This window comes from Mirounga leonina, unplaced genomic scaffold (genome assembly GCF_011800145.1).
Source record: "Mirounga leonina isolate KUSES-001 unplaced genomic scaffold, KU_Mleo_1.0 Mir_154, whole genome shotgun sequence".
In the NCBI taxonomy this organism is placed as follows: domain Eukaryota; kingdom Metazoa; phylum Chordata; class Mammalia; order Carnivora; family Phocidae; genus Mirounga; species Mirounga leonina.
In genome coordinates, this window is record NW_023270389.1 from 39524103 (window position 1) to 39812460 (window position 288358).

The 288358-nt window shown below is 38.6% G+C and overlaps 2 protein-coding genes and 1 pseudogene across 3 annotated transcripts; all 3 read left to right on the forward strand.

Annotated features, from left to right (window-relative positions):
• The first annotated feature begins 5126 nt into the window (after positions 1-5126).
• On the forward strand, positions 5127-5535 carry LOC118013703 (annotated as a pseudogene).
• An 8618-nt stretch (positions 5536-14153) lies between these two features.
• On the forward strand, positions 14154-230297 carry KCNK2 (potassium two pore domain channel subfamily K member 2). Of its 2 annotated transcripts, none has more exons than XM_035010551.1 (7): positions 14154-14553; positions 87189-87499; positions 122142-122259; positions 159188-159348; positions 161661-161847; positions 181076-181215; positions 229872-230297. In XM_035010551.1, the coding sequence occupies exons 1-7, from the start codon at positions 14520-14522 to the stop codon at positions 230187-230189; spliced, it is 1269 nt and encodes a 422-aa protein (XP_034866442.1). In that variant the 5' UTR covers positions 14154-14519; the 3' UTR covers positions 230190-230297. The 2 variants fall into 2 exon arrangements, with proteins under 2 accessions (XP_034866442.1, XP_034866443.1); XM_035010552.1 differs by lacking the exon at positions 14154-14553 and adding an exon at positions 84172-84217 and having other exon boundaries at positions 229872-230189.
• A 50208-nt stretch (positions 230298-280505) lies between these two features.
• On the forward strand, positions 280506-280700 carry LOC118013705 (thymosin beta-10-like). Its single transcript, XM_035009547.1, has one exon. The coding sequence runs from the start codon at positions 280520-280522 to the stop codon at positions 280652-280654; it is 135 nt and encodes a 44-aa protein (XP_034865438.1). The 5' UTR covers positions 280506-280519; the 3' UTR covers positions 280655-280700.
• The last annotated feature ends 7658 nt before the right edge of the window (positions 280701-288358 follow it).

Here is a 288358-nt window from a genome sequence, read left to right on the forward strand (position 1 = left end):
CACAGAGAAAAGCCAAAGCTATCTCACTGGCCTACAAGCCTTTATGTGAGCCCTTGTCCCAGCCTTCCACATCGCCCCACTGGGATCCTCTGCTCCTCCCCCTTCTCTCCTGTCCACCCCGCTCCAGTGTGGACTGCCAGGCCTTGCTTTTCTTTAAACTTGCCAGGGATGCGCCAATCTTGGAGGCTTTTCACTTCCTGTCTGGAATACTCCTCCCCTAGTATCTCACTTCCCTACCTCCTTCATGTTCTTGCCGAAATATCCCTTGGTGAGAACTTCCCTCCCTACCCACCCTATTTTTCATTGCACCCCAGTCCCCCATTCCTGCTTTATTTTTGATCTTTGTAAAAGTTATCACCACCTGAATTACTACTTGTATTTATTTGTTCTTTGCCTCCTTCTCTTTGAACTGGGATGTGCCTTTCCAAAGGCCAGGGTCTTCTGTTCATTGCCATAATCCAAGTGCTACAATGGTGCCTGGTACTTAGTACGTGCTCAGTAAATATCTGTTGAATAAATGCACGAATAAATAAGTAGGTTCCAAGTCAAATGTTTTCAAGACAGATTGAATAGATTCAAAGGAAGAGATGAAACAGGTGAGGGGCTAAAAAATACTAGAAATATGATTAAGAAGGCATACATTTCTCCTCTCAACCTGTAATAATGTAATTATACCTACACTATTTGAAATGGACATTCTTATAAATAGTATAAAGGACCATGGAAAAATAGAATTGTATTTAATAATGAATTTGTAAACATTGTTTTAAAAAATCAATGAAATTTGGAATTAATTTCACACGGACTTTCAAATTTTAAAAGCCACTGAGCTGAAAGAGTCTCTTTTGTGAACGTTACTTTCACTTTCTTGGGCTAACTCGGTGGATCGGGTCTCCCAGGAAGAGCAGAGTCAGCATCACCTGGAACCTGTTAGAAATGCCAATTCTCAGACCCCAACCCAATCTGCCAAATCAGAAACTCCTCGGGTGGGGCTCTGAGATTTGTGGTAGAAGTCCTCCGGATGATCCCGATGTGTGCTAAGGTTTGCAAATGAAGGCTCTGACCCAGTCTGGCTCTCCGGAGGACAACGCTCCCTTGAAGCCTTCTCGAGTGGCTCCTGTTCTCCAGCTGCGTTCCTTGGACCACTGGCTTGGAGGAAGCGTGGACTGTTGTCCTCCTTATTCCTTTTTGTCTCTCATAGGCCACTTTTTCTCCCTCCTCTCACAACCCACAACACACACACACACACAGGTCATCAGACCAGACCTACTACCATTACACCTTCTTATACGACATTAACCTTTGTCTTCTGCCTCATGTACAAACAAGATAATATTTCCCTCATTTTAAAACATAAAACAAAAATTTAACAACCCATCCCTGAACTTCTTCTCCCTTCTAGTTATTGCCCCACCTCTTACCTTCCTTTTACAGCAAAAGTCAATATAATTCTCTAAAAATTCTCCTTTGTTTTCTTTTCGAACTCACTAAATCCAGCTTTTACCAACACTACTCCCCTAAAACTGCTCCCATCAAGGTCACTTTGCTTTGCTAACTGCAATGAGCAATGTTTAATCCTCACCTTATTGACCTGTCAGCAGCTTCTGAAGGTTCATCACACCTGCTTCCTCAGAATACTTTCTTCACTTGATGTCAAGCCACCACACTCTCTTGATTTTCTCCAGCTCAGTCTCCTTTGCTAGAACCTTCTCCCATACCTGAGTACTAGACTAATACCCTGAATTCTAGAGTTCAAACCTATATGCCAATGTCTACGCACCATATCCATTTTGTTGATTATTGGCATCTTCAAACGAGCATGTCCAACCCTGAGCTCCTAGATGTTCCCTCCAAGGTCTACTTCTTTACAGTCTTTACTTTTCCAGCTGATGATAACCCCGTTCTTTCAGTTGCGTAGACCAAAAACCTCGAGTTATCCCTGGCTCCTCTTTCTCTCTCATGCCACATCCAGGTCAGCAGCAAAACCTGTTGGTTCTTCTTTCAAAATACACCCAGAATTTGACTGCTTAAAGCCCCCTCCACTGCTGCCATCCTGCTCCAAGCCTCCATCGCATCTCACCTGGATTGCGTAGTGGACTCCTAACTGGTCCCATTTCCTCGCTTGTTTCCCACCAGTCCATCCTCAGCACAGCCCTGGACTGAGCCTGCTAAACCTAAGTCAGATCTCGTCACTCCTGTACTCAAATGCTTTAGTGATTTCCCATTTCACCGAGAGTGCAAAACAAAGTACTTATGATGATGTAAAAGGTCCTCCATGATCAGCCCTCCATTACCTTCTTGATTTAATTCCTGCTCACTCGCTCCTTGCCACACCATCCTCTTTACTATGTTCTTCAACACTTCAGCCATATTTCCACTTCAGGGTCCTGCCCTGCACTAACCACACTCTTTGTCTGGACTGTCTTCCTCCATGTATCTGCCTCCCTCCCCGCCCCCTTCCTCACTCCCCCCACCTCATTACTCAAAGGTCATGATTCCGGTGGTCCTTAGCTAACATTTCAATTTTCTTTCCATTCTCCCTCTCCTTTTCACATATTTTTTTTCTCTCTTTATAACTTAGCACCATAAAACATATAGTCTATTTTATTTATTTGTGTTATTCATTGTCTCTTTTCCACACACGAATATACACTCTATAAAAGTAGAAATTTGTGTCTCTTTTGCTCTGCCCTAGTTCCCAGAGCTGTGCCTGGAACATGGTAGGCAGTTCACACCTATCTGTTAAAAAATGAATGGCTGAAAACCTGAGCTCTTAATTTCAAAAATGTACTTACATTCAGCCACAGGCTTAATGGAGAATATAAAACTCTTGCATTTTTAACGGAAAGAATTTACATATTTTTGTGATAACCTTGTTAAGGTCTATCCTTCCTCCCACTTGATTGTTAGCCCCATGAGGACTGGGACTGAGTGTTTTGCTCACAACTCTCTGGGGCCAGGACCAGGTAAGGTAAGTGAGGCATGTGCTTTGGGCATAAAATTTAATTGAGGGAGGGTACATCAAGTAATCAAGAGAAATAATATTTTATCAGTAATCAAGATACTATTGTAATACAATAGTTTTTAAAGGTCAAAATTAGTACAAAAATCTGTGAGGAACAACACGTCAAAATTTTAAATAAAGATAAAATTCGTACTACTCACTTCCCTTAGCCTCAGTGACCAATATGACTCCACTTTGTTGATGATTTTAACTTTTGGTACCTGATAACCATTTGCTGAGAGAATGAATAAATGAAGGTCATCAAGGGGTCATAGAGTAAGAGGAATCTATCCCTTGGAGGCCTTTCTTTGTGCCTTGGCTTCAATAACTAAAGAAATGAACACTTACCATGTGCCAGGCACTAATTGAAGTGCTTTATAAATATATACATATAATAACTTACTTAAGCCTTCCCCAAAGCCCTATAAATAGTTACTACTATTATTATCCCCATTTTACAGAGGTGGAAATTGAGGTCTAGAGAGATCAAGTGACTTCTGTGAGTTCATACACTAGGAAGTGGCAGAGTTAGCTTGATAGTGACTGTGTGACATCTCCTTGGACAGGAAGCCTGATGGGTCAGCAAGGCACCAGGAGACATTCTAGGAAAAGGGAATCTAAGCAAATTCCTTTTACTGTTATAGAGCAAGTTCACATGGACACCAAAATAAATCATGAAAACAGAGGAAAAAAACAGATGTCACGATCCAAACACTAGGCTAGGGAAACTAATGTGGAATTATTTTATGAAGCATGTCAAACATATGGAACAAGTTACAAAGGAGGGCCATTATAGTTCTGGGTTTTTTTGTTGTTTTTTTTTTTAAGTACCATTGGTTTTGGAAACCAGAGTGTAAGTATAGAAGAAAAGAAAGCGAGGGAAAGAGAGAAATTATCCTATCCTCTGCAGTAGCAGACACAGTTGCCCCAATAGTTTTCTCATCATTACAGACCTTTAAAAAATGATCTTTTCCAATGAGAAGTAATTCATGGTATTCTCATGGGAGTGCAAGCAATCCAGTAAATTCTAAATGGTTTTGTATAGAAAGAATAGGCTCACAGGTGGGGATCACTTGCTAGAGATTATTTGCAAATCACTTGCTAGAGATTATTCACAGCAAATGCCATTGACGTTAGCCACACTAACTTGAAATCTTTGGTGCAAGGGTTCTGTTGAGGTTTATCCACAAAAAGAAGATTTGCCATTTAAAATGTGTAAGCAAGTTTTCAGAGAATAACGAACACATTTAATCGAGTATAATGTCTATATCCCTTATAGGAGCATGATCTTCCTTTACTTTGTGCAAAATAGTCAAGTTTTATTGCATGTTGTGAATGTTGGGAATAACATGTATACAAGTCTCTGGGAGAGATGTCAAGGGTGAACGAATGTGAGAGGGCTTTCATATTTGCAGTCTCTATCTTAAAACAAATCGTGTAATACTTAGGTAGTGACATAGATTTGAATTACAGCCTCTCAGATGACAACTTCTGGTTTCCCTCTCCTCTTCTCAAACCTTGCCAACAGAAGCAGACTCCACACAGACCCTGGAGCTGCAGGCTTTCTCTCTTGACCTCCTAAGCTATCCACCCTGGCAGCTCCACCGGTACATTTAGACTAGAAAACAATAAGAAAATAAATGTATCTCTCCTCAAGCTCCAAGGAGAAATTTATATTTCAATACAACTTCTTTTAAGATGTGTTGGGTAATAAGGTAAGATGTTTTTTTACTCTCCTTGTACTTTTACCTGAATTTCTGGGGCTCTTTGAAGTCTCAGAGGGGACTGACAGCCCTACATAGTTGTTTTTACAAGACCTTATGAGTGTTTGTCCACCTGCACCATTTTGTTCCATGTGTTCTTGAGAAGTGGAAACAGCTCTTGGTGCAGTTTGGTGTATCTGAGGAATGATTCTAAATCACTAAAAGCTCCAGTGGAAATAACAGAGGCATTTTAAGGTACTGATTTCCAATGGCAGGGGTGGGAGGGATGGGCACAAAATATCATTTATCAGTGTAAGATATAAACTAATTTGGTATCTCTCAACAGGAAAATAGGAGTCAAGGGATCCTCTTTCCTCAGAGCTGCCTATGGAGGTGGCAGCCGTCTCCTACTTGGCATCATGGCCACCCTCGGATCTCTGGTGAAGCCCAAGGTCATTAAAAAGAGGACCAAGAAATTCATCCGGCACCAGTCAGACAGATATGTCAAAATTAAGCGTGACTGGCAGAAACCCAGAAGCACTGGCAATAGGGAGCACAGAAGATTCAAGGGCCAGATCTTGACTCCTAACATTTGTTACGGGAGCAACCAGAAAACAAAGCACATGGTGCCCAGTGGCTTCCGGAAGTTCCTCGTTCACAGTGTCAAGGAGCTGGAAGTGCTGCTGACGTGCAACAACTCTCACTGTGCAGAGATTGCTCAGAGTGTCTCCTCCAAGAACCACAAAGCCGTTGTGGAAAGAGCAGCTCAGCTGGCCATCGAGAGTCACCAATTCCAATGCCAGGCTGTGCGGCGAAGAAAGAGAATAGACAGACAGCTTATGTGCACGTTGTATTTGTGTTAATAAAACCATAAAACTACAAAAAAAAAATAAAGAATCAGGGAATCCTGTGACCAGACTTCACTGATATTTCTTTAGTCATGCATATGGGTTTGAGAAAAAAATACTAGCTTTATAAGACTGCTTATAAATGTAATATGACAATGAATTTACAGTCTAAAATCACAAGAAGGCTGAGCGACAGGCATGGCAAACTTATTAAAACACTCTGCTATCAATTAACTGTGTGAACTTGGGCAAGACAATTCACTTTTATGGACCTTTGGTTTTTGTTTTTCTCTATAATTTTTTCTTGGGCATATGCAAGATGAAATTAATAAGTTTGCAGATATAATTTCATTCATTCATTGAACAAATGCATTGATCATCTACATTTGTACCAGGCTAATTACCAGATACCGATGATTCAGTACCAAGCAAGATACACTTGGTTGCTATCCTCTTTGAGTTTACATCCTAGTGGGAAGAGACATACATTAATCAAAAATCATAAAAAATAAAGAGAAAACTATAAATATAATGACTTTAAAGGGGAAAAATACCTTGAATTATGTAAGCATTTAAAAGGGGGAATTGAGGGCGCCTGGGTGGTTCAGTTGGTTAAGCGACTGCCTTCGGCTCAGGTCATGATCCTGGAGTCCCAGGATCGAGTCCCGCATCGGGCTCCCTGCTCGGCAGGGAGTCTGCTTCTCCCTCTGACCCTCCCCCCTCTCATGTGCTCTCTCTCATTCTCTCTCTCTCAAATAAATAAATAAAATCTTAAAATAAAATAAAATAAAATAAATAGAAGGGGGAATTGAGCTAGTCTACCATGGGCATTATATTCTGTGCAAGGGATAGTTCAGGAAAAATAAAATGTTTATGACCACACTTTTTTTTCAAAAATAGTTTTATGAGTCACATAGAGAAAATTTTATATTCTTATTTAATGAAATGGAGAAAAAAATTAGTGGCTTATATGAAGACTCTTTACAGGTACAAAACCAATTTTGTTAGGCAAAGGCAAGCTTCTAAGAACGAAGTACGGATGGACCTGTTTTGTGTGAGAGAGAAAATGGGCCTCATTTGTCAGCTGACTTCAAGGCATGGAATGGGAAGGGGTATGAGGAGTCTAGTGGGCGAGATAGCAGACCGCAAGGCAGTGTGACTGCGATCCTCTCCTGATGCCTGTAGTCTTAAATCTACTCAACTCACATAGTGCTTCAGTGGAAACTGGTGTAGAGGCTGGACTCTGCAATTCTAGGCAGTAGGCCAAGAAACAGAAATACTTACGAATATCAACTGTCAGGAATCTGCAGAAGGCAAGGCTGGGGGCCTTTGGGCTCACAAAGGTATAGCATTAGATTGAAGGTTCACTTCAGTAAGATTTCTGGGGGGAAAGTGTGTCCAGCAGGCATTGGAAGTAGACTACAATTTCAAGTATATGCTATATTAAATAGAAGAATGCCGAAGAGAAAACTGGCCCTGCTTTTTAACTACTGAAATGGTATCCGACGTCTCTGATGTCTGTGTGCCTATCCTCTCAGCCTCGCTTCCATGTGGGCGGATCTCATGACAACAGCATCTTCTCTTAAGTGCCCATTTCTTTCTACAGCCACTGGCGGAAGCCTGCTCTCATCAAACCCTTGTTCGTACCTACAAGCGAGGGGGTTGATGCCTCTGGGGGCATTGCCTTTACTTAGAATATGCATGCTTTTATTTAGAATTGAGCGATAAGAAGGATGAAAGCAAAATCATTTAAACAGGCTGTATTGTTTCGCTAAGCTGTGAAAATATAATACAAATGGTGTTACGAGTTTACTTTGTCATCCACCCAATGTGACATAAAATAGCACACATGTAAGAACTGCCAAGTGGACATTTATTTTAAAATATGCTGCTGCTATTAGCTGAGCAATTAAAGCAGAGCTTTGGTTTCAGGCCTCACCACATTTCAAGAAAAAACATTTTAAGGTGAAAGTCTTCAAGGTGCTCTTCTCATTTATATGTAATTTCGAGATTCTCAAACCCTATTTTCCTAAAGAATCAGTGTTGTTACTGATCATTTCCCAAAGTTTATGGCTGGCATCTTACAAAGTTCGTATTTATTACCCTTGTGTAAAGCTTTTTTCCACTAGCAAAAAGCAGAACAAAACCATAAAAGAACCTCTGGGATTCATAAATTCTTCATATTAATACTTTGTGTCGTAATGTCACTGTACAGTGCTTAAGGATTTTATGTGGTATGGCATTTTATGCAGAGTAGTAAAGGGAAATAAATGATTATATATATGATAAGTCATATATGTCTCTATATAATTATATATAACTATATATTTATATATAAACTATATTTGTAATAATATATATAATTATATATATACATACACAGATGTCCTTCCCTGGATTCCCTTGAAAATTAAGTTTGACACAAGGTTTAAGTGCCAATGCTTTATTGGGAAGAGAATCCCAGGGTAACTAGAGTGAGAAAAGAAGAAGTGTGGCAGAGAGCAGTGGGAAGCAAATGCAAGATGATGTGTTAGCATGCTGACCAGTACTTCACAAAGACCCACAAAGGGACAGCCATTCCATCAGCTGTGCACCTGCTTGACCATGTTTGGCATTGTTTGGACAGACAGCATGGCAAAATCCTGCATCTAAAAGCCCATCTGGGGAAAGAAGTGAGATGATATTTATCTGACAGCTCTCCTTCATCTTCTGCTTTCAGTTGGTCTCAGTTTGCTTCATGGGAGTTGACTCATCAATACTAAAGAAGTTCTATCACCTGGTCCCTTTGGCAGCTTTGGGGAAGCCAGATCCTACTCCATGTGATATGTGCTTTCATTTCTAAGTCTGGAAATAGTGGGAGGAACCAGGACTCCAGACATGTTGTTTGTTTGGCCTCAGATATAAAATCATGCTTCAGACTCCAAGATCTATCAGCAGTTGAGATGGAAGAAGTTGCTGAGGGTCTGGGAAAGAGAGCCAAGGTAGAGCCAAGAGAATATAGATAGGGGCATAAGATGTGTATAATGCAACTCAAATATATGTATCCAGACACAGCAATAGTATTAACATAATATACAGTATAATGCATTCTCAGATTTCTGCACTGAAGGAGGAAAAAGAGGTATGTATAAGTTTCTATGGAATAGAATTTAAAAATATGCTGAGCTTTGGAGTGGGTGTTTGTATTTGCTGAGATCCAAGTAAAAGTCTGAAAACAGAGTAATGAAGATGTCTTTAGGAGATTTGGCTTAGGAAGCCAAAGAAAACCACCTTTACCTGTTCAGCTCTCTTTTGCCCTTAGGATTTCACTTGCAGTAAAATCATGCTTATCTGGAAATAGACAAGATGGTGCTGCAAAAAATGCCAAGAATCAGAAGCCTTCCCAGGAAGAGAAGTCCTCCCAGAGCAAAAGAAATAGTTAGGTCTTGGGGTTTCAAATATCTTCCCTCCAGGCTGCCTACAGAAGTAAACGAAAAGAGGTAAGAAGCCTGAACAGCGCAAGTAAAGAAGTTGAATCAATAAACTTGAAATCCAGAAACCTGCAGTGTGGATAATAATCTTTCAGGTAAACAAGACTGAGAATTATAAGTGCTTAATTGTAAATATATTTTCTAGATGCTATAGGAAGAGATCTGTGTATGAAAAGTGCATTCTAGAAATCAACAATGTGAGGGATCAAAATAAAGTATACTTATAACAGAAAGTTATTATGTAATAAAGTCACAGGTTAGTTGATTTTAAAAATAAGGGGCAATTAACTTTGGAGTGAGATTATGGAAGTACCCACTAGACTTCCATATAGAGAATGGAAGAATACAAACTCCTTTTTTTTTTTTTTAAGATTTTATTTATTTATTTGAGAGAGAGAGAATGAGAGACAGAGAACATGAGAGGGAGGAGGATCAGAGGGAGAAGCAGGCTCCCCGCCGAGCAGGGAGCCCGATGTGGGACTCGATCCCGGGACTCCAGGATCATGACCTGAGCCGAAGGCAGTCGCTTAACCAACTGAGCCACCCAGGCGCCCAAGAATACAAACTCCTGAAACTCAAAAGCTTTCAGGAGATAAAAATATCTTTGGGAGCCCTTTAACTGTGGGTTTGGTACTCTAGAATGATTCAAGCATTTCTGCATTACTTATTTATATTCTAATTGCAAATCATTTGTTCTAGTTTGTTAATGTAGGCCCTGAATACATGAATGTGGAGAATCTGTTTAAGATAGATAGAGATTGCCCCATGGAAATGACACCTCTACATGTGGAATTGCAGACCAGTGGCCTGTGGGGGCAAATCATGCCTACAGATATTTTTCAAAGGGTTTTAAAAATCAGGAAATATTGGGTAACATTTTAATGTATGACCATACTAGATGTTCAGTCTTCTGAGGCTGAAAGTGTTGGTTGGAAGTGTCTATTGGCTAGAAGAGTCCTCACCTTGATGCAAGGGTACCTTTGATGCTGGTGCTCTCCCCTTTCCTCACTCCCATTATGTCCATGCCTATCATTCTTGTCTTCTGTAGGCAATTGTAACTGCTCTCCTACTCAAACAACCATCTTCAAGAAAATTAATCCAGAGAGATGTCACCCAAGTGTTCATCTTTTAACTTGTTGTTAGTGTTGGCTAACTTTGGTTTCACCGTGCTTGGTGGTTTTGTTGGGCTCTTATGTGCTCCTCATTGCTGTCTCTGGCCATACTCCAACTCTGCCTCTGCCACAGCTGCCATGTTGATGTGTTGCCTTTTCTTTCTTGGGACACTTTCCACCTACTCCAGTTGGAGTTTGGTTTCCCTCTTCTTGCTTGGTACCGAAAGTGAACTCTACAACTCTTATGTTTGAGTCACACTGATATCCATCGAAGTGATTCAGTATGACTGACTCTAATTTCAGTGGACCTGTGGTAGATAGCTTGCATGAGTGGCCCCAATTTTCCATGCTTCCCTGTATCCACATTCTTTGGTAGTAGATACCCCCCAAGACTGAGTCCAGGCTTGCTTTGTATCTTGCTTTGGCCCATGTGATCCTAACAAGTTGACCCAAACAGAGGCTTTAAAGTGCACTTGCACATTTCCACCTCCTCTCTGATTGCCTTGAACCCATACTCAAGCTGGCCTGAGAACTTACCTAGGCTAGCCTTTTAGAAGGACATGAGAGATATATACAAGTAAGAACACAAGACGAGCTCAGTGGTCCCAGCTGGGGCTTTCCCACATCACAGCCTGCAGTCAGCTGACCTTCAAACACATTGAAGAACCCAGACAAGATCACAGTGTCACTTACCTGACTTGCAGCTGATGCACAAATGAGTCCAGATGAGACCAGAATTGTCATGCTGACCTGTACGAAAATTAACAATAATAAATGCCTATTGTTTGAAGCCATTTGAGTTTTGGAGGAGGGGTGTTACACAGCAATGACTAACTGATATGGTGTCCCAGTAAGTGAGATTTTGGTTGAGTTTAGGATGTAGTCTTCTCATGAAAAATGAGTCTATGTGTGGGAAGAGCTTGCGTAGCTACACACTTAACAACATGCTAAGAAAAAAATATTCTTACATTTTGAAGTTGCTCAGAAACAACAAAACAAAGAAAATAGTTGAAGGGTCGCTTTGGGGTAGGTTGTTTTGATTTGGAAGAATGTAAACATGTCTCATCTAAAAATCGAACATGTTTGTGTTGTAAATGGCATTCCAAACCCATTTCCACATAGGTAGGGGACCTTGGGCAGACATACAGAAGCAATTTCCCAACAAACCATTGCCTTCACTGTAACTTTGGAGTCTCTGTGCAGAAATGTGAGTAGAAATAAGTGCATTAGGGACCTCAGAAGGTTTGGCAGTGCATTTTAGATGCTTATCGGAGCCACATGAGTTAGGAATCTGGGATGGAAAGCTCCTAAGAATAACCATTCTCACGAAATTTCCAATCCCTCTTGTTTTTGGCAGAATTTTCAATTCCGTGGAAATGGCTCATGTCGCAAGACTTCTGTGTGGTGCTGGCCAGCACCAGGAAGAAGAGCGGCCCAGGAAGGGAAAACCAAACCAATGTAGCTGCATGTTTTCACGCCTTTGAAAAGGTTCGGGTTTGGCTCAAACCAAGAAAAAGCACTTGGGGTTTTTATTTTCTGCCGGCTCCTTCAAATACCATTCACCTGACTCATGAAGCTTTGAACATCAGGAGGAAACAAGGGAGTGAATACATTTCCAATATTCCTCATGTTCAGACATACTTTGAATGAGGCTTCCTCTTAACTGGGAGAAGAAACAGAACACAGAATACCGCTGGAGCAAGACGGACTCCTACCGAACAGTCTTTGCTGAGGGGCAGAGTGAAATGCTATCTGTGAATCAGTCAATTCATTATGTGCCAGGAATTAGGTGATACCACAGTGCACCAGAATTCGTTCCTCCCCTTAGATGGCTCACATGGTCAAGTGTGGGGGGAGAAAGCTGGACCAAATTATCTTGCCCATTCTGAAATTTCACTGGAATTTTAAAACCCAGCAATGCCCCTCATTTGTGTTTTTGAGAATAATTTTGCTCTTTCACTATTGCATATGCTGATGCATGGTCTGGAATGTCCTACCACCTCTTGTCTGCCTAGCAAATTCCAATCGTCTCCCACATGCCGCTCAGACATCAACCTTTATCTTGCCAAACTTAATTAACCACTTCCTCATCTTTGCTATCTGTCTACGTTGTACAAATTTATATTGGTGCATTTAACATACAAAATTGTGTTCTTAGCACAGTGCCTGGGGGCATAGTAGATGTTTGATAAATGGAAGTGGATTGCATGATACACCACCGTACAAGCTTTCCTTTCCAAAATACACGAGGCTTCCGTCAACATTAGCCTCTTCCTTATCTCTTAACCCCATGCTAATCACCCACTCATTGTTCCCAACTTAACTTTCATCCCTGCAGGTTCCACGCACCCTCTCCATCCTCCAGGTCACTCTCTCAACCTCTTATGCAAACATAAAAGGTCAGCAAATGCTCATGATTAGTACTCTTCCACCAACTGGTCTAATTCTAAGGTGCTCATTTAAAGGGATCTTAACTCCTGGACTCCAGCAACATTTAAAGCACTGAATTATTAGACATCTAATAACATGGTAATATTTGGATTTATAATATAGAAGCTCTTTCTCATGAAAGTAAAACAGGATAAGGATAATCTGATGTCGTTTATTTATCAAGCTGCGAGGGGCTGGATGGGGACTTGATCAGATGATAGCATGAAATGGTACTAATGAAGCAAAGGTCAGGGTCCACATCTCTGTCTGGTCCGATTAGCATTATTGTTTTTCACATTTCCCTTCTCTTCCTCCCAATCTCAGCCAAGTCTCCTGCAATCTAGAGCAATTGTGCAAAGGGGTTCCTGAAAAGAGAGGACAGCAGGGGGTGGGGGCAAAAACCCACTCTTATTTCTGGAAAGTCAACTGACAGTTTATATGCTCTTGCGTTGTGTGTACATGTGTGTTTGTGCACGGGAGGGTCATTGTTGGTCTGTGCACAAGTGTAAGTGTCTGTCTACCTAATATCTCCCTTTCGAACGATTTGAAAAGCATTCATTGTTTGAGTCAGATGGAAGGATTATGTTACTTGAATACTGGTATTTAATGTACATTATCACATTTGTTATCATATCAAAACCAGATGTTTAAAATTTGGGCTAGAAATTCCGTAATACGGATTGTATTACCTCAGGGTCACCCTACCACCTAATGTTCACTGCTCAGCTGTATTTTGTTATGGCTTTAATAGAGCAATAATGTGTTTCCACAAGTCTTAGTCTGGTATTAGATGACATGTGGGCTAATTTTGGTGGGTTGAGCAGACTGGTAGGGGGTTATACAAACCAGAGCAATTTGCTTTCCCAACAATAAGAAAATACATGAGAATTGTTGCTAATAGTCAAGGCATCTCTCTCTCTCTTTCTCTCTCTGTCTCTCCCTCTTTCTCTCTCTCCCACCTTACTTCCTCTCTTCTGTCACCCTTTCATTATTTATCATTGTCTTTCATTCTTTATCGTTGGTTCCTTTATTTAAAAAAAATGTCATTTTTACTGTCTCCACATGTCCCTCAAACTTCTTCCAGACACAGAATCTACCTCCAATTACTTTCTTATCTCAGCCAAAGCTATTTGAAACCTTCCTCTTATTTGCCTTTCTCACATGGCTTCTGTACTGATAAAATTAAAACAAGCAAGCTCAGAAAACTGATAGCATTCTTGATTTAAAAAAAAATTATAATCAAGGCAATTTAGATAAGGTTTAAAAGAAAGAAAGAAAAGCCTCTGTGGAAGCAAGCCAGCGATTCATCTGTTTGCATTAATAGGTTCCAGCGATGGTAGTACAGGCACGGAAAGCCCATTCGCCACTGCGCTTAGCAAGCACATGAGCTTAAAAATAAACTTTGACAATGTAGATCTCTTTGTCCTTTCAGGAATGGAAAACATTATGTACTTCAAAGCATACTAAGCCTGATTTTAAAATATAGTTGGGATACTGTTACCGTGGCAATTGGGAGGGTCTTCAGGAAGCACACAGTATGTGGAGGCTTCGTGGGCAATAGTACTCAAGCCACAGACTAGTGAGAATAAATGACGCTGGCACATTTTAATAGGCTCTTTGATGAGGAAGAAACGTCTGTCTCTTAAGCTCCCTGGAGCAACCAGGATCTAATTCCTCGTTTCAATCAGGGAATTTCTTTCTGAACCAAACTGCTAAGACAGAGTATTTGAGTAGCACATTTCACTGGCGTACAGCAGTGTTGGTTCATTTTGGAGGGTTTTTGGACAGGAAATCGATCTACAGGGTAACTTTCACACAAGAAAGGAAACAGTATGGGACGATGGCTTGTTAGTACAAGGGACTCTGTTTTGGAAATTACGGACAAGAAACCTTGGTGGAAGAACGGCATTCAAGATCAAAAGCATGATGACTCCTGATGAAAACATCCCCAAATGATGAACCCACAAGCAAAAAGGAACTTCTACTGTAAGTATCTTAGCAAGAATCAAGTACCTCGTTTGTTTTCAAAATTTCTGGAGTACGTGGGGTAGATTTCCAAGCGAGTGTTTGATGTAGGGAGTCTTCATAGACAAGTCTGTAATTAAACTCATTGGGTGGTTCCAACAGAGGGTTAGTTACTGGAATTTTTTCCATGACCTTGCAACACTGAAATAAATTACACGTTCATGTGGGCATGTTTTATATAATAGACATGTTATATCAGGCTTTTATTGTGTGATGTATTGATTCTGGCAATGCAAAGATGATGAACCTAAGTATCTACACATTCCATTACGTTTGGACTCTGGTCATTTAAACTATCTTTGCTTTGGTTTATGTCTTGTAATCAATTTTTCCACATATAGATTGACACATGTTATTTGCAATTTACTCAGAATATTAGTTATATAGTTATTTCCTCAGTGAATCTTATTTGTTTACTAGGGAAGAGATAGCTCAGAATCTTGGAAATGGGGAAGAAAAGCTATGATAGTTTACACTAAAACTTGGGAACTGAGGCTTCTTTGTTCATTTCTATATTTATTTGGTTAGTAGTTTTGTTTGAAAAATTATTTAGATGTCTCTATGTAAGAGATTTTTTACTCCATAGGAATAGGATTATGATCTTGGAAATGTGAATCAAGTTCTTCAATAGCATAACTCTATGTAAATATTCAACATAGCTAAGTCCATCTTCAGTGCCTGGCAGAGTATATACTTAATAGATAGTTTTTGAATGTATATATGCTGGTGTTGGGTAATAGGACAAATGTCTTGAGTGTACAGTAATCATTTCATATCAGGATTCTACTTTATTAACTTATCCATGAATGTGATTGAATTCTGTTTAACAGGAACTGCATAATGAGGTTACATTGCATTACTACTTTCAATAAAGAATTTCTTTAAAAATCAAATTTCTCATCATTTTCTATTCTTGGTTGTTTTTCTTTTCAAATACAAGAGTTCAAAAACTCGTTGTTTATTTGAAGGGATATAAAGTTTTGGGAGCAATTCAGTATATAAAATGTCAGCTGATTTCCAATTAGGATGTAATTTCCAGGTGTTAATTTGTAGCACTGGATTTGTAATTAGCTATTTTGGAGTCCCCTCTGCTGAAGATTGGTGGGTAAGCCAAGACATTGGCCAAACCCTCAAATGGGGGAGATCATTTTTTAGGCGTAAGGAGCATGAAAACAAACCGAGAGGCAAGTAGATGAAGAGAATTTTGGAGTCAAACCAAGTGTTCCTGGAGTGACAGGAGAGAAGCAGAAAACACAGAGAAAGGCACTCAATGGAAGAGAGCTAGAGAGGTGAGGCAGATTTATTAGAGCTGCCATTTCTATCTTCTATGATGCCAGATAACACTGTTGTGGTTCTCTAATTTTGTTCTAGATCACTTGCCATGGATACTTGTTAAACTGAATACATGTCCTTCTGCTACTATAAGTAGCAAGAATGCTATACAGGTGATTTTATCACATCTTGTTAGAAGTGGTGGTAGGATCCTTTGGGTAGGAACTGACAGGAAGTGTAACTAAGCAACAATTATCATCAAGGTAAAATACTTTGGGGGTAATCATATATAAAATATCATATATAGCATTTGGATAAGCTTAAATTATCCCGCTAACAGGTCAGTTCTGTCTCCTAAAATATAGAGGTATATTTTACATATAATTTATACAGGCAGATCTGTCAGAATATAATTCTCATTAGAATAAGATATTCTATAGGAACTGTTTGGAAGCTCTCTTAAGAATTAGAAGGTTTGTTGATATCATCTGCACAAACACTTTTTCAGGGTAACATTATCTGGATTTATTATGTAGAATTCTGGGAACTCAATCAAGAAATGATGCAATATTAGAGAAGTCCTAAGGCATATGATTATTTAATGAAAGCCAGTCAGTGATATATGGTAGAATGATTAAGATTTTGAAGATTATCTTCAAAAGGAAGATGTCAGCTTAGAACCCCTCCGCCCTCCAGAATGATTGGGATGTAGTTACTGATGACAAATTATAACTTGAATTTTTATGGCGTGTTATAATTTTTTTCTAGTTAGTTGCTTGACATCAGAAAGATCTATAGCCAGAACTGTTCAAGATTTGCTGTACCAAGAGAAATGAGCTCCCTGCCACTGGTGATATGATATAGATAAGGAGATTCAAAATGGAGGGGAAAGCAAGTATTTGGAGTCAGACAAATATTTCTTGGAATTCCAGACCCCCTGCTTATAAACTATGTGACCTGGAGAAACTCTAAGTTTCTGATTCTTCATATGTAATATGGAGTTAACAATTCTTCCTCCTTAGAATTACTACTGTAAAGATTAAATGAGACAATTTGTGCCATGCTTGGCCTATAGTAAGAGTGCAATAGGATGGCTAAACTACATGAGCTCTAGGGGCCTTTCTGACTATGTGGTTCTAGTCATTCTAGCTGTTTAAAATAAACTAGATTCCTTAACACTACATCAAAAACTAATGATGTAATGTATGGTGATTAACATAACATAATAATAATAAAAAAAAATCTAAATTCCTTGGTTGTGCTAAATGCTACCCAAAGATGTGACACAATAGAAATATCTATTCTTCACTTAGTGGGCTCCTAATATATTGAAAATTGTTAAGCAAAACTTCTACAAGTGCAATGAAAGAATGAGTAAGGCAATCAGAATGTACAAATCGAAAATAATGATTTTTTTTAGATGATTTAGATGTGTTAGGTGGTAAAATCAATTTGACCGTCTACAGTCCTCAATGGTTAAGACAGTGGAAACACTGGATTGGCTATCACTAATTAATTTCCCTTCCGTCCTGTGTCTAATCATCTTAGGGAACCCACCGTAATCAGCATAATCATTCTCAGCAGATATGGTTTTTTTTGAGAGTTTAAGGACTGGAAATGTTCATCTTCAAGATATTTCCTATGACATCTTTCTATAGTGCCTGCAAAAACCAAAGTTTTATGTGGACAGTGTATTTTGATGATTTGATTTATTGTGTTCATTTGTTACAAGTGCAAAGCACTTGGCAGAACCATCATTCTTACACTACTGCTTAAACTGGCTTAAGCAATGTTTCCACATCACAGATATGAAATAACAATCTAGCTGTCAGATTTACTAAGTGGAAAGTCACTATGTATTTGGGAGAGTGTCAGCAGTGGCTATTAAAGAAAGTATTATCTTGCATCTATATAGTGCCATTTTCTTTTCAAAACATTTTCATATACATTATTTCACTTGTTCTCACCCTTAAAGCAGAGGGTGTTTACTTCTTCTGCTGTATAATATGAGTAATAAAGCAGAATGAAGCAGAATAGTCTAAGGAGAAGGTTGAATATAGAGAAATGAGACTTTGCATCTAGCATAATTTGTCTAATGGTTTTAGGATAATCTCTGATTTTTATCCAGAAATATAGAATTCATCTGCTTCTTTCATGCTTTAATGGGAGCCTTAAACTGAAGCAGTAATTAACACTTACCTTGCATTGTGCCTGCCCCAGAGACCCAACCAGGTACACACAGAGCAGACTTGGGCAACTAGGTCAACCTCAGTCGGGTGTGCAGAAAAACTTGAGTTTCTGCAATTCCCTGTCTTCTCCACTACCAATATATACCAGACACTTCAAGAGAGTAAGGATATTCATATTTACTCATTTATACTTTTTATTTTACAAAGGAGTCAAGGCTACAGTTGTGATCCTGGCAACCTTGCTTGGCTGAAATGATATGGATCTGGACAATTGGACTTTATACTTTTATATTATTTTATGTATATTATAGATATTATTATTTATATAATAATTATAATATAATATGATATAACTATATGTGTACCAATTAACAAGGTGACAACGTCAGGTAAAACTCTGCCCCATAGCTCCTCAGAGGCTGGTAAGCTACATCATACAGGCATAGATTTTGAGACTCAGGGCATAGTTCTATCTGTTGACTCGAATCTAGTAATCAGAAGCTTTCCTTGGTATGACTGAAGATTTTAGCCAGCAGGAACCACAATTGATAAGTGCAAGAGAAAAACAGAAAAAAAACTATATAGCAGCAGAATGCAACTATCTCACAGTTAACCACTAGGTGATTTTGAAATGCAACATGTTGATTTTTTTCATATTAGTAGCTTTGGGTGTGCAAGACTCTTTTAGCCCAGTTCCTCATTTTCTTTCCATTTCAAAGGTTAACATTGCCACATGTTCTGTGCAATAGTTTTGGTTGGTGGTATTTCATGAAAAATGTAGGCTTAAAGAAGAAATCGTGAAATAGAGGGCTTTGATGCATTTGAATGGAATAGAATGAAGCTTAGAGAAGCCCTTCCCTTGTTCTGCATGAGCATTGCTCACATAGTATTATCCTGATCATTCCTTCCTCCTGTGAGACAAATGGCATTTAAGTTAGACTAAGTGCAGCAGAGCTAATAGAGATGTGATTACCGGTCATCACATAGTATGATGCCAAAGTGTTTTGTTTTCCTCATGCTGTTTTCCCCCTTTTGAAACCTGAGGTGACAGGTCAAGATGAATCGAACAGTCATGTGCAAAAGCCACCAATTTCTTTTCATACCTTGACAGTTTAGAGTTCTGAGTAGTACAGTCCTGAAAAAGTTCTTGCTTCTTTGCCTTCATGTTTTTAAGATTTGTTTTATTTTGAGAAAGGTGTAGGATTCTCACTCCTTCAGGGTGAGATAATCTGCTCACTGAACACAGTTTTTTGTTTTGTATGTATTTTTTAAGTTATTTAAAAATCCACATGAAGTAAAATTCACTAATTTTTGTGTGCGTAGGTCTGTGAGTCTTGTTACCAGCACCATAATCAAGATAAAGAACAGTTCTTTCACCCCCAAAATATTCTCTCCTGCAGCCACTTTATCGTGGAAACTCCCTCATATCTAGGTCCTGGGACCACTTACCTGTTTTTTGTTTCTATAGTTTTGCCTCTTCCAGAATGTCCTGTAAGAGAAATCATAAGCTTGCAACCTTTTGAGTCTGTTTTCTTTTACTTAGCAGAATGCATCTGTGATTCATCCCTGTTGTCATGTCTATCAATACTTTGTTTCCCTCTATTGAGGAGGAGTATTTTATTGTACCAGAGTGTGTTGATTTATTCAACCAATGAAGAACACTCAGGCTGTGTCCAGTTTGCGGGGATTCTGAACAATGTTGCTCTACATAGAATTTGCTTTAAACACAGGTTTTTGTGTGAATATAAGTTTTCATTTCTCTAGCGTAAATGAATACCTAGGTGTGGGATTGCCAATCATATGGTAAATGTAAATTTCCAGAGTGACTTTACCATTTTGCATTCCTACCAGCAATGTATGAGATTTATAGTTACTTGGCCTTCCTGTCCGCACTTGGTATTGTCCATTTATTTTTTTGTTTGTTTTTTTTTCTTAACAATTCTAATAAGTGCATCTAATAAGATGCAATGGCATCTCATTGTGGTTTAAGACATTGAGCATCTTTTCTTTAAAAAAAAAAGTTTTATTTACTTATTTGAGAGAGAGAGAGCATGCAAGAGCAGGAGGAGGGGTAAAGGAAGAGGGAGATGCAGACTCCCCACTGTTCAGGGAGCCTGATGCGGGGCTCAATCCCAGGACCCTGAGATTATGACCTGAACCCAAGGCAGACACTTAACCAACTGAGCCACCCAGGCGCCCCGAGCATCTTTTCATCTGCTTGTTTGTGATCTGAATATCCTGTTTGGTGAAATGTGTTCAAATCTTTGTCCATTTTTTTACTGGATCTTTGTTTTCTTATTGTTGGTTTTGAGAGTTCTTTTAAAATTATGGGTATAAATTAACTTGTTGGATTTGTGATTTGAAGACATTTTCCACTCTCTGCTTTTCATTTTCTGAACCATATCTTATAGAGAAAAAGGTTTTAGTTATGATGAGGTACAACTGATCCATTTTTTTTTCTCTTCTGGATCTCTTATGGATCAAGCTCTTAGTGTTGTATCTAATGATGCTTTTTCTAACCCAACTCATGAGAATTTTCTCTTGTGTTTTCTTTTTTCAGAATATGGTAATTTTATGTTTTACATTTTAGGCCCGTGATCAACTTTAATATTTTTTATAAAGTAAGAGGTGTGGGTGGAGGCATATATCTTTTGCATGTGAATTTCCAGTTGTTTTAGCACCATTCATGGAAAAGACTATCTTTTATCCATAGAATTGCATTTGTAGTAGTATTAAAAGTCAGTTCACTATAATTTTGTAAGTTTACTTCTGGACTCTCTATTTTGTCCCATTAATTTATGTAGTATACTTTCACTGATACCATACTGTCTTGATTAGTATAGCTTCACAGTAGGTCAGGAAATCATGTAGTGTGAGTTCCTCTAAATTTGTTCTTCCTTGAAGTTGTTTTTTCTACATCGTTTAATTTTCTATATAAAATTTAAAATCAGCTGGACGGTATCTACAAAAATCCTGCTGGGATTTTGATTGGGATAAGTGTTAAATCTATAGATAAATTTGGGGAATGTTGACATCTTATTAATATTTGAGCCGTTTAATCCGTTTGTTTAGTTCCGCTTCATTTTTATCCTCTGTTTTATAGTTTTCCTCATATAGACTCTGCACATTTTTTGTTAGATTCATACTTGGGTATTTCATTTTTTGGAGCTCTTGTAAATGATACTTTTAAAGGTTTCTGTTTCTACTTTTCATTACTAGTATATAGATATGTGTTATCTCATGGACAAAGAGCTTGTATATGTATATACAGATATGTGTATAGAAAGCCTACAAACCAACATGAATATGCCTAACAATCAAGTAGAAAAAGACCAAACACACACACAGGAAAGCAAGTAAATACAAATGACTTTTAAAAATTAAGTTCAATTTCACACACAGGAAGAAAAGGGGAACACATCTGGGAAATCGTATGGGAAATATTTTGATATCTATGTTATCAAAGGTGTGGGAAAACAGATGCTTTTATAAATTACCAGTGACAGTTAGAATTGATGCCTTTATGGGAAACACTTTTGAATGTATATGAATATTACTGATGTACATAATCTCAGACCTAACAATTTTGCTTCTAGTTCATTCTACAGGTATGTAGATGGATGATGTCAGATGTCTAAGGGTATTTACTACAATGTTTCTTAATTGCGAAACATTGGAAATAATGTAAATGTCCATTATCGTGGATGTGGTGATAGAAATTATTGTGTGTGCACATTGTTGTATGGTTGTGGGAAAAAGAATAAAGCAATATAATATACACTCATAAAGAATGTCTCAACAAGACCATAATATAAATTCCTCATTAGAATATAACCTTCATAACTAAAGTGAATGCTCCACAGTGCAGATTTTTTGCCCTTTAATTCACTGTTGTACCTAGAATAATCTTGGTACATAGTGGGCTCAATAAATACTTATTAGATGATTTAAGTGGATATACAAAGAAGAAGAAAGCAAGATGCACGATATTTTGAGTTTGAGGTGTCAAAAGTCTAGGAGGTGGAAGATGCCCAGTGAGTCATTGGAAATATGACTCTTGAGTTGGAGAAAAAAATTCAGAATTGTTAGCTAAATCCTTGGGTGAAGCTGCGAAAGATGTGGAGAGGTAAATGTGTTGAGAAGGGGCTGGGCGTTTCTAAGTGTGTGGCATCAATTTATAATGGGCAAATGGAGAAAGAAGAGCCAGAAAGGAAGCTGAGACTGAGCCACACCAGAGGTGGGAATCTAGGGGAAATGGTATGTTGAGCCAAAAGAGGGACTTCTAAGAGAATGGTCAACTGTATCAAATGCCATAACCGATGTAAAGATAAAGGGCCAAAAAAAAGGCTAAAGTGTGTTCTTTGGATTTGGTAGTTAAGAGAGTAACTGCCATGGCGTGCTCACAGCCGGAAGGCTGGTTGAGGTACAGAGAAAGTGAGAAGTGGTAAGGCTACTGAGGCGGTGAAGTAAAAGGAAAGTGAAACACTAAATCACTAGTGTTTTAGGTGTTCGGCCATAGAAGAAAGGAAAGAGAGAGGGAGATGAAGTATCTAATAGGAAAGTTTATGTCTTAGTTGCCAGAAAATTTAGCTCAATTTTTATGTTCATAGTAGGGAGCCAGAAAGAGGGAGAGATCAATCTATGATGGATGGGTTGAGGTTCTGGATGTGCAGAGACAATACAGTCTAGCTTTCTGAAATAAATCCTTTGATAAAAGCATTGGCCAATGGTGAGCAGTAGAAACAAACCCATGGTAGAACAAGATTTTTATGTATATGAGGAGTGGTGTTCCAAGCCTGGGAATGATGTATACAAAGATAAAATGTGCACTTAGGACTCATGGGACATAGTTAAAATAGAAATTTGGTTTTTGTATTCTGCAGTCTTTTTAGAAATGTCCAGTGAGGCTAGTCCTCTTCTTGTTCTGCAGAGAACAAGAAGAGCCCTACTCCTTCTTAGGTAATAAATGTGCCTAGGATCCCAGGAAAGGAGGAAATAAATGGGTTGGCTATCACTATAGAGCTCTATCCTTTTGAGTAGATAGAACAAGAGGGAAAGACATTCCCGACAGGAAAAAGTTCAAGAAAAGCAAAATATTGAAAGTACTTGTTTCATAACATAATGTACTTTTCCTTTATAGCCCACATGATAGTTATATAAGTTTATTTATGGGATTATTCTTATTTATTTAATGTTTCTGTTGGGTATTGGGTACATATGGGATTTTTAAAAAGAGGTCTGTGGGGACGCCTTTGTGGCTCAGTTGGTTAATCAGCCTCCTCTTGATTTCGGCTCAGGTCATGATCTCAGGGTCATGGGATTGAGCCCCACATTGGGCTCCCCACCCAGCACAGAGTCTGTTTGTCCCTCTCTCTCTTCTCCTCCCCCCGCAACAATGTGCTCTCTATCTCCCTTTCCCTCTCTCTCTCTCATGCAAATAAATAAGTAAAATTATTGTTGTTGTTTTTTTAAAGGTCTGTGTGGGAAAAAGCAGAGAAAAGCAATAAGTCATCTGATGGTTCTGCAAACAGGAGAAACTCAAAATAGTTGACAATAATTACTGACAACATGGCAGGCCAATTTGAGAACATCAACTGAAACTTGTAGGGGTTTTGCCCAATCCAGTAGCAGTTAAGTGAAAAAAGCTCATGGTAAGATCTAAAGGGTGTAGAGCAGACGTCTAGACCCAGTGGTGAACTCTCAAAATCAATAAGCCTGGTCTCCCTTATAGAACTGATTGACTTGTAAGCTCACACTTTGAAACACTTCTTTTAAAAAATAAAGCACTTTATCTATTTGTTCAATGAATACCCGTGGAAAGCCTCAAATGTATTGTTACTTGTAGAATTGCAATTAAATAAGGATTGAAAATAAGAGAATATAATATGTAATGAGTATATGCTCTGATAATGTATGTATAGTATAATTATTAAAAATAGGTGGGGGCGTCTGGGTGGCAGAGTCGGTTGAGCATCCGCTCTCGGTCATGATCTCAGGGTCATGAGATCGAACCCTACGTCAGGCTCTAGGCACAGCACAGAGTCTGCGATTCTCTCTCCCTCTCCCTCTTCCCCTCTTGCCTGTGCTCTCTTTCTCTCTCTCTCTCAAATAAATAAATAAATCTTTAAAAAGATAGGTGGATATTGGGGATGGTATACGCTAAACAAAAATTTTCAATGTATTCACTAATCATATTATTGGTAATATTAGTATTGCTATTTTGAGATTTTCTGCATGCAACATGAATAAAACATATGAATAATTATAATATATTCTAATTCTATCATCCCCTGTGACATTGAGAACCAGGGTTCTTGATATGGAAAAAAATGAGATACAGATGAAATGTATAAGTTAAGTAAAACCTGTTAGTACTGAATTTGAACTGGAAATATCATTATTAACTCATAAGGTATTTAAAATACATACATCCATACAATACACACATATCATATATAAGTATATATGTGATTATGAACATATGTAATAGGGTAGGTATGTAATACATTATGTATGATGTAAGATATAGGTATATGTATATTCCCCAACATTTTTTCTGGAAAACCCAGAAAAAATTACCAAGCACCCAGTAGCAATGAGAATCTTTAGCACCAAAATTGTGGTTTTCCTATACCATTTCCCTACTAAAAGAAGTCAAGACATTTTTGAGAAATGTGTGACTCCAAGTGTGGGTCAAGAAATGTAGGAGATGAACATGGAACATCTTGTCATATCATATAGTGAAGAAGCTCTCAGGACTAACAAGGCTATGTCACTGGTTCATGACATAGACCCAATCTTAAAAAGCTACTAATTAAAAATGGGATGATTTGAGCAGGATAATAATTGCAATGAACTGAAATCCATCAAATGTTTAAATCCTTGAGGTCATAATGATAAGAAAATAACTAACTGGAGATTCAGGGAAGGCCTCTTTAAAAGTGATAGGTAAGCTGAAATTGAGGGCTAAGTAGGAAAGAGTTGATGAAGACAACAGGAAACGTATATGTGCACAGCTAGAAGATGGGAAGAACTCAGTCCTATGTGGCTGGAAGACAGTGAGTGAAAGAGAAAGAGGTTCAGCATGAGGTTGGAGAAATAGGGCTGATCATTCAGGAACATGTACTCAGGCTAAGGGCTAGATCTTTCCTTAGAAATGTGATAGAAGGTTCTTGAAAAGTTTTATGCAGGGAAGGGACATAATCGAAGTTGTTGCTATGGGACCCATGGATTGGAGGAGTCCAGAGCAAAATCAGAGAGAGAGGGAGAGTTAGGGGCTGCTGCAAGCAAAAGATGAAGCTGCTTAGCCATCAACACGAGAAAAGCAGTCTAAGAAAGACCTGTTGCTCTCTGGAGCAACTTTATAATCTTCTATGTGCTCAGGATCTGGTAAAACCAGCCCTTTTATCCCCATTCTGCTGTATCAGTAACAGGATGTAGCATACTTTTCTCCTACAGAACCTGGACTCCATGTAAGGTTTATATTTATAATAGAAAATTAGGAGGCCTGATTCTATCTAGTGGAGTGATACCACTTTGCTTTTAAAGTCTTCTGAATCAATAAAATTGCTTACTTTCAGTTTGTTCTTACCTTTTTTGAGACAAAGTATAGGCCTTCCAAAAGATGGGTTGCAACTAGAGACTGTTTCTTCTTTCTTCCTGAGTTCATATAAAGATAAACAAACAAGATTTCTATGTAAAAAGGAGCTATTTCTCCCCTTGAGAAACACCCATGAGCAGGGAGGATACTCGGTTGAGATGCCCAGTATGACCATGTCAATTGTTAATGGCTGGCGCTCATTTCTTGCTGCCTCTGTTCTGATTGGTCAGTGCTGACGCATTCATGTTTGTTAAATATTAAAAACTCACTCTGCTCATGGACAGTAAAATAATATTTCCAACTGTCACTTGGAACACTTCAATTCATCTTCTATATGGGATCAGAGGGTGAGGATAGGCAACATTCAGATATGCCACATACAATCAATCTTTTTGAGGAGCAGGAAAGGAAATTTTAAAGAGATTGATTTTAGAGATAACATGGGTCGTCTCTTCTCGTGTTCTCTATTTCTTGGTATGCTTGTATATTCTGCATGGAGAACACTCCAGCTAGTTTGCCCCTCTTATGCTTTTTCTTTTTGATACCACATTATTGTTTTGCTTTAAAAAGGAGGCCACAATGTCTTACCACACTTTATTAAGAAAAAAAATCCAGAATTTTGTTCAACACAAGTAATTATAGGTCTATTGGTCAAAGTTCCGAGTATTAACTGTCTTTTTCTCCCCTGTGGAATGAGTATGCATTTTCTACCATTTCTGCCTTTGGTAGTTCATTTGGTGCCCTTCAGAAGTGTGATGTTTGGCATCTTTTCAATGCAGGCATTCTTTAAAGATGGTTTTGTGCTACGAACTCTGTTAATAATGTTTGGGACCAAATTTATTGAAGAAGTGTATCAAACTTGAAATATTATTAATAATTAAAGATAAAGTATGACTTACAAAGTCTCTCAGGCTGCCATTCAGCTTGCAAATTGGTTAAAACCTAGTGACAACACTTATTTTCTTGTTGGGGCTCATATACTATCTCAGAAGCCAACTTCAGAGGAGGGCTTCCAAAACTATTTTCAGCATCAATACCTTTAGATCTCAGTGGTTTTCCAGTGTGATTATTTCAGGATGGTACTCATTTAGATGTGTGAATTCCAAAAAATTTGCTTTATACTTTATTCTTTGATCCCACCACATACACTCAGACAAATTATTGGGATTAAAGAATCTCCAATTAGGGACGCCTGGCTGGCTCCGTTGTAGAGCATGTTAATCTTGATCTTGGGGTTCTGAGTTTGAGACACATGTTGGGTGTAGGGCTTACCTAAAAAAAAAAAAAGAATCTCCAATTAAAATGTCATACATAGGATATTAACTCTTAATTTCCTTTTATAATTCTCCTGGTCTGCCAAACTCTAACTTTCCAGTATAAACGCATTTTGATAGTGATGAGAAGACTGAATCATTTTAATAGTTTTAAATGATCCAAGTGTTTTTAAATCACAGTATATATATTTTCATTGATAGATGATAGCTGGATATTGGATATTAAGAACATATTTTTTAACTTTACAGTAATGGCCAACTGTCTCTGAACAGTAAAAAAATTATGCTTGAGAGAGTCATATGAAGTGTGTATGATTTTCAGCCTATTCTCAACCTAAACGTTTAAGAAATATAATTTAATTTTCCTATAAAGTGAATTTAACTTTAGTTCCAAATTTTCCATTTTTACTTGATAGAAATTTAATCTTGGGTGAGTTTAGAGTTTCTTCCATTGTTTCAGTCAATTCTCATCTTTTCAGTCAATTCAGGACTTTCCCAAATCCCATGTTTGCTTCTAGGTTCTGGTGCTTTCAGAGGTCCTAGTCCTTGACGTGGATGCTTTGACGTCTGCGTTGGTAGCATTTGCTGTGCCGGGTTGTGTCTGCCTTGACCTAAACATCAGGCTTCATCAGGTCTGCTTGGCAATTTCCAAGCCCCTCTCAGGAGACGTGAGGAATGTGTGGCTCTTCCCTTGTACCACTCTGGGTCCACAGGGGATTCTGATGCTGTCTCAGGCCCCTTTTGGCTGGACACCTGATGCAGCCATTGCCACTCAAAGCCTACCATGATGAGTAGGGCAAAGTGCGTTTTAAAGACAACGTACAACCTGACCGAGGCCTGCTGAAACAGGTGCCCAGTCCCAGGCTCCTCTTGGACCCCCAAACCTATCTAGGGATGTCCTTCCTCCCGCGCCTGACTTGGCATAAGATCAAGGGAATGTACAGGGCCCCTTCCCAAGGACTCAGGGGTATTTAATCCCCCGTCTTCTCTCCGGATTTTTCTCTTTTTCCAGCCCAGATCATCTTTATGTTCTCTGAAATAGAAAAACAAAGCAAAAACCCATGCATTTCATAAATCACGAGTTTTCCAACTTTACTGTTTACATAAGGACTTTGGCTTCTGCAACTCAAATGTCAGTGATTGACTTCGTTGTTCTTTCCTTCCCAGAGGCCATAAATCTAGAAGTGGCTTCATCAATGGGGTAAAGTCGCATGAGTATAAAAGAATTACTAGGACTGAAGGAAAAGAGCCCAGTTATATAACATCCCAGTATGAACACTATTTTTGTGTACACATGGATTTCCACAGCCTACAGATTTTGAAACTGAAGGAAGTGACCCTAAAATGTGAGTAGTCCATTTTAATGGAGCTTTGACTTCTGTGAAACGGCTGTGTAAATCCCTTTCCCATTACCGATCTTGCATTCCAGGAGCTTTCTCTAAGGCTTAGTTTGTTTTTTGTTGTTGCATTTTTTTCCCCCTGTACAGTTAGATTAGGAAAGAAATTTATTCTTAGAAATGCATGGACTCTTTGGGCTCCAGCCAGCCCTTTATTACAAAGACATCTTTCTGTGCACCCCGATTTGACAAAGGAGAATTCCTGCCATATTACCCAGCTGTGCATAACTGAACATGTCAGTTCAGTGACCCTTAATGAATCACCTTTTAATATCTGCCCCCTGGCCATAAGTATGTCACTTCAATATTATTTTATAGTTTGAACTGAGTTACACTGAAGCATTTTTTTAATTTTTTTTTTTTTTTTTTTTACATTGAAGCATTTTGAGAATGGAAAGACAGGACGGTATTTTACTTTAAATGACTCCACAGCAATTGTGCTCAATAGTTGAGTGCCCTAGTTAGTGAGCCCGGGCATGTTATAAACAAATTTGGCGTCTAAGTATATATACATATATATATTACAGCTAAAGTCCATCGACCAGCAAATGTCTTTCATGAGCACCAAATGCCTAGATTTGTGTTGACATCTATTTTCCCTAACGATGGGAGAGGCACAAAAACCATTTCAAATTTCTAAAAACCATTTTTGGTCTGCAATTTTGATCCTGGGGATAAAATTTAGGTGAGAGAAGTTGCTCGAAGCTCGGTTGATCCGTTGAGGCAGTTATGCTTGATCCCAGAGAGTTCACCTTAAATTTTACCTGTTTTGTTTTGCTTTGTCTCCCACCCACTACACCCTCATGCCTCAGATGTTCTTGCCATTAAGACACTGAGGAGAAGCGCCAAATCTGCATCCCCAGGGCTAGGGATTTTCCTAGACTGTGCCAGCAAAATCCACCTGGGGGCAAGAAGTGAAGTTGTTGCCAAGAAGTGAGCTGGAGAAAGGAAAGGTGGCTCCTTTGGGGATCGCGAAATTTATTTGGCTTTTGGCAAAGTAGCAGTGACATGAGGTACCCAGGGAAGGTATAGGGACCCAATGGGGTGAGTGCCCCATCTGGATACCCAGTGCACTCTGTGGATCAGAGGGGACCGGTTGCATGGACTAAAACAATCCCTGGGCGGGGCCAGTATTTGGTCAAAGACTCCCTGGGGGCTGGAGCCAAGGCTGGTGCTGTGTCAGGTGTCCACACAGCATTCATGTCAGCTTCTCGCAGTGTCTGTTCATAATGTGAAGAGGCCCCATGTTGCAGGTGCCCAGCCCACTTGCACAGGGAATGATATGCTCCCAATCCTGGCATTCAAGGCTATATAAGCCTATGCAGTCTTCCAGGTTTATTAACACCATTTTCATACAAAAATTCTTGTGCTAGCTTAAGTTCCTGAAGCCATATATGTTTTAAAGATGACTTGTGGTTTGCTGCGCTAAGCTTTTTCTCGTGTTATTCCTCTGACCTCTCAAAAATCTTACCTATGTGCTAAATACCACCTCCTTCATAAAGCTTTTCGTGTCTGAAAACTCCCACTGAACAAATGTTACTTAAATATCAAAGAGCCCTAAATGAGAAAAAAAAGCCTCAGTGATTCATTAATTTTTTCCACTAAGAGACTGACTGCTTGTCCTATATGTTTCAGTGATAATGTAAAAGCAAAGTTAATTGCCCCACCATTGTCTTTGTATCCCTTCTCGCCCCCACCAGAGCTAATAAACTAAGAGCTTACAGATTAGACTCCTTCAACTTTCTTCTTGCTTAGACAAACAGGTATCTATAGGAGTTTATTCTTTACCAAAGTGAAATCATATGATACACATTACATTGCAATTGTATATTTAGCTTAATGATACGTCCTGGACATACAAGCCAATACGTCTAGTGGTTAAGAGCCAAGGCTTTAGGGTCACATTGCCGGAGTTCAAGTCCAAGGCCATGAGCTAAATAATCATGTCCCTTTGGGAAAATTATTTAATCTCTTAGTTTCCTCATTTGTTAAATGAGGATAATAATAATTTAAACCTCATGGGGTTGTTCTGAAGGTTAAATACATTAGTACGTATAAAGTGCTTAGAACAACACACACACAGTACATGGCCCGCATAGGTCAGAAAATATGCATATACACACGGACATAATTTTATGTAAATCAGATTATCATAATGCTTGCATTTCAGTATAATATTTCCTTTTTTGTTTCTTCTTTTGGTCCCTACTTCTCTTTCTCCTTCCTCTCATATTTGCCTCTCCTACTCCAACCACTTCAATTAATATAAACATTAGCCAGTACAGACCTACCCTTAACTAGTGTGGTCTTATACGTAGTCTTCTGTAATGGTCCTAATGGGTGTCAAACCTGATCTCACAAATATCCATGTATACCTATAATATACACATGTGTACATGTATACTCATGTGTGTGTATGCTTTTGTCATGGTTTACCCTACAAAAATGAAACCATATTATATACAGGGGGTTTTTTTTGGCCTCTTACTTTTCTCATGGAGTAATTGCTTCTGGAAATCCCTGTAGGTTAGCAGATATGAACAATAAGATTGTGTTTTCTGGATTACCATAATTTACCTCTTTGTGTACACATTTTTGCCACTCCAAAGAGTGCTACAATAAACATCTGGGCTCACATATCTTTACTTTTCGGTGGTTATATTTCTATGGGATATATACCCAGGAAAGAGATTGCTGGGTCAAAAGGTTTATGCATTTTTAATTTTAATAAATGTTCCCAGATTACTTTCTAATGGAGCTATACCCATTTACATTTCCACCAGCAGTGCAGAAAATACTTTTTCCACATATCCCCACTGACAATGTTACCACTATTTAAAATTTTTATCAGTCTGATAAGTTTAAAGTGGTGGTTTATTGTTAGCTCACTTTCCATTTCCCTATTAGCAAATTTTTTTTTAATTACATGTATTTGCTGGCCATTTGGATTTGCTCATCTGCGAATTGCCTATTTATATCTGTTCTCATTTTTCTTAGACTGTTGCCTGTTTATTGTCAATTTTTAAAGCTCTTTTCATATAATCGTAGCTTTTAAACCCTTATTTGGCATCTGCATTGCAAACATGTTTTCTAAATTTGTTTATTGTCTTTATTTGTAGTATCTTCTACCACACAATACTTCTTTATTAGCTTCTAAGTGTTCCCCAGAAGTCCTAATAAAATATTAAAATTATTTTTATATTTAAGACTTTATCTACTTTTTTGTATATGACATGAGATAGGATTATAAATATATATACACATATATATACATATATACACACACATACATACATATACACATTTTATATAAAGTATGATATATATGTATATACCTTAAAATATACATTAATTCATACTGATATTGATGATTATAATTCAGCATCATAGAGGTTTTGTTTTTTTTTAATGTATTTAATGTTTATGCCTCTTTCTCTTGCCCCTTAAGTTCAGTTTAGCATCCGACTGTCGAAGTGGACAATTTATGAGGATCTTGGGCAGGTAACTGCTTGAAACCTCCCTGCGGTTCTAGCCATGGCAGGCAATTCGTCCAAAAAGCTGTGGGGCTTTTAGGGTAAAATACTTTACTATTTTTCCCCTTCTGCTCATGCTTTTCCCAAAGGGCAACCAAGGGTAGTAGTTTGCCAAGAAAGTGCTGTGTGTGGTCCTGAATGAGACTGTCCTTACAACTTCAAGTCACTCTCTAAGAGAAAGGGAAGTGATGAATCCCCTTGTCCCCCATCCCCAAGTTTGGGCCTGAATCTCTCCAAGCCCAGTGACCATTCATGGAGTTTATTCTAATCTTCCCCCAACTTCCTGCTTATTTGTCACTCCTTTCTCTGACAGATAGAAACCTGGTTTCTGTTATCACAATTTATTTACTTATTTTTCCAACTTTTATTATACATTTAGTTTCAGAGTTGCTAACCTGTACCCTTGTGAGAAACAAATTTGCCAGCTTGAGTTAATATTTTCAGACAAATCATTTTGTCTTTGTACCTACAGTGTCTAGTAAAAACACTGTTTTCCAAAGTTAGGTCAACAGATTTTTTCCATACCCCCTTTAGTGATGTTATGTCATACATTTTTAATACAGTTAGACTCCTTTGTCATAGTCTACATTCCGTCCTGTCATCTCCTGACATCTGGTTGAGTTTTTAAATTTGCATATAGTTAAGTTACTTTTTGTACTGTATAGTTCAATAGGGTGATGCATAGATGCATAGAGTCATGAACCCATCACCCTAGTACCATACAGAAAAATTCGATCACCCTACAATTGCTTTATATAACTCCTTTGTTGTCAATTTCTTCTCAATTTCCCAACTCCTAGAAACCACTATTTGTCTTCCATTCCTATAGTCTTGCCCTTTTTCATAATGTCATATAATCGAAATCTTACATATTTAGACTTTTGGTCTGGCTTCTTTTACTTAGCAGAATGCATTTAAGATTCATCTATGTCATTGTATGCATCACCTGAGTAGTAATCCGTTATATAGATGTATCACAGTTTGTTTATCGATTCACCTGTTAAATGACATCTCAGTGGTTTCCAGTTTTTTAATGATAATGAACAAAGCTGCTATAAACATTGGTATATAGGTTTTTGTATGATTTCAGTTCACTTGGAGAAATACTTAGGAGTGGAATTGCTGGTTTCTGTGGTAAGTGTATGTTTAACTTTACCAGAAAATGTCAAACCACTTTTCAAAATGGCTTGTACACTTCACATTCTCGGAAGCAGTGAATGAGACTTCCTACTGCTCTGCATCCTTAGCATTTGGTATTGTCGGCATTTTGATGGGCTTATGGAAGTTCTTTATATATTCTGGACACTAGTTCTTGTCAGATACATGCAAAAGCAAATATAGTCTTTCCTACTCCACTGCTTGTCTATTCATTTTCTTAACAATATCTTTTGATAAGCAAATTTTAATTTTCATGAATTCCAATTTATTACATTTTTATGGTTAGTGCTCTCTGTGAACTGTGTAGGGAATCTTTACCTACTTCAAGTCTGTGAAGACTCTCTTGTGGGTTTTTTTTTGCCAGAAATTTTATAATTTTAGCTTGTACTTTTAAGTCTGTAATCCACCTCCAATTAATTTTTGCATATGGTGAGATAAACATCATGGTTCATTAATTTTCCATATGGATATCCAGTGCTTCCAGCTCCGTGTGTAGAAAAGACTTTCCTTTCCCCCATTGAAATGTTTTGGTACCTTTGTTGAAAACCAGTTCTCCACATATGTATGGATCTATATCTGGACTTCTATTCTGTTCCATTGATCTAGTTTGCTATGTCTACACCAATATCACATCTTAATAACAATAGCTTTTATAAAAAGTCTTGAAACATATAACTCCTCCAAAATTGTTCTTTTCAACTTTTTAAAACTATTTTGTATTTTCAAGTTTTTAGCTTTAGCTTGTCAATTGCTTCAAAATGCCTGTTTGGATTCTGAATTGGTTCATCTTGAATCTATACATGATTTGGTGGAGAATTTGCATGTCAGCAAAATTAAATCTTCTAATCCTTGAACATGCTATAAATCTCAGTTTTCTTGTTTTTAATTTATGTCAACAATATTTTGCAGTATTTAGTGTGTAGACCTTGCAAATCTTTCATTAAATTTATCCCTCAGTATGCCAGAGTTTTTTGCATGTTATTATATATGGTGGTGTTTCCTCAATTTTACTTTCCAACTGCTTGTTACTAATATGTAAGAACGCAACTGATTATGTTTATTGACCTTCTATTCTGCAACCTTGATAAATTCACTTATTTGTTCTAATATCTGCTTTGTAGAGGCCTTAAGACTCACTAAGCTGGTAATGATGTCATCTATGACTAGAGATTATTTCACTTCTTCCTTCAATTCCTTATGCCATTTCTTCTTCGTCTTGCCTTATTACACTTGATAGGACTCCAGTTCAATATTGAATGAAATGGTGAAAAAGGATATCCTTACCTTGTTCCTGATCTGAGGAGGGCAAAATGTTTCTTGCTTCATCTTTAAATATGCTATTAGCTGTAGGGTCTTTTTGTTTGTTTGTTTCATAGCCAATTTTAATCAGGTTGAGAGAGTTACCTTTTATTCCCAAGTTGCCAACAGCTTTTTCTTTTTATTATGTTACATGATTTTTTGATATCTACTGTGATGACGCTATGATTATTTTATCTTCTATTATTTTAATGTGGTGAATTATGCTGATAAATTTTCAGATTTAAACCAATCACAGGTTCCTAAGGTAAACTCCAATTATTTGTGATGGATTAACTATTTACATATTGCTGGGTTTAACTTGTTGATTTTGTTAGGGATTTCCAGTCTCACTTCATGAGGGATATTGTAGTTCTCACTTTGCTGTAATGTCATTGCCAAGTTTTGATATGAGTTTATACTGACCTTGTGAAATGTGTTAAAAATATTCTTCTCTCCACTATTTTTTCAAAGAATTGTGTAATGTTGTATTATTTCTCCTTTACATGTTTTATAGAATTCACCAGGGAAATTATCCATGCCTAGAGTTTTCTTTGTGTGAAGGTTTTTAGTTACTAGTTCAATTATTCAGGAGCTAACACTTAATATATAGATGTTGTTATTATGATAGTCTGTTTTTTCCTAAGTCAGGTTTGATAATTTGTGTCAAATTATCAGAGTATCTGTCAGTTTCATCTGTTATTAAATTTATTGGCATCGTAATTTTTAATATGCCTTTAAAGTCTTCTTAAGGTCTGTAGAATCTTTAGTGTTTGCTTTCATTTCTAATATTGGTCATTTGTATTTTCTCTTTCTTTTTCTTGAGAGTTCCCCAAGGTGGTAGAAAGAAACCAGCTATGTATGTTCAGTGATACAGCAACAGGTAGATTGTTCATCCTCTTCTAAGATATGAGAAGGTACCCAAGACATGCTAGCTGCCCAGTCTCCATGTGTTCGCATTTTGGGGATAGAAAAAATTCAATCCACCTGTTTATCTCTTCTTCAAGTCTTAGAGATTAGAGAGATCCTGCATCTCACTAGGGACATCACAGACCCACCACCCCTTTCAGAGTTCTAAGGATCTCTCAAAGGCAAACCTTCTCCAGGATCTACCTCCTTCAATTCCTTGTCCTAGGGTAATGTCCTCTGAGCTTAAATCAGGCCCGTGGAGCAGATTCACAACTCATTAATTCATATCCTCCAGGCATATTTTGCTTCTTGGTTGCTGGTACCTCAGGAGATGAATGATTGCTTAAGAGTGGAAAGTGTTGGAATTGGTATGTGTCAAGGTGATAACCCCCCTTCCATTTCAGAGTTCAAACTGTATTCTTTAAATTTAAGTTCGTGAGCATTGTCTAGAAAGATCTATGTGAAGATTCACCTAGCATTTCTAGTACCATAGACAAGCTCCAGAATCACTTCTTATTTTTATCTCCATATATCTCATTTTGTCCCCAAAGAATTTGCAAAAAGACATACACACTGAATCAATGGATTGTACTCCTGGAGCAGGGAACTCTCTTCCTTTGTTTCTCAGTAAATTTTAAAGAAATATTCCTTATTTACAATATCTAACCAAGGGTATGGTTATCTGACATTCTCTCTCAATATGACCCTTCTTTAACATCACTGAAACCACCAAAAATGTTTTATTCCAAACACTTCTGCTTTCTGAATGCCACTTTGTTTGCTTCTATTTCTCTTCCCTGTCTCCTGTTATGAGGTCATTTACATGAAAATGGTATCTTAAGATGGTTTATCAATATGTTATGATTATTTTCACCTGCAGCCGAGAATACTCTCACGTCTTTTGCCGTTGCCATGGAAACAATTATGCTATCAAAAGAAGAGAATTAAGATTTCAGTTAGGGTAGAAATTAGGTTGGACAGATAATGTTGAAGAAATGAAAAGGTGCCTAATGTTTGTACCTGAAGAAAAACAAGAGATAAATTAGATAAGAATCTGTCATTTTGTTTTAAGACTATCTGTAAGAATGTAAACTCAAGTTTGGAGCCATTTGCGTGAGTTTGGGAGGATCATTATGTGCCTTGATTGGTCTTTAATCGTTGTCAACTGCACTGAGTCACGCACAAAAATTACTGTCACCTGAATATACTCCTGTTTTAACAAGCTAACCCGTAACTTACACTGGCATTCTTCCAGCAAGGCAGAGACAGTTCTGTTCCGTGTTTACGAAACTTCTCACTTAAAAACAGAATTAACCTTGAAAGATAAAGAGTTGCTTAATCAGCCATTTACCACGGAAGCCACTGAGTTATACAGTATTTTCCTGAAAGTCTCCATTTGGGAGAACGTCTTCCCCCAGTTTTCCAATAAAACCATCCATGATTGTTTATTCTATGCCCTTCTAAACTAGAAATAAATAATTGTCAGATAATTTAGTATTGGATATCGAAAAGAAGTAGCTTGAAGATAAGCTATTTTGTAAATTGATAGAGGGACTTGATTTAAATGGAAAAGAAAATCACACCATTTAACTTGGAGTTGAGGCAGAGTAGGAAAAACTTATGACTTCAAGATATTTTTTAAAGGAATGTCAGAAACTAAGCACAATTTTATTTAATGGAATATTTTGGAATTTTTCTCTACAACTCCTTTTCTATAAGTGTTTTTCCCCTTTTAGACACTATGGATAGTTCAGTACTTGGATTATTGCCATCACATACAACTTGCTTTCTAATAATTTTTTATTTATCCTCTGGTGAACTCATCTACTCCGGGCCTCCTGTGATAGTAGTAAGTTTTGGACAGAGAAGGAATGAATGAAGGTTTTTTTCTGTTAATTGTTTATTGCCTCTCAGGAGAGTTGACTTGCTGCCATGCATTGTAATATAAACCAGGGACTGAGCAACCTGACTGTGCCACTTCGCAGAACATTGTGGAATGTCAATCTTTGGGCATTTTTAGAAATGGGGAAGGATAAGCGTGGTGTAAGAGAAGGAGCTCTGAGTTGAGTGTTTAATATATTCTGGTCCCTGTGTTATGTACCATACATTATATTACAGTAATATAGGAGTCATGTACTTTTGAGCCAGATAATCTGGGGTTGAATCTGAACTCCCCACACTTACTGTCATGGAATGTTGGGCAAGTTATTTAACCTATCTCTGCCTTTTGCTCTTATCTCTTAAAAAAATAGTACTCTATCCACCTTAAAACTTGTTGAAAGGCACAGAACCAGTGCTACATAATGTCTGCAATTACCTTTAACTCTTTTTTTTTTTTTAAAGATTTTATTTATTTATTTGACAGAGAAAGACACAGCGAGAGAGGAAACACAAGCAGGGGGAGTGGAAGAGGGAGAAGCAGACTCCCTGCCGAGCAGGGAGCCCGATGCAGGACTTGATCCAGGGACTCCAGGATCATGACCTGAGCCGAAGGCAGTCGCTCAACCAACTGAGCCACCCAGGCGCCCAATTACCTTTAACTCTTAAAAAATAAACCTAATAAGACAGTACTGTCATCACTTCCATTTTACGGATGACAAAGCAAATGGTCAGAGAGGTTACATGGCTCACTCAAGTTCACAATCCTCGTTCAATAACAAGATCAGCATCTGAGCCTAGACCTGATTCACTTTAAAGACATCATTCTTTATGATGATACAAGATGCAGCTCTGCTTCTAAGTAACTATGTGATATTGGGAGAGGTAGTTAACTCTTCAGAGTCTCCATTTGCATAACTGTTCAACTACTGCAGATCCTGGGGCATTACATAAACAGAAAGACTGACCCACTTCGTGGAGGTCTATGCTTATGAATTGAGGAAGTCACTGTCACTAGAAGTGAAGTGGAATGATGTAGCAGGAGGCTGTGTGGGATTTTGGGTGGTGTGGCTACTTGCTAGCTGTGAGGTCTTAGCCAAACCAGTTTGTTCATGTCCAACTGGGATTCAGCCAGCTATCAATTTTCAGTGCCCGCCAGCACTATACCAGGTGAGAACAATATCCACCAGACATGTCAGTTCTAACGGCCGTGGAAGGACCAAATAAAATATTTGCCATGAAACTGCATGACCAATGCCATGAAACAGCATTGGTGCCCCGCAGACAAGAACGGACTGTGTTCCGCGTGGACCGCTCCACGATCCTTCCCCGACTCAGAGCCAGCCAAGCAAACCAGGCCTGTGCAAGGCTGGGACCTCCGACCCAGGGCTTGCCTTCCGTTGTCAACGTTTATATTTTATGTTTCACGCTCCCCTCCTCATCTACCATCTTATTTCTAGCTGGATTAAAGAAAAAACATTCGATGTTCGGCATCAGTGGTCCATGCTTCAGGAACCAAATGCTCAGTGAGAAGATTATGCTTCATTCCATTTTTCCATTTTGTTATATTTTGGGAGCTCTTGTAAGTCGCTCTGCTACTCCTTAGGGATTTACTTTGAGTAAATTATTTTCCCCACAAAACCTCATTTTTCTTATCTGTAAATGGAGGATAATAAAAGCCACTTCCAAAAGTTAAATATGATAGTAGAATTAAATATGATAGTACATATACAGCGCCTAACAGAGTGCCTGGATTATAGTGTGTGCTACCTGGTCGTTAGCTGGTGAGAAGAGCTCAGAGAATATGAAATGAGGTGAAACTCAAATTTAAATTTTGTTTCTTGTGAGCAACTCTGATTCAGGGTGAGAAGAAAGGGCAACTTTTTTTTTCCCTAAAATGGAATTTGGAAATTTTCTGTGGTTCATGCTGTTCCTATCTACCATTAATATGGACACTCAAGAAAATCATATAAAGTCAAATTGTAATATATTATTTTACTGAAAATGTTGGGTGTTAAACTCAATTATTTGTTTTTAAAACTGTGTTCTGGTTAGTTCAGATGTGCCTGGGGAGATGGAGAGAATTAAAACATTCCCAATATTGGTGAATTTCAGATGAATCAAGGATTTTACAAGTCTATTCTGAGACATGTAATTTAATCAGGAAGGGGCATAACCTGTTAAACGTGGTTTTGTCTAGAGTATCAGGTTTGGGGCTTTACAGAAGCATGTTGAAAAAATGTTTTGTTTTTGTTTTTTTTTTTTTCTGTGGGAGTACAACAACATAAATATGACAGTATTTATGAATAAAGTAATGGAGAGGACATAAGGACAAAGGAACAAATACTGAAGAAATCATTTCATCGCATTTGTGGGCATGGCTTGTCCAAAGAGGCTGCTTTATAGCAGACGCTGGTTTAGGAAACAAAGGATAGGAAAAAAAAACTTGGGAAAACTCCTAGAGAAGCTAAAGTTTTGTAAGATGGGTCAGTGATGGGGACAAAAAGGCTGATGGTTTATGGACAGGAAGAAGAGCACATTCTTGTCCAAAACAGAACCCTGAGAAAGGGCATCTGCAGAAGTAGAATGGATGGACCAAGAGAGTCCTGAGCTGATTTGCCTAAGAATAAGAGCAGAACAGTAGAAAGTACAAACACATCGTCTTTACACTTAGTTTAAAATTTTTCATCAGCGGCCATGTTGCTTGACAATCACCCAAGGTGCTAAGCTTAGAGTCATCTTTTACCTTTTCTCTTTTATCAGATTCTGGCTCTTATTTTACAAACTCTCTTGGGTTGATTTTACTCTACTTCATTCTCTCATGAATTCATGACTGGTCTTGCCATTTCCTACTTGGACTCACCTCCAGAAAAATTTTTTCAAGACAAATACCCATTTTCACCTCATTCACTTCTGCTAAGTCCACGGTGGCTCCCACTGAACCAATGGACAAAATAAACTCATCTTTTGACTGTAGGCTTTCTCCTTGAATCTAATTTTATCTCTAACTATATAATAAATGTTTACTAAGCATCCAGTATTTACCTCATCCTCTGGTAGGTACCTATGATCATTTGGTAAACGAGTACATCGTCTTTGGGGGCTAACACAATCAGTATTTGAATCGGTCCTTAAAACACATGTCACTGCATGTGGCTATTATAAACAAACCAACAAAAAGAAAATAACAAGTGTCAGAGAGGATGTGGAAGAATTGGAAGCCTTGTGCACTGTTGGTAGAAAGGTCAATGTTGCAGCTGCTATGAAAAATAGCATGGCAGTTCCTCAAAAAGTAAACAAAGAATTACCACATGATCCTGCAATTCCACCTCTGGGTATGTACCCCAAAGAATTGAAGGCAGAGAATCAAACAGCTACTTGTACACCAATGTTCATAGCAGCATTATCCACAATAGCCCAAACGAAGGCAACAAGAATGTCCGTCAACAGATGCACGATAAACGAAATGTGGCATGTACAGACAAGGGGATATTATTCAGCCTTGAAAAGGACGAACATTTTGACACATGCTACAACATGGATGAACCCTGAAGGCATTATGCTAAGTGAAATAACCAGTCACAAAAGGACAAATACTCTATGATTCTAGTTATATGAGGTACCTAGATTAGTCAAATTTACAGAGACATAAAGTGGAAGGGTGGTTTCCAGGTGTGGGGTCAGGGGAGGAGACGGGAATGGAGAGTTAATATTTAATGGGTGCCCACTTTCAGTTTGGGAAAATGAGAAGGTCCTGGGGATGTACGGCAGTGTTGGTTGTATAACTTAACACCACAAAACTGCACACTTAAAAATGGTTAAAATGTAAATGTTACGTTATATATAGTTTACCACGATAAAAAATAAAATGAAATAGATATTGGGTAGTAAAGAGCAAGTTAGGTAGTCCCCCAATGTTGAGTTAACAAGGTAGATGAAAAATTCAAGAAATCCATACATGATGCCAAAAAATATTAACATTATGAAAAGGACAAGAGAAAAGTTAGATGTATAAGGATTCCCAAAATATGTAGAGAATAGGATGATAAGCCAAGATAATGAATAAGAAACGATAGAAGAAACTTTCATTAAGTTGAGGAAGAACACAAGTTTGCAAATTGTACAGGCTCTTTGAGTACAATAAATCAATGAATACAGAAAAACACACATATTTCAGTGTGTTCTTCCCAAAGTACGTTCAGGAAAATACAGTCTAAGTGTGGAAAGTTTGACTATATATTAATAAAGTTTGGAATTGGTATAAACATTATCCTTCTCTTAGTGATTTATAAACCTCATTAGCTCTGGGAATTGCTGGGAATTCTCTTGGTGAAGAAACTGTCAATTTTTATAAAACCCCAGCATTTCCTAGGTTTATTTGAACAAAACACCTATTAATATCCTAAAACACACTTTGGAAAGGATGGTATAGTTGAAAGTGGATGAGATTGTCTACCTGGGAGACCTGGGTTTGAAGGCCAGTTTTCTGAGTCCCAATTTTCTCAGTTAGGAAAGTCAGCATAATAATATCTATTTCATTAAGTAGAATACTAAAAGTTACAGTTGCTTGGCAAAGTAACCTATTAGTCAACTTACTTAATTGATAATCAAATACCACCTATTGTCATACCCACACAATAAAAAGTAGTATGCTGAAAAAGGACAACAAAAGAACACAATTGCATGGGGAGATATGACAATTGGGCCATAACTGGGGATCCTGATACCTGGGAGTTAGTGTGCATGTGTGTGTTAATAGTGAGTCGGCAAGAATTCTTAAAACATGAAGCATAAGGGGCGCCTGGGTTGCTCAATTGGTTAAGTGTCCAACTCTTGATCTCAGCTCAGGTCTTGATCTCAGGGTTGTGAATTCAAGCCCCATGCTGGGCTCCATGCCCAGTGTGGAACCTACTAAACTAAACTAAAAAACAACAACAACAAAAAAAAAAGGAGCACAAATTTGGGATTAGCTAAACTATGAGGTAGTAACTACTCCTACCAATAAAATAAACTTTAGTGGTCTCATATGAAACTCAATACTGGCTGGGTGGAGTAATTCGTCTGTGACTTTGTACCATTAATGATGTCCCTGTGTAAGCTGTTGGAGGGATATAATCTCTTTTCTAAATGTGACAATTTTTCTTTGCAAACTAAAATTCAAAGAGAACTGTAATCTTGCTTGTTGCTGTTCATCAAAGGATGACCTTGTGAGTAATACTTGAGATAAAAATGTTTAAGGATTATGCATATCATGTGTTTTTTCCTAAATTGCATATGAAATAACTCAAATATGCATATAACCTTGGCTTAATTTGATAGATAGCATCTGAAAATCTGTCTTTGAATTATTATCTGAAAGTCCTGTTCTTCCATCTATGTATAGTTTGGGCTTGAATAATTTTTTTAAAATAAAAAATGCCCTTGAGTAGTTTTCCAAGGTAGTCTGTGTGTTTTCAATAGGTTTTCCTGGGCACTCACCTATAAATAAAATTTTCCATTCTGTTGTTCCTCTTTTTGCTATGCTAGCAAATGTATGACTTCTGTAAGAGTGTTGATGTGTGTTCTCTGAATATGTCCCTTGATGCTAATATTGGTACAATTTGTAGTAATTGCTCTGTTGAAGGACTCACTATTGGCAAAACACACACATCCATTATGTTGTAAAAACAGCTCCAGAATGTAACAAGTGGATTCTACAGCTTTCTGTGTGATTGATTACACATATTAATAGTTCAAGTAATCATGGAAAACTTCAGTATAACAAGAACTAGTTACAATACGGGAGTGATTCGCAAATATTTAGATCTTAAGTTATACTCACACTGTAAATTCTAGGTCATAGCCAGGAAAATAGGGCCTAATGGATTCATCCCCTGGGGTGAATAGAAATCTCAGCTAAAAATGGTTTTGATTTGGAAAATACTGTTTGAGAAATACAACAGCTCTACATTTTATAGAGATGGCCCTTGGCATAAAAATATATATACACACACACACACACACACACACACATATATATGTATGTATATATATGTATCTAAGAAAAATCTTTAAAAGATTAAATATATAAATATTCATGCATTTTCATTTTCAATGTTATATCAATTTAATGGTTTCCAGGTGAACTATATTTGACTAAGGTCAAATTTGATCTTCTTATATAAGAATATGGAATTTAGGGAGACAGCATTTTCTGATACAGAATACGAATTCTCTATCTTTCAACTTTAAAAGATCATAGTCAAATAACTACATATAGCATAGTTAGGAGAAAGCTGACCTTAGAATAAACAAATACAGGTTTTGTTGAATTATTACCATATTCATAGGCTCGGATCAGTTTTCTCAGCCTTTTAAAATCTGTACTCTTTTATATAAACAAAATTTTATCTCCTTCTTTTTATATTATATGAAATCTAAAAATATATAAATAACATGACTTAAAAATTAAGGTAATGATAAAATAAATTTTATATCAAAAGATATATTTTTGTTGAACTTACCATGTGGTAAATATTTGAGTCTTGACCTTGCTTGATTGTCACAAGCTTTTCTATCTGAGGAAGTATAAAGTTGGAGCAGAGTGTAGGTCAATTTCAGTGTTTTGTAACAAAAGAGAAACTAATACCTCTCTTTATAGTGGTTTTCTAGCAATTATCTAAGATGAACAAGTCAAACTTGATTTCAAAATTTTTTAGCTAGAGCCTGGAAAAGATTGAAAATGACTAAAAATATGGTTCCTTATAAAATTCAAAATGAGAAATTTCGGCATCATGGTAGGAAATATTGCTTGGGTTCAATTTACAGAAAAATTAAATATAATTTAATGTTCTCCTTGAGAAGATTTTTTTTTCCACAGAACACAGGCAGATATATTAGCACCGATTCCCATGGTAATAGTTGGTTTGCTCTATAGTAATAAAAATAATACTTCATTGAATACCTATCATGTGGCCATTATGCTAAGCATTTTGCGTTAATCTTGAAAGAGAACTTTGGCTTCTTTGGATTTTCTGACTTAATTTTCAAAACAACTGAATGAAGTAGTTAGGATTATAACCTTTTATTTAGAAATGAGGTTTAGCAAGGTATAGGAACGGAGACTTTGAGAGATTAACTAACTTGCCCAAAATCACCCATCTAGCAAATGACAGAATCCAGATTTGACCCTAGAGCTCTTTGATTCCTGAGTCCCTGATCTTGATCCTAACTTCACAATACACATGATCAATACTATTAAGCAATGATATGGTGTTTGTTCTCTCTATTAATGCATTAAAACTTCAAATATCTCTGGAAAATTTGCCAATCTCTTTCAAAAATTACTTTTTACATTTTGGCTTACTTAAAATTTTCTCCTTGCTTTAACAACGCAGAAACTACAGGGTTTTTTGGTCACAGATCTGATCAAACCTATTTTCCTGTAACGATCACTCCACAGAATTAAATATCACAATACAGATATATTTTTTATCTATATTTACAGAAGAATTTTGTGAACAGTGGTCAGATCTGTATCAAGGAAGGCAAATGAACACTGTGGTTTGGAGGCCAGTGTTTGCAGATGAAAATGCAGGGAATTCCCCCAAAACATTACGTTTTCTTCATTCAATTTTACCAAGAATATTGATCACAAACCCAGAATTTTTAGAGTAATGACAGTGAACATTCCAATAATATCTTTTCCAATAAGTTTATTCACTTTAAATAATTTTGACAAACCTTCAAATATACTGCTGGGCTTTTCTAGTGATCTCCCTGGATTGTGAAAATATTACTTACTCTTCCATACCGAGAATGAACACAGAGCTCAGCACAATTATTCTTTAACAGACACATCACTACTAGTTGCAAAATGGGCGATTTTTTTTTTCTAAATCGTGAATTCCGTATTGACTCTAAGTCATCAGTTTAGCACTTCACCTAGAAATGAAGGAGAAATATTCTGAAAAATCTCTTGTGTTTCAGTTCCAAGCAAAGTGTGGATAGCATTTACACCACAGCCTTCATGAGAATCTCGGGTAGTAAGAGGTTTTGTTGTTGCCCTGTTGGACATGCTTAGTGATTCAAAGAGGAGTTTCACATGAAATTTCCATAGCCTTTGTGGTTTCCTGAATATATTTCTAACACTGGCTGATCTTATATGCTGCAGAGAATCCTGCTTTGCAACAAAACAAACAATAACAACAAATAAAACAAAAAGTCCCATCCATTCTTGGTTTTTAAAAAGGCTTGCATTATTTTAGATTCAAATTCTAGTCAACTCAAATGGCCCACTAGTGTTTTACCCAGAATATACTGTATTCCCTTCTTTGCTAGGGCTGTGACTTACCACTGAGCACTCAACCCAAGGGGATTGGGGAGATTGAAATCCATCTAGTTGGTCCCCCAAACTCCATGTGCCTTGGTCAAGCTGTGTCAGCCCGGAAGAATTCCTCCAGGCCTGGAGATACATCCAAGTTTTGTGTTTATCAATAGTTTTTACCTTTCTTTGCTGAGTAGTATTCTCATACACCAGGTATGACGGTTTGCACCATGCACCCATTTAGAGCATCAGGGTTGTTTCCACTGTTTGGCTATTATGAATAGGACTGCTATGAACATTATTATAGATTTTTGTGTGCACCTAGTTATTATTTCTCTGCTGCCGGAGAGAATAATTGCTGAGTCATATGATAATTACATGTTTTATTTCATAAGAAACTGCCAAACTGTTTTCCAGAGTGAAAGTAACATTTTATATTCCCATCAGCAATATATGAATGATCCAGTTTCTCTGCATCCTTGCCAGCATTTGATGTTGTCACTAAGTTTTATTTTAACTGCTCTGATATATATATAGTGATATCTCATTATATTATTGTGTTTTTAATTTGCCTTTTCCTAATGGATTTCCCAAATAACCTTTAACAAGGTTAATCTTATTTTCATGTACTTATTTGCCATCTGTATATCCTCTTCAGTGAAATGTCTCTTCATGTCTTTTGACCATTTTCTTTCTTTTCTTTTTTTTTTAAGAGAGAGAGAGAGAGCAGGGGGAGGGACAGAGGGAGAGGGAGAGAGAGAATCTTAAGCAGGCTCCACACTTAGCGCAGAGCCTGATGAGGGGCTTGGTCTCATGACCCTGAGATCATGACCTGAGCCAAAATCATGAGTCAGTCACTGAGCCACCCAGGAACCCCCTTGACCATTTTCACACTGGATTTTTTTGAACCGTGATTTTGAAGGAAGTTTATATATCAAGATAACAGTCCATTGTTGGATATGCAGTTTACAAATATTTTTTCCCACTCTGTGGCTTGTCTTTTCATCCCTTAAGGGGATCTTTCACAGAACAAACATTTCTGAGCATCTGAGTTATTAATTTTTCCATCTATGGGCTGTGCTTCATGATGTCAAGTCTAAGAACCGTTTGCACGGCCCAAGACCCCAAAGATTTTCTTTTATTTTTTTTCTAAAAGTTGTGCAGGTTTAGATTTTACTTGAAAGTCCAGTTTAATTTTGAGTTAATTTTGAATAAGGTGTGAGGTTAAATTTAAGTTCTTCCCCCCACCCTGGAAGTCCAATTGGTCTAGCCCCATTTGATGGAAAAGCTATCCTTCTTCCATTAAATTGCTTTTGACCTCTGTGTAAAATCAGTTGGGCATATTTACATGAGTTTGTTTCTTGATTCTCTATTCTGTTCAATGGACCTTCACTATTTTTATTACTATAACTTCACAGTAGGCCTGAAGATTAGAGTGATTCCTTCTATTTTATTCTTATGTGTCAAGATTGTTTTTGCTATTCCATTCCCTGTACCTTTCTACATAAATTTTAGAATAAGCTTGTTTATGTCTATAAAAGCCTTGCTGAGATTTTGATAGAAATTTTAATTAAGCCTATAGCTCAATCTGGGGAGAATTGACATCTTTACTACATTGAGTCTTCCAATTTATGAACTTCCAGTTTTTAAGTCTTCTTTGATTTCTTTCATCAGCATTTTGTAATTTTCATCATACAGATCCTGTACATATATTAAGTGTAAATCTAAGCTTTCATTGTCTTCAGAGTAAGCATAAATGGTACTATATTTTAATTTCAGTTTCTACATATTAGTATTTAGAAATGACTGAGTTTTGTGTGTTGGGATGATTTTTTAAATGTTCATAGTTCAAAGATCTATTGTAGTATTATAATTTTTCATTAGTGAATTCATTCAACAGATATTTACTGGGAGCGTCTGTATGCCAAGAACTGTTCTAGGTGATGGGGATAGAACAATAAAAAAATAGGTAAAGTTCTTGTACTATGGCACTTACATTTTAATAGGGGGCTAGGAAGAGAGAAAGAACATGAAAAATAAATGTATAATGTTCTGGATGATGATAAACACTATTGTGAAAAATTGCAGATTAAAGGCATGGTGACTATATAATTTACCTTCCAAACTGGAACACTTTTGAGAATGAAAGATGGCACTGACCTAATGGCACACATTAAACAAGAGGTTTTATAAACTTGGATTCTCCCAGCAAACTGGCTTATATGGTCATTTTACTTAAAGTCTTACAGAATGCTCTTTGAGGTTGGAGCTAGCTATTGTTGATGCCCTCTAGGCAAAATCCACCATGAAAACGCTTGTAGTTGGACAAATTTGGGTTTATTAACTCTTTGCAATGAGGGAATCACCACAGAGAACTGTGGAATGTCTCAATAAGAGGTTGTTAATTAAGAGGGGCTTATTACTGGATTTCAGCTTGTGTTAGGTGGTTTTGAGGAAGTTTCAAAGAAATGTGGTTTTGCTTTTGATTGACTACTGTCAGAAAGTCGATGCAATTCTGTGACTGCCTTAATAATCTTAATTTTATATATAAAGTAGAGGGAAAAAAGTGGCACGAAGGCTGAATAAATAGAGAGCAGTCCCTCGTGATTAACAAGAACAAGGAGAATGTTTGACAATGTTTCTTCTCTCTTTGCTCACAGACAATTACGGGGTAGTCTTGTTTATATCTTGATCTATCATATCCCAGAGTAGCCTTGTCTAATGTTGGTGTTCTATAAAATTGTTCATATTCAAAAGAGAATGCTTTTGCTAGAGCTAGGACAGCTCCCAGCTGATGGTAGACAAGACTGTGTTTTCTTCCTTATTCTTCTATATAAAGTAGTCAGAACCAGCCCCTCTAACAAGAGGACACTTCACCAAAACCCTGAAGGATGTGAGATGGTGAGTCCTAGGACATCTGGCATGCAGCATTCAGGCTGGTGAAGCAGTGGGTGCAAAGGTTCTGAAATGGGCATGTACTTGGTGTGTTTTAGCAACAGAAGGAATGTCAGCATATGGCTAAAGTGTTGAGACGCAAGTGTTAGGAAATCATGTTGGGAAGATAGTAGTGGTCCAGAGCCTGTGGGGTCTTGTAGGGCGTTGGAAGGGTTTTTGCCTTAACTCTGGGTGAGATAAGAAAACTTTGGATGGCTTTGAGTAGATTTTTTTTTTTTAAGATTTTATTTATTTATTTGAGACAGAGAGAATGAGAGAGAGAGCACATGAGAGGGGGGAGGGTCAGAGGGAGGAGCAGACTCCCTGCCGAGCAGGGAGCCCGATGCGGGACTCGATCCCGGGACTCCAGGATCATGACCTGAGCCGAAGGCAGTCGCTTAACCAACTGAGCCGAAGGCAGTCGCTTAACCACCCAGGCGCCCTGGCTTTGAGTAGATTTAGTCATATAAATATTACACATTATTTTAAAATAAAGAATATGTTCTCTTTAAATAGAAAACACTTATTATTTATGACATTCAGTTATGTATTCATTCAACAAATATTTCTTAAGTACCAATTACATTCCAGGTGACTGCTCTAGGCCACAGGTGATATAGCTGTAAACAAGAGGGACAAGATACCTCCTGTTTTGGAGCTTACATTATGGTAGATAAGACAAGTGAAAGATGAAAAGTTATATAATTTCAAATAGAGATGACAGATGTAACTGCGATGAAAAGTAATTCAAGGTAATGGCATACAGTATTTGGGGAAGAGGGCAATTATTTACATAGGATGGTCTGAGAAGAACTCACTAAAAATGATATTGGGGGCAGGGTACCTGAGTGGCTCAGTCAGTTAAGCGTCAGCCTTCAGCTCAGGTCATGATCCCAGGGTCCTGGGATTGAGCCCTGGGTCAGGCTCCCTACTCAGCAAGGGAGTCTGCTTCTCCCTCTACCTCTCCCCCTGCTGCTCCCCCTGCTTGTGCTCTCTCTCTCGCTCTGTCAAATAAATAAAATATTTTTTAAAAAGATACGAGAAAAAAACCTTGAGTATGACGAAAGAATCAGCATTCCAAGGAGAGTGTGTATAAATGTCCTGAGAGAGGAAACCTGGCAGTGTTCGAAAAATGGTATAAAGCCGGGGAAACAAGAGATCTGTGAATGAGGGGAGAGTGCTAGGAGATGATATGGAGAATAGTTCCAGTGTAGGGAGAAGCCACTGGATGGTTTTAAAAAGAGATATGATGGAGTCTGATTGAGGTTTTACACAGATCACACTGACTGTGGAGCAGAAAAGGGACTGAAGGAAATGCAGTAAAGAGTCATTGTGGTGGCGTAAGTGAGTGCTGAGGGCTGAGACCTGCGCCACATGTGGGTTTTGTGGGAGACATTTAGATTCAGGATAAATTTTGGAATGTCAGCTTTCAGGGCTTCCTGTTAGATTCAGCGGTTTTCAATTGGGAATGGTTTTCAACCCTCCAGGGGATATTTGAAAATGTCTGGAGATGTTTCTGGTTGCTGTGACTGGGAAGTGCTGCTAGTACCTAGAGGCCAGAAATGCTGCTAATCATCCTAGAGTGGACAGGGCAGCAACCCCCAAAACAGAAATTCTCCAACCCAAAATGTCAGTGGTGTCGAGGCTGACATTCCCTGGATCAGACGCTGTGGGAGAGGAATCCATGACAACGGATAGTGCCCCAGATTTTTGGCATCAGCAATGGGTGGTGTTTTGTGATGAAAAGGAGGGGGGGGGGGACAATTTTCCATCATGACTATCACATAGAATTAAGTAGCATACTATAGATGAGGATAATTGTAGGTAATTCTCTAAGTTTTTGCCATGGTGCTAGATTCTTCTCTTTCCTTTCTGCAAATGGTAGCTATGTTAAAGTCAGCTGGCTAGATGCAGGAGATAAGCAATAGGGTACTTGCTTCTCCCAAACCCAGAGGGATGTGAGCTTCCCACATCTTCACTTGCAGGATTTTTTGGTGTTGGTATTTCTGGGTTCAGCCATTTAGTGATGAACTTGAGGCTCTCATCATAAAATGGAAACAAGTTGAGCAAATCAGTGGAGAGACGTGGAAAACTAAACTCCTCTCAGGCAGGAGGATGCTACCTGTCTCCTGGAAATTCTCCTGGGATAGTAGTGACAGTGACTTGGTATCTTTCCTAGATATTCTGGGTGATGGTGCGGGAAGTATCAGAAATCAATTAATTGAGTGACAAATGTTTGAAGTCCTAAGTTTGTATGAGGGCATGAGTTTAGACATTGGAAAATGTGTTGAGTAAACAGTGAATAAATGGATAAACAAACAAGTAGGGGGAGAGAGATAAATAGCTTGTGGAAGATATTAAATGTATGTTGTTGGGTTTTTTTAATAGAAAATTCACCTGAAAAAGTTGTTTCCCCATGCTTGAACTCAAATCACAATTTTAACCAGGAAATTCTAGAAAATGGAAAAATAAGTGAATACTCTCTCTTTTCTGCACTGTGTTTCTAGCTTATGAAGGTAGAAAGAGTTAGAGAGAGATTTGTGAGCTACGTACAGCCCTGGCTATTGTGTTCTGCTTTCATATATTGTGACTATTTTTTATCAAGATTTTTCAAAGCTGCCTTAGCAAATCAAAATGGCCCTCCACCTTAAATAAATGATAGCATAAACACCACAAAGTCTGTAATCTTTGAGCTGCAGCTATATTTTTTGAGCTTTATTATTTCTGGTAGTATTAATTCCATTATTAAAGAAATCTATGGTTGCTGAGATTTCCCTTTATTCAGAGTTGTCAATGTCACATTCCTTGGTGGAAAGGAATTGGATAGTAAGAAACTGTGAAAAGGACTTCTGAGTCTTTCTCCTCCAAATCAGAAAGGCTCCTTTTAAATGTTAGCTCTGATGGCTGAAGCCCTTAGGCCAATTTGAAAAATTTTCCAGAGGTCTCAAAGGTTGCTTTGTTTTCAGCACCATCCTTCCACCACATAATCCAGACACATAATTCATCACATGAGTATAAATGGTACTGTATTCTGTTCAGTGTAACTTAGCTTCCCAGACATGGACCAAATGCATGCTTGAAATGGTTGATTCTCCTCTAGGTTGCATTGCACACCCTCTAGGGTTGAGATTTGCTGGGAACAACAATGCACTAACCATGAGTTAGTGCGCAAGAGAAAAAGTTGGCAAGTTCTGTGTCAAGGTCCCTGGTGTGTCTTTCTATAAATAGCAAGTGATAAAGCAAACCACAAAAAATACATGCAGACAAGGAAGCCATAACCTGACTGGGGATGTTTTTTGAGTTACAGGAGAGGGTTTTTTGGCCTTTTTCATGCAAACCAATCAAGGCTTGTTTAGAAAGACTATTCTCAGTGCATGTGTACTTTAGACCATTTTTCAATATTTCTAGTATGTTCTTTCCAGTAGGTATGATTTTACTTGTCTTTACCAAATACTAGGAATGCTTACGAAACCATATCTTTAAATCACTAATTTGACCAAACATTCAAAGAATTAATACTAATCCTTCTCAAACCCTTCCAAAAAATAAAAAGAGGGGTAACACTTCCAAACTCATTTCATAAGGCCAGAATTACCCTGATACCAAAACCAGACAAGGATACCACAAGAAAAAAAAGTTATAAGCCAATATCTTTGATGAACATGAATGCAAAAATCCTCAACAAAATATTAGCAAACAAACAAATTCAACATTACATTAAAAGGACCATACACCATGATCAAGTGGTATTCCACTGATGCAAGGAATGTTCAACATCCACAATCAATCAACATGATATACCACATCAAAAAAAAAATGAAGGATAAAAATCATGTAATCATCTCAATAGATGCAGAAAAAGCATTTGAGCATTTGACAAAATTCAACATTTATTTGTGATGAAACTCTCAACAAAGTGGGTACAGAGGGAATGTACCTCAACACAATAAAAGTCATCTATGTCAAACCCACAGTTAATATCATACTCAGTGATGAAAAGCTGAAAGTTTTTCCTATAAGGTCAGGAACAAGGAAAGGATTCTCACTCTTGCCACTATTATTCAACATAGTATTGGAAGTCCTAGCCAGAGCAATTAGGCAAGAAAAAGAAATAAAAGGCATCCAAATCAGAAAGAAAGAAGTAAAACTGTCACTATTTGCAGATTACGTACTATATATAGGAAACCCTAAAGATTCCACCAAAAACCTGTTAGAACTAGTGAATGAATTCAGTAAAGTTGCAGGATACAAAATCAATATACAGAAATCTCTTGCATTTCTATATACTGATAACAAACTAGCATAAGGAGAAATTAAGAAAACAATCCTATTTACAATTATATCAAAAAGAATAAAATACCTAGGAATAAATATAATCAAGTGAAAGACCTGTACACTAAAAATTATAAGACACTGATGAAAGAAGTTGCAAAAGACACAAATAAGGGCGCCTGGGTGGCTCAGTTGGTTAAGGGACTGCCTTCGGCTCAGGTCATGATCCCGGAGTCCCGGGATCGAGTCCCGCATCTGGCTCCCTGCTTGGCAGAGAGCCTGCTTCTCCCTCTGACCCTCCCCCTTCCCATGTGCTCTCTGTCTCTCTCATTCTCTCTGTCTCAAATAAATAAAATCTTTAAAAAAAAAAAGACACAAATAAATGGAAAGATATTCCACACTCACAGACTGGAAGACGTAATATTTTTAAAATGTCCATATTACCCAAAGCAATCGACAGATTCCATGCAGACCCAATCAAAATTCCAATGGCATTTTTTCACAGATCTAGAACAATCCTAAAATTTTTATGGAACCACAACAGACCCTGAAGAGCCAAAGCAATCTTGAGAAAGCAGGACAAAGTTGGAGGCATCATGCTCCCCGATTGCGATCTATACTACAGAAGTATAGTAATCAAAACTGTATGACACTGGTGTTAACCCAGACACATAGATCAATGGGACAGAATAGAAAGCCCAGAAATAAACCCACACATATATGGCCAATTAATTTACTTACAAAGGAACCAAGAACATACAGTGGAAAAAGGACAGTTGTTTTGTCTGCATTGAAAATTGGTTTTTTAGGGCGCCTGGGTGGCTCAGGCGTTAAGCATCTGCCTTTGGCTCAGGTCATGATCCCAGGGTCCTGGGATTGAGCCCCACATCGGGTTCCCTGTTCCGCGGGAAGGCTGCTTCTCCTTCTCCCACTCCCCCTGCTTGTGTTCCTGCTCTCGCTGTGTCTCTCTCTGTCAAATAAATACATAAAATCTTTAAAAAAATAAATAAAACAGGGGCGCCTGGGTGGCTCAGTCGTTAAGCGTCTGCCTTCGGCTCAGGTCATGATCCCAGGCTCCTGGGATGGAGCCCCGCATCGGGCTCCCTGCTCAGCGGGGAGCCTGCTTCTCCCTCTCCCACTCCCCCTGCTTGTGTTCCCTCTCTCGCTGTGTCTCTCGCTGTCAAATAAATAAATAAAATCTTTAAAAAAAAAAAAAAAAGAAAATTGGTTTTTTAAAGTGGCTACCTTTAGGAATTCTCTTAGTTAGATCTTCTGGATAACTTGCTGCAGCTTCTGTTCAGCATCTGCTGCTTCACCTTGCACTTTGAAGTTATGGAGACGGCTTCTCTCCTTAAACCTCATGAACCAACCTCTGCTAGCTTCAGACTTCTCTTCTCCAGCTTCCTCACATCTCTCAGCCTGCATAGAATTGATGAGTTAGAGCCTTGCTCTGAATGGGGCTTTGGCTTCAGGGAAGGTTGTGGCTGGTTGGATCTCCTATCCAGACCAGTCAAACTTTCTCCTTATCAGCAATAAGGCTGTTTCGTTTTCTTATCATTATGTGTTCACCAGAGTAGCACTTTTAACTTCCTTCAGGAACTTTTCCTTTGCATTCACAATTTGGCTAACTGTTGGGTGCAAGAGGCCTTGTTTTCAGCCTGTCTTGGCTTTCGACATGCCTTCCTCACTAAGCTTCATCATTTCTACCTTCCGATTTCACTTGAACACTTGGGGGCCATTGTAGGGTTATTCACTGGTCTAAATTAAATATTGTGGTGTCTCAGAGAATAGGGAGCTCTGGAGAGAGGGAGAGAGACGTGGGAACGGCCAGTCAGTGGAACAGTCAGAACACACACGATATTTATTAAGTTATATGGGCATGGTTCGTGGCATCCCAAAACAATTACAATAGTAACATCAAAGATCACCAATCACAGATCACCATAACAAAATAATGATAATGAAAAGTTTGAAATATTGAGAGAATTACCAGGATGTGACAGAAAGACATGAGGTGAGCAAATGCTGTTGGAAAAATGGTGCTGATAGACTTGCCTGATGCAGAGTTGCCACAAACCTTCAATTTGTAAAAAACACAGTTATCTGTGAAGTGCAAAAAGCAAAGTGCGGTAAGATGAGGCAGGCCTATCATTTGAAAAATATGAACATAGAATTAAAATTCTGCAATGATTGGATTGGATAAACTGTTTAGTTGTATTATGCGACTATCATAATTTATCATTAAATCCAAAATACAACAGAACTCTGAAAGTTTGACCTTGAATAATTAGTTAATATTATGCTAAGAAATGTCAATGGCACTTGGTCTCTTAAAGTATATTACCATTATTTCTGAGCAAACAGCAGAGCAATACTTAAGATCTATCAGTGTCTGGGTGTTTTTATACCACCTTCAGACAAGTGTTTTATATTCTGCAATCACTGTTTGTGATTAGAAATCCTCGCTACATGCTCAGAATGTCTTTACATTTCAGAGAGAATAAGACACTCAAGCTATTAACAAAGACTAACAAATGAATATTGCACTGCTCATTGGTTCTAAACCAGATACAATAAAGCATTCCTGAAGGGCTGCCTTTATAGTTACAGGTATATTCTCAGGAGCTTGGGTGGTTTGGCAGAGGAAAGGGACATGCTCTTCCAGCTACAATTAGAAGAATTTTGATTTTATTATGAGGAAGTAAAATGGGCTCCTGGAATGTCCTTTGCAGTTTCCTATCTTCTTTGGGGTTTCATTTTTCCCCACTTGATTAAAGAAAGACAGTATTTCTAGTCTTTCTTCTTTGCAGACTTCCTTCCCTTCCTCCATTCATTTAAACCTTTTACCTTCTGGCTGAATTTCTGTATCTGGTAGGAATGTTCATTGGGGTTATAGTGGGAATTCTTGTCACCTGCCATCGATCTTCTGATATACCTGAGAAATGGCTACAACTAATTCATGTGGAAATCTACATTCAGTGATAATACATTGCACTGTCCTTGAAGGATTCCTGTCTGGTGACATAGCAAATTGCTGGAAATTTCTCTTTTCTATATCATGGCTTACAGGTTACAAATCCCAAAGCCCACATAAAGCCTAAGGCCACCTCAAACATAAATTACTCCGTGCTTAATTTCTTAAAATGTATCATATTACCTGAGGGCATCACTTATACAAATACTAAAAAACATGGACAGCTAGGAGCCTAAGGATATCTAGAATAGCTTGTTTCATAGCAATGATGTCTATTACTAGTGTTTATTGAAAGTGCTAACTGATGAAGTTCTGACATAATGACTTTCTGAAAGTTTGTTTAGAAAAAGAGAAACAGGTTAAGACAATAATACCATAGTTGCCTAATGTTTTAAAGCATAAAACATTTATTCTAAAAAGTGGTATCCACACTATGTTTGTAAGACAGAATGTGCTTTAAAAGCTTACTCAGGGGCACCTGAGTGGCTCAGTCAGTTAAGCGTCTGCCTTCTGCTCAGGTCATGGTCCCAGGGTCCTGGGATCGTGACCCGCATTAGGCTCCCTGCTCAGTGGGGAACCTGCTTCTCCCTCTCCGTCTATTGCTCCCCCTGCTTGTGCTCTCTCTCTCTCTGTCAAATAAATAAATAAATAAAATCTTTTAAAAAATAAAAATAAAAAATAAATAAAAGCTTACTCGGGCCGTAGAGACAACAGAACCAGATCCAACTCCTGGAAACTTTGTTACTCTCCTGGAGACTCATCAGTAGAATAGGAATAATATTAGCAATTATCGAAAATGTTTGTTGTAAGAACAAAATGTAAATGGTTTATCGCTTACCTAGCTCAGAGCAAGTGATATGTAAATTTATTATCTATATTACCCCTTTTTAGATTTATATTCTGCTGCTCATTTCCTAACCTGCCCTTAGCCATTCTCCTGCTACCTGCATCATGTAGTTGTATTCCTGCATAGTCAGATGAAGACTGTACTTGGGACAGTAGCAAGCCAGAGGTACAAATACTCTTTTGGAATGAAGTTGAGTTTTGCATATTTAAGCATAGAAATATGATAGAATAATTGTGATTTTTTGGAACATTTTTGTTCTTTTTGCCTCAGTGTATTTTCATTTTGAGTTATACATGGTGGGTAATATGGGGAGAAGAAAAATGATCTTTTAAGAACTTAAAATCCTGGCTGGGCAGGTGACAAATGTCCCACAGGTGCAGAGGGCCTGGATGGGAGGCCAGGACAGAGAGTTGTCTCCACGAATGGCACAGCTCTGAGTGGGAGAGCCTATGCAGGATCCACACGGGTGACGATGCCAAAAGATGGCGCCTGCCTCTGTCTGTATTTATATGTTAGGAGCAACGATTGTGTGGAGTAGAAGCTCCATCAACCTGCCTTGAAGTCTTGGCTCTGCCACCTAAGTTCTTTCAGCTCTGAAAGTCTAGGACTTGTATTTTTTATTTGTAATAACACCAAATTTCAGATTCGTAATAGCAAGACAGAGGTGAGGGACCAGGCAGGGCAGTTGTATTAAAGCAGAAGAAGGAAAAAGGAGGAGAGAAGAAAGAAAGGGAAACAGGCCAGGGGAGGGGAGAGAGGGACAGAGAGAAGGAGGGAGGGACGGAGAGAGAGGGCAATGAGTTGGAGGAAGGAGAGAGAAGCCACAAAACAGAGCACAGGCTGAGGACACAAGTTTCAGAGTCAGACAAACCTGTTTTCACACTTGGCTCTGCCACTTCCTGGCCTGGTCACCTTGGGCAGGCTGCTTTATCTCACCAAGCCCAAGGGTACTTTTCAAGAAGGTTAATCATATTGTCCCCCAGGGAGATTGCAAGAAGTACTTCAGACCATAAATGTATGCATTTATTTATTTAATACTCAATAAATAATGGTGGCCATGATGGTGGGGATGATGATGATGATAATGATGATGATGAAGGGCAAAATTAACCAAGTTTAAGAAGAAAAATAAAGAGATGGAGAAGAAGCCTGGGGAATGGGAAAGTAGAATATGAGGAATAAAAAGGGAAAAAATGAACATGAAAGGGATTGATGTTTTCAAATGCCAAGAGGACCTAACTGAAGCTTTGCCCCCAACCCTCTTCAAGGAATACTATGTCCTTCTCTTACCCAATCCACAGTCATTGAGCCTCCACCACATATATACTTTTCATGTACCCATTCAGTGGCTGGCAGAGGTACTCACTGAGAGTTGCAATATTTGCTCCCTTCTTTCCCTTCTAGGAGGGACAGAATTGCACTTTACACTGTGCCTTTCAGTACCAAGACAGACAACTGGGGACAGAATCCAGGACCATTGGTTGTGCGTGGCTGGGAATGCATATATGCTCACCCTAACTCTATGTATCTTTTCAGAAAATGCCAAAGGCAAATGAATCATTCTCAATTCCTTTCTTTCACCCATCAATAAGTCCTGTTAATTTTACCTCCAAAACATGCATTAAAATCCATCGTCTTTATGCTACTACTCACGCCACTGTTGATGATCACCAAGATTTCTATCATAACCTTTGCTTCTGCTTTTACCTCCTTCAGTGTTTCTCCAAAGCTAAAATCATTCTCTCCATTAAAACCGTCCAATGGCTTCCCTTTGCACTATGTAGAAAATCTGAACCCTTTCTCCTTGTTTACAAAGCCCTACATAATTGCCCCCACTGCCCTTTCCAATTTCATTCTACTTTTCTCCTTGCCATTTACCCTCAAGCCACACTGGAGATGTTTTCCTCCCTGATTCTTGAGCTTGCCAAGTTTTGTTTGTTCCCCTCTAGGGCCTTTTGAATGGTTATTTCTTTCCTTTCTTATCTTCATATGCCAGACTCCTTCTTGTCATTCTGATTTTAGCTTAAAACTCACTCTCATAGCAGCTTCAGATTACCACTCCATGTAAAAGTTAACCAATTTCCTGGATCGCATTACTTTATTTTATTTCTTCAGCCAGGTATGTTCTCACTTCTGTCTTTCTGGTGTGCGTATGTGGGTGTATGTGTATATATATATATATTTGTCTCCTTGTCCCCAGAATTTAAGCTCAAAGAGAGCAGAGACCTTACCTGTCTTGTTCACAAATCTTTCCCCAGTACCAAGAATTGTGTCCAATTTATAATAGGAACTTAATAAATAATCTATCAAATTAATGATTCAACCTGTGAATACAGATACCTTGCCAGTTTTTCAAATTCCTCAAAGGTAATCAGCCTTCCATTCAAGCCATTAATTTAGAAAGCCCTTCCATCCCTTTCTTAATTTGGTAATGAGTAAAATTTGCTAAGTCAGCAGTGATTAAAATGACATGAAAGGCTATTTAGAAAAAAATTAATATGATTTTATTTTTTTTTAATTTCCAATATACAAACAGCTCAAGGCATCCACCTGCCTTGTGCTGAAGTGGGGATTAGGATGTTAGGGAAAGAAAAAATGTCATGTTATGACTTTCAAAGCAAAATCTCCCAGCATATCAGCAGCTTTAAAAGACACTGTTGAAAGAAAAAGGATTTTCTAAATAATAGTAGGTCCCATTTAATTGTTCAAAATGCCAGGCTCGGCCAACTAGATCCCAGAATTTTGGAAAAGGAGGAAGTAAAAGGAAAGTCCATCTAATCTAGCCCTGGAGAGGAGGAAGAAAGAAAGAAAGAGAGAGAGAGAGGGAGGGAGGGAGGGAGGGAGGAAGGAAGGAAGGAAGGAAGGAAGGAAGGAAGGAAGGAAGGAAGGAAGGAAGGAAGGATGGAAGATAGATGCAGGGGGGCAGAAATTCAGAGACATGCGTCCTTTTCTCTCCCTTTGGTCTCAATCCCAGGGCTACAGAAGCCTAGGGAACACCCATGGCAAAATTTCTCTGGTTCTGCTTCCTTTTTGTGATGGGATCCTCACCCAGGGAGATTCTGGAGTGACAGAGGGGTAGGCTCGGAGCTTCTAACACGATTGACAGGACAACAAGCAGGGTCAGCATGCCTTAGGATTTGCAATCCAGACACATACAGGATGCCTAGATTGCTCTATATAGCCCAGCTTCAGCTTCCTGTGGCATTTGTTCTGAGGTGAGGGCAGACAGGCCTGCCTGGGGGCCCCTAGACTTCACTAGGGTCTAGGGGGTCCAGAGGGTCTGCAGTGCCAGGCAGCAAGATAGAGTAAACAAGCAGGGCCTGAGCCCCAACTAAAGAAAGGAAAAGAATACTCCAGGTATATTGACCAGATAGGTTAAGAGTTGATACCAGCAGAATGCTCTGGGAGAGACCAGCCTGGTGATAACTTCAGGAGGTCAGTGAATCCACAATGAAGGAGTAGCACATCCTCAGTGGCCTCTTTTCTTCAAATACCAAGAGATGATGTGGACATTTTCCTGTGCCTGAGGCACCAGCTCTAAAAGGAGTAAGGAGACGAAAAGAATCTGAAGGACAGAACAAGTATTCTCAAAAGACCGGGTAACACCTAGATGCCTGGTATAAATTATTGGCTCAGATGGACTTTTAAACTGACTTGGATTCAATTTCGAACCCCTTCCTTCCCTCTTTCTCTCTCTCAATCTCTCGGTTTCCTTTCCTTCCTTTGTTTCTCCCTCCCTCCCTCTCTCTGTCTCTTTCTTTTACCTTTGCCATGTATCAGGGGACAGACTTGGGGAAAATCAGAGTAATTTTAGATAAAATTATGAATCTATATTTTCTCTACATACCTTAGTATAGTGTGAATGGACTTTTGTAACCCATTCTACAAGGTTGAACTGAAACTTCTTCCTCATGCTAACGCTTTGGGTGTTCACTGAATGCAATTACCCTCTCTAGAAAATATGACCAATAATATTAGCACAAAATCTGATCTCTTAAATTTACCACTATTTGTGTGGATAAAAAAATATAAAAGAATAAATTTAGGAAGAGATTTAGCTATTTAAGCTAACTACTCAGTTTAAGAATATATGATTATGCAACTAGTTGCATATATATACTAATTTATAAATATGTTTTCTGATTACAGAAGACATGAATATTAGAAAAATTTGGATCATACAATCATGTGTTCATAGAAATAGATCTAGTACAAAATTCTTAGCATGTTGTGTATTCTGTTTTTTACCTCTTTTTAAAATTTAGCATTATAGTAGGTAATTTGTATATCATGCTATGTACTATGCTCAATTTCCAAGCACTTTATTTTTTTAAAAATATTTATTTATTTATTTATTTTAGGGAGAGAGACACAGACAGACAAATAGAGAGAGACAGAGTGGAGGGGAGGGGCAGAGGGAGAGGATCTTCAAGTGGACTCCAGGGTGGAGTCCAACATGGGGCTTGATGTGGGGCTTAATCTCATGACCCCTGAGATCTTTACCTGAGCCAAAACCAAGAGTTGGATGCTTAACTGACTGAGCCACCCAGGTGCCCCAATTTCCAAGCACTTTAAATGTTCATTTGATCATATTGAGAACATTTTTTCATGCCATTGAAACATCTTCAAAAACAATTTTGAGGTGTATGTAATATTCAACAATGCATATGTATTATGATTTATTTAACCGTAGCTTTAATGATAGGCAATTAACTTAGAACATTTTTTTCTCTTGGAAATTTTCTGTTTATACATAAGGTTTTGTGTGTATTACGCAGTCAAAATATAGTAACATGTTAACTAACTTACATGAGACTCAAAGTTTAGTGCTAATGGATTCATCTGTTACCACCTATTGTTACCTTCAAACAATATGGCCTTTGCTTAGTCCCAAAATGTTTTGAAGCATCTGCTTTAAGCTTCCATGTAAAAGGAATGAGATTTCACATAATTTAAATTTCAAAATTAGTTATAAATGTGTCTCCAATATTTATATAATTTATGTTTCAAATTAAACTTCAATGTCCTTGTTAAAAATTTTTTTTCAGAAATATGACATCACATGCTTCTATGCTTAAAAGTTAAAACTCCAAAGAATGAGTTTTTCTCACTGTTTTATTGACATGGGATTTTTGTGATTCAAAAACTATTCATGCTGCTTAAAAAAAAAAAACTTATGATAGTCTGTCAAATATGTAAGTAGTCTTGTGGATTAAAAGTTAATCAATTCACTAGCACTAACTCTTGGGGCCTTCTCTAAAACTATTCTAAGAGTTAGTTTGGATAACTGAATGGGAAGTGAATTTCTTTAAAAATAGTCCAGAAGTACTATTTTCCTCTAACAAGAAATGATTGTCCTTATAATTAGTTTTACCTACTGAGGTTAAACCAGAGACATTGTGGCTCAGGCTGTTTCCTTGGGAAGAGATTATTTAGGAAATAGCTGAGGGCTAGGTTGGATCAAGAAGGAATTATTAGTATTTGTTTATTTTTAAAAGGAAATAATCTTGAAGTGTTAGAAGATTTCATTAAACATGGAATTTAAGCTCTAAAATTTATTGATAAATTATAAGACTGAAGTAATTTTACAGTGTAATAATAGAGGTTAACAATCTTCAACACACTATTATAATTTTCATGGTAACATTCTCCCTTTCTTACCATATGCTCTAGCCAATACATGGCTTTCATTAAATACCACACAGGTGTCTGACAGAGTTAATTGTGTAAGCCTATTCAAAAGGCCAGAAATTGCTCTCCGGGAATCAAAACATTATGCTGGAAACCAAAGACACAGATAAGAGTGTGGACTTTAAATTAAAGAGGGGAGGTGAGTCCCGGGCAATAAACAAAGGCAGTCAGTATTGGTTTGAATAGAATAGCTACCATTTTTTTTTTTTATAAGACAGTTGTTTTTTTTTTAAAGATTTTATTTATTTATTTGAGAGAGATAGAATGAGAGACAGAGAGCATGAGAGGGAGGAGGGTCAGAGGGAGAAGCAGACTCCCTGCTGAGCAGGGAGCCCGATGCGGGACTCGATCCCGGGACTCCAGGATCATGACCTGAGCCAAAAGCAGTCGCTTAACCAACTAGCCACTCAGGCGCCCCATTTTTTTTTTTTAAGTACCAGTTCAAATTAGTTTAAACCCCTTGAGATATAAACAAGACATGTGATCCACTCATGAGCCAAACTTGTTGAATCATGTGGCTAATACCTGAGCGATTCTACAACATTGGATGTTTACACATAGGTGGAACACACAGGAAAAATGAATATGGTGTCAAGCTTCAAAAAGGGCAATTCTAGGGAGGAAGGTAAGACATACATACAAGAATCTGCAAGAACCCTAAGCTAGAAATACATAATAAAATATTTAAGCTAATATTCACAGTTATTCATGGGATGGGCTAAAGTTTAATCAGAACTATCAAGTAATAATTGGTTAGGCAAGTGTGTAGATAAGACCACAGAAGACATGTTTAAACCAAAGGCCTGCTTTTAAAATCTTTTGGTATTTTTTAAGCAAGTTTTACTGATCCCAAACTCTTTATTTGCTCTTCAAACATTTATTACAGCATTTACTATGTGTTGGGCATTGGTCAAAAATTTGGGGATACAGGAAGTAAAAGATATAGGCTCTGATTTAAGAGAAGGATGAACGCATCAAAAAACCAATGAATACAGCACAGTGAGATAAGAACTATAAGAGGTATGCCAACAAATTGGACAACCTAGAAGAAATGGATAAATCCCCAGAAACATACAATGTACCAAGGCTGAATCATGAAGAAACAGAACATCTGAATGGACTGATGACTAGGAAGGAGACTGAATTAGTAATCAAAAACCTCCCAACAAAGAGATGAACTTGGCACTAGAAGGAGAAGTCCAACAAGGTTCTGTGAGAGAAGAAAAGGGAGAGAAAGTTATGCTAAATCTTAGGAGTCCTGAAAGATGAGTGGAAGTTAGCCAGATGGATTTGGATCAAGGACTGAAATTTTATGCAAATGAGTCCAAGCATTGGAGAGCTTGGCTTTTGGGGGGGAACATAGCAGTACTAAAGCTGGAAACTAGGGTGATAACACGTGGCAGCAAGGTAGAACATGAAACTGAAGAAATATGTGACTGTAGAGCCTTCTATTTCTTGCCAGTAGCTTGAATTTTATCCGGAGAGCCATGGGAAGCCACTGGAAAGCTTTCAGCAGGGTTTTATTTTGACCACGGCCGGGAGAAAAGACTAGAAAAAGGCTGGTGCAAGGACACCAACTCAGGGGCTATGGCAGTAATCCCAGTAAAAATGATGAGGTAACATGTCCATCTTGCTTAACCAGTACCTATCCACATCTCCACGCATGCTTGCATTTTGGATTCTCTATTCAACATTTCATGAGCACTTGAAAGCTACTTTTCCTGCCTCTTTGGAGAGTAACTATGCCGACAATAATAACTAATATCTATTGAGCTTTTACCATACGCCAGACACAATTCTAAGCCTTTACATGTCACAAATGATGTAATTCTCCTATACAGCCCTGTGAGGAAAGCATTATTATTATATTAATATTAATATATTAATATTATTTTATATTATATAATATATATTACTATATTAGTATTATTTTTTAAAGATTTTATTTATTTGACAGAGAGAGACACAGCGAGAGAGGGAACACAAGCAGAGGGAGTGGGAGAGGGAGAAGCAGGCTTCCCGCTGAGCAGGGAGCTCGATGCGGGGCTCGATCCCAGGACCCTGGGATCATGACCTGAGCCGAAGGCAGACGCTTAACGACTGAGCCACCCAGGCGCCCCTATATTAGTATTATTTTTGAGAAGAAAAAGAAAAGAACAAAGTTGTCACAAAGCAAATAAGTGACAGAAACTAGATTCAGAGTTTGTTTTTGACCAATTTGCCATATGTCTCTTTGCTTTCATCACTGTCTTCAATAACATAATTCTTTAGGAAATTACTTTCCTCTGTCCTGAATACCCTCCCCAACTTTATTTTGATTTTGTTTTAGTTCAATGAGCTTTCAGTGTCCCAGTTTCAGCCCCTGGACTTGGCCCTGTCAGGACCCTGGGTTGATCCTCCAGCTAGAGTTACCTGCCTCCAGTTAAGACTTGACAGCCTAAGTAGTGGGATAGAGAAGAAAGGAGTACTTTTTTTTTTTTTTTTTTTTTAACGAGGGGCAGTGGGAAGAGAGAAAGAGGGAGAGGGAGAGAGAATCCCAAGCAGGCTCCACATCTAGCACAGAGCCTGACCCGGGGCTTAATCTCACAGCCCTGAGATCATGACCTGAGCCAAAATCAAGAGTTGGATGCTTAACCGACTAAGCCACCCAGGCGCCCAAAAGGGGGACCTTTAAAACCACTTATAACTTAGAATTTGTGGGATTTGTTGACTATATGCATGTATTGGGTTAGGGAGAGAATAGGCACAAGTATGTTATACCACAATTATTGGCTAAGTTAGTATTCAATGTTTACATTATTATGATTAAAAAGTATTATTCACTGGGACCCATATAGGAAAATGCGAGTGTATTTCCTTTCTAGTACTACTTGTCTTTTCTCTGGAATTAGTAATTGTCTTTACTTTTTATTTGCTCAGTTTCCTAATGACCTATCACTATATTTTTCCTCAAGTCTCTGACAGAAGTATAAACCTTTTCTCAGGGTATCACCCACGAGGAAATCTGTCAAGTTCATTTTTTTACTTGTAGACATTTCTCCCACCTTCCTTAACTTGGCTCCAACGCAGATTATTTGCTCTTTAAACCTATCTGATGTCTGAAGCCCTGGGACTTCCCTTTACCATGTTTCTATGAATTACTTTTGCCTCACTTCTATACCCTGTACTTCATGTCTTCCAATTTCTTATTCTATTTCTTAGCTTTGTTGGAGCGTATCATCCCGCAACTGCCAAGAAAGAGTTCATGGAAACTGGGCAGAGTCCACATTATGCCCCACATGTTAACAATGGACATGCATTCTAATGTAGGTCTTCTGACCTAGTTGGAAGTGCCATGTCATGCTGGTTTTTAAGGTTTGAATGTCATCTCAGTATAGAAGGTAAATATTTTGAGGATTTTCATGTCTGAAAATAACTGTATTTTTTGTGTCTGAAAATAACCGTATTTTCTGGCATATGATTAGTTTGGCTAGGTATTAGAATTTTCATTTGGAAAATTTTCACTCAGGAATTTGAAGTTATTGCTAAATTGTCTTCAAATTCATAGTCCAGTATCACTCTGAATCCTGATTTGTGGTGTGTGATTTATTTTTTTCTTTTTTGAGGTTTTATGGGTCTTCTCTTTATCTCCAATGTTCTGGAAGGTTCTACCTTTTCATTTATTGAGCTGTACACTCTGTGAGCTGTTTCAGTTTTGGTGAATTTGGTCTTCAGTTCTGGAAGTTTTTCTTGTAGCATTTCTTTGATAATTTTCTCTGGTAAAATTTTATCTATTTTCTTTTTGTGGAACCTCAAACTAATCCTCTATCTTATATTTTCTTTCCTATTTTCTATTCTTCATGTTTTGTGTTATATTTGGGGGGACAATATCCTTAAATGTATCTGCTTAAATTTTTTTTGTTATTTAATTTCTGCTACCAAAATTTTTATTTCCAATTTTTTGTTCTCTGAATGTTCCTTTTTTATGCTCTGTTTTTATTTTGTGGATGAAAGATCTTTTTTTATTATTAATTAATTTTATTAGATAATCTCTTAAAACATAAGTTCACTTTTTTATTCTGGCTTTATTGAAATATTATTGACAAAAATTGTGTATATTCAAGGTATACAATGTGATGATTTTGTAAATATATACCACAATCAAGCTAATTGATATGTCCAATCTCATCTAGTTACTTCTCTTAGCTCTCAGAATAATAGCTATGGTTTCTCTGAAATTTTCTTTTGGTCTCTGGATTGTCTCTGTTTCTCTGAGATTTTTGCTTTTCTATTATTTTGATCTTTTTTTGTGTTAAAAATTTCCTCTTATATTTGATGATCCCTGGTGGCCCATTTATATTTATGAGAACCAATAACAGTGTGTGTAAGGTGGGGATATCTTGTGGAGTGCTAAGTTTCTCAGTGGCAGACTCGCCATAGGGATCAGGCAGACAGTGAGCAATAGACCTGTCTTCTTGAGCATGTCAGCTTCTCCATAAATTACCTAAGACTTGCCCTAGGGAGGTGATTTAAGCCTGCTGTCAGCATTCTGGAAGCCAAGAAAGGAAAGGGAGTATTTCTTTAAACTACCTTAAAAATAGGACTGACTTTTCTTTAATTTGATCCGTATATTTTCCCAATTTGTTGGAATTCGTGATACTTTTCTTCACAAACAATTACTAGGTATTTGAACAAGTCTTATAAACTATGATTGTCACTGTATACTTTAAGGTTGCCCAGACTCTAAAAATCATCTTTGCAGATAAACTATTTTATTAACCTGTTATGATGACTGAAATTTTTGCCATTAAACTCTGTGAAGGAATCTTCCTTTAAATGCACCAATACTGCCTAATAGAAGTGTCCATCATCCACTAGCAAGCCATATTAGCTAGTCAGCTCTTACTCAGCTTCCTCTGAAAAAATGGCATGCAGAGCAGGTTACTTCTGATTGAGAGGAGAATAGAAGAGGCATATAATGCATGATAGACTAGCCATCATTTCCCTAATGGGGTATCATAACAGAGGGTCCTGGGATGCATTAGGAACCTGGCAGATAGGATGCCAAGTGGAAATGGAAAAAAAAAAAAAACACACAAAGAAACATAGCCACTAGAAAAATTCTCCCTTCACAATATTTTGAAAGGAAAACCCAAATTAACAGCTGGTTAGATCTGTAAAGGTGAGAGCTTAAAGGTGAACAGAGTAGCAAGTAGCCTATAGAATGTATCTAGGAAGGTCTTATGGATCAATCCACTTGAATAGTTCCAAAATGTGAAAAGTAACATGATGTGGGGGAATGACATGACAGAGAAAAAATATATTGTTATCTATCTGATTATTAGCATGTTTATTGTAATCTAAGTAAACTATGCTGGTTCACATGTGCTCATGTAAAGAGAATTAGAGAAATGAGATCCTACATGAATCATTCAAGCTAATACCACCTTTACCTGAAATAACTGAAATGCCTTGATAATTAAGACAAAAGTGTATCAATTTTGCATTTATAAAAGCTTTTGTGCTATGGATAATTGCCTCAGTTGTGTGTGTGTGTCTGTGTGTCTCTCTGTGTGTGTGTAATATGGATCCAATCAAAGAAAAGAAATAACTGGATTGCACAGAGTTTAGAAAATTTAGAAACTGCCCCAATGTTACACACAGGACATTTGGCCGCATTGCCTTGGTGATGAGGCTGCAGAATCCAATGTCTAGAACAGTGTTTGCCTCCCTGGGTGATTCCAGCAGGCTTGGACTTGCTCAGTATTTTCTCGGGAATGCACCACTCTGATGCTGAGCTGCTCCATTAAGGGATGCAGGTAACGGGGAAAGCCTTGGCTTGTTATATGGAACCTGGGTCAGGGAAGAAGAGGACAAAACCACTGCTGAGTCTGGTTTTCCAGGAGCCAGGAAACAGAGGCCACTCTGTTTTTCTTAAACATCAAGGCCAAGCTTCATTAAGGGAAGAGTTGTTTAATACTCTAGTATTCAGGCTGAAGTCCTTCTCTGGTAATTGTATTACTTATACTTAAATTCCTTTGCAGTTTCAAATAGAAAAGGTCTATCTTCCTTGTCCTGCAAATGCTTTCCCCCTCATATACCTTCTTTAATTCTTGTGTTTGTGGGTTGTGCAGTATGGTGGAACAGTGTTTACATATTAGCTGTGTTTTAACAGATTAGGTTATTATTTGATTTGGGGAACCTCTGGAAATGAAAAGTGGTAAGGGTTTACAAATTTGCACGTATTGCATACCACTTATTTAAAGTAGTTTGAATTAGACATTATATTATCAAGGCTTTGCTTTCTTGCACATAGAGATGTATCTAGATTCTTTAAGCAAATCTTTGTAAAATGTTACATAAACAAAACTTTGAAAAGGGAAAAAGATTTTTTTAAATTATTTATTTATTTGAGAGAGAGCACACTCATGCATGGGGTTGAGGGGCAGAGGGAGAGAGAGAATTCCAAGCAGACTCCACATTGAGCGCAGAGCCCCATGTGAGGCTCAGTCTTACAAGGATGAGATCATGACCTGAGCCAAAATCAAGAGTCAGATGTTTAACCAACTGAGCCACCCAGGTGCCCCAGGGAACAAGATTTTTAGAGAAGCCCTAAGATAAAGCATACGAAGCCAGAACCTACTATCTATTTTATCTGTTTTCAAAGTTTGGATTTTGTACGTGGGTATCCTCAAGTACACATATCTGTGAACCAGAAGTTGCAGAGAAACTTACATATTCTTTAAATTTTTTCAAAAGATTTTTTTTATTGATCCTTAGTTGTAGCCAGATTTTCAGGGAAGAAAAAAGAATAAAAGATAAGAAATGGACTTTAGCATCAAATTCATGAATTGAGATAGATGAAATATATGTATTGGAACATTTAAGATCTCAGAAACAAAGGCCTTAGCAGCAGTCATCTGACAATGGACTAGAGGTAAATTATGACTTCTTAATCTTTCAGTTTCACATTGAATGAGAATTAGTTACCCAGGAGCCACATGATAAAAGGGACTTTGTCTAGGCAAATGCTTTTAGGAAATTGTGCATATAATTCACTAGCAAGCCTCCTTTTCTAAGCAACTGCTTTGTTTTCACAAATACTATACACATTCTTATTTGATGGGAATATTTGGATAACTTGCATTAGCAATCCATGCAGTGGGCCTGGCCATTAACAAGTCATATGTCTTTGGAAGAAAAGTTGAGATGCAGGGAAGGGAAGATGTCTCTTCTGAAATTTCAAAAGAGAAATTCTGAACTTCTTTCCCTGCCAGTGCTCTAAACTGGGTATGGATTTGGTGACTGCTAGACTGTTTGATGTGGATCTGTGGGCCAGTGTGCACAGTTCATGCCTTGCCCGTCCTTTCTAATCCCTGGCTCTTCATTCAGGAGTTTTTGCCTTGATACGGTAGTCAGTAGAGAGGGCTGGCCAAGGGAGTCTGACAGGATGGAAAAGGCATGGAAGAGACTCTTGGCTCCTTTCTCTTTGCCTCATATTCATAGGACCTTCTTTCATTATTATGTAAAGTAAGGCCAACTATTAGATTTTAGATGATAGAAATTTTTATTCTAAATTTGATCAGGGAAATTGGATCATTCTGAAAGACTCTGCATATCTCAATATGGATAAATCTTGACAACATAAATTCTGAATAAAAAAAAAAGCCAGTCGAAAAGAATTCATATGATATGATACAATTGAGGAAAAATTAAAATAGTTTATGTTTTTATGGTTACATACATACACTGGAAAGACATAATTACAGTCACAGGAAGGATGAATAACTCCAGAAGAGTGGCTATTTGGGAGAGGGAAAAAGAAGGAAGGAACACGGGGTGGGGGTGGGTGGCTAGAGTCCACTGGGACTCTGTCTGTAATCTATTTTTCCTCAAAAAAGAAAAAAAAAATACCTGAAGAAAATATGGCAAAATGTTAGTACTTTTAAAATCCAGGTTCATGGGCGCCTGGGTGGCTCAGATGGTTGAGCGTCTGCCTTCGGCTCAGGTCATGATCCCGGGGTCCTGGGATCGAGTCCTGCATCGGGCTTCCGGCTTGGCGGGGAGCCTGTTTCTCCCTCTGACCCTCTCCCCTCTCATGCTGTTTCTCTCTCGCTCACTCTCTAAAAAAAATAAATAAAATCTTTAAAAAATAAAAAATAAATAAATAAATAAAATCCAGGTTCATGCTATTTTCTGTTCTTCTGGAATATTTAATAATTAAAAATTTATAAAATTTATATAAATACAAGTCTCTGAGGGTGCTGAAATACTTGAGTTCATTTCAACAAAACTTTATTAAGAAGCTACTATGTATTAGGCATTAGGGACACAAACACGAGGGTCACACGTCACCGTCAAGAGAGGAAGAGAGATGTGCAAATACAATCGAATGCACTGATGACAATCATGTTATGCATCATGGTTCCTAACAGAAAGGTTGACTCTGTGATGACTTTACTAGGAAAATATTGGGGAAACCTAGACCAGATTAATGACAAAAAAATCATCATGAATTGAATTTAAAAATAACTTACTTTCATATTTAATATTTTAAACAAATTGCTAACAAAGTATTCTCAAAGAGAGGTCCTCAAAATATGACTGGAAATGCTCCCATCGTAATTTATTTAAATAAATGTTTATTAGGTACCTCAGCAGATGTTTCCTTTGTGATCCATTCCAAGTGCATCTTTATAATTCATTTTTTTTCATGGAAATGTTGTCTTCCCAGCTAGATAATCAAATCTTTACAAAGAGGGCTGTCCGGTTTTCATATTTTTATCACCTAGTCTTCAGAGTTTTAATATAGTCCTTTATAAACAATAATGTTGGTTTGATTTTTATGAACACATACTTTGGTATAGGATTACAGTAAAGGGGTACTTAACCCCAAACTCAGAACTCAGGGCCAAGGGCAGCAGGGAAGACACCTGAGCTTAAAATCTAGACTGCCCCAAATATGCAGATATAGTATATGAAGAATATAATGCCACATACAAAAATGATACAATGACATCCATCACTTTAGGCAAAGGAAACACTACAGTTAATTACCAAGAAGGCTGGCAAGGCATTTTGGAATCTGAACAAAGCACTATTGATTCCCCTTCTTGAGAAAACATTAACGGAAAGCACTAAAGTCTTCTTCCACCCAACTTTCTTCCAAAGAAATACTACCACAAAACTTAGCATTCCACTGTTGGGATAGATATCAAAGTAAAAAAAAAAAGGCAGTTTATTTTGTTCACAGCTGTATTTGATGGCCAACAGATTTTCATCAACAATTATTAAAAATACAACAGTAAATACTCACATCTTAGTTTTAATTAAACTGAGCATGATGTGATACATTAATATGTGTAAGTGTATATTAATATGTGAGCATAATGTGAGAGGAATAATAGAAATCCCTAATAAATCAGCAAAGAGGGAACAGGTACAATGTTTGAGTCACAGTAGTAAATACACATTACACCTGCTGGCCCAGTAGCAAACTCTGTTCCTGGGGCCTTTGTTGTGTTTGTAGGTTATTTGCATACATTGGTCCCCTGGGCAACCAACAACTTGGGGATATAAAAGTTTTACTTTAACCAAAAACCTGTTTGTGGGAAAGGAGAGTTTTATCTGCGTCCAGAAAACAACATCGATAATAATGAAAGGGCGGGGAGGGGAATCAAGCAAACCCAGAAGCATTTAAAGTAATCATGGTTGCTAAGGAGATATAAAGTAAAGTCAATACAATTAAAGGGACAGTTTCAGATAGCAGGAGTCCAAAATGTTGGGGCCAAAGCCAAAGGGAGATCTGGGTATGTACATGGTAAAGAAAGTGGTACCACCAGATCTATAATGGTTAGAATAGACTTTCAGGTCTGTTTCTGGGCTCCCAGAGTCGCCTCGTGAACCCACCTGCTGTCTCCCTTCTTCACTTAACTGGATCCCACTTCCCTGTCCTTTGTTGGCCACATCCTGGTAAGGACTCCACTCCCATCAGGTAGATGAGAAAGGCTCCCTACCCCAGGAAAGAGCTGTCTGAATTCTGCCTGGAACAGAAGGTCTGGAATCTGACTCTGTATTTTGCAGCCTGGATTACCTGATTCCTTCCTGAATCCCAATTGCTCATTTGGTTCCTAAAAGCCAGCTTCCAGGTGTTTGCTGGGTCAAGCCCCAGTTGATAACTGACCTCTTCTTTTTGGTTCCACTTCTTATTTCAGATCCATATATTTTTTCCTCTCTCCCTGGTTCAATGCTATCAGTGGAAGTAACAGTATTAATAGTGACTAATGTTTATTGAATTCTTACCATATTTCAGGCACTGTTCTAAACACTTTTCAAGTATCAGCTCATTTAGGTCTCATTAAAAAGTTGAGGTTGATATACTTTTCATCCCCACCTCACAGATGAAAAAACAAAGCACAGCTCATATGTGGCTGGGGCTGGACTTGAATCTAGGTAGCTCATAATCTGCACCAGTGGGCTATGCTGACTTTCATATGAATCTGTGTGTAATAGAATTACATGAAATAATGAAAGGCATGGAAGATATATAATGACTTTCAATGTACCAAAGATACCTTGATGTGAATTAAATGCTTTTTGATCATAAATGTCACAGTTACCATGAAATCCTTGTTCGAAGGTCATAAGAGCTGATGATTTTGTGTGCGTTGGGATAGGGGTGGTGTTCTGGTCACACCAATTCAACAAACATTTGAATACCTACTATGTGTTCTAAGATATTGAAAAGAATTCAGGGGAGATACCTGACCTCAGAGAGCTTTTAGTCAATTAGGGGAAGCCAGACATAAAGATAAATACACACAAGTGTAAAAGGTGCTATGAATGTATATCAGGACACACGGGCAATTGTGATCAAATTTACCACAAGTAAAGAACAGAGGAGATTTCTCAGAGGAGAAGAGTCAGACACATGATCAGACAACTGTCCTGCACAAATTAAATTAATTGTGTATTTACATTTTTTATCTTCTAATGTCTGAAGAAGGAGATTTCACAGGAACTTGGGGCCAAGTACAACTTTCCTCTTTATATCTTGTTTTCATTCAAAGTATAGTTATAGGAATTATGCAGTATTGAAGTTTCTATCCTGGTTCCAACTGTTTTCTCAATGGGTGCTTTGGCAGTTCATAAACATATTTACATAATTGGCTATGTTAGTCCTGGTGTGATGTTGACATGTCTTGTGACTCTCAGGATCTGAGAGAAGCTTGTAGAGATTGTGACAACTCTGAATTAATATTTGCCCTCAGTTATTACCTAATCATACCCATTAATTATCTCACAGAAGGGTTTGTGGTGATGATGGATGAGAAGGTCTGTATTCTGAGTGGCTGCTTGGGGAAGGTCAAAAGTGCTCTCTGTAATATCTAGCCTTAAAACACTTCAGATGTGATTTCCAAGCTGAAAGCTGAACCAACATAAGAGCATTCCAGGGTAACTAACCTGCATCTTCTGGGCTCCAGCAGCAACTCCTGTTGCAGGGCTAGAGTCAGATCCCCATTTGAAGCATCTAGCAGTGCCACAGAAGTAAGCAGGTACTAGGCTGAAGCCTGGGAGAAAAATATAATTAAGGCGATTCCATCAGAAGCAAGTACTACTATCCCTGAGAAGAAATGACAGCATTCAAGAGTCATTCTTTCAAAGGAGGAAGATGAACTGGAAAATCCACAGGAAGTATTAGTTCCTTCATCAGATTTGCAGTGCAATGCATGCTGGAGTGCAGAGTTTGGGGTAGGTAAGGGTTGCTTCTTCTGTAGTGTGGCACAGAACTTGGAGCTCCAGGACAGGGGAACATATGCAATAGAAGAGAGTTCCCATACGTGATCTAGCAGGAAGGGTGAGTATTGGTGAGAGAGAGCAGGGGCTAGGAGTAGGGTGAGGTGAGTAAGGCCAACTCATTCAAATGTGGGATTGGATCCAGTCTTTATTTAAAATTTTGAAATTTTGATCATCATGGATTTTTTTATACTACTATCGATTTTTCAATTACCATATTAAAATATTACTTATCTTGATTACTGTTTCTTTTTTTAAAAGATTTCATTTATTTATTTGAGAGAGAGAGCAGATCGAGAGAGGGCATGAGTAGGGGAGGAGGGACAGAGGGAGAAGGAGAAGCAGGATCCCTGCTTAGCAGGGAGCCCAAAGCGGGGCTCAATCTCAAGACCCCCAGATCATAACCTGAGCTGAAGGCAGACGCTTACCTGACTGAGCTACCCAGGTGCCCCTAATTTTGCACTGTTAATTTTGGAAATTGATCTAGTTTTGAAATTGAAAGGTTTTGTCCAAAACTACATAGATACCTGACTTTTCTTGAAAAATTAGAAGATCTAATGCACTGGATCTACGTTCTTTCATGGCAGTAATCAACTAAAGCCGACTAGAGTCTCTCCTCCATTTCACTTGATATGTGTAGGTTACTGCCTGGTGTTGGAGGCATTGAGATTCTGGGCCCTGATTAATTGCAGGATTCTTTCAATAATACCTCTTAAAATGAGCTTTTGTTCATTTAATAAATATTGATTTTTGTGCCTACTATGTGTAAGATATTGTGCTGAGGAACATGATGACAAGGTCCCTTCCCTCTTGGAACTTGTTTTAGTCTCACGGGCAATGTTATGGGTTGAATTGTAGCTTCCCCAAAAGGTTTATTAAAGTCCTAGCCCCAGTACCTCAGAATGTGACTTTATTGGGAAAGAGGGTCTTTCAAGAGGTAATCACGTTAAAATGAGGTCAGTAGGGTGGGCCCTAATCCAGTATGACAGGTGTCCTTTCAGAAGAGCGAAATTGGGACACGGAGATAGATACAGAGGGAAAGCAATGTGAAGACACACAAGAAGATGCCCATGGGACTGGAGTGATGCACATACATAGAAGTCAAGGAACACCAAGGATTGCCAGCAAATACCAGAAACTAGAAGCAGCAAGGAAGGATTCTCCTCTAGATCTGTCAGAGAGAGCAGGGCCCTGATGATATCTCGATTTCTGACTTCTAGCCTCCGGAAGAGATCAAGATTTCTGATGTTTCTAGTCACCCAAGTTTTTGGTACTTGGTTACAGGAGCCCAAGGACACTAATATAGGCAGTAACGAAGTAATGACTTAAACAAGTGGCTAATAACAACAGTGACCAGGATAATGAGGAGAGTGTACATGTGGAGGTGGGTTGATCTTCTTAGGAGCTTATGGGGCCTTTTTTGAGGAAGGTATGTTTTAGCTGAGGTCTGAGAGACAAGTAGAAATTATTTTCTAGTAGTGAGGGAAACAGGTACAGTCTGGGCTGGAAGGACTGATGTGTGTGAAGGCTTTAAGGAAAGGAAAGGTGGAGGGTATTCAAGAAACTGGAAACCCAGCTGGTGGCTGAACCAGGGAGAGGAAATTGCAGATCCTGGCAATGGACCCTATATAGTAGGGTGCATTGACTCACTAACTATATGACTTCGGGGAAGTTATTTTAATTTCTCCAGGGGTAATAAGAGTAGCTACTTCCTACAGTTAGTATGAGGATTAAATGAGATAATAAATGAAGAAGTCTTAAAACAATGGCTGGTACATGTGCCCTGATAGATATTACTTATTGTTACCATCCCTGCTGTTCTTGTTACCATTATTATTGACAGGACAAGGGTATTCAGGACACTGAGATTCCCTTAGCATATGGGTCTCTATCCTGAAAGCAATGGGAAGCTAGTGCATGCTTTTAATCAGGGCTTCACCTTCACCAGATTTTATTTTGATGAGACCTACCTGGCTGCAGCGTGTAGAGAATGGATGGGAGATGTGGAGATGAGGCCACTGGCAAAAGGTCCTGGGGATAGGGGTGGTATGGCGGCAGGCTTGCCAGGATCACTTTGTGGATTTGGAGAGATCAACACAACCACCTTAACAATTTTGTTTAAATTCTATCAAAAGCTACTTTCTTCTTTGTTTTACAGCTTTCTTATAGAATAAACACATCCTGGGTGATGCATGGGTTGTTAATCTCAATTCTGCCATAAACTTAGTAGACGGCCATGAGCAAGCCTTGTATGTGCTCATTTAATCACAGACACCAAAAGGTATAAAGGAAAGCTAAATTCTTAAAATCTCCATATGGTGAAATTAAGATCTTTTGTTATTGAACACATCAAAAAATATCTTCAGGAGATCCCAAATACTCACATTCTCTATTTGCTTTTTATTGCCTTTATGTCTTTGACTTCATTTTAGAAGAGAAATCGAGTTGATTTGTTCTTCACACACAAAAATTGATTTGTTCTTCATTGCTGTCAGAATTTGTGATCTCAGGTGAAGGCAAAATGCTGGGCTGGCAAATGTTCACAACTAATATAAGTTTTAAATAAAACACTGGGTATGCTGCAAATTCATTAGGTAATGAAAGCCATCAAGAAAAATTGAAAATGCTCTAGTTCTCTCTGGATTCATGGCTGATTTTAATAAAAAAAAGTATCACATTTGATGTAATTAGTTTGCCTAATATTGGCAGACTTAAAAAAAATTACCTAATGAATTCATTGTTGGTGGGAGATTTACCTGTGATGCCAGGGGTGGAGAGTGTTAAAGTCTAGATACATATCAGCTAAATATTCATTTCCAACTGATAGCTTGATACTCAGCTTTGCAAGGGGAAAGAAAATCTAGAGCAAAATTTCCTCTTTGTAAACTCAGTAAATTCTAATGTGTTCTGAATTTATTCTATGATAACAGAGTCCCATTTTATAAGGTTTTCTTTATTTAGCAATGCCCTTATTCAGTATCTTATTCCCAGTTGAGCAAAATTATATATCAGTATTAGCTTATATTTAATAATTAACACTGGTGAGGACACATGATTAAAGCAGCAATGTTTATATACAAAAGATGGGTGTATCGACTTACATGAATTTTCAAAACTAAAAGGAAGTCACACAGAACTAAGAATTACCATTATAAAAGAGATTCTTGTTTACATGAGAAAATCTTACCTTTCTTCCTATTTTTTGTGCACATGTGTTTATTTTAAAGTAAGCACATATACAAACCCACTAAAATATTGCTGAGTGTTATATATTTTAGAGTGACTTATTTCCTCAAAATGAACATCCTGATTTTGATGACTTTTGCAAAGTTTTAGGGGAAAAAATGACTTTTTTTTTTCACTTTTCAGAGTGAGGCACTTTAATCTGAAAGCCTCACAGCAACTCAATGATGTTTTGCTGAATAGACACGGACTTGGTTCCATGAGTATCATTCTTTCCTTATTTTAACTCCACAATTACAAAGATCTGGTGTATCTTCTTTGCTCCCATATATCCCCAAACGCTAGAACAATGCCCTCTGGCACACAGATGGTACTAAATAAATAAATAAATCATTGAATGAGTGAATAAGTGCATTTTTTGGTACCATTTCTTGTACCATAAATGGCATAAAACATATAGGTGGTATTGCAGAAGGAAAGAACTTTTAAACTGCACACCTTTGAGAATGGTGTGAATGGTGATATGCGCCCATGCTTGCCATGATTTGTCAACCAAATCATGAGCTGCCATCTAGCCCAGTTTCTCACCACTGCAGAGACGGCCTCTGTGACCGTGAGCTACCAGAGCAGAGTGAACCCAAATCCTGCTTTTTGCCCAGGACGCTCAACGTGTGCCCCAAGGACTAGCAGCTTCAACATCACCTGCAACTTGTTCTTCGTGCCAGTTCTCAGGCCCCACCCCAGATGTGATGCATCAAACACTCTGAGGGTGGGCTCAGCAACCTGTGTCTTCTAAGCACTCCAGGGGATCCCGATGCATGCTCAGGTTCAAGATCCGCTGCTCTAGAAATCCTTTGCTATTGTTCCAATGATGTACAATTTGCCTTCTAATTAACACATTCTAGTACTTCAGATGAATACATTTGACCTTTGAGGAATTGTCTTCTTAGTGTAATTTGCACAGCTCAGGTCTGACCGACACTTTATAAGCTCACTTCGAATTTAACTCTTAGGAATTATACTATTATCTGTTGCCGCATAGCAAGTCACCCCAAAACTTCGCAGCTGAAAATAGGAAACATTTAGGCTCTCCCAGCTTTTGTGGGTCAAGAATCTCAGAGGAACTTACTTGAGTGGTTCTGGCTCAGGGTCTTGTAAGAGGCTGTACCCAGGTGCTGTCTAGGACTACAGTCATCTCATGGCTTGACTGGGGAAGGACCTCTTCCAAGCTCACTTACTTAGCTGTTGGAAGACCTCAGGAGATGCACTTCCAGGCTCACATGGGTCTCTCCTCAGGGTTGCCTTATCACATGGCAGCTGGCTTCCACCAGAGGGAGAGATCCCAAGAGAGAATAAGAGGGAGTGCATGGTTTTTTATAACCTTATCTTGGAAGGAACATGTAATATATTCTGTTCATTAGCAGCCCACAGTCAAGAGGAGGGTAAAACAGGGGGGCATGAATACCAAGAGGCAGGAATCATTGGGGGTCAACTTAGAGACTTCCATATAGGTAAATTATTCCTCAATTTCTCCAATTCCTTGCACTGCAGTGTTTCAATTAGGACTCTTGATTTTTAGTGTCAAAAGTCTCAACACAAACTGGCTTATACAAAAAGAAAAAGTGTGTGCCTTATGGTGCAGTTTGGTATAGAGGATCCATCAATGTCACCTGGACCTGGTCATCTTGGTTTTGTTTGCTCTGTATTGGCTCTGATTCTCTGGTACCTTCTCCTCTCTTATTGGATTAATAAGCTGCAAGGCTTATGGGTTCAAGGTCAGTGGTATAGAGTGAAAGTCTCTTCTCTCAGAAACCATGGCATAAAATTCGTCGGCTGAGTGGATCACAGGCTCATGCCTGAATCAGCAGAAAGGCTGAGGAATCATGACTGTATTGGCTGAGACCCAGGATACACACTGTACCCACAAGTAGGATGAGCCCCACAGGAAACACAGCAGCTATGAGAGGGGGAGGTAAGTGCCCTCAGGAGGGACCACATCACACAGACATTGCACTCAAGTATGGTTTACATAGTTGTCTCCTCCGAGTTTCTAGTGAACTAGAACCTCTTGGAAAATGCCCACCCTCTCCCTCATCATCCACGCCCCACACCAGTGGATCATAGAGCCCTCTTGATCTACTGCCACCTCTCATCTTCTCCCTTCCCCTTCCAACCCATGAATCTCTCACCTGGGCTAAAGCAATAACATCTGAATTTGCTGCCCACATGCTTACATTTTTATTCGCCTTCTGTCTGTTCTCCATGTAGTCACCAGAGTGGTTTTTCTTTCTTCTTCTTCTTTTTATTTTTAATGCCACCTGATGAGGTTAGTGCTCTGGCGAAAATTTGTCAAAGTCCCATTAATGAAAATCCAAGTGCCATTTGACCTGGACTCTGCCTGCCTCTGTAGCTTGATCGCTGTCTACCACCAGTCCTCTCTCTCTGAGCTCTCCAAATTCTAATTGCCATGCTTCTGCCCACCCCAGTCTCTCTACATGCTCCTCCTTCTCCTGAGGAAGCTCTTCCTTTACACTGTGGCTCTCCCTCTCCACCCCTGCTCTCCACCCTCCCCATCTTCAGGGACCAACTATAATGTCACTTTTTTAGACAGGCCTTCCCTGACCCTCCAAAATTAGATACTCTCATAGTACCCCGTACCTTCTCTTTATTGCATTTACCAGAATTTTAATTTTATGCTTGTTTAGCATCTTCCCTCTCTAGAGCAGAAGCTTAATGACGGCAGCAACCTTGCTGTATCCACAGGGCTCCTGTTTGGCAGCTAGTAGGCATTCAATAAATATTTGATGGATTTGATTCATTCTTCCTTTTCTCAGATCTGTGCAATGATGTTATCCAGAAGATTAAATAAATGGCAGGAGTTACCATAGAGTTGAAATGTGTTGGTGGTCTGGCTTGGCCTGGTTCATGGGGTTAAGTCAGTCACAGGAGAGAATAAAATTCTCTTGAAGACTTAACAATGATAAAGCCATTTATGTGGTCTTACTTTAATTCTTAGGACAATCTCTTCTAAGTTCAGTGTATTCTCCCTATTTTGTAGATGAGGAAACTGATGGTCAGAGAGATAAAGGGACTCCCTCAAACTCACATGGTTCACAAATGGTAGAGTTAGGACACCCATGGAGGTCACTTGGACTCCAAAATTACAAGTGTTTGGAATTATGGGAAGGACAGTTGCATTTTTTTTTTTTTGTAACTATGAGTAGGCCAAGGTCAAAAAGCAAAATAAACATAAAAGTGAAGTCCTGTAGATTTCACGCTTCTAGTTGGAGCCAAACAACAACTTTCAAAGCACCGGAATGAAGAGAGTATAAAATTTGGGGGAACTCAATCTTTTTATTACATATTTCAAGGCTTCCTGTCCACTGAAGTAAAATTAAGGGGTGTTGAATAGTCCTGCGTCATGGAAGAAATCAAGTCCACCTAGTCTATTACACTTTTGATAGCATTTATATGTGTTAAGAAATGCAGGCATAAAATTAAACAGGATAAACCATCCCCTTATTTCTCCAGCTTCAATGATACACAAACTAGCCTACTTCCTTTTTTCCCTCTTACTTCAAACACAGCAAGTAAGCATGTGTTTGGCACAAGAAGGCTCTTAAAGTGGTAGGAGTATTTAACTGAGGGGGCTTTAGGGGCCGCAGTGGAAAGCAGGGCTCAAGTCAGTGTGGAGACTGGTTTCTTGGTTCTTTCAAGTTATTTGTGAGGCTGAGGCTGGCTTGTTGGAGCAATTCCTACCGATGTTACAGTTTGGAAGTTTTCTTTTGATCTTATTTTAACGTCTCTATAAAGTAAATCTGTGCTCCCCTCCCCCACATATGTATGTGCCTAATGAGAGAATAACGCAAGGGGGATGATGGAAGACAGCTAGTACAGACACACTGATGGAGAAAAGGAGGGAAAAAGACAATTCGGCATTTGGGATTGGCGGTGAGTCCTCCATCCCATGAGTCTGGGATAGGGGAACACTGCAGGGATTAACTCTGAGTTAATCCCCTACTGTAGTAAGCATGAGCCAGTCTGACAGAGGACCAGTGCCTGGCAAGGTGTGGTTAAATTTGCAAAAGACTGAGAAAGAACAAGAAAGAATCACCAAGTTGTTAAACAGAAGGAGAGAAGTTAAACAAGTGAAACTCAAAGTGTTCTGGACACTTAATGTGGCGAACAAAGCACCTGTGATAGGGTAGAAATGATTCTGAAGGTAGTGAGTTCATCTCATGTCCTACATACGCTGGATACCCTAGTTACAAATACCTGAAGAGAGGCCAGGTGAATGATGTCCACATCCACACTTTCATTCAGATGTTTAACACCTGTTTAGTACCAGGCACTGGTAATTGTGGATACTGTGGTGAACAGAGAGATATGGCTTATGCCCTCATGAGCTTACAGTGTAGTCAGAAGAAGCACAACACAATGTGACAGGTACAAAAATAAAAGCCCGAGTTGCCTGGGAGGAAAACAGCAAGACACCTGACTAGCTAGGATTCAGGAGAAACTTCCAGATTGCTGGAAGATCTGAAGGACAATATCTGTGATGATTAGTTTTAGGTGGCTTGGCTACAGTACCTAGTTATTTGGTTAAACACTTATCTAGGTGTTGCTGTGAAGGTATTTTGTACATGTGGTTGCAATCTATAATCAGTTGACTTGAAGGGAAGATTACCTTTGATGATGTGGGTAGGCCTCATATAATCAGGAAGGCCTTATGAGCAAAAACTGAGGTTTCCAGAAAAGAAGAAATTCAAGACAGAAGCATCAACTCTTGCCTGAGTTTCCAGCCTGCGGGGAACTGCCCTAGGAATTTCAGATGGACTTGCCAGCCCCCATGACAGGATGAGCCAATTCCTTAAAATAAATCTTTTGCACACACGTACATACATGCCCTATTGGTTCTGTTTCTCTAGAGAACCTTACTAATACAATGTCTTAGACATGTAAAGCTGGGGGAAGGTGTGTGAGGGAAGATGAATGTACCCAGAAAGGCCTGGAATGAAAAAGAGAAGCCAGATCAGGAAGCAAATTATATGTCACCTAGAGAGTTTGAAAAGGTTTTAAGTGAGAGGATCAGATTCACATTTCAGAAAGGACATCCGATTATATTGAGAGAAGTGGAGAAAAACATGTTTCTGTTCCAGCAGGAAGGAATTCCTAATAAGGAAGACATTTTTAATAGAAGAGGTGCTGAGTCTTTTTTGGAATTTAAAAAATAATTTGGCATTTTTAAGCATTGATGGCCACAATTCTGCAAAAGGCTTTTAACGTTCTTTTTGCCATCAAGAGTGTTTCTGCTCTGCCTGACCTCCTTAAGATCTATAGCTTTCAGTAGTTTCTCACATCTACAGTTTTCATCAGGAAGTTCTCTTTGTAGCTGGCAAAATACTTCAAGTTGGCCCAGCAGCCTTTCTGGAAGATAAACTCTCTAACACAGCGGTGGAGATGGGAGGGTGGAGGTCAGCGGGGTGTTCCCGCAGCGAAAGTGAGAAGGAAGGGAGAGTTAACACTGGGGCTGAAGTTCCGCTACATCACGTGTGTGGCGAGGGGACTAACCTATTTCAGCTGCAGCCTGGACTCGGCGCGCTCTCTTCCCCTCCTCTGCGGGTTCGGTGCCCGCACCCCTGCAGCCACGCGTCCAGCTGCCCCCGCGCGGCAGTCTACGAGTCTGGGCGGGGTCTGGCATCCGCCAAGCTGGGATCTTGACACGGAGGTGTGTCGGAGCGCCGGGTTCGAACTGATGTCCCAGGTCTCCCACTCCGCTGCTCGGCCGAGAACATCCGCAACCCCTGACCCAGCAAAGGGGTCTTGCCCTGAGAGCCTTCCGATTTTTCTTCCATTCCCTCTGCAACCCTAGATGTCTTCTGTACCTTAGCTCCCGGTGCGTTCCCCATCCTTTCTGGTTTGGAACCTTCTGTTGATCAGAGCTTGTTGCCCAGGTCAAGCACCCCAGGAGGTGGGATGTGGTGGGGGTTGCTGGTGACTCGACAACACTTCCCCAGGCGTAGACTGGAAGAAGCCAGCAGCCCCATTACCGACCCCACTCCGGGGGGTCTCAGGGCGCCAATGGGATTAGTTCTCTGTACAACCCTGGGTGGGTGGAGGGTGGGCAAGGGGAGCGGAAGATGCCCACGTGCAGGGGTCCTGGGACCCGCGCCCCAGAGCATAGTCCCGCACCCCGCCCTGGAAGGAGATAGGTTGGAGCTCTGTCTGTGCACCAGATAGTGAGAATGGGCTTGTGGGGAGGGGGCAGTGCTAGTGGAAGGGGCTGAGGGAGAAGAGGCAGCAGGTGAGCCCCAGGGCAGTGCCCCCAGGCGAGGAGGCAGGGGCGACGCCGGCGCGGGTTGGGCTAGGAGGGGGTGCGGAGAGGCGAGCCCAGGCGGGGAGACGGAGGGTGGGGGGGCGGAGGAGGCGAGGGGGAGGGAGTTCCGAAAGGAGGGAAAGGAGCAGGCTAGCGACGAGAGCAGCGAGCCTGGCAGGGAGAGCGGCCGAGCTGTGGGCAGCAGGGCGCCCGGCGCGCCGAGCCCGTGCCACACCCCCCGCCCCCCGGGGCCGGAGGGCTTTGCCGGGGGAGACACACAAAGACATGCGAAGAGGGGCAGAGCGAGGCTCGCGCACAAAGACGCCGGGGCGCACGGCCGCTCGGGCTGCAGCGACCGCCCCCGCGCCGCGCCGCGCCGGGAACCCGCCAGCGCGGAACCCGGGGCGGAGCGCGCGGCGGCGGCGGCTGCCGGCTGGCGCGGGACCCGGGTCGCCCGCGCTCTCCGGGTGACCCGGGCCCGGCTGCAGGCGTGTGCGGGGGTGGCGGCGCCCGCGCCCAACTTGGCCTCGGCCTGCCCTCTGCCCAGCCCGCCGGTGTCCCCTCCTTCCCGCGATTTCGTTTCTTCTCACGCTCCCCCACCCCCTCCCGCGTCCAGCCCCGCTCTCCCCACCTTGTAAAACAAAGCCGGGGAAAATGCCTGCCCGTGCAGCTCGGAGCGCGCAGCCCGACTCTGAATAAGAAGTGAGTACAATGGCGTGTTTGTAAAAGCTTCAAGTCCGTCTTTTTCAAAAAACATTTTGAATGCTGCATGCCTCATGCTTCCCAGCGCCTCGCGGGAGAGACCCGGCTATAGAGCAGGAGGTGAGACCCCCGGGTGACACCCCCCCCCCTGCCGCAAACCTCCCGCCCCGCGCTTTCCCGCCCCTGCCTGGACTGGGACGGCTGCAAATGCCCCGCTGGCAGCAAGCGGACGTCCTCCACCTTCGTTTCCCGTCCAAGGTGTTGGGTCATAATCTGGGCTTGGAGGCAGACCGATGCCTGGCTCCTCTGCTGGTTGCTGCTCCCGCCTCTCCCGCTGGTGCCTGGGGCTTTTGCATCTGCCTCGGGTGTGGGTTTGGGACACCTTGGGGGAGTTTCCGAAGGAGGAGGAGGGTCAGCCCTTGGGAGCAGCCGACAGGCAGGACGCATGGTGACCCTGGTCACACTTGTTGCCCATTGCGTGGTGGGACAGGCAGTGGTGCTGAAAAAAAGCTCGTTTCTCTTGCTATGGAGTCAGCTGCGGCCCGGAGCGTGGAAGGCATACCTGCGGGAGGCTGGGAGACTGGGATTAAGAGGAGACTGTGATGTGCTGGAGGTAGAGGAGGGAGGTAGTGATGGTGAGGACAGTGTGTGCAAGGGACGACTCTTTGATTCCTTGTTCTGAGGAGCATCTCTGCCTGATCATACATCAAACGACGTGGAGATGGAAACAGAGAAAAGGCTGTTTTTTATTTTGATATTTTACCAGTTGCTGTCCATTCTGTCTGCCAAATGTGCATACACACACACACACACACACATATACATTTCTTCTAATTAAAAAAATAAGGGAATAGCTTAAAAGAATTAAACTTCATCAGGAAATGTATTAGCTTAATACACACAAATACACACAGTCTTTTAAAAACATATCTGTCCCTTTTCCCCCAAAGCCTATAATTATAATGTGTTAGTGTGGCATTGGGATTTAGGATTGGGATTTGGATGCATCAAGGTGAACAGTCTTGGTGTTTTCCACTTCTACAGACTAGAAACCATTTGTGAAAAACCAGAAATATGAGAGCACAGAGAATTGGAAGGGAAAGGCTTGGAAAGCTTCCTTCAGAGAGAGAATGTGGATTTCCTGTTCTTTTTATTCCGAAGATGGATTAATTTTAGATTATGACCTTTATTTTTCACCCAAGACACACTAAGAAGCGTGGCGGTGGGGTGGCGTAGCTAACCAGCAGATGACAGTGATATCAGCTGTTATCAGCATGTCTATTAAAAAAAGTTTTTCTAATTAAAACAGTGAAACACATACCCAGTGCTAATTCTGAGCAAAGTTGCTGTTATAACTATGACATGACAAAGGTGTCTACTGGTTTGTGGCTTTATTCTGAGCAGGTGACTGTATCAGGAGGGCAACGGGTACATACCTGTACCCAGCAGGTTCAACCACTGGAAATTGCTGAAAGGAGCAATTCAGTCTGTATGTGGAATCTCCACTTGGAGCCTTGGGTACAATACTTCCTTGGTGCTCTGACTTCATCTCTTCAAAGTCAGAGCCATTCAGGGTTTTTGCTGGTTTGAGGAGCCCTCTGTTATCGGCTACCATTGTACAACACTACTTAGGCCTAGGGCTTCAAATAGCTTTGTTTGCAAAGCTTCTTTGTGATGGGCAACTGATGATTTGTTTTCTGAACTCAAGCTGCGGTAGTCCTACATTGAACTCACAGTGGTGGTCAGGAGGGCAGGGTTTCTAACCCTGTGAAAACTGACACTTTCCGTTCTCTTTTTATCCTCGAGTAATTTCAGGTTCCTGTAGGGTATTTGGGTGCAATTCCATAGGAATTTCTCAGATATTTACCTAAAAGTGTCTTTTAGGTTAGGTTATTACTATATCAAACCTCTATTATATATACCAGAGTAATTTTACTTATATCTATAACAATTGTGGACTCTAAATTCATTTTTCTGGTTGAGTTGGTGGTTTTTTTTAAAGTCCCCCTGGTTTGGGGTTGTTTTTTTTTTTTTTCGGGCTATTCTGTTAACCTTTTTGTTTCGGTGTTGCCTTTCCAATCATTCTGTAGTAGATGGCTTATTTTCCCCTTAGCAAGTTGAAGTCTAGTATCTTTGTGTTTTCTAAAAAGAAATCCATTAATGATATTTTTGAACAGTTGAGATAAATAATAAATGGATTTACAGTCACCTCAGAGTATATGGGAATTTGTAAGAGAACACATAAATCCACTCTAATGGAGCAATTAGTTTTGTACAGAGCGTGGAGGGTCTGAGGTGTAAGAGAAGGTTTTACTTTTTTTTCTTGATAATGTTCACTGTTGAAATGGAAGGAACTTGTCATGTCTTGGCTGCACCTAGGGTGGTGCCAGAAAAGGTAGCAATACTTTTGTTTTCTCAAGATGCCAGAGATTGTATAACAAGATAGAATGTTTAATCATGAACCGCTTTAGAGGGTAGGCAAAGAGAAATGATTGGGCAATTGAGTGGTTTACTTACCATAATGTTTTACCAGAAAATGACTAATGTTTTACTTTGAGCAGCAATGTTTGGATCCCAAATTCGCTTATAATGCAATCCCTTTATTACAATGAAATTTTCCATAGAAATAAAGAATATTCCTTATGTTGGTTGCTTGTGGTATAGAGGGTTAAGTTCTTGAGAACAGGAATCATCCATGAACCTTCTTCATGAGTATTCCTGAGTTAGTACTATCAACTCTTAGGAGTTCAGTCTTTGTTGAGTAGCACGGCGAATAGATGTAAAATTACAAATTAATTAGGAAGACCTCAGGCATTCTTTTATTATTATTATTTTTTAAGTTTCTTGGTCCACCTCCTGTTCTCTTCCTCCCATCTGGAACCCCAATAGCAGCAGAGAGCTGAGACCCAGCCCCTTTTCCCTGAACCTATGTATGCGGTCCTGGAAGCGATCTAGTGGGAGCACTCTGGTTGGTTCCAGACCGTCCACCAGGAGAGCAGTGGAGTTCAGTCCGCCTTTGCTCAGCCCCCAAAGAAAGCCAGCCGTTCCTCTACTCTTCTCCAACCTAACATTCATTCTCTGTTGTTGTCAGTGGCGGCACCTGACTTGCTGGATCCTAAATCTGCCGCTCAGAACTCCAAACCGAGGCTCTCGTTTTCCACGAAGCCCACAGTGCTCGCTTCCCGGGTGGAGAGTGACACGACCATTAATGTTATGAAATGGAAGACGGTCTCCACGATTTTCCTGGTGGTGGTTCTCTATCTGATCATCGGAGCCACCGTGTTCAAAGCCTTGGAACAGCCTCATGAGATTGCCCAGAGGACCACCATTGTGATCCAGAAGCAAACATTCATTTCCCAACACTCCTGTGTCAATTCGACTGAGCTGGACGAACTCATCCAGGTAATAATGGCACGGAGGAGTTGTTACCCTGCTTCCTCTCTGGGGAAAGAAAGTAATGGCAGGAAGAGGCTACCTGTAGCACAGTGGCCTGCCTATGGGGGCCCAATTCCACTTTCTCTTTAGCATCGACTCGTCTCCTTTCTGTACTTCTTCCCTCTTTTCTTACTTTGTCTCTCTTTTCTTCTCCTTCTCCTTCGTTTCTCCCTCCTTCTGTTCCTTCTTACCCTCTTCTGCTCCTTCTGTCCCATTGTCTCCCTGATTTGTCGTTCTTTGCCCTCTCTTAGAACTGCCAGTGGACACCCATGGACATGGGGTTGCCTTGCCGGAGGCTTTTGTGGTCAGATTACCATTGCCGACTGAGAAACATTGCTGTGGCAAGTGAGAGGAAGATCTAAGGCAGAAAAGTGCTTTAATCATGCCAGGGGCCATCGTAAGATAGAAGAGATGAGTTTGTGGTGTGACCCTCTTGAGATGGGTGCCCCTGCTGGTTAACAAGTTGTAGCTTACCTCTTTAACCTAGTCAGAGTATAACTCTGTTAACTGCCTTTTAGGCTCCTAGAGAAATGATGCATCCTTGCTTCTCTAAACACTAACTAAAAGCAATTTACTATTACACAGAAAAATGCAGTTTTTGAATTTTAAAAAATAATTTCCTTTTCTTGTACTCTATCATGGTGGAATGGTGTTCTTAAGGAAAGTACTTTGTTATAAAAGTTAATCACAAAATGATTTAAACGTTTCAGTTAGGCTCCTTGGAGATGGCTGTATTTTTATTGTAGATTTCTTTTACATAAAACAATTCAGTGGTCAAACCAAGAGTCTGGTCAGAAGGAAGCCCTAGAATAGTCTTTCCAGGAGAGATCTATCTGACTGGTTGTGGGAAATGTTTTAATTGTATAGATCCTCCTTTTCCTGTAGAACCTACTTTTCTTAACTGGTGTTAAGTTGGATTGGACTGAAAATGATCTGAGTCATCTGAACATGTTCTTCCTCATCTTATATTTGGTTTGACATCATTTGAATGAGTTGGAGTAGTAGACTGAGGGAGGCAATTCTTACCGGTTTTAATCCAGTCTCCTATTCAAAGACCTTTTCTCTCTCATTTCCCTTTTGCCATGGATACCCCACAGGCTACGTAGCCTCTGCCCTTCATGCCTCTCTCTATTTGTAGACTACACATACAAGTTCTCATTCAAGTTTTACTGAAAGCTGTCAAACATAGTAATCGCTCACCCTCATTTAGCTCCTACTATATTCAGACACTTCTGCGTCTCAACTATTTGACTTACATTTTGAAAATACTCCTCAGATACGTATATCCTGAATTCTCTATTATTTTTAGATGATGGCAATATTTTCAGTATTGACAGTGAACATGCCAGCAGATGTCGTTGTCCCAGCTACCGCATTGCCTGTTCCTACACAAGATCACTTTCACTTCACTCTTGTCTTTGTGCCACAGAGTTCTAAGAGGTACTAAAAAATCTTAAGCAATTCCCATTTCCCTAGGGTTTTAAAAGAAGAGCTCTAGGTTGTCTAGGAGGTAGCATCAGATAGGATGTGTTTTAAACTCCCGTTGAGCACTTTTCTAGAGGTGTCATCCTGAACAAGTATCTTGGCTCTCTAAGCCTTCAGTGATATCTCTGGAATGCAGAAAGAATATCTACCAAACAGGGTTGCTGTGAAGAGTAAAGAGATAATCCCTATAAAGCAGTTAGGATGTCACAGAGTTTGTTTGCTGTTGTTCGTATTCGCGCCCTTCCCCCCCACCCCCACCCCATCCCTTTATTGGGCTGAAGTATCTGATTCAGGCAGTTCCATTCTTTGCATCTGAAGCCGTGTGGTGGGTTTGGGGCAGGGGGGAAAATGCCTGGAATTTCAGGACAATGCTGGAGGAAACCCGGTGTGAATTTGAAAATGGTCTCACTGTTCTGTACTACCTTGATTTATTCATAACTGTGAAAATAACTTGAAGGTCATGGCAGGTAGAGACAATCTGGAGGTGGAGACTGATCATTTTTGCTCTGTTGTTTTTGGAATGGATACAGACAGAGCTCAGCAATGACCTAATCTTTTTCTTTCCACCCCACAGAGGAATCTCTTTTAGCTTTATTAATATTCACCGCTGATGAGAATCTTTGCTTTTTAAAAATCTCAAGTATTTTTGTGCTTATTCAGAAGTCTGTTATTTTCATATCACTCATCTTTAGAACCCCATGGCTTTAATAAATTATTTTATTCTCTTTGAATAATGTTTCTTCTGATAAAAGTTTATAATGGCATGGTTTCAAGGATCAAGATCAGTATTTAAATAGGGAGGAAGGCAAATGAGCCAGTAATCTTATATTAGAATTACATTTCATTCATGTGATTCTTGTAAATTTCCACGTGTTCTTCCCACATTTATTTGCCCATTTAATGATCCCTTAAAACTTCATGAGTAGGTATATTAGGCAGTAATATCACAGCATTAAGGATTAGGGAGCTGACACCCAGCAGTCCCAGTGACTTACGCCAGACAGCATTATGAGGATGAGAGTTCAGGTGTTCAGAACCTTGATCTGCTATTATTCCCAGGAGTCTTGGCTGGGTTTAGCATTTTTCAGTGCTAAGAGGGGAGTTAGAAGTTCAGTCCTAGTGTTGGTGGAGAAGGACTTCTGGATTCCTTTTATGAAGAGCAGGGAAGGAGGAAGAAATGTGTAGTCAGACTGTAAGGTCGGGTACAGTTAATCTAATTTGGCCTCAGGCCCCAGGTTATTAATTACACCTCTGGATGGGTTATGGTAACCTCATAACAAGCTGTGCTTGCATCACAGGGTGGGGTAAGCGAGGGAGGGGAGAGAAGAGAACAGAGCTTTGAGGCTCCTGGGAGCAGTTGCTTCTTGTACTACATGGTCCCAGCTGTTCTTTCCCTCTGAGTGCTGTCTTGACATCGGCCGTCCAAGGCAAGATAGAGGATTGAGGAGGGGGCAGAGCTATCAAGACAAAGGAACCTAAATGGCTAAAGTATTTTGAACACTTTGATTTTCAACATCCATTATATTTAAGGTAGTGTGATGTCAATACAGAAAAACATGGTAACACTGAAGTTTCAAAAGTCGTGAATACCATTAACCATAGTCAACATTTAATGAGCAGTGACTATGTACAAGGCACTGTTCTAAGCTTTTACGTGTATTGTCTCATTTAATTCTCAAGTAACCATAGGAGGTAAGTGCCTTATTAACTGCATTTAAGTTAGGTGCAGACTGAGGCAGAAGGAGCTTAATTTTCCAAGAGAACAAAGTGCTAGAGTGCACTGTTATTTAAACCTAAGTGGACAGACTCCAAAGCTTAGGCTCTTAGCTCCTGTGTTACTGCCTCTAAAAACATTAATAAACATGAAGTTTGCTGTAAAGCTTCCTGTTATTCCATGTATTAGAGTGGAATAAATATCAAATTACAGTCCTCTGTACATAGTGATGTATATTATATGACCTATCTCTTCCTCCATATAAGAATGGGGAATATATAACCTGAGGTGGGGTTTTTTTTTTTTAAGATTTTATTTATTTATTTGAGAGAGAGAATGAGAGAGAGCGAGCACATGAGAGGGGGGAGGGCCAGAGGGAGAAGCAGACTCCCTGCCAAGCAGGGAGCCCGATGCGGGACTCGATCCTGGGACTCCAGGATCATGACCTGAGCCGAAGGCAGTCGCTCAACCGACTGAGCCACCCAGGCGCCCGAGGTGGTTTTTTTTTTTTTTTTTTTTTTTTTTTTTTGAGAGAGAGTATGTGTGCATAGGCAAGGGTTGGGGAGAGGGATGGGAGTGGGAGAGTGAGAGAGAATCCCAGGGAGACTCCACACTCAGCACAGAGACCAATGCTGGGCTCAATCTCATAACCCCAAGGTTATGACCGGAGCTGAACTCGAGTCTGATGCTTAACCGACGGAGCCACCCAGGTGCCCCTATAACCTTGGTTTTAATATTCTTTCTGGAGAACACTTCCTGGTTTTCTCCTATTTGAATGTGGCAAACCAGTAGAGAGTCATGGTTACGTTGGATATGGCTGATTGTCAATCTAGTCACTTTCGTATTTGCTGAAGCAGTTCTGCGATTAAAAAGCTAGAGCAAAATCTATGATCTGTACATTGATAATTATTTTCTCACTTGAGCCCCACAACCCCTGAGGTAGGTAGGGAAGGTATTCTGTCTGTTTTTGGGTGAAAAAATGGACACATTTGCATGAGGTCATGTGGTCTCGGGCCTGGATTTTTGGAGTCCTCCTCCTGAGGAGATTATATTCTCTCTGTGCTGTTCCTTCTTCTCAGTTTGGTTTTTACTCCTTCGTTCAGTGGCGTTTGTTGAGCACGTTCAATGTGTTGACCTTCGTACTGGGTATTGGGGCAAGTAAAACGATCAGAAAAAACATCTTCAGGCACTCCCTCCTTCAAAGTCAGGTGGAGGAGACCACCGTAAACATAGCCACAGAGGCACCTGGGTGGCTCAGTCGGTTAAGCTTCTGCCTTCAGGTCAGGTCATGATCTCAGGGTCCTGGGATCGAGCCCTGCATCGGGCTCCCTGCGCCCCTCCCCCCGTTCATGCTTTCTCTCTCTCTTTCTCAAATAAATAAAATCTTAAAAAAAAAAAAATCACAGCTACTTGAAGTTCTTAGAGATTAGAGCTAGACTACTGAGGAGGAAATGAACCACTTAATGAGAGATAGGAAGACACAGAGAAGAGGTAAAAGAGAAACTGGATGTTAAGTGTGGAATCAGAGTATTTGGTAGAGGGAGGCAAGGGGATCAGCAGATTTGCTAGGCAGAAGGAGCATGATGTGCTCCAGTAACTGAATTATCTAGATTGAGGAGCAGGGGCATCAGCAAGTTTAACAAAGGAGAACAGGGTCTCCTGTACCATACCAGGGATGTGGGCTTTCTCCTGAGCCTGTTCTCCACTTGGGGTAGATATACCATTGGGGCATTTGGTTGTTTTCCAGGGGATACCTGGCCTTCCTAGAATGCCAGTGAAATTTCAGAACAAAACCAAAAACATTGTTTTGTATTAATTATATAATCATTCATTCATCCAAAAATATGTATTGAATTCCTGCTATGTGCATTGTCCCAGGCACAGAAATATGGTGGAGAATAAAACAGATGAAAGTTCTTGCCCTTGGGGAGGTTCCTTCCATCCTGCTGAGGGAAGACAGTATGTTAGATAGTGATAAGTCTCAGGAGAAAAAATAAAGCAGTAAAAAAGGATAGGAAATGTTGGGTGTATTGGTGATTAATTTTACATAAGGTCACTGGGGAAGCATCACTGATAAGGTGACCTTTTTTTTTCTAAATTTTATTTTATTGTGTTATGTTAGTCACCATAAATACATCATTGGTTTTTGATGTAGTGTTCCATGATTCATTGTTTTCATATAAAACCCAGTGCTCCATGCAGTACATACCCTCCTTAATACCCATCACTGGGCTAACCCATCCCCCCATGCCCCTCTCCTCTAAAACCCGCAGTTTGTTTCTCAGAGTCCATAGTCTCTCATGATTTATCTCTCCCTCCGATTTCCCCCCTTTCATTTTTCCCTTCCATCTCCTAATGTCCTCCATGCTATTCCTTATGTTCCACAAATAAGTGAAACCATATGATAATTGACTTCCTCTGCTTGACTTATTTCACTTAACATAGTCTCCTCCAGTCCCATCCATGTTGATATAAAAGTTGGGTATTCATCCTTTCTGATGGCTGAGTACTATTCCATTGTATATATGGACCACATCTTCTTTATCCATTCATCTGTTGAAGGGCATCTCGGCTCTTTCCACAGTTTGGCTATTGCAGACATTGCTGCTATGAACATTGGGGTGCATATGGCCCTTCTTTTCACTACATCTGTGTCTTTGGGGTAAATACCCAGGAGTGCAATTGCTGGGTCATAGGGTAGCTCTATATTTAACTTTTTGAGGCACCTCCACACTGTTTTCCAAAGTGGCTGTACCAACTTGCATTCCCACCAACAGTATAAGAGGGTTCCCCTTTCTCCACAACCTCTCCAACATTTGTTGTTTCTTTCCCTGTCCATTTTTGCCATTCTAACTGGTATAAGGTATTTCAATGTGGTTTTGATTTGAATTTCCCTGATGGCTAATGATGATGAACAAAAAACAAATAAGTCAAAAAATGTGTAGAAGACATGAACAGACACTTCTCTGAAGATGACATACAAATGGCTAACAGACACATGATAAGCGACTTTTGAGTATAAAGGGAGTAAGGAAAGTAGCCGGGTGGCTGTCTAGGGAACAACACTCAGACAGAGAGAGATCCACAGTAGAGAGGCCCTCCCTGAAGAGAGAGTGCCCCTGGCAGGGACGGGAACAGCAAGGATGCTAGGAGGGAGTGGTACAAGATGACATCAGGCAGGTAACGAGGGCCAAGTCCTGTAGGGCCTTGTAAGTTATAATATAGAGTCGGCTTTCTGGTGCAGATGAGTGTCCTGCGCTGGCTTGTTTCCCCAGGATCACTCTGGCTGCTGAGTTGAGGAGGGACTGCAGCTGGCCGCGGACAGAAACAGGGGGAACTGTTATTTGGCTGTTGTGATAATCCTGGTGATAGATGAGGGGGGCTTGAACCAAGGTGGTGGCAGTGGGAGCTTTGAAACATGGTCAGATTCTGGGTATATTTTAGAAGGAGAGCCAATGGGATTTACCAGTGGACAAGATTGCAGGGCAACGGTGAGGAGTCAAAGAAAAACACCAAAAAGTTTTGTCCTGGGCAACTAGAAGAGTACAGTTCCCACTTTCCTGACATGAGGAAGAGCAGAGGAGGCACTCGTGAGGGGAGGATGTCAGGCTCTTAGTGTTGGGCATTGCATTAAGAGTGGCAGTTAGACAGGGTTCAATTATTGAGCGAGATTCACAGGATCCAAAAGTAAGAAGAACTTCAGATCTCCATTGCAGGAAAATGATAGAACATACCAATAGCACCCAATAAAGATGTGCACCCAGGGCAAAGTTTGCATCAGAGCCAAGGCCTCCCTCTGCCAGGCCATGCCAGGACATACTTCTCTCTTTGATCAGAGCCACCCACATGTGCATGGGATACCTCAGAACCAGGGAGCCCGAGATGACCTCTTGGCTGGGATTTCTGCTACCCTGCTGGTCACAAAGGCATGTTCCTGCCAAGTAGCCAGCCTCAGTGGCAGAGCTTTCTGAGAGTCTCACCAAGACCAGGTGCAAATCATCCATCATGCTGTTATCGATAAACAGTGTGACAAGCTGGTCCTAACCTCGCAGACACTCAACCGGCCATAGTTATAAAACAACACTCTGGGTCAACATGTCTCACGATTTTACCAGGGGACAGTTCCGTGCAGGGACTTCAGCAAAACAGCCTTGGCAAATTCCAGCCAGCACAGCCATGTTAAATTTGAGATGCCAATAACTAGTCCAGAGAACTTCTAAAAGGGCTTTCTTTTCTTATCAGTGCCTTTACTCTTCTTATCCTCTGGATTAATCTCTGGAAAAAGCACTGCAGATAATAGAATGTGTAAACTTCTTGGATGTGTGACAACATAGTAGGTTGGATTATTTTAGCAGATTAATTAGGAGCCATTTAAAAGACCAGCTCTTTTATTTTATTTTAAATCTCTTTCAAAATGATGATTATTCAGGAATGCTGTCTTGAGAATTCAAGTCAAGAGGGACTTATGTATCAAGGGAGCTACAGAAGTCTTAAGAAAGCTTTGTCCATTTCTAGTTTCCCCAGGCCTCTCCCACATACTACTGTCCTAGTGAACAAACATGTTTGCCTCCCTTTCCTGTCCATATGTTCATGCTGTCTTGACTTGCAGAGTGTCGTATATAAGTACATCAAATAACAATTGAAATATTTTCATACACTGTTTCCTAACTATGCTTAGGTTTTTATAATAAAGCATTTAAGTAGTTTGTCAGGAGATGATTTTATCTCCAAAGTCTATATGAAGATTAACTAGTTAATATTGGTGAAAGTAAGAAAGAAAGAGAGAGAGAGAGAAGGAGAAGGAGAGGGAGAAAGAAAAAGAAAAGTGCTATGTGAGTATTGTATATTAATAAAATACTCCTCAAACTGATGTGATTAAAAAGCAATATTACTTAAAAACATCGGAGGGGGAGACGAACCATGAAAGACTGTGGACTCTGAGAAACAAACTGAGGGTTCTAGCTGGGGAGATGGGTTAGCCTGGTGATGGGTGTTAAAGAGGGCACTTATTGAATGGAGCACTGGGTGTTAGACACAATGAATCATGGAACACTACATCAAAAAATTAATTAAAGAAAACAATGGCTAGAACATTATTTGATGGCTGGAATGGTTATTTGAGAATGAGAGAAAGTACTATCCATATGCATTGGAAGACAGTGAAGAGTATTTTTTGACTGAGGATTTATTTAGTCTAAGCTAAAAACAGGACACAAATGTAAAGCTCAAATACTATTAGAAATTTGACCAGTGTAGATCTGTTAATAGCTATTAGGATGATGGCTTTAAAATTCTTAGAACATGTTTGTATTTAATCATAGATTTGTGCTCTTACACTTCAAGATATATTATTTAATTCCCACATCTCTTAGATATATATATTTTTTAGTTCACACTTGTAAAATGTTCAGCAAGAGACAAAATGGCACCTTGGTCAGATTCTTTCTTTTGACTCCATCTCCAGTGCCTTCCTCGTAGACAGGAATATGTGCAACACAATGTCTAATGGTAATAGCTAGCCAATAAATTTTTTAAAATTTTTTTTTAAAGATTTTATTTATTTGTTTGACAGAGAGCACAAGCAGGGTGAGTGGCAGGCAGAGGCAGAGGGAGAAGCAGGCTCCCCGCAGAGCAGGGAGCCCGATGCGGGACTCGATCCCAGGACCCTGGGACCATGACCTGAGCCGAAGGCAGTCTCTTAACCGACTGAGCCACCCAGGCACCCCTAGCCAATAAATTTTTAGTCCAAGTCTGCATCTTTCTAGAAGTACTGCCATATACATTCTCTCTCGTTTGGTCAGGAAGCAGGTTAGGCTTCATCCTCTCCCTTTTGCAGGTAAATAAACTGAGGGACAGAATGTTTAACCCAAATCCCTCTTAGCCTTTTTAGCTTGAGATGTTCCAAGTTGCACAGCAAGCATTAAGATAGCAGAGCTGCTGTTCAGGTGACTCTAGAGCTTGTTTCCCCTGTACCGAAAGACTTCTCTAGAAACTACATTATTTTGTTGTGTTTTCTCAACCTGGGCTCCTCTCGTATTCCTACCAAGCAAATCAGATTTCCAGCCCTTGCGCCTAGGATGCACTCTCTGCATTTTGAGTTGCTGGTGCATCTTCTTGCTCTGGGCTCCTACTAGCAAAGGTCAGCAGTGGAAGACCCAGCAGGTCTGTAGTTGTGAGTGCAAAGTATATAGTCGTGGAAAACTAGAGCCCAATAAGGAGGCCCCAAATGAGCAACTAAAATATTATGCTTAAACTCGTATGGCGGGGCGCTAGTCATGCCGAGGCATGAACAGGTGATGTAAATCAGGGAAGGCGATTTCAAGCTGGAGAATTCTTACCTGGAAGGAAGAGATGGATCGAGGAGAAGGAAGGAGGAGGAGCAAAGGGAAATAGTCGCAGGGACACAACAAGTTAACATTCTTCTTGTAGGATTACAAGAGTTTTTACCCCCTTCTTGCTTTCTGATGTTCACAAAGTAACAAAAGTGTCCTGTACAAAATCCAAGTAATATAAGAAGGTACAAAGAAAAGAGCAAATATCTGAAATCCCTCTACCTAGAGTTGGCCAAGACCTCTCATGTATGTGTGTGCGTGTGTGTGTGTTTACACACACATACAGACATACATATTTCCACACAGAATTTTATATGCGTGGGATCACGTATGCGTGTCATTTTACCACCTCCATTTTTTGCTTAGTGTTGTGTAGGGGATGCTTTGGGAATATTTCAAGTCTTGACTTTAGATATTGTTTAAATATCCACATAGTTTAGGTAATATCCTTATCAGTAAGAGAATTAGATGATATTTTTAAATCTCTTTCAGCTGTTTCTCTGCCCTTTATTTTTATGAACATTTGTATATCTTGGCTGGATCAAGAACAGTAAACAGGAGTTCATCTAGCTCAGTATTTCTGCCCTTAACTATGCTACCAAGGGACATTTGAAAACAGTACGAGAGTTCCCTTTATAAAACCAGCTTTAGAAGGGATGACTGTACCCTGAGCATCATGACATTATGAAAAATCTGGCATGGATCTAATATTCATAAACTTACTTCTCTGGACTGTTTGCATTTGACCACATTTCAGCATGTACCTTCTCTTGATATGTGTCATGCCTGCTTCTCAATAAAGTTTCTCTTTTCATTTGACCTTTCATAAAATTACATCCTTTTTAAAGTTTTAGGCCATTTGCCTGGTGAATTTTGTGAACTAAGTCACGTAATTCCCTTCTAAAGATAGCCACCTTACCTTTCTTATTTTTATCCCCTACCACATGTAGAATTCATTCTCAGTCAGCTCCTTAGGCATTGATAATCTACGATGATGTGTGTCTTGGGTCCCTGCTTTCTTAATAGTCTTGTTTTGTAATCTCTTCCTTAGCACTTAGAGTGGCCCCTTGATTATTTTACTTATCTTTTTTTGAACTGCTTTCTGCTCAGTTAAAACTTTGGTAAGTGTCGATTTGAGCTGTGGGCAGTATTCCAGAAGAGGAGGGATCATACTTTTGCACAAGAGTAGCTTCCTGTTTTAATTCTTTCTTTTTCCTTTTCTTCCCCCCTGTTTTATTTCTATTACCTCTCTGGTGATGTCTGGTGTTTTCTGTGTTGGCGTTGTTGGATAATGTCCTCAGGCAGAGTTCCAGGGACTCCAGAGGCTTCTTCTAGGTTATTGAAAACACTATTTGAAAAGGGGAGCCTGGTTTATTTTTCTCCCAAATCCATTAGTTTTCACTTAATGAGAATGAATCTCAACCCTCATTTGTACTTTGCATGCCTTTTCACCCAGGCTTGCGAGGTTTTAAAAATTTAATTGAACATTGGCATTTCACGATCTTCAGGATCATGATGATATTCCCACACTTTTTAGTGTTGAATTAAAATATTGCATAATAGATACCTAGATTTACATTGATCCCTTTAAATATGTATTTATTTAATATACATTTTTAAAAACCATTAAAACCTCTTATTTAAAGATTTTATTTATTTAGAGAGAGTATGTGCAAGCAGGGGGAGGGGCAAGGCAAGAGGGAGAGAAAAAAAAGACTCCAGAAGACTCCACGCTGAGCCTGGAGCCTGACACAGGGCTCGATCCTACAACCCTGAGATCATGTCCTGAGCTGAAAGCAAGGGTTGGACACTTAATCGACTGAGCCACCCAGGTGCCCCTGTAACCAAACATTTTTATATAATGGATCAATTTTTATCAGTCTTCAGTATATAATGTTTTTATGACTACTTAACATTTTGTGAATTCATTTTCTTATGTTCTTATGTACTCCCCATACAATACCTATTTGACTGGTAAAACATAGTTTCTCTATGTAGAATGGCTGTATTTTCCCCCTACGATCAGTTAGCTTGCATGTGTATTCAGAAGTATCCTTTATTGCTTTCATTTCATATTGCCTTTAGTTTTTCTCAGAAAACTCCAGTTTAATTAGAATTTATTATTATATGTGATAGAGCTCTAATTAGCTCTATAATAATGTTGAGTAAAAATGCCAGTATTTGAAGACTGTTATGTTGAAAAGTATATGTTCCTTTTAGGGGTATCTAAGGAATTTCCCAGATGCTTGTGAAGTATAATGTGTTCTCTGGTGCTGAAACAGTGAAGGGAGCTTTGAGAAATAAGCAAAGCAATGAACATCAGGACTGTGAAAAAGGAAAAGAATCTCCGTAGACACCATCACATGATCACATGGCTTACATTGATGCACATTGCAGGGAAAAGAGCCTTTAACTCTTAAATTTTCTATTTTTAGGGTCCCAGCATAGTTTCTTGACTATTGTAAAGTTCCTTTTTTACAGTTACACATCTGTTCTTATTTTGCTAAAACTCACTTAGAGGAATATGGGGATTCATCAGAAACTCATAATTGCTAAAACAGGACGTGTTCCTCTTGAACAAATGAAAAAGTCTCCCTTCCTGTCACTATTATTCATATATTATAGAGGTTGGTTAGAAAAGATTTGATCTAAGTGACAGATACAATGGATATGAAATGCTTTGGATATGAAATGCTTTCAGCACCAGGGTGATATTAATGGTACCAGGGAAGTGGATTCTGAAATTTATAGGTGAAAAGGCACTTGTTTCTGTCCATTTAGATATTTTGGTGTTAACCCTGAGAGCAGAGATACCTCACTTCTCCTCTAGATTCAAAGGGGAGTTCTCAGGGAGGTCTTCTGTTAACCCAAGAGTCATCATGCTGTGGATCTGTGGTGCTGTGTGTGTTCCCATCAGGATGACAGTGTGGTCAGGATTCACTAACAGATTTCCAAGCAGGGCAAGCCCATATAGACTAGAAAAGAGAAGCAGAGTCATTACATGGATTTAGAGTTCTTATATTTTATTTTGCATGGAGAATAAAGGGAAGGTCTTATTTTCTTTAAAATGGCCATGGAAATGCTTACAAACTAGGATCTTTAATGGGCAGCATATTTTCATACAGCAGCATCTCATATGATCAGGCCCTAGGTGTTTCTTAAGCAAAGAAGCTAGTGAATATGGCAAATGTCTTCTTACCCTTGACGTTAAAGCTTGCTTTGGAGATTGTGTTTCTTTTAGGTAAAACAAAATTTACACTGTTAATTGCATAACAGTCCATAAGAGAATTTAAATATTCCTGGGCGAATAAAATAAAATTTTGTATGACAAACGTACATTTAATCATGGGACAAAATAGCTTATCATTCATACAAGAAAAAAAGAGAATCGATCTATGACATAGTTTTCTGAATCTGATTTTTTTTTTTTTTTGGACATTTGGCCACACACTGAACATTCTGAGTTCTTTTTCTGAATCCTCCTCACTCAGAAATATTTTTGTGTTCACCTATCATGTTCAGATAACATATTAGTGCTTGTAGAGACCTGAGGTAAGACAGTTGGTGGGAAGGTCTATTCCTCTAAAGGAAGAAGTAGTTAAAATGCACATTCATTCATTCATTTATTTTGTATGTAATGTGTTTTGAAAGAAATTGTGCCAAGCAGGGGGTATAATCCACACAGATTATGACACAGCAGGACTGACAAGAGTCGTATTTTCATGAAGCTGCTATGCTAGAGTTAGTAACTACAAAGAAACGCCTGAACAACATAATTTCAGACAGTGCAGATGTTCTGAAGACTAAACATTGGCCTCATGAGACAGAATGATGAGGCGGGGCTCCTCTAGAATGGCTGTGTTCAGATGAGCTTTCCCTTGGAGAGGGGATATTCGGGATGAAGTCTGAATGAGGGAGAGTTAGTCATGTGAAGATCTTTAGGGGTGCGGGGAAGTGTTCCAGGAAGAGAAGGCAGCAAATGCAGAGGTGAGAGCATTCTTGGTGTGTTCTAGGGCCCATGCAAACACTGGTGTGGTTAGGACATCATTAGTGATGTGAGGGAAGCAGGCCAGACCTTGTAGGCTTGATAAGCAGTCTAGGATTTATGTGCAATGGGAGATCAACAAATAGAAAATTTTAGAAGGAAACAGTATGTCATATTTGTGCTAGGTCAATAGTCTGATGACTTGGTAGGGAGATGAGAGCAAATAAAAATAGAAAGATTAGTTGAAGACGTTTTAATGAAAGTTGATTTTTGGAAAGAATCTTAAAGAGTTAGTCTGAGAGGGGACAGACAGGGTTTGGGCTGGTAGGAGAAGACTCCTCTCTTCTCAGCTTTCAGGAAGAGGTGCTCAAGGGTGATGATCCAGGTAATGTGTGTACTTTTGGGGAAGATAAAGAGAGAAGGGAGGTGGCTGGTTGAGGGTTCTGAAGTTGATACTAGATGTTCAATTCAATATGTCTAAGATTCCTTGAGAAGAAGATAATTTTAATGAGCACAGATAATTGCTAGATGAATCTTTTGCATGGGCTCTGTGTTGCAGAAGCATTTATTTTAATTTTTTCAAAATAAATTCTCTTTTAGGATAAAAGATTTTTTATTTTACTATCTTTTAAAATTTGTTTTTTTAATTTAAACCCTTCCATAACCCGATTGATATTTTTGGGCATGTTACAGCTTACATGTGACTATAAATGATTGGGTAATTACTTTTCCCTTAATAAATATAGATTTTCCCTTTTATTCTCTGGTTAACAAGTTCCAAAGCTTCACACACAATGTTTTCATTTCTGGAAGATGTTTTATCAGATGATGACATTTGGCTCTTGCTTTGAGCTGGCCTGAAAATCTATTTCATGAGGCTAGTTTTAAATGATTTGGTTTAATTAAAATTGTCAATAATCTTATTTTATAATAATGATGTCATTCTTGAGGCATATTTTTCTTAGATGCTGTACTGTGCTGTTATGCAAAAAGTATTTTTTAATAGGACAGGAACTCCTGCCTTATTTTCCCATTACTCAGCACCTCACGACCTTATTATTTCTTGATCTGCAGAGAGCTTGTGTGTATGTTTGGGTGTTTGCATTTGTGTTTCATTCATGTGATTCTTTCCTGATGCAGGATTACATTGTTTCAGGTAGCCTTCTTGATAGGGACCTAAATGAGATTCCCTTCTTCTTGAGGGAGAAGAAAAAAAAAAAATAAGTTACTCTCATCTATAGGATGAGATATGAGTCTTAGAGTCTAAAAGAAAATGCGAAGAAGAAGCACAAGGGGTAAATGTATCTAAAAGGGAGGGAGTTATAGAAAGCATCAGCAAAACTTTATCATAATGCATTTTGAATTGTTTGCATAGAACATTTTAAGGAATACACTCATTGAATTTAGAACGTGGAATCTACAGTACCTATTGCTTCATCAAACTCTGTTATTTCAGAACTAAGAAAACAAACTATTAAATCATTTTCCTAAGACTGTACTACTAGTTAGTGAAAGAGCAACCACTGGGTCCATGACTTCTAGTTCACCAAACTTGTCCCTTCCTCCAGTTTCTCTTTTTTTCCCCTCACTCTTGTAAATATCAACATGTTGCTAAGATCAGGGCTGCTATTCTAACATTTTTTATTTTGCTGAAGTAAGTGATCAAGATATTTTATTCTTTGCCCTCTGGAGCTGCACTTTGCCTACAGTCTGTGGACCCACAGAGATATGACTCATGCTTCTGTATTTATCACCTCAGGTTTCCTGCTACCATTGCTTTGCTGCCTCTTAATGCATGAATGAAAATCTCAGAATTTTAAGATTAGGGAAATCCTGAATCTGGAGGAAAATGAAAGTGAGCAGTGTCCTCATGAAACTTCTGGCCACCAAAGTTGCCAGATGAAGTTATACATGGGTTTTTTCAAGATTAAGCCTTTCAATGAAAGGGTGATAAACCAAAATGCATTAGGAAAAGAGAAGCAAAACAACTTAGATTTTTTTTTTTAATTTTGTCTGATAAATGAATGGAAATTCCATGAATTCCACCCGTTAAATGAATATTTATTGAATTCTTACTGTTGCATACCTGGCCCTGTATTAGACTATGGGTTTTTTTTCCCCTCTCAAAATTATATTTTATAATACATATTTTATATCCTTGTTGTCTCACTTTGTCGTATGTGATATATATATCTCTTTAACTATAGATTTATGGAATCCCTTTTTAAAGGCTTTGTAGTAAGCCATTTTATAGATGTATTTAGTCTTTTAAAACTATTCTTCGACGTCAGGGATTTTATCTTTTATTTCATTCTTTTATTGTGGTAAATAACATTTGAGATCTACCCTGTTAACAAATTTTTAAGTGCATAGTAAAGTATTGTTAACTATAAGCACAATATTGTACAGCAGATTTCATCTTCCTTCACTGAAACTCTATACACGTCAAACAGCAGCTCCACATTTTCCCCTCCCCCCAGCCCCTGGCAGACATCATTCTACCTTCTGCTTCTTTTTTGTTTTGTTTTTTTATTATGTTATGTTAATCACCATACATTACATCATTAGTTTTTGATGTATTGTTCCATGATTCATTGTTTGCGTATAACATCCAGTGCTCTATTCAGTACGTGCCCTCTTTAATACCCATCATCAGTCTAACCCATCCTCCCACCCCCCTCCCCTGTAGAACCCTCAGTTTGTTTCTCAGAGTCCATAGTCTCTCCTACCTTCTGTTTCTATGACTTTGACTACTTTAGATACCTCATATAAATGGAATCATTAAGCGTTTGTCCTGTTGTGACTGGCTTATTTCACTTAGCATAATGTCCTCAAAGCTTCATCCATGTTGTAGGGTGTAACAGGATTTCCTTCTTTTTTAAGGCTGGATAATATTCCATTGTATGTATGTTCCATATTTTCTTTATCCATTGGTCCATTGATAGACATTTCAATTCTTTTTACCTCTTGACTATTGTGAAGAATACTATAATGAACATGCAAATATTTCTTTGAGATCCTCTTTTCAATTCTTTTGGATAAATATTTGGAAGTGGGATTATTGTACCAGAAGCTAGTTCTATTTTTAATTTTTGAGGAACATCCTTACTATTTTCTATAGCGGCTGCTCCATTTTAGATTCCTACCAATAGTGCTCAAGTGTTCCAGTTTCTCTAAGTCTTTGCTAGCTCTTGTTTTGTTCTGTTTTTTGTTTGTTTTGATAATGGCCATCCTACGAGATATAAGGTGATACCTTATTGTGGTTTTGATTTGCATTTCCCTGATGATGAGCGATGTTGAGCATTTTTTCATATTCCTGTTGACCATTTTTATATTATTTTCTGATAAATGTCTAATCAAGTCCTTTGCTCATTTCTTTTTATTCAAGTTATTTGGGGTTTTTTGCTATTGAGTTGTAGGAATTCCTTATATATTTTGGATATAATTAGCCTTTTTTCAGATATATGGCTTGCAAATATTTTCTCCCATTCTATAGGTTTACTTTTCACTCCATGGATTGTTTGCTTTGCTGGGAAGCTTTTTAATTTAATGAAGTCCCACTTGTCTATTTTTTCTTTGTTGCCTGCACTTTTGGCAACATTTCCAAGAAACAGTGCCAAGACCAGTGTTATGAAGCTTGTCTCCTATGTTTTATTCCAAGAGTTTTATAGTTTCAGGTCTTACACTTAAGTCTTTAATCCATTTTGAGTTGATGTTTGTATATGATGCAAGATAAAGGTCCAGTTTTATTCTCTTGTACATAGATGTTCAGTTTTCCCAGCACTATTTACTAAAGAAACTATCCTTTCCCCATTTATAATCTTGATAGTCTTGTTGAAGATCATTTGACCATATTTGACCATATATGTATGGATTTATTTCTGGGCTCTGTTCTGTAATGTTGGTCTATATGTGTCTTTGTGCCAGTACCATACTATTTTGATTAATGTAGCTTTGTAATATGTTTTGAAATCAGGAAGTATGAGGCCTTCGGCTTTGTTCTTTCTCAAGATTGTTTTAGCTATGTGGGGTCCTTTGTAGTTCCATATGATTTTTAGGATTTTTTTCCTGCAAAAACTGCCATTCAGATTTTGATGGGGATTGCATTGAATCTGTAGATCATTTGGGGCAATATGGACATTTTAACAATATAACGTCTTCTAATCCATGATCCTAGGATTCCTTTCTATTTGTCTTCTTTAATTTCTTTAAGCAAATGTAATATTTTATTATACAAATTATTCACTTCTTTGGTTACATTTACTCTTAAGTATTTTATTCCTTTTGATGCTATTGTAAATGGAAATGTTTTCTTAATTTCCTTTTGAATTGTTCACTATTAGTATAGAAACACACTGATTCTTCTGTTGATTTTGTATTCTGTAACTTTGCTGAATTAATTTCTTAACATATAAGATCATGTAATTTGAACAGAGATACTTTTACTTCTTCCTTTCCAATCTGAATGCCTTGTATTTCTTTTTCTTGCTTAGTTGCTCTAGCAAGGACTTCTAGTAGTATGTTGAATAGAAGTAGTCAGAGTGAGTTTTATGCTTTGTTCCTGATCTTAGAAGAAAACTTTGTTTTTCATTGTTGAGTATAGTATTAGGAGTGGACTTTTCATATGTGGCCTGTATTATGTTGAGGTAATCTTCTTCTACTTCTAGTTTGATGAGAATTTTTATCATAAAGGGTATTGAATTTTGTCAAATGCTTTTCCTCTAGAGATGATCATGTGATTTTTATCCTTTGTTCTGTCAATGCAGTGTATCATACTGATGAATTTTCATGTACTGAAACATCTTTGCATCACAGCAATAGATCCCAATTGGTCATGGTGTATGATCCTTTTAATGTGCTGTTGAATTCAATTTGCAAGTATTTTGTTGAAGATGTTTGCATCTATATTTATCAGGGATCTTGGCCTGTAGTTTTTGTTTTTGTTTTTGTTTTTGTAGTGTCTTTGTCTGGCTTTGATATCAGAGTAATGCTGCTTTTGTAAAATGAATTTGGAAAAGTTCCCTCTTTTTCAATTTTTTGAAAGAGTCTGAGAAGGATTTGTGTTAATTCTTTGTGGTAGAATTCATCAGTGAATCCTCTGGTCCTCAGCTTTTCTTTGTTGGGAGGTTTTGATTACTGATTCAATCTTCATACTAATTTAGGTATGTATGTATTTTGTTTTCTCATGATTTAGTGTTGGTAGATTGTTTCTAGGAATTTATTTCTTCTAAGTTGAGAATAATTTTTCATAGTAATCTCTTTTAATCCTTTGTATATCTGTGGCATTGGTTGTGATGTTTACTCTTTTATTTCTGATTTTATTTAATTTGAGATTTCTTACTTTTTTCTTCATCTAACAAGGTTTGTCCATTTCTTTTATCTTTTCAAAAAAAACTCTTATTTTTGTTATTTTAATTCTCTACTTCACTTATTTCTGCTCTAATCTTTATTATTTCCTTCTTTCTGGTAACTTTGAGTTTAGTTTGTTCTTTTTCTGGTTCTTTGAAGTGGAAAGTTAGGTTCTTTATTTGAGATCTTTCTTTTTTTAATATAGTTTACCACTGTAGACTTTCCTCTTAGTACTATTTTGCTACAGCTCATATGTTCTATTATGTTATGTTTTCTTTTTTTTTTTAAGATTTTATTTATTTGCTAGAGAGAGAGAGTGCAGCTGAGAGAGAATGAGCAAGAGTACAAGCAGGGGGAGCTGCAGGCAGAGGGAGAGCTGAGTAAGGAGCCCAATGCGGGACTTGATCCCAGGACCCTGGGATCATGACCTGAGCCGAAGGCAGCCGCTTAACCGAATGAGCCACCCAGGAGTCCCTTAGGCTTTGTTTTCATTTCCATTTGTCTCAGGACATTTTCTTTTCTTTTTTTTTTTTTTTCTTTAGATTTTATTTATTTATTTGACAGAGAGATAGATAGCAAGAGCAGGAACACAAGCAGGGGGAGTGGGAGAGGGAGAAGCAGGCTTCCTGCCGAGCAAGGAGCCTGATGCAGGGCTTTATCCCAGGACCCTGGGATCATGACCTGAGCTGAAGGCAAACACTTAACGATTGAGCCACCTAGGCACCCCTCAGGACATTTTCTAATTTCTCTTTTTGATTCTTCTTTGACCCATTGGTTGTCTAGGAGTGTGTTGTTTAATTTCCACATAATTGTGAATTTTCCAGCTTTCCTACTGCTGTTGATTTCTAGTTTCATTCAGAAAATAGAAAAGATCCTTGGTCAGAAAAGATACTTGGTAGGATTTCAGTCTTCTTGAATTTGTTAAGACTTTTTTTGCAACCTAACATGTGATCTGTTCTGGAGAAGGTTCCATGTGTGCTTGAGAAAAACATGTGTTTTTTGTTTTTTTGTACTTTCTGTTGAGTGATATGTTCTATATATGTCTGTTAGGCCCATTTGGGTTACATGTTGTTCATGTCCTCTGTTTCCTTATTGGTCTTTTGTCTGGGTATTCAATCCACTATTGAAAGTGGGGCATTGAAAACTCCTGCTATAACAGTGTTGCTGTCTATTTCTCTTTTCAGTCCTGTCAGTGGTTGTTTGATATATTTGGGCACTCTGATGTTGGGTGCATATATATTTATAATTCTTACATCTTCTTATGGAATTTTTATCATTTTATAATGCCCTTCTTTGTTGTTTGTGACAGTTTTTGAATTAAAATCTATATTGTCTGATAAAAGCATGACCACACATGCTGTCTTTTGGTTACCATTTGCATGGAAAATCTGTTTTCTACTTTTTCATTTTCAACCTAGGTACCACCTTAAATCTAAAGTAGCTTCTTATTAACAGAATGTTATTGTCGAATTTTTTTTAAAAAATCCATTCAGCCACTCTCTATCTTTTGACTATATCTTTGAATCCATCTACATTTAAGATAATTATTGATAGGAAAGAACTTACTATTAATATTTTGTTAATTGTATCCTGTTTGTCTTATAACTTTTTTGTTACTCTTTTCATCTTTTGCCGTCGTCTTTGTTTTGGCTGATTTTTTTTTTGGTAATGATATTTTTTTTTATTTCTTTCTCTTTCTTTTGAAAATCTTCTATAGGTATTTTCTTTGTGGTTTTCATGGTTTTTATATAAAATATCTTGTCATTACAAGACTAATTTAAGCTGATAACAACTTAATTTCAATTACGTACCAAACTCTTCCTTTTCTCCCACCCCCCAACCACTTGGTGTTATTGAGGTCACAAATTACATTTTTTATTTTGTATCCATGAATATATCTTTTAGTTATAGTTATTTTTTATACTCTTATGTTTTAACCTCTACATCAGAATTAAAAATGATTTATTCATCACCGTTACAGTTCAATAGTACTCACTATTTATCAACCTATTTACCTTTACCAGTTAAGTTTATACTTTTGTGTGCTTTCTTTCTTGTTCCTCTTTAACATCCTTTTACTTTAACTTGAAGGACTCCCTTTAACATCTCTCATAAGGCAGGTGAAGGGGTGATGTACTCCATAAGCTTTTGTTTATTTGGGAAAGTATGTTTCATTTTTGAAGTATAGTTTTACCAGGTATAGTACACTTGGGTGGCAATTTTTTCTTTCAGCACTTTGAATATATCATCCCATTCTTTTCTGCCCTGCAAGTCTTCTGCTGAGAAATATGCTAATATATAAAATAAATATTAAAATAAAATTATGGGGGCACGCTTGCATGTGTTGAGTCACTTTCCTCTTGCTGCTTTTAAAGTTCCCTCTTTGTCTTTGACTTTTGACAATTTGATCATATGTATCTTGGTGTGGACTTCTGTAATTCATTCTATTTGGAGTCTTTTGGTCTTCTTGAATCTGCATGTCCATTTTCTTCTTCAGATTTAGGAAGTTTTCAGCCATTATTTCTTCAAATAAGCTCTTTGCCTCTTTCTTTCTTCTACATCTGGGACTTTGGGTGTATATTGGTGTGCTTGATGGTAGTCCATAAATCCCTTAAACTTTCTTCACTCTTTTTCATCTCTCTCTCTCTCTCTCTTTTTTTTTTTTTTTTTTATTTGACTGGATAATTTCAAATGTCTTGCCTTGGAGTTCCCTGGTTCTGCTGCTCAATCATGTCTGCTGTTGAATTCTTCTAGAAATTTTCCAGTTGGGTTATTGTATTCTCCGGCTCCTAAGTTTCTGTTTGGTTCTTTTCTATATTTTCCATCTCTTTGTCTATTTTCTCATTGTTTTCTGAGCCCATTGAACATCTTTGCAATGGTTCTTTTCAATTCTTTGAGGTAATTCATATACCTTTGTTTCTGGACATTTATTTTGTTCCTTTGATTGAACCATGCTTCCCTGTTTCTTCATATGCCTTATAACTTTGTGTTGTGATCTACCCATTTGATAAAGCAGCCACCTCTCTCAATCTTTACAAACTGACTATGTATAGAGAAAAGCTTTCTCCAATCAGCCCAGCTTGAGATTCTGCAGGCCTCTTAGACTTTTTCTGTGGATGTGTTTCTCTGGACTTGTGCATGTAAATTCCCAATTACATGGATTTGCCAGTTTCTTTTTTCAGGAGCTTGTAATCTCTTGCTACCTCTGGTGTCTGTCTGCAGTATTGCAGTTTTTCCAGAGCTGCTGCAAGCCTCCCAGGTTTTTGTTATTCTCTGTGGTCCTGAGGTTTTCAGAGTAGGCTGCATCCCCATCAGTCTGTGCTTTGAGTTGGGCAAGACAAAAACCAATCCTTTGGGTAGCCTCTCCAAAAATCAGAGTGTTGAACATATGCTCCACTCTTTCCTTCTCCCCTGAGAGAGAGGTTGCCAAGCTCTATTGGCCTCTGCCTGCTACACCCTGGGTCCTCTGGAGCAGATGCAAGCTGCCCAGGTCACTTGTGTTCTCACTGTCCCCCAGGCATCTTAGAGTGTGCCAAGCCCCATCAGTGCTCTGACATAGGCAAGGCAAAAAACAATCCCCTTGGGCAGTGCCCCCAAACATTTGATGCATGTTCCAACTCTTGCCTCCCCAGGGAGAAGCTGGGGGCTGGGAGTTTTCTCCCTATTGGACCATGCTGAACTGTGGAAGGACTATTGTGAATAAGGGCCATGAATTTTTCTACCAGCTTTGATGTGACTGGTTTTGTGCTCATTTGGAGTTCAGGAGCCTCTTAACCGATTTCTGGATTTCTCATTAAGGGAATTGGTCTGTGCATTGTTGAACCAGTATCTCTGTTGGAGGAGGAGGATCTGGGGCTTCCTCTTTCACCATTTTGCTGATATCCCCTCCCTTGAGGTTATGGGTTTTATGAACAACTCAAGTAAGGTTCTTATAATTATAGAAACAAAAAAAATTAAACTAATAGACATATAAGGTAATTTCAAACAATTCTAAGTGTTTTGAAGAAGTAATATAGGTTACATGATAGAGAATTGCTGCCTTGGCTAATTAAATTAGGAAATGAAGGAATTCAGGTATTTTAGCACAACCTGAAAGATAGTCACCTGTGCATAGACGTGTGAATACCTGGGGGAAGGCATTCCAGGTAGAGAGGAGAGCAAGTACATGATCTGACTTATGACTTAAAGGGATCACTCTGGTTACCCTGTGAGGAATAGATGTAGGTGGGCAAAGTCAGAACCCTGGTGGAACCTGGTAGTCTAGATGAGGACAGAAGCAGTGGATGTGATGAGATGTGGTCAAGGGATATTTTGAAGGTAAATCTAATGGGATTTGATATGAGGTGTGAGAGAAAAAAGTGAAGAATGACTCATAGGTTTTGGGCCTTAAGAACTGGAAAAATAAAGTTGCCAGTTAATGACAAGAGTAAAATTCAGGTGAATCAGGCTTTAGGGAGGAGCTCAGGGTTCAATTTGGCATATGATTGCTTTGAATTGCCTTTCAGACATCCAGGTAGGGAAGTAGTCCCAAATGAATAATACATTTGGGGGTTATCACACATTGATGATATTTAGAGCCTTGAGTTCAAATGAAATCACTTAGGAGTGTGGACGGATGGAGGACAGAACCATAGGCTCAAAGGTGAGGGGGATGAAACATCATTCAGGGAGACTGGAGGAAAGCTAGAGAGTGTGGTGTTCTGTGGGTCAAGTGAAGACATGCTGTAAGGTGGAAGAGATTAGTTGTGTTAAGTGCTACTGCAGTGTCTTACTCTCTTCACCATGACCTGTAGTGTGTAGTTAGCGCTCTATCCTGTGTGTTCACAATAGTGATCATTTGCGTACTTAGAAATCAGTAAACACAAAATATGCCACGAACAATTCTTGAGCAGTTGGCATTACACTAGACACATACACCGTGTGTGACATACACACTGAAGACAAGACCTGATGACCGTTTGGGATACATTATACACATATGGATAAAATAAACAAGATGTTCACCCAGCTTCAAACTTATGAATGGATTCTTTTAAAAATTTTATTTATAAATGTATTTATTGCTTGGGAGTTTCCATATGTTTTCACATAAAAATAATACTATAAATGACAACTATGTCCAATGCTAGGCAACCAAAGCTCTAATACAACTAAACTGTATCACCAAGATGAGATAGTGGTTTGCCAGGTTAATTATTGTGTTTACTTATTTTGAACTTCAGCCTCTCTATGCCTCAGCTTTTGTGGAAGGTAAATAATATATATGTGATTCCTGTTAAGTGATACCATATTGATAATATTCACAGGGTTAATTTTATGAGATGGTGAAGCACCTCAGATCTTGCACAGCCGGTTTCAAATAGTTACTTAAGGAGACAAAGCTACCCTACAGGTCACCCAATAGGTGCACAGCAGGTGATTAAAAATAAAAAGTGAGTGACATTCAGATCTGTTCAGTCATCTCCTGATGCCAACACTCTGGACCCTTCAGAGACTACATGTTGCTTTAATGTGATTATGCATTTCTCTCTCTCCCTGCCCAATTTAAACCTATCATGCTCATTCCACCAGCATAAACACATGCTTGGTTGGAAAGAGTTTGGGAGCAGAAGTGAAGATCACTAAGGATGTTGGGCCAACTTGATACCTCTCCAGGCATTTGACCCATCCCCCACTAAATGGGGGCAATGGCATCTTCATACTCTCAGCCTCCGAGCAGAGAAGACCCTCCAGTCTTGTGCTTATCATGTGCATTTTGGAGTATCTTCTCTTTCATAGGTTGCTGTGCTCTGAAATGCTCTTGAGATTGATATCCTTGTGTGAATGAAGTTGAACAATATAGCATATGTGAATGACTAATGTAGAAAACATGAGGAAAGATGCCAGGCTCATTTTCAGTGCTGATGGTTGTGATGTAACACTCTTAAATCAGTCTGAGAAGTGCCCAAGGAAGGGGCTTAATTGCATTTTTGTGCAGTAACTACTGGACAGGTGTCAAAGGGTAGCTCTATCATTCCAGTTGGCTTAGAAAAATATAAGAAATTCTATCAGGTTCCTGTTTCTCAAGAAAATGGATTTCAACCAATTCAATATTTGCTATGACTGGTGAGTGTATGGGTGTGTAATTGAGAAATACGGGGAAAACTTGGAGGAAAGCTAAGGATGGGTATGAATCACTATGTTTGGGGAAGTTATTCATATACTATTTTTGCCGTCTTGATTTTGTGACATTGAGCCAAGAAATATAAACATATTAAGCAGTTTCGCCAGACTTCCTTTTCTCTGTGTAATGTTAGCAAGTCATTAGTAAACTTACTCTGCAGTGTATTAAGAAATTTTGCCTGGAACCTGAAAGCGTAGCAATTTCTTTTAGACTTACTAATGGCTATGAGTCAACTCAGTTGAAGTAAGAAATACATAAATTTTCGGGGGGGGGGGGGCCTGAAACAGAGGAACTGCCAATCAGAATGTTACTGAAATGTTTTAGTATTGTGATATTTTGCCTTTACTGATGGCTGATTTGGGTTATGGGAAGTTTGATTTATTCAAACACAAATTTGATTAGCTGGCCACGTTGTTGGTTGTGTGTGTGTGTGTGTGTGTGTGTGTGTACAGAGCCTGAGATTTTCAATCCTTGCTATGATCTTTTAGTTACAAATTCAGAAAGGGCAAGGGAAAAAATCATTTGTTTTTAAAACGTATAATAAAAAAAAGTTGCCTTTCTGTGGAAACTTGAATAATTTCCCCATTTCCCCTGTGATTTCTTTTATATAGGTATAAAGCACGTTTTAGTTTAAATTTGTATCTGTTATGGAAATATAGGCTTAAGTGTACTGGAAAATCAAATTAATAGAGATCAGTGGCATTTTACTGAAAAAGCCATCAGAATCTCTAAATTTGGGAATTCTGTGGATGCATGTAATTGACAGAGGAAAGCTCCCTTTGCTCCATTTTGGGATGTTTTTTTCTCATCAGTTTAGAACTTCAGGCCTTAAAACAGTGCATGAATAAATGCTGGTTAGTGTTGTATGCCCTAGGCAAAATGGTATAAAAATATTGTCTTACATGCTGTATCTTCTTGATCTCAGTTTTCTGCCTACTCAAATCCTATTTTAAGGACAACCTCTTTTAAAAGAGCTTCCTAGATAGAGTGACTATGACTTGAATTAAGTTCCTATCTGATTCTTTTAGAACTGTCTCTTCTTTGTTATCTAACTAACATTTATCTTTTCCTCTCTACTTGCTCTTTTGTTTCTTGTCGACTTCTTCTTCTACCTCCTTCTTTCTCCATATTTTCCTATTCTTCTTTAATCTCTTTTCCACTACCAATGCTGAGATGAGGTGGAAGGGGCCAAAAAGATAGACAGAGACTAATATTCTGATTGAATATTAATATACCATAGAATAATATGGAATCCAGGAAAACATGGAAAAATGCACATCTGGGGAAATGTTTGCTTCACATGTATGCTTGCTTCACATGTATTTTCCTGGCTCTCCAGAGTTACAAGGACTCAAGGGTCTTAAGCATATTTTATCCTTTCTACACCACAGTGGCATTTCACACCGGGCTCAAAGAAGAACGGAATTTTAGTGTTTCACATTCAGCCCTTGTCTGATGTATAAATCATCTCTATAAAAACTTTGCAAATGGTCATTTGACCTTGGATACAGTGATACAAATTTATTCATTAATAGAGGGTTGGTTATGTAAACTATTTTACATGTAACTACTCAGTGATGTATCGATGACTAAGAAGTAAGATATTAATGTCTTCAAAATGCTTGGAGCATGTTTATGTTATAGGGAAATAGTTGAAAGCACACTTAATGATTATAACTATTAACAGAACCAAAAATGGAATATATGCATTTTGCAAAAACTGTTTTAGGGCCTGTGAGTGATTTTTTTTTTATTCTTATGTTAATCCCCATACATTACATCATTAGTTTTAGATGTAGTGTTCCATGATTCATTGTTAGTGCATAACACCCAGTGCTCCATGCAGAATGTGCCCTCTTTAATACCCACCACCAGGCTAACCCATCCTCCCACCCCCCTCCCCTCTAGAACCCTCAGTTTGTTTTTCAGAGTCCATCGTCTCTCATGGTTCGTCTACCCCTCCGATTTCCCCCGCTTCATTCTTCCCCTCACGCTACCTTCTTCTTCTTCTTCTTTTTTTTTTTCTTAACATATATTGCATTATTTGTTTCAGAGGTACAGATCTGAGATTCAACAGTCTTGCACAATTCACAGCGCTCACCAGAGCACATACCCTCCCCAGTGTCTATCACCCAGTCACCCCATCCCTCCCACCCCACCCCCGACTCCAGCAACCCTCAGTTTGTTTCCTGCAATTAAGAATTCCTCATATCAGTGAGATCATATGATACATGTCTTTCTCTGTTTGACTTATTGTGAGTGATCTTTTTTATTCTTATTTTTCCAAATGTCCAGTAATTTGTATATTCATGTTAGGATTAAAAATATCTTCCAAAGTGGATATAGTCAGGGAAGACAACTCTAATAACCAAACAGTTTGCCTCTTGCTCTGGGCTCTGTGGGTGACATCCATCTTTAACTCTCTGTTCTTTCCTACTCTGGATTTTAAGCTTCTGTTTCTACTAATAGGAAATAAATTTACACTTTCAAAAGAGAAAAAAAAAAGAGGCTGTACCTTTCATTAGTGTGTATAAAAATAGCTTTGACATGCAATGGTATAATCCCTAAATATAAGGAAAGACATGGGAAGGTAAGCAAGATGTTTACTTTTAGAGCTGCTTTCTATAGTCTGGTGTGTGGAAACAGCTTCCCTTAGGAAATACTTTTTTAGATTATAAGAATTAAGTTTTTTGGGGTGCCTGCCTGGTTCAGTCGGTAGAGCGTGTGACTGTCGATCTTGGGGTTGTGAGTTCAAGCCCTATGTTGAGTGCAGAGCTTACTTAAAAAAAAAAAAGAATTAAGTTTTTTTTGTTTATAAAAGGATGCTTCTTTATAAAAAGTTTCTAATTAATGTGTGGTTAAATGTAGGTAATGGATTACTTGGAAGCAATTCAAGGATTTTGAAAAGCCTTTTAAAGAAAACATGAAATGTATTTTGATTCAAATTGTTTTCAACAAGAACAATAGATTAAAAACATCATTGTATATTACCTTTCTCACTTAAAAGATATACCCTGGAGAAACTGTGAAAACTTGCTTCTTTACCAGACTCTAAATATAGAATGATTTAATCACCTGTGTTCTGTATAAAATATGCAAATGTACTACTCCATCCTTTCTCCACAGAAATCAGAAATATATTTTTTAAAGGGAAAAAGATTATCAATGTTAGATTTTAAAAACCTAACCTTTGTCAATTCTTAAAACAGTTTATTTAATGTTGAATATAATTTTGGGTTTTCTTCTTCTTTTTAGAATTTATATAGATTCCTCTATTTTTCCTAGACAAAACATGTATCATCTCCATATAACTAGAATTTCTGAAAAACTAAGTTACATGTAATGTGTCTCAAGTTCACTTATCAAATTGGAGGCTAGAATGTATATTAGCCTCCTATCAATTTGATATCAAATGGTGAATATATATCACCATTTGGAAATTTGATATCAAATGGTGAATATATAAATTTACTTCTACAAAATAAACATCTTAAGTATTAGATAATATCCCTTGACTTTTCAGATATGTGCAAAAGTTGGACACTACTTGAATTTCCAATAGGAATTCAGTAGTTCCTCCATGTTTTCTCAGAATAGAATTCTCAGCCATATAGGGTTTTATTTAATCTGAGAAGTATATATTCTTCATGTGGAACTGTAAGCAAGATCATAATTGATTGATATTAAGTTTCCTGCTAATGGGAATTAGTCTTAATGATGAAAGTAATAGATGTCACACTGAAATGAGAGTTAGCATGTTATTACATACTATTCATGAAAACATAAGTGCCATTCTTCTGTATGCTAATATGAAGTTGTCATTTTGTAGGCCAGAAAGGGCTTAGATATTGGCAATTTTCTATGGTTCAACCTAGTACTATCATTAGCCGAGAGCTGCCACCAGAAAAGTCCTGTGGAGCAATGTGCTAATACAGTGTGGTTTTCAAGAAGTTGTTTGCTCCCTTGTTGGATTGTCAATGGTCCCAAGTGGTATTCTGACCGAAATATTATCTCATCCAAGAAAGCCAAGGTCATTACTTTAGTTTCCAGAATAGTGTGAAAGGACAAAAAAGTGAAGAAGATGGGTTTGGTCTCTGGGCATTTACCCCAGTGGTACAAAGGATGTACAATGGGCTGCCTTTGTATGTAAGTTTATAATAAAGCTCTATAATGCTACTTCTCTGTTGAACCTAATTTGTTATGTCACAGAAGCAGCCCCAGTGATTAAGACTACTACATGTTACTGACATTAGAGGAGAAGCTTCTTGTACAAATGATGTCTGTAAATAACATTTCAGACAGATATGGCCAATAAAGTTAAAACACTCAGGAAATGGATAAACAAACTCATTGATTCAGATACGCCAGTCAATGTTGCCTAGGTTCCACCAGGGCAGTATGTGAATTATGAGCCTGTAAGAGTAAAGGCCATTTCGAGATCATCTCTGGTTTTATGAGCAGGACCTTTCAAAGCAGTTCATATCATCCAACATTAGGTGATCATGGTGTTGACGTATAACCAGAAGGTTAAGAATGAGATGAATAACAATAACCTTTGGCAACAGTATTCATCTGTTACTACATATAATTGATGGATGATGATTATTTTTGTGGTATAACAATAAATAGTAATGATACCTACTATTATATCTTCTCACAAAGTTCTTTGGCAATGAGAACATCATTTATTATTTTGCTTTTCTCACTATTCATATATTTCTCATTCTTCAAGTATTTTAAAATAATCTTGCTTACATACTTCGAGTGTTCAGATGTGGCATTCTGAGTGTGTGATTTGATTCTTTCCCTAAAGACTAGCTTCCTCTCAGGATGAAACTTATTCCCCCACAAGGAAATAATGGCAAAAAAAAAAAAAAGGTGTATGATTGTTTCTTACAGAAATTTGGCAAGATAATACTTAACGTTCTTCTTTAAGCAAGTGTGTAATAATACAGATGTCAGTGTAATTATAACTGGACTTGGCCATTATATCAATTTATTGGAAATAGTGTTCTTTTCCAAATGAGAAAAAAATGAGATCAATCTTAAATACCAAGTTAAAGAAGTTGCCAGGGCACCTGGCTGGCTCAGTCAGAAGAGCATGCGCCTCTTGATCTCTGTGAGTTCCAGCCCCATGTTGGGTGTGGAGATTACTTAAATAAATAAATAAAATTTAAAAAGGAAGTTGTCATTGGACCAGTTATGCATACATCATTGGTGTAACTCAGATACTAATACCTGACAGCTGTAATTTAGAATTTTTACATCACTTAAAACCTTCAAATTATTAATGTGACTTTACTTTTAAGATTATAGGTATGAAAATATATTTTAATGAAAGCATGATTACAGTATGAACAGAGGAGGAATTTGTGGAAGGCATTCAGAACATTCTGTATTGTTTTGATGAATGTGAACATCTGAGCCTCTGAGTAAAGGGGAGAAAAAGCGAAATTAGAACTTCTGGTGTCACCTGTATTTTAAGATCCATGATATAACCTACTTTTAAAACAATATGTTCTTCAGGTCTTCCCTGGGGTTATTTAATTTTCAACACATTTTCCTTCAATGACATAATAGCTGGTCAAGTACTTTATAACACATGAAAAAGTTGTTCCTAGGCATTGGGCTCACGGAAACATTTTCATGATTGTCGATGATTGCCTTGCATTCCAAGGCTAGTCTCATACAATTACAAATAAGTGTGTCTTACCAGTGTTTGGTGTCAAAGCTGAATATAGTTCCAAAATGCCAAATGACACTGAGAATTCAAGAGTGCACAAAATCACAGTAGAACTCTGTGAACTTCTGCTCTAAAGACATCACTGTCATGGAAACTCAGATTATTCATCATTACTTTTATGAGTAATTACCTTTATCATCTCAATGAGTACAAAGCTCTTAGAGCTCTATTTCTGAAGTTTCAACTCATACTCCTGACTAGAACCATGTATTCAACTTCCTTTTCTTAATGCACATTCTATGATTGTCTATATACTAAAGATCAAAATTAAATGTGAATCCAAACAAGATTATCTTACACTCTTTCTATTGTAGATTTTAAGTTTGGAAGTCCTTCTTTAATCAGCACTTCAAGTAATTCTGTGTTAGGATTAGATGCATAGACCCAAATTTCCTTTATTCTAAACAATTCAACTTATTTGTAAGTTGTCAATGTGACTCGATTGTTTACAAAAGTTACCTTTCATGGAAAAATTAATTTTTATTATTGATGAAGTGATTGTTACTTTAGTCACATAATATGGCACATACAGAAACAGTTCTAAAGAAAGCATTTGTGAAGTGCTTTGATAGCCTGAATTAATGTTGAAATTCAAGACTCTTAGACCTATATCAGTATACTTGCCAAGGGCAACCATTTCCTGTGGATATTGACCAAAAGATCTTGTACAAAAATATAAAATAAATTCACAAGAATATTCCAAATAAAGAGCCTCATGGTAGACTCATTCTCATAGTGACTTGACATATTCCCAGTTCCATCTCAAGTCTCTGTTGCAATCATCACAGCTCTGTGATAACTATTTAAAACCCGCACATTATAAGACATTGCTGTTTCTAAGTCTACATTTACTTCTTTTGCATTTAAATAATTTGTGGATGTTATCCAAGTGTCTGGGTAATGTTGCATCTCATCATTGTCAACAAAAGAACTGGCTAAAATAATAGTGCTGACCATGTAGGCTGTTTTAGTCAATTGTTGAAGAAATTACCTTGCTTCTAATCAATAAAATAATTGTATTTAATGGGGTAGAGTCTAAAGACATGACTTATCTTTTCTCATTTATAACTATGTCACCCAGGACGCCTGGGGGGCTCAGTTGGTTAAGCATTTACCTTCGGCTCAGGTTATGATCCCAGGGTCCTGGGGTCAAGTCCTGCGTCAGGCTCCTTGCTCAGCGGGGAGCCTGCTTCTCCCTCTGCCTGCTACTCTCCCTGCTTGTGCTCTCTCTCTGACAAATAAATAAAATCTTAAATATATATATAACTGTCACCCATGTCTTTTTTTTTTTACTTCTCTGTTGTTTCCCCATTGCCTAGCATCATAAGCAATTGATAAATATTTTTGAATAAATGAATATGTTGAAGAAATGTCTAAAACTATAAAAATATACTTGGGATATAATTACAATGTATCTAAATACACCCTCCTTTCCTTGATATTTTTACTGGCAGCATTAGTTTTTCTGGGAGTTGCAAAGCTAGAGATTACGAGCCTGTGCTTACAATGTTTATGTGTACCTCCCTTGTGTTTATTGCTATCTGAAAATATTTCCAAAGACATTTTTAGATTTTCAAGTTTTATTTATCCTTTTTATTTGCTTGCTCTTATAATTATTTAATTAAATACCATTTTCTTACCAGTAGTCAGTATATTTAATGATAAAATACTAAAACATTGAGGATTTTATGCTACAAAAGACAAAAAAGTCTGCTTTCCTTATTTTTATTCAACATTGCTCTGCAAATACCAATGTAATAAGGGATGAAAGGTAGTAAAACATAACTTTTGGAAGATGTAGAGGTAAAATACCATTATTTGTAAAGCTATAAGCTTGCTTACTTGGTTCTCCAGGTACAAAACAATATCAAACAAAGTTCAGTATACAGCAGTGGTTCTCAAGATGTTATCCCAAGACCCTCTCAAAGGTCTGATGAGGTCAAAGCTATTTTCTTGAAAATATGAAGATGATTTTGCCTTTTCCACTCCCCTTGTCTCGTGAGTTTTTCAGAGGCTATGTGATGTGCTCTCCAGTAAGTTGAATGCAGAAGCATATAATCGAATCTGTTTTCTATTAATCCAGAAATTTTAGATTTTTTTTTAAAGTTTTTGTTTATTTACATGACAGAGAGAGTGAGAGCCAGAGAGCATAAGCAGGGAGGAGGCAGAGGGAGAGGGAGAAGCAGACTCCCCACTGAGCAGGGAGCCTGACGCGGGGCTCTATCCCAGGACTCTGAGATCATGACCTGAGCTGAAGGCAGACACTCAACCGACTGAGCCACCCAGGCATTGATCCCCCTTTTTTTAAGATTTTATTTATTTATTTGACACAGAGAGATCACAAGTAGGCAGAGCGGCAGACAGAGGGAGAGGGAGAAGCAGGCTCCCCACTGAACAGATACATGTACATATCTGGCAATGATTAAGTTAACATGGTAATGACAAAGAAAAACTATACATAGAAAAATATTAAATAAAAATAGAGAATACATTTCATATATTTCATAAATCCAACCATGTAAAAAGTATAACAAAATACCAGGAGTAGATACTTTAATACATTAACAGTAATTATCTCTGGATTCTGGAATTATGAATAATTTTTGTTATGTTTGTTATGCCTTTCTGTATTTTCCTAATTTTTTACAGCAAATGTTGTTGTTAAAATTTTTTAAAAAGCATTACTATTCAATTAACTTGACACAGAACTATTAAAGTTTTCATTTATAGGGTAAAACAAATCAGACAAATGAAATTTTATATTGCATTTCAGTTCTAGATTACATGCTCTTTTCCATCTGACAGTAACTTCCTGGGGTAGTACCCTCCATTTTCACAGTGTAGTTTTGTCTGTTTGCCAGTAAACTAACCTTAAACAAGTCACTTTACCTCTCTTGGTCTTTAATTTCCTTGCCTATCAAATGACGCTCCTTCCAATTTTATAATCTGGAAATTAAATGATAAAGATTTCTAAAACTATACACGGAAACATCTTTCCCTACAATCTGTATGTCCCTCTTTTACTACACAATTTTCTCCTAACATATTCTCTTCTATGTTTTGTGCTTCTGAATATTCCCATCCCCTGCTCAACATCTGATGATTGAAGGGATTGTAATGTCATCTTCCTGTCTGTCTCTCTGAATTACTTAAGGCAGCATCCAGACCCTAGTGTCCCTATATGAATATTGTTGAGTGATTGTCATCTATGGGTCTTTGGTGATATTTTGGTGGTGCTATGATATTGTCATAGAATTTATAAAAAGTCTGCAGAAATTCTAAGAATCTAGATATACATGGACTAACTGAAGTGGGATAGTGAATTGCTGTTGCCTTTCCTTCTTAGCCTGTTTTGTTGGACCTTGTTAATAAATACGCTTTACAGTTATACACAACCCTGGCTTGGCTGTATATGTTTAACATTCAAAACAATGAGTACTCTTAGAAATACTTTTTGATGAAGCTATTATATATTATTTAAATTGTAAGTTTGCAAACTGGTATTTTAACTCTGTGGTGCTTACTAAAAAGCATGGTTGTATTTAGTAGTTAATTCAGATAAGGCACTGAATATGTTAATGGATGAGATATGAATGCATATTGGTATAATATGTGCTCCATACAGATCCATTCACTTGATATACAATACAATTTTCTTATCATTTAACTTATTACATTCTTTAGTATAAAGCCTTAATCTATATTGTATACTTCAAATGGAAAACCAAGCCTTAGAATTGATTCTCTTTGTCTAATTCGTCAACTGGGGTGAAATATACACTGTTTGATGCCTCCATGTGATTCATGTGTACTGATAAATTTCTTTTTAAACTTGCAGCAAATAGTGGCAGCAATAAATGCAGGGATTATACCTTTAGGAAACACCTCCAATCAAATCAGTCACTGGGATTTGGGAAGTTCCTTCTTCTTTGCTGGCACTGTTATAACAACTATAGGTAGGAGACAACTTATTTTGTTTTTTAATTTTGGTACAGCTTGTGAGCTAAACTTCATGTTTGAATTTTTCTTTTACAGTTGGTCAAATTGGTCTATGGAAGGTAGAAAGCTAGATTTTAGTAAATTGATTTTGAAAAAAGGGTTTAAAAGTTGAACAAAGGAGTGATGGAAATGGATTAATTATTGTGCCGGAATACTAACTTAAATTTAAAATGCATATGAACCTGGAGAGCAGAGCATTTGAGTCATTTGACTAATGGATATTAATGTCAAGAAATGGCTTGAAATGATGATTTTTGGGGGGCAAATAGTTTCAAATTTTCCTGCATCTTTGATTTTTTAGTGTAGAAAGAAAAGATTTGAGTACAGTTTTGACATTCTCTTCATGAAGTTCTTGTTTGATATCACCTTTTTCAATTTGCAAATTTTAACTCTACATTTCAACGGATTTTTCCTGTTCTTATATGCTTGTCTATTATGATTACTTCAGGGATTTTAAAAAATATGTTGTTTTTGCAATAGTGCAAATGTATAAAAAAATTGACACTGAAATATGAGGATTACAAGAAGAATTTAAGTTTAAGCCCTTGCTGTTTGCCTTCTATTCACATTGTTTGTTATAATGTTAAAAAGGACCACATAGTGGAACACTGTCTCTTTTTGGGTTGACTGTGCATTCACTTAGCGTCTTCTAGGAAGCAGAATGGGTATATATACATGACTTTTCTTCTGGTAATTAGTCATTCAGTGCTTAAGAAATATCCAGAGGCTAGAAATACAGACTCCATAGTGAAAACCACGCTTGCAATGCTGTGGGGATTGGGAAGGGTTACAGCTGTCTTTTTTCATGGAAGGAGATGGGTTTAAAGCATAATTTTCAAGATAGGGAAGGAACTGACTCATCTCAGTTATGAAGGAATTTTAGGTGGAAGAAGTCTTTCCTTCTCCATATGCTGGTGATGATATTTCCCCTCATGGGCCTGGTGTCTGATTTTGGGGTGTGAATTATGAGTCTAAAAGTTTTCATTTTATTATGTGATGCCATTGATAAATTGTGGAGTAGATAAGGTTTTCAAATCAGTGCTTTATATCAAACTCCTAAATAAGAGGACACAGACAGTGTATGGATGAACTCTTGCCTAAAATTTTCCTTTGAAAAAAGTTTGTAGAATCCTGTCATTATCTGAATCCACTGTAATGCGTCTTTGTGCCCGATCACTTTCCAGTGAAATAAATACCTGAGCATGTTGATTTTTGCCTTTGTGAAGAGGTCAGGGAACTATATTTACTCTTACATTTCCACCAGCTAGGTCAAAAGTTGTGTGGCTGTGAAAACCTGGAAGAATGGCAATCTTGATTTCTAACCATAATAACAGGTTAACTTTGGAGCTTAGACGTCTTGGCCCATTTCTACTATGGAAATAACTGTTTATTGTGTAAACTACTTAGAGTCTAGAAAGGGCGGGGGATCCTCACAGACTGAGTGAGAATGGTTTGTTTCTGCCCCATGAAAACTCAGAAGTCCAAGTTCTAACTCATCATGACCACTGCTAAATTATTCTGCAAGAGACTTAGTCATTATACTGACTTACGGTTGCATCATGTGTTTGTAAACAGTCTCATTTTTTGAATCCCAAATTCAGTAAGTTTTGCAGACATATACTTCCACACATGAAAAAAAATAAACCATTATTACCAGCCTTACCCCAAATTATAGCCATTAAGCACAGGAGCTGATTATTCCGGTTGTTTAGGTAGCTGCCCGACAGCCCAAATCCCTTGCTGTTCTATCTCAGACTTTAGTCTTAAGTGGATTAAGTCATTCCAGGTCACCCACATTTCCTCCATGTCCTTTTACTCCTAGGTCAAGGTCATCTCCTCTGACCTTAGACTAGATTATGGTCTAGGGCAGGATAAAAATTTTGCCTTCTTTTATACGTGTCCACTTTGACATCTAAATCACCATTCAGTAGAATTCAAAGTATAATTATTAATCTTCATATTGATAATAATCGTATGAGCTTTGAAGTGGTTTTTAGCAATCACAGCAATTGTAACCCCTAGCACTAGCTGCATTGCGTTAGTCATTTAAAAAAAGAACTTGAGACAGTTTTGGAGGATAAATTGCAGTGGCTTTTATGGGGTGCCTGGTATAGGCAATGCTTCACGGAGCGTTGTTAGCTGCAGCTGTCCAAGATTCGTCTATTCGGTGTTACCAATTTGTCTAAGAAGCCACAAGGACTCTTATTGTTCATGGGAAATATGCCCAAGGGAAGTTCAGTTATACAAAATAGATTATTAAAACTTAAGGCCTAATTTTAGAGACTCTCTTCATATATCTACACACTCTTTCCAAAATCATACACTTCCAAACCCTGCACAAATTCCATTCCACAGTTGCACAGACTAAAATCCAATCTTGACTGTTCTCATTCCCTCACACCTGACTTTCAGTCCATCAATCAGTTCTGTTGGCTCTGACTTTAAAATACATCCATAATGTAACCACTACACACCATTCAAAGTGCCACCATTTTGGTCCAAGGCAGCATTGTCTCAATGTCAGCATCCTTGCAGAAAGAAGCTTTCTGCTGATAGCATCTCTGTGCTCTCCACCTTGGGGCAAACACTGTACTCCTGCCCATCTCACCTAGTAAGATACACGTTCTATGAGGTTAGGGATTTTATGTGTTTGAGTCTTTTCTGTATCCCCATGCTTGACCCATAGTAGATGCTTAACAACTGGAATTAATAACAAATAAGCATTCTAATGGTATGAACTGTGGCCTGTTTTAAATTACGTAAACTAAATTGATACCTATTCTTAGCTCTTTCAACAGATTTTAGTGCCAGCTTTTTTGCTAGTTTGTTCTTTATTTATTCAACAAATAATATAGCATTGTCACTCTGCTATTATCAAGATAAAAGATAAATTACTTGAGCCTAAGTCGCGCCCAGACCAGTCAGGGAGGCCAGTGGACAAATAGTCATTTATAATATAGAGTGCCACATGCTATGGGTTAAGAGTATTTAATGGGAATCTATAGGAACTACACTATAGGTAGATACTGGGATAGGCGGATGGGTAAGGAAGGGACAATGCTTTCCTTTTCTTAGTAAACGTTGTCCTAGTTGAGACCCGAAAGAGAATTAGGAGTTTCCCAGGTGAATGAAGGTGGAAAGGGAACATTGTAGGCATTGGGAGTTCATGTGGGAGAGATTAGGACCAAGGAACATTATGTTCTGTTTGGGGATTGCAAGTTATCTAGAATCGTTGTTTGTAGTTGAAGGGATTCCTCGTCAGGACCATGTAAATCAGTGAGTCGGCGTAAGTGGCTCCTGTTGGATCAGTGCTACTTCTGCCACTGCCTGGGTAGAAAGGACACAGCCCCTGCTCGGAATCCAATTGGGGAGAGAAAATGTACGCTTAGGAAATAATCGAAGGATAACAGAGATAAGTCTTGTATAATCAAGTGTTACATGGAAGAGTGGTTTAAACAATGGTTTAGGAATTGAGAAAAAGGAAAGTACACATGGGCTGGAGCTGGGAGGGGAGGTTTCATGAGAGAAGCTGGATTTGAACTATGCCTTTGAAGAAAATGTTTTGGTTTAGATCGAAGGAGGGGGAAAGAGCCTCCTAGTCTGTGACATGGCTGAGCAAGAATACAAAGAGAGGTATGAGCTTGGTTTATTTTGGGGATAGAAAAGTAAGTATTTGAGTGTTTAAAGAGTAGTGGGAAATACTATTGACTGATTCAGTTGGGAAGGATACAGTTGAATATAATGTGATTTTTGAGACCTATAATAAGATAGAACATGGGTTGGTTTGGGGTTTAGTTGTTGTTGCTGTTATTGTTGCTGTTGTTGGAAAGTGAAGTGACAGGTTAAAAGTGACATTAAAAGATGCATCTATCAAGAAGAGGATGCGTGGAGACCTGATGGTGGAGAGAGCAATTAGGAGCCCATCCCAGTGACCCATGGAAGGGGGATGGGATGGTTGACCGGGATGGTTGGAGTTGGTGTTGCAAGAAGAGAGGAAGACAAAATGTTGAAGTAATTAGATGCGAGAATCAACAGGCCTTGGTGATTAATACAAGTTGAACATTGAAATGAATATTTAAGCAGCAGGCTTGCAACTCATCGGCAGTGCTAGTCTACTCTATGAAGAGAAGAGAGTTAAAAAATGGCCAAGATTTCATACGTTGTGTTCTATTTGGAAGCTTCATTTTAGTAGCCCCCCCACACACATTTGCTTGTTTATTCTTTAATTCAGACAGACTAAGAATGCAAGGTAGATGGGCTCCCTCCTGAAGCTCTCATTAGGGCTGAAGAGACCAGCGATTAATCAGGACATTAAAAAACAAACAAACAAACAAAACAAGACCATTATGGATGAAAATAAATGCTACCCAAGAAGTTCATGTGTGGTGATAGAGAATAGATAGAGGAGCCAGAGCAGGGAGAGGGAGGTGTTCTAAAGAAGACTGATTTAAGAGCTCTCTGAGCAGGTGACATGGAAGCTGAAACTGGAAGCATGAGAAAAGGTAAGCTAGGTAGAGAAGAGCGCAAAGATATGTTCAAACAGAGGACCAGCAATAGCAAAGATCCTGAGTGGGATAGATGTGAGCATATTCAAGGAATACTGATGAATCCATGTGGCGGGACCTGGAAGAAGAAGCAAGGTTAGCAAGATTAAGAGGAGCCAGGGTGTGTGGGACTCAGTAAGTCATGGCAACATTCCGAATTCAGTGGGAAGCCACTGAAAAATTTAAGCACAAGAGAGGGAAGATGTGACTCAGCTGCCATTTGGAGGGCATGAGGGGAAGCAAGACCAGTGAGAAGGTGATCCCATTGAGGTACCTGGGTGGCTCAGTCCGTTGAGCATCTGACTCTTGATTTCAGCTCAGATCATGATCTCAGGGTCTTGAGATCAAGCCCCACACAGGGCTTCACACTCAACAGGGAGCCTGCTTAAGATTCTCTCTCTCCCTCTCCCTTTGCCCCTCCCCCTGCTTCCCCTCCCTCTAAAATAAATAAATCTTTAAAAAAATGAAGAGGGTTATCCCATTAATCCATGAGTGAAGATGTTGCCTTGAACTAAGGAAGTGGCAGTGAGGAGGGTAAATCATGTATCTGTCCACCTTTTACCCTCCTCACTGCCACCTTGACAGATACATGATTAAAAAAAGAAAGTTTACATGGAAGTATACTAATCCCTGAGCATAGTACCAAAAGGGGACTATTCGTGTCTTCTATCTTAAGTTATTTTAAAGCTAATAAGAAATCACTTATACTCTAGGACAAGCTGTTGGCAAAAATGATGTAATGGACAACTGTATTCTATTCTGAGTTCAGTTTAAAGATAAGAATAAAATGGTAGATTATTTTATTACCTGGAGGCATTAAAATATAATGAAATTATCTCCAGTGGGAAGTAAATTGGAATGCCAGAGCCAGGATTTGCCCAAGCTTATCACTCAATCATGACCTCTGAGCGTCAGAATGCAGATAACAAGGGCACCACTATGGTCTCTAGCAACTGTAAGATCCCAAAGCATCATGCTGAGACTTATGGAAGACATTTTTTTGGAGTAGCAGTTCTCCTATTTACAAAGGACTCTTGTTTTCTACTACTTGAGTGTAGAGATTGAAATCAGTAATGTGGCGTCTATGTTTATTTTTCCTGTATTTCGAACCAGCCACCAGAACTTTCAGTTTGCTTTTACCTATATTGAATTGCTGAAGTTGTTAAGGCAATGGTCACAGACTTACTGCAAACCCATATTTTGCTTGTTTAACATAATGCTTAATTGATTAGAAAAAGAACAACAACAAACAACAATGACCAAAAAAAGGAAAAAAAATTAAAGGTTTAGAGTAACTGTCAGAAGAAATTCCAAATAACAGACAAGTCAATATTAGAGAGGCAGAGGGTATATTGAAAACTGTGGAGCCTTATGCATGCTTTCAGCAGGGCATCTACCATTTCTGTTGGATATGGGAGGAAACTATAACTTAAATAAGAGTGAGGGAAAAATTGTAAGAGTGTTTTCTGTTCAATGTTGTGATTTCATAAAACCACTATCTGAACTTGGAAATGAATAGACTTGAAGCAGTGGTGTAGAATTTGACAGAGAGCATTCTCCCAGGGGATGATGTTATTGCAGCTTTGGGTATTGGGTGTTACTTTATTAATTTAGTACACTCATAATTCTGTGGCATTTCACTAGTCTCTTGGCTGTTCTCAAAGAACTGCAGATTGGATTTTGGAAACCATTATTTTTATTTATTTTTCTTAGAGCAGGGGGTGTTGCAGAGGGAGAGGAAGAGAGAAAGAATCTTAAGCAAACTCCCCACTGAGTGCAAAGCCCCACACCGGGCTTGATCTCATGATCCTGAGATCATAAACTGTGCTGAAATCAAGAGTCAGACGCTTAACTGACTAAGCCACCCAGGTGCCCCTAGAAACCCATTTTAAAGGAAAGTTAAACTGCTTTCAGGCAGCTTAAAAGGCAAATAGTCTTGGGAGGTGACTTCTAGCACTGACCCCGCAATATCCTTGCATTTTTCTTTATGCCAGTTTGTTAAAGTGGATGATTATTTTTCCAAAATACATAATTCTGGTGTTGTGCATTTGCAATACAGACGTTGAAGTTAAGAAATTGCTTTGGGTCTTTGATTCTGTTTCTCTTCCCATCCACCTAAATTAATGAAAATAAAACCTAGCTCAGGATATTAACATATGTTCCTGCCATTTGAAATCTTCATATAAGTTTATTTTCTAAGTTAACATGTATTTCTCAGAGAAAATGCCACATGAATGGTAGTTAAGTTTGCAGAGTGCAAAATTACATTTGATAGGCAATAAAGCAGGATTATTACATAAATATAGACTCCAAAGCAATAATGAAATAGTCACCTTTTCTCATGGCATATGTATGTTACATCAGTCACAAGTTCAATTCAGAGCCCCTAGTTCTCAGAATCCTGTGCTGATTGGAAGGGGATTGGGCAGCATTAGGGATATAATCTTCCCAGGTGTGAGGTAACATTTTTGTTTGCTTTTGGTAGTAGGAAAACCCACAGCAAGGTAGTACAGATCTGACAGAAACTGGAGGGCCCAGTGAGAGGGGGGTTGAATGGCCATTATCAACATAATGGCCATTCATTTCTTGGCTATGTTCAAATCAGGAATTGCTTGTATTCTGGAAAAAAAAAAAAACCACTTATATATTTCTGCATACTTTTGAAAAGTTTGCAATAACATATTTTTAATCTTCTGGAAAGCTATCACTATCAAATGTGATCAAGAAATTACCCCCAAATTAGAAGCAAACTATTGCCATGAAGCTCATGCCCTGAATAAATACAGAATCTATTTCTTTCTTATCTTCTGCCCCTTCTCAACCATTGACATGCAGCACTGTTTGTCATAGATTATAGATTTTATAGGGCATCTGACTGACCACCAAATATGCAAGTATTGCTCTGAATGGGATTAAAACTAGGTGAGGTGATTATCAGAAAAAGACTTTTTGTAACTGTCTCAAATATTTCATTTGATAAAGAAGGAACATAATAGGGGCCCCTGGGTGGCTCAGTCGTTAAGTGTCTGCCTTTGGCTCAGGTCATGATCTCAGAGTCCTGGGATCGAGCCCCGCAGTGGGCTCCCTGCTCAGCAGGAAGCCTGCTTCTCCCTCTCCCACTCCCCCTGCTTGTGTTCCCTCTCTCGCTGTGTCTCTCTCTGTCAAATAAATAAATAAAATCTTTTTTTTAAAAAAAAAAAGGAAGGAATGTAATAGCATTTGTCTGGGCCTGTCTACTTTCAGCTAGTAATTACGCTACATATTTGTTGTCTTCCCAATCCTTTGTGTGTGTGTGTGTGAAATTTTTTAGACTTGTGCAAACTTACTCTTGGACAATCAGCTTTGTTGTTTATGTGGTACTATAAATGTAGCATGATATTTACAAAAGAAGTACCTGGGCCAGATGAAGTTCATGTGTAAGTATGGTGGTTTGGGTGCACATGAAGTACATTACAGATATGACTAATTCTAACTTCAAATTGGAATTTCATGCAGCCAGCTCTTGGTTCTAATATACCATTGGGGGAAATATTGATTATATGAACAATCGAAAGTCACAGTTCATCCAAAAAGGCACACTAATTACTAATCTTAAACTTCTTCCCCTTTCAACTTTATTGTTAAGGCAAAAAGAACAAATACGTGGGCAAATTTAGTTGACATGCTGTACCTCTCCCTTCTAAGCTTAGGTTCCCCTCTTTGAAGATGCTAACAAAGTGAAATTTCCAAGGGCAAGTGTCAAGAGAAGAAAAAAGGAAAGAAGGGGTATGAAATAAGTCATAATCTACCCAAGTAGCTTATTCAAAGAATGCATGTTTTCATAGTTAATTTCAGTGGCATCTCTAGATAATGGAAGTTATGCTTTAAATAAAAAAAGAGATGTGGGCATGACCTCTTAATACACATTTTACTACAACTAAATAATGTGCTGAACATATTTATGCAGATACCTCACTTAGCTTTACTCACATAGGACAGCTGAGGATAAAAATATTTCTCCTTGTTTTTTAAAGGAATGATATAGTAGAAGGAAGATCAGATATAATAGCGGAAAAATCTAAGTTCAGGTTTTTGTTTTTGCCACTAGCTAGAGTTGTATTCTTGAGCCAGTCACCATTCTATTATCCTTAATTTTCTCGTGTGTCAGTGGGGCTAGTATTTCTCGCAGAGTTGTTGGGAAAGTTAAATAAGATTATGTACGTGAAAATAGTTTGCATCCTGAATGACAGTATATTAATTTAGAGTAAGCTGATTTTATTAGAGTAATTTTTATTACTTTATTATTAAAATAAGCCAATATTTTTTGCACATTTATTTATATTACTAATGTAAACAGAGAAATACATTTTTTCTTAAACCTTGAATGCATACATTTTCATTCTAATAATAATACATATAATGTTTGCCTTCACATAACTTATTAAGGTTCGCTCAAACCAGTTATTCTCACAATGCTAAGTGCCAGATTTGACTAGTTACTTCATGTAGTGCATGTAGTTAGTTTACTTCGTGTAGTTAATTTAATGAAATGAGTTGATTGGTTATTTAAGTGATATATAGATAATCCGAAGTGTGATCATCAAAATAATATATAATATAACCTTGAGGTGTTACTATTAGCTGGGTATAATAAAAATTAGTATTTGTGTAAATCTGTTTTCCATAGGATTTTTTTAAATGTACGCCTTTATATTAGGATGTGCTAAGTTATTTTCTGTCACAAACAATCCCCACATCTTGGTGGCTTTACAAAATAAAAGGTTATTTTTTATTCATACTGCATATTCAGAGTGGATTGACAGGAGGGCCCTGCCTGATGTCCTTGCTCAGAGACTAAGGGTGATAGCTCTTCCTCTTTTAGTGTCCTTTCCTGATCCCTTTGGCCGAGGGAGCAGAGCATGGGAAACTGCACACTGGCTATTCAAGTTTCATGTCAGTGCACACACAGTTTTCACTCACTTGACATTGGCCAAACTAACTTTTAGAGCCTAAGTGGGGAAATGCAATCCTACCTTGTGCTCAGAAGAACCCAGATATTTGGTGATAGCCCTAATTAATATCATAAGCAAATATACTCATTGAATACCCCTCCTTTAAAGGTTACTTGATATTCAAACAAACTAAACATCATGAGAAATTTATTATATTTTAATTCATTTAATTCATTATATTTTAATTTGCTTTCCCAAACTTTGTGTCCCTTAATGCCATCACTAGAATAGGACTTTTTTTTTTTCGCATGTAATATTGACTCCTGTTGTATTATTGAAGGAGATTGTGTTCCCAAACCACCTCCCTGTACAATGGTTTCATCAGTGAAACTATCTCAAAATAAAAATAAAAATTGATACATAAAATTCTCATTTTCGCTTTTAGACGGAAATTTTGCTGTTATTGGTGATACTATTTAGGGATTCCATTAGCATGTAGAATATTGTAGTAATGATCATGTAACAAGGTCAAAATCATGATAATAAAAACACTAAAAACAGGAAATTAAATTAAAAGACCGAGTTATTGGGCACCTGGGTGGCTCAGTTGGTTAAGTGACTGCCTTCGGCTCAGGTCATGATCCTGGAGTCCCAGGATTGAGTCCCACATCGGGCTCCCCGCTCAGCTGGAAGTCTGCTTCTCCCTCTCCCGCTCCCCCCTCTTGTGCTCTCTCTCTCTCTCTCATTCTCTCTCTCAAATAAATAAAATCTTTTAAAATAAAAAATAATAATAAATAAATAAAAGACCAAGTTATTTTTGATGTAGAGGCGAAATAATGCAGGGGTCAGCAAACTATGGCCTGTGGACAAAATCCAGCTTGCTACCTGCTATGTAATTATTAGAGCACAACCACACCCATTCATTTTAGTATTGTCTTTGGCTGGCTTTGTGCTATGACAGAGACCATATGCCCTACAAAGCTGAAAGTATTTACTATCTGGCCCTTTACAGAAAAAGTTTGCCAGTGGTGGACTAAAGGAAAGAGTGTAAAGCAAGGCAAAAGGATAGAGTTTGTAAAGAGAAGCCCTAGATTTGAGACTTAGTTCTAATATTTATTTACCGTGTGAATTTGACTACATCAAAGAAATTTTCTGAGTTGTTTCCTTATGTGAATATTCTAAGTGGCTTCCTAATATGTGAATAACAATAAATGTGCTTGCGACCTCATAGGATTTTATGAAAACTCAAAGAATAGTATATTTAATAATGTCTAACAACTATGTACAAAATATTGATCATTTTTCAAGAATATGCTGGGTTTTCCCCTCACTGTCCAATGAAGGTTGACATAGACCTTGTGACTCAAGTTCTGTGAACCTCTGGAAGGTATGTGGATAAGCTTCAAGGGTTTATAATCATGCTTCCTGGAGAGAGGGTCCACAGTGTGTATCAGATTCTTAAAGGGGTCCACAGTCCTTGAAAGGGTTTAAAACCATTGGCTTAGAGAATTTCTACTGTAATTTTCAGGCTGTAAAATGTAATTTTTGTGGTACTAAAAATTGAGGGAAAACACCATATCAGAAACATAGCAGCAATATGTTCATGTAGATGCTAGCACACTAAATAATTGCTTGAAGAACTGAGGCTTGTGCTCAGAAGGAAACCATGAGAAACTACAGTTCTCAAAATAAAATCTTATTCTGTTGCTGAGCTCTGAGTGATATTATAATGTCAGATATTTTCAGTTCTCCCAAACTTCAGTATATTCTGAGTTGTTTTCTGTAAACATGATAAATGTTCTATTTTAGAAAACTAGAGTGCCACCATTCCCAATCCATGACATTCTGCATTTCAAAAATTCAGACTTTGGAAAATAATTTTAAGAAAATGAAATTTAAGTGCCAGGAAAAGGAGCCAATGTATTCTTTGGGCGATATAGTAGGGGCTAGAAATTGTAGATCTATGATAATAGAAAGGAGGTTGTTATAATAATGATACTCTTAATATGGATAATATTTGAAAGTAAAAAATAGCATAGTCCTGATTATAATTACATTTCATAAAACTATTTGTCTTTCTGCAATGTTTCCTGCTTAACTTTTATAAATGTTTGCTGAAAGTCAGAAGATGTGCCATGCTAATTGCCTTTCAAAATTCACAGAAACTCTAGGAAAGATATAAATCAAGGCAACTCAAGATAGGGTTTTTGTAGTTGAAAATAGAGCTAACATACAACCCAGCAATTGCACTACTGGGTATTTACCCCAGAGATACAAATGTAGGGATCTAAAGGGGTACGTGCACCTTGATGTTTATAGCAGCCATGTCCACAATAGCCAAACTATGGAAAGAGCCAAGATGTCCATCGACAGATGAATGGATAAAGAAGATGTGGTATTTATATACAATGGAATATTATGCCGACATCAAAAGGAATGAAATCTTGCCATTTGCAATGACGTGGATGGAACTGGAGGGTATTAATGCTGAGCGAAATAAGTCAATCAGAGAAAGACATGTTTCATATGATCTCACTAATGTGAGGAATTCTTAATCTCAGGAAACAAACTGAGGGTTGCTGGAGTGGTGGGGGGTGGGAGGGATGGGGCGGCTGGGTGTTAGACATTGGGGAGGGTATGTGTTATGGGGAGCGCTGTGAATTGTGCAAGACTGTTGAATCACAGACCTGTACCTCTGAAATAAATAATACATGTTAAAAAAAAAAAAGAAAAAAGAAGAATATAGCAGGAGGGGAAGAATGAAGGGGGGGAATTGGAGGGGGAGATGAACCATGAGAGAAGATGGACTCTGAAAAACAAACTGAGGGTTCTAGAGGGGAGGGGGTGGGAGGATGGCTTAGCCTGGTGATGGGTATTAAAGAGGGCACATATTGAATGGAGCACTGGGTGTTATATGCAAACAATGAATCATGGAACACTACATCAAAAACTAATGATGTATGGTGATTAACATAACATAATAAAATTTAAAAAATTGGGTTTTTGTTTATGTCAGTATAGAAAAGAAATAATATTCATTTGTGTGGCAAAATTATGCATGAAAATAGGAATTAATGGTATGCTCACTTAAAATCAAATCAAATTAAAACTTTAATAAGGAGTACATGTACATGATTAAACAAACACACAAGAAACAAATAAGCAGTATAAAAATTCTAGAGTGACAGCTAAGTGTCCCGCCTGCAGCTGAACCCCCAATCTCATCCTCTACACAGAGTCAACCACTGTTACTTATTATTCTGAGCATCATTTGGGTGTGTGGGTGTGTGTGTGTAATTAACATATACGGTCCTTTATTTTACAAGTGAAAGCTGCTCTCTGCTATTTCTGCGTAATAATGGTCTTGAAAATTTTTTCTTATCACTTCCTAAAGATTTGCTTTATTTTAGCAGCTGCATAGTATTCCATTTTAATGATACATTGTATCTCTACCCCTTTGATGGTCATTAGTTTTTTGTCTAGGAACAATGCAACACTGGATGTTTAAATGTTATATAACATATCTATATACATATATAGGTAATATATCTGTATCTGGATATATATGTGTGTGTGTGTATATATATGTCTATGATTTCACATTTCCTTGATCAATACCACTTTTTAACAGTCCTTCTGTTATGCTTGTTTTTAAAAAATCATGATTGTGACTATTTTATTGATCAAATTGCAGATATAGATCGATCTTTTCTCCTGTATGATAACATATGTTTAATAGAAAAATAGAAAAATGCAGGAAAGTATAAAAAAAGGAAAGTAACTAGCTATGACTACATTTCCTTATAGTCATGTTCCTGCGTGGGTTTACTTGATACAGTTGACATAGTTGGTATCATAATCACTGATTTTTTAGAAATATTTAACATGATCCTTATGGATATTATAAATTTGAGCTGCTTGGCATAAGATATCTGTCATTGGATAGGTTATTAATCTTTCAAATTAAAAACTAAAAACAATGGCTCGGATCTTTTAATATGAACTTTGAAGATCCAGAAAGTCATTCCTTAATCTACTTGGCATCTGTCATGGCTACTTGTTATAGAATGTGCTGTTTTACCATTGTAAAAGGGAAAAAACAATTTTGTTCATTATTCTCAGGGAAGATGATCCAGTCATCTAAATTGTATAATCCAACCTATGTCACTCAAACTGTGAGAGAAAGAACTCAGCATGCCAGGGCGCCTGGGTGGCTCAGTTGGTTAAGCGACTGCCTTCGGCTCAGGTCATGATCCTGGAGTCCCGGGATTGAGTCCCGTATTGGGCTCCCTGCTCAGCGGGGGGTCTGCTTCTCCTCTTCCCCTCCCCCCCTCTCATGTGCTCTCTCTCATTCTCTCTCTCTCTCAAATAAATAAATAAATAAATAAATAACTCAGCATGCCACATAAATACCTAGTTACTATGAGGATTTATCTCACAATTATTAGCTTATGTAAGTTGTCAGAGAGAGAATATTTTTCAGTGAAGCTACATGAGTGGAATAAATATTTGCATGTCTGCAAATGGCTTTCTTGCGTGAAAGATAATTTTGTTGGACATAAAATTCTGGAATCACAACTTTTCCCCATCACAACCCTGAAGATAGTTCTGTTCATCTTTTGGCATTTGCTGTTAGGAGAAGTTTGATACTGGCCTGATTTTTCTTCCTTTATTAGTAACCTCTTTTCCCTGTCTCTTTTTTTAATTGAAGGTTTTCTTTTAATCTTGCAGTGGTTTCTTTTATTTTGCTAGGTTTTTTTTAACCTTTGTTTAATTATATCTTTGATTATTCTATTCTAATAATTATGTTTTTCCACCTCCAGGGACACTGACAATTTTTGTGTTGTTCTTTGCTCTCAGTTTTCTCTATATATTATTTACCTTTTGAAATTCTTTCTACCTTTATTTTTTTTTGAAATTCTGGACATTCTTTTGTGTCCTGTAAGCTGCAGCAATAGTTAGAATTTTTACAATTTCAGTTCTCCTTAATTATCTTAAATACAGATTTTAATTTTGCAATTGCACAGTTTTCTTTCAATATTATATTATCTTACCCATCTCTTTTTCTTTACTTAATTTCGCCTTTAGATCCCAGCGAATTCATTTTTTCTGGTGGCTTTAGGCTCCAGATGTATAGATCTAATGCTTTATTCTCTCCTATCATTGTTTCTAAACGTATTCTGGGCTCTGCAGTATACCACTTTCAGAGATGCTCTCTTCCTCGTATTCATTCATTCACTTGGCAAATATTTATTGAGCAACTATTAAGTAGTGTCTAGATGGTTGGAATACATCAAGCAAACAGACAAAAAACTAGTGAGAGATTTAACAAGGAACTAAATTATATGGCGTGTTACATGTTAATTGTATAGCTGTGGGGAAAAAATAGACTAGGAGTGGGAGGTATAATTTTAAAGGAGTCTAAAAGATGATATCTCTTTTCCAGTTTTCTATATGACTTGCTTTCACTTTGGATCTGTGTTTCTAACTGGTGGACATAGAGTGGGGATGGAGGCCCAGAAGTTCTTTCTCCTTAATTCAATGTGTGTAGGCTTAGTAGGAGGATAACAGAAGTAGAGTTAGCCACCAATTAGTGCATTTCAGTTGACTTCCCTCTCCTGAGTGGGAAATCCTCCCACATTCTCCATCTATAGGCTCTGAATTGCTACAGAAACAAGGAAATAGTATTTTTTTTCTAGCTTTTGTTCTGAGCTATCTTTGAGACAGTCCTATTACCTTCCAGGGTTGGGCTTTTCTAATGGACTGAATTTAGGGCAAACGAGTCCATGTTTAGGGCAAGGTCAGGCCTTTTCCTAATTATCTCTTTTTTGCATGTGTTCATGCTTCACTTCAAGGTCCAGTGAGGGTGTGCAAGAAATTAAGACGTAAGGATGCTGCATGGTATGGATCAGTGGTTTTCATACTCCCTCCATACCCCCCACCCCCTGGAATCTTCTTTAAATTAAACCTTTGAATTTCAAACAGATATAAAAAAGGTAAGAGGATCTGTTTGTGCGTGTGTGAGTGTCTATGGTGGGGCAGGGGTGGTAGGTTGCATCCAAGGGCAGGCAGCTTGCTTCCATTGCAGGGCAGCACTTGGAGGTCAGACAGATCTATATGTAAACACTGGCTGTGACTTTTGATTAGCCCTCATGTGTTTTACTTAACGTTTCTGAGCCTTCGTATAAATAAGTCCTAAAACGCCTCTTCCAGAATGTTACTTTGGGAGTCAACTGAGAAGAAGATACCCATTTTGGGCTTAGCAAACCAAGGCGCTGAGAGATTAAGTAACACGCCTCAATCATGCAGCAAGTACATGGCATTAGTGAGGTTTTAAACCCACAGAGCCTGGCTAGTGTTGGCACTTGTAACCTCTGACCTCTGTGTTGCATCCTATCTTGAAAAAAGTAGGACAGATATGTTTTACCATAAACTGTGAGTGAACTGAGGATAACTTTCTCTCTCCCTCCTAATGGTTAGGGACTTAGTTCTAGACTCCACCTTTCTAGGTAAAGGGGCTTTGCCATTGTTACCCTTGGAAAATTTACAAGTAATTGGCAGAAAATAGGCTTAAAAAGCATTGGACCCTGATGCGCCCTTCAACGCTCTTTTTACTTATAAATTCTGAATCGAGCAAAGTATATCCATCTACCTTTACCATGTGTGTGAGAAAACCTTGTATGATATTTAGGCTCAACGGCCTTACTGTTTTGATGTGGAGAATATGTAAATGCACATCCTTGGTTTATCTTCTAGAGTATATCTTTACAAAAAATGAGATGCACAAATAAAATTAGTTCAAGGAAATTTAATTTGTCAAAATCGAAGAATGCTTGGGAATCGAATCTTTTTTTTTTTTTTAGATTTTATTTGAGAGAGAGAATGAGAGAGAGAGAGAGAGCACATGAGAGGGGGGAGGGTCAGAGGGAGAAGCAGACCCCCTGCCGAGCAGGAAGCACGATGCGGGACTTGATCCCAGGACTCGATCCAGGGACTCAATCCCGGGACTCGATCCAGGGACTCGATCCAGGGACTCCAGGATCATGACCTGAGCCGAAGGCAGTTGCTTAACCAACTGAGCCACCCAGGCGCCCCACTTGGGAATGGAATCTTATAGCGGAGATGAATCTTAAAGATGCCAGGGGCTGTTGAATTTAAAGTGAATTTAATCAGTGCCCCTTAATGGTTTAGGCGATGTGTTCTTTCATCTAAATGACCTGACTTCAGCTGTCAACACTCAGGGTCGCTATCTGCATAATTATGCATCTTTCAGATAGGTTAGCTGCCACACTGTCTCTTCTGTCTGACACAAACAGTAGTTGATGAGTTTTTCATTACTGCCCCAAGGCAATAGCCAAAGCAAGCATAGTTCCTTAATTTCAAGGTAAAGTTGTATTAAATATAGACATTCGGCACTTGAAAACTTTGCATTTTAGGTCTTCAACCTGTGCTACCTCGTGACCACCCAATACTTGGTCTCAGTTTTCCATGTTTGTTTAATGAATGATGCAGTTAGAATTCTGTTGGTCATTTCAACTCTTAAATTTCCCAGTTTTGTTTAAAACAATGCAGATGCCTTGGAAAAATTCAGCTGCCTTTTCTCCCTCAGTTCATGGCACTTTGTATTGTGAATATAGAAAACTAATAGGCCCTCTGAGACGAGAGCCTGCCTAGCAATCCTCTGAGAGATGTCCTAGTAGTTCTTCCAAAACAACAGCTTATGCTCTGATAGTTAGGAGGTTTACAACCCTTGCTCTTGAAGGTGGAGATACTCAGAGCTGCCAAAGCCTGCTTGGCTGTGTCAGTGAAAGGTGAACTGCAGTAACTTCCGGAGCTTCATTTCCGGGATTACTTTATTGGTTCAAGTAGCTGTTTTTGTCTCACACCATAATCTGCCAAGGGAGGAACCTGAAAAGAAAGTGTGGGCTCAACTCCTTCTAACTTTAAACGTGTTTCAAGTGAAAAAGCAAAATCATCCTCAATGTCACCATTATTTTTATCAACAACTGGCACTGATTCTGAGCATCGGTGGCAGTACCTGAGCCATGAAAGTGACTTTCTATGGCCAGGAAATGAACTTTAGCTGGCTGATGCTCACTGACTACTCACCACTGTGGGCCAATCACCGTACTAAGACCTTTATGTGTATTATATCACATAGTCCACATTACTCTTTTACAAATGGGGAAGCTGAGGCACAGAGGATTTTTAGTCACTTTCTCAGGAATTAGGGGGGCAAAGCTAGCATTCAAACCCAGATATTTGGGCTCTAGAACCTCGAGTCTTAACCACTGTGCCATACTGACCTCGGTATACTTGAAAATAAATTTGAATGAGTATGTTTGACTTCTTTTAGGAAAATGATTGCAAGTCAAAGATAGTATAGCTTTTTTGGCAACTCAGTTTATTAATGTCTACCAAGGTCCAACTTCTTAAAATGCAGAAAAATTTAATTTTTTTTGCATTTATTATGTCTGTTGTATTACTTTTAGGATGGTTTGATGATAGATGAATTATATAGTTTTATCATTTTACCACTTATAGTGTTAAAGAAAAAATTATTTAATGATACTTGTTAAAGAAGGTAAGACAAACTATCTTTAGGACCACTGTGATAAATATAAGGGCCACTGCTGTGGACTTTTGTAGTAGGGGGGAGAGATTGGGTTCAACTCTAAATATAACAAGGCAAAGTGGGAATTTATAGCCAAGGAGCAGGAAAGGAGTCAGTGGATAGAAAATTACTAAGAGCGCTGTGAATTGTGTAAGACCGTTGAATCACAGACCTGTACCTCTGAAACAAATACTACATTATATGTTAAAAAAGGGGGGGGGGGAAGGGGGAAAAAAAAGGAAAAATGAACAGGGGGAAATCAGAGGGGGAGACGAACCATGAGAGACTGTGGACTCCAAGAAACAAACTGAGGGTTCTAGAGGGGAGGGGGATGGGAGGATGGGTTAGCCTGGTGATGGGTATTAAAGAGGGCACGTACTGAATGAAGCACTGGGTGTTATACGCAAACAATGAATCATGGAACACTACATCAAAAACTAATGATGTAATGTATGGTGATTAATATAACATAATAAAATAAAAATTATTTTAAAAAAAAGAAAATTACTAAGAGTACACATTACGGGTAAGGGAGAATTTGGGCTAAGACAACTATCAAGATTCTTGCTGGGGCGCCTGGGTGGCTCAGTTGGTTAAGCGACTGCCTTCGGCTCAGGTCATGATCCTGGAGTCCCTGGATCGAGTCCTGCATCGGGCTCCCTGCTCGGCAGGGAGTCTGCTTCTCCCTCTGACCCTCCCCCCTCTCATGTACTCGCTCTGTCTCATTCTCTCTCTCTCAAATAAATAAATAAAATCTTTAAAAAAAAAAAAAAGATCTTGCTGAAGGCCTGTTGGATGTTCAGATATCACCTTGGCAATGGTGGAGGTTGAGGAACCCGATCAGATATGGAGAATGATCAGATTTTTAGGATGGGGCATTCTGTCTAAACTGACTTAGCAGGATTCTTGCTAGAACTGGACTTTATAAGGAAGAACAGAGGAGCCCAAGATTTAGTCAAAAAAGAGAGCTCAAAAGAGCCTGACCAAACTCTGGTCAATGAGAGAATCTTTGCTGATAGATGGTACGGTTTTATTTATTCCTTGTTTTCTTTTGTTTTTTGTTAAGTAAACTCTATACCCAGCATGGTGCTTGAACTCATGACCCCAAAATCAAGAATTGCAGACTCTACTGACTGAGCTAGCCAGAACCCCTTATTTATTGATTTTATAGTTTATTGTTTGATACCATGTATGGTCAGGAATATGACATCAATTATGCTGAAGTTCCTATAGGAAAATTCTTTTAACAAGAACCATTAAAATGTGATTTCCAGGAAATGTGTTATTATCATAGAAGTTCGGATTCCTGATTTATAATCTCTCTCAAAACATGGGAAAATTTGGGGCACCTAGGCAGCTCAGTCCAACTCTTGATTTTTGGCTCAGGTCATGATCTCAGGGTCTTGAGATCGAGCCCACATGGGATTTTGCACTGGATATGGAGCCTGTTTAATATTCCCTCTTTCCTTCTCCCTCTGTCCGCACCTGCTCCCCCTTCCATGTGTGTTTGAGCTCTCTTTCTCAATCTCTCTCTTTAAAAAAAAAAAAAAAAAGTAGGAAAACTCATCATTCATATTTTTGCTAGAAGTAGTTCCCCATTTCTTTAGTGCTATTGGGTCATTATTCTCCTTTCTTGGGATAAAGGGAGAATCAGATGATAGGCAGTTAAATAGCACATGAATTGCAGCCATTTATAGAGATACTTCATTACACTCTGAATAGATCTCTGTTTATTGGCTGGAGCTTCAGATAAAATAGTTAGCCAACATTTAGTGGTCATGTTTTATCAAAAATGCGTATCTTTATGGGGCACCTGGGTGGCTCATTTGGTTGAGCAACCTACTCTTGGTTTTGGCTCAGATCATGATCTCAGGGTTGTAAGATCCATTGAGCCCTGCATTGAGCTCCACACCCAGCAGGGAGTCTGCTCGAGATTCTTTCTCTCCCTCTGCCCCTCCCCCCACTCACGCTCACACACACTCTCTCTCTAAAATAAAGAAATCTTTTTAAAAATGCACAGTTAGATTATTATTGTTTTTGGCAAAATTCCTTTGCCACGGGAATTCCCTCTCAGCTTTCGATGTAGGTTATATAAAAGAATCTTGTTAGCAAAAAATGCGTGGTAGCAACTTAATCAGATATTCATGATTTTAGAAAGGTTCAAAAACCAGCAAGAAATATGTAATTTCCTATAGATTTGCAACTTTACAATTGTGATGTAGGATTTTTGTAATTATATAAGTTGCATCTGAGGATGGCAAGGGAGCCATCTTGTGAAATACTGTTTGAACTGCAGGCCCAGGGCTTCTGCGCCAAGTGAAAGCGTGATGATGTTGAAGTTAAAACAAAATGTCAAACAGTCCTTTGATGTAGTGACTTTAATTGACACATTTGTTTTAATGCCCCTATACTTTCTTTTCCAGTCTCACTAGGTAAAACAGCAAATATTGGCAGAATGGCATGTCCAGGTATGAATCCATACTCAGTGGTTACATAACTGAGAACTCTTAAGTTTGAGAAACAGTATCTATAGTCTTAGCTCTGAGCAATTGAGTTAATAGTTTAAATCTCAGCCTTGACAGTTAGCTGTTTAAGGTTGAACACAATATTTCACTTCAATAAACTGTAGTTTCCACATTCAGAGAGTGGGGATAATTAGTTGTGCTTAATCTCATTGGGTTGTGAAAGTTTAATTAAATATCCATATGAAAGGATGAGCACTATATCTAACACATAGTGAGAGCGATGTTCAGTAAATAATAGTGTTGGCTGTTATTTTTTATTGGTAATGAAAATTATTTCATTTTTTATTATTGGCAATAAAAACATAGTAATAGAGTAATACCATAGCCAGTCTAGAAGAGGTGTGGTGATCAAGGTCATCCAAAACACAGAGGGACAGAGGCAGATTTACTTGAGACTAATGAGAGTTAAGCTTCAGGACCTCCTCCCCTCACTTACATGGGTTTACTGCCTAATTTTGTATTCTTTTTCCTCAAGAGCCCCTTCCCCCACATTGTATAGCTTTAGGCCCATAAACCCTGCCCCTGTCACAGGGGTATAAATTAGAATCAACTTCTGTAGATATTTAAAAATACATGTGCACATTCCCCTCCCCTCCCATTGGAAGACAATAATTTAGTTCTGGAGTGGATTTTTTTTTTAAGTTTCATATGTGATTCTGATGTGCACCCTTGTTTTAAAACCAGTGATCTGGAAGAACAATGTACAATTTTGTGAAAGTTCTGAAATGAATACATCTTTTTATCAAGACATGATTTAATTGTCTTTTAATTAGGATCATGTTTTGCTGGAGCCATATTTTTTCTTCATTGTTTGGTTAGGTTCTTTGCTATATAGCATAGCTATGACTTTGACTAGCTTTTTAAAAAAGACCAGATGTGATTATCATTTCACTTTGATTTCTGAAAGGCTTACTCTTTTTTTTTAGGTTGCTAAGCGAGCACACGCTGAATTTATATTGTTCTTTTTCTCACCTACTTCTAACATCTTACTCTTATGCCCTATAATATTAATGTTTTTCTGCATCTAAAATAGTTTAAGTTGTTTTGTATTAAAGTAATATTTTAATTGTTATTTTTAGAGGTAATTTTTAAAATACAGGTTGTACAGATCAAGAACTTCTCTTTTCCTTGTCAGTCCTGAATAAAATTAAAAGCAGTAAAAAAAATTCATACTGTAGAATTATTTAGATCTGAGCAAGTCTATGTAATTAAAATAGGTATTATTTTCAATTCAACCAATTTTCTTGAACATCTGCTATAAGCAAAGCATGACACAAAACAGGTAAAGGAAAGAAAAAATTTTAAAACAGAATCCCAAGAAGTTTATCACCAAGAAGAGAGGGAACATCATGTAATTAAAGGGCAAGAATTCATGTTAGAGTGAGTAATGCATAATTCCTCCAAAGGCAATAGAAAGTACTATGTTTGTTGAAAGAAAGCAGGATCCCACCTGGTTGGAAGGGTGAGGAATGGCTGGGTGTTGGAAGGGGAAAGAGAAAAGACAGACAGGCTTTCAACGTGGTAACTGAAGGGCCAAACTGGAGCCACTGTTGGAACAAACAACATGAAACACGTAAAGAATCAGGAACATCCGCTCATTTTCTTCAACAAGTAATTACGACTCTGGTGTTACTGGAAGGTAGGACAATTGTATAACACGGAATATCGGGAAATGAGCAGTGGTGATTTGTACATAAAGACCTTGGAACACCTAGTGTTTAAGAGGACTCTCAAGGGCACCTGGGTGGTTCAGTCGTTGAGCGTCTGCCTTCTGCTCAGGTCATGATCCCGGGGTCCTGGGATCGAGTCCCACATCAGGCTCCCCGCTCTGCGGGAAGCCTGCTTCTCCCTCTCCCACTCCCCCTGCTTGTGTTCCCTCTCTCGCTATGTCTCTCTCTGTCAAATAAATAAATTAAAAAAAAAAAAAAAGAGGACTCTCAAGACTGAAGTTGCTGTGCCTTGGGGAGCATGAACTATTTTGAGACGGATTTGGGTGAGAAAAGGCCACATTCGGGCTGTTTTGAGGCCCTGAGGAAGGGAATCAAAGGGTGAGGTTGAGGGATCCGTCCCACTGCCTACAAAACCGTGTGGCTTTCGGATCTGGGCCTGAGGAAAATTTGAGAACTCTGGCTGTGTGGTGATTGACTTAAGCCTAACGAGATGGTAGCGGTGAGGCTGTTAGTGTTGGGTCCCGGTATTGTCCAGATGAGAGAGTGGCCTGCTAGTCACCACTCAGAACAAAACCCTGAACTGCTGTTGGGAGGGAGATGAAACTTGCCAATCTGATTATCTTTAAAGGAAAAATACCATCTGGAAGTCAAAGCAATAAATAAAAACTGAAGACAACCTGGTGCAGAAGAGATTTTAAGGGCTAAAGAGTTAGTAGAGGGGTAGCTTCATGCTGCATCTTTTCATAACCCCACCATTTTGGTGAGTTCCACAGCAAACAGCTGTTTGAGAACATTTTAGATGCAAGCTCCAAAACTTTATCAGGTTCACTTGGAAACCTCAGCCCTTAGTATGAGGAACTGCCATAATAGAATGCAGAGGGCCACCAGGAAGGGGAGACAGTAGGAAGGGAGCTTTGGGGAAGCATGTGTTTGTTTAGACATCCAGTGGAAATGCACCAGGGCTGTAGTGATGACTAAGACATGGTGCCTGACCTTACAGAATTGAGTATTACGGAACTGAGGATTACAGTCTGGTGAGCTAAGTCTTAGGATAGGGAAATGTGTATGCAGGATGGAGGTCAAAGTCAGTCTTGGTGGTGTGTAGCAAGGGCTCAAGGGAGGCTTCCTGGAGAAATTAATATCTAACCTAAGTAATGAGGGATTCTTAGGGGTTAGCCAGGTGAAGAGTGGGTGGAGGAGGGTGTGTGTTTGAGGCAAAGGAAGAAACATAGTCAGAAGGGCTCAGTCAGGAAGTAGTTAAGTTCGGTTAACCTATTCGAGTCTTTCATCTGCGTGGTACTTATTTTCACATAGGGTGAAATATTTGTCCCTCCAGAAGAGTAATCAATTTACTCAGCACTTCAATTGAATAATTATTCCATTTCCAACCCACTCGTGAGATTTTAAAGAAAACAATATGTGCTATTCCTGGCCTTCTATTCTTTTCTGTTTTGTTCCATCTCATTCTACAGTAGCTCAGGCTATTCTCCAAAGTTCTTGTGTATGTCTTGATCAGAGGACTTACAGGTATCTCATATTTCCTTTAATATTGTAAATAAGTCATTTTTCATCTCATTTAGCACATTTGAGGCTGTGCTCAAATATAATGCAGTTGGTTTCTGCATATTTATCATGCCTTTTGCTATTTTGCTGAGCTTTTCTCTGTACAATGTTCAGTATTCCCCTGTATTTACTAGATATTTTATTCCACCCACAACTATCTTTCTTTTTATGATAATTATTCCTTTTCTATGTTTACTGCCATTACACGTGCTAGAACTTTCGTAATAATACTGTTTAATAGTTGTAAAATGGATGTCCTTCCCCCCCCCCCGATTTTAAGGGGATTCCTCTTATGCTTTAATATTAAGTATGATATTGAATGTTTTGAGATAGAATTCTGTGTCATGATAAGAAAATAATTTTCTATTTCTAGCTTTCAGAGAACTATAAGAAATGGTGCAGAATATTGTCCAATGTCTTCTTGATCTATAAATATCATGTATTTATAGATATTCTTCTTTTACTATTGTGCAGTATTTCAAATAGTAGAAACGTCTACAAAGAATCATATTGCACACGACCATCTATCTATCCACTTTCATAAAATCTTAACATTGTTTCATGCTGTTTCTGCTGTTACTGTTTTTAAATGAAACAATACAGGAAGTTGAAGGCCTTTATCATCCTTCCCAGTCTCACTGGGGTGCCAACTCTGCACTCCCATTCAACAACATGCATTGACCCGTTGATCTTCTCTCCCCCTTTGGCAGATACCCATGCTTCCAGATATGTTTGGGTCTGTTTCTGAGCTCTCTTGTTTTGTTCTGATTGGCCTCCCTCTCCCTGTCCAGTACCCCATTGTCTTAATCATACTGTTTCTTAATAGCTATAGTAGGTCTCCATATTATGTAGGACAAACCTTACCACCTCATTTTTCTCCCCAAATATTCAAATATTTCTTAGCTATTGTTGGTCCTTTACTTTCTTACAGAATTTTGAAAAGTTTATAAAATTCCACTGACTGAAAACTCTTTCAAAATATCTATTGCAATTGTATTTAGCATAAATTTAGTAAAATTAACACATATATCTCTTCATCTCTTCAGGTTTCTTTTTTTGTCTTTTCTTTTGCAACTTTTTTGATAATTTTATCTATAAAATACATGTTATTTATGATATTTGTTCTTGTCTATCTTTATTGCTAATGTTATTGTGATCCTTTGATTTTGTACTACATTTGTTTATCGGTTCTTTCTGGGAGTATAGGAGTGTTGCGGTGTGTGTGATTAGAGCCCAGACACTGGGCCTAAAATACCTGGGTTTGAATCCCAGCTCTCCCACTTCACTAGCTGTGTATCCTTGGGAAAATGATTTAACCTCTCTGTGCTTCAGTTTCCTCATTTGGAAAAGGAGAATATTAGTACCTACCCCACAGTGAATATGGTGAGAATTAAGTGAATTAATATGTTTAATTGCTTGTAAGAGTACCTAGCACATAATAAGCACATATAAATACATTGTATTATTGTTGTTTTTCTTGACTTTGAATCTAGAAAACTTCTTCGTGGCTTTTTTTTCTTGGCTTTATTATATAGACAAGTATGTCATCTAAAAAACAATAATAGTTTCAACTTTTATTTTCTCATTTTACACCTTTTTTTTTTAAAGCCTATAGCATTGACCTACAATAGAATATAATAGTCATGAGGATAATGTATTTGTCATGATCCTTATCTTAAAGTCAATGCTTTCAAGCTTCATCTTAAGTGTAAGTCAGCTATTACTTTTTTAATTTAAAACCATGTTAATAAAATTCCATTTCTAGTTTGCTAAAAGTTCTATCATCAGTGGGTATTCAATTTTATCTAATGCTTTTTCTGCATCCTTATATCTATAAGGCCTTCCAGGTTATACTCAGGTCCTATAATTTTTCAGGTCCTATAATTTTTCTATCTCATTATCCTTAAGAGTATGTTTAGACTTAAAATTCTGTTTGATTGGTATTAATATTGTTATGTTGACTTTCTTTGGATAAGAATTTGCTGACAATCTTTATTCATCCCTTTATTTTCATCTGATCTGTGATATTTTTAGAAAATCTAATAATCTGTGTTTAATCTATTTACATAAATTGTGATTGTTTATGTATTTGGACTTCTTTCTTGTTTATGTCCTCCTCTTTGTTCCTTTTTTCACTACTTTCCTACTCTTTTATTGGAAAGATAGTGGTTACCATTGTTCTTGAACACATTTTTGGCTACTGATTTATGATTTCTAGCATTTTAGCCAAATTACTTATTTATTGAACCTCCCCATTCTCCCATCCATCTTATTATTATTGTCCATTGTTTACTTTTAGTGTTTGCGTGCATGTTCATGTATGTGCACATATTTTGCAGTTAGTAGTTGACTATATTTTCTGACTTTTTTTTCCACTTCCATGCCCACTTCTGTTTCTCTTACACTATGTTTTCCTTTTGGGTTCCTTTTCTTCTTTCTGATGTACATAATTTCTCAAGCATACCTAGATAGTGATTTTAGTGAGGGTTTTCTGGAGGAGGTAAGGTTTCTTGGACTTTGTATGTCTGGAAAATGCTAAAATAGGACCTTTCATTCTTCTTTGATAGTTTAGCTAAATATAAAATTTCAGGGTAATGGTTATTAACACTTTGAAGATATCAGGACTCCATTATTTTCCAATGACTATTATTACTCATGTGTTGTTCCTTTATAAATAATCTTTTCCCTGATAGCTCTTTAGATTTTATCTTTATTTCTATGTTCTTTGGTTCTCTATGATGCATCTAGGCATGGGTATATATTTATTTATCATATTTAACACTAAGAGTGCACTTTCAATATGAGTCCACAGGTCTTCAATTCTTGAGTTCTCAGCTAACAATATTTTAAATATTGTGTCCTTGCTAGTCTTTCCGTTTTCTCCTCTGGGAACTCATACATGATTGTTGAGGTCTCTTAGTCCTCCTTGTCTGTCTCTTAATACTTCTTTATGTTTTTATTTTAAATCCCTTTTCCTTTCTGTGTCAAGTTCTACATGAATTATTCAGTATTGCCTTCAAATGCACCAGTCCTTCCTTCACCTATATTAGTCCATTTCATCTATTTTATTTCCCTAAAAAATAGTTAATATGATTCGTTTCCAAGATTTCTTATTTATCCCTTTTCTTATCTACCTGTTTATATTTTTGTACCTATTTATTACATAATTTTAATAAAAATTTTATTTTTTTTATATCTCTGAATATTCTCATCTACTTCTTTCAAAATCTAGTTTGGACAGTCCCCTGAAATTATTTTCACTTGGCATGAATTCCTGATGCAAGTGTTAATTGTGTTTATGTTTCTTAGCATTTAATTTATTTATAGACTTCTTATTTAGAGGCTCATGTTGAGTAGGATGGTTTATATTCCTTTCTCTTTTTCATTCTCTTTTTACTCCTCACTCTTCATTTATCCTTGGGTCCTTGCTGAATTTCCTGATATAATACACTAACATTTATCATCTGAGTAGGGAGTTATTCCAGACTCTCCTTGCGTCTGTTCTACTATCAGTACTTAAATGCTGCATACTGAGAGCAGTTTTAGCCTTTTGTAGATTCAGCTTTTGAATAGACCTAATTTCCTTTCAGAGATCAAAGTCAACATGGAACCAAACTTCTGGTACACACTTTTTTTTTTTAAGATTTTATTTATTTATTTGACAAAGAGATAGAGAACACAAGTAGGCAGAGAGGCAGGCAAAAGGAGAGAGAGAAGGCGGCTCTCTGCTGAGCAGGGAGCCCAGTGTGGGGCTCAATCCCAGGACCCTTGGGATCATGACCTGAGCCAAAGGTAGACGCTTAACCGACTGAGCCACCCAGGCGCCCCTCTGCTACACACTTTTTAAGTGTGGTGTTTTAATGGGGATATTTCTCACACACATACTGCCATCCTTGGTTTTCTATGTAGCAAATCTTTAGTCCATTTATGTATCTTCATTAATATTTAAAGAAAAGTTGGTTGGGCTGGCTGGCTGGCTCAATGGGTGGAGCATGCCACTCTTGATCTCAGGGTTGTGAGTTCAAGACCCATGTTGGGTGTCGAGATTACTTAAAAATAAAATCTTTTTTTTTTTTTAAGATTTTATTTATTTATTAGAGAGAGAGACACAATGAGAGAGGAAACACAAGCAGGAGGAGTGGGAAAGGGAGAAGTAGCCTTCCTGTTGAGCAGGGAGCCTGATGGGGGCTCGATCCCAGGACCCTGGGACCATGACCTGAGCCGAAGGCAGAGGCTTAATGACTGAGCCACCCAGGTGCCCCCAAAATAAAATCTTTTTACTAAGTAGGTAGATAGCATATTTATTTGATTTTATTAACAATTTGGAATTTTTTGAATTCCAGTGTTTTCTTCCTCTTTCTGTACTGAGTATCTAGCACAGTGAATGGCAGGTAGTTATTACTGAATAATTTGTCATTGAACAGAATTAAATCATACTGATTGCTGTGATGATATTTGATTTCTTCTTTTTTGCATTCAACTTAGTGCTTTATGATACAGAATTGGTCAGAGTAAAGTAATAGTATGCAATATTTTTCTTACCTAAATTTTCTCTCCATGGAATTGGAGTAATAGAGTTCTACCTCCTAAATTTTGGTCAGAATTACTTAGATTTTTTTAAATGTGTTTAACTCTTAAAGGGTCCACATAAATGCAATTTCAAATTATCGTTGCTTTTATTGTTGCTCTTGTCAATAAATGTAATCATAAACTACAGTCTCCACATTGAATGCTGGCTAAGAGAGCAAAGATTTTCATGAACTACCTATTAGTCAAAAAGAACTCTTAAATATGGAATAGGTACACTGCAGCCAACAAGTCCAAATAGTTTAACTGTATTATTCACTACTAGTAAGTCTCACTCAGATGGTGGAAAGACTACGATTATCCAAAGGTATTGCTTATTACACATTTAGCCTGACATTTTTCAATGGAAGTGAACTTGTTTGTTAAAGTTGGCCAGTTGACAGGCTTTCAGTAAATCTCAAGTACACAAAGCCAATAGTGTACTTGGGGCTTATCAACTTATCATTATGAATATTTGATATTTCCCCATAACAGATATATCTTTAATAATCCAAGTTTTATATAATGGTGGTGGAAGGCTAAATTAGAACATCTCAAATCACAATGCAAACATGATTGATTCAATCCAACTTCAGGCCTGCAAATGAAATGAAAGCTTGGCTCTTTGACCAAGAGGAGCCCTAAGACCCATAACATAGGTGTTTGGCTCTCTCTTCACTGCCTCTTGGAAAAGCATTTGGCCTTTGCATAGAGTTTATGCTCTTCTTTTGACATACAGCATCATTATATTTTTTGCATAGCCATATTTATCTTTAACTTCTTTATGATTCTGTCCTAGAAGTTGTGCTTAAAGAGTTATTCTCCTGCCTTTTTTTGTAGTATTTTATGGTCATATTCTCTTTATATTTGCTGAATTAATCCATTCAAAAATATTAGTGTATAATGTGAGGCAAGTACACCATTTATTTCCAAGTAGCTTTCTTTTTTTTTATTCTATTTTATTATGTTATGTTAGTCACCATACATTACATCATTAGTTTTTGGTGTAGTGTTCCATGATTCATTGTTTGCATTTAACACCCAGTGCTCCATGCAGTACATGCCTTCTTTAGTACCCATCACCAGGCTAACCCATCCCCCCACCCCCCTCCCCTCTAGAACCCTCAGTTTGTTTCTCAGAGTCCATAGTCTCTCATGGTTCGTCTTCCCCTCTGATTTCCCCCCCTTCCTTTTTCCCTTCCTACTATCTTTTTTTTTTTTTTTTAACATATAACGTATTATTTGTTTCAGAGGTACAGGTGTGTGTCAACAGTCTTACACAATTCACAGTGCTCCCCATAGCACATACCCTCCCCAATGTCTATCACCCAGCCACCCCATCCCTCTCATCCCCCACCACTCCAGCAACCCTCAGTTTGTTTCCTGAGATTAAGAATTCCTCGTATCTGGGGCGCCTGAGTGGCTCAGTCGTTAAGCGTCTGCCTTCAGCTCAGGTCATGATCCCAGAGTCCTGGGATCGAGCCCCACATCGGGCTCCCTGCTCAGTAGGAAGCCTGCTTCTCCCTCTCCCACTCTCCCTGCTTGTGTTTCCTCTCTCGCAGTGTCTCTCTCTGTCAAATAAATAAAATCTTTAAAAAAAAATTTAAAAAAAAGAATTCCTCGTATCAGTGAGATCATATGATACATGTCTTTCTCTGGTAGACTTATTTAGCTCAGCATAATACCCTCCAGTTCCATCCACGTCATTGCAAATGGTAAGATTTCATTCCTTTTGATGGCTGCATAATATTCCATTGTGTATATATACCACATCTTTCTTTATCCATTCATCTGTTAATGGACATCTTGGCTCTTTCCATAGTTTGGCTATTGTGGGCATTGCTGCTATAAACATTGGGGTGCACACACCCCTTTGAATCACTACATTTGTATCTTTGGGGTAAATACCCAGTAGTGCAATTGCTGGATCATACGGTAGCTCTATTTTCAACTTTTTGAGGAAGCTCCATACTGTTTTCCAGAGTGGCTGCACCAGCTTGCATTCCCACCACCAGTGTAGGAGGGTTCCCCTTTCTCCGAATCCTCACCAACATCTGTCATTTCCTGACTTGTTAATTTTAACCATTCTGGCTGGTGTGAGGTGGTATCTCATTGTGGTTTTGATTTGTATTTCCCTGATGCCGAGTGATGTTGAACACTTTTTCATGTGTCCAAGTAGCTTTCTATTTATCCTATCACTACATACTGAATAATCAACTCCTTCTACCTTGACTTGAAATATATTTACCAAATTTTCATTTACATGCTGAGGTCCTTTTCTATGCTTTCTATTGTTTTCATTCATTAGTTTGCCACGTAGTTTTAGTTCTTAAAACTATAGATAACATCTTTTTAATTTGGAAGTAAACTTTGCCTCACATTAGTCTTCTTTTAAAATATTTATTGACTATTGTTAATTTTATTCCAGATGAATTTTAGAATCATTTCATTAAGTTGTAAAATTTTTAAAACTATGGGACTTTGATTGCAAAGATAGTAAATTTATTAATTAGTGGGGGAGAAATTTAATTTTTTTATAAATTCCCACACAGATATTCTATTTCTCTATATTTTTTTTCTTTGCCTCTTTTTAAAGTATTGTGAGATTTTTAGATTTATGTGTCAGTCAGTGAAGAAATACTTATCGATTACCAATCATGCACTAGTTAATAAGTCAGGAAGGTTTGGAATTATAATTGTAAAAATATATATATATAAATAATAAATCAATCTCCACTCATGGAACTCATAGTCAAGTGGGGAATATAGACATTAAATAAACTTACAAATAATTAAATAATTGCCAAGTGTGCACAGTGCATAAAGAGGGGTATTATTTATTTGTAGTATTAATAAATGATCCCAGAAAAATGGCCTGTTCACTTGAGACTATTCAAATGAGAGTGGCATATTTGGGTCTCCTGCTAATGATCCACTTACAATGGACTTATAGTAGCTTTCCATGGAAGGCCGTTTCCTTAGAGTGATGTGAAGTAGCAGTGATAGTTGTTCTAGTGATGTACTCACATAAATATCAAGGGTTGGCCCATAGGCATTGGCCTGGCTTCCCTCCAGATCTCTGGCACAGACTACATACAGTCTCTTGAATTTCACTGTATTTTATTCTGTAGCATATTGCTAACTATTAGGTGGCGGGGGGTGGGGGGACTAAATTATACTGCTTGCCAATTTCTGTGGTATAAATATTCCTACTATAGCTGATTCCAGGCTACCAATGTGAAGTCAGCTGACTTGTAAAACTCCCGAAGATTTAATAGTTGATCTCTCAAGTGAACTCCAGTATACCCCCCACCCCAAGGTCCTGTCCTCTGGTTTCTGCTTAACCCCACCTCCTCCAAAGTCATACCCCATCCCTGGTCATTCTTGTCTATTCCCTCAGGCTCTTTGGAGGCCATTCCTTTCACTCTCCTATTTTATATATGTTATGCCATAAACTGACCTCTGCTATCCTCAGGGGATTCATTTTGTTGTGAACACCTTAATTTAGGAGTTAAAAGAAAACAAAACTTAATACTGTTTCTTTTCCCTTTTTTTCTTGCTGTAACAATCCATTTTGCCCTGAGGCAATGAAGATGCTGCTATCTGACCAGGGAAAGAGTCAAGAAATTCAGACAATCACAATGATTAATATTTAAAAGCTTAGCATACTGCTTAGAATCAATGGATACCTTTCATAAATCCATTGATAGAATCAAGTTATTTAACCAGTGCCCACTCTTTGGTTAAAATGTGTGGTAAATCTGTGGAGGGATGTCTCTTCTTATTTTACACAGTTTGAGAGGGAAGAAAGCATGAGGAACCATCCTCTGAACAGCCATTTCATTCTCTCACCCAGGGAAATGTTTGGGGAGTTGTAGGCATTCCCTTTAGGTCAGAAAACTGTTGGGTCACTGTGTGTGTCTGTCCATGGGAAGTGGTCAGTGTGTGAAGGATGTCACCTAGGAGGCACAGATTCATCATAAAGCTCAGTATAATGGTAATGAAAGACATATTTCGAAGGCAAAACAGAAGACCCTCAGAGAAGAGTCCTATCAAGATCCTTCATTCCTATTCCCCTTGGTCTCTCTTCTGCTAACTTTGACTTGGAGGTAGTAAAAATGAAGTACAGAGATGCCAGAAAGCACTGGTCTCCAATTTTTTGATCAATGAAAGGTAGATTGGCTTTCCTTAGATATCGAATTCTCTTTGGATCTTGGGTCATTGCATTGGTGATGTAAACAGGCTTTCTGAGGAAATCCTCTGTCAGCTTTTCTGAAGATGTTCCAGTGGCCTCTAGGCTGATTCTGAGTCAATGATGGATGAAAATTTGGAGCCTTTGTTTCTTATGCCCGTTTAACTTGCATGGAGCAGATCAAATTGAGCTCTCTGACAGCTAGACTTTTATTTTTTGAACATTAGAGCCTATTTATAGCAATGTCACAGAATTAAAAAAAAAGTTGTATTATTATCTATCAATCTATCACAGCTGCTAACTTGGGAAATGAATGGGTGAGCTCCGGTGTGCTGCCCGGGGCAACTGCTCTGTCCCAAGGAATCCCGAGGGGCCTGGACAAATCCAAAGCAAAGCTCCTCACTGGGTTTGTCAACACTGTTGCCCAAGAAACTCAGATAAATTCATCATAAGAGAAGCCAATAACTCAAACGATGAGGGCTTGGAAAAGAGAAAGGTAGAAATTTATTTCGGATGCCAGCAGCTGGAGGAGGTGGCAGGTTCAAGTCTTAACAAGTGACCTCTCCACTGGTAAGATGGACACCCAGAGTTTTATAAGGAAAGATTAGGGGCAAGGGGTTACATGCAAGAGAGCAGGCAGAGAGTGCGTGATCATGGGCGGGGGGTAGTAGGTGTTCAGCCCATGGTCATGGGCAGGGAAGGGGTCCTGTGGGGTGAAGTCTTCTAGGCATTCCATTGCTATCAGGGCTTTGTGGTCTGGTGGTTAGAATGTTTAAAGAGTGTGGTAAGAAATAAGCACAAGGGACTTTAGTTAGAGCATGAGTTAAGCTGTCTTGTCTATTTCTGGTTTTAACTGTTGGAGTCTACAGTTGAGCAAGAGGGCTCACTAACAGGATCCCTTATTTTTCATCTCTGGTCCTTCCTGGTGGTAGGTTACTTCTTATGGATATAACTCTGAAGACCTTTGTCCTCTTAATCAAAAAGAGAAAATGGGGTGGAATAGGATGACTCAGAATTCGGCCCTACCTCAGACCACGTAGTTATTCATCTGGAGAGACGATAAAGAACATTGTTGGATCTTAGCAAGACTGTCTGGAATAATCAAAGAACCTATGTCAAAACAGTCCACCCTGCTGACTTAGCATAGCCTTCTTGTTCTTGCTACTCTGCTTATTGATGTCAATACAGGACAGGGTTGAGATTGTTGAGTTCCATTCTTGGATAGCATTCAGAAATAGTGCACTGTCCCAAATAGTTCAGCTTAAAATTTTTCCCTTAAAATTACCTTCATACAAGATTTCTGGGCCCTTTCCACACTTTCCCTGGATGTATCCTTTGCACGTATTGCTCTGGTGTTCAGCACTCCAAGGCATTAGTAGATAGGAACAGATGGGAGGTAAATGAGTTAAATGTGTAGATGTCATATGTGAAAAGTTGCCTTCCTCTATGCATGCTATTTTGCCAGTGCTCCTTCTAAAGAATGGCATCCACAATTTGATAGAACATAGTGGAAAACACTGTGTAATCATGACCCCATTAATCTGGCTATTAAATAGTTTGCATACTGACTGGGCTAAATACACTGATCTGCTAATCTTTACTACTACCAATAGTATGATTAATGGTAATTATACTAATAATGATTATAGCACCTAAATATATTGAGCACATACAATATGAAAAATTTCCTGAGCACCTTTCATGTGATACCTAACTCAGTGAGGGTAGATAATAATAGCAATATACCCTTTACCAAATGAGGATATAATTTACTGAAGGCCACGTATCTCTTGAGTCATGAATCCAGGAATGGTTGTGATATATTACCAAACTCTTACAGAGTATTTATCCTTATTTTTATTTATTTGTGAGAGAGCACAAACAGGGGGAAGGAACAAAGGGAGAGAGAGAAGCAGACTCCCCACTGAGCAGGGAGCCTGATGCAGGCTCAATCCCAGGACCCTGAGATCATGATCTGAGCCGAAGGCAGATGCTTTACCGAATGAGTCACCCAGGCGTCCTTTCCTTATAGTTCTTTCAGTCAGTTAATTTTAGACTTTAAAGTAAATGCTTTTAAAAGCCATGGTGTTTGCATACCTTACTATATATCTGTGGTCTTTTTATTAGATGATCAGTATTTAACATGCTAAAAGACACTGGTAAATCCAAACATCTAATTCCATCTGATACAAACATGAATTTACAAGCTGTATGATATAAACATACATGTTCCTCACCTCACTGAAAAGTTGCATTGAGATGACAGAAAACATGAAAATAATGGGGGCGTGGCGAGTCCACAGTGTGTTGAAGGCAGGGAGGGTGTGGAGGGAACCACAACAGGAATGGATTTGGGGATGATATGAAGAGTATGGATTCAGATGACAATGAAATTTGAATTAAGGAGCCCACATCCCAGGTACAAGCAAAACATAGGATTCTAAAAAGAAATTTTTTCTAAGGGAACCTCCTAAAGACACCAAAATTAGAAGCAGAAGTGAGCCCATGGCCGACAGCCTGTAAAGTAATCAAAGTTCTATGGAACCACTAATCTTAACTTGCATAAGAGCTGTTTCCAGTCCGCCTCCAGAATAAAGCTGTGACTACAACTTTTCAGTTTGGGAGGGAAAGCGCAGTGAAGAAGAGTAAAGTTGCTAGGCAGGTTTCAGTCCATTCATTCTCCACAGATAACATTTTCTAGAGATAGTCACCTCCCCACCTCGCTGGTACTGAGGGGGACACCCTTCTTTCCCTTCTACCTGTAAATGTCTCCTGCTAAAGGGTGGCCTGTCTTCAGTTTTCAGAGTCTCTCATGTGTTCACAATTTCTTAAAAATAACCACCTTCAAATGATCAGTATGCCAAAGAGACATATCTTGAGGTGGCAAAATTTGCTTCCCTAGACCTTCGAAATCCTCAGAACGTTAAAAAAGTTTAATAATTTCAAGGTTTTGGTTTTTACTTTTTGGTACGTGCTTGAATGAAAACAAGATTTTAAAAGTTGTTATTAAACTTTAATCTTTAAATAACTTTAGCATATTTGAATTCTCTTAAGGCAGTAAGCTCTTCTCAATAAATGACAATGAAAGCTCTGTAGTTAACAGTATTATCAGTATAGAGAGACAGAAGGAAATTTAATTAAAATATTGGCTTTATTGCATGTGTTACCCCCTTGGTTTTCATCATCTATTTTAATTGGAACATTAGCTGTACTTTGTCGATTATTGAAATGTTTGCTTATTGAAGTATTGTATATTAAAATATATTTAAAAGGGATTCTTAACTAGTTGAAATCTGTGATTAATATCTTTTAATATTGGGGAATTTCTGAATTACCCTTGAGGTTGTTAAAAAACAAAAGTTAACTGAGTAAATTTGAGAATCTAATTGGCTTTATTAAATGATTCATGAATCAGGCAGCATCCCATCTAACAAGCAGAGGGGACCTCTGAGGAATTGTACAACACGCAAAGTTTTTATAGGATAAGGGTGGGGGCAAGAAAGTTACTAACAAAAGAAAAGAGTTTTCCAGGCAAGGTAGCTATCCCTGAGAGGGAGGAATAGGAGGTCTTATCAGGCAGATCACCTCATCTTCCTTTGGGGGAGGGGGTGATGGAGAGGGCCAATGCGGCAGACACTTTGCCTCTGATAGGAAAATTCCTGACTGCTTAAGGTTAAAACTAAGACTACATTAATGGGTGAAGTTGAAACTGAAGTTAGATGAGCTATTAATCCCCAGTTTGGGGATTCAGCCTAAGTGGTGCCATTTTGGGCCTGTGGTTTTGTAGCTGGGGAATAGGGAAGCAAGAGCACCTGGCTCCAGGGGCCCAAACAGACCATGTTCAGACACTCGCTGCTGACAGATTCTGAAGGCAGAGAAATGAGTGGTGGTGAAACCAGAAAGGAATTTATTTCAGTGAAGCCAACACCTGGAAGACAGTGGACTAGCGTCTCAAAAACTGTGTCCAAAAAGCCAATAATACTTCCAGGTTTACATAGGAAAAAGTGGGGCAAAGTGGGTGGGCACGTGCTGGAGGTTAAATCCATCATTGTCTTGGAGTCAGTTACGGGCAGGGTCTTGCTGGCTCTGGGCAGACTTTGTGGCTTAAGGGGTTAGTGTGTGTCTTCTGCCTGGGCCACCCAAGCAGAAAGTTTGAGATCAAAATGGAGACAGCCCAAGTCCTCTTTGTTTTCTTTTTAACAAGGTCATATGTTTTAAACTATTACTCGTTTGTAAACAACTGAAAACAAATTTTTTTTTTTTTTTTTTTTTGTATGTAGGATTTGGAAATATCTCACCACGCACAGAAGGGGGAAAAATATTCTGTATCATCTATGCCTTACTGGGAATTCCCCTTTTTGGTTTTTTGTTGGCTGGAGTTGGTGATCAATTAGGGACCATATTTGGAAAAGGAATTGCAAAAGTGGAAGATACGTTTATTGTAAGTATAATAGCCTTTTAAGTACATATGTTGTTTAATTTTTTTAAATAAAACTATCACCTCAAGTACAGTTCATCAAGTTATTGGGTTTTCCATAACCTTTTATATGTACCTTTATTAGCATGTAACTCACTTCGTAGTTATTTTTATACTTAATTTGAATGAGTAAATTAGTACATGGGAAAAATCCAAATATATGCAGAAACAAAGAAGAAATCTGACAATCCTGGGTTCCAATTCCAGACATCTTGTCTTGCTGTATTCTCTTAAGCTAGTTATTTTACCCTGAAATCTCCATTTTGTCATTTATATAATGTGAATAATGGTACTGTCAATGGAGACATCACTTTGAGAGTTAGAGATAATAAATAGAAGCTTGGGGCACCTGGGTCACTTGGTCAGTTAAGCGTCCGACTCTTGGTTTTGGCTCGGGTCATGATCTCAGGGTCGTGTGATGGAGCCCCTAGTTGGGCTCCTCCCTCAGGACAGAATCTGCTTAAGATTCTCTCCCTTTTCCTCTCCCTTCCCTTCTCCCTCCCCGCCCCACCCCCGCTTATGTGCATGCACTCTTTCTCTGTCTCTCTCTCTCTCTCTCAAATAAATAAGTAAATAAAATCTAAAATAAATAAATAAAAGCTTAACATAGCTAGTAAATAACTGACAATACTTTCTCATTTAAAATTTGCTTTGGTACCTTTGTCCATTGCTGGTGGCATTCTAAATTTATATAGCCTTTTTGTGAAGGACATCCTATTTAGCAAACACGATAAAGGTGATCATATAACTTAATTCAGTGATGTCATTGATAGAAACTTATCCAAGGGATATAACTCAGTAGAACCAAAAGTAATATACATGATGTTCGTGGCTATATTATCCTCAATCGAAAAAAATAAGTATAATGAAAATGCTTTTATTAGAATGGTAAATGAAAAGTAGTAATAATACCACTATGATTATAAGCTTTTATTCCTGAAGAAAATTACCAAGAAAATAGTTGCATGAGAGGGTAGGATTATAAAGAATATGTTACTACCATCACCTGTATTACAAATACATTTTACCTACTCTTCAATAGTCTTTTCATCTTTTCACAAGCGTTTCAACAAAGTATTTTACATTTAATTCTACTGATAAAATAAGACTACTGAGTATTGGTTTTCAATTTATAGTTCCAGTTTTTAGCAATAGTTATTTTTTAAGTTCCAAATTCACTCAGCTATTTCTACAGTTGGAATGGAGTAGGTATGATTATTCTAAAATAGGAGTTTCATCCTGTTCTGGGTAATATACTTATATTGATCTTAAAAGTATCTTGTATTTTTATTAATTAAGAGGGAAGATTAGTGGCATCAATGTGGTAATGCTGAATTATGCATTCATTCAACAAAGTTTTTTGGCTTAAATTTTTTTTTTTTAACTTGAGTATAGTTGACACACAATGTTACATTAGTTTCAGGTGTACGACTTAGTGATTTGACAAGTTTATGCATTATGCTATGCTCACCGCAAGTGTAGCTACCATCTGGCCCATTGCATTGCTATTACAATATCATTGACTGTTTTTCTTACGTTGTGCCTTTCATTCCCTTGACTTACTCATTCCATAACCGGAAGTCTGTATCTCCCTCTCCCCTTCACTCATTTTGTCCAATTCCCCCGCTCTCCCCCTTTCCCTCCCCTCGGGCAACCATCAGTTTGTTCTCTACATTTATACTTCTGATTCTGCTTTTTTTGGTTATTCATTTGTTTTATTTTTTTTTTCCAACAAATTTTTGGGTGCCCACTGGATGCCTGGTAATGTTTTTCATGCTGCATCTACATCGGTGCATAAAACGCACCCCAGACCCTGGTGGTGAATACGTTCCAGTGGTCATGAATATTAATACCAACTACTTAGTCCATGGTTCCGTTTTGTGTATTTTCATATATTTGTAGATTACGTTTGGCCCGCCATCAGTACTATGCCTATAGAATAGAAATATTTGAAAAGTTGTTCAGGTAAACAAAGAGTGATGTACCTCTGAAATTGTATTCTCAGAGCAAATGTAATTTATTTTGAAAGCATTTTGCCTGTTGTAAAGCTATGTAAGGGTAAAGTAGCATCATCATTGGCATTGATTGTTTTGAGTTCTTTCTGCTATACCCAATTTTTATAAGACAATTGAACATTAATTATGAAAGGGAAAAAAATAACATCCTCACTTGCTAATTTGCTAAGAATTGTGTTTAAGGTGAGCTTTGCAGGTACGCCAATAATCAATAAATCTCAGTCAGTGTCTCTCTCTCGCTTTCTTCACTCTCATCCTTAGAAGTGGAATGTTAGTCAGACCAAGATTCGCATCATCTCAACGATCATATTTATACTGTTTGGCTGCGTACTCTTTGTTGCCCTGCCCGCGATCATATTCAAGCACATAGAAGGCTGGAGTGCCCTGGACGCCATTTATTTTGTGGTCATCACTTTAACAACCATTGGATTTGGCGACTACGTTGCAGGTAAGTTTTTCCTGGCACCGACCCTACTTGCCTGGCCCGTGTCCTTTAGTTAGACTTTTCATTTGGGTTTGCAGCACAAATGTCTGTCGTAGTTTCCCAGGCCTGCTGTCATGAGCGATGTGCCCCCAAACTGGGTGGCTTTAAACAAGAGAAATCTATTGCCTCACAGAATTTCAAAATCAAGGGGACAGGAGGAACATGGTCCCTCTGAGACTCTAAGTGGCATCCCTCCTTGCCAATTCCAGCTTGTGGAGGAGGCCATCCATCCTTGCCCGTCCTGCTCCATTACTCCAATCCCTGCTTACAACATCACATGGCGTTCCTTATCTCTGTGTCTCTGTTGCTGTGTCCACATTTCCCTTTTCTTATAAGGACACCAGTCATACTGGACGAAAAGCCCCCACTCCACTCCAGTATGAGTTCAGATGAACTAATTTCATCTTCAGATGTTCTGAGGTACTGGGAATTAGGACTTGAGCATACCATTTTGGAAGACCATTTAATCTGTAACAGGGACAGAGAGACAAAAGAAAAGTCATTCTGGGACAGTGGAGGTAGGCAGAAGGGTGCAGTTGAACATTTATTTTCATTCTAGGAAAGAAATTTAAGTTGCTGTTTGTTCAGAATCTTATATTCCCATGCTAATTTCAGAAACCAGACAATCTGCCTCTCATTTTTATTTTTTATGTATTTATTTTTCTTTTACTGTTAGACAAATTTGAGTGTATCTTTGCTCTTTTTACTTAGGCTTTTTCATGTCTCAGTTTTAAAAACACCCGCAAACTTCAGAAGATGTTCTAAGCTACTTAAGACCTTCTTTTTTCTAAGATATTTACCTTATTTAATTTTCAGTTCTCAGGACAGTATTTTTTTACGTTAACCAGTGTCCACTTTTTATTCATGTTTTTTGATATTTCCTTTTCTACATGTTATTACAATTGCAGTTTGCTTTATTGTTGTATCTCTTAGGTCTTAACTTCCTGTTATTTTAACTCTCTCTTTACCGTTTATATTATCCAAATCATCACTATTGTTCTAATTCCAATTTTAAATAAATTATAATAATGGTGGTAAAAGTAAGCACAATGGCATTCTATCGTGGATCATTTGACTAGCTCCTGAAAATCTAAACCATTCTTTTTTAGAAAATCCAATTTCAAGTATTAGAAGAACATGCTAAACACTAGAGTAGGAATGTGCCCTTAAACTTTGCAGGATAAACTCACCAGCCTAATTTAGCTTTAGGAGAGTTTTATACTTTCTGACCGTTCACTCTTCTTTCTTGTCCCAAAGTTCTTAAATGTTTTCAGAGAAAAAATATTTTGTGCAGTTTTATAAAATCTCAGAGAAGGCTGATAGTTCTTCTGTTTCCATTTATTTGTTAATTATGGTTTAATCTGGCAAAGACCATACTCCCCTTGAAGATGGGGATGTTTTCATGAAGGAAGCCTTGTTTTTGGTCAAAAATCCTGTGCACACATCTCTGTATGGGATGGAGGCCCCAGAAGGGGAGGGGGCATCCCTCTGCTAGAGAGCCTTTTGTTTTCTAATTAGCAAAATGTAGAGAAGAATCTCAGATATTTGTAGCTCCTTATAGGAGGAACAACTTCTGCTCTAAAATGCCCATTTTTCTACCTCTGAAGGTATATGGTTGGCTTAAGTAGAAGTGGAAAGTGCATTAATGTAGGAGAAAGTAAGACACAGGGGCGCCTGGGTGGCTCAGTCGTTAAGCGTCTGCCTTCGGCTCAGGTCATGATCCCGGGGTCCTGGATCGAGCCCCGCATCGGGCTCCCTGCTCCGCGGGAAGCCTGCTTCTCCCTCTCCCACTCCCCCTGCTTGTGTTCCCTCTCTCGCTGTGTGTCTCTATGCCAAATAAATAAAATCTTAAAAAAAAAAAAAAAGAAAGTAAGACACAGTGAGATGATAAGATTTAGATTGGTGATATGTTAACCTTGGCCTCTTGCACCCCTTTATAAATATCATTAACAAGGTCTTATAGCAGCTATGGAATATATAGGTATTTGGTGAGGAGCTTAAGGCCAACAGCTTTGCACTGCATATGCTATTTTAAATTTTAATTTATAATTTTTTATAGTAATACAACATTTATTTATTTTCCAGCTTTGTTGAGATATAATTAAAAATAAAATTATAAGATATTAAAAGTGTACACTATGGTGATTTAAGTATACATTATAAAAGGATTCCCACCGTCTAGTTAATTAATACATTAACATATCCATCCCCTCACATATTTATCTTTTGAGGGAGTGGGGAGTGGTAAGAACATTTAAGTTCTACTCCTAACAGATTTCAGTAATACAATACAGTGCACATGTTATTTTAAGAAATTGACAGACTCTGTCAGTCCAGTATGAGTCCTGGTCTGGTAAAAAAAAAGATTATGAATAAAAAAAAAAGTGGGTGAAATCCTAAAATAATGTTGTATTTGTGACCACAGTATAAAATGGCTTAGAAAAAAAGAACAAATATTTTTACTTTATGGTTTTGTAGAAGGTAAAAAAAAAAAAAAATACCTTTTTTTAAAAGATTTTATTTATTTAGAGAGAGAGGGAGAGACTGAGCATGTGCCCAAGCGGGGGCAGGGGCAGAGGGAGAGGGAGAGAGAGAATCTCAGGCAGACTCCCCGCTGAGCAGGAGTCCAGGGAGGGGCTCCATCTCACAAGCCCTCATGACCTTCAGATCGTGACCTGAGCCAAAAATCAAGGGTTGGAGGCTCAATCAACTGAGCCACCCAGGCGCCCCACCTATTTTTTTAAACTAACCTTAAGAGATCAACACTTTGAAACTGGCTAGATCACGTGGATCTCTTCATAGCCACTCTCTATTAGAAGAGCAGTTCAACGAGAACATCTTGTATATATGAGTAGGGACCCCGAATTCAGAGTCGTGGCAGAGCACTCTAGGGAAACATGGTCACAAAATGATATTTGTGTGACATTGTCATCTAATAAGCATCTTTATCATTACTAGGATTTTATTCTGTTGCCCCCCCTTGCTAAATCCATTACTATGATTTTATTTTTATTTTGCAGAGGAAGTAATAAAAAGCACTAGAAATAATGCCTTGCTAAAAATTAGTAAAGGAATGTGATGGGTTTAAAGTGACAAATGCTGAGAAAGATAAATTGAAGGAGAGTCCTTACATACCAGGCAGGTCCTTGTGCCCAGGGAGCAGTTTTGGAAGGAGCATGCGGATGAGACAGATGTGGCAAAGGCTGGTAGGAAATGTGTAATTTTTGCAAGATTCTTTGGAAAAACAAAAATCTTGAGTTCTTTTTTTTAAGGACCTGGGAAAAGAATTGCCTCACTTAATTCAATAGGGTACACACAGTTTTTGCTTCTGGGTACCTTGTGGCTATGAAGCAAAAGTCAGCCTTTGAGCAAAGGCAAGTATCCCATCTGGGAAATATCAGTTGTTTACTTTATAGAACCTTCCCCTTTGAAGTTCCATGTCACTATAAGATAGTATTCTCACTTAATTTTGGTAATTTTGCCAAGGAAAAGCAGGAGGCATTGCTCCAACTTGAATCTTCTCGCCTTTCTATTGGGCTCTAAATCTCACAAGAACACAAAGAGACACCTCCTTCAATGCACACTCACCATCTGATGCCCTTTTCATACCTGCCAACCCTGCTCTGAATGGGATGAAAGTTCAATCACATTGTTGTTTTGAACTCCTCTGAAGATCAATTAAAGAACATACTCTTCAAACTGATGTTATTAAAGGAAAATAAGTAAATTTTGGAAAGTGATGTCTAAATCTTTAGGATACAAGTTGTCATCTTGGTGTGATTATTAGAAGCATCTCAAGAGCAACAAGTAAAGATACGTGGTGTTTTAGACCAGAACTCTGAAACAGAGAGCTCATCTCTAGGGCATAAGCAAGAAAGTCCATGCCAGGTATATTTTCTGCCATGGGAGGCAAACAGGACAGCTCCTGTTTCTATGTATTTTTAAGCTTCATTCCTTACTTTCTCTTATTTGTACATCATAGTGTTCATGATATAATATATAAGAGCATAGTAGATTTTTTTTTACTGAGAGAGAGAGAGCACAAGCGGGGAGGGACAGAGGGAGATGGAGAGAGAGAATCTTAAGCAGGTTCCAAGCTCGGCAAAGAGCCTAATGTGGGGCTCGATCTCATGACCCTGAGATTGTGACAGCTGCAATCAAGAGCTGGACACTTAAGTGTTGAGCCACCCACGTGCCCCAAGCATAATAGATTTCTAATTCATAAATAAACATGCATTTAAATTTGTGTGTGCTTTTCACTGTTGGTAATATTGATTCAAAAGCATTTACACATCACTAGTAAAGACAGTATTCAAGTCTCATTGTGTATGTGACTGAAAATAGGAATTCAGCATTTAGTAATTTTTCTGCAAGAAGAGACCTGGAAAATTTTAATTTTATATTTATATTTATGCAAGGAAGGTGTTTTAGTTAAATGGTTGATTACCTTAGTGGTTGGTGTGTGCTCCTTTCTAATGGGCTTTTTTGTTCTTTCATTAGCTCTCAATGTTCTAGAACTAAAAAGAACCCAGGAGGCCACAGGGTACTCCCACACTTACTTTACACATGAATAAACAGACCCCACTACTAAGACTGGTGCTTGCACACAGTAACCGTTCCTAAGAGGTGAGAAGAGACAAAGTCAATTATTTAGCAGAGTGTCATTTACTTGATTTTAGCAGTGCCTGTAATTTATACTCACATTATACAGGTAAGTTAAAGTTAATGGCAAAAATTATGTTTGAGAATTAACTGTTAATTTCCTGCGTTCTGTTTCTTAACTTTTGCCATTTTATTTTTCATTTGATGAAAAGTCTGGTGATAAGTTGTTAAATCATGCTTACTTTATAGACTGAGAGCTAAATCAGCTCTTCATTAAAACCTAAGCAATAATATTAATTATGTGGAAATGTGTGACAGATTGAATTCTGTTTATTCAGGCTTACCTCTATGACTGGTCTTCCAGGTCCATTTTTAAAAAAAAAAATGGTTATTCTTCAAATTTAGGGAGAAGTCAAATAATTACCAAATATAATGCAATTTAAAATTCTTTTCCAAAGCTAGTATCTCCTATATATATGCTCTTGGGGTAAGAGTGGGTCATGCAAGCCATGAAAAACATTGCCACATATTGTTGAGAAGCTGCCTAAAGAAGTCCTCAAAAAACACCCCTTTTCATAAGCCAGGTTTGTTCATAAGACATAATTTGAATGAGTGAAAGCCAGATGAAAATTTATAGTTTCACAAAGCAGTGTCCTCACATTATCTATTCTTCTAATAAAAACCAAAAATTTTAGCCAAAAATTTAAATGTTCTAAGAAATCCTCACGGTTGATCTTATGAAACAGATTTTTCCATCAGAGCATAAATTTATTTAGCCATCCAAATATATCTTCGTGGAATTTGGATCACTGAAATTTAGTATATTTAGTTGAATAATGAAATTTTCCATATCTGACAGGTAGTTATTGAAGGTGTAGGGACCAAGGGCACACTGCCCCCAAGATGGGCCACTTTGGCACAAAGATTATTTTGAGTTAAAAGTAATCAAAACCTGAGGCATCTGGGTGGCTCAGTCATTAAGCGTCTGCCTTCAGACAGGTCATGATCCCAGGATCCTGGGATTGTGCTCCACAGGAGGCCTGCTTCTTCTCTCCCACTCTCCCTGCTTGTGTTCCCTCTCTCTCTGTCAAATAAATAAATAAAATATTTTAAAAAAAGAAAGTAATCAAAACCTAACAGATGCAGGAAAACCTCTCTGCCTCCCCCACAGCTGCCTAAATATATTGGAAAGGAGAGTCTACACCAGGAAGAGAGCTATTAACAGAGACTCCCCTTTACCTAAGAAACTTACTTGCATACTAGCGCAACCTTTGTTTTTCCAAATATCTCCTCTCACCCTCCTGGAAATGGCCTTCCTCCCCTTTGTGTCCTCACACACCTACCCCTCTCCTTGCTCATAAAAGCTTCATGTTGCTTCATTGTCTTTGGAATTTCATATTTGTATGGATTCCCTGCCTGCACACCTATTAAATTTTATTTCCCCCATTGAATCTGTTTTGTGTCAATTTGATTCTAAGTCCAGCTAGAAGGACCATAGGGTAGGGGAAGGTCTTCCTCCCCGATCAGAAAAGCCGGCGTTGGTGGTATAGTGATGAGCATAGCTGCCTTCCTCCCCGATCAAAGCTTACTGAGTTAATCAAGCTTTATGCTTAGTGCCTTATGCTTCTCTATACAGAAAATATAATTTAGGATTTTCCAAGGTAAAATTCTTCTGGTACTTTTACCTTTACTAAATTTTCAAATTTTCACAGTTGTATAATACTTTGTCATCACATTTTTTAACTTGGGAAGAACATATTTGTATATCTCATATTAAGAATTAAGTTTTCTTAGAATTATGTTTTCAAAGTCATTATCAGAAATGAAGTTTTTAGTAACCAGACTATTGCTTTTCCTTATAATTGAAAACATGACTCATTCGGTGGAGTGCTTAGAGCTTGCTTAATAGAGGGGAATTTTATCATGAACACATATAAATCTCTGTTGGAAAATCATGGCAGGTTTTTGGTTCAAAACAGTTCTAGCAGAGACCCTCCAGAAAACAGTTCCTGAGGTTTTGCAACTATGTCAGTGGCCAGTTCTTAAACTTGCTGTTATTGAACTGATCAATAACAGTAAAAATTTCCCAGGAATTTAACAGATAAGAAGGAAAGCAGCTGATGAGGAGTGAGGTCTACTGAAGAACATTCACCACCACCACCCAATGTCTCAGAAAAAAAAAATCGCTTTTATCAGAAAGGGAGGGTTTATGTGACTCCCAGGGAGATGTATTAATATTCATCATTCTTCTGTTTATTCAGGTATTTAGCGAGCCCATATTGCATATTAGATACTGTGCTTAGCACTTAGTGATGACTGCTCTTTTTCCTTTTCCTTTGGGACAGAATGTTTGAAATCCGGGAGCAAAAATTAAATTCAATAGGGAACTTTTCTTCTCTTCCTGGTAGTGAATGACTGTTTTTTGTTTTGTTTTGTTTTGTTTTTAAAGATTTTATTTATTTATTTGACAGAGAGAGACACAGCAAGAGAGGGAACACAAGCAGGTGGAGGGGGAGAGGGAGAAGCAGGCTTCCCGCTGAGCAGGGAGCCCGATGCGGGGCTCGATCCCAGGACCCCGGGATCATGACCTGAGCCGAAGGCAGACGCATAACGACTGAGCCACCCAGGCGCCCCTAACTGTTTTATAATACAGGAAAATACTGCAGAGTCTGGCCACCCCCTGATTCAGCCAGTGACTCTCAGAGAACTCACAAGAGAACAGATAGTGTCTGCATGATTAATTAAATGGGATTTGATCCAAATGGTCCAGAAGTCCGAGGATCTGAGGACAAACCGAGAAGTTATTTAACTTTTCAGATTCAGAATGGATATATAGAAGCATTGTGGAAACATGTGCAGAAAAAAATGAGAAGGAAAACATTCAGGGATTGATAGTTATGGCTTAGTGAGACAGGCAGTAAATTGTACTAAGTGTAATGAAAAAGGCTCCAAATTGCTCTATATTGAGCCTTTTAATGATTATTTCTAGGTATAACAATTATGCACATCTTAAATACTATAGGTTTCCATCCTTGTAAAGGATGAGTGAGTGACAATGTGTTGATCTTTCTTTGTGATCATGAAACTCCTGCTCTTCTAATGGCTCTTTTCCTAAATTTAGACCAAGTACCTAGCAGGAAATGGACAATATCTTGAATGCTGAAATTAAAAATCCCAAAAATATAGGTTCAAATGCTAGAGATGTTTAGTTACCATTTTTTTGCCTTTTGTTTTTCTGACTTAATAGCATATGAGAAGTTTGGTTTAGTAGGTGAGCTATGGTTTAATACTGAAGTCATACCTTCCGTTTGTAAAAAAAAAAAAAAAAAAAAAAAACAATTTACGACATTATTGAAAGAGCCTCTTAGGTCTTGAAGCCCTGAGAAAACTCTTCATTCAGTTAAATTGCTTTACTGTAACGAAGAAAAGCATGCTAAAGCAGAAAATAAGGTCCCCCCTTTACATTAAGGCAGGATAGTTTTATTTAATAAAAGTAAAGCTAAACAAAAAAATTAAAATCAATATTTGATACCTAAACTAAAATACTTAAAGACCAGTATAAAGAAATGATGCCCATTTTCTTTAGAACAAAGTTCTATGTCTGTATCTATATTCTATAATACAAATATCATTTTAAACCAGAGGAGGGGGGCATGGCGTTGATGATTTTAGTTCCGGATAGCTAGATGATTCTTTAAATCCAGAATATATCTTCTTTTTTTTTTTCTTTACAAATATTCTGTGGTTCAGAAGCATTTCAGGGAAAGAAAATTAAAAGTAGGAGAGGGCATCGCATTCTCAAGTTCCTTGGAGCAGAATAGGGCCAACCACTAGAAACTGTTGGAATGAGGACAGAAGCAAAGTAGGGAGGCGCCTGATAAAATAGTGATGCGGGAGAGCTAGGTTCTTGTCTCATGCAGTCGAAGAATGAATCTTGAGGACAATGGAGAGTGAGTAAAGCGCTATAAGTTTATTAAGCAAGGATACAGAGAAAAAAAGCTCTCAGGAGTGAGAGGGATCCCAACAGGGTTGCCACTGAGGGCTTTTAGGGATGGTCTTTTAAAGAAAGCTAGCCAGGGAACTTAAATCTATCAAACATCTCTATTGATAGCACCACTGAGTAAGGACTAGTGATACACCTTCAATGGCTTACTTCCTTTTTAGGGTCTGGTAATTCTAGGTTGGTCACAGTAGCTGTTAGAACAAGACCTCCCCTCTGACACCCTAGGACAGGATAGTCTGGTTTGTTCCCTTTTCTCTGCTTTCTTTTCATCTCCCACATTTTGAATTTTGTGAGCCTGATCCCATGGCCCCCTACCTATCTCTCCCTACCCAGCCCCACCTGTCCCTTATTCCTCCCCCTGGAATAGTAACCCTAACTGCCCTTAGGGAATGGGAGAATGGGATGACGACCACTCTAGCTGCTTCCTGCTGAAATGGGGCGGCAGGCTGCGCAGCAGTTAGAATCTATCCAGGGGTTGGTTCAGGGGTCCACGATATGGCTCCAGGGGGTCATGATGGACAACAAATGGTATGTGCATCAGCACATGCAAAAGGATAAATATAAAACAAGCATTAGGTCCCAAATTATGAATACAACCCTTAGATAAGATCCCCAATTACTAATTTTGTCAAATAGATCAGTGGATATTTTGATTTTATTTAATTGATCCCAAATGTCCCCTGTTGATTGGGACACCTTGTGGAAGTTATCTGTAATGTTAAAACCACATGTGAGGAACTTCCTCACACCCCAAATGGTGTAGCAAGAGAATACAGTCAATAGTGGCACGGTTCTCGAGGAGTCGCTCTCTGACTTAAGTTTTGGCCGAGTGCATCTAGTGCCTGGAAAGGATCATTTAGAGTCCGGCTGAGCAAGCAGACTGTTTTGCTTATTTTATATTGCAGCCCTATCATAAGTCCTGGAAGCCCATAGGGAGCTTTGAGGCTTTTTTCTTTTTCTTTTTTTCTTTTTTTTTTTTGAATTGAGACTCTTTTTACCAGGAAGGCTGTTGTATGCTTGGCTAAAGTCTTTGTTTGTAATTGTACCTCAGTAGAGGTGGCTTCTAGGATAAATAGGACTAAGGAATAAAACAGTCAAGAAGTTCTCTTTGTCTGAGGTCTAGCTTGAGCAGTATTGTAATTACAATGAATCACTGGCAAGTGGGAGAAGACTTGTCTCAGGAGATAAGGGCATCCCCAAGTACATTATCCAGTCGAATCATAAAGAAATTGGGGTCATCATTTCCATAATAAGTCCATAATTAACCCCATGCAGTGGGGTACGCTCTGGCTTTAAAGGACCAATTTCGTTATCCCAGCCACACAAAATTGGTGAAAGTGCTAGCTGCATTACATAAACGCTGGGGAATAATCCCATTTTTTTAGTTCAAATAATCATATGATCATGGGGTCCTGTTATTATCCCCACAGAATAAAAAGCACGAAGACTGTCTATATGAGCTATTGTGGCAATTTCTCTGAAGTTTACCTCAAGTTGTCTAGCTTAGGTAAACAACATTCAAAGACAATCAGAACTAAAATTTAACATCCGCAAAGGTATGTTGTTGAAACATAATTTCTCCCTCTATACTAACCTTCATTTTTAACCAGAGGTAGCCAAATCAGGACTAATATATTTGCAAAACAAGTCCAGCTTTAACATACTTGGCCTAATTATTTACATAAGCTCAGCAAGAATAATGAAAGATCATGTAGAGTTGTCTTTTAGAATCTGCTTTGCTGGAACTTTTATAAGGAATCTCTAGATTGAACTTGTAGTAGTCTCTCCAGGCCAGAAGCCACGCCAAGTACTTGCCATCAGACATGCCTGCAATACTTGTAGATTTGGGTGAATTTCTCTTCTCGAGGTCGGTCCCCAGTATATCCTGAGGTTCCTACACCTGCCAGGAAGTGACATTCTTTACTCATCTGGTAAGGCTGCTGGGAACTCTATAAGCAAGGTATCAGGCCAACATTCCCAAGGGGCTTTACTAAAGCCAACTTTAGTTCCTTAAAGCTGTTTGGTCATATCTGAGTCTATGCATGTCTCTCTCAAATACGACATTCCAGTCAAAGCCTTGGTAAAATAACCACTGTTTCAAATGGTGTCCTGTTACAAGGAGAACAGATTCTTATTGAACTTAGGCGAATGATTGTTTACCATGGAAGAAAGCTGATTGAGACCTTTTGAATTTCAGAGGGTTTAGGTAGAGAGAAATGTTGAATGCTTTAATGCTTTTGTTTACACATGCATACTTTATCACACTTTTTTAAGTCATAGATATCTTGAGAGAAAGTTTACTTAATCTGGGAGAATAAACATTAGAGAACCAGCAGTGTTTCAAAAAAGAGTCACAAAACTATAATCAACTTTTAGTTCATTCAGTCACACTTTACTAATTCTTGTTTAGTTTGAATGCAGCCTTAGTTCTAGAAATTCTTACCCATTTCTGTTTTAATCTTAAAGATATCGAATACCTGTATTTGTCCTAAAAATCCTTTATATGAATCTCCTTGAAGATGGACGTCTTTTTGCAAGAGAATAAGAACCATAAATGACAAAAATTCAGAATGGATATGGTTAAAGATTAAAACATATTAAAACTTTAAAAATTGCATATCATCTCTAGAATGGTAATAGCATTTACCGGAACGACATAACCTGAGGCTTATCATTTGTTTAACAGTGCTTCTGGAGTAACTTAACAAATCAAATAAAAAGCCTAATGAGTTAAAGAGACTTCATTTATAATTAAATCTTGGAAAAGTCATTAAATCCTTTGAAACATGCCTAAATAGGATTAGGGATCCTCAAAAACCTGATAAAGGCAAAACATAGAAACTGTTTTTTCTGGACAGGCAAAGAGAAAACAACTGTTTTTTAAAGAGCAGATCAATTAATTCAAGAAAACTTTATTGAACTGAGAAAAGCACTTTTAATCTTATACGAGTGTACTTTAAAATCCATTTATTTCAATCTTAGTCCATCCTCACCACATTTAAAATTCCTTTCCAAAAATTACCCTTCTCAAACCTTCTACAACTTTCCTTTGCATTCAGATTTTGTCCCAAGCCATTTCTCTTCAAACAACCAGTCTCCATTTAGGACAAAATTACCTTCTTTTACCTTCAACAAAAATGTATTCCCATTCCTTATATCTTTCTTACATATCTCCTATTTTTCTACATACAGAGTTGTTTCCCTTATTTCCATCAGTCTTAATTACATTTAACAGAATTTTGCATTCTTAGAAACCTTGGTCTCCAGTGAAAACTAAGTAGTAACCAGTTGTGAACTGTTACACAAAAACTTTCAACGGCAAATTTGTGAATCAGTTAAGCACAAAGCATGTTTACCAACAGACTTAAATATCCTTAGTTTCTTCGCAATAAGTAGTCAAAAGCACAAACCTACGTCCAGTAATCAATGATTTAGCACCTTATCCCATTTGGAAAAGACCTAGATGTCCAATGAATTTAATCCCATTTGTCATCCTAACAAAAGTTTAAAGTTTCAGGTTACTAAAGACTTTGAAAGCTATCTTAATTACCCATGAAAACATTAAGCATCATTTTAAGTCATCTTTCTGCTAACAAACTGCAGTAGAGACAACTTGAACTTATTTGGCCTTCAATAGATTTTGGTGGAATAGAAGTTTCATATTTAATGTTGATAACTTTGAAGACATGTCTATTTTAAGTAAACCAACAAACTTAAATTAGTTTAATACCTAGTTATGTTCCACCTGGGCCCATTTTTAAAAAGTCAATCAGTTTGCTCCCCATCGTCAATTTTACCTGAGACACAGGTGGGGGAATCTCAAGTGAGCAATGTATGCAGACCACACCCAAAGTGGTGCAGAAACAGGTGGAGAGGGAGGGGGAAACAGAAGAGTACACCCAGAAGGCAGAGAAAAAGGGTTCCTAGTTCTGAAGCTCATCCACTTGGACCAATGAGTAAACGCCATGTTTTTCCACCAGCAAGTGGGAATAGGCAGTCCATGTCAGACCGGAGAAGATAGGGAATTTCCCCGAAACAAAGGGAGTTTCAGCAGCTGCTTGGAAATATTCCTTAAAGTCCCCATCCTGAGGTAGACTAACCACAGATGGCTCCAATTATAGCCCTTAACCTGGGAAATGAGTGAGGTAGAAGCCCCCACATCTATTAGGAGGAAGAGTGAGAGAGAGAGGGAGAGTCAGGGTCCCCTTTGCTAGGGAGGGCCTTTGTTTCCTCCAGCAATCTAGGTTTATTTGGAGGAGGCCTATTTAGACAATTATCCAATATGTCAGAAGGGAGTTTATTGGTCTGGCTACCACCAAACACATTCCGCAAGAGGTCTGTAGGCCTGGGTCCTGATTTAGAGCCCTGAAAGCCTGGATGGATCTAGGGGTAGCTCCGTCTGTTTGCCTTGTTTCCTGCAGAAGAGACCTGATAGATCCCACCCTGGCCATGCAGTGAACATTGCAGGAACTCAGTCTTTTCCTAAATTTGCAATCCAAATTGTTTCCAGTGGGTTAAAAGGCACCCCAAGGAAGAGTCCTTGGGAACTGAAGAAGAGACCATGCCTTGTCGTGAAGGTCATGCCTTATTTTATTTTGCCTTAAAGAACCCACCGTGTTCAACCCATGGGAAACACTAGAAAAGTCTTACAAGGAGAAATTACCCAATTTTGCAGTAACCAATCCAGAGAGGTCCCCTCAGAGGATGGTTTGTTTCCCATCTCCAGATCCCAGTAGGAGTCAGTTACCCTGTACCTGTTACGGAGAGGTGACTATGAAGACGTCCCTATGTATCAGCTCTTGCCTATGAACCAAGGTGTCCCATGGTTTCCTACTCAAGGTGAAAGAGTGGCTTAACATCTTGGGTTGAGGAGGGCTCAGGCCAGCAGGAGTAGCCACTCTTACCTATCCGTCACCTGATCCTCCTTTTCTCCTCTGAATTCCCCCCCCTCCAAAAAAAAATCTGGCCTAATCATAAGGCTTTGGCGAGGTTAACAGTTTAAACTTCGAAATATTCTTTTTAGAAGGCTAAGAATGCAAGCGAAACAGCTACGGTCTCTTAGTGGGAGGCCTGTTCTGCTTATGGATGAGGCTTCCCTGGGGTGTGACCCCCAGGGCCAGGTCTCTAGCCTTTTACGTGTCTCAGAGACCCCAAGATCACCCATGGTAACCAAAGGGCAGGTTCTGAGCGCTGGATTGCCAGTCCTTACGTGCGCTCCCCGATGAATCTTATGCAAAGTAGGGAATCCTTGTAATGACCTCATTCTTCGGAGCTCTCTGGATTGAGCCCTCATTTTTGGTCATGTAAATGCGCTTGCTCTCCTAGTCCCATGGTACCTTATGAGTCAGGCCCATTATAAGCCAATTTCCAATTATGCTTCCTCACCTCACCCCTTGAGAGCTTTTCCTGTCCATCCTGAACCAAATTCTCATGAAAGACACTTTTAAATGAAAAAGTCTTACATCTACATAGGCAACACTCTTCCTAAAATGAATCCCTGATTAAAAGGGCATACTGATCATCGGAGATTGGAAGGACCTGAGGCAAAGTCCCTGAGGTGGGAGAAAGCCACTTAAGAAAAGCCAATGAAGAGAAAGCAGAGCTGGGTAGGGTTAGGCCAACATTCCCTTCTTTTGAGAAAGGGGGATTGACCAAACCTTTCTCCAGAGGCCTGTCACCTGAGACTTAAGACCAGTGGCCGTGCTATTAGCCTTTAATTGGCCGACAGGTGCTGGGTTTTGTTGCTTGTTAAAAGAGGTCATCTAAGGGAGAGACTTCTCCCAGGAAAGAAAAGAGTCGCTTTTACTCACCCTTCGATGGGAGTGATCCCAGGTTTCGGCACCAAAATGATGCGGCAGAGTGAGGTTCTTGTCTCATGCAGTCGAAGAATGAATCTCTCGGACAACGGGGAGTGAGTAAAACGATAGAAATTTATTAAGTGAGGATACAGGAAAAAAGCTCTCAGGAGTGAGAGGAATCCCAACAGGGTCGTCACTGAGGGCTTTTAAGGATGGTCTTTTATAGAAAGCTAGCCAGGGAACTTAAATCTGTTTAACATCTCTATTGATAGCACCTTCAATGGCTTACTTCCTTTTTAGGGTCTGGTAATTCTAGGTTGGTCACAAGTAGCTGTTAGAATAAGACCTCCCCTCTGACACCTAGGACAGGATGGTCTGGTTTGTTCCCTTTTCTCTGGTTTCCTTTCATCTCCCACATTTTGGATTTTGTGAGCCTGATCACATCCCCCTCCCTAGCCCCACCTGTCCCTTATTCAATAGTACTTATGTTCAGACCCACCTGGTTTCCAGGTGAGACTGTTGAGGGGAAGGAGGGGAAGAGGCAGTGATTATCAGCTTTGTTTGACTTAGTGTTTCCAGCCCTAGCTAAGTGTCTACCATGCAGTATGGACACAAAGAGCTGGTGGACAAATGATAGGAAGGACAGCAGCTGAGGTCATAGGTGACATGGACAACCTGGTCAATGGGGAAAAGCCTGTGTTTTGGAGCCAGGGAGCCCTGGGCTTGAATTCTAGTTCTGCTGCCTCCTTTCCTGTGTGGCCTGACACATGTTCTTTTACCTACTGAGACTATGACTCCTCTATTTTAAGTGGGGCTACTTACTGTTGGGATTTCTAGGAGCCAATACAAAAATGGTCTTTTACTCCTCAGTTCTGAACAGACTATGAGAGTGATAGCAATTGAATTATCAGCTTAATTACTGATAAAGGCAGCCAGAGATGTGGCTTAAATCTATAGTGAATGGTCTAATAGCCCTGTCCTGTCAATCAGTGGAAATGTGAGGAGTGGGAATACAACTCCCCTCACCACTTGCCCCCCAGGGCTTTAGGGCGGAATGATTTCATTTAGGTGGGCAATCAGGAAGCCTTACTTTTCACTCTTCTCTCTCAATCAGATTTTGAATATTTTGGAAATCAGCTGAAATGAGCAGAGACGGAGCTATAGAGGACTAGCAGGGCCTTTATTTAAAAAACCTGTATGTACCTACTATAGCCTCATGGGCTGTTCTGCCCCCTAAGCAGTGACTCTTTGGGCCCAGGTAGGAGATGGCTTTGTTAATGCTAGATGGAGGGATTGTTCCAAGCAAATGTTTAGGAAACCCACTATTGCTAAAATGGGTTCCTAGCAATAATGTTGTAAGTAATAATAACAGTAATAATAATAATAAACCTTTCCTGAGCTCTATTTTTAGAAGTTTAATCTGCTAGATCAGATTAGATTCTGGCTGATCTCCTTATTTAAGCACTAAGGAGAAATCCAGAGAAAAATGGTGCCATCACGTATCATGAGCGTCAGGAAGAGATTTACTTTACTATTTGGAACAGTTTGTAAGATTCCTGGAACCTTTGTACCTCCACCCCTCTTTGCTATTTTTATTACCATCTGTCTGCTCTCCTATAAGGATTAGCTAGAAAGGTCTGAAAATGGAAAGGACTTGTGTGTATATTTTCAGTAGCAACAAACAGCGTGAGGTGACCTATCCTGCCAAGTGGGTGAGGAGCCCAGGAGGGGAGAGTGGGTCGTGGCATCCTGCAGGCTACATCTCAGGAGTCTGTGGAAGGAGGGGAAAAAACAGAGTAGCCGAGTGGAGATGGGGGTGGGGGGCACAGGCAGTGAATCCAGGACAGAGAAATTACCCTAGGTTCTTAATCAGCGAGAGACCCACCCATGTTCAGATTTCCCGAATTTAGCTAGACTAAAATTGATGTTTACAACAGCCAGAAAAAATTTTTGTTGGCATTTCCTGATTTAAAAATAAGACTAACAGCTCCTTTTAAGTGAGTTTATCTTAATATTAGAGATATTTTAATTTGGATTCTTGGATCAAGTGGATGAAATAATGTAGAAATTAATTCATAAATCTTGGCTACCAGGAAGTGAATAGGACTTGTGAGTTGTTGGACAACACTCCTGTGTACATTAGTTTTTCCCAAATCCTTTGACCGCCGGTATTTTATCCTAAGAGTGGGAATGGGAAACTCTCCACCCCCATGCTCAAGCTTAGAATCCACTGGAACTTGTGGAATGAACATTTTACCCAAATATAGACCTTTCGGTGATTAAGCTAATTTACTCTTTTCAAACTGTGACATCCTGTTTATAAGAAAGAAGATTTCTAAAAAGTCATCTTGAGTATGAACTAACTTTCAAAGTCAACATGTTGGTGAACTTATGTGTTAAGTGAGTCACAACTATTTGGATGAAGATTTTTCTGGTTTTGAAAGAGAAAGTACTTGGAAAAAAATGTCATTTTGGTTTCAATGAAATGGAAACCTTTGAAAAATGGAATTCGCTAGCGAGCCTATCATATAACAAGTTTCCACACACACTTCTTAAGTCACTTCTGTGAATTTGTAGAGCTGCTACCCCCCTGGGCCAAGTCTTAACCATCATGAGATGCATTTGGCCTCCACAATCCTTCCCAGAAATGATACTTTTTGAAATTCTACACAAGGTAAAATTTCTACAATATTTTGAAAGTCACATTATTTATTTGGAAGCTGGGCTTTTTAAATTATTTTTTTGTCCCCAAAGCAAGCTGAACCTGTGTCTATTCATATTGCTTGCCTGATAGAAAATGTTCTCTTTTTACTCTGACCTTTTGATATTTGAAAATGTCATTGCAGGCCACTCAAAGTCTAATTTATAGCCATGTTATATTCAGTATTTTATATCTGACTTTAATGTGTACTTGCTATTTATTAGCAGTTCTTCTGAACATATGGGTTGGATTTTTGTGACTTGAGTGCATCCGTGACCCCTCTCAGCATCCCATCTCTGTGTCGTTCTCACTACAGTCCTTATTTCCTGCTCTGCCCTGTTACACATTATATCTTTATTTAAGGATCCTGCTGCGTACTTCCACCTGCTGCTACCTCAAGCACTTCAGACCTATCATGTACCAGTTTGAATTACTTTTTTTAAGTTTATTTTATTTATTAATCTCTATACCCAAAGCAGGGCTTGAACTCACAACCCCAAGATCAAGAGTCAGTGCTCTTCTAACTGAGCTAGCACCCCCCCCCCCAATTTTTTTTAATCCCTGTTCCTTCCCCTGCATTTCCTGTTCAGTGGCTAGTATCCTCTCCCAACAGAAGGACTCTGGTCATCCTAGAGCCCTGCCTTGACGATGCTGCCTCTACCACCTTTTCCTTCCATTCCAGCCCTAACTCAGGCACAATGAACTCTTGGCTAGTTCAGAACAAAAGTTTCTCATGGGACTTCCCTGTCAACTTTCCTTCTCTCTGGATCTTTTCATGCACATGGTCAAACGTGAATAGAAGACTTATCACCTATAAACTTTACCTATGCCCCATTGCATCAGGAGCGAGTTTTTACAAGCTGACACAACTCATTTTTTCTAGATTCCTCTCTTCTACCCATCTACTCCCTGGCCCCCATCCATATGTAGCATTAGCTACCAAAAGTCCTTTGGATATGTCGTATATTTTTACACTGAATTTTTCTCTGTTTTGATCTTCATTACTGAAGACTCCCTTTCTCTCTTCTCACCTTTCCCCTTCCAGAAGTAAAAAAAAAAATAATTTCTTCCATGTCCTCTTGTAAGCACTTTTTAAAAAATTCTTTTTGGCTGTCACTTGATCTACCACATTATGAATGATTGTCTCTGTGAGGCTTTCTCAGGGTAAATTATGAATTTCTCAAGAGAGAGACTTGTTTCTCTCTCTCCTGAAGAGAAGTAACTGTTGGAGCGTTTGGGAGTTACTAAGTGTGCCATTAGTATGTGCTGAAGTAGGGATGTGTTGAAATGTATTCAGATTCTCCTAGGTGCAGTTTCTGTATCAAATGGATGGAGAAGTAACAAAGGTCACAGTAAAGCAGAAGAGCTCCTTTGCTAATTTTTTCTTGAGAGCCAAGGATTTAAATATGTGACATATATGGGAATTCCTCTGAAAAGTCCAAGAATAATGAATGGCAGTATCATCTACAAATCACTGTTTGTTCCGATTAGCCTACCAAGGCATTGTCTCAGGCTTTTGTTATCAATCCATTGTATTGGTGATTTTAGAATAAGAACCACTTCTGTCCAGGTCTACTTTTCATTGATTGGTTAGCATGTATTGATTGGGTAGCATGAATTGATTGGCAGTAATAAATATGCTAAGTTGAATGCGTACCCAAAAAAGTGTCATTTCTGTCTTCTACTTGTTACAGTAGAGGTGGAAAGAGAAACTACTACACGTGGAATACTTAAGTGCTAGACTAGTTGAGACAGATTATAATAAACAAAAAAGAAACAGAACAAAGACAAATCATTATGACTTGGAGATGTAATGAAAGGTCTCATTAAGAAGAACGTAGTGACTAAATATAACACTTGGATGTTAGCTAATTGGAATTAAAATAAAAACTTAAAAAAAAAAAACAAACCTAGTGAATGGTTCTTGAAAAATAGATACGGACGGGAAAGAATCCCAAATGAAGAAAATAATGTGGAGGTTTCTGTTTTGTAAGCCACAATTCAGTTGATACTTTTCGCAAATATCCATATTGTTTACTTTCATATGAATATGAAGTTATTTTGTTCTGCTTTATTTTTCTCACACAGGTGGATCAGATATTGAATATCTAGACTTCTATAAGCCTGTCGTGTGGTTTTGGATCCTTGTAGGGCTTGCTTACTTTGCAGCTGTCCTGAGCATGATTGGAGACTGGCTCCGAGTGATATCAAAAAAGACAAAGGAAGAGGTAAGAATTAAGGAGTGTGCAAAAAGCACTCCTATTTAGCTAATTCAGTAAACATTATTGTTCATCTTTGTTGACATTTATTTTTTATTTAAGATTTTTAATATTTATGTTTGGTGTGAATTTGCTGTAAAGTGTAATTCAGTTAGCAGATACTTGCTAAACACCCCTATGTACCAGGTGCTGAGGCTAATTTATAATGAAAAAAGATGTAATTTAAAATATTTTCCTCACTATTTCTTCTTTTTTGTTTCATTTTTTTTTTCTTAAGGGCACAAGGTAAATGTTATTCCATAAAAAGAAATACAATAGAAAATATTTATGTCAAAATGTCAATAGCATGGAAAAGTAAATGTATCATATAATATTGAATTTTTTTTTTACTATATTGAATTATTTCCTTCTTTCTCATATCCCTATAAACGTGTGCAAGTACACATAGGTATGTATACCTATGTGCCCAAAGCTGTATGCATTATGGCCAAGTTCCCTGTGTACGGATTTCAGGTGTTCAAAAAGATACTGTTTTACCCATTTTATACAACTATACATATAGAAATGACATTAGAATTTTGACCCATGAAGTTTTGGAAAGTTTAAAATTTTAACCTTGTTCTTGAAATTTTATACTTTGGAAATTACATTTGGATTTCATATTTACAGGTCCAGAAGTATTATCAGTTAAGTGTGACAGAGTAGTGTCTTATTACAAATTCTGAGTTTTTGGTTTTTTGGTGTTAGCCAACTTTACCAGTATTTTTAGAGAACAAATCTGCAGAACCTGCAACAATTGTATCCATTGTCTTCCTCTAATTATCCCTCCATTTCATTATCCAGTGATGTTCATATGCCAGGAGGCACCAGGGTCAAAATCTTTGATACAGCAAGCATGATTCTTTAAACATAAACCCAAAAGAAACAGAATAAGATAGGAAATGATAAAATTAGTTTCTCTCTACAAATAAATACTTTCTTTGAAACTCTTCGTCATATAAGTTCTTATCAGTTCCCACAGTGCCTATAAGTAGGAATTAGACTGAGTTATCCAGCACTTCGCTTCATGGGTATCCTATTTCTCAATTAGGAATTCACATAGTCTGTATGCATTAATCTATATCTAGTTGCACCATAAAACCAAAATCTTTTATTTTCAACAAATCAGCAAGACAATGTGCTTGACATTCTGGTTTAAATCATGTAAAAAGTTCTGCTTTGAACAGGACACCAATTGATTTTTTTTTTTTTAAGATTTTATTTATTTGACAGAGAGAGACACAGCGAGAGAGGGAACACAAGCAGGGGGAGTGGGAGAGGGAGAAGGAGGCTTCCCGCTGAGCAGGGAGCCCAATGTGGGGCTTGATGTGGGGCTTGATCCCAGAGCCCTGGGATCATGACCTGAGCCGAAGGCAGACGCTTAATGACTGAGCCACTCAGGTGCCCCAGGACCCCAATTGATTTGTCTCCATCTTGGTTAGACTCATTGTGTGTGTGTGTGTGTGTGTGTGTGTGTGTGTGTGTTAGAGAGAGAATGAATGTGAGGGAAAGAGAGAGAATATTGTAATTGTTTGAACTTCAGTGTACTTTTAAGGATCTTGAGACGCTAAGGGAAAAAAGGAAATTGTAACTAAGACATGTTTTGGATAACATAAAAAAAAAAAAAAACCCTCAAACATCTAGCCATAAACTGGCTCTTAAGTGGATGTTAAAAACATACACACATGTTTATTTTTTTAATTAATTAACTTTTAAAATTTGTGTATAGTTGACACACAATGTTATATTAGTTTTGGGTGTACAGCATAGTGATTTAACATCTCTATTCAAGTGTATTTACTGTTTGCCACCATACAAAGCTACTACAATATTATTGACTATATTCCCTATGCTGTACCTTATATGCCTGTGGACCTACTCATTCCATAACTGGAAGCCTGTATCTCCCAGTCTCCTTCACCCATTGTGCCCCTCCCTCCACCCCCATCCCTCTGGCAACCACCAGTTTGTTCTCTATATTTATTGGTCTGATTCTGACAGGCATTTATTGTAAATAAAATAGAATTGAACAGATCTTCTACAGTTAGATAGGAAAAGTTTTGTGAAAGACACATACATATTATAAATACACTATATGTTATATACATACATGCATATATAAATGCTAAGACTATTGTGGATCCCAGTCAAAAAGTGTGAAAGCCACTAAGGCACATGTAGAAAAGTGGGAAATTGTATTTTTATGATGCTGGTATAGATTATTTGATCAAAGTTTAAAACCTGTGCTATTAAAAAAAACAGTGCTTTCTGTGCTAGGACTAGCTGGTACAAAGCATGAACACAGTTCTCCAGAGTAATGAGATAACAATCTGCCTTAGTCTGCTCAGGCTGCCGTAACCAAATACCATTGACTGAAGGGCTTAAACGACAGACATTTATTTTCTCACAGTTGTGGAGGCTGGAAGTTCATAATGAAGGTGCCAGCAAGGTTAGTTTCTGGTCCGATCTCTCTCCTCAGCTTACGGATGCTGCCTTCTCCCCATGGTCTTTACGTGGTCTTTTCTCTGTGCACCTGCCTGGAGAGAGAGTTCCGGTGGCTTTTCCTCTTCTTGTAAGGACATCAGTCAGCCCTGTAGACTCAGGGATGCACTCTTATGACCTCATTTAACCTTAATTACATCCTGAAAGGCCCCATCTCTAAAAACAGTCACATTGGGGGTTTAGGGCTTCAACTTACGCATCTTTAGAGGACACATTTGGGGCCATAACACCATCCTTTGAAATAAAGTGAAATTTCTACGTTACCTGGCTATATTTAACATGAAAAACAAGTTCACATGCTTTCCTATGCGTGATCTTCATGATTCTCAAACAGAAGTAGGAGATCTATCACTGTGTTTTTGTACTTTTAAACACTGCAAAGTAGTAAACTTTTTTTTTTTTTCTTACTCTAAGTCTTTGAGCTTTCACCTGACCTTCGGACTCACATGTGGTTCTGGTGACTGCGTCTGTAGAAAGCTCCTGTGTAAAGGCCACGAGCAAAATTTACTGTGAGCCCTCCTGGAGCTGCTCTGGGCGGTTGAGCCAATTAAAATGGAGCTGCCAGTTTGAGCAGATGTGTGTTTTCTAATTTATTTATAATGCAGTTTAGGGAAATGACAGAGTTGAATTACAGATTGAACAGAGGAATGTGAAGAAAGAAAGGGACAGACAATTTATAACTGAGCTATAGATGATCAGAGCCAAATGTTTTACAAACGGAAATACTAGAAAAATGTCTACAGCAATGGAAGAAGGATTATTCGATCATTTTATTTTGAAATAACTCTCAAAAGGGCATAATTAAATAAAACACAACTAAATACATTCGAGTTGTCATCTTTACGTAGATGGACCATGCATGCCAGGTGACTGTTCTCTATGTATTCCTTACCTTCTGTCCCTAAACCATTCCAGATACTGTACCCTTTACAAACCACCTACATGTTCAGAAGCAACAAGGTTTTATCTAGTTTTCAGTCTTGATGAATAAAAATGCTGCATATTTTTGATAACTTGAAATTCTGTCTATTAAAAATGTAATATAGAATATACAAAATAATATATAGCATTAAATTTGCAAGTGATAATATTAAAACATACATTTTCCCCAAATGAAAATATTTTGCCTAATAATGTGTTATGTATTTAAAAAAAATATTCTTAAACCATATCAGTTGAGTATAAATATATACATCTAATCATATGTGGCCTTATTTCTGTTTTTTTTTAATGCTAAAGTATATTTTGTTTCCAATGAGGACTAATTTTAATGAAAATATGGTTAGAAATAAGGAAAAATAGTTTTTAATGAACATGCTGAGATAAAATATGTCGGTATAGCTAATCCATATGAAATATTTGCAGAAGAAATAGTTGGTCGAAGCAATACTGCATTGTTTCAAAATGTCATACATAATTATAGTTGATCTGCATTCCTCAAGGGAAATAATAATGACCTCAATCCTTTTTCCATGGAGACACATGAGTTTCTGTAAAAGTGTTTATTTTTCTCATTATTTTTAAAAGTTTAATGGAGAGTAGGCGCATGTTGAACAAGAAGAATTGTATGACTAATTATCTTTTCCTATTAAGCCATGTACCCTCTTCTGAGGAAATGATGTTTCCATTTAGAAAATAAAGATTACTTAGGTATTCTGGATAATACAATAAAACCACTATCTGAGGCAGCTATAATAAAAAGAAAAATGTGACCACCAAAGTCAGAAGGGAAATTTTGAAGCAAGCACAGAATCGTGCATCCTTCTTATGCATCATTTTCTACTGTTTACAGGCCTTTCATTTGAAAAGCCTATGATTTCTGCATAGGTCTTGTATTGATTGATGTATACGTTCCCATGTCTGGAGTGTTCCTGTCCATATGTGAGACGAGCACCCCCACGTCCCCCCACCCCCAGCATGCCAGGTTGTCAGACCGCGTGGCCCTGCAGCTGGCCACAGTGAGCAGACAGCCAAGTATCACGTCTTTACCAGTGTCATGTGTTTTACTCTCCAGAGGGGTTCGTGGTAATGGAGATGCTCATGTTAGCAGGTTGGCCTTACATCATAGTGAAAACTGCCTTTGGTTGGGAAGCTGTGGTGCCAGAAGGCTTCCAAGACTGTGCCTGGAACTTAGTTGGCCCCAGGGGGCCTGAGAATATGGAGGAAGGCTTAGCTGGCAGCAGCATTTGGTCTTTCCCAGACCTCATTCGGGATGGTGAGGCCTCCTTCTGTGAAAGAGCTGAGACTAGGCAGCCGTTTTTCCTGTCCAGGATGGGCAAGTAAAGAGCATTTGCAGCCTGAGTCCTGGAAAGGTAGCAGCAGACCACTTTCTGTTATTTCTTATGGGAGAAGGGCTTTGACTAGGAAAGGCTTGTATGCCCTTTGAAATAGGTTAGCCTTAATTCTGAAAACCTGAGGGAGCCATTGAAGGATTTTAAGTAAGTGGAATGAATGATCTTGTCAACAGTGAGGAAGATGGGTTAGAAACAAAGCTGGAGGCAGGACAATCATTCGGGAGAGGTTAGTGCAGGAATCCAGGTACTACAGAATGAAGGCACTATGGTGGCAGTGGGATGGAGATGAAAGTGTGGGTTTCAAAACTATTTGGGGGGTAGAAGGAATAGGACTTGGTAACCCGTTAGCTTTGGGCACCAAAGAGAAAAGGAGGGTGACATCCATGGTTCTCGCTTTGGATGGAATTACAAAACACAGGAAAATGAGAGATTCTGAGGGAGGAATAAAGATGTCATTTTGGATATGTTGTGATGGAACGATGTGTTGGATATCAGGTGGCTAATGTACGTGTAAACAAAGAAGGATGGGAACTGGAGAGATCGTTTGGGGATGTCATCACTGCATAAATGACAGTGTAAGTTGTGAGTACAGATAAATTCACCTAATCGAGATTTGTCAAGTAAGTCAACAAGAGAGCTAAAAATGGAACCTGGCATATAATACCTTCATTTAAGGGGGAAGGGGTAGAACGCAGTGACTATAAAGGACTATTCAGCAAATAATGTATCCAAATACATTGATTCACAGTCGGGTCTGTTGGAAGGACAAAGGAGTTGGAGTTTTGAAGCGAGGATAATTGAAGTGATGGATCAGATTAGCTAAAGACAATGGAGAAGAAAAGGAATCAAACGTAGAACAGATAAGTCACTAGAATTCCCTATGAGGTTGTGCTCCAGGGGTGCCAGTCCTGTAGGAAGAAAAAAGCGTAAACATTGCCTCCTGGGATTGTGCCATGGAGTGGGTATATTCTAAGACGGTTCTTTGGGCACATCAAGCCCAATTTCCAAGGCCAACACCCAGGGTTTTTTTATGGAAATAGGAGCCCTTGGAGCACAAGTGACAGAAAACTATGTGCATGGTGCTGTATGGGGTTGAGCAGTGTTAGCAGTCCTGACCCTGGGTACTGCTGGGCGTGCATACGCGGTGCATATGGACGGTGAGGGAATGGGAGGTGAGCTGTGGGATGGCAGCATCAAACTGGCAGGACAGGAAGAAGACTGGAGGCGGGGAGACCAGCTGGGAGATTATTTAACATCTAATTCATTCTTCAATCACTCGTTTAAAAAATACTTACTAAGTACTCTATGATGAGTGCTGCATTAGTTTCTGGGAGTAACTTCATTGGTGCTAATTTGAGGCTGATGTCTCTTTTGGGAAGATTCCATAGGTGGTGCATTTCCTAACTGATCTTTATAATGTTGGCGTTTACTTTTCTTCTAGAGATGGAAAAAGGAGTTTTGACTAAGAAGGCACTTAGTCTTTGATTAGTTCCAAAAATAGCCTGCTTGTACTTTTTTCTTTTCTCTCCCCACCCCCTCTTCCTCCTTTCCCTTCCTTTCTTTAACCTTCAAACAGCATATCAGATTTTGTAGTCCTTGCTTTGATTTCCAGCATGGGGCGAGGGGGGGGGTGCATTACTGTTTAGTTCAAATTTTTTCTTGGTATATTTTTGTTGTTCTCTGTTGAGATGCTAAAGTAGTTGTAAATAACTGAAGTTGGACTATGGGCACAATATACAGTGATCATAAGACTTCGCAGGTTTATATTTCAGTGCATATAACTCTTTGGCTAAAGGGTAAGAATAAAATAAAATCAAGGCAGGCGGTATCACTTAAAATAAGGCAGATATAAAGGGCCCTTCTTTTCTATCCCATGGGGAGGGAGGTGTCCCTCACTGTGCTATGGGGAAAAGCTCAGAGCAATCAGACTTTGAGGTTTATCTGCTGGTCTATATTTGACTCTGCTTGGTTGTGCCGAAGAGAAAGGTCCTTCTTTTTCCAGGTTGAGCCTCTGTTGGGCAAGTTATTACCTATTTAGTATTAGTAAATAGAAATTTGGAAAGGAGAATAAAGATAAATAAAACAACAAATAACAATGTAAAACTTAAATTATGCTTTGAGGCAACAGTAACTCTTACACACCAACTAGCACGTGTCTAATTTCTAAATTTTATGGACAGTCATTTCTGTAGAATCAAGACCCCAAATTATGTCTCTAGATCATCCCAGGATTATATTGCATCCATGAACCTTTGCAGGTCCAGTGTTAGGAAGCTCTTACAAGTCAAAATATATGCTAAAAACAAAATTGGATTTGAGAGTGGTAAAAATGGAAGTACTTTTCTTCTAGAATATACTTTATTTCTTTTTTTAATGTTAAATGAGATAATGAGGCAAAGTGCTCAGCTGTTAAATAATAATTGCTAATAAGGAAGCTGAAGCACAGGGAGGTAAGATGACTTGCTTAAGGTTATAAAGTTAGTAAGTGGTAGAATCTGTAATCAACCCAGATGGCATGACTCCGTGGCCCAATCTTTTTGCTAAGCTGTCTTTTTTTTGCTATGCTGCCTCCCAAGTGCCTAAAAAAGTTAGGTATGGATAATTGTTATTGCTATTTTTTTCTTATTATTTTATATGTAGGTAATATCAACACATTACAAATAAGTACCCAAATCTGACCCATCTGTTATTATGTAGCTATAGAAAAGGGCTTTGTGAATTTCGTTTGGTCACCGTGTTATGGTACAAGTCAGTGATCTCTTGAAATATAAAGTTTTAACATTCTTTTAAATGCATGCAAATTATTTGTATGATTTCTAAAAAGTGCATGGGCTTTGGAGCCCTTGGAACTGAGATTTAATACTATCTTAACTATTTACTAGCTTTGCAAACTTCACCAAAATACCTAATCTGTCTGAGTCTCCATGTTCTTATAAAGTGAGATTTAACCTCCTTAATGAGGCTGCTTTATAAAGATTTAGTGGGTAGAGTGTGGGATGTGGCTAAGTGCTTACTAGATGCTTGTTCTTTTCCTCCTGGGTTTCTGAAGTAATTAGTATCAAATTACTATCCCAAATCAAGGAATCCTGTAAAGCTCTAAAACTATCCTTTAGATACCATCATATATTATTGGGAAATGCTATGAATGCTTATATGTCTAAACATCTCATCTGGCTGAAATAAAAAGTAAAAATAAAAGAAAAGGTAAACAAGAAAACATTAAGGTTATGTATATTGCTAGAATTTAATCACAAACCCAGAGTCCATATGAAATGTCTAGGAAAAAGTGAGTGCAAGAATTTCAAGTATGTTGGATGTTCTATGGACTTGAAAACTAGGTTCTGCATTAAATGTTCCTTAAATCTACCCACATTACTATTATCTTAATTCTTTTCTTGAATTAGAGCAGCAGATTTTCTGGTGTCTTCATGTATGGACTGAGGTAGAATCTTATTTGTATTCTTCCTTTTATTAAACTGGGAAGGAGTAGCTCAAATTTTACTTAAAAAAAATGGGGGAAGATTCCTTTCTTTTTTTTTTCTCTTTTAGATTGAACCGTCACTATTTCTAAATTGTAACTTGTTTTTGCTCCAGGTATTTCACAGAATGTCATCTCGTAATGGATATTCAGAGTAATTTTTTTCTATTCATTTGTACATAATAGGAAAATAACTTAATAGGCTTTGCCTCAAAGCACTTTATAAGTAATTTTATTTTCTTTCGCTAGAGAGCATATTATGGGGATTTAATGCATCAAGATATAATGTTATCTCTTTTGACTGTTTTGATACCGTCATCTGTTCTGAGAATTTGTGTTAGGAATAGTGGTCACCATGAACTTTACTTTCAAAATTGTTTTTGGACTTTCTTCATCAAACCAAAGTATTGTGCTTGCCTGTATTCAGAGCTAAAATCCATCAAATTTGGGCGCCTGGGTGGCTCAGTTGGTTAAGCCTCTGCCTTCAGCTCAGATCATGATCCCGGGGTCCTGGGACTGAGCCCTGCATCGGGCTCCCTGCTCAGCGGGGAGCCTGCTTCTCCCTCTCCCTGCCGCTCTCCCTGCTTGTACTTTTTCTCTCTTTCTGTCAAATAAATAAAATCTTTAAAAAAATAAAAATAAAATCCATCAAATTTTACAAAACATCAAGCTTATGTTTGCTGAGAACACAAGCAAGTATGTTTTCAAAGATGGGTCAACAAAATAAATTTGTTTTTAGTTCCTATTCATAGATGGCTCTTCCTAAAAGAAGATTTGTTTGTGGTCGGTTGGAGCTGAGTAGGGGGCCCACTTGGAACTTTAATCGGATTATTTGATCATCTTTTGCAACAAAGTGTGGTGATTTGTTTAGTGTTCAGTGGATGGCACCCTAATTGTAGTAAAGGAATTTAGTTCTTCCTGCCTAAACTTGATTTGAACCCAAAGAATGGCTTCCAATGAATGATCATGTGTACATGCACACACACACAGATATAAAATCTGTTTCCCAACAAGGAAGATTTCCTGTTCTTCTTCCAGTAAAAGTGTTAGTCCATCAGTGCTATTCATGAAATACGTGTTTCTCCTCACAGACACGTGTGAGGATTGCACTTCTTCCCCTTGTGGTTGGTGAGCCATATGAATAGTTCTGGCCAATGACTTGTGCCCAGAACTCATATGAGCAGAACAAAAAGAAGATTTAATTGCACCTGTGAGCCCCCCACCAAGAGTGTACTTGCCTCCGGCACAGTGACTATAGGAGATCATGGTGCATCGTCAGCCTGGGTCCCTGACTAACACCAGTGACATGTAGGCAGTTAGTCTGAGTGAGAGATTAACCTTTGTTCTTTAAGCCACTAAAATTAAGGAGCTGTTTGCTAGAGATTATAACTGCTTCTATTTTGACTAATCTGGTAAAACATAAACATTGCTCTAATTCAAGGAAAGAGTCATGATAATAATTTGGAGGATTAAAATTTTATGCATCGTGCTCATATTTGGTGAATTTTGTATTAGTTTCCAAATCTCTGATGAACTTAGGTATATCGTCTGAATTTATAATATTTAAGATACTATGTTATCTGTTTTTATATTATTTAAGATTCACTAGTGGTTTTATTAGAACAGAAGCATCAAAGTAACAGTTGAAGCAAGGAGACTATGGATGGATTTTAAATTGTACAGAAACCAGATAGTCCTGTTTCTGTAAAAAAGCAATCTCTGCCATCATTCAGGATTGGGTCCAGTGATATTGAATCTGTTCTATATGTAAACTTTCTAGAAGAACGAATCTTGAACTGATGTTGAGTTTCATAAAGCTAATGTCTAACACCAAAGTAATCACAAATATAAAAGAGCAAATATCCTTATATTTTTGAAATTTATTAGGTTGAACTATATGAAATTATTGACATTCAACCATTTTGACCTTAAGAATCACAATTCCATATGGTTTAATCTATTAGTCTAAGGAACTGGATTTACAAACCAGTTTCTACAAATATTATAATTTTCATATTATAATCTGTACATTGGATTATGACCTACCCATTAGGCAAAATCATATTTGGCTAAACATTGCTTTATTCAGTACTTGGCTAAAACTTGTCAAAATTCCATTCAATTATGTATAAACTGTAGACTGATTATCTCAACTTGAAGACAGACCAGTTGGTTGTGCTTGCATGTTCCAAACGCCTGTCCTTATTACACTTGTCAGTGGTCACACCAGACTGTAGTTCTGGATTTCCCTGTTCTTTCCTTATCTGGGCATGTCATAACTGCTGAAGCTCTCTCTGGGGCCACTTCAAGCCAATCAGGAATAGAGATTCCTCACTTTATTCCTCATAATACAGTTAATATGAGGCTGAGACAGTCTATAGCTTTGTGGAAGGCTTGAGGATAACCTAAGGGAATTACAGAGCTGAAGGGGACAACTTGATGCTAGGTGATCAAAGCAAATTGCTCCTAGAATCCACTGGTCATCTTCTCAAAGTTTCCTGCCTCAGCCATTTCACTCCTCAACCTCTGGCTTGGTGGCATATTGTAGGGGTCTGTTTGTCACTCTAGATGGGTTTATTCTGTTGGGTGTTCCCTCTCCTGAGTGCAGAGACCAAACCAGCAGAAGACCAGTTGACGTGATAATAATATATCCAATATATAAAAAATATACAACATATGCAAATATATTCTCCCCCAAATGGAGATATCCATTTAAATTATTAAACATCATATTGGATTGGTCTAAAGCAACTCCATTTGGACTGCTTCCTCTGGTAAGGTTGTTCTAAGAACTGGGGATAGGTACTTGACTTACATGTCTATGATTAAACAAAACAAACACACACACAAAAACGTGCTCTCCAAAGTAGTCACTTTCATAATGAGGTGGATACAACTTACAAGGATAAACTCTAGCTCCAGAATATCAGGTTGCTTATGATCCCTGAAATGTCAGTTTTTTTCATCTTTAGAATTAAAAAAAAGAAAAAAAGAAAAGAAAAAGCTTCTACATCTTATACTAGATATCCCTCCTACACATGGTTGTTCATCACTGCTCTGGCAATGACTTTCATAATTTCGCTGTAGCAACAAGCACTTAGTTATCTGTTGAAGAAAATGTTTGTATGAAATATTGCCCTAAAGCTGGTAGAAAATCAATCATATTGGGAAATCTTACTATACAAAGGAATTTATTTCCTAAGCTTGGAAGCTGTGTATATAAACATGATGATATTCTTCATGGAATTTCTCACAAATGCCAAGGTTTGTAATGTGTTGGTGGTCCCTTCAGTATCCTGGTACCTATCTGTGAGAAGCTGGGACATTTATTTTAGTGCTATCTGGTGCTATTTTTATGCTATCTGGTGACATATACATAAAAGTCTTTGCACTGACCATTCCCTCCACCAGGAACGCTCTTTGCTTTTTTCCAGGATTATCTATCAGGCTCACTTACTGATATTTTCAAGTCTTTTTTTTTTTTTTTTTTTGAAGATTTTATTTATTTGAGAGAGAGTGTGTGCACGTGCACACATGACCACAAGCAAGGGGAGGGGCAGAGGAAGAGGGAGAGAGACTCCTCAAGCAGACTCCTCACTGAGCTTGGTGCCTGACGCAGGGCCGGATCCCAAGACCTTGAGATCACAACCTGAGCCAAAATTGGAGGCTTAACTGACTAGGCACCCCAAGTCTTTTTTTTTTTTTTTTTTTAGTCACCATACAATACATCATTAGTTTTTGATGTGGTGATCCACGATCCAAATCTTTTTTTAAAAAAATAACTTCAGTGTTTAATCATGAAAACAATTTGCCATTACGAAAACAACTTTAGGGGAGAAAAGTCTTCCCCATTAAAATAAACTAATCAAAATTGCAAATATTATAGCTTAATAGTTCCTGCAAGACTGCCCCTCCATTCAGGATCTTTCCTGTACCATCATATATTGAAAAGAAAGCAGTATTACAGTAATGCTTGATAATTTCATTTAACATAAGAATTTGTTCAATGATTTTTTTTCATCTTTGGCTTTAGTGTTCTTTCTCCTTTGACACATTAAAAGTGCTGCTGCAGTAACCAGTATTTGAGAGACAACATTCACCTTTTTATACATACCATTTTGAGACCTACACCTTGACCATCCTTTTTAAAAGTTGAAACTCCTCTACCCCCAGCACTCTTGATTCTCCTTGCCTTGCTGTATTTTTTCATCATATTTACCAACTTCTAACGTTCTGTGTGATGTACTCATTGATTAGATTTCATTGTTTATTGCCTGATTCTCATTGTAGAAGGTTTTGTTCACAAGAAAAGGAATTTTTTTAATTTTACTTCATCAGAATCAGGTAAAACAATCCTTGGCATATAATAGACACTCAATTAATGCATATCTTGTACTTCTTCAGTGATAAAAGAGGAACAGGCTAGTTTTTCCTCCCTGGCAAGTCAGAAATGCTATTTTAATTTAGTTCATTTTTCATTAGTTCATTTAGTTCATTTTTTTACATTTTCAGTAGAACCAAAGTATACTTATTTTGGTTATTTTTATTCATTCTATTGTTGCCTACAGATATAAATAAATTATAATTAATATTTAAAGGATGGACTAATTTCATGATTAAATAGCTTGACATATGAGATACTTAGAAGTTTGAATGAGCTAAACTATTCGTATTTCAGTCTTAAAAACTTGAGCAATTACTGTAACATATCTTACTTTGTAAGACAGTACAAAGTACAAAGTTTGATACCATCAAGCTAGAAGCTAGTTCAAAAGATATCTTTATTCCAGCTGCTATCAAATGTCAGGAAGATGTCATTTTTATTCCTGATGTGATGGTTTTAGGACAGGAAGCTTCTCGGCAATTTTAATACCTTTATTGTTGTTTGTTTTGTTTTATTTAAAAATAATTGGCCCTTATTTTTCCCTGTGGCTACCTTTGAGAGTACCCTCCACTCCCACCCCTGCCCATGTGTAATATTGCTTATAGGCAGTTGATTTTATTTTAAGCATCAGGAACTTTTTCCAGAAGACTTTAATATTTTCAAATTTTCTAGGCTATGTAAAATTGCAAATTTGCTGACTTGAAGGTCATTTATTTTATTTGAAAAGTGAAATGTATGCATGAGTAAAGAAAAATGCAGGCAGGAAAGGAGATTTGTGCATAACTGGCCTATTTCTAGAGAACAATACATGTAATAATAGTACTGGATAAAGTGAAGAGAGTGCTTAGAGAAATTTTTTATTATGTTAATCACCATACATTACATCATTTGTTTTTGATGTAGTGTTCCATGATTCATTGTTTGCATATAACACCTACTACTCCATTCAGTATATGCCCTCTTTAATACCCATCACCAGACTAACCTATCCTCCCATGCCCCTCCCCTCTAGAACCCTCAGTCCATAGTCTCTCATGGTTCGTCTCCCCCTCCGATTTCCCCCCCTTCATTCTTCCCCTCCTGCTATCTTCTTTTTTTTTTTTAACATATACTGTATTACTTGTTTCAGAGGTACAGTGTGTGATTCAACAGTCTTACACAATTCACAGCGCTCACCCTAGCACATACCCTCCCTGATGTCTATCACCCAGCCACCCCATCCTTCCCACCCCCCACCACTCCAGCAACCCTGTTTGTTTCCTGAGATTAAGAATTCCTCATATCAGTGAGATCATAGGATACATGTCTTTCTCTGATTGACTTACTTCGCTCAGCATAATACCTTCCAGTTCCATCCACGTCATTGCAAAGGGCAAGATTTCATTCCTTTTGATGGCTGCATAATATTCCATTGTATATATATACACACCACATCTTCTTTATCCATTCATCTGTCGATGGACATCTTGGCTCTTTCCACAGTTTGGCTATTGTGGACATTGCTGCTATAAACATCGGGCTGCATGTACCCCTTCGGATCCCTTCATTTGTATCTTTGGGGAAAATACCCAGTAGTGCAATTGCTGGGTTGTATAGTAGCTCTATTTTCAACTTTTTGAGGAAGCTCCACACTGTTTTCCAGAGTGGCTGCACCAGCTTGCATTCCCACCAACAATGTAGGAGGGTTCCCCTTTTTCCACATCCCCGCCAACATCTGTCATTTCCTAACTTGTTAATTTTCGCCATTCTGACTGGTGTGAGGTGGTATCTCATTGAGGTTTTGATTTGGATTTCCCTGATGCTGAGCGATATTGAGCACTTTTTCATGTGTCTGTTGGCCATTTGGATGTCTTCTTTGAAAAATGTCTGTTCATGTCTTCTGCCCATTTCTTGATTGGGTCATTTGTTCTTTGGGTGTTAAGTTCTTTATAGATTTTGGATACTAGCCCTTTATCTGATAGGTCATTTGCAAATATCCTCTCCCATTCTGTGGGTTGTCTTTTGGTTTTGTTGACTGTTTCTTTTGGTGGCATCACAATTCCAGACTTCAAGCTCTATTACAAAGCTGTCATCATCAAGACAGTATGGTACTGGCACAAAAACAGACACATAGATCAATGGAACAGAATAGAGAGCACAGAAATGGACCCTTAACTCTATGGTCAACTCATCTTCGACAAAGCAGGAAAGAATGTCCAATGGAAAAAAGACAGTCTCTTCAACAAATGGTGTTGGGAAAATTGGACAGCCACATGCAGAAGAATGAAACTGGACCATTTCCTTACACCACACACAAAATAGACTCCAAATGGCTGAAAGACCTAAATGTGAGACAGGAGTCCATCAAAATCCTAAAGGAGAACACAGGCAGCAACCTCTTTGACCTCAGCCGCAGCAACTTCTTCCTAGAAACTTTGCCAAAGGCAAGGGAAGCAGGGGCAAAAATGAACTATTAGGACTTCATCAAGAGAAATTGTTTTCTTAACATGAAATTAATTTAATATGGTGTTCTAAAAGAATTGGTATGTCTTCCAAGATCTCTAATTGGAGAACATAGTTACCTTTAATGCATCATGCTAAATAATCTGTTTTTTTAATTAGAAAACTTTTGCTCAAAAATGCTGGCTTCAAAATAGTTGTTAATTTCAAATAGCACAGGTTTTCTTCTCCCATTAGAACTAGTAGGAATATTCTTTCTTCTCCCATTAGAACTAGTAGGAATATTCTTTATTGGAAATGGTGTATCTGAGATTCGATTTGATCCACCTGGGAATTCTGACTGAGCAGCTTTGGAAAAGAAGTAGTACCACCTCTCCTTCCCTCAACAATTTTAGACACTAAACAGTCCTCAGAACAGGGGCGCCTGGGTGGCTCAGTTAGTTAAGCATCTGACTCTTGATTTGGGCTCAGGTTATAACCTCAGGATCGTGAGATTGAGCCCTGAGTCAGGCTCCATGCTGAGCATGGAACCTGCTTAAGATTCTCTCTCTCCCTCTGCCCCTACCCCCCTACTCCCCACCCCACCCCCCACTCCCACTCATGCTTTCTCTCTCTCTTAAAAAAAAAAAAATCCTCAGAACACTGATACCATTTCTGGCACTTACATGCTAAATTAGATATTTTATATTTGTGCTTCATTAATGACTCCATGTAAAATAAAATATTTATAGTTTTTATAATTTGAGAGGGAAATATTTAGCCTGCTTGAGTGGAAAAAAAGTGTTCCTGGCTTTGAGATATCATGTAGTGTAAAGCCTATCAAAAAATGAAAATGTAACAAAACCAAACAGGAGTTCATCCACCCAAAGCGCAGCAAGCCATAGCAACCGACACCGAGCTCTTGCAGCGGAGAATGATAGGCTGTTCATTGGTGTGGCACCACCCAAGAAAATGGGGAGCTAATGCTCAAAAGTCCTGAACTCCCTGATGGCTTGCAAGGGAGGGTTATTAAAGGCAAAATTTGAGGCAGGGGTCTCCTGAGAAGGTGGACACCATTGATTGGAGACCCATGAGGTCATGCTAGCAGGTGTTCTTGTGCCACTTTGCCTGGTCTCCCAGAGGTCTTTCCCATCCCAAGAGACTTGGGATCTAAAAGTTATCTTTATTCTTTATGTTAGTGATTTCATTAGGTGCATTGGGTGATTATATCTTTAGGGTAGTGTGAATTAACTACTTGTAAGCTAGTGGGGTTGCATTCTGACTTGTTCCTTGGCCAGTGCGGCCATGCCTGGGGGCTATATGACCTCTCATGTTCATTCTTTCATCTGAAGTGACAAGATGGCAGCTGGCTTCAAAAATGCTTTACATAGTTTTATATCCAAAATAGACAAAGGCTCTGTTACCCTGCATTTGAACAGTGGGAAAGCTCACATGCTTCACACAGTCTTTGCATGCAGTTGGGAGGGTGATGCCATTATTAATGGTTTTTTTGTGGGAAGCTTAATGAAAAATGGCAAGTCAGAGGATCCTTCTTATTTAAATAAGCAGATTCAACCTTACAAAATGGTCCCCCCAGTTTTATAAGTGTAAGCTACAGAATTATCAAAAATGTTAGTTACTGTTCAATAGTCATATGCTAAAGCTGGATCTTATAAAATAATACTTCCTTAAAATAGAGGAAGTGTAGAAATACAAATGTGAAGTTGCTTCAAGACCCCCTACTTTGCCAAATAAATCCTATGATCAAAAGTGTAGGTTCTGTAGGTTGAAAGCACAGAACTCAAAAATGTTTCAAAAGTTCTTGGGAAATGTCAACATTCTAGAATTTAATATTTGATGAATGTTCTATGTTTAACCTATTTCTCCTGTTGTCTATTTGTGTGTCTTTACATTCATCCTAATTTCACTGCCAACTGACCCAGAAACAACTTGCAATGTATATATCTACATCATTGCTTGTTTGACCCTGCTTATTATTACAGATACATTCCATTTGTCCACATTTGGCATCCATGAGTAGCATGGTATTCTTGCATTTACTAAGCTCTCAGGTAGCTAGGTATTTTTCTCACAAAGGAATCATATGTGTGGCTTGTCCCCTGTTGGACAATCTGACAATTTGAGGAGATTTTTAAACTAAGGGAAAATGGACGTTTTCATGGAAGTTCCCACCTTCCATTATTTAAAATGCACAAGCAACCAACATTATATCTGCAGATAGGAAGATAAGGAAGCTAGTGAGAGGGGGACTTGGGAATACTTAAAGCCTTTAACAGCTCTGTTATGAGCCCACAAGATGTTAAAATCAGACCCAGGCAAAAAGTTCCATCTTCTCTCTTCTCTGAGCATTGGTTTAATGTGAGTGGTAATGGAGCAAGGTTTCCTTACTCAAGATCAAATCAAAAGCAAGAAGTAATGCTGGCAAGGGGCCTGGAGAAGCATTTGGATTTGTTGTTGCTTCTCCTCTGCCTTTTCTCAAAGGAGATATATTGAAACCCTTGAATATTCCTTGCCCCTTTAGTGCTTGATGTAATACAGGCTTCATAAAAGAACCAAACCAAGTTATAATAGAGACCCATTATAACACAGCTCTCTGTTAAATGGATACAAACAGAAATGGATCAAATTGTGTTCTCAAAAGCATAAGGTGGTATCATAAATACTGTATATGATATCAGCCTGCCCCAGGGATTAGCAGTGGAAGAGAATGGGTTTCACTTCATCTTTTTTTTAATTTTTTAAATTTTATTATGTTAATCACCATACATTACATCATTAGATTTGATGTAGTGTTCCATGATTCATTGTGTATAACACCCAGTGCTCCATGCAGAACGTGCTCTCTTTAATACCCATCACCAGGCTAACCCATCCCCCACCCCCCTACAATCTAGAACTCTCAGTTTGTTTTTCAGAGTCCATAGTCTCATGGTTCGTCTCCCCCTCCGATTCCCCACCCTTCATTCTTCCCCTCCTATCTTTTTTTTTTTAACATATACTGTATTATTTGTTTCAGAGGTACAGGTGTGTGATTCAACAGTCTTACACAATTCACAGCACTCACCCTAGCACATACCCTCCCTGATGTCTATAACCCAGCCACCCTATCCCTCCCACCCCCCACCACTCCAGCGACCCTGTTTGTTTCCTGAGATTAAGAATTCCTCATATCAGTGAGATCATAGGATACATGTCTTTCTCTGCTTGACTTACTTCGCTCAGCATAATACCCTCCAGTTCCGTCCACGTCATTGCAAATGGCAAGATTTCATTCCTTTTAATGGCTGCAAAATATCCCATTGTATATATATACCACATCTTCTTTATCCATTCATCTGTCGATGGACATCTTGACTCTTTCCATAGTTTGGCTATTGTGGACATTGTTGCTATAAACAATGGGGTGCACGTACCCCTTTGGATCCCTACACTTGTATCTTTGGGGAAAATACCCAGTAGTGCAATTGCTGGGTCATATGGTAGCTCTATTTTCAACTTTTTGAGGAACCCCCATACTGTTTTCCAGAGTGGCTGCACCAGCTTGCATTCCCACCAACAATGTAGGAGGGTTCTCCTTTCTCCACATCCCTGCCAACATCTGTCATTTCCTGACTTGTTAATTTTTGCCATTCTGTCTGGTGTGAGGTGGTATCTCATTGAAGTTTTGATTTGGATTTCCCTGATGCCAAGCAATGTTGAGCACTTTCTCATGTGTCTATTGGCCATTCGGATGTCTTCTTTGGAAAAATGTCTGTTCATGTCTTCTGCCCATTTCTTGATTGGATCATTTGTTCTTTGGGTTTTGGTTTGATAAGTTCTTTATAGGTTTCGGATACTAGCCCTTTATCTGATAGGTCATTTGCAAATATCCTCTCCCATTCTGTCGGTTGTCTTTTGGTTTTGTTGACTGTTTCTTTTGCTGTGCAAAAGCTTTTTATCTTGATGAAGTCCCAATAGTTCATTTTTGCCCTTGCTTCCCTTGCCTTTGGCGATGTTTCTAGGAAGAAGTTGCTGTGGCTCAGGTCGAAGAGGTTGCTGCCTGTGTTCTCCTTTAGGATTTTGATGGACTCCTGTCTCACATTTAGGTCTTTCAACCATTTTGAGTCTATTTTTGTGTGTGGTGTAAGGAAATGGTCCAGTTTCATTCTTCTGCATGTGGCTGTCCAATTTTCCCAACACCATTTGTTGAAGAGACTGTCTTTTTTCCATTGGACATTCTTTCCTGCTTTGTCGAAGATGAGTTGACCATAGAGTTAAGGGTCCATTTCTGTGCTCTCTATTTTGTTCCATTGATCTATGTGTCTGTTTTTGTGCCAGTACCACACTGTCTTGATGATGACAGCTTTGTAATAGAGCTTGAAGTCCAGAATTGTGATGCCGCCAGCTTTGCTTTTCTTTTTCAACATTCCTCTGACTATTTGGGGTCTTTTCTGGTTCCATACAAATTTTAGGATTATTTGTTCCATTTCTTTGAAAAAAGTGGATGGTATTTTGATGGGGATTGCATTGAATGTGTAGATTGCTCTAGGTAGCATTGACATCTTCACAATATTTGTTCTTCCAATCCATGAGCATGGAATGTTTTTCCATTTCTTTGTGTCTTCCTCACTTTCTTCCATGAGTATTTCATGAGTACAGATTCTTTGCCTCTTTGGTTAGATTTATTCCTGGTATCCAGTGGTTTTGGGTGCAATTATAAATGGGATCTACTCCTTAATTTCTCTTTCTTCTGTCTTGGTGGTGGTATATAGGAATGCCAATGATTTCTGTGCATTGATTTTATATCCTGCCACTTTACTGAATTCCTGTATGAGTTCTAGCAGTTTTGGGGTAGAGTCTTTTGGGTTTTCCACAAAAAGTATCATATCATCTGCAGAGAGTGAGAGTTGAACTTTTTCTTTGCTGATTTGGATGCCTTTTATTTCTTTTTGTTGTCTGATTGCTGTGGCTAGGACTTCTAATACTATGTTGAATAGCAATGGTGATAGTGGACATCCGTGCTGCACTCCTGACCTTAGGGGGAAAGCTCTCAGTTTTTCCCCATTGAGAATGATATTTGCTGTGGGTTTTTCATAGATGGCTTTTATGATATTGAGGTATATACCCTTTATCCCTATACTCTGAAGAGCTTTGATCAAGAAAGGATGCTGTACTTTGTCAAATGCTTTTTCTGCATCTATTGAGAGGATCATATGTTTCTTGTTCTTTCTTTTATTAATATATTATATCACATTGTTTGATTTGTGGATGTTGAACCAACCTTGCAGCCCAGGGATAAATCCCACTTGGTCGGGGTGAATAATCCTTTTAATGTACTGTTGGATCTTATTGGCTAGTATTTTGTGAGAATTTTTGCATCCATGTTCATTAAGGATCTTGGTCTGTAATTCTCCTTTTTGATGGGGTCTTTGTCTGGTTTGAGGATCAAGGTAATAGTGGCCTCATAAAACGAGTTTGGAAGTTTTCCTTCCATTTCTATTTTTTGGAACAGTTTCAGAAGAATAGGTATTAATTCTTCTTGAAATGTTTGGTAGAATTCCCCTGGGAAGCCATCTGGCCCTGGGCTCTTGTTTGTTGGGAGATTTTTGATGACTGCTTCAATTTCCTTAGTGGTTATAGGTCGGTTCAGGTTTTCTATTTCTTCCTGGTTCAGTTTTGGTAGTTTATACATCACTAGGAATGCATCCATTTCTTCCAAATTATCTAATTTGCTGCCATATAGTTGCTCATAATATGTTCTTATAATTGTTTGTATTTCTTTGGTGTTGGTTGTGATCTCTCCTCTTTCATTCATGATTTTGTTTATTTGGGTCATTTCTCTTTTCTTTTCGATAAGTCTGGCCAGGGGTTTATCAATCTTGTTAATTCTTTCAAAGAACCAGCTCCTAGTTTTGTTGATCTGTTCTACTGTTCTTTTGGTTTCTATTTCATTGATTTCTGCTCTGATCTTTATTATTTCTCTTCTCCTGCTGGGTTAAGGCTTTATTAGCCTAGCTGGATATAGTATTCTTGGCTGCATATTTTTCTCATTTAGTGTTCTGAATATATCATGCCACTCCTTTCTTGCCTGCCAGGTCTCTGTGGATAGGGCTGTTGCCAATCTAATGTTTCTACCATTGTAGGTCACAGATCTCTTCACCCAAGCTGCTTTCTGTATTTTCTCTTTGTCTCTGAGACTTATAAGTTTTACTATTAAATTTTGGGGTGTTGACCTATTTTTATTGATTTTGAGGGGGGTTCTCTGTGCTTCCTGGATTTTGATGCCTGTTTCCTTCCCCAAATTAAGGAAGTTCTCTAATTTGCTCCAATATACCTCTCTCTCTTTCTTCTTCTGGGATCCCAATTATTCTAATATTGTTTCATCTTATGGTATCACTCCTCTCTCAAATTCTGCCCTCATGATCTAGTAGTTGTTTATCTTTTTCTCAGCTTCTTTATTTTCCATCATTTGGTCTTCTATATCACCAATTCTCTATTCTGCCTCATTTATCCTAGCAGTTAGAGCCTCCATTATTTATTGCACCTCATTAATAACCTTTTTGATTTCGACTTGGTTAGATTTTAGTTCTTTTATTACTCCAGAAAGGGTTTGTCTAATATCTTCCATGCTTTTTTCAAGCCCAGCAAGTATCTTTAAAAATCATCATTCTGGGGCGCCTGGGTGGCTCAGTTGGTTAGGCAACTGCCTTCGGCTCAGGTCATGATCCTGGAGTCCCCGGATCAAGTCCCGCATCGGGCTCCCTGCTCAGCGGGGGTCTGCTTCTCCCTCTGACCCTCTTCCCGCTCGTGCTCTCTGTCTCTCATTCTCTCTCTCTCAAATAAATAAATAAAATCTAAAAAAAAAAAAAAAATCATCATTCTGAACTCTAGTTCCAACATCTTACTAATGTCCGTATTGATTAGGTCCCTGGCAGTCGGTACTGCCTCTTGTTCTTTTTTTTGAGGTGATTTTTTCCATCTTGTCATTTTGTCCAGAGGAGAATAGATAAATGAGAGAACAGAATGCTAATAGGGTAGCAACAACCCCAGAAAAATATATACTATACAAATCAGAAGAGACCTGAAACCAGGGGAAAAGTTAGAAAAGAGAAGAAAAAAGTAAAAAGAAAGAGAAAAAGATAAAAAACAAACAAAAAACCAATATGATCAAATATGATCAGGCTGGTACATAGATCCGTGCCACACACTAGATTTTGGGCGTATTTTGGTCTGTTAGAAGAAACTGCCTCCCAAAACTTTAAAGAAAGAAAAGCTTATATATGTCAAGAATAAGGGTAAATATGATGAAGTGAAGAAATATGACTGTAAAGATGAAAATTATAAAAGGTTTTATAAAAGGAATTGATAAGTCGTTTGAAAAAAGAAGAGGATTTAAAAAAAAAGGTGGGGAGAGAATGTGATCAGGCAGGAGACTAGAACAAATCCATACACTAGAGATTTAGGGTATATTTTGGTCTGTTAGAAGACACTGTATCCCAAAATTTTAAAGAGAGAACAACTTATATATACATACCAAAAATAAGGTTAACTACTATAAAGGGATAGAATATGACTCTAAAAATGAAAAATAAAAAAAGATTTTTTAAAAAAGGGATTGATAAGATGTTGGTTGAAAAAGGGAAAAAGAAAAATTCAAAAAAAAAGAAAAAAGAAAATTAAAAAAATTAACTTTGAAAGACAAAAAAATCATGGGAAAAAAGCCATGGATTCTATGTGCAGTATTCCCCTAGTGCTGGAGTTCTGCTGTTCTCATTGATGGGTAAACTTGGTCTTGGCTGGCTGTTCTCGCTGATCTTCTGGGGGAGGGGCCTGTTGCCATGGTTCCCAAATGTCTTTGCCGGAGGCGGAAGTGCCCAGCCCTTGCCTGGTCAGGGCTAAGTAATCTGCTCGGGAGCTTTTGTTCCCTGTAAGCTTTCCGTACAGCTTTGGAGGACAAGAGTGAAATGGTGGCCTCCCAATTTCCACCCCGGAGGAGCCAAGAACTGGGGGCCCTGCTCCTCAGTGCACCCCCAGAGAAAAGCAGTCAATCACTCCCATCTCCCCAGTCTCCGGCCACACTCTGTGCTCACCCGGCCTGTGACCGAGCGTTTCTATCTCTGGCACCTAACCCCGTGTGGAGTCTCCAAACCCAGCAGATCCCTGCAGTGCGCTCCTGTGCCGCTCCTCCCAGGGGAGGAAGGGGAGTCTCCTGGGATCTGCCACTTGTTGGGTCCCTGCTGGAGGAGCAGTGGCCCGTCTGTGCCGCGGATCACAGTTTATGGCAACCCCGAGCTGAGAGCCCATGCCTGGGCTCTGTCTCTGCATCCGGCTTCCCCGCTCCAATACCTGGGAGCTCTGCCGCACTCAGGCACCCCTGGTCTTTCTGTGACCCCGAGGGTCCTGAGACCACACTGTCCCAGCAAGGGTTCCACCCTCTGCTTAGCCACTGGAGTGACGTTCCTCAGTGGAGCCAACTTCTAAAAGTTCCGATTTTGTGCTCTGCAGCTCTATCACTTGCCAGAAGCGGCCAACGGAGGGCCCCTCCCCCACCGTCTATCTTCCCGAATATCGCCTCGGATTCCTGTCTCCACATGTCCTACCTTCCAGAAAGTGGTCGCCTTTCTGTTCAGAGAGTTGTTGCTATTCTTTTCTTTGATCTCCTGTTGAGTTCGTAGGTGTTCAGAATGGTTTGATCCCTATCTAGCTGAATTCCTGGGACCAGACAAAATTTAGGTCCCCTACTCCTCTGCCATCTTGCTCCTCCTGGGTTCCACTTCATTTTTACTTGGTATAGTTCCTTACTTTTTATGGAATACAAGTAGATGCTCTGGACAGCTCTGACTGCTACAGGCAAGCGGTGTTTGTGCTGAACGTGCTATCTTTAGAAGTACTGCTTACTCTTTAGAAGCATTTGTTGAAGGGACAGTAAAGTCTACCTCTTTGACTTTCCTTTCACAATGAGTGCTTCCTATGTTTTATTCTTGCATTCAGTGGTGGTGGTTTTCTCTAAATTCTAAATCCATAAGCCATCAATGGATATGCCTGGGGAGACAGGCTCACAGACTTCTGATCTGTATGCACAATACTCAGGGTGAGCCCCTGCACTCTGCTGGGGTGAGAGGCTAGCCGTGCCTTTTTGTCATGCCCTCAATATTTCTATTGCCCCTTCTTTTATTTTCCATCTTTTCCTCCTGTTTCTTATGTAGCCTCATTACAGTTTGGCCGCATTAACTGAAATACAGGGCCATGCTTGTAAGACAGAGCATGTCCTGCATAGTGAATAGCATTTCTGTAGAACTAATTTGGCAATGCTAGATTGGGCTTGGGAAAGGCAGCTGGGAACACTTGCTTCATGTGCAGTGAATTCTGCATTATTAGACCCTTTCTGCTCCTTTGGTTAAAATAGAGAGTGAAGGAAGAATTCTAATCTCGCATTATTTTCCAAAAGTACATGACCATTTTTCCCCCTAAGTGTTTATTTTACACATTCATTTAAGAATAAATACATGAGGGATGCCTGGGTGGCTCAGTCGGTTAAGCGTCTGCCTTTGGCTCAGGTCATGATCCCAGGGTCCTGGGATCGAGTCCCACATCGGGCTCCTTCCTCAGTGGGGAGCCTACTTCTCCCTCTACCTGCCACTCTGCCTGCTTGTGCTCTCTCTCTGACAAATAAATAAATAAAATCTTAAAAAAAAAAGGAATAAAAACATGATTCTTTGTAATCCAGTTTAAAGATGGCAATGAAAGGGCATTCTATGGACCAGGCTGTCCAGTAGAAATATAATGCAAAGCACAAATGCAAGCCACATATGTAACTTTATATTTTCAAGTAAGTTCACTAAAAAAGTAAAAAGATGAAATTATTTTAATAGCATATTTTATTTGACCCAATATATTCAAACTTGTATCATTTTGATCTGTAAATGAGATATTTTACATTTTCTGCAATAAAATTTCAATATCTAGTATGTATTTAACACTTATAGCATATCTCAAATCAGATTGGCCAGGTTTGAAGTGTCCAATAGTCAGAATGGTGGCAGTCAGTGGATTGGACAGCACAGCTGTAGACTAAGATCAGAATATGGTTTATGGACTATATTACAGAATATAGACTAAGAATCTCTGGCAGTGACCTGTTTTAAAACAAAGCTGCTTCTTCTGTGCTAATGGTATAGATTGTGGTTTTCCTTCTAAAAATGGAGTGTCCTTAATCATATCATTTCAAGGAGTTAGAATGAAGAGTAAAAGGCAAATTGCAAGGCAGTGAAATAAATATGTAAATTCACAATGTTTATTACACATTACACAAATGTGTAAATTATCTTGTCTGAAGCGATTCTTGGAGAATATCTTTGAGTTTTATATTTTTGTTGATACCACTGCCTTTTGTCTGATGTGTCAAAGTGAAGAGCTCTACATGGATCATCAATTATTTCAGAGGATTTCCGTAAATGTCAACCACCCACACCCATGCAATTGTCCATAAGAGAGTTTACTCTATGAGGGAAATTTCTGGAAGCAATATCTCCTTTGGAAAAAAAGTTGGAAATAAAATTTTCCTGGTTCCACTTAGACCATATTGAATATTTTCTCTCACATTCCATTTTGCATTGCTTAAATATGATAAAGATTTTTTAATTGATAGAGCATCTTCTCAGAGAAAAATGTATTAACCTCTGAAAATAACACCAACAAGAACAACAACATGAAGACTTGTTCTTTTCTCACTTCTGTTACTTCTCATCCTTTTGTATGTGTATGTGTTTCAAGTTTTTATTTAAATTCTACTTAGTTAATATATAGTGTAATAATGGTTTCAGTAGTAAAACTTAGTGATTCCTCACTTACATACAACAACCATTGCCCATCACAAGTGACCTCCTTAATGCCCATCACCCATTCAGCCCATCCCCCTGCCCACCTCTTCTCCAGCAACCCTCAGTTTGTTCTCTGTAGTTAAGAGTCTCTTATGGTTTGTCTCCCTCTCTGTTTTTATTTCCCTTCCCCTATGTTCATCTGTTTTGTTTCTTAAATTCTGCATATGAGTGAAATCATATGGTATTTGTCTTTCTCTGACTGACTTATTTTGCTTAGCATACTACACTCTTCCTCCATCCATGTCATTGCAAATGGCAAGATTTCATTCTTTTTGATGGCTGAGTAATATCCCATTATATATTTATACTACATCTTCTTTATTCATTCATCAGTTGATGGACATTTGGGCTCTCTCCATAATTTGGCTATTACTGATAATGCTACTATAAACATCAAGTTGCATATGCAACTTGAATCAGTATTTTTGTAGCCTTTGGGTAAATATCGGGAAGTGCAATTGCTGGATTATAGAGTAGTTCTATTTTTAACTTTTTGCAGAACCTCCATACTGTTTTCTAGAATGGCTGCACCAATTTATATTCTCACCAGCAGTGTAAGAGGGTTCCCCTTTCTCTGCATCCTCACCAACATCTGTTGTTTCCTGTGTTGTTTATTTTAGCCATTCTGACAGGTGAGGTGATATCTCATTGTACTTTTGATTTGTATTTCCCTCATGATGAGTGATGTTGAGCATCTTTTCATGTGTCTGTTAGCCATCTGTATGTCTTCTTTGGAAAAATGTCTGTTCATGTCTTTATTTTTTTTTAACTTTATTTTTATTTTTTTTAATTTTTTTATTATGTTCAGTTAGCCACTGTATCATCATTAGTTTCTGATGTAGTGTTCAATGATCCATTAGTTACATATAACACCCAGTGCTGTTGAATCACAGATCACAGATCTGTACCTCTGAATACCTTGTCATTGCAAATGGCAAGATTTCATTCTTTTTGATGGCTGAGTAATCACCCTGATACCCCCTCCCCCCAACCCCTTCCCCTCTGAAACCCTCAGTTTGTTTCCCAGGGTCCATAGTCTCCCATGGTTCTTCTCCCTCTCTGATTTCTCCCATTTCTTAACTGGATTATTTGTTTTATGGGTGTTGAGTTTGATAAGTTCTTTATAAGTTTTGGATATTAACTCTTTGTCAGATATGTCATTTCAAATCTCTTTTCCCATTCCATAGGCTGCCTTTTAGTTTTGTTGACTGTTTCCTTTGCTGTGCAGAAGAAGCTTTTTATCTTGATGAAGTCCCAATAGTTCAGCTTTGCTTTTGTTTCCCGTGCTTCCAGGAATGTGTCTAGTAAGAGCTGCTATGGCCCATGTCAAAGAGGTTGCTGCCTGTGTTCTTCTCTAGAATTTTGATGGCTTCCTATCTCACATTTAGGTCTTTCATCCATTCTGAACTTATTTTTGTGTATGGTGTAAGAAAGTGGTCGAGTTTCATCCTTCTGCATGTTGCTGTACAGTTTCCCCAACACCATTTGTTGAAGAGATGGTCTTTTTTCCACTGGATATTCTTTCCTGCTTTGTTGAGGATTAGTTGACCATATAGTTGTGAGTCCATTTCTGGGTCTTCTCTTCTGTTCCATTGATCTATGTGTCTGTTTTTGTGCCATTACCATACTGTTTTGATTACTACAGCTTTATAACTTGAAGTCCAGAATTGCAATGTCTCGAGCTTCGCTTTTCTTTTCCAAGATTTCTTGGGCTATTCAGGGTCTTTTGTGGTTCCATACAAATTTTAGGATTGTTTGTTCTAGCTCTATGAAAAATGCTGTTGGTATTTGATAGTGATTGCATTAAATGTGTAGATTGCTTTGGGTAGTATAGACATTTTAATAGTGTTTGTTCTTCCAATCCATGAGCATGGAATGTTTTTCCATTTCTTTATGTCATCTTCAATTTCTTTCATAAGTGTTCTATAGTTTTCACAGTACAAATCTTTTACCTCTTTAGTTAGGTTTATTCCTAGGTGTCTTACGGTTTTTGGTGCAATTATAAGTGGGATTGACTCCTTGATTTTTTTTTTAATTTTTTATTGTTATGTTAATCACCGTACATTGCATCATTAGTTTTTGATGTAGTGTTCCATGATTCATTGTTTGTGTATAACACCCAGTGCTCCATGTAGAACGTGCCCTCTTTAATGCCCATCACCAGGCCAACCCATCCTCCCATACCCCTCCCTTCTAGAACCCTCAATTTGTTTTTCAGAGTCCATCGTCTCTCATGGTTCATCTCCCCCTCCGATGTCCCCCCTTCATTCTTCCCTTTCTGCTATCTTCTTTTATTTTTTTTAAACATATATTGTATTATTTGTTTCAGAGGTACAGATCTGTGATTCAACAGTCTTGCACAATTCACAGCGCTCACCATAGCACATACCCTCCCCAGTGTCCATCACCCAGCCACTCCATCCCACCCACCCCCACTACTCCAGCAACCCTCAGTTTGTTTACTGAGATTAAGAATTCCATTATCAGTGAGGTCATATGATACATGTCTTTCTCTGATTGACTTATTTCGCTCAGCATAACACTCTCCAGTTCTATCCACGTCATTGCAAGTGGCAAGATCTCATTCCTTTTGATGGCTGCATAATATTCCATTGTATATCTCTACCACATCTTCTTTATCCATTCATCTGTCGATGGACATCTTGGCTCTTTCCACAGTTTGGCTATTGTGGACATTGTTGCTATAAACAATGGGGTGCATGTACCCCTTCGGATCCCTACACTTGTATCTTTGGGGTAAATACCCAGTAGTGCAATTGCTGGGTCATATGGTAGCTCTATTTTCAACTTTTTGAGGAACCCCCATACTGTTTTCCAGAGTGGCTGCACCAGCTTGCATTCCCACCAACAATGTAGGAGGGTTCCCCTTTCTCCACATCCCTGCCAACATCTGTCATTTCCTGACTTGTTAATTTTTGCCATCATGACTGGTGTGAGGTGGTATCTCATTGAGGTTTTGATTTGGATTTCCCTGATGCTGAGCGATGTTGAGCATTTTTTCATGTGTCTGTTGGCCATTCGGATGTCTTCTTTGGAAAAATGTCTGTTCATGTCTTCTGCCCATTTCTTGATTGGATCATTTGTTCTTTGGGTGTTGAGTTTGATAAGTTCTTTATAGATTTTGGATACTAGCCCTTTATCTGATAGGTCATTTGCAAATATCCTCTCCCATTCTGTTGGTTGTCTTTTGGTTTTGTTGACTGTTCCCTTTGCTATGCAAAAGCTTTCTATCTTGATGAAGTCCCAATAGTTCATTTTTGCCCTTGCTTCCCTTGCCTTTGGCAATGTATCTAGGAAGATGTTGCTGTGGCTGAGGTCAAAGAGGTTGCTGCCTGTGTTCTCCTTTAGGATTTTGATGGACTCCTGTCTCACATTTAGGTCTTTCAACCATTTTGAGTCTATTTTTGTGTGTGGTGTAAGGAAATGGTCCAGTTTCATTCTTCTGCATGTGGCTGTCCAACTTTCCCAACACCATTTGTTGAAGAGACTGTCTTTTTTCCATTGGACATTCTTTCCTGCTTTGTCAAAGATGAGTTGACCATAGAGTTGAGGGTCCATTTCTGTGCTCTCTATTCTGTTCCATTGATCTATGTGTCTGTTTTTGTGCCAGTACCATACTGTCTTGATGTTGACAGCTTTGTAATAGAGCTTGAAGTCCAGAATTGTGATGCCGCCAGCTTTGCTTTTCTTTTTCAACATTCCTCTGGCTATTTGGGGTCTTTTCTGGTTCCATACAAATTTTAGGATTATTTGTTCCATTTCTTTGAAAAAAGTGGATGGTATTTTGATGGGGATTGCATTGAATGTGTAGATTGCTCTAGGTAGCATTGACATCTTCACAATATCTGTTCTTCCAATCCATGAGCATGGAATGTTTTTCCATTTCTTTGTGTCTTCCTCAATTTCTTTCATGAGTATTTTATAGTTTTCTGAGTACAGATCCTTTGCCTCTTTGGTTAGATTTATTCCTAGGTATCTTATGGTTTTGGGTGCAATTGTAAATGGGATCGACTTCTTAATTTCTCCTTCTTTTGTCTTATTGTTGGTGTATAGGAATGCCACTGATTTCTGTGTTGATTTCTCTTGCTGCTACTTCATTATTGGTGTATAGAAATGCAACAGATTTCTGTATGTCAGTTTTCTCTCCTGCAACTTTACTGAATTCGTGTATCAGTTCTAACAGTTTTTTGGTGGAGTCTTTCAGAGTTTCTACATAGATTATTCATGTCATCTATGAACAGTGAAAGTTTAACCTTTTCCTTACGGGTTTGGATGCCTTTTCTTTCTTTCTTTCTTTCTTTTTTTTTTTTTTTTTTTTCTGATTGCTGAGGCTGGGACTTTCAGTACTATGCTGAATAACAGTGGTGAGGATGGACATCCCTGTCTTGTTCCTGACCATAAAAGGAAAGTTCTCAGTTTTTCACCATTGAGAAGGATGTTAGTTGTGGGTCTTTCATGTATGGCCTTCACGATGCCGAGGTCTCATCTTCTTTTTCACACTCTATAACTCTCCAGCCACTCATCAATAGCTTGCCCTGGCAGTGATTCTGGTGATATGCCTGATTAGAGACTGGTTTAGCCCTAGAAACTAAATAACTTTTCCTTTGACTATCATAGGAAAAAACACATATCTGGCACTGCTTGGGATAAAATTTCCAATATTCTTACATTCAAAATTAATTTAATGGATTTAAATTTTAAAACAATCACCTTCAGTTTCCCTACTGAACCAGATCGATATGTGTGATTTAAATATTTTCATAAATTTAGGTAAATAGCTTAAAGAAAAAGCAATTAATATGCTCTGTACAGTTTAGTTTTTTAGAGCTCTCTGGGGCAAGCCACTGGGCTTCAGGCAGAGATTGGATCTGGAGATAAAACGATGACACAGTAGGACACACTCTCAGGCTTCAGTGACCAGTGTCCAATAGGAAACATGATAGACAAAAACCAGTAGCCACAGTACAACACATGGCTATCAAAGTATGTACACGAATAGTGTTTGAGGGGATCCTGGGGGTGGTGGGAGAGTATGGGGAGGAGTCAAGAGGGACTAATGGGCTTAAGGTACTAATGGACCAAGAGTCTAAGAGTCAGTGAAGTCACAGTTTAGAATAATGATGGTCAGAGAGTAAAGATCTAGAGAGATTGGAATTATGGTCAGAGATGAGGTGAAGGATAGGGACAGGTGGATGGGTGCTCACCTGCTGCAAAGGTTACAGAGCTGGGAATGATGGAACTAGATGTTGGTGAGGCTGTTGTGCTAAGTGAGTCATCCATGGAGGTTGGAATTTCCCCAATATGGTGGAAGGAGCTGCAGTGCAAGGGATACTTTATAATTAACTACCTATTTTACCATCTCAAATCTAACATGACCCACATGGGATTGTGATATCCCCAGTCCCCAAAATATCCTTCTTCTCTCATGTTCCAGTTCTCACTAGATCTCACTTAAAATCTTCTCTTTTGCTCATGCCAAAATCTTTTCACTCTGGATACTTTACTATTCCTCACCTCCATGGCTCATACATCACAAGTTCTAGGGAATAGTATCATCAAAACACAACAGTGCTTCTTCCCTCTGCTCTATGTCTCTCTAGCTCCAGAGCTACCATATTAGCCTGTGTGACCCCTACTGCAGAATCCTACCCAGATGTCTGCCTTTCCTCTCCATCTCCCAGGGATCCATTTCCTTTCTCCAGTGGTCTCCAAAAGTTTTACTGAGTCATTATTTGCAAAAAAAAAAACTGAGTATGTGCCTCTACTGTGTGCATGTTTACTTACAAGTTACATACATGTACTACTATGTTCCTGTACCGATATATATTTAAAATACATGCAAAGGTAGAAATGTTAAAAGATGAAAATAAAGTCATTTAAAAATGTTTTGTTTTCACTGATAATAAAAAAAAACTTTTTTGCTTTCACTAAAAATTATTAATAATGAGGACAGTACAATTTGAATGTTCCATTACTTTTTGAGATCTTGGATTTAACACTCCACATTATAGTAATTCCCAATTCTACTTCACAGTGGAGTTTATTTGGATTCTTGATTTAATAGCTGTTGTGTCTGGAAAAAGCTAACTCACATAGATCCAGATGAAAAGAGGACTTTTTTTTTTATTTTGCCTGTAGTACACTGTACTCACTTTTCAGTATCATTTCACAAGTTGTGCAGATGGCTTCCCGAAGCTAGGAAATAGCCATCTTTACTGATGTCAAATGGTTATTTTTAATGCTAGTCCATGTTGAATATCCTCTGAAACTCTTTGTTTGGGAGACTTTTCAACAGTTTGTAAAAACCTTCTTCCAAGTTTACTCAAGTATTAATATCTATGATTTGATAAGTGGCACTCTATATAACAATGACAACATTTCTAAACACCTGTTTTAAAAAATTCTTCTTCCGGGGGCCACCTGGGTGGCTTGGTCCAGTTGGTTAAGCATCCGACTCTTGGTTTCTGTTCAGGTCATGATCTCAGGGTTGTGGGATCGAGCTCTGAGCCCCATGTGGGCCTCACGCTGTGAAGAGTCTGCTTGGGATTCTTTCCCTTTCCTTCTCCCTCCCCTTCTGTCCCTCTCCCTGCTCAATAGAAAACATGTGTCGTCCCAGAGTAGCTCATCAAATTTTAAGAAAGAAAAATGCATTGGTGATCTTCAAGTATTATACCATGAGGCAACTATATGTCAGTGCCTAAGATTTTCATGGCTACATCCCATCTTATTACTTAATATTACAGAAATTCTATGTAGAGATTTTGATTTTATAGAAGTAACCACATTGCTAAGAGCCTGTAAATTCTAATACACGAGAAAACACAGCAATTAAGTGAGGGAGCCCCTGCCAACCTCCCCATTGTTGAAATCCCGCCCTTTCCTCATCATTCCTCCAAGGTCCACAGGGACCAAGTGAGGGCACCAGTGTCATTCCATATATTAAATATTAGTAGCAGCCTAACAAAAATAAATAAAAGTTGAAGTCCTATTCTTGTCTCTGCACTCAGGACCTTTTTGTCAACATATGTGGTGCATGCACAGAAACCAAAACCCCAAACTGACATTGTTATTCTCTGCTTCAAATAGCTCAGTTGTCTCGCATTGCTCTGAGACTAAATTCAAGATCTTTGCATTAACATGACTTCTGTGGTCATACATAATTTGGGCCCTGCCCGCCTCTCGAGCCTCATCTTGTGGCTTCATTAGAATTGAGCTATATGGGGCGCCTGGGTAGCTCAGTCGTTAAGAGTCTGCCTTCGGCTCAGGTCATGATCCCAGAGTCCTGGGATCGAGCCCCGCATCGGGCTCCCTGCTCCGCGGGGAGCCTGCTTCTCCCTCTCCCCCTCCCCCTACTTGTGTTCCCTCTCTCTCTGGGTCTCTCTCTGTCAAATAAATAAAATTAAAAAAAAAAATGAATTGAGCTATATGGACCACCTTTCAGTGGTGGTTTGCACCACTGATTGCACCAAGCTCTTTTCCACATGTGTCCCCACCCTTCCCTTCCCTTCCCTTCCTTTCCCTTCCCACATGCTCTACTCTGGCCTTGACCACTCTTCTCCAGGCTCAATACCTTGCTGACTACAGAGATCATTCTGATCTGAGATCAAAGGTCACATCCCTCCAGGCGTCCATGTGACCCCACCAGTCTAATTCTTCCTCTTCCTTATATGCTCTCCTGACATTCCTTACTTTGGCTTAATTGCACTTAATCATGATTTGCAATTATGAATTTACTTGTGAAATTGTTTGTCTGTCTCATCCAGTAAGCACTATGAAGGCAATAGCTTTTCTCCTAACACATTCCATTGGGCCTTTGCATCATGACGCTCAATGTCTGAAATTGATGGGATTCTCCCATAATACTCTCTACCATCATCTTGTCTGTTATCTGCCAACCTCCTTGTGACATCCCCAAATTCCTTTGGCTCCTGGGACACTTATTTGACAAAGCTCTATTAAGTGCCTACAAAGTGCCTCTACTGGGCTCGGCAGTTGTGATAAAACAGTACACAAAATGAAACTTATGAAACATAAGAGTGGTCTTCCACTTTTATTAACATCAATGTTGAATTTATTTCATACAGCAGGGGTTCATAACCTTTTCTGGGTCACATGCTTTTTGAGAGTTTGTGAAGAGCTCTGATCCCCTTCCACACTAAAAAAATGCACAAATCCATAAAAAACTAATGATGTACCGTATGTTGGCTAATTGAACATAATTTTTAAAATGCACAAATCCTCATTGTCTATATACAGTTGCAGGAGTTTCACATGGTCCCTGAAGCTCACGGTTGGGGAACACGTCCTAAATCAATCATGTTAAAAAGTACCAAAATATTTACATTCTCTTTGCAAAACTCTGGGATAGAGGAAGAGGAAAAGTGAAGTGGAGAATAAAGGAGTGAGCTACAACTGTGTCTCTGGAGGAGGCTAAGGGAGTGGGCGGGCCGACCAACACCATAGCTACAAAACACTGGTTTAGAGCAGGGGTCTTCACACTTTGTGTGTGTGAACTCCCTGAAAGTATTTTGAAAAGTGAAGTCTGTCCATGCATATTTTTATGTTGAAATCTAAAATTCTTCATTTTAGGTTTAATAGCTTTAAAGGATATAATTTTCAGTGAACTTAGACACTGACATTCAACTACAACTATGATCTATCTTTTTCAGTGTACCAGTGAAATACAGGTATCACAGGAATTGATGCCCAACAGAAGTCTAAATAACCCACGAAAAAGCTCTTCTCATTCTACCCTCTTAGATGGCACACAACTTTGATTTGTCCCATTATTTGGATGTTAACTACGATCACAAAAAGTAGTGTCTGCCAGGCTTCTCCACTATAAAGTTACTCCTTTCCCTGTGTAATTACTTTTTTTTTTTATTTTATTTGAGAGAGCTAGAGCATGACAGCGAGAGGGAGAAGCAGACTCCCCGTTGAGCAAGGAGCCCGATGCGGGGCTCGATCCCAGGACCCTGAGATCATGACCTGAGCCAAAGGCAGAGCTTAACCACCACCCTGGCACCCCTTCCCTGTGTAATTAATACACATTTTGTGGGGAAGTACTTTGAGATATTATGGTTATCCCTTTCATCCTCAAACTTATATATATATATATGTATGTATGTGTGTGTATGTGTGTGTATACACACACACAAATATATACACATTTATGTATGCATATATGTATGTATATATGTCTGCTATAATCAATGGGCTATAATCTGTTACAAACAGCATTTATTTATATATATATTTAAAGATTTTATTTATTTATTTGAGACAGAATGAGATAGAGAGAGAGAGCATGAGGGGGGAGGGTCAGAGGGAGAAGCAGACTCCCTGCTGACAGCAGGGAGCCCCATGCGGGACTCGATCCCGGGACTCCAGGATCATGACCTGAGCCGAAGGCAGTCGCTTAACCAACTGAGCCACCCAGGCGCCCAAACAGCATTTATTTTGATCCTCAAATAGTCCCAGACTTGGCCAGTGGGAGCCCCTGCAAGCTTTCTTCTGGGCCTTTTGGTGTATCCCCATTATTCTTTGAGCAATTCTTTACTTTCTGGGACAATAATATGTTCCCGGGTCAACTTAAAATTTCTCTGCCTGGCCTCAGAATCATTCATTTCTCCAAGGAGCCATGGTTTCCTTTCATGGATAATGGTATTTAGAAACAGAGATTTGGGTGCTCATGGCTAATGGTGCTGTTACTTTTCCCAGACACTCTGAGTAGACAAAGCTAAAGAAGGTATTTTATATTCATGAATACACATATTTCTATCTATTTGATATCTGTGTATCCTGAAAATCATGAGGATGTTAACTGGACTTTGGTGAGCATTTTGCAATATATATGAATGTCAAATCATTACACCATACACATGAAATTAATATGTCAATTATACCTAAATTTAAAAATAATAATTACAGAAAAATTGGTATCCCCAGTTGTAGTCTGACATAAGAGTTAATTCTAATTTCCTCCCTTTTTTTTAGAGAGGGATGGGGGAGAGCAGAAGGAGAGGAAGAGAGAGAATCTTAAGCAGACACCACACTGAGTGTGGAGCCTAATATGCAGCTCAGTCTCACAACCCTGAGATCATGACCTGAGCCAAAATCTAGAGTCAGACACTTAACCAACTAACCCAACCAGGCGCCCCTGATTTTCTGCTTTTTTATATTTGTAGTTCCTTTTCTACAGTGAAATATCCGATTCTCATTATTCTCCATCAGTCTCCTTGTAGCTCACCACTGCTGTCCCACCCCCTACCCTTCAGGGATCCCCTCTCCACCCCACTTGGTCTCCAGCACTCTGTGCTGGGTTGCCCTTATATGGGTTGTCCCCCTCATTCCTCTCGGGCTCTGATACCCCACTTTGGGCTGCCACCCCATTGTGCAGGTGCTCCTCTTATGCTTGTCTAACTCTGATATGCCACCCTGGCCGCATGGGCCCCTCCCCAAACCTGCCGCACCGATGGCTCCCTAGTTCTGCTTCACCCAACTGCTTTAGGGCTGAGTTGTTTCGGAAGGAAAGCAGAAGACAGGAAGCAAAAGCATTTTTTTAGTGCACAGGTCTCATAGTCCCATATGAACATAAAATGCCCTTTTGTTATAAGTAAGCTACTATTTTTTTAAAGATTTTATTTATTCATTTGAGACACAGAGAGAGAGAGCGCACATGAGCAGGGGGAGAGGGAGAGGGAGAAGCAGGCTCCCTGCTGAGCCAGGAGCCCGATGCGGGGCTTGATCCCAGGACCCTGGGATCATGACCCGAGCCGAAGGCAGACGCTTAACCATCTGAGCCACCCAGGTGCCCCATAAATAAGCTACTATTAAATCCAGGTTTCTTCAAAGAGTTTTGAAACATCATCAAATTTTTTTTTTAAGATTATTTATTTATTTATTTGAGAGGGAGAGAGAGAATCCAAAGCAGACTCCACACTATGCACGGAGCCTGACGCAGGGCTCGATCCCAAAACCATGAGATCATGACCTGAGCCAAAAACCAAGAGTCAGAAGCTTAAGGGACTGAGCCACCCAGGTGCCCCTGTTTTGATTTTATTAAATATATAATGAATATGTTTTGTGGAGAATGCTTATAAACCTTCACCAGCCCTTCATTCAGTTATTATTTTTGACTGGTATTTGTCACACAGCTATATACCTTTAAGAAAAACAACAAACACAGCGCTACCCCACCATCAGCCCGTCATAGTTTCCACATTGTACTGTCAGACAAATATCTACCTACTATAACTCAGTCATGAGTACATGAAATTTTATAGAAAGTACATACATTGTATTGTTTTATGAATTGTAATATCCTTATCTTTACAGTACAATAAAATGTTCTGTAAGTTGGACTGAGCTCCACAATATGCATTGTCAAAGTAACTCTAATACCAGACCAGAGGGGAGAATTTCAAGAACGTTCAGTGATAGGGGCACCTGGGTGGCTCAGTTGGTTAAGCGTCTATCTTGGGCTCAGGTCATGATCCCAGGGTCCTGGGATCGAGCCCCACGTCAGGCTCCCTGCTCAGCGGGGAGCCTGCTTCTCCTTCTCCCTCTGGCCCTCTCCCCTCTCATTCTCTCTCTCTCTCAAATAAATAAATAAAATCTTTTTAAAAAAAAAGAATGTTCAGTGATACACTGACAATGCGTCACACAATAAAAAACTTGAGTCTTCTGTACAACAAGTGAATGTCTGATTTTGCAGCCCCACCTTATCATTAAAGCGGTTAACATTACATGTAATACTTGCACATTTTTACAGGAAAGATACTTAAAATCACAGTATTAATATTAGTATTGTTATTTTCCTTGACATTGTTTTATTAAAACTATTGTACTTAATCTCTGCACAATTATGTTAATATGTGTGGTGTTAAGAAGTGGAGAAATAGGGCGCCTGAGTGGCTCAGTTGGTTGGGCGACTGCCTTCGGCTCAGGTCATGATCCTGGAGTCCTGGGATCGAGTCCCGCGTTGGGCTCCCTGCTCGGCAGGGAGCCTGCTTCTCCCTCTGACCCTCCCCCCTCTCATGTGCTCTCTCTCATTCTCTCTCTCTCAAATAAATAAATAAAATCTTTTAAAAAAAAAAAGTGGAGAAATATAGCTTAAAAAAAGTAGTTTAGACTAAAGAGGCCTTATGAATATTACATACAGTTTCCTGAAAACCAGAGAAAAACATCATGTACTATTCTGTCAAGATAATGTGACACTTAGTAATCCTTTTAGTTGATTTTTTTTTTTTTAACCTGGTCGGTAAAGAGAATACTTGGAATTGTTCTTTTTAACAGTGCAGTTCAACAATACAACGAAATGTCAATACTTCAGAAAATGAATTAATAATTATCAGGAATAACAGTCTAGGCAACCTCTGAAGATGGAATGCAAAGTAGGCTTCAAATTATTTTTACACATTTAACCAGAGGAATGTTTTCAACTCGGCTACCTGCTTTTCATATTTAACTTTCCTCTTGTCATTAAGGTCTGTAAGTATTTGAGCACTGAGAACAATAAATTAACATTCCACTGTCAAAGGCATAGGATAATGCATTGGACAAAGGCAAGAAAAACCTCTTAAGTTTCATTCCTGGTGAAGAAAATTACTTAATAGCCATTCAGTCCTAAATGGTCAGCTTTGCTTTAGATTCTTTTGAAGACATCCCTTAGAGGGGCACCTGGGCGGCTCAGTCAGTTAAGCGCCTGCCTTCTGATTTTGGCTCAGGTCATGATCTCAGGGCCCTGAAATCAAGCCCTGTGGACTCGGTGCTCAGTGCGGAGTCTGCTTGTCCCTCTGCTCCTCCCCCATCTGCATTCGCCTCTCTCAAAGAAAGAAAAGAGAATAAATAAATATATTTTTTAAAAATCCCTTAAGGAGAAGGTTCTCTATCCAAGTTATTCTGCCCATGTCAAAACGATACAATGGAATATTAGCCATAAAAAAAAAAGAATGAAATCTTGCCATTTGCAGCGACATGGATGGATCTAGAGAGTATAATGCTAAGCAAAATAAGGCAGTCAGAGAAAGACAAATACCATACGATTTTGCTCATATGTGGAATTTCAGAAACAAAACAAATGAGCCAAAGGGAAAGGAGAGAGAGAGGCAAACCAAGAAACAGACTCTTAACTATAGAGAACAAACTCGTGGTTAACAGAGGGGAGGTGGGTGGGCAGATGGGTAAAATAGGTGATGGGGATTAAGGAGTGCACTTGTGAGGAGGACCTGGTGTTGTATGTAAGTACTGAATCTCTATATTGTACACCTGAAACTAATGTTATGCTGTTATGTTAACTGGAATTTAAATAAAACTTTAAAAGTTAGATCTGCACATTAAAAAAATGTTTGTTTTTTAAAGAAAAGTTGAAGCTCTTCCAAGTATTACCCAGTACTTGAGTTCAGGCCTTTGTTAATGGAAAAATCTTACAAAAACCTTACAGAGTTTCAGATAGAAATTCCTCAACTAGTTATGAGTCTATGAAAGGGACTGGCTTACCTATAATGAGTGATTATTGTTCATGGTTAATTGAACATACATGAGAAGAAAAAGCCGATTAGAATAGAAAAATAGAGAGAAGGTAGGGTAAGGTCTATAGGGAGAAACTGACTAGCGGCGATTGTAGGACTGCAAAACATGGCCATGTCCGTGAACTGAGAATGGAAGGGAGTCATCCAAGGGAAATAATTGGTGGACAGAGATTTGAGGGGAAAAAAATTTGAATTGCTATCTTACCACAAAGGACCAGTGGAGTCACTGTTGCCAAATTTCTAAATTATACCACAAATTTCCACCCTAAAGTAGCTGCCTGCAAGTAACTGGAAAAAATGTTGCTGAGGTATTCAGTGTTTGGAACTGGAAAATTTAGAATATTAGTAAATTTTTTATTATTACTCATCTATTAATGATCTGAAAACCAAAACTCTATAAAGAATGTTGTAGAATTTCAAAGCTCATGGGTAGGCAGAAGTAGGGTAGTTATGATTCTAGGTGAAAAGCTGAAGCACAGAATACTGGGTTTTCCGATTTAATAGAAATGTATGGAAGGGTAAAAGACTTGTTTGGTCAAAGTGAAATAGAGAGTTAAGGTAAATAAATAATTTGGGTTAGAATTATTCTAAATTTGAGGAATTTCACAAGTTCATTTGATAAATTAAGCAGATTAAAATGAAATAATATTTAACCTCTTGGTGATTGTTGGATTTTACCAAAAAAAACAGGACTCGTGAAACAGCATGGTTGAGGGCGCCTGGGTGGCACAGTCGTTAAGCGTCTGCCTTCGGCTCAGGTCATGATCCCAGGGTCCTGGGATCGAGCCCCACATCGGGCTCCCTGCTCTGCGGGAAGCCTGCTTCTCCCTCTCCCACTCCCCCTGCTTGTGTTCCTGCTCTCGCTATGTCTCTCTCTGTCAAAAAATAAATAAATAAATAAATAAAATCTTTAAAAAAAAAAAAAAAACCAGCATGGTTGAAAACTGTAGGGAAATCTTGTATATTAGCCCCTTGTATATTATCTAAAATTCAACAGCAATTTTTCAGGTAACTCCAGCTGGTGGGGAGACATTGACTCTTCCCACGTTGAGAAGACACTTAGATGACATGCACCCTGGAATCTATTCTCTTATCAAGACTCAGGTTAGGATTATGTCTTCTGTCACAGAAGCTTGGCTAAGAAACAGATCAGAAGGGAAAAATTATAAGGAATCACTGCTCCTCACAAATCAGCTTTACTCTTGGGGGGGAAAAAAGTGGCTAGCATTTTGCAGAACTGTTTGAAGGAAAATAACCTTAGAAATGCAGCTGATAAAGACAAAACATTTAAAAGACCTGTAATTTAAAAAAATTTTCTTTGGACTGAGAATACGGAAAATTCTCTTTAGGTCATTACACCTTCTATTACCAGGAAATGACTATTCTGGTAAAGATTGACCTGGGGTAGGCACAAGGAAGCCTTCAGAAGCGAAATCATTAACAAATATGAAAGTCATCACACCCAGATGCATAGTAAAGTATAATGAATTATACTTTAGTAAACAAGGTAGAGTTAAGATTCAGAAATAATGACTCAAACATTCTCAGTCTTTTTTTGGAGGGGGAGAATATTTTAATTTCTTTATTGAGGTATAATTGGCATACAACATAACATCACTTTCATGTGTAGTAAATAATGATTCAATATTTGTATATATCGCAAAATGATCACCACAGGTCTAGTTAATATCCATCACCACACATAGTTACAGAATTTTTTTATCTATGAGAGCTTTTAAGATCTACTCTCTTTGCAACTTTCCAATATGCTGTACAATGTTACTAATTATAGTTGTCATGGTGTACATTACATCCCCATGATTTATCTGTAACTGGAAGTTTATACCTTTTAACTCCTTTCACCCATTTTGACTACCCCCCACCCCTACTCCCTGCCTCCAGCAACCATCAATCTCTTCTCTGTAACTATGAGCTTGGGGGGGGGGGGGTGTGTTTTAAGATTCCACATGTAAGTGAGATCACATAATCATATGATATTTGTCTTTCTCTGACTTATTTCACTTAGCATAATGCCCGCAGGTTCCACCCATGTTGTTACAAATGGCAAGATTTCATTTTTTATGGCTGAATAATATTCCTCTGTGTGTATGTGTGTGTGTGTGTGTGTGACAGTTTCTTTATCCATTAATCCACTGATGATCACTTAGGTTGTTTCCATGCCTTGGCTGTTGTAAATAATGTGGCAGTGATCATGGGGGTGCATATAGCTTTTTGAGTAAGTGGTTTCATTTTCTTTGGATAAATACTGAGAAGTGGAATTGCTACATCATATGCTAGTTCTATTTTTAATTTTTTGTGGAACCTGCATACTGTTTTCCACAGTGGTTGCAGCAATTTATATTCCCACCAAAAGTTCACAAGGGTTCCCTTTCTTCACATCCTTGCTAATACCTGTTCTTTCTTATCTTCTTGGTACTAGCCATTCTAACAGTTGTGAGGTGATACGTCATTTTCATTTTGAACTGCATTTTCCCGATGATGCATGGTGTTAATAAACACCTCATGTACGTGTTAGCCATGTGTATGGCTTCTTTGGAAAACTGTCTATTCAGGGACACCTGGGTGGGTCAGTCGGTTAAGCATCTGACTCTTGATTTCAGGTCAGGTCATGATCTCAGGGTTGTGAGGTTGAGCCCCACATTGGGCTCCCTGCTCAGCAGGGAGTCTGCTTGAGATTCTCTCTCTCTCCCTCTCTCTCTCTGCCCCTCCCCACCCCATGCTCTCTCTCTCTCCCTCTCTAAAATAAATAAGTCTTAAAAAAAAAGAAAAGAAAAATGTCTTTTCAGATCCTCTGCCTATTATTTTAATTGGATTAGTTTTTTGCTGTTGAGTTGTAGGAGTTCTTTATGTATTCTAGATATGAGCCCCTTATCTGATAAGAGGATTGGCAAATATTTTCTCCCATTCTGTAGGTTGCCTTTTCATCTTACTGATTCTCATTTTTTTCTTTCTTTGTAACATTAAAGATTCCTTCAGGGTTTGTTTCACTTTGATATCTGGATAAGAAAAATTCCCAGTGGCAATTGCAATCCAATTCTGATGCATGTGTTGAACAAATAAAAAGCATTCCATAGAGAACTCTGCCCTCATGAGCTTTACTCGGGGTTGGGTATGCTGGACACTGAATGTGCATAGGTAGTACTATAACATCAGTAAGGGGAGATTTAAAAGGAAAAAAACTATTCAAATTTCTGCAACTCAAGAGAGCGCTAAGCCCAGGGCCTGGTCCATAATAGATATTCCCTATGTGACTGTTGAAATTTACAGTTTCCATTTTTATATACTGTTACTTTTACTACCCTTGCCTATACACATTCATTATTTTGCACAGTTGTAATCAAAATAAAGATATAATTTTATTTCCTTTATCACTTTAACACATCATAATAGCAGAAAAGGGTTTCTATAGATGAGGACGTCTCATAAACATTGACTTCTTAAATGACCTTTATTAATCTCAATATTATGCTGTTAAATATATGGTTCAGGGCATCTGGCTGGCTCAGTCGGAAGAGCATGCAACTCTTGATCTCAGGGTCATGAGTTCAAACCCCATGTTGGGTGTAGAGATTACTTAAATAAATTTTAAAAACTTTAAAAATATATATGTGGTTCAGAGACTATCTTCATACATATTTTTTCCTTTGGTGAAAATTCTGGCCCAGAATAAATTTCTTTGGAGTAATTGACTTTTATCAAAGGCTATGAACATTTTAGTGATTAGTAAAATTGATTTATAAATTGCTTTCTCTTCAGGCTGTACCAACACACACTGATGTAGGACATACGCAGCTTTACTGGAGAGCCCCTGAGAGTGTTTGTACATAGGAAGAGGGCTGTGTCAGTCAACAGTCACAGATTTCTCACTCGACAGTCAGAAAGTATGCAAGAGTCTAGTTTGTTCAAATGACCACATTGGATATTTTTATGAGAAGAAATAAATAAGATGCATAGTCTCTGTCATTAGGCTTACCATCTAGGTTGGGGAAACTAAACTTTATTCAATGACTCTATCCAAAGCACTGTCCCAAATGCTGCAGTGTGGAATGAGTAGGTAGAAAGGCTGAGCTTGATAAGAAGTTAACCAGTAATCTTTACCCTCAAAGAATCTGCCTTGTTGTTGGTTGGTTGGAGTCAGTGGGGTGATAAATATTCTTTATGGTTACAAATGAGCCTCCTGTGAACTTCATAAATTACCAGTTTCTAGAATAGTGAACTTCCATCTTTCTTAGGCCATCCTATCAACCTTAAGTGATTTAGGAAAATTGCTCTAAAAGCATTGAAATATATGGCAAGTGCTTGATTTTAAATTATGTTGCTACCATTCCAAGGGCCTTCTTAGTATTATTTGAGATGCTTTAGAGGATGTGAACTGTAGGGCTTGGAACCACTCCTGAGGAGGCAAATACCACTATAATCATGAGACTTTGCTACCTTAGAAAGCTATAGATGCTTAAAAAGTATTCATAGTTGCTGACAAAGATGTTGGTGATTTTTCTAATGTAAAAGCATTCTTTAACTTTAAAGGTTACATTCCACAAGGATGGTGGGGTGGCCTAGTCAGGTATTGTCATGTAGAGTGGTGAGAATGACGACAGAGGTTAGGGGGCTAGTGGGGAGGAGGGAATCTGACTTAAATGATTTTCTTCACGTTGAAGATGAGACATTGCTGGCATCACAGACTTCTTAGAATGGTGAGGAGATTTTACAAAGAGTAAAAAGTCTGAGGAGACATACTTTGAACCTTTACTATGAATAAATCCGGCTGCATCTCTCTCCTGAAAGGAACAGGATTCTCCCATTAGAGTCAACCAAGACGCACATCACACTCTTCTTATTGGAGCATGTTTCCCAAACATGATTGATTTTTTTTTCTACCAACCATTCATTCATTCATTTGTCCAACAAATACTGAATTCCAACTATGTACACTCTTCTAATTTCTGGGAAAGCTGAACAAGAGATGGCAGACTTATTCTTCTCTATTGCCTTGAAGCGAGGACAGCAATTAAACTAGTAGTTGTAATACACGTCAGTAACGCTAGAGAAGTACAGACTGCTGGAATGATCCTGACGTGGTCTGGGGGGCAGGGAATGGTAGACCTGAAGAGATCTAGTTGAGGTTGGGTAGGAAATGCAGTGGGCACTAGAGAAGGACTGCGGAACAGTATTCTGAATAGAGAAAATCATGAGCAATGAATTAATAAAGGCAAAAGAACGAGTGGCATGTTTGAGGAAATAAATGTTCGGGATGGCCCCCCCAGAGCAGACTTAGAAGTGAGGCTAAAGAGGTAGACCCTAGACCATATGAGCCACTTTTAAGAGTTTGGATTTTATCCTAAGGGAAACGGGAATCAATTGAATGGTTTTATGCAAGGGAAAGTACCTGATCAATAAGAGTCTATGAAAGGACACTCGGGGTGCTGCATGGATAATGCATGTGGAGGGAGGTGGAGGGAGGCTGCTGAGGTAGTACTTCAGGACAGGACCACAGTTTTGACCACAGGAATGGAGAGAGGTGAAAGAAACTGAGAGAAAAAGAGGTGTAAATCAGCGAGACTCAGGGCTGATTTGATGTAAGACTGAGAGGAAGAATAGAGGATGATATTGAAGTTCAGCTTGGGAAACGTAGTGGTTAATGGTGCTGTTCGCTGTGATAAGAAATTAAGTAAGAACAGGTTTGAGGAGTTAAATGACTTCATTTGGAGAGAGGCTGAGTTTGAGATGCCTGCACATCATTTAAAGGGAAGGTGTTTACCAAGCAGTCAGTTATACAGATACAGAATTCGGTAGGGAGATTAGACCTAGAAATATGGATTTGGGAGTCATCCATTGGAAGGATATGAGAAGCAGAGAACCCTGTGGAGCAGAGCTAGTCAAGGAAAGGCTAAGAGAAAGCAGCCCCCAAGCTGACTGGGAAGAATTAGCCTGAATGATAAAGCAGCAACTTGAGAGGTGCTGATTTGATAACTAGGACCAAAGATCGATTGGGAGGGAGGGAGGAGTCAGCAAAACCCTTAGCAGCTGTGAAGATCAGGCAAAACAGGGACAGAGAATGGTCCGCTGGATTTAGTGACAAGGATGAGAACAGTTCCCTTCCAGGTTAGAGGGCAAGTGACTGTAGCACTCCATATTCCTCCTTTTCTTGTAAAGCAAATCATGTGACCTGGGCGTACTGTGTAAAAGTTAAGAATTCCTGGAATCCGGGGGTAGACCTCTACTCTGAGTCAAGTGTATGAGTTTTAGGAACATTAGCTATAATCTTTTAGGTGCTATTTTTGCTCATTTTTAGTCCTCCGCTTTGTTACTAAGTGGTGTAGATTGCTTAGTTTTAGGGAGATGAGATACTATTTGATTAAGTTATTGAAAGATTTTTTTTTAATAAAAATCCAATGAAACAAAAATGTTTTAGTGCATAAGGATTAACTGTAATTATCCAGAGCACCGCAAGCATTAACATTTCAATCAAGGAAAGTTTGACTTATATAAATGTGACGCTCTAATTTCATTGAAAACAAAAAAAAGCACCTTCAGAGTTTGAATATACAATTTTAGCCTCATTAACAGAAATGGGTCTGTACTTCAGGACACTGTTATTTGGTCAGTAATGAATACATTGCTATGGACAATTCTATAAGGTCAGGATTTTTTTTTTTTAAGGAATGGGAATAAGTTAATTATTTTGATGGTGTTGGTTTCATTTTTGAGGGACTCTCTTTTATTTTTCTCTTGTTGTTCTGCCTTATTTTCAAGCTTTGAGTTTGAGTGGCTATGTTGCCTAAATCCAGTATCATGAAGAATAGTAGAAAGATCAGGGCACAACAGAGAGGGAGCAGATACTACTGTTGGTTTAGATAAGTAGCCCGAGGGCAGATACTGGAAAAACTTTTATTCTCCCAGTATCTTTAGGAAATTATGGCAGGGTGTCCTCACCCTAGTATAACTGCTACAGGATGGATTTCCATACGATGTGAATTTTCCTTGTGCTCCTCCAAAAGATGTTTAGTCCTTAAAATTAGTGAGAAAGATTGTCCTGGCAAGACAGAATAATAAGATGGAACTAGACCACCTCCAAGTTTGAATTCTGGCTTCACCACATATTTACTGTGTGTGTCTTAAGTTTTTTAACCTCCTAGCCTCAGTGAAATGGGGGAAATAATAGAATCATCCTCATCGAGGTGATTAAATAAGTTAACATTTTTAAAAAAGAGCAACACCTAGCACAGTAGGCACTGTATATACATACAGAATTTTACACAATCCAATGACATAGACCTTTGTTAATAATTAGAATCCTTTCTGAGTAAATGTTTGAGTTTTACATTGAATGCATCATATTTTAAAATATTATTCCAGCTATAATAATGAGTAGAAGGTAAACATAAATACTCTCTTGCCTTGGCCTTCCTTTGACTGATGAAATACATCACCCAGTGTATCTGGCCAGGATGACTGTTCAGCTGTATCTTAAAAAACAAACAAACAAACAAACAAGATTTTATTTGAGAGAGAAAGAGAGAGTGTGCGCACGTGAGCACAGACACGCACGTGAGTGTAGGGGAGGGACGGGGAGAAGCAGCCTCCCCGCTGAGCAGGGAGCCTGACACAGGCCTTGATCCCAGGACCCTGAGATCATGACCCGAGCCAAAGGCAGACGACTGAGTCACCCAGGCGCCCCTGTTCAGCTGTATCTTTTATGTGTGCCGTCAACATGCCCAAAGCACCTCACGACTTAAAGATCCATATAACTCAGAGGTTAAGTAATCCATCGTATTTCTGGGGAGAGCTACAAAGCGACCTCAGACCATGGCGCCACTGGATGCTTAGAACCTGTGAATTATATTGCAGGGGGAAATGTCCCATTTTTTCAGTTCTGTATCACTTAGTCTATATCTGGTCCTCTTCCTTTAAGCTCTCAAAGTACCCTTGGCAAGCTATAGTATCACCAGCCTCGTTGTCGTAATTAGTCATTGTGTAGTCCTTTATATTTTAAGGATACACACACACACATTTCTCCTGTGAGATAGACTGTTAGCACCCTTATTTTATAGATAAGGAATCTGAAGCTCAAAAAAGGTAAAACTGCTCGCCAGTGGGCACACAAACTGTGAGTAATAGAGCTGAACCAGAGGCTCTCATCCCACATCCCATTTTTATCAGCTGATAATAGACTAGGAGGTAGAATAATAGATACTAATAGGGAGAAATGACTAAAATTGGCTAAGAGGGGGGGAATCCATTTGCAAAACCATGGTTAATATAAGACCATTTTTGTAAAGATATTAATGATAATCAAAATAGAGGTGGCAGAAAGTACGGTTAGTGTAGGGAGAAGATGTGTGTGCCGTAAGACGCCTGTTCTACGCCCGAGGAAGTGAGTAACTTCACTGATTCCACAAACATCCATTGAGAAATTAGTCCTTGGACTTACTCTCCAAGTGGGCCTCCCAGTGGGCTTGCCAGTTCTCATTCCTTTGCTTTCCCTGAAAGCAGAAACAAAATGTTTTACTGCGTATTTAGTAAACAGAGAATTCCCCCCTGACCAACGTGGGGTTGGATACAGAGCTCTTGCACACACCACCTCCGCTCTCTCAAACCTGTGTTTGCATCCCGAGCACACAGCATGGCTTCCAGAACCACCTAGATCACCTGGGTTCACATTCCAGGCTTTGACTCAGGCTTGCTGCTCCTACTGTGTCTCACTGCCTTTTCTACATTCAAATACTTCTTGAAATTACAGATGAAAAAAGTAACTCAGAACGTTTTAAAAAGTTAGAGATTGCCATTTTACAGCTGCAGAAGTTTCCATGGCAGGATCGGTGTACAAAAAAACAAGCACATCTAGTACCTCTAATACAATCTGGGTCAGAGAGTTTTAAGTTCCCAGATTTTTAGAGCCCTGTCTCTAGAAGGTGGAGTGTCGCCCTGCACAACGTGCCTAATTACACCAATTCTCAGACCTCCCGTATCACAAAGGGCTACTACCATCTTCTTGTTTGAAAAAAACACGACAATAAAACAATCCGAAGATAAAGCACACAAAATGCTGACTGTCATGTGGGTGTCTCTCTGTGTTTTCTCTGCGTGATGCTCCAGGTGGGAGAGTTCAGAGCCCATGCCGCTGAGTGGACGGCCAACGTCACAGCCGAGTTCAAGGAGACCAGGAGGCGCCTGAGTGTGGAGATCTACGACAAGTTCCAACGCGCCACCTCCATCAAGCGGAAGTTGTCCGCGGAGCTTGCCGGGAACCACAACCAAGAGCTGACTCCTTCTAGGAGGACCCTGTCTGTGAATCACCTAGCCAGCGAGAGGGATGTCTTGCCTCCCTTACTGAAAACTGAGAGTATCTATTTGAATGGATTGACGCCACACTGTGCAGGCGAGGAAATTGCGGTTATCGAGAACATTAAATAACCCTCTCTTTGAAGAACCTTAGGCGTAGCCATAGGTGAGGACTTCTATATGCTCTTTATGACTGTTGCTGGTAGCATTTTTTAAATTGTGCATGAGCTCCAAAGGGGGAAAAAAATAGATACACCCATCATGGCCATCTACCATCAAGAGAATTTGGAATTCTGAGCCAGCACTATCTTTTTGATGATGCTTGTTGAGCAGTCCACTTTCTTGGACAAGTGGAATAAAACAAGCAATGTCTGATGCCTTTTGTGCCCAGACTGTTTTCCTCCCTCTTTTCGTAACGTGCCATAAGGCCTCAGAATGAATTATAATTGTTTCTGGTAATCATGTAGCTTCGAGGGATCAGTCCTTAACTTTTCAGGGTCTACCTAACTGAGCCTAGATACGGACCATTTATGGATGACCACGTTTCTTTTTGTAAATGGCAAGAGATTCTTATGCAGCCTTTTACCTAAGAAATTTTCTGTCAGTGCCTTATCTTCCGAGGAAACAGAACCTCTCTAGCTAATGTGTGGTTTCTCCTCCCCCCCCCCCCAACCCCTAGGCTCACCTCTGCAGCCCTTTATCCCACAACTCCCGTTTGAATACCATACCTTGCTGGGAACAGTGTGTAGACTGAAGTGATGATGCCCAAAGAAGGAATAGATGCCAAATTAGATGGACACTGAAGCAACTCTCAGAAATTCTAGCGTTAAAGGCACTGCAAAGAAATGAGGTGCACAGATGGCCCCTCTGAGTATTTATTTGACTCAGGTACGAGTGGTACATATACACAGTATAATTATTTCCAGCCCGGTAAAATGGGCTACTCCAAACAGTCCCTTTTTTTTTTCCTGGCAGTATTTGGAAGTTATCATTTATTCATCACTACATATTTTGAAAGGTGGAAGCAGAAGAAGAAAAAATGTATATATATATGATCTGACAGAAGAAAGCTGTTAAACACGGATCTTACTGGAGGTGATTTAAGACAATTGGTGTGAACTACCGTTCTGAGGAAAAGAAGACAGCACGATAATGTGCTACAACCATTTGCTAATAAACATAATACTGCCGGCACCTCTTTGCTTTTTTGATGTGGAAGGCTTACCCGACTTTCTTTCCCGGGTGACTTTTGCCAGACAGGGGAGGTGATGCTGTAGTCGGAGCTGGGCACAGCCTCGCCTTGTGTGGGTGTCCCTCTGGAACTGTGACTGAGCATGAGAGCAGAAGTTAAAACTGGGATCACTGTGATATTGCACATGGGGAAAAAAATGCAGATTGCAAGCATAATTCATTTTTGACATTAGAGAAAAAGCTGTTCTAGCACAATTTAAATCTTGAGAGCTTTTTTTTTTTTTTAGATAGAAAAGGCTGATAACCCTTTTCAGTTGAATTTTATATCCTGTAACTCTTTGGATGTTTCCAAGATTCAGAAGAAATTCATTAAAGGCACCTAGTAGAGATTGCTCCTCTCTTTTATTTTCATACTTAGATCTGCTGTACATTGTATATATAATTTTTCAAATGCAGAAAGAAGATTACTTCTCCAAATACAATTGCAAAACATTTCTTTTATTCGGGGGGTGAGGGTGGTGGAAATATCTGAATAAGTGGCATTCGGATTAGGGTCTTAAAATATAAACCGAGGATCTTAAAAAAAAAAACACACATTTAAATAGATACTTATTTTCCAAAATTTAAATTTAAGCTAGAAATGTAAATATTCAGTTAACTTGTTGAAGGTACTTTTATAAACTTAAAAAATTCTAACCAAAATTTTAGAAAGTCGGGCTCTTTTAGAAAGAAAGCTACACCCATTTCCTCAATAACTGTTCTGACAGTTCATATGGTGGAATGCACCATGTATAAACTGTGAATTGTATTGACAAATAAAGTTTGTAATTAAAGTCAGCATTTTCTGAGTCTCCTGCTTGCTGCTGAGAATGGAGATGGGATTCTAGCCGAGCAGAACTCCAGGATGTCACCTTTCATGCTGAGATTTCTGTGGCTCCTTCATTCACAATATTCAAGAAATATTTTTGATGCGGTATTACTACCCTTGTTAAATATGTGCAGAATGTTCTTCTTGGTGACTGTTAATCAAAAGTAAATATCCTGACATTTCCCTTTGGAAATATATTTTAAATAGCATGTAAATTCAAGATTGTTTCTACATTATGACATATTAATGTCTTATTTTATCATTATAAGACTTTGTCTTGACACTGAAGTAATCCGAATGCCAAACATGGGCACCTGAATATTTTTTGTAAGGGAAAAAACAATCAAAACATCCTGGCAGTGTCGAAGCCCAAAGAAGTCCGTTGCCAGCTAATCTTCTAGACCTCATACCCCAAATATTTCAACAACATACCTTATCAGTATCTTGCATAAATGTATTGATTCATTCCCAAGCACCTTGATGCTCAGTAAATGTCTTCAACCTGGTTCCCAACATTATCCTCAAAATTGGGGAAAATCTAAGAAAAACTGTATATCAATTTTATTTCCTCAAGCTTTAATGTGTTTACTTACTGTGGAGAGAACATTGATACAGATTTTGACATAGTCTCAAATTTTCTAGTGAATTTGTTTTTTCATTGGACCAGTTTTAAGAGTAGTTTTGCCCTGAAGAATATCTGGGGAAAAAAATTAAGTACTAGAACCAGCAAGGATCAGGAACTCTGATATGAAATCTTAGATGTGGATTCTAGACAAGAATCCTCTACCTTACAGCTATTAAATGTAGAAGTGATTATTTTGGAGTTCTTTCAATTTCTTATACAAATCCATATATTTTGCTACTTAGTTAATGTCATCCACCCTTTTTTCAATAATATTTCACTTTTGTAATACAGGAAGAAGTGAAACTTCTAAAGCCAAGAGAGAACTGAATAATTTGTTTCTTAGCCATCAATAAAGTGGGAGCAGTGTGTATGTAGGGCTTTGTTTCTTTCTCAAATTCTAAGGAATATGTGACATACAAGAAAGACTAAATTCCACCTCACTTTGTGTAAAAAGTCTGTGGAATTCTTTGATTCTTAAGGCTAGAGTTTCAAGCAGACTAAGGGAAATTTTAGATGGAATACCAAAAAAAAAAAAAAAAAAAAAAAAATTCAGCCATTCTGAAGACTTGAGATACCTATTTATGCCTAAGTACTACAGACCTAGATCAACTTATATTGTTTGTTTTCCTTTTTAAAAAAATGTTTGCTGTTCTAGTAAAATCATAACTTATTTGTGGTTTGCATTCCTTATTAAAGTGCAAGTATAAATTTGCTTTTGTATAAAGTAAAAGATGTCTCTATTTGAATACTCATAATTCCATTAAAATTAATATATGATTTTGCTCCAGCATGAGTTTACTTAAATGTCCTTTTATAGGGAAACTTACTGGCCTTGCACATGCTCTTGTGTTAGTCCCAAGATGAAACCTGGTTACTTTTAATGGGGACTTCTGAGGGTAACTCACTTATTATGGTTTTCTTAATAAGGGGAAATCTTCATAAGCTCCATGTACTTCCTTCATCCCACTCTACCACAAAGGTTTATCCAGCTTTTGTTTCACACATGACATTTCCCCACTCAGATCTCAACTACGCCTTCCCGCAAGACAGGGATTAGTTCCAAGGACCAGGAGTTTTGACTCTGCTCTTCTGTTTGACTCAGCACCATTTGTTCACTAACCTCAGTTTTTACTATATCTAATATTCATAAAACCATTGATTTTCCCTAGTATTAGCACTATAAAATATTTTTATTGTCATGCTTGTCTCAATTTACTATTTTTTCTTTTTTTCTGTCATTCCTTTTCAAAGTGTTTCTTACTGCCTCGTTTTTATTCTTTCTCTTTTGCACTAAGGGCTTGGGTTTCTCTCCAAGCCACATAGCCATCTAGCCAGTTCCCATTGGCTATCTCCACTTCTCAAAGACATTTCAACACGTCTAAGACTCTCCTGATCTTCCCCCAGACCTGGCCCTCTTGGTGTCACTTATTTCAACAATTGGCACCCCCATCCATCTGGTTGGGCAATATCCTTGATGTCCTCTCCCCTTCAACTCCACATCCACCTTTCACCACAGCCCTACAGACTTGCCTCCTGAATATGTCATGAATTTGTACACAGCCACTACCTGTATCCAAGCCATTGCCATATAACTCCCCTGGCACTGACTGCTTTTGCATCATTTTCTGCTCCAGTCATTGATGGTAGAGTGGTCTTTTTAATATGCAAATCTGATTGTGTTACTCTCCAGTTTAAATCCACTAATTGTCTTTCAATTTTATAGAAGACCAGAATCCCTCACATCGCCTACAGGGCTCTCTTTTGGTCTACTTTATGCCATCATCTTCAGATTCATCTTGTATTACCCCCTACTCCTCTGTATCCCAGCCCCACTGGATTTCTTTGATCACATTACCCTGCTGTCGTTCCCTTTGCCTGGAATGCTTGCTCTCCTTTTACACCTCAGCCTTTTCCACCTAACAAACTTTTACCCATCCTTCAGAACCCAGCTCTCAAGTATCACCTCCTCTGATAAGCCTTCCCTGACACCAATTCCGGTACCTTTATAATATACTGTATAAAATCCTATTCTTTTCCTTTGATTTATGATTAGTCATCACTATTCTTATTATCTGTCTTCCCCACTAGAATTCATTTGTGTTAGCTTGCTATTTCCAGACCCTAGCCAAGTACATATAGCAGGTGCTGCAAAAATTCATGGTGAACAAATAACATAAAAACAGGTGTTTAACTTTAACAGTCTGATGTATACTTGTGTGTGGTTCTCCCAGCGCCACAAACATCTGTCCTCTTCTACTGGGTTAGTAGTAAATGGGGCACAGAGAGTCGTTATTTCTCCAATTTACTTACAAGCTGGTACTAGTTACTCATGGTATAGGAGAAAAATCAAAGCCAATTCTTCAACCAGAGAGACTTTCAGTTTGTCATACTCTTACTCCTTATAAGCAAGGGTTTCATTATTTTCATTTCCAAAGTTTGGCTCACAATAGATACCATCAAAACTATTCAATGACAATTTAATCTTGAAAATTTGTTTAGAAATTAATTGTAAAATATTTGCCAGTACTAGTAAACGGATGCCTCTTATTAGTAGAAAGCTAAATACACATTTATTTCTCCTTGCCAAATGAAATTCAGCTTTCTCATGCTTAAATTTATAAGCAGTCTGGGAAGAAATCCATTATTGGGCACATTTTGAACTGTATCCAATAGAGAATATTAGTCACTTACATGGTATAATTTTGAAATTAACTCACAGAATAAACATTGGTTTTCATGTAGTTGATGCCTGACTTTTGCAGATGGTATTTCTTCTTACACTGTACAATTCATAGGGAGTAGCATATAGATGATTTTTATCATACTTTCTAATTTTAAAACATTTTATGACATCAGACTCTATGTTTCATGATTTTTCCTAAAAATTTTTAGATGAGCATTGATGGCAATGTCTGGTCCAGATTCAAATTTTATCATTGCCCAAGTATCTCAGAGTTGGAAAGACAAAGCCTCAAGATACTGTCAATACATCTAATTAACCCATCCTGTTTCTCGGTCAGTCAGGTACAGAAATTCAAAGTTTACACATGCACTGAGAAAGTTTAATATTGCCAAAGTCTAGCTATATACAAGTAGATTAGCCAAGTGTATAAATCTCTTCAATGATTATGTTGTATGTACAAACAAAATATTACCATGCTCATGGTTTACCAAGTCAGCATTTTTCAAGAGCCTTTATTGTGCCAATTACTGGGAACACTAAGCCAAATAAATGTCTGCTCTCTGGGAGATAGCAGTCCACAGGTCAGAGAGTGACACGCAGCACAGAGAGAGGGAAGCTTCTCAGGGCTGAGGAGCCCTGACCAAAAGGCTCTTGCCTTTTTATGGACTTGGGAGGCCGAGGCTAAGGAAGAGGGAAGGGCTAACAGTGGAAAGCTACTGAGTCAGAGTGGAGAAAGGTCTCGGCTGAGGGCCCAGTAAGGAGGCCTCCAAATGGAGGTGCCTGCTTCGGAGTCCTTGCCTGATACTCCCTCGGGAAAACCACAGTGGGCTGGTTGTGGGAAGGGCAGCTTTCCCCATGCTGCCTGCCAGGCAAAGGCTTGAAACTACCCATGGTTGGGGCTGAAAGACCACACACAGGACTTTAGCCTGGAGCCAGACTCCTCAGAAGGAATGGTGATGCCCATCTGAGAATTTTGGATTTGACACTGGAAAGACATTTCAAGCTTTAAAATAGGGAGCAATGTGAATCGATGTGTACTTTTAGGATGATCGCTCTGGCAATGGTATGGGGTAGATGCTAAGCTAAAAGAGCTGGGATGCAACGCAGGAAGTCAGAGGAATCTGTGGTGGCCCCTGAGGAAGGGATTCCTGTCTAAACCATATGAGGGCAACTGGGAGATGCTGGTGCATCCACCACCTTCACCTAAGATGAGGAACATGGAGCTAGGAGAAAGCAGAAGATTCGACGGGGAGGACTGATGTTTTGAATTTAAAGTATCCATGGGGTCACCCAAGTGAAAACCCGCAGTGGGCAATTAGAATACTCAAATGCTCTCAGGTCAGGCAGCCCAGATAGAGAAATGAATGTGGGAATCACTAACATGAGAAGTGCTGCATATTAATAGTGAGAAGCTGAAGTTACTTACCATAGTCAATAGCGTTAGGTAAAAGGCCCTTCTAAATGTTAATCCAGTTTGGAATGATACATGTCAGGTGTATTTCATTGCAAGTCAGAAAACCCTCTCATATGAATTACATAAGAAGGTCTTAGAACCTTTCCAACCTAAACAATAATCAAGCATTACTTTCAGGTTGGTACTACAGTAATCACACTACTTTTTCTTTATGGTAAATGGTTTTCATCAGCAAAGCATATATACGTTTGTACTTTATTTTAGCCATGCCTACACAACTTCCTTTGGTTCTGCTAATTTTAACATATGTTCCCAGGATATCCTCTTATCTTGAAAAAGAGAAATAGAACTAAGACATGGGTTAAAATAGAAAAATACAAATGACAACGGACATGACAACTGTGGCAGGTACTGCTGGTGCCTGAACCGGATTCCCAGTTGACTGGGCTGGTGGCCCCATGTCCCGATGCTCTGAGGGTTAGATGCTAACAGCTCACAGCTGCCCCCTTTTCTACAGAGTAATCTTCTGCAGATCAGAAGCCACCACAAGGAGGTTACCCAGTGCCAACCCCACCACAATGTGGGCAACGCCCAGCCAATAAGCGACATGTGGATAGCAAAAGGCAGCCATCCTTCCTTAAGGTGGGATTTAGTCTGTGCTGCAACTTACTCCAGAGCTCTCTGTGGGACCATGTTGAGGCTAGACTCCAGCTGAGACCACATTCTTGCTTAGCACCTTCCCCTGCCCTCTCCTGCTTCCCTCCCTCCCTTTCTCCGGAGGGCACACTCCTAAATATCACATGCACCTGAATCCCTGTCTCAGACTCTGTTTTTGTGACAACTATCGAAGTTACCTAATGGAATAGCAGGTCAGACCCAGGGGAAGGAGAAATAAAACACAAAAATTTTAATACAGAGGTGATGATTCGGAGCCACTTAACACAGCTACCAGTTTCTAGGCAGCCCAAGTGAAAAGTAAAACCCTTATTAATGACTTGGTTCTCAATGTCCGTGATGAGAAAGTATATCCACGTCTCATGAAAACATAGTCTTTCTAGGGCTGAGCTCTAAAGTAAAAGTTTTATTCAAGGCTTCATATAGGTAACAGAGAGAGATGCAGGAGAAACAATACAATATCCCTACAAAAATGTTACAGTGGATTCCATGACTGTTCTTGATATTAATTCTAGATACAAGATATTGGGAGAGCACCAATTTTAGCTTAGTGAAAACATTTCTTCAGCATAGGTCAAAACAATATGACCCATGTGCACATCTTTTGGGTATCTGCCTAAGTAATGTTTTAAATTTCCATAGCAGAAATGTTTTTACAAACTTCAGTTATCTCTAAGAATAACCTGAAAATTGGATTTTAAAAGGCAAATTTCTGAGTCCCATCACTAGAGAAGCTCCTGAAGTAGGTATAGAGTAAAGCCCAGAAAATGAACCCCTATCTGCCTGTTCTCCAAGATTTACATTTTGAGAAGCTAATACAGAACACTAGGTAGAAATGGTTTCTCAAAATTTCATTTATATCAACACAGTTTTCAATAAGAATTGGATAGCAGAAATTTTGTGGTGTTATTCTCTGATATTTGACCCAACTACTGGCACATGTGTATAAATGGAGTATGGATTGGTCAACTTTATAGACTGAATATGCAGATGATAGGTCTGGAATTTTGGGTGCACATGGAGGTCAGCCAAGCTTGACATAGCTCACAAGGAGGTTGGCCATGAGATGATCCTCTGTAGAGGTTAAGAACAAGAAAGGAGTCTATTCACAATTCATGTAGGAATTTATGGAATCTTCCTGATTGATAGTTTATATTTAAAAGCGAACTTTTCCCTAGGGCCAGTTCCACCCTCATATTTGATCACTATTCTGCAGTCCACTGGGAACATTTCTTTTTCAGGTAGAATTCTGAAAACGGTAAGATTTGAAATGGCCACAGAAAACACACCAAAAATACTGTTTGTCTTGAAATCACACAGCTGTGGTATAGGCTGGAGAGATTTAAAGTTTTTTCCTTGGCTTCCACAGAAGTTGCAAAGTGAAGTGAGCTGGGTAAACCAGTCACAAAATAGCTGAATTGGGGAAGTTTGGACACATACTAACTGTGATTGAGAGAGAGTGATTAACAGCTAAATACAACACACCCCTTGGGAAAATAAAACAATATGGCTTCTAACTAGATCAGTTTCTCAACCTCTGTGTTACTGATATTTTGGACTGGGTAATTCTTTGTTGTGGGGCTGTTCTACACGTTGTGGGATGTTTGGCAGCCTTAGTGACCTCTACCCACATTGTGTATGTTGTAGTAAAGAGTTCAGTAATGTCAACCAAGAGGAAATCACACACTCCAAGAGAAGAAACAGGTGAACCCTTAATTAAATATATGCAGTCGAGAAATTCCCACAAACTAGGGAATGCTGTAAGAGAATTGATAGAGATGGAGCATTTGTTCAAACCAAAGGAATAAAACAAATGAATGAGAAGAGCTAAGTTACCTGCAATTTCTCCTGAGTTAACTTGACCTGATTCAGTGCTAAACAGACCTTCCATAATTAGGTTTAGATTAAGGAGAATTAAAGTCATTTTTGACCCTGTGGTCTAAAGTTCTTACATTGCTCATCTGTGGGCAGCCACTGTAACCAAGGCAAGTGGTCAGATATTAAGCAGTTCCATCTGCTATGCCAGCTGCAAGCCTGCATTAGTTAGGTCTGCATTTTGGAGGCTAGTGGCCTAGGGAATAAGACTTTCTCAAAACCCCTTTACCCTGAGAGTCATGTAAATCCTCTTTGAGCTTTTCCCAGCGTGTTCTCTGAGGAAGCCTGCTGCAATGGTATAGTCAGTCTCCCTTGTAAAGGTCTTATCTCATCTGAGTCCAAGTAGCAATTTCCTTCAGCAAAATAAGGCTCTTGGCGTTGCAGTGTAGGAATTAAAAACTACATTTCCTATTAATTTGTGAATGCTGTTCCCATGACAAGGCTGAATTTTAAAGGCTGTTTAACATTTTTCAGTTTGATAATTTCTTACAATCAGCTATGGAACAGGACCAACATTACAATGAGGTATTCCAATTTTCATGAATTATTTTGGCAATGGCTCTTAGCAGAAAAATATTTCATCGGAACTTGATCATTTTCTGCCACGTAAGCATAGCAGCGTCCCCTGCACACTTCATTCAAAGACTTGGGCTCTTGACTCTGCACCCTACTTAACCAACTGTCTCAGGGCTTTTTCAAAATTTCTTTAAGTCAACTGCTCTGAAATTTTTACTTACGTAGGTGGATCTGATCTCTTGTTAATGTGGCTGTGAGGAATCAAAGCTCTATGTCAGCCTTTCTGGAAAATATTTAGTTAAGCACTACCCATTGGTATTCTTTGGGGAAAAAATGTTTTTGGTCAAAAAATTTGCATATCCACAACTAGTACCAGCAAGCTAAAGGCTTTGAGAAGTCTTACAGTAAAGAATCTGTATTAGTTAATTACCCCCCAAATTTAACAACTTGAAACAGACATTTGTTTTCTCAGAGTTTCTAAAGATTGGGAATCTGGGAATGATTAGCTGGGTGGTCTGGCTCAGGGTCTTTCATGAGGTTACAGTCAAGCTGCTGGCCAGAGCTGCAATTGTATGAAGGCTTGACTGGGGCAGGGAAATGTATGTCAAAGATGGCTCGCTCAAACGCTTATTGGCGGGAGGTCCCAGTTCCTTACCACAGACACCCCTTCACAACACTTCCAAGTGTCCTCATGACATGGCAGCTGGCTTCCCGCAGACTGAGTGATCTGAGAAAGAGAAAGCAAGCAGAAAGCCTCAGTGCTTCTTATAATCTAGCTTGTGAAGTCACACACAGTCACTTCCACTTTTATTCTATTTGCTAGAAGTGAGTCACTAAGTCAGACTAACAAAGGGAGGGCAACTAGGCTCTGCCCTTTGAAAGGAGCATCAAACAACGTGTGGACATCCTTTGAATCATCACGTACGGTTTAAGCCATCATTTTCTTTATTTTACCACAGAAGTTTCTCTGACCATAATACTTATTGCTATGGTTAATAATCCTGTAGAATGGAAGGTAATTGGGGAAATGCCAGGGTATGCTCTTGATTTTCACTCAAGGAAATATAGACAATGAAAACATACATATGTATGTATATAAATTGATAAGTCAACAAAGTATCATCTTTGTTTTCTTCTTTTCTAAGTTGGCAAATATATCTTGGACATTTTTAGAGAGATGTTAGTTAACTAATAGTCCTGAAACAAGTTATACAAATGTTTAAAAAAATGCTACTCATTGCAGGACACTTACAATGCTCATTCTGTGTATAGTCTGTTATGGTTGGAGACACTTTTATTCTAGACAAAAGGATTTCCCCAGCTTCAATATAAAATGATAACCATGGCAGGAAGGATAAAGTGATGATCATGGCCTCTGGGAGCATTCCCTTGGACAGTTGTTGAGAATTTATAAGTATAGAAACCTTCAAGATGGAAGTAGAAGGTACCTTGATGCACAGATCTGTTAGACACCAATACTGTCAATTAAACCAACCGAACCTGATTGCATATTTTTAAAAATCATTTTGGGTTTCAGATAGGAGTTTAAGCTTTTTGACTATGTAAGCTAATAAAATAATTTGGGGATGGATCATTACTTCTCAGATAATTCATGATCCATTCTACATACTTAAAGTGTAAATCTCAAAAAAAGAAAAGGAAAACTGGCTATTAGAAGTATGGGTTACATTGGTTCTTCACAAGTGACTTTCATTCTATTGACAAATTTTCATGGAATAGTAATTACGGTTTTAGTAAAACAGAATCACCATGGCAAAGGCAAGAAATCATACCTGTACCTCTCCGTGGAAATAAGAGTAGAGTAGAGAATATTCAAGAATATTAAGCACAAGAGAAAATATGCATCCTTTCATTACTTACTGTTTTTAGAGGGCATCTGGGTGAAAATCTCTGTGTGACTCTATAGTTTTGCTTCTGCTGCCAAGAATCGTTTCTGTAGGTAAACATATTCTACTCTATCTTGTTGGCCATTTGCAAAAAAAGGAATTGTTTACCATTCAGATCCCAAGAGACTGGATTATCAGAAAAGAAAAAAACTGAACATGACTGGACTGACCCAGAGGCAGGGAAGTTTCTGGAATAGCCCAGGGGGTGATGCTGACCATAAATGAAATATACCAAGGAATCTTCCTTTACCTTTTAAACAAATCTATACATATACATATCTGAGTCTGAAACTAGATTAGATGTAATCATCTCAAATAAGTTGGTATAACTACAGCATATCCAATTACATCTATTCAGAAGCCGTATTTCTTTCTTTCATCAATTAAAATTAATAAGGGGAGACTTTAATTAGTGCCAGCCCTTTGAGCATGGAGAATATGAACATTGATACAGCCTGGAATATTAGTGGTTTCAGGAGTCTCATTTGCCCCCAAATGTTCTCCTAAAGGACCTATGTCTGAAACCTCGTTAGAAATAAAAGATATTTTCAAAAGAAACATAAATATTACCCCAGTGCTTTTAAATTCTTCTTACTTCCAGGATATTGTCCCAAGGAAATAATTTTAGAGAAAAGGAAGAAAATCTGTAAATACAAAGATGTTTTAGAAGTGTTAATGATTATGTAACCAGATTCCCCAATCATCATTAGATCACAGGAACTACCGGGGTCAGATGATTATTAAGAACTTGAAATTCTTGGGGCATCTTTTCCTGACCTTCTGGCACATGCTCTTTCCCCAGGTATTTCTAGGAGTCCCCCGGAGGTGTCACACCTCCCCACAAATAGCCACAAACCAGTCTCCCAATGGACATCACTCTTGCTTTGTTCTTCTCACCAGGGACTGCCGTTTCCCATAGGTATCACCACTGCTGCCCTCATGAAATCCTCCATCTGCAGTGTCTGTGACTTTTCCATTGCCTAAGCCATGCCATTATTGGTGACAACAAGGAGTATATCCCAAAGCAATTTTGCTTCGTTATTTCAGTAACTTACTGAGAAATTGAATTTTTTTATTATGTTCAGTAGCCAGCATATAGTATATCATTAGTTTTTGATGTAGTGTTCAACGATTCATTAGTTGTGTGTAACACCCAGTGCTCATCACAACACATGCCCTCCTTAATGCCCATCACCCGGTTACCCCATCCCCCCACGCCCTTCCCCTCTGTAACCCTCAGTTTGTTTCCTAGAGTCCAGAGTCTCTCATGGTTTGTCTCCCTCTCTGATTTCTTCCCGTTCAGTTTTCCCTCCCTTCCCCTGTGGTCCTCTGCTCTATTCCTTATGTTCCACGTATGAGTGAAACCATAAGATAATTGTCTTTCTCTGCTTGACTTACTTCACTTAGCATAATCCCCTCCAGTTCCATCCATGTCGATGCAAATGGTGGGTATTCATCCTTTCTGGTGGCTGAGTAATATTCCATTGTATATACAAACCCCATCTTCTTTATCCATTCATCTGTTGAAAGTCATCTCTGCTCCTTTCACAGTTTGGCTATTGTGGACATTGCTGCTATGAACATTGGGGTGCATGTGCCCCTTCTTTTCATTACATCTGTATCTTTGGGGTAAATACCCAGTAGTCCTATTGCTGGGTCATAGGGTAGCTCTATTTTTAATGTCTTGAGGAACCTCCATACTGTTTTCCAGAGTGGCTGTACCAACTTGCATTCCCACCAGCAGTGTAAGAGGGTTCCCCTTTCTCTACATCCTCGCCAACACTTGTTGTTTCCTGTCTTGTTAATTTTTGCCATTCTAACTGGTGTGAGGTGGTATCTCATTGTGGTTTTGATTTGTATTTCCCTGATGGCTAGTGATGCTGAACATTTTTTTTACTGCCTGACTAAAATCATCATACTGTACCTCCCTTCTAGGCCCCTATCCAGACAGGCTTCTGTTGGGCACAGAACATCAGTTAGCAGGACTAGATTTATCTACCTAGATCTATCTAAATTTCAGGTGAGGCTTAAAGTTGAATCTTTGCTACATTTCTATTTTTAAAAAATTAGAAACACAGTGAGTTCTCAGAGATTACAGCAGAAAACATCAGTCTAATATAATGTGATTATGTTAAATATTAAAACACCACAAATATATTGGAAATGCATAGAAGTGTATAGACTCTAACGTTACATACAAAAATCATTTAGCAATCATATTTTATAGACCCAGATTATAGCAATAAGCATATATGAAAAAACAAGTCATGTAAAAACATATATTGTATGTTGTACTTTTAATATACATATAGATATTATATATGCATATATATAAGAAAAATTATATACTTCCTAAAAATTATTGGGTGGATCAGAAAGAAATATATATAGTAACCTACTAACACTTTAAAAGTTCATTAAAGAATCCAGTAAGATCCCAAGGGAAAGGGAGAGCAGGCAGAAAAATCTGTCAAAGCCTAGAAAGTAATTCAGGTCCAGAGAATGGGGGCTGGCCAGGGTGGGAGACCACACTGGGGGATGGCCCTGGGACAGCAGGAATCTCAATTTACAGGGGAAAACAACAGAGCATCAATAATTTGATCATGGAAGGAGAATGCCAACGGTTCATCAGTCCCCTTTTGATTTTGCTTTGGGCTAACCCAGACTTCAATACCTGTTTCCTCCTAGAGTGTCATAATGAAATGGCCAGGGGCCTTATTCAGAAACTAAAGCAACTTTTAAAATTATGTCGATTTTTGTCCTTGCCCTGAACTCATTTCAATTCTCAGAGCTTCTCAGTGCTTTAACTCTTCTCCTCTCTCAATATCTGTATGTTCATTACAGCTGTACAGCATATTGCAATTATGTAATTATATTTCATAAATGACATTAGAGCAACTACAAAAGTCCAGCTGAGGTCACACTCCCTAACAAATGTCGAAATAAGAGTAAGAGGTAAATCTAACAGTACATTTGATTAAATGGAACAGCTCATCTTTGCTCACTGAGTTCTAGATTTATAAGGTTAAATCTTTCTGAAATCTTAGGATAAAACCTAAGGCTGATCCAAAGCTACTGAATGGAAAAGTTGGTAATCTAAAAATAGGCATAGTCATTAAATGTTAGTGACTCCATCTTAAAGTGAAAGAAGATGTGCCTATCAGTATGCTCTGGAGTGCCCTTAGGAGCAGAGTATGCGTACTCATGTCCCTCAAACCTTGTCTAAAGAACAGTCAAGACTGATTGGATTTTCTGTGTGTAAGCCATTGATCACTGGGAATAAAGAATGTTTATATCTGAGGTATACAAAGATGAAAGGAAAAAGACTGTAGACAATATTGGTCTACTGATATATGTCCTGTGATGGCCTGAGATAGAAATATCTTCTAATCTTCTCACAGAGAACATATTTTTCTCTACTTGGGGAATTCATAAATAATTTTCCTTATGGTGTTGGTTGAATCATAGTTCTCTGAAGACAGGTACTTTGTTTTTTGTTTTACTTTGTCTATCCATAATGCATAGTGACTTAAGCTGTTTACATATGGAATGGATGTTTGGGCAGAGGGTGGAGAGAGAGGCAGGCAGGTGAAGGAAGTAGAAGAGGGAAAGAAAAGCTGATCTAGCAGATTCTAAAAATGATGTGGAGGGACTGGTTGTGACAGGAGTTTTTAACTTTTGTTCTACTTGAGAGGTTTGGAAGGCGTCTGCACCAAGGCAGGTTGTCCTCAAATGCCTGTTGGGTTGAGTATTTTCTCAAACAGTCCAGTTTGCAAATGAGCATCAGATTCCACAGCTTAGATTCCCTGGTAAGCCACAGCCTGGGTATCTGCAGAGTCTTGCCCCCCCCCCCCCCCAGGATTACATTCTGGTCATTCTAATGGTTACTGTTACGAGAGTAATGACTCTTTAATGCCCCAAATGCACTAGGAGAACCACCTACCAAGGTTAAATCTGTCAGACTCCATAGCAGGTATTTTTTCCACTATACTAAGCTGCATCCCAGAAAGCCCCACGGTCTAGAGTCACAGAGTTCCCATACTAAGTTACAGTCTCAGTGGGTGCCAGCAACACTCTTCCTCCAAAAATGCCTCAGGGGAACCATTCATGGGGAAATATCAGAATACCATCCTTCCCTTTTTCCCCATGTCTGTCTCATCCCCTATCATCAGTCAGCATGGGCGCTACCAGAGAAGTCACACAGAGCAGTAGGCAGGATGTGTGTTTGGAGAGGAGCCAAGTGTGATCTCCCTCCTCCCACAAACTCACTGTCACCTTCAACCCAACCTCCCCGCATAGAAACACACTCTGGCAATCGTCCATGGGGAAGAGAGAGAATCTCTTCTAGACTCCAAATATATTGGAGACCAGAGTAGGTAGATCCTTGAATTTCTGAAAAAAAATATGACTGAGAAATTTCTGCAAATTAAAAGGCTATTGAAGTAACATCTAAATTATGCAGCAGTTTTTTCTTTGCTACAGTGTGGTCCAAACTTTTTATGTCATGCAAGTAAAGGCATATTCATAAGTGGCTCAGCAGGCTGACACCTTACACAGCTTTTGATTGATGAGTATTTCTGCACACCAAAGGGCTAGAAAAGGCTTCTTACCTAGGAAGTATTTTGACTGCTTGAGGGATTCAAATGTAATAGCACATCACCACAATTTTAGGACACAGAATGGAAGTGAGAACATGTTCAGGCTCTCGGCACACAATAAACCAACCCCCAGACCTTATATTGGGCTAAAGATGATCTGTTATGTGGATCTAGTGAAAAGGTAATCAACATAATCATTTCCTGAACCAGACTATATATACTATGACTGAAATACTGGTCTTTAAATGGCATTCATTAAATTGCATTAAATTAGAGGCCCTTGGAAAATTACTATTTCTTTTAGTCTAGAAAGTTTGTCTAATGATAATCTTGGCTGAACATTGTCCCATTGGATATTGGCACCAAAAAATGGGTACTTCCATTGAACTTGAGAATAATTCATGGTGGAATGGAAATGGTGTCCTAGGCTGGGTTTTAGCCCTAATCCCACTCCTGCCTGACTGCGATGGCAAGCAAGAGGAACCACACTTTTCTTATCTTGCAAATACAGGGCTGCATCTGAATAATCCCTATGAGAAAAAAAAAATTCTGATACGATTATGCCTTCTTTTGTAAACTCCTGAGCCACTAAAATCCATCTATCATGTCGAGAAGTAGGAATGGAAATTAAATAGGACCAAGGGCACACCAATCAATTCGGCCATCCAGAGATGAACAGTGGCAGGGACTCATGTCTCGGGTGGGAGGAATGAGTATCAAAAGAAAAGAACTCAATTATTTTCATTTCCAACCTCATTTCAGGCCAGCAAGATCTTTCCATTCCAGGCTGTGAGAGAAAAATCCAGGCCACTCTGGTCATTAATATTTGGGACAAAAGGTGCCATGACATTTGTTTTATTTTGAGTGGCATTTCATTCAGTGGAGATTGTAAACATGTTTGGCACGTCATTACTTTCCTATAGAAGAGCTTCAGAAAGCATGCTGGTACACTGCCAAGCAGAAGAGTCGTTCCTCTCATTTCCCATATAGTAATTATCTATCTGTCTCCAGGGCAATTCCAAATGCAACATCTCAGAAGCACATTACAAATTTAGAGTCAAGAAAGACTACTAGACCCAAGTAATCAACTGGCTGTCAGGACATAAATACGAGCAAGAACAAAAACAGATGAGAGACTTTAACCACTACTGAATGGAGGTGGATGACCAGTTAGTTCTTAATTAATAATACACAGTTTTTTCCACAGTATACATAGTACAGCTACATGTTATTTAATCTCTACAGTGAGGCATTTGCTTTGCTTACAGTGATTATTATATGAAAGTTGCTTGAATTTTGAAACTGTGTATTTCCCTCAGAGACCAGGGTTAGCAACTATACTGAGATGGGTTAACAACTTTGTAGGAAATGTATTTGATTGTCATTTTCCTTGTGTTTTATATTCCAAATCTAAATTCTATACCAAAAATATTGAGAGAGTTCACAGTAAAAGGCACATACAATAAAACGATAAGATTATAACCAAGACTCAAATTTACACAAAAAGAGTGTTCATACTAAATTGCAGACATATAAAATCTTACCCCCTTGACCAGTTGTAAAACTTTGTAAATGAGCTGCCTGGGGACATTGGGCTATATTGATTTGTCCCCCTCTGTACCCAGAGAAAGGCAGTACATTTTACTGGGCGCTTATTATGCATAAGACATCTTCAGATGGGGGTGTTGCATGGCTGGTTCAGTTGGTGGAGCTTGTGACTCTTGATCTTGGGGTTGTGAGTTCGAGCCCCATGTTGGGTGGAGAGATTACTTAAAAATAAAATCTTTTAAAACACCCACACACATCATCAGGGGCTTCATAAATATTGGCGTTGAATCATCCCAAGACTCCAAGAAGGTGGATTTTTTTTTAAGGCAGATATTTTCAAGAAGGTGGATTTTACTAATCTCCTTTTTACATGTAAGGAAACTATGTCTCTTAGTTATACCAAATAGCTTACTTAAGATAATACACACAATAACTGAGAAAACGGAGATTCTATCCCAAGAGTCCTTGAACTAGAATGTGTTCCTTTCACCACTGCCTGCTTCCCAAACAAGATACAGAGTTTGAGCATGGGTTCAGCTCAGAATCCACTTTATACAGGCTAACTACTCATAGGCTAGTAAGAATTGTATTTCTCAGTTTTTATTCCTCATTAAATGTGTATACATATATTATAGATTTATCTAAAATTTAGACCATTTTAGTATTACAATCTCGAAAAAGAGATGGAAGAGGAAGCCTAATGAGATGGGTTTTTAAAGGTCTGGTCCTCCCCTGGTTCTACTAAGATGCCAGGATTTCTAGTTTTCTGTAACTGATCCTGCCATAGGTGGTCCTCAGTTGCTCCTATTGCAATGATATGTGTGACTTCAAACGCACCCTTCAGATCACCCTGGAGCCAATCTATTTTTTGCATAACCAAACACTTACTAACCCAGAGGCTAAGCATATGCTGTGAACCAACCTAAATGTGAATTTTTGGGAGACAGAGTTGGAGATAGTCCCAAGCACTCCATGTTGGGGTTGCTGTGTGCATGGGATTCCTCGGGGGAATGCATGTCAACTTCTGTGAGTGTAAACAGGAGGTCACCATCATTTTGTTCCCGGTGATTGTACTTAGTGACCACTGTTGGTGGCAGTGAAGTGCCAGTTTTAGGAAAAGTTCTAGGTGGTGTGTTTGGGGTAGAGGAATGTATGCAGAAGAGAGAGGAGGAGGAGCTCCATTTCTCACAATTCTTTTGCTCCTTACACATAAGGCATTCTATTAGGAAAGAATATACTGCAAACTGTTTATCAGAGAGCAGAATGCAGAATAAATGGTGATCATCTTGGAATCACTCCATAGAAAAGGAGTTTCTGAGGAACAAAAAGAGGATCTCTTCCTAGTGTGGAGACCCAAGTTTGGGCTCAGTAGACAATGTTAGAAATTTAGTAGTATTTGGGCCATCTTTTTTATAATATATCACTTAAAAAGAAAGTAAATGAATTGTATCTGCATCAACTGTTTGAATGTATGCTTGTAACGTAATCTAAGACAATTCAGTTACACATTAAATGTAGACTCAAAAGTGAACTGTTAAACTCTGATATTAGTCTAACATTCTTCTGTCAATTTATTGTATTTATTAATAACCAGTCATTTTCAGCATTTTGGAGGACCTCAGCAGGTTTTGGTTAGCATGTTCTCAGCCCAGATTTCCAGACAAATTCTCTTTTCCAAATTATATTTAGCTTGAGGTCTGAGTCTGGAAAGTGAGCAAGCTACTGTTCCCTTGGTTTCCTCTCTAATTTGTTTCACATTTACTCTTTCCAAAGGTGTCCAAATCCTTCAGGCTTGCCACTAGCTGCTGGGTATTTTCTGCCCTGCCAGGTGTCTTGCAATTTAGTTGGAGTGCCTCATCACAGAAATTGCTTGATTTTAAGCGATTTTTTTTTAAAGATTTTATTTATTTATTTGCGAGAGAGAATGAGAGACAGAGAGCACGAGAGGGAGGAGGGTCAGAGGGAGAAGCAGACTGCCTGCTGAGCAGGGAGCCTGACGCAGGACTTGATCCCGGGACTCCAGGATCATGACCTGAGCCGAAGGCAGTCGCTTAACCGACTGAGCCACCCAGGCGCCCGATTTTAAGCGATTTTGAACAACTGTTTATGAGGTTTTTTTTGTAAGGTCTGGAGGCATATGAATTTTTTAAAATGTTATTTTCCTACTTTGCTTTTTAATTTTTATTTAAGTATAGTCGACACAACACTGTTACATTAGTTTCAGGTGTATGACATAGTGATTCAACTTCTCTATATAGTATGCTATGCTCACAAGTATAGCTACCACTTGTCACCATACAATTCTATTACTACACCATTAACTACCTTCCCTATATTGTACCTTTTATTCCTTCCTTGTATTACCATGACTTATTCATTCCATAACTGGAAGCCTGTATCTCCCACTCCCCTTCACTGATTTTGCCTCTCCCCTATGCCCCTTTCTCTCTGGCAACCATCAGATTGTTCTCTGTATTTGTAGGTCTGATTTGGTTTTTTCTCCCATTTATTCGTTTTGTTTTTAGATTCCACATATATGAGTGAAATCATATAGCATCTGTCTTTCTCTGACTTATTTCACTTAGCATAATACCCTCTGGGTCCATCTACGTTGTCTGAGATGGCAAGATTTCATCCTTTTTTTATGGCTGTGTAATACCCACACACACACACACACACACACACACAACTTCCTTATCCGTTCGTCTATCAGTGGATACTTAGGTTGCTTCCACATTGGCTATTGCAAATAATGCTGTAATAAACATAGGGGTGCATATATCTTTTTGAGAGCCTTATCATTTTCTCTGAGTAAATACCCAGTAGTGGAATTATAGAATCATATGGTATTTCTATTTTTAATTTTTTGAAGAGACTCCATACTGTTTTCCAGAGTGGCTGCACCAGTTTACGTTCTTGCCAACAGGGCGTGAGGGTTCCTTTTTCTCCACATCCTCGCCAACACTTGCCATTTCTTGTCTTTTTGATTTTAACCATTCTGACAAGTGTGAAGCAATAGCTCATTGCAGTTTTGATTTGCATTTCCCTAATGATGAGTGACACTGAGCATCTCTTCATGTGTCTCTTGGCCATCTGTACTGTCTTCTTTGGGAAAATGTCTACAGGTCCTCTGCCCATTTTTTAATTGGGTTGCTTGGTTTTTTGGGTGTTGAAGTTGTGTAAGTTCTTTATATATTTGGATATTAACCCCTTATCAGATATATCATTTACAAATACCTTCTCCCATGCAGAAGTTCGCCTTGTTGTTTTGTTGATGGTTTTCTTTGCTGTGCAGAGGCTTTTTATTTTGGTGTCATCCCAACAGTTTATTTCTGCTTTTGTTTCCCTTGAATAAGGAGACATATCTAGAAAAACGTTGTCATGGCCAATTTCAAAGAAATTACTGCCTGTGCAGGATTTTCAGGTTTTTCAGGATTTTTATGGTTTCAGGTCTCACATTTAGATATTTGGTCCATTTTGAGTTTACTTTTGTGTATGGTGTAAGAAGCTAGTTCAGTTTCATTATTTTGCATGTAGTTGTTCAGTTTTCCCAGGCCTATTTATTAAAGAGACTGTCTTTCATCCCATTGTATATTTGTGCCTCCTCTGTCTTAGATTAACTGGCCATATGGCGTGGGTTCATTTCTGAGCTCTCTATTCTGTTCCACTGATCTATGTGTCTATTTTTGTAACAGTACCATACTGTTCCTTTTACTACAGCTTTGCAGCGTATCTTGAAATCTAAAATTGGTACCTCCAGCTTTATTCTTCTTTCTCAAGATTGCTTTGGCTATTTGGGTTCTTATGTGGTCCCATACACATTTTAGTATTATTTGTTCTAATTCTGTGGAAAATGCTGTTGGTATTTTGATAGGGATTACACTGAAGCAAAGAGTAATGGTGAAAGTTCTCTCTTGGCTCAGTAGATTGCTTTGGGTAGTAAAAGTATTACTTTAATTCAAAGTACAAATAAAATTCTAATAATTATATTCCTTCTAGTTTATTCCAAAGGTAACACTTGAAACTCTATTTATAGTTAATTCTAGGCTAGGTTCTGTTTGATCTAAAGTTACTTCAAGAATATACTATTTATCCAGAAAATGTCAGAACTGAGAGTGCAGGACAATGAATGTATTTTCTTAATACATAGTACTAACTGAATTAAATATTCTGGAAATGTCTCCTCTTTAATATAATTATTAAATACATTTTTAAAAGGTGACAAACCTTATGATATAATAATTCTTGTACTTGTTGCCTGTGTAAAAAAGTCAGCTGCAAGACAACAGGGAGACTTCCATAATTATTTTAATGCCATTTTGCAGTGGCTATCCATTACTTTTGTGTGTCCTAAACATCTTCCACTCATCCTCTGACGTCAGCATCCCAACTTTCTTTGGAGAAATACTCCTCCCCCATCCCATGTAATTCTGTTGGTAACTCCAGTCAGAATATCTCATCCTGCTGGGTACGTTCCATAGTGCTGGCCACAGTGACCAGCTTCCTATTACATGTCTCTCTCCAAAATTCCTTTATGCCAGAAAAAACTTGTAGACCATTTCCGCCTTCTTTGATTTGTAATTATGGACTCTCCGTTCAGTCACAGGCTCTTCCAAAGATGGTCAGGCTAGCCACCACTGAAATCTTTTTTTTTTTTTTTTTTATGGCTTTGAAGATGCAAATAATTCCTAATGTTGGACACCAAAACACTCTACTGAAGCTCTGGTATTTTTCTAACCTCATGTTATGACCATTGTAACTTGTCAATCTTTTATTTACATCCTGTGTTGTATGTCTCCCACATTTGTCAGGTTTTACTAACAAGCATCCTCTACCAGTGAATCCCAAGTTTGATCCATAGCATGGTCTAGGCTACCTGTACAGATCAAGGAGATCTGTTTTCAGGTGGTAGAACAGGGAAAAATCTTGAAAACACCTCGTTGAAACATGTTTGCCACAAATCTTTTCTTCCCCTCCAGAGATGATTAATTTCCCAAGAAACTGATGAATCGGTTACACCGGGGTGAAAAACTAACCAGGGAATTCACATCAGACTTTTGAGATATGCTCAATTTACTGAACTCACGCTAGACAAGTTGAATTCTCTGTTCACCATTAGCAGGTCATGTAACCCCTGACTTGCAATAATTCAGCCTTTACAATGTGCCACTAGCATTCAGGGGACCATCCCATTTCATGATGAGTCAGTTCTTGCTCCCCTGCCCCACAGGTCCAGGAGCCAAAGAGTAATGGTGGAAGTTCTCTCTTGGCTCAGTTCTGGGATCATTACTGTGTCTGGGATGTTGCAAATACTAGACTTGGGGTCCGACAGCCACCTTGTAGCTCCAAATATAGCCATTTATGAAGCTGTATTATCTGTGTTCAGTCTCAGCCGAGCGTTGCATTCAGAAGTACATATCCAAATGTCCAAAATAAATTGTAAACCAATTTAAATCTTTACTGCAGCCTTGTGTGAAAGGACAAAGAGAGGGACTTCAGGTCATACCGTGTAGCAAAACTATGTATCCCCCTACTTCCTCAAATACCTTTTTTCACAGTATGACATCCACCCGTCCCCCTCCCTCAATTCTTTCTCTCCCAACTCTCCCAATATGGTTCTTTCCCTTTCTCTGCTTCTCTTATTTTTTTTCTTTCTTTTCCTTTCAGTGGTTCCCTGCCCTTCCTAATAGAATTCAATGTAGACATTCTATGGTTTCATCTCAGTAGAGGTCCAGCCAAGAGAGAAAAACAAGAACAGAGAGAATTTAACATAAATTGTTAACTAGGAACAAAGTTGATAACTAAGAAAATGAAAGGATAAAAAGAGAATTTTATAATATCATAGGGACAGCAACCACAAGAAGTCACTACTACTCCCAGCACTGACACAGAAAACAGATGATGGTGGGATTAATAAAACTTAAGAGACTTAAAGAAGGAGCCCATGTAGCTGAAACTCTCACCTCTAAGGAGGAGGTGCTGCTTGGCAGGTGCTGGGGTTTCTGAGGGAAAGTATGATCTTGAAAAAAACTGCAAAGGCTTGAGAGAACTGCAGACTGAGTTCAGCTACTGCTCTAAGAAGGAACTCCCACCCTGGGATGAAGTCTTGCTGGGGTGACTCTCACAGGGATGAGGAGCAGACAGGCCACAGGAAACAGGAAAGACCAAGTGTCTTCCACCTCTCTATCCAATTTTATAATCTACCTCTGGTGCCCTCTATTGGCAAAGTCTACTGGCAACAAGAGATGATGGAGGTTAATCTAGAGTAAAATGAGCTCCACTTGGCAAGGCAACAGCCTTGCTCGTCCCTCCTGCAGCATGGCGGGCTCCCTCTAGTGCCCCTCACTGGCAGAGCCTAATAGAGAGCAACTGGCAGCCCTGGGGGTGGGGAACCACAAAGCAGAAGGTAAAGGGGTGAATCTAGAGTGGAGGACAATGACTTAATAACTGGCAGAGGCCTCTTCTAGTTCTACTCTTTTGCTTTATAAATCCAAAGCAGGACTGTTTAGAAGGCAGACATGGGGAGAAAAACCCACATCAATCTCACATTCTGTTTTCAACAAATTCAATAAAATCCTGTTGTTCCTTATTCCATTGGCATTTGGCATGACTCACAACTTGCTCTTCTTCCCCTGGCTTTTCTACCACTTCTCTAACTCTTCCATCTCAGTCTCAGTCGTGAGCTTTGGGCTTCACCATCTTTCCCCCATTCCTGTCTGTCCTCCTATATTCGCCATTACAATAGGTAGCATTAACTTTCACAGTCACCCCAGCTAGATATTGAAGAGTCACTCCCCACTCTCATCCAGCCCGCCAGAGGGAGGCCAAAACCTGTGTATCCTACTTGCTCCCTGATCGCCTCTCACGTATCTTTCCTCTCTTCCTTCCATTTTGCCCCTGACTTTATTTAGGCCTTCGTCATTACTCTTTAGCCCGCTTCTAAATGATCTTCCTGCCTCTGCTCTAGGCCTCTAATTCGCCAGCACACCACCCTGCTTGAACTCCCTCAGTGGTTCCTATCACTTCAGCCCAGTGATATGCCCCCAACCTTGGGCCAGGATCACCAGAGGAACATTAAAAAATACAGATGCCACCCCTACCACTAGTGACTTCATTTGAACTGGTCTGGACAGGTGCTGGGGCTTTTATAGTCTTTAAACATTCTACAGGTGATTCTAATGTTCAGCAAGGAGGGTGAAACCCTGCTTGAGCCCAAGTATGCGGGGCTCTATCTAAGTGCATTTCTATCTCACTAACCATATCTTCCATCCCTCTGTCTCAATACACCGAGCCTTACTAAACCACTTGCTCTATTGCTTCAAATGGCCTCCCCATTCCTTCTCTTCCTTATAAATTCCTAATCCATTAATTCAGACTCAACATAGGAAGGGACTCTTCTCAACCCCTAAAGCTGTATAATAAACAGCTAAGAGCAGAGGCTTTAGAGTCTGAAAGTTTTAATCTCAGCTCTACCACTTAACACAGCTCCATGGCCTTGGGCAAGTTGCTTTAGACTATCCAAGCTTTGAATTCTTAACTCTAAAATAGAGATAATATGGGGCGCCTGGGTGGCTCAGCCGTTAAGCGTCTGCCTTCAGCTCGGGTCATGATCTCAGGGTCCTGGGATCGAGCCCCGCATCGGGCTCCCTGTTCGACCGGAAGCCTGCTTCTCCCTCTCCCACTCCCACTGCCCCTGCTTGTGTTCCCTCTCTCGCTGTGTCTCTCTCTGTCAAATAAATAAATAAAATCTTAAAAAATAATAATAAAAGAGATAATACTCACCCCAGAGTGTGAGTACACCAAATAAATAATGTATTTGCGCTGCGTAGCATGGTGCCTGGCAGCAGAAACTCTCTAATGATCAGCAATAGCATACACTTACATTATCTATCTTTCTTCCCCATCAGGTGTAAGCACAGCATTGGCAAGAACCGTATCTTTCATTTTTCTACCATGATATTTAACACAGTGGTTGACACATCCTAGGTATTAAATAAATTGCCTACTGAATGATAAAGACATGGTTCCTGTTCTAGACTTCTCAGAATCTATTAGGAAAGAGAGTCAGAAAACCAACCCTACTCTGTGAATTTTTGTTCATTCGTTTATCTCTCTTGCAGTTACACAATGGGTGACTCATGTAGATACTCATAATTTTTTAATTGACTTTCATGTGGTGATCTAACACAAAAGTTTTTCCTTAATCTGCAAATTAGAATTGTTCACCTATCTGAGCTCCCATTTGAATAGAGTATACCCATTTATTTTTCAATGACATGTATTGAGAATCACATGCATCAGGCATTGCCCTAGATACTGGGAAGAGGTTTGTGAATTTCTACTCTGGCCTATTACACATTTAGTGGTATGCAAGGTATTAGAAGGAAGGGAGGAAGGGAGGAAGGGGGGGGAGGGGAGGGGAGGAAGAAAGGAAGAGAAGGAACAGAGGGAGGGAAACAGGGTGAGAGGGAGAAAAGAAGGAAAAGCCTCCTGAGATGGCTGCATTCACCTACACCCTCCCCCACAAATCTCTACCTTTACAAATTTCTTGTTTACTCTTCATGGTGTTTTTAAAGAAAGTCTATGCAATCTTTTAAGACCTATGTCAAATACCACCTTTCCATAAAACACCAATGATCCTCCAGTCGAAATTAATCATTTCCCAGTGGATGTGTGATCATTGCACTTTGTGTCTGTTTCACACCTACCACTCCCCCCAACCTCCACCCCAAACTCCTGCTGGAGACATCTGGTCCACCTCTGACTCGTCCACCAGACTATGTACTCTTTGAGGCTGGGGTGATTGCCTGTGTCTTCATGCCCCTCACAATATGTAGTACAGCTCAATACACAAAATAGTTATCCAACAACTGTTTTTGACTGCAATTTTATCTGTTATCCAGGTTTTTTTTTTTTCCACTCTCTTTTTTCCCTCATTTACTGGAATATTTGTACCATAGTCAACAGGACTACCAGCACCATCATTATCATGACATAAGCATAAATGTTATTAGGATTAGAGAAGTTGTAGAAAATAATCGACAAGTGAATTTCTTTTCTTCAACTTAATGGGGAAAAGCACAACCACAAAATCACTTATCTTTAAAATGTCTGCAGTGAAGGTAGAGAAATGCCATAAAAAAAAAAACACAACATATTTCTGAAACCTCAATTTCCTGTGAGTCATCCTTAGGGAAATACAATATGAAAAGAATCAGCACAGATTCCAGATGGGAAGGTTCCTTGAAATACCCTCAGAGTTGCATGAGGATGTCCTCTGAATTGTTTACAATTTATTATTCTACAGTGGGTCAGAACAAGAAATGTGTGATCCAGCCTGATCCTTCTCTCTCTCCAAGCCCTCTTAAGTGTTCATTGTAAATACATCCAAATAAGAACTATTTTTTGAGTGTATAGAATTCAATAACAATTACTGAGAGCCTTCTTTGAGTCTCTTCTTTAAGTCATTGCTTCAACACAATAAATGTTCAGTCTTACTTTTTTTTATTCCATGAATCAATTACATACTACAGAAAAGAGGCAATAGATTAAGAAGATCAAGAGCATGAAATCTGGAGGGAAATTGCCTGGGTCTGAAGATTTATTATGACCTGTGTGACCATGGACAGGTGACCTAAACTCTCTGTGTTTCAGTTTTCCCAGTCTTACCTCTTAATATGTATGTGTATCATTAAATTAACACCTGTCAATTTCTTAAAAGAAGAATAAGACACTGAGTAAGCACTTGATAAGTCTTAGAAATCACTATTATCAATATTGTTAAGATTCTTATTTTCCTGACCTTACGCCAAGTACACTCCTTCCTTCTTTCCTTCCTTCCTTCTTCATTAACAAATGTTATTGAGGAACCGCTGTGTGCCAAGCACTCCTCTATGTGCCAAGGAAAAAGAGGTAACCCTCCTTTCATGAGGAGGAGCCTTTGTTCCTGAGGGGTAGCCTGACAATAAGCAAACAGAGTTACACCATAATGCTAGACAGCAGTGACTGATAAGTACTAGGAAGGAAAATAAAGCAAGATAAAGTAAACATGTGATCATAGCAGGTACAAAGAGGGACAATAAAATATGGAAATTTGAACTACAGATCATTATTTTAGATTTCACAGCATATAACATGTGCTTACTGTTTTAACCTTATGCCAAGAAAGAGCTCATCTAAACTGCTATACTTTGCTTTCTCACTTTATATTTGTCCCTGGGGTATTTGGAAGCCCAGATTGTCATAAAGTAGAGCTGACCACCTAAAAAGGTTGCCTGGAGTCTTGACACATGCTCCAAAATCTGTAGAGAATCCACAAAGCCTGAAGAGCAATGATGGAGGGCAGTTCAATCTCTGGTCAACACTGGAGAGGCCCTAGTTAAGTAACAACAGTAACAGTTGCGTTTTATAAACTATGAAACTAACACTTCAGGAAGTGAAGTGACTTGCCTTGGTTTTATAATTCATAAATTGGGAATTGAATACATACCTCACAGAGTTGTAGAGGTTGAAGCTAATGGTTGAAAGTTAAGTGATTCAAACCCATCATGGTCAAACTCCAAAGTCCATGGTATCTCCACCAGGCAGGCAAATGTAGGCATCAAGGAAGTCTTGCCTCAAGAGTAGAAGTGCCTGGACATGGATGAGGAGGACTGTTTAAAGATATAGGGCCAATCAGAACAAAACATTCTGCAGACGGAAGGAACTAAAGTGCCTGACACTGAAGAAGAGCCAAAACTGTAGCAAGAGGAAAGAGATTCAGAACATGGGTACTTACATGAGTGCAGCTTATTCATCAATCCAGTTATTAGAAAAGAGTCACAGATTGATATGAGATTAACAGCAGATTTTTGCCTCCTGACTCACTCTAAAATCTATAGGCCTCCATATTCCCCTGATGGGAATGGAGCCAGTCCATCTTGCTTACAGTATAGTTAAGCCACGTAGAGGTCAAAAACAGTTATGACGACACTGAAAAAATACGTGCATAGATGCACCATTATTATTATGAGTTCATATTCATAATCCTTAATACTTAGGATTCCTGATCCTTAATCTCTAAATAGCAATGGATACCATGTGTTAACCCACGTGAATGTTTTCATTAGGTGCCAAGGTTCAGAGGTAGACACTGTATAGAAGAAAAAGAAAGCACATGGGTCTTGAAACTGAAATCTGGGTTTTAATTTTAATCCCCCAATCAATGAGACCTCATACTGGTCATTTAATTTCTCTCGGATTCTATAACTACAAAATTGGCACCACTCTTGCTCTATGTGGTTTATAAAATTAAGATAATATGAATTAATACACTTGTAAAGTATGAAATATTGTCATAAAAGGTCATTGCTGTGCTCCCATATAGTTGCAGGTAAAATTTTATTGAACGAGTTCTATATACATTTAATACCAGGATCTATCACTATTTGTGGTAATTGTGGTTAATTCTTTGGCCAAATTTTCAACTCTTATAAAAGTGAAGTTTCTTAAATGCATCCATTTATAACTTTGAATTTTCTATGTTGGCTTTAGTCAAGTTTTAAAAAGCCAACATCTTCAGCCCAAGTTATGAAAACATTTTAGCCTATCTGCATGGAGTGGAAGGCCACCTCTGCCAGAATGGTGAGGAAAGCTGCTGAGATAGGTGTTCAGGGTGACCCCTGACACCTGAGTGTTGAAGGCTCCTCAGATTCTTCTGCGGGTGGTAATCTGAGCTGAATAGGCTTCAGGGCTGGTCCTAACTGCAGATGGAAATTATTAAGAGTCCAGTGCAACAACAGAACAGAAGGCAACTGTATTATGCAGTTGACCAGAGTCTACTCTGGGGAAAAGTAGGAAAGCTTATGAGCATGGTAGAAAGAATCTGACTTTTGTACCGGTTCGCTTATGCAACATCATGAATGTTACTCACTTTCTCCTTTCTCCACACCTACAAATATTCTCCAGTGAGTCCTATCATTAAAATATGTGTATTTTTGGGGGCGCCTGGGTGGCTCAGTCATTAAGCGCCTGCCTTCGGCTCAGGTCATGATCAGGTCGTGGGATCGAGCCCTGCATCGGGCTCCCTGCTTGGCGGGAAGCCTGCTTCTCCCCCTACCCCTCCCCCTACTTGTGTTCCCTCTCTCGCTGTCTCTCTCTCTGTCAAATAAATAAAATCTTTAAAAAAAAAAAAATGTGTATTTTTCACTTAAAAAGGGACTGGGATGGGGAGAGATGTTTGGTTCTCTGATATCACTGCCTGGAGACATTGGGTTAACATGGACCTCAATAATATCAGAAGTAAGAGAAGGATTAGGTAGACCGGTTTAACGCTCTAAATACTCTAAGCGAAGGTGCTAGAGGCCCTTAACTACTTTGACACTGCTCGTTGCTCTTTTTGAAGAGTGAGAAACAGCACAGTCCTCTAAGGCAGGAGAAACTGCTCTGTGGTTTTCGTGGATTCAAGCATCATCCACTTGGTCCCGGCCTACCTCAATTTTAGGAAAACATGTAAAAAGTAGTTATTTCTGTAATAGGAATCTTGAAATCCCAAGCCTGTGATGCGACAGCGAATGTCCCAGGCTGCTGGTCCACAGAGCTGAACACCTCGTAAGATCAAGCCTCCACACTCTCCTAGACTTCACTCGAAGTGTTAATTTTACCTATCAAAACTGTCTATGGTGGGCAGCTCTCAGCATTGCTGCCCATCTCCATAGAGACATTTGAAATGCCCTCAACAGGATTCTTTCTCTGATCAAAATTCCGCCCAAATTAAAACCAGGGGTGGAGTTTTCTCTGACCAAAATTAACTTTGCAACTGTGTCATCCAGATGTACAAAGTCTTTGACAGTTTGTTTATAGACTGTACACAGTCCTGCTTTGGAAAACAGAGAAGAAGTTGTTTTAGCAGTTGACTGTCAACGCACTCGAGTTAGTTGTTTGTGGGACCTTTACTGGAAATCTGAACATCTGACTGACTCAGGAAATGGCTTTGTTTGGTTCCCGGGCAATCAGTATTCTCCTAAGGCCCCAGAATCTTTTACACAACTTAGCTTCCTATCATGTCCTATCAAGATACAGACATAGTTCAGGGGCACATATGCGGCATTTCCAATTACAGACTCCAAGAATGGCGTGTCCAACTTAATTAGTTACGATTCTGGGCGCTGTTCTGAGTATCAATGATTTTCTTACAGAATAAAGGAGAAGGGCTGTGTGTTTTTCCACTATTTTCTCCCTTGATGAATTTGTATACTGCATCAAAAGCCATTTAGAGGCATCTTGGTATGTTCTAACAGGCTATAACTGCAATGATACACAATAAAATCTAAGAATCGGGTTATGCCTTCATAATGTCCAAAGTTCCAGTACAATTAGTCTTCTAAAAAGTCAAACTGAATCTTTTCCCTTTGCAGAAAAATTCTGAGGGTGTTGTAAGTAAAAATAGCTTAGTTCATTGCAAAATTTCATTTAAAACACTTTGTGTCTTGGTCATCTCAGGCTACCATAACAAAATATCACAGACTTTTGGTGGCTCAAACAACAGAAATTTATTTCCTCACAGTTCTAGCCTAGAAACCCAAGATCAAGTGGCTGATTTCTAGTGAGGATGCTCTTCCTGGCTAGTAGAAGCCACCTTCTTGCTGAATGCTCACGTGGTGGGGAAAGAGAAAGCAAGTTTCTTATAAGGGGACTAATCTCATCATAAAGGCCCCACCCTCAGGAACTCATTAACATATTTATTTGTTCAAAAATAAATAAAAATGATAATCCGAATTACTGGGGCAAGGTACTGGGAATACAAGGATGCATAGGACACAGCCACTGATGCCAAGAAACCCACATATAACAGAAAAGGTAGGCAATTAACAGCACAGGCCCTTGCCAGAAGAGAGCTCTCATAGGTAGTGAGCAACAGAAGGAAGACTTAATCAACAGCCTCTATGGGGCTTACAAGCATGTTCTCTCAGACACAGTTTTTTAAACTGGAAATTTACAGCTTAGGAAGGAGTAGACAAAGCAATACTATCATACAACATTTGAAGTGTTATCATAAGGAGGGAGACTGGGTTTTTATCTTTAAAGGTCTGTAAATAGAATCAATGGATGTAACTGAGGAGATAGAAAGTTTGATAGAAGAAAGAATTTTCTAGATGTGAAAGCTGCTGAAGGCTGCAAGGAATTTTTTTGGGAAACAGAAAACATAAGCCAGGAGGTTCCTTTAAAGAATATTTGGGCATTGGAAGGAGGGAGGGGTATGCACAATTTATGTTCTGACTCTGAGATTCTATATAATTTACTGAGATTCTGGTTAGTACATAAAGAAAACAATTTTGTTTCAATTTTTTTCTGCTTTATCTTAAAGGCAAATTTCTTTCAAAGTTCCTTAGGATTACTTTAACCCATAAATCCCTTGACAGTGCCCCCAGTGGTCAAAGCCAACAGTTAGCGGACACGTGATTATATAAGGTAGGCTTCGAGAACGAAGTGAAGAGGGTTGAACAGTAAAGCTGGAATACAGGGCAAAACTTTACTGTAGGGTGATAGAAGCAATATTTATGCATTATTGGGGGACAAATTTAGGAGAATGTGGACTGCCAGGCAAAGAAAGAAAGCTTGACATCAAACAACAACAGACTATTGGACGTTCTGGAGTATAGGACGATGTGGTGAAATACAGCAAAGACTATATTGTCAGTAGTGTGAGGATTCAGCTATTAAGCAGAACTCAGATGTGAGGCTTGGAAATTAAGGTTGGGAGATGGCAACAGATGACACACCAACACATAAGATTCATCAGGACTTGTGAACTGATTGCAACCCAAAGAAAGAAAGGATCTCAAACTATGGCACTGTTTCAAGTCTGAGTTACTAAGAGAATTGTGATGCCATGGATAGAACAGAGGAGGAGTTAGAAAAGAAAGTTAAGGAGTATTATTTCTGACTCCAACTCCAAGGAGGGGAGAGGTTTTTCACACCACCAAGAAATTCTCCAGCACCAGCTGGGTGTCCTACAATTCAACTCAATTCTGACACTCTCTGCCTGGAGATAGTCCCACAAGACTGCTCTCCCCTTCAGATGCCAATCACAAGCCCAGGTTCTCACTTGCACCTCTGACTGACTGGCTATAAATCAGAGGTTCCTCTTTGAGTTCAGTTAATTCGCTAGAGTGGCTGACAGAACTCAGGAAACCAGTTTACTCACTAGATTCCTGGTTGATTATAAAAGGCTGTATCTCAGGAAGAAACAGATGAAAGAAATGCATAGGGCAAGGATGGAGAAAGGGCGAGGAGCTTCCATGTCCTCTCCAAGTACACCAATTCTTCCCAAATCTCCACAAGTTCACTAACCCAGAAGCTCTCTGAACCTAGTCCTTTCAGGTTTTTATGGAGGCATCATGACATAGGTATGCTTGATTCAATCATCTACCATTGGTGACAACTCATCCTCCAGCCTCGCTTCCCACCCCAGAGGCAGGCTGGGGTGAGACTGAGAGTTCCAACCATCTGATCATTTGGTTGTTTCTCCTATCAACCTGCCCCAATCCTGAGGTGCTTCCCAAAACCCACCTTGTTAACATAACAAAAGACAAATTGATTATTCTCAACACTTAGAAAATGTCAAGGGTTTGAAGAGCTCCTATGCCAGAAACAGGAGCAAGACCACATATATATTTATTATAAATCACAATATCACAGTCTAGATGGAAACATCCTGGAAACGTGAAAAGATCACAGGTCATTTCTTTAGTTCATGATTTCCTTTTGTATCACAAGAGAGTCTTACCTGAAGAGAATAATTCAGTGATGTGCAGTTATATCCCTAGTGAGTGAAAAAGTTTTTCTTCCATTTAAAATCTACTCTCTGAAGAGAAGATAATTAAATTACTACCGGCTCCATTTCACTTTACCTTCTGTTAACTTTCTGTTGATTCTTTTATATCAATAACAACAAAAATTTTTATTTTTTACATTTTTAGAATTTGTCATTATTTCAAAGTACTGTGATTCCAATAAGTCATGCACTGGTTTTCTAAGGAAAGGAGCAAATTCTGTCCCTATAAGGTCTTTAAAATTATACTGTAACATTGTTTGGATAATTGTATATTATTGTATTATTTTACGCTGTTGAAAAGCATGTAACAGTATTTCACTTATATGACAAGTTATCCTTTTACATAAAATATTTTATTGTGAAGAAAATTCTCTTCCATATGTAAAAACAGACAGAATGCTATATCCTGAACCCATTTTCTGCCTTTAACAATTATCAGTTTCTCATCAATCTTGTTTTATCTCTTCCCTATTCACTTAGCCCCCACCTCAAATAATTTTAAAGAATATTCTAGACACCATATTATTTTCTCTCTAAATAGTTCAGTACATATCTCTAAAAGATATGGACTCTTTTAAAAAAAAATATCATCACAATGCCAATTATTGTATAAAATTCCTTAATAGTCTTATATACCCAAATTATCTTATCATTTTATTATAGTTTCTTTTTTGCTTCTAAATCCAAAGTCCATACATCACAATTGATTGAAATATTTCCTAAGTAATGTTTAATCTATGGGTACTTACTTCTTCAGTCTTTTTTTTCTTTCAACTTTTTGTTGGAGAGACTGTATTTTGTCCTATAGTTTCCCATTGTCTACATTTTGCTGGTTGAATCCTCATGGGTATCATTTTACATGTGTCTCTTTCCTCCATATCCTGTAAAATGTTAAATAGATGGAGTGGTTTTATCAGTGTCAGGTATAATTTCCTTTTAGGCAAGACTACTTCATATGTAGTGTTGTGCTCCATTATGATGTATGTAATGTCTGGTTGTCTCTCTTTTTATGATTTTTTTTTTAAAGATTTTATTTATTTATTTGAGAGAGAATGAGAGACAGAGAGCATGAGAGGGAGGAGGGTCAGAGGGAGAAGCAGACTCCCTGCCAAGCAGGGAGCCCGATGCAGGACTTGATCCCGGGACTCCAGAATCATGACCTGAGCCGAAGGCAGTCGCTTAACCAACTGAGCCACCCAGGCGCCCCTCTTTTTGTGATTTTAACAGCCATTGGTGATCATTGTCATAAGTCTTACACAACATATTATTCACAAGAAGGTACTTGAATTTTCCAGCATTTAAATTACTCTCAGGAAGCTCTGAAAGAGCTACCAATAAGTTCAACACTCCCTTATTTATTTCTTATGACACTATCTTTGCCTCCTAAAATATTTATTTAACAAGTAACTTAAGAACACATATATTTACATAACCTAGGGGTAACAAGGCATTTGGTTATTTGAATGCATATGTCATAAACACAAAGTTTATTTACCTTTAAATATGTTCTATTTTCTCTATTTATTCCATAACATCAATTTAAAAAATAATTTGTCCTTTTAAATAAATTTTGCCATTTTTTTCAATAATTTAGCCTTTTATTTTATTTTTTTAAAGATCTTATTTATTTATTGGACAGAGAGAGAGAGCACAAGCAGGGGAAGCTGCAGGTAGAAGGAGAGGGAGAAGCAGGCTCCCCCGCTGAGCAGAGAGTCTGATGTGGGGCTCGATCCCAGGACTCTAGGATTATGACCTGAGCAGAAGGCAGATGCTCAACCAACTGAGCCACCCAGGCGCCCCTCAATAATTTAGCCTTTTAGATAAACTTTTGCTATTTTTTTCTAATTCAAAACATTTTTCACTGACATTATAGAGAATAAATGTTCTTACTTGAATTTTTTTTTTTTTTACAAGAGTCAAGCCATCCTGTGTTTTCTAGGTCATTGATAGACACAGTCCTCACCTTGAAAATAAAGAGTTTTTATTTCCTATTCAACATTTTGTTTTCCAATATAATTTTGCATAAAATTTTATATATGACTTTAATATCAAAGTTTAATAATTTATATATCCATAATAGAATTATTAAGGGTGTGAGTTATAATTTTCCTACATTTTTCTTTGACTACAAAAATGCTTATGACATATTTGGCTCACATTCATGTAAAATACCTCTTCCTTAGGCCTTCCTGTATTTTTTTAAAAAATTTACTTCTTATATTTGAATAAGAAAAGGGTACATACTTTTAGGTTTCTATGCCGTTCATGGATGGAGCTTTTAAAGTAAACACATTTATTCTCCTTTTTTTCCATCATTGTATCAGTCAGACCAAACATGTTGGTAAGAAAAATAAAATGTGGAATCAGACCTCCAAATACTGAGAACAAACTGATGGTTGCCAGAGTAGAAATGGGTCATGGCCAGGGCAAAGTGGGTGAAGGGAAGAGGGAGACACAGGCTTCCAGTAATGGAATGAATACATCATGGGAATAAAAGACACAGCATAATAAATATAGTCAATGATACTGTAATAATTGTATGCTGACAGATGGCAGCTACATTTGTGGTGAGCACAGCATAAGGTATAAACTTGTCAAATCACTGTGTTGTACACCTGAAACTAATATAACATTATTTTTCAACTGTACTCAAATGTAAAAATAAAAAAAAAAAATGGAAGAAAGAAAGAAAAGAAACGGGCTAGCCTAATGAGTCCTGGAAAAATAAAGCTGTTGTTTCTTAATCATTTGAGAAGTGCCAAAGTTTCTAAAGTTAAAGAAAAAAATAAATCAAGCAAAGAAATCCCAGAAAATACCTATATTTGGAAACAATTTCTCTTAAAAATATTAATGTAGCATTGCTCTGTTTTTAAATTGACCTTTCTAATCAGGCTGCTTTATAGCAAAAAGAGAAAAAAAGAAGAACTAGGTCATGCAGTGACCTTTAGAAAGGTCTATTCACCTCCTGTAACCTTTTTAATTTCTCAGTTTACTTTTGTTGTTGTTCCATTCGAGGTGTGAGAGAAGGAAAACTTCTCTCTGAAGAAACGAAGCAGATTAAAGACGATAAATTATTATGTCAGAGTGAAAGCTCAAATAAGAAACCCCATCAGGAGAATGGCCAGATGGTCTGGATAATGACACTGTATATACCCAAAGAAAACCACAGCTGTTTATAAATGCATCTGTTGACAAATGTTCGTTTTGAATGGAAATCTATTCCAATGAACCAATGAGACTATTTAATTGAAGTTTAATATGAAAGCAGAAGAAATTTAATAATAGAACAGAACTTTAAAGAACTATCAGCCTTCTGCTCAGCATGCACCCTCATTCTTTTGAATATATTTTTATTGTATACTAGTTGGGGCTAATCACAACCAAATGTTGGAGTGTGTATTCCATATAGTTGGTCTCAACATATTTGCATCCCATGTGGTAAAGAGTTTTCCACTCAAAACCTTAATTACTCCTATGCATGTGCGTGAGTGGAGAGGGTGTATATATCTATGGAAATTAACATGGTTCTGAGTTACATCCTGATTCCCAAGGAATAACTTATACCCACACAATGTCATCAACTTTTGCCTTCCCTCTAAAATAATAAAAAGACCCTCAACTGCCTCATAGAAACAGAGCCACATATTGTTTCTTAGAATTTATAAAATTCTTTAAGACTTAGGGCTGTAAAGATTTTAAAAACAAGGGTTCTATTTCCATGAGGCCTAGCTCTTTCCTATGCATAGATCAGACAGATCTGCCAATTCTCCACCATAATCAGGCATTGCAGAGCTGAAGAAGGTCCTTGGATTCAGGCCCCTGTTGCTGTAAGCCAGATGAATCCCAGAACACATATGACTTATGTTATTACAAATGCAATTGGTGCAAGGAACACAAGATAATTTCACTCAACCAATTTTCCTATGAGGAAAATAAGCATTACATTCATTTAAACAACACAATGATGTGCCTTCCTACACAACCTAACAGGATAAAGCATTTACATAGTAGGAAAAAAAATGCAAGGAGTTGCCACTTTTCTGCTTAGATTCTTTGCAATGAGTTTTTGTCATTGTTGTTGCGGTTATCATGGCTGCTCAACCATAATATAGGCTCCTCTGTGCTTGTTGATCTTTTACATTATGTGCATTCCCAGTCTCCTTCCTCAAATTTGTCCCATCAATTTGTTGCTTGATGAAAATATTGTCTCCATGAACTTCAACCAACTGGTGATAAATTTTGCAATGGAATCTTTGGCATAAACATTGAGTGATTATGTACACATTGCCTGGAGAGCATGGATCTAAGACAGTAGCCATTTTTTAACCAAGGGTTCTCCAGGCCACAAACGGTACAACAAACCCTCTTAACTGTATATTTAGGGCACCTAGGTGGCTCAGTTGGTTAAGCTCTGATTCTTGATTTTGGCTAAGGTCACGACCTCAGGCTCATGACAGTGAGCCCCATGTCAGGCCCCCTGCTCAGCACGAGTCTCCTTGTCCCACTCCCTCCCCCTACTTGTGTGTGCTCTCTAAATAAATAAATAAATAAATAAAATCTAAAAAACAGGGTATATTTGCCTAGATAAAAGTTAAATTGTTAACAAATATCTGTAGTATGTGAAAGGGCTTCAGTAATAGACTGAACACTTAAATTTTAAATAAATGTCATCTTTAATAGACTCAGACACAAATTCTAAACTATTTTCATTGGTTCTTCTTCGGGTTGTTCACATTTAACTTCCTGGTGTTTCTTGCGCTGGATGAATGCTCTTGCTAAAATTCTTTTTTTTTTTTTTTTTTTTTATTAATTTTTTTTTTTAAGATTTTATTTATTTGAGAGAGAGAGAATGAGAGACAGAGAGCATGAGAGGGAAGAGGGCAGAGGGGGAAGCAGACTCCCTGCCGAGCAGGGAGCCCGATGCGGGACTCGATCCCGGGACTCCAGGATCATGACCTGAGCCGAAGGCAGACGCCCAACGACTGAGCTACCCAGGCGCCCTCTTGCTAAAATTCTTAAGCCTCTTCCCTACAGCCCTCAGGGTAGTTGAAGCACATCTTCCTGTTTTACTATTAATTTGACAGGTAAGTTAAATCATTGTTTATTTTTCTTCTTCAGGTGACTCAAAACCAATATTATTAATTTTGCCACTGGGTCAGTCTTCCTTCAACTCTTCAGGTTGTCTTGCCCATGAGGTAGGTACAGATCCAGAAATGTTAGCTTCAGTCACAATAGCCCTAATGTAATGCTAATCCTTACAGGTAACTAAATTGGTTTGTACCCAAAGACATTCAGGTCATTTTAGAGCAATATATGTGGACTCACGCCTAATGCATGCCAGAGTATCCGTGGAGGCTCTTGACATGGAAGCCATCGCCACAGATAAAGCTGGGAGCATCAACCAATAAGAAGGCAGATTATTGTTAACAACAATTTGTAACAATTCAGATGGTTTTATTGTCCTTAGAGTCCTCCAAGTGCGATAACCAGAGTCCTCACTCCTCCTTAGCATTTTGGTGTTTTAAATTCCACCTGGAACTCATTTCCTCAAGAAAGTCACTTGGGTATGTTTTCCCCTTAGATAACTTCTAGACACCGTAACATATTCCATCTGGAAAAGTGAAAATTTCTCTTCAAATCATCTGGCTCTTTTGTCTACATGATGCCAAACATCTGGATATTTGGGATACCTCCAGATGACTGACTTTTTCATTTTCAACCAACATGGTTTCTGGCATCATGGAAATAAAGCATCAGGCTTTGTTTACGCCGTGGCCTCAAGCCAACTGCTAAAGAGTAAACCGGTGCCTACCCACATGAGCTACCTTGTCTGATAAGAGGAAACATCTGCTATTGGTTACCTCTTTGTTCTGGAACCTAAGAGGGTTGGAGGAGTGGAGGGGTTTGCAACTGATAGCAAGAGGTGAGATCAGAGATAAAAAATAGGGGCTAAATCTTGAAAGCTATGTTAAAACTATGTTAAGGAAATAGAGAACCATAAGCAGGAAATAATGAGTTCACACCTGATTCTAGAAACAATCACTCTGGTCACAGGTTACCAACTTGACTAGAGTCCGAGTAACTGAAGATGGAATAATCTATAAAAAGTCTCTTGCAGTAATCCGAGTGAGGAATTGATGATGGCCTGGACCAGAGTATCGACAGTAGGGATGGAGAAACGGTGAAGATTTCTGCACAGTAGTGGGAAGGATCAGAAATATACTTTAGGAGATTTAATATGACAGTGCTATGTAGGACCAAATGGAAAGGAAAACAATTGGAAACTGGAATAGTAGACTATGTGAGAAGTAAGGGTCTGCACAAGGGTAACAGCTTTGGGAATGGAGGAGGAAATGGATAGAAAAGAGGTGGAAAAGTTAGAATGTCTAGGATTCAGCAGGATCTTGCGTGAAGAATGAAGATAAAGGTATATTCCAAGATTAGCAAGGTTTCAAGACATGGTGAATGAGAAGATGATATCACAATAACAAAATAGGGAATCAGAAAATTTGGCTTTGATGAAAAAGAGTTCACCTTGAGACGCTGGTGATATCTAGATACAGCTCAGTGAAGATATTTGACTAGTGGTTTAGAATGCAGAACTGGAACTTCGGTGTGTGGTTGGGACCAGATATACAGATTTAAAATCAGAAAAGTGAATGAAATTATCAGAGAGAAAGGACAGTGGAAGGCCTACTATTATATCATGGAAGATGGAAGATGAGACAAATCAGAGGATAGAAAAAGAATAATCCTCAAGAAAGATAGGAAGAGTAAAATAAGAGATGCCAGTATCATGTGAGCCACGTGGCACAATCCCTATGCCTGGTTCCCTCTACCATTTGTTTCCCAGACATAGGACTTTCCTTCAGAACTTTCCTACTCATCTGAGCTGCCAGTTTTATAAAGAGAAAGGACACCCTTGGACTATGATGAAATAATTTCTTTCTCCCAAACACCAGACTAGCTTTGGCTCTTAAAAGTAATTATTTTGACAACTGGGCTATAACCATAGCTCTCCCATGTATTTCTCTAGCTGTGATTTGTGTTGCATGGGGGAATTCTCTACTGTACTGATAACCCTCTAGTTCCTCTGGTTCATCTACTTTCTTCTTCATCTTTCTTGTGTCTTCACCCTGGTGACTTGATCCATCATTGTTCCAGTCGTTTCTCTCTGGTTTGAGCCCAACAAAACCCCAATCTAGCTGCCTAGATCTCTAAGAGAGTCTGTCCCTTAGGACCATGGACATAATGGTAGACTCACATTACTTATGCACATATGTAAATCAGAAATTATCCCTTATTTCTAACCCTCTATTGACTTCCAGTGGCCACTGGCTCCATCACTCCATTTAGAATACAGAATTGACATTTTTAGTTTGAATATACTTAGCACAGATCCCAAGCGGGCGAGAAAAGTTCAAGAAGGGAATGAGTAAATCCAATACTATAGAAAGGTTGAAAGAAATAAGGGAGAAAGGATAATTGCATCTGGTAATGAATAATGGATATTTAAAGACACTAAAATGTTGATAGCAGAAAGATGACTATATTAGATAAGGAAAAATGAGTTTCTCCATTTACAGAAATTAAGGCCATGTAAGCAAGTATTAGGTATTAATAACCTCTACTTGAGTATTAAGTATTACAACCCACTTATTTAAGGCTTTCTTCAGTATCTTAACAACTTTTGTAAAAGATTCTAAAATGTAAATTTCAACCAGAGGTGCTCTCTCTCGCTTGCTCTTTTTCCTGGTCACTCCCTTGCTAAATATGTTCTTGTAACCAGTGCATGGTCAGTGATGATGGTACAACTTGTATCAGCAAAAAAGAATTCCCTGCTATTTAGTTTTTAACTTTTTTTCATTGCTCCTCACATTCAACTACTTGTTTAGAAAGTGATTCCTGTTGATATCAAATCCTCCCCAGCTGGTCCTACCAGACATTTATTTGAGGCACCAACACAAAACGAAAATCAAATACAGCTATGAGGAAAGTAAAATGAGTTTATGGCAGGCTGTATTTAACAAACAAGGAGCAAAACTAGCATTTTCCTGTCCTCTTAAAGTACTAACAGTATTACTACAAATGCAAAAAGGACAGGCTTCAGAACAAATTCTCCCTTCTGCATTGGCCATCCCACATTCCACTGGCATCCTGGAATGTGGAAACTTGGTTTGAGGGCAAAATCCAACTCAACCGGCAATAGGAAAGTCTCTAACCCTGAACTCTTGAAATGTTCACGGGAGATCCTCTGCAACTTCTGGGCATCACTGGGTATGTAAAAAGACAGGGTTGCTTTGAAAATATTCAAGGCTTTGCAGCCATCTCTTATGTAACAGTCTGAGGTGAGAAACATGAGTATAGCTACTGTCCAAGCAGTCAGTCAGTGTTTTGAATTCATAAAAATAGAGGATCTTATCATGAGTTCATTTTAGAGGATAGTACAAGTAGTTTTACAAGGTTTGTTGATGATTTATAGCAGACAACTATGTCAACCCTGCATCCTATTCTCCTTTCTTCCTTGAGGGTAGAGCCCTGGTTTTGTTCTGGGGTCCACCACTTCCCTCTAGGACTAAGTTAAAAATGACCCTATCCCAAATCCAGAGGTAAATCCTGGTTGGTATAAATTAGTCAAGGTGGGTGGGCCCTTTCTTATTATTATTTATGAGTTTGTAAGGGGGTATATGACCCTGTTCCAGCCAATGAAATGTAAAAGGAAGTCTGCAGAGACTTCTGAGATATACTCCCAGCTCCCTTTTTGCTTTTGGCCAGCATTGGGCCTTAGATGTGACACCTCTTCCAACATGGGATAGCCGATCTGAGGGCAAATCTAGCAAATACCCAAGTGGAGGGCAAAAGGATCCTGCATCTCTGACAACTTCCTTGAGCTAGAGAATCCAATAATGCTGAACCCCTCCATCCCTATGGATGACCAACTCTGGGAGGTAATACCTTCTGTTCTTATTTATTGAATATGATGTCTTTAAATTGCAAACAAATACATCTTAACTGTTTTGGGGTCTGCCATTTCAATGTTACTGAAGGGGGACAACTGAGTATGGTGTGGGTTGTAAGAATTCAGTAACCATATTCAAAAGCATGAATCAGAAATCAGAAAAGCTTTCCTGTTGTATATGAAGGAGCCACAAGAACCTTGGTCCTGAATATTAGTCTCTTAAAAATCACATCAAATAATAACTATTTCAGTAGTACCATCACCAGTATGTATCAGGTACTATGCTAGGTGTTTCACATATCTTATCTCATTTGTTTCTGTTATTAATACTATAAGGTAGGGATCAATAATCCCTAACTTTCAGATGAGGGCCACAGACATTAAGCAATTTCTATAGGCACACAATGAATATAATTATAGCCATAACTATTATTTTGTGCTTACTAGAAGTACTTCATATATGGCGTTAACTCATTAATCATTACATCAACTCTATAAAGAAAATACTTTTATCTTCCATGTTCTACCAGTGGGGAAGCTGAAGTACAGAAAATGTAAGCAAATTTCCCAACATCACATAAGTGGTAAGTGACAGTATGCAACTGCAGAGCCCCACACTTACTGTCTCCCCACACACTAGAGCCAAGACTCAGAATTACAGCCATGTCTGTCTAAACTCTAAGTCAATGTTTTTTTCCCTCCAGGTTGGGTAGGCATGTCAGGGTATATTCTGGCTGCCTGCTCTGTCTTAGAGACCCAGGATGGAATGAAAACTTGAAAAACACTTTTTATTACATGAATGAAACAGGCAAAGACTCTGGCTTGGGCAAGAGGAAATCACACAACCTGTTCCCTCTTTGACTCCAGAAAGCTTCCGCTGTGTCCTAGAGAATGACAAGGAATAATGAGCTCAAACCACAAGCCAGCATCAAGGCACACATGGCCACACAGTCCACGCCCTTCCATAGCAAGTCAGCCAGAGTGAGGCAGACGAAATCTTGTCCCACTGTTGTAGCTGATGAAAGAATTTAATGTGACTCTTCAGACAGTGAACATTACTGAAAGTAGGGAAAATCAAAAACATATTCAAAAACAGACATAGAGGATGCAGGGCAAAAATGAAATAATACGATCCTATTCACTTTGTCCTGCTGAAGTCTTTATAGATTGCTGAATCAAATACAAGGTGTAATTGTGTTTTCATCTTTTTCTGATTATTATCATTCAACTAACATTTACCATGAGGCTGACTCTGCTAGGCTCTGGGGATGTAGCCCCCGATATTGTCCCATCAGACATAGGAACAATCCAAGTCCTTACTTTGATCTACAAGGGTCTCACCACCACTTACCACCACCTTTGCACCTGCCCACTTGCTTCAGCCCCACGGCTCTCCTGGTGGAGCAGGCTAGTGGAACAGGTGGGACAAGCTTCTGCCTCAGAGCATTTGCTCTGTACTCTCCCTTTCTCCAGCCAGACCACGCTTCTCCCAGATCATTTACACAACTGGCTCACTCCCTCACTTGATTCAGGTGTGTGCTCAGATGTTACCCCATCTGTCACTATCCTCTCACTGTATTTCAATTCATATTACTTATTACATATTTATGTGTTCATTTATTTTTTATTGTCTCTACCTGCTCCTGCTCAATTTTTGTAGGGCTTTATTCTGTTCATGGCTCTATCCTTGGCATTTACCGTACTGACTGACACATGGTCCTCAATAAAAATTTGTTGGAAAAAAAAAAAAAAGATGACACTAATGTGTCATGTGACACATTACTGTCATCCATGCAGTAATGGATATGACAGGAGATTTGGGAAATGTTAGAGTCTCCTCCAGAGACTCACACTTCAGGACTATAATATAGTAAAGCCAAAGGGTTTATAATGTTAGGATTTAACTGAACACTTGTCTATTATATAGTACAGTTAAGCCTAAACCCCAAATGTTTGCCTTTTCCATTTTCATATCTGAACATAGGCTAATAATAACAAAAACTTTATTGCTGCTACAATTTTTGAAATCTGCAGTTGTTCTGATTGTTGGTGTGGAAATTGCTGGTCACCTCTTATTTGATAGTGCTGGTAAATCAGGTCTTCCCTTGTAACACAGAAACTTGTAATACACTGAATAGAGAATGATTAACACTAGCAAAATCTAGGGCAAGCAAGAAGTATTGTTCTTGATTCCATGTCACACCTAAAATCAACTTAAATGAATTTTGCAATAGCCTTGGCATTTGGAAATGTGGGTTGCGTGAGCAACTTCTACCCAAGCAGTACATTCCATTTTTGTGCTAAGCATGAGGCTGGCCTGAAAACTGGTGCCAAAACCAGATGTTTGACTCTGGAAAAAGGGCATTCCACACATTCATTAAGAACATTTCTTGGCAAATTCAAGCCAATGGTATAGGACACATATGTGTCTCCATGGTCGATAGTGCAGAAACCACATTGGTTATTTACAGAAAGCATTATAAAATTGGATGTATTTATAGAAATGCCTGTGAAACATGCAGTTATTTTTAACAAGAAAGAGTTGGTTTAGTGCAGATGCATAAATTGTCTTACAAATGAAATGACTGATTGCAACACAATCCATACTTACAGATATCCTTTGATAGCTTCAACATCAAGTGCTTATTATATATGGCAAAGGACTGGGAAATGTATGAAAAGATTTAATAAGTATAGATCTCAATCTCTGAAAAAGTACATGCTGTCAAAGAAAAATGAAAGGCTCATGCTTGTGGAGAAATCAAGTGTGCCTGAGAAATTGGCCATACCCCTTTTATGGCCATCAGCATGCAGCATAGGACCTACTAGACCAAGTCTTTGCTCTTGCCTTTGGTCTTTACAGGTTGCAGTAATGGATGTGACTGAATCTTCACCAGCACTCCATTGTTTCCTCTGCACTAATGAAAGACCTCAACTGATAAATGAACAAGGACAAGACAACCAGGTTTTTGCTTCCTAATTGTTTAAAAATTATGTGAAAATCAAGGGCACCTGGGTGGCTCAGTCAGTTGAGCATCTGACTCTTGGTTTTGGGTCAGGTCATGATCTCACTCAGGGTTGTGGGATCAAGCCCCGAGCTGGGCTCCATGCTCAGCAGGTAGTCCTCTTGGGATTCTCTCTCTCTCTCTCTGCCCCTCTTCCCATTTGCTCTCATTCTCTCTCTCTCTAAAATAAATAAATAAATCTTTAAAAAAATAAAAATTATGTGAACATGAAAATATATATATTTTTAAAAGTTAACTCCCAAAGATTTATATTATTAAGTCCTCAATAGACATCCTTCTTTCTCACCTTCACTGATATGGTGTAAATAAATGCAAAACAGTATGAATTCAAAGCAGAAAAATGTCACTATGAATAGAAAAGTTACGTCTCTTTGGAGAATGTAGGTTTTGAATTGAGCCATAAAGTCTCAGTAGGATGTGAAGAATACAAGAAAGGAAATCCCATGGTGGAGGAAGATAGTAGGAACAAATGATATATTCCAGTGACAGTGTGGCATGATCTTAACCTGAAGGAGCCAGTAAGAACAGAATTATGTAGGAATTACTTCTGGCTAAAGAGAAAGGTAGATGATCTCACCTGTGTGTTCACACTGTCTCCATAACCTAGAACAGTACCTGGCATGCAGTAGACATTCAGTAAATACTTACCGTGAAAAAAACACAAGCAGACCTACGTTGAACCAACTATGATAATACCATTGAAGAGGGATCACAAAGTACTGAAACACAAAGCTGAGGTCAAGGGGAGGGAGTGAGCCTTCAAAGCTCTGTTGACATAGTATTCTCATTTATCAACCTCTGACACATAAAAAGCTAGAAAGTTGTTACTCCAGTCCTTACAATTAGAAAACAGTTAACAAACTGAAAATCAATGGACCCATCAGAGAATTGAGGTCACAGGGCAAACTGCCACCCTGAAATCTAGAGAGACAAGAGGATACAGAGCATCATCACTAAGATCTGCTTACCTGGAACAAAAGTTGCAGGAGCCATAAACTGGAAGAAACACCTTAATGGTAATTTTGCCAAATTATTAGAGGCTGAGAATGAGAAGCTAGTGTGAGAATGAGAGACTCTTGGGGGCCACAGTCTTAGAGGGCCCCCCCATTTTCATAGGTTTTATATTCAAGAATCCCACCAGGGTCTCATAGTGAAGAGCCAAAAAAAAAACTTCCCTATGCTTCTGGCAGGAGGAGGGGAAAAGTAACTTCATTTTTGAAAAAGCCCCACAGCATTATCCATAACCAAGGCCTATGATGCAGGGGAAAAGACTCTACCAGAACCTTATCCCACCTGAGGGAAGTGCAGTCACTCAATTCCAGCCCACCACTAGCCTTCCTGTCTCTTCTAAGGTAGAGGGAGAGCCAAAAAAAGCTTCTGAAGGTCACAGCACAGGGACACAGGCCCACCAAAAGACTAAGATTGAATCACAAGATTAAAAACCAGAATACTTTCCCCACCCTCCAATATCTTACACCACATCAATGGGGCTCCAGTGTGATAACACTGGACTTACGGCTAAAAGAGCAGCAAGACATCACTTCCTTTCAAGGAGGCGTTATTAGAGAAGCCCAAAGACAACAGGAGAAATAAAAAACTAGGACACCAGAGCAACGTGAAGACTTGGACACCTATAGCTACAGCAAAATTAAACAGCCCAATTCCTAGCTAGATCAACATCAAAGCTCACATTAAAGAATTATTAACCTCAATTTCTATTCTCTGATAAATCATGTCCCACTTCCAGTAAAAAATTGCAAAACAGCTACATGGCAAATAAAACACAATTTGAAGAAACAAAGGAAGCATCAGATCCAGACTCAGATGTGACAAAAATTTTGGTGTTATCAGAGAGGAAGGGAATTTAGGATGACTATAATTGATATGTCAAAGGATTTAATGGAAAAAGTAGATAACATGCGAGACCAGATGGGTAATGTAAGCCGAGAGATGGATACTCTAAGAAAGAATCAAAAGGAAATGCTAGAAATTGAAAACACTGTAACTAAAATGAGAAAATGCCTTTAATGGGCTCATCTCTAGACTATCTTTGTCCAAGAAAAGATCAGTTAGCTTGAAGATATGTTAGGAGAAACTTCCCAAACTAAAATGCAAAGAGGAAAAAGAATGGGAAAAAACTGCATATTCAAAGAGGTAGCTAAATAAGAGATGGATAGACAGATACACACATACATACATACATACATACATGTGTACACTAGTATATAGAGTATACATATGGATATGTTAATTTATAAGTTTTAAATATTTTTACATGTAGTTAATATTTATATAGCACTCTGTAACAAGCAACTTCCTATGATTTTTACATATATTGACTCATTTAATCCTCAAAACAACTGTATGAAATAGATGGTATCATTGTCCCCATTTTAATGAGACTATAGAGGTTGCAGTAGCTTTCCCAAGATACATGGCTAGTAAATGGTAGTCTGAGAAATGTCAAGATAAAGAAAGTGGAGGAGGAGTGGAGAATCACAGACCCAAATCTAAGAGAAGTCAAGAAGTGACCAAGGAATTCAATGAACATGCTGCTAAACTGAAATCAAATGGATAATAAAAGCTATAGCAGGTTATAAAAGGCCAAGATTGTAATCTGCCTCTACTATGGCCCATCTAGTGGGTTAGAGGATTTATAACGTGAAGTATAAGATCAAACTAAAAATGCTAAGTGGGCAAGAAAATGGAAATGCTTGACTACGAGGATGAGCAATAGGCAGTAGGAACTGAGAGGTATATGCATTAAATAAGATTTGATAGGAAGGAAGTAGATTGAGGGATGGGTGAGCATAATTACACTTTCATGGGATTAGAGACATAATTATGAACTAAATTGGTGCTAAGGACTTAGAAGGGACTGAAGTTCCTTTGCAAGCGTGGAGATGAGTGATCCTCACAACAACCTGAGCACCAGGAGCACATAATACAGAAGACACAAGGAATCAGCACAGCTGCTTAAATTATCCAGGAGTCCTCAAGTGCAAATCCAAGAACAATCTTTCTGCTCAGCCTGCCATCCTTACCAACTATAACTATTTATTGAAAACCCATTATATTCTTGATGAAATTCTAGGCACCTTGAGAATTCTCATAGCATGGAGATGATGGCCAGAAATTTGCCTTCAATGAAACACATGCTAATGAAAACATTTCCTTTTGATCTGGGGCCAATTGCTAAAGTTGTATGTTTGAACACATGGATGTCTTTTTACAAGCAAAGCACAAAACCAGAGGCTGAACAACACTTTTGGAAGCACAAAATCTGTGATCATTATCTGGCTTTCCAGAAACATCTGGAATTTGAGTTGCTATTTTCATTACTCTGGAAAGCAGTAAGCTTCCTCCTGACATTCACCTCCAGGCGACCTTATTGTAACAGTCCTTAAAAGGAGCCCCATATTTGTCTATGGAAGTAACATCTAAGACATTGCCTGAATCATCTTGTGATCCATATTGTCTAGAATCATTCTGCCTTGGAAGTGAGCTGGGAATGACTCTTAAGATATAATTACATTTATTTACTTAAATGTTTTGTTTCATTTACCTTCCGTGCTGGCATTTAACTTATTTTCATAGGACCAAGCTCTTCAGATTTTCCAGATAACTTATAAATGTTAATTTTAAAATTATTTGATCCCTTTGCTGCAATCAACTACTTCAGGGTAAGTAAGGAAAAAGATCTTGCAACTAGGTCAACTTTTCACTTTTTGTTTTTTATTAAATTATTTAAAAATAGAACTCTGATTTTAGCAATTTAGCCCCCCCCCAGATATGTGAAAATGTCACAGATCAAGTAGACACCTCGGAACACAGGTGGATTAAACAATTATTACAGTAACTTACCCTAGAGTCTTGATTGCCAGATAAGCTTCCCTATTATTCAAATTTTTACTAATGTAACATGAGATTAAATGCAAATAGATGAAAGAGTGTAAGAAAAACTAATGGCTGTGGCATGTGCTTTCTGGTATGAGCATTTCTGTACAAGTCAATGTAGACATAAGCTTTTATCCTTTGGGGTAAATAACTAGGATAGGATATCAGGGTTATGCAGATGTATGTTTAACTTTTTAAAAAACTGAAAACCATTTACATAGTGGATACACTATTTTATATTACCACAAGTATTATGTAACAGTTCTAGTTGCTCCATATCCTCACCAAACCTTGGAATGATCAATATTTTAAAATTTTTGCCATTTTTTAAAGATTTATTTATTTATTTGAGAGAGAGAGACAGGGGGAAGGGGCAGAGGGAGAAGAAGAGAGAGTCAAAAGCAGACTCCGTGCTGAGCATGGAGCTGGATGCCGGGTTTGATCTCACAACCCTGAGGTCACAACCTGAGCCAAAACCAAGAGTCGGATGCTTAACAGACTGTGCCACCCAGACACCCCAAAATTTTTGCCATTTTAATAGATGCGTAGTTATAACTCTTGAAAAAAATCAATAAGAAGAAAAGCCAATCAACTGAAATTTACCCTGCAACAACACAAATAATAGAACTGAGATACAAGGATATTAAAAACGTAATGCTATCTATATTCTGTATGTTCAAGAAGTTAAAAGACAGACTCAACCAGTTAAGCAAAAATATGAAGATATAAAAGGTCCAAACAAACTTCTAAGGATGAAAACAAAAATATCTGATATGAAAAGTACACCAGGTCTCTTGCTGCAGCAACGCGAGTGGGAGCACCAAGCGCCGGGCTCAGAGCAGAACTCCAGGGATCGCTTTAAGAAAATGGCAGACAAGCCGGACATGGGGGAAATTGCCAGCTTCGATAAGGCCAAGCTGAAGAAAACAGAGATGCAGGAGAAGAACACCCTGCTGACCAAAGAGACCACTGAGCAGGAGAAGGGGAGTGAAATTTCCTAAGAACCTAGAGGAGTCCCCACCCCTGTCATCTTGGAGACACCCGTCATGATGTGGAGGAAGAAGAGCCACCTGCAAGATGGACATGAGCAACAAGCTGCACTGTGAACCCGGGCACTCCGTGCTGACGCCACTGGCCTGGCGGTATCTGAGGGGATCCCCCCTCAATCGGACTGCCAAATTCTCCAGTTTGCCCTCGGATATTATAGCAAATTATTTGTATGTTTATTGAAAATAAAACACACCTCGGGGCAAAAAAAAAAAAGTACACCAAATTAGACCAACTGCAGAGTAAGCCTTGTAAGAGAAAAAAAGTAGTAAATCTACAGGTGTAGTAATAGCAATTATCCAAAGTTGAGAGATGTAATGTATGCTGATTAACAAAACATAATTAAAAAGAACAAAAAACAAAGCTGAGAGAAAATAAGACTGAAAAAAATGAACAGAGCATCAAAGAGCACAACTTTAAGTAGCCAAATATACCTGTTTGGGGAGTCCCTCAATGGAAGAGGTGGGGAAAAAAACATATTTGAAGAAATAATGGCTAAAAAATTTCAATATTTGATGCAAACTATAAATCCACAGATCCAAGAAGCCAAGCAAACCCCAGGCACAAGAAGAAGAAAAATTAGAAGGAAGAAAAAGATCACACCAACATAGTATAATAAAATTGCTTAAAGTTAGTTAAGAAAAAAATTTTAGGGACCCCTGGGTGTCTCAGTCAGTTAAGCATCTGACTTTTGATTTTGGCTCAGGTCATGATTTTAGCATCCTGAGATCAAACCCCACATCAGGCTCCACACTGAGCATGGAGGCTGCTTAAGATTCTCTCCCTCTGCCCTATCCCCACCCCCCTGCTCACAAGTGAAGAAAGAAAGAAAGAAAGGAAAGAAAGAAAGAAAGAAAGAAAGAAAGAAAGAAAGAAAGAAAGAAAGAAAGAAAGAAAGAAAGAGAAAAGCAGAAAAAATTTTTAAAGCAGACAGAAAAGAGAAGCATCATGTGCACAAGAACAGAGATAAGGATGACAGCAGAGTTCTCATCAACAACAATACAAATCAGAAGACATAAAAAGAGGGGCGCCTTGGTGGCTCAGTCAGTTAAGTGTCTGCCTTCAGCTCAGGTCATGATCCCTGAGTCCCAGGATCGAGCCCCACATCAGGCTCTCTGCCCAGTGGGGAGTCTGCTTCTCCCTCTCCTTTTGCCCCTCCCCCCACTTGTGCACACTCTCTCTCAAATAAATAAAATCTTTTTAAATTTTTCAAAAATTAAAAAAAGAAGACACAAAAAGAAAAAAAAACTGTTAATCTAGAATTCCTTACCCAGCAAAAATAGCTTTCAAAAAACAAAGGTGAAATAAAGATTGTTTAAGACATACAAAAGCTGGAAAATTTTATTATCAGCATGTCTTCCTTAACCTTGGGTAGTTTCCTTATCTGCATAAACGGATCACTACTAAATCAATTTTAATTTTAATTTTAATTTTAATCTGTGCTGGAGACATGAATTTTTCACTTAGATGAAGGACAAAAGCAGATGTTGAGGGGCGATAAATAGATAGATATCTTTATATATATCTATATAATTTTTTTGCTTGTCAAGATCCTTTTTTCAACCATTTTCATTCTCTTTTCTGACTAGGATACTTGACTGAATGAACTACATCAATAGTCAGTGATACGTGACTTCCATTCCAGTGGGCTTGATCAATTGGGCACTTTGGAAAGAGATCAGAAGACAGAAAAATAAGGTCAGAGCTCCCTTTCTAGAAGGCTCAATAAGCTATGTTATTCACACAGGTCAGTGCTACACAGGTCATTACTCTTAAACTGGCTGACTTTATATGACTCTTTCCTTCCAGACCACAGTACCTACACCTGACAGGTACAGTCCCTACAGGTATAGTAAGGGCTTAGGTGCCACCAAGCCCTATGCTACTCCATTAACCTTCTGGGTTTCCCTAAACCCACCTTTGTAAATATCTCTTGTGAATAAACTCTCTTTTAATTATCCTACTTTGTGTATGGTATCTGTTTCCTGCTGGAATCTGTCTGATACAATTTTTTTCCTCCGAATTTATCCTCCTTTTCTTTAGGAGCTAAATGTCAAAAGAAAAGGGAGAAATTAACCCTAAAGTGGATATAAGATTGAAAATGTTAGGCATGACTAAAATTGGCCTAGACTTTTTAATAACTGAAAGTGAGTAGAAATCTATGGAATCAACCTAAGGGGTCATTAATATGGTAACATAAAAATCAGCAGAAATGGGTTAAAAATAGTTGTGGAGAAAGAATTAAAGCCATTTTCTATTTGTTGTCTCTCAAAACCTACCCTTATTATACTGGGTATCTCAGTCACTGTGTAAAGTAATTTTCAAAGAGGCACAATTTCAGGTAAATGAAAAGAAATTCCAAATGTCCTTGCATCCCCCAAAGAAAATAAAAAATATCCAACTTACAAAACATAGTGACACTTTTCAAAAAATATTTTTGCTCTCCCCTCAATTCCTGAACACTCTGCCAAGCAAGTTTCTCATGTTGGTACTTTGCATCCTTTCAACATGGGCAAATGTCCCCAAATTCTCTCCAGTTCTTTAGACTACCCACAACTTTCCTGTCTTTTGTCCTTCTTTCCAACATTTCAATACCTTCAAAACTAAACAACCTTTACATCTGATCCAGCAAGTAAACAAGGATAAGCTCTGTTGTGGCCCATTCTCATTTGTCCATTCTCTCTGTTCTGCATTACCAAAACAAAACAACAGCAAAAAGCAAAGAAACAAAACAAAAAACTGAGAAATTGTTTGGGAAAATAAAACTCACCTGGAGAGTAATGGATATTAAAATGAAATGCTCAGTGGTTAAAGGACAGTGTAAGAGGCATTGCTCCTGAACGTCTATCATTCCCTTCCTGCATGAGGCTTAGAAAAGCATCTGAGTGATTAGTATGAACCCAATGAATCCTAGCAAATTTTCTGTGGCATGTGAGAAGGACAGAAGTGATTTGGGTCATTTAGGTATCTCTGAAAACTGAAATTTTTGTTTTTGTTGTTGCTGTTGCTGTTTTTTTAAAGATTTTATTTATTTATTTGACAGATAGTGAGAGAACACAAGTGGGGGAGCAGCAGAGGAAGAGTGAAAAGCAGGCTCTCCACTGAGCAGAGATCCCAATGCAGGACTTGATCCCAAGACCCTGAGATCATGACCTGAGCCAAAGGCAGCCACTTAACCAACTGAGCCACCCAGGCGTCCCATGAAAACTGAAACTTTTGAACATCAAAGTTTGGATTTAAAGAATCCTTCCACAGAAAAGTTGACTATAAGATAGTTGTACTATTTCCTGTATCATATTAGTCATCATCCAGACAGTTGCCAAAATGAGTAAGTAATGCATTTCCTCACACATTTTACTTTTATGCAGTTGTGGATGAAAAGTCTCATGAGCCCACATACATTCAGTTCTGTGTTTTACATGGCAGTGCCTTCTACTATTTTGATATTCTAGACTCTGTGTTTTGGGTTAATGAAAAATACCTGTCATTCTGGATTATCTTCTGTGCACTGTGTAAAATGTGCTAGGTACAGTATCTCACACCTACAACAGCTCTGTTGGGTGTGACTCCCATTAGGTGAGTTTTAAAACACTTTTATGGCTTTTTATTGTATTTTATTCCACTGAAAAAAAAAAAACCAAAATAACTACTTGTGGCTCATGGAAATTATTCCTCAGAAATATTATTTCCCTTTTGTGGATTCCTTTTTTGGGGTGCCAGGCTGGTCTGTCAGTCATGGTTTTCTATCAGCAGCCCTTGCCCTGCTGAGTTGCTAGAAGGCATGCTTCAAGGTATCTGAAATTTCAAGAGGCAAAAGTTTTCTTTTTGGCCTCCGGTTATCTCCATAACCTCATACCTGGCTTCTTAAATTTACAAAAAAAAAAAAAAAAAAAAAGGTCCTTTGTAGATATTAGAGTAAGCTATAATTCAACATTTCTTCCTCTCAGTAAAGGCCATCTCTGTAATCTGTAGCAAGGTCTCCTAGGGAGTCTTTTTTTTTTTTAATATTTTATTCATTTATTTGGGGAGGGGGAAGCATGAGCAGAAGGGCAGAGGGAGAGGGAGAAGCAGACTAGTTGACCAATCCATACTCCATTCACACACACATGCCAATAGTTGGGTCAACTTTATAGACTGAGGGCTTGATCCCAGGACCCCAAGATCATGACCTAAGCCAAAGGCAGACACTTAACCAACTGAGCCACCCAGGTTCCCCTCCGATGAAGTCTTTTTAATACTTTTATGGAAAATAAGACATACAAGAATGAGACAACAATGAGAAGAGCCTCATGGTAAATAGCCTTTCACTAAACTTTAAAAGAACAAACGCACTTTAGCAAAACAACCTTGAAACTATCCCAGCTCCTCTGCATCAAACACAGTCAGTAAAGAAGTGTTTACCGAACTCTCCTACAGAGGAGTGTACAAGAATACTGAAGCATTTGAAATGTTCCTAGAGATAATTCTGGCTTCCAATTTACAGAATGGCTACTAATCTGATGGTTTACAATAGTAGATAAAATATTCTATGGATCTTGTTTCCTTTTCCAGTCCTTAGAATGGATCTGTTCTCACTGCCTTAGCATAATAGCTAGTTTTTGCTACATAACAAATGACCCCCAAAGTTAGAGCCTGAACCATCTGTTTATCATCATGCACAGTTCTACAGATCAACAATTTAGGTTGGGGTCAGCTCTGCAATTCTGCCAATCTAAGTCACTCATGTGTTTGTAATCAGCTGTCAGCTTCTGGTTGAAGCCTATCCCATTGATCAAAATAAGTCATATGATTCATTATGGGAAGGCACTACCAAAGGGCAAATTTATAAGAAGTAGTGAAAAAACTGGGGCCATTACTGCCATCAATTCACTAACTTATTTTTCTTAATTATTATTTCCATCTCCTATAATGGCATCTCCTGGACAATGAACGTCCCTGCATGCACTGTTCTCAGTGTCACAACATAAAAAGTAAATGATTCAGCCAAAATGTCTTCTTCTCTATGACATAATGACCTATCACCCTTGAACTTATGCCATAAAGTAATTGGAACCAACAACTTCTCACAAGATCCCAGAAGTATAAGTGAATCTAATAAAACCATCACCAAGAACACCAAAAATAAAACATTTAGTCAAATAAATATTTTGACATCTACATTTGCCACAAAACAAAAACAAAAACACACCAAGTCAATGGTACCTCTATCCTTCCCTTTTCTCCTTCCTCCTCGGCTAAGCTTCTTATCACTCAAGTTAGTTACCTGCTATTTTGATCAAATCGAACCCAGAGGAATTTGGCACCAAGTGAAAATGGGAAATCAACTGCCACCCACATTCTCTAACTTGGGAGCCAAGAAAAAAAATGGGCTTTTCAAATGTATTGTTTCAGAATTTGGAGCTGTTTTCAATGGTAGTAATACAATACCCACCCCCACCACCCCATCCAATCCAAAATCCCAAAAGAGACAACAGAAAAAGCTATTCTACTGGTTACCTCACATAACCCCACATTGCTATTCATACACATAAAACAGGTCATTTTAGTAGGTTGCTTCAATGTCTTGAGTTCAACTAAATGGTTTATTTTGTATAACTGTATGTCGTCTGAGAGCTATTTGGTCCCTTCTTACACTGCAAATGAATTACTCCTTCATAGGAAATGTTCACTAAGTAAGAAATTGGAGGATTGTTAAGTCCAAGAGAGAGGCGATCTGATGAAAGTTTTTAAAGGACCTCCCTGGGTGCTGTGTTGAGAATTATAGGAGATTCAAGAGTGGGAACTAGGAGAATAGTGAGAAGACTATTATAAGAGTCAAGGCAAGAGATGATGGTGGCTTAACCTACGATATAGCAGTGCAGGTGAAGAATGGAAATATTTAGTAAATATGCCATGTGTACTTTAAAAATTGTGTATTCTGTAGTTACAGAACTCTATAAATACCAATTAGATCAAAGCGTTTAATACTATTGTTAAAATCTGTGTCCTTACTAAATTTTTGTGTAGTTGTTTCATCCATTACAGGTCAATGACATTAAACTCTTCAATTGTAACTATAAAATTGTCTGCTTCTCCATTTAATTTTGTCAATTTCTGCTTCATGTATTTTGAAGTTCTCTTATTTGGCATATACATGTTTATGACTATATGTCTTCCTGATGAACTGACATTTTGATCATTATGAATTGTTCCTGTTTATCTCTGGTAATACTCTATGTCTTAAAACCTATTTTTTTCAGATATTAATATGGCTACTCTAGCCTTCTTACACTTAATATTTGTATGGCATATTGTTTTTCCAACCATTTCACTATATGGGGTTTTTCAGGGTTTTTTTTAATATATATTTTGTTTATTTATTTGAGAGAGAGCACACTAGAGAGAGCAAGCGCAAGTTTTTTTAATATATATTTTGTTTATTTATTTGAGAGAGAGAGCACACTAGAGAGAGCAAGCGCAGAGTGAGAGAGAGAAGCAGGCTCCCCACTGAGCAGGGAGCCCTAACATGGAGCTCAATCCCAGGACCCTGGGATCATGACCTGAGTGAGCCAACAGCAGACACTTAATGGACTGAGCCACCCAGGCACCCTGGGGTTTTTCAGTTTTAACTATTCTGATTATATCTGCCTTTTGAATGTTTACTCCATTAATATTTAATGTAATAAACTGATATGTTTGGAATTATGTCTGTTTGTCCCTCTGTTTTTTCCTTTCTCTGTTCCTCCATTTCCTACCTTCTTTTGATATATTTGAATACATACTTCCATTTTAAATTTATCCATCGGCTTTTTAGTAGCACGGTTTTCTCAATGAGAGGAACTGGATTTTATAATAGCCTTAGTAATATGAAACAAAACTAAGTATTTTTTGGCCCACTATATAAGTAGAATCACATAGTGATTATCTTTTTGTGATGTAATTTTTATTCCGTGCTCAATATTGGTGAGATTCATCCATGTTGATGCTTATATAAAAGGCCAAGAAAGTAAAAGCCAATGTATTGTTTAGGAATATACATGCATCCTTAATCTCTAATTAAAACAAGGGAATGTCATAGGATTGAGATACACAGAGGAATTATAATGTTCTATTTCTGAAACTGGGTAGTGAGAATATGGGTATTTGTTCTACTATTATTCTTTAATCAATACATTTATATTATCTGTGCACCTTTCTTTGTAAAATATATTTCTCAATAAAAACCACACCACACATCAAAAAAAAAAAAAAAACACCTAAATATTTACTTCTTATACTCTACAACATGGAACAAGAATTGAAGTATAGCAGCCTTGGTTGCTAAGCTTTAAAAAAAGGAGACTAAAAGGGTACTAAACACTTGAAGCGTGTCTATTTTTTCCTCATTGTAAGAACTTTTTATTTTTTGTTTTTGTTTTCATAGTGTTTGTGCACCTTTACTCACAATTTCATTCACTATAAAGTCCAGGCATATATCGTCACTGCAGGTTAAGCCATTGGTGCAAAAAAAAAAAGACTATGCTATAAGGAAAAATACAGTGTAGGTAAGCACAGATGTCTCTGCTAATTAACAAGAAGAGCAAGATACACAATGAAAAAGGTGAATGAAGTTTATGTTATTATTCCCAAGAAGAACATTTTCATTCAGTTCAAGGAAAGAATTTCTTTAAAAGCTGTTC

Excerpts from the sequence above, each read along its gene's own strand:
- KCNK2 (XM_035010552.1), top strand. The coding sequence starts at position 84,172 with ATGCTTCCCAGCGCCTCGCGGGAGAGACCCGGCTATAGAGCAGGAG. Across the intron at positions 161,848-181,075 it reads ATTTGGCGACTACGTTGCAG|GTGGATCAGATATTGAATAT; the intron begins GTAAGTTTTTCC and ends TTTCTCACACAG. Across the intron at positions 181,216-229,871 it reads CAAAAAAGACAAAGGAAGAG|GTGGGAGAGTTCAGAGCCCA; the intron begins GTAAGAATTAAG and ends GTGATGCTCCAG.
- LOC118013705 (XM_035009547.1), top strand. The coding sequence starts at position 280,520 with ATGGCAGACAAGCCGGACATGGGGGAAATTGCCAGCTTCGATAAGGCC.